Source organism: Dreissena polymorpha, chromosome 10 (genome assembly GCF_020536995.1).
Source record: "Dreissena polymorpha isolate Duluth1 chromosome 10, UMN_Dpol_1.0, whole genome shotgun sequence".
Classification (NCBI taxonomy): domain Eukaryota; kingdom Metazoa; phylum Mollusca; class Bivalvia; order Myida; family Dreissenidae; genus Dreissena; species Dreissena polymorpha.
The window spans coordinates 7,183,824-7,429,223 of record NC_068364.1 but is presented as its reverse complement, the minus strand read 5'-3'; the positions used below and the strand labels follow the sequence as shown (position 1 = coordinate 7,429,223).

Sequence of the window (245,400 nt, the reverse complement as noted above, 5' to 3'; positions counted from 1 at the left end):
GATACCTAGATAAAACCAATACAAGTAAATCGAAATTATTCTACCAGAAAATCCTAAAAAAATATGGTGACTCCTTACTTTTGAATGTAACAAACGAAAACATATTTATATCTAGTGTTTTATCTGCATGGACTAATGTTACTCATAATCTAGAAACCCAAATCACCAGTAAAACTATTTTATGGAACAATAAAGACATAACTTCAAACAATAAGACTTTTTTCTGTAAACACTGGTTTGAACAAAACATTAAATATGTCGACCAATTGTACGATTACAGAATAAAGAACTTCTATTCTTTTGAGAATATATGTTATATATACGGAATACCTTCAAGCAATTTCCTAATGTATTACACATTAATTAAAAGCATACCCATACATATTAAATCTACAATTAATACAAATAACACACCAAGTACTCAAACATCATTCACGGAAAACATACTTGCAAAACAAAACAAACAAAATATTTTACAAACTACAAATTAAACACACAGCAGAAAACTCCAAGATTCAAAATAAATGGCAAAGCCTTCTTCGAGAAGAAGAACTTAATTAGAAACAAATATTTATCATGCCATATAAAACAACTAAAGATAGCACACTGAGAAATTTTCAATATAAATATGTCCATAAAATCATAACTACAAATAAATATCTTTTTAAGTGCAACCTATCCAACACAAATTTATGTGATATATGCAGCGAACACATTGAAACAGTAGAACACCTTTTCTGGGAGTGCAAACATATTCAAATTCTATGGAACCAGTTAACAACATTTCTAGAGAAACAACAATTACACTTAAAACTGTCTCTCTTAAATATCAGTTTTGGTGTAAATACTTTAAAAATACCAGAAATTAATAACACTGTGAATCACATTAAAATATTAATGAAATATTTTATATTCAGCATGAAATACAAAAAACAAATACCTACTTTCAACTGTTTTATAAACTATTTAAAACTAAAGATCCAAATCGAAAAGAAATAGCCCTCAACAACGATAAACTTCATATTTTGGAAAAAAAAAATGGAAACACATAAACTTTCATAACCCAGTCCAGTTGTCTTCTACCCAACTCTAAGCAACTCATCTATAGTATTGATTATGACATTTAAAAATAACAACATACACCACAGGCAACCAAAGCAAAAAAACCCAGTATATACTAGCATATCATGTATAATATGTGTTTGACATTATTACTGCTGTATTATACCACTTTTGTTCTTGCGTATGCACATATTTACATTGTATGTTTTATATTGAATAAAAAAAGATCCCCTGGACCAGTACTACTGGATTCCCTGGACAAGTACAACTAGATCCCCTGGATCAAAATCACTTGACCACTGCCACTAGATCTCCTGGACCACAACAACAAGATCCCCAGGACCAGTACCACAAGATCGAATTGACCAGTAGAACAAGAACCACTACCATCTGATCCCTTGGATCATTACTACTTGATCCTCTAAACCAGTACCACTAGTCCCCGGGACCAGTTCTACTAGAATCTCTGTACCAGTACTACTAGACAAGAATCACTAGATCCCTTGGACAAGTATCACTAGAATCCATGGACCAGAATCACTAGATTCTGTGGACCAGTACCACTAGACCCCCTAGATTACAACCACTACTGGTACTGGTTTAGGGAATCAAGCAAAACTGGTCCAGTAGGTCTATTGGTACTAGTCCTGGAAATCTAGTAGTACTGGGCCAGTGGATCTAGAGGTACTGGACCAGAGTATCTACTGGCACTGGTCCATTAGATCAAGTGGTACTGGTTAAGGGAAACTAGTGGTACTTGTCCAGGGGATATAGTGGTACTGGTCCAAGGAATCTATTAGTACTGGTTAGGGGGTCTAGTGGCATTAGTCCAGTGGAGTCTAATGCTACTGACGTAGATTAAGTGGTACTGGTCTATGTGATCTAGTGGTACTGGTTCAGATGGTCTAGTTGTACTCGTCCAGAGGATCTAATGGTACTGGTTCAGGGGTCTAGTGATACTGTACCAGGGGGTATAGCAGTACTGGTTAAGTTGATCTAGTGATCCAGGGGGTCTAGTGGTACTGGTCAAAGGCGGTCTCTTGGTTTTGGTCTAGAGGTCTACTGGTTCTGGTCCAGGTCTATTGGTACTCGTCTAGTTGATCTAGTGGTACTTGTTCAGAGGATCTAGTGGTACTGGTCCAGGTTATATAGTGGTAATGGTAGAGGCAATCTTGCAAAACTGGTCAAGAGGATCTAATGGTACTGGTCCAGGGGATCTAGTGGTACTGATCCTTGGAATCTAGTAGCACTGGACCAGTAGATCTAGTGTTACTGGTCGAGAGGATCTTCTTGTACTGTCCAGTGGATCTATTGGTACTTGTCAATGTGATCTAGTTTTATTGGTTAAGAGAGTCTAGTGGAACTGATCCAGGGGGTCTAGTGGTACTGGTCTATGGGATCTAGTGGTACTGGTACATGGGATCTAGTATTATTTGTCCAGGGGGTCTAGTGGTACAGGTCCAGGGTATCTAGAAGAACTCATCCAGAGTACCAGGTGGTACTGATACTGGTGATCTAGTGATACTGGTCCAGTGGATCTTGTAGTACTGGTCCAGAGAATTGTGGTACTGGTCCATGGGATCTAGTAGTACTGGTTGAGGTCTTGTCATACACGTCTATTGGTACTGGTCCAGGGAATCTAGTGGTACTGGTCATAGGTCATGTTGTACTGGTCCAGGGGATATAGTGGTACTGGTCATGTTGTACTTGTCAAGGGGATCTAGGGATACTGGTCATAGGTCATGTTGTACTGGTCCAGGGGATCTTTTGGTACTGATCTAGTAGTTATGCTCCAAGGGATCTATTTGTACTGGTAAAGTTGATATACATATGTTATTATACTGGTCCAAGGGAATCTAGTAGTACTGGTCCAATGGATCTATATGTACTTCACCAAGGGATCAAGTGGTACTTGTCCAGTTGATCTAGTGATACTGGTGCAGAAGTTGTAGTATAAATTGTCCATGGGATCTAGTATTATTGGTCCATGGGGTCTAGTGGTACTAGTCCAGGGGGTCTAGTGGTACTGGTTTAGGGTATTAAGCAGAACTGGTCCAGGTCTATTGGTTATGGTTCTGGGAGTCTAGTGGCACTGGTTCATAGGGTATAGTGGCAATGGGCCAGTGGATCTAGTAGTACTTGTCCAGAGTATCTACTGGTACATGTCCATTCAATCTAGTTGTACTGGTCAAGAGGATCCATTTGTACAGGCCCAGTGGACCTTGTGGTATTGGCTATGTTATCTATTGGTAATGGTTCAGAGTTTCAAGTAGTACTGGTCCAGTGGATCTAGTGGTACTGGTCCCACGGATCTAGTGGTACTTGTGCATTTTATCTATCAGTACTGGTTCAGAGAGTCTATTGGTACTGGTTAAGTGGATCTAGTGGTACTGGTTACTGGATCTAGTGGTATTGGTCAAGGGGGTCTAATGGTACTGCCGTGAGTTACTGGTAAATGGAGTATAGTGGTACTGGTCCAAGGGATCTAGTTATACTGGTCAAGGAGAGAGATCCAGGTACTGGTCCAGTCCAGGTCCTCCAGTGTTACTGTTTAAGTAGATTTACGGTTACTGGTCCAGGATCTAGTGGAAGGAGTTCAGGGGATCTAGTCGTACAGGTCAAGGGGATGTAGTGTTACTGTCCAGGGAACCTAGTGGTTCTGGTTCAGGGAATTAAGTGGTACTGATCAAGTGGTACTGATCTAGTGGGTATAGTGGTATTGGTCAAGGGGATCTAGTTGTACTGGTACAGGGGGTACCAGGTGGTACTAGTCCAAGGGATCTCGTGGTAGTGTTCCAGTGGTACTGGTCCAGAGGTTCTAGTGGTACTGGTCCATGGGATCTAGTGGTACTGGTCCAAAGGATCTAGTTGCCTTGTCCATGGGGATCTAGTGGAACGGGTCCAGGGGATCTAGTGGTAAACTTGTTAATTCTCTTACACATAACAGTAACACATGGACAAGAATTGTCCTTTGAACATTTTACAAATGACTAGATTTTATGATCAGTTGTGCCAATTTATTTCAAAACATTATCATGCTAATTATTTTTACACAAATATGTACTTTCACTACATACATGTACGTATAAGTAATATGCACATACTTAGTTGACTCTGTTCAGCTTTAAGAAATTGACACGTTTTTGCTGCTGTCTTGATATGAACAAGATCATAAAATATGGACGAATCAACCAACAAACTCACCAGCCAACATCCAAACTGCAGCTCATAAATATGTCTCCAAACCACTATGTAGGGGAGTAAAATTTATAAAATAATCAATAATTGTTCATACAAAGGACTATTGACCTGTGCTGTGTTCAAGTACAGTTCTTCAATTTACTTTTTTATTGGTAGTTCTACAAGAATGACTTCTTTCTTTAGAAAAAAACCCGTGGGTAGGGCCAATAAAGTATAACAGTCCCCTGGACAATATGGTTTCAGAAAAGTGATTTTTCAAAGCTATTTTCCTAGTAGCCTAGTAGTGTTCATAAATTAAATTAAAATCATTTATACAAACAGTCATTTATCAGAAAGAATGATAGAAATTAGCAAGTGTAAAATGTCATGTCATAAGAAACAATGTACGAAAGATTGAAGGTTGAAATGTGTAACAGAACTTTATCAGACATGTTTGTCTTCTCACAAACAGACAGACATCCATGGCGTGTCCAGTATACACACCATCTACTTTACATTGAGGGTATTAATAACACCAATATCCAGTGAAAGTGAAAATACAATGCTTCTTAGCAACAGTGATGGATCAAGTTTTTGGACACATTAACCTGACATTCATCGAAATTCACAAATAACATGGACAATAATGAGAACAAGATCTTTTCAAAGGAATAATTATAGATTTTGCTTAACAAAATGGACAAAGTATGTTTCAGTATTGGGCTACATATTTCAAATGTAACACAGATTATTGGATTATTGAAATTGACACTAACGCTATAAACAGAAATACATTTGGGTATAAATACAATAAATTTTACCATGTCATTTCTGTCTGTTAATGGAATTCATGATCACCAGGTTATTGTGTCCAAGCTAGACAAGCCACCATGTTCACTCACTGCCTTTCATGGTACTAACGCGACAGAGTTTGGCTCTAGACATTTGGGCAACATATCCCACTATGCCATGGCCTTAATTGTTTCTTGTCTGATCATAGCTCTTTGCTTGCCCCCAATGAATATAAGAAAAAACAACACAAAATGTAAGTTTAAACAAAACAATTTATTGTCTATTTTTAATGATAACCAGATCGAAATTCAAAAATGATATTTACAATCAAATAATAACAAAAATATCAAAATATATTTTTTACAAAAATCTATCTAAAACATATTAAATCATATCATTATAACATCACTTTATTGTATACTATCACATGCAACTTAAAATAATCCTATAATACTAATCTTGTATAATTAAAACTACCCGTTTAAATGTCAGTATTAAAAATACAAAAGAAATTTATAAAGAAAATCATAATTAGTAATATCATTTGATTGAATGATCAACAAAATAGAAAGTCCTGTGGCACAGCTCAACAGTTCCTCTCTTCTGGAATGTATGCAGAAAAACAAAAACATTAATTAAATACGCACAAACATATTAAATCCTTAAACATATTAGTTAGTTTACTTGGGATTTGAGGCAACTCAACAAAGTTAGGTCATCTTGTACTGCTTACTTACTATTTTTTAAAGAAATTCATTTAATTATGTTTATCTTTGAAAGGGCCTGGTATAAACATGATTGCATTAACTCAATTGTCTACAATTGTATCACCGTCTATCACACATATATAACATACACAATTAACTATACCAAATCATTATGATTTAACTGATTTGAATGAGTGTGTTTCTTCTTGTTTGATCAGTAAAATTTAGGAAACGATCAATTTGTGCGAAGTTTTTTTCTTAAGTATTTGGTGAGAAATGGATTTAAGAAAGAAGAAATGCAAAATGTCAGCAGCTATATAATACCTTGTTTAGAAACCCAGTAGTTGTTTCTGTCCCTATGGATTTTCAGGACAATCCTGGGCAGCTTCGCAGTCTCTGCCCTAACACCACCAGCTCTGGGTTTCTCCTCACTGTCTTGGACTACATTGCCCACCAGGGGCACAAGCTTGGCACACTTTTCAGCATTCTTAAAGTAGTGGATCGTGTTGATGGCTTTGCGTTTACGGCTTGTCTCCTTTTGGAGTTTGCTGACTGGTTGCTTATGAACTCGGTCACTCTGGAAAGGCAAGAGGAAAACTGAAGAGAGTCAAAACATGATACTGTGAATCATGATACAACAAAATGAAGGGATATATTGCCTAAAGTGTACCTAATATCAAAGCATGTGATACCACCATTAGTCAGGAGTAGGATTAGTTAAAATTAGTCAGCCAGATTTTGCATCTCCAACAATTTTTTTTAATGAAATACTTTTAAATTTGAGATGGTAACTAATACCCCGATATCGGAATACTGGACAAGTATCCAGATAACAAAAGAGGATCTGAATACTTGATTAAACGACATAACCACCTTGTTATGCGCATTGTGTTCCTAATCGTATATTTTGTGTTAATCTGTAATCATTGACAGACTTCATAAATTCATTAATTCGCTGTTGCTCAGCGGGTGCCCATGACAGTACCCCTATCACCTTGGTGATAATGGCATAGATGCCTAATTTCCAACTTGCGCCGCCGTGTTTTGTTTTATGGTCCTTTCTTTCAGATAATTGACACTGAATGGCTACTAAATTGGCTTCAATACATGGTTGTAACAGTGTGAAAATATGTGCTCTGTTCATTCAAATTAAACAGTTGTTTTTTTAATTGGTCAATTGGCCAATATCAATATTTATCGGCAATAAAACCCATAAAAAATAAAGATGTTACTTTCATTACTATAGCATAATGAAAATAAGGTTATTTGCAGCTTTGAAAATTTTCTGAAAAATAAAATAATTTTGATAAAGAAATCATCTTAATGAGTTATATTATATATTATTGTGTTGACAGTGCTAAATAACGTATTCACAGTGTTGTGATGTTGGTAATAATGTAGTTTACATACAAAAATACGAATATCCAGATATATTCGGATACTTTATATGGTTATCCAAATACAGATTTCAAATACTATTCCTTTCCCTTATTTAAAGACACTTCAAATGATGCAGCCTGAGATTACCATGTTGAATGGTAAAGTTGGATAAAGCCCATTTTGCAAAAGGGAAATCATGAGCACTCACCTGTTCCTGAATCCAGTCAGCCATCTTGGCTCTCTTTTCCTGCATGCTCTCCATAACCTTCAACCTGAGTGCAGCCATTTCCTGTGCCTCTCCTGGAGTGGCTTGCTCCATGATGGCAGCGCTGACATGCGCCACACGTCGCTTGCGGTTCTCAAACACGTGAGGGCACTCACTTCCAACCAACACTGGCGCCTGGTATATGGGCTTGTTGTCCACTGAAGAGCAGGAGAGGACTCGTTAGACTATGAGTTGAATGACAAGTTCTCATAGCTTTATTACTTTACCCTATTTTTTTTTTATATAATTCACATATTTATTTGATTTAAAAATTCAACGTTCATGAAACAGGTCTGATTCTCTAATGCATATTAAATGCAGCAGTATCGACACTGTAGTTTTTCTGCATTACTTGGGGATTCAATGAGCATTTAACAGGTGTTTTCCTGCATTTTTCTATTTTAAATACACTTAAGTGCATTAAAAGTGCATTTTGCTTTTTGAAAAAAAAACACTTCACCATACAATAAACACGTGAAGGTGCATTTTAAATATGTATAAACTAAATTTTCAAGTGAATTAATATACTGTTGTGTGTAAAAATACAGACAAATTTACTTTGTACATTAAATGCTCATTTAATTTGTATAATATACAATACCAATACCACTGCAGTTAATACATATTTTTGAGGAAACACCTTACAAATCGACCTTTTAACTACAATTTAATATTTTATACAATATTAAGTTTGACCACCACGTACATCCAATATTTTTTGCAATTGATTCTATAACAAAGGTGCATTGGTCGCATGCAAAAGTTGTGCTTTATTGTTATTAATAAGCATTCAAACCATGGGAGCAGACAGACCAACATAGTTTGCAAAGAAATGTGGACCTACCCTTTCTGAAGGGGGCACATGGCTTGACCATTTTAGTGGCCTTTATGCTGAAAGCAGAGCCTCCAAAGTCCTCATCAAGAGGGGTCAGGGGACGGGTCCCTGTAGGTGCCATGTAGGGTCCTTCTTGGCAGGGGCCTGTGAGAAGACCAGGGAGCTGAGCGGAAGTGCTCTGAAGAAGATCCCTAATGGCAGAAGGGGTCAACTGGGCGGGGCCTTCAAATAGACGCGATAGTGATTTTAGCATTTTTTAACATGGATTTTAATAACCAGGGTGTTAGCTGTTCTGATTTATTGTGTAATGTGCATCAGAAGAAAGAAAGTAGCATATTAAAAGAAAACAATCGATAAAGCAAAACTCATTTCAATGGTCAATCATTACATTACTTTACTGAGTATAGATTATCACCATTTAAATAACAAATCCATACCTTTCAATATAAATAAAGGAACAAGTTATTTGCTTGCCAATAAGCAATGTGTCCTGACTTTACATTACTATTTGATTGGTATCAGAGACCTAATAATACAAAGTGAACACACTATTGAAGGCACCATTCTTAAGTTTCACAAATAATGGCAGCTATGACATGTGACGCGTGTCCAGTAATTAGGTAATGCCATTTTCACTCTCAACTCTCGGAGCCTTCTCAAGACTACGCCTAAAAACAACCAAGTACTGGTTCTACCAAGGTAAGAGTCTCAGTAGTGTCTCAATATTTCTTGGGCTTTCAGTGCAATAGAGCTAAATTAATAGTTTTAAACTCTGTAATCAAAGTAAATTTAAATTAAATGTAATCAAGCCCTTACCTGCAGAAATGTGGGCAGCCATGTCATAATTTGACATGAAGCCATCTAGATCTGCCAGGGATGCACTGATATCCTGTGGCAGCGAGGTCTGGGGTTTTGGTACCCCCAGGAGAAGGGAGTTCGAGGAGGAGCCGATAGGTTTCTCTGGCATGTATGAGAGAGGGGCCTCCTTTGTCTGTGGAAGGGTGGACAGGTCAACACCCTTTGCCTCCAAGCTCAACAGCCAGTGCACACGGCGGCACTCCAGATCTGAGGAGGAAACAACCCTTGTTGCATATACATGTTTTAAACTAAAACTCGTACATGCATTATACATATACACTCTTATGTGCACATGGTGCACTTTGCATATATATTATTGTTATTACTATAGATATTGAGGTAGAGTAATACACAAATTTATTTAAACAAGGAGGTGGTATTTACTCATAGAAAGGCAAAATGCCACATGTCTTTCTTTTTAAATACTAAATCAATAAATGTCAAAATATTACTCTCTGCACCAAATTTACTATATCACATTCATAAATGTAGTGAGGGTTTCTCAAATAAAAAAGGCATTTCTTAATAAAGAATAATGGTAATTCTGTATGTGTGTTTTACAAATGTTCAAGGCTAATTTAATCTGAAACTCCATTTGTGAAAGTCAGATGGACATACATTAAACAAGCAAATTCGTTGAATTGATATCCCCCGCCAATATGCTTCTGGACACAAAAGTGTTATATTTGACACTAAAAAAGCATTTTTTCAAGATACAAAGGGCCATAACTCTGTTATTATCAGATGATGTACAATGCCATATGGCATGCATCATCCTATTATCCATATATATACTCATACCAAGTTTCAATGAAATCCGCCAAAGCACTTCCAAGATATGGCTCCGGACGGATGGAAAGACGGACGGACGGACAACGCCAAAACAATATCCCTCCGCCTTTGGCGGGGGATAACAACAGAATCTAGAGGGCAACACTCCACAAAAACAATGAAACTAAATGCTTAAAATATTCACAGTGGTTTTCTGGACATGTTTTTCTTAATGTACTGCTTTTAACCCAGGAAATTTACGCAAGTGTAGTTCTCAATAAATAGCTTTTTAGTCAAATGAATCACCTGAAAAAAGTAATTGTTGACACTGTTTACCACTTTATATATAGTCAGCAGGATGTTTAACAAGTACTACTCATGAAACAGACTCAAAGGATTTTAACCTAATACATTTGACACAATCAAGGATTTTAACCTAATACATTTGACACTATCAAGCCTTGAGATGTATTTTTATAAAAGTGAATAGTCTCTGCCTTGGAATCAACATGTTCTGTATTTGACTCAATAGAAAATGATTCTCAAGAAAAATTTGAAAAGAAGTGGTAGTTCCAAGGAAACAGATTAAATGGTGTCTTTATATAAGAAAATGGCTTTGAAAGCTTCTCAGGCAACCTGCAGTTTGTTATCGTAATATTATTAGTAATTTGTTACAATCTTGTTGTTTAAATTCTTAGTAAAAACAAATTTACTGAAAAAAATTTAGTTGCACATGGAAAAGAGTGAGAACTTTGTCCAAAACGTTTGAGTTAGTCCACAGATGTGCAAAAATCCATACTGAATGCAGTATCCCACATATACTTTGTTGGGAGATTTTTTTTAGCTACCAGATTTAAAAAAGGAGTAAATTTCAAGTGTTGAACATGCAAGTAGTGTATCTGAACAGAAATGTAATGTAATTTTTTTCAGAAATCCCTTAGCTCCCACTATGACCTACCAAAATTGAGATCATAGTGTCGAGAGATGTGATCACAGAGAGCAGTGAGAGGTTGGAACTTCTCTATCTGCTGTGCAAGAAGCTGGGGAAAGCTATAGTAGATCTAGACAGGGAAAACAACACAGAGGCAGGGGTTAGTGATAAGTAGATAGTAATAGTAGATCCTGAAAGGATAAACAACACAGCGGATGGGGTAAGTGAAGGGTTAACTTAATAGTAATAGTAGGTCAAGACAGGGCAAACAACACAAAGACAGGGGTTGGTGAAAGGTAGATAGTAATAGTAGATCTAGACAGGGAAAACAACACAAAGGCAGGGGCTAGTGATAGGTAGATAGTAGTAGTAGATCTAGAAAGGGAAAGCGACACAAAAAAGGGGCGAGTGATAGTTAAATAGTAATAGTAGACCTAGACAGGGAAAACAACACAGAGATAGAGGTTAGTGAAAGGTAGATAGTAATAGTAGATCTAGACAGGGAAAATAACACAGAGACAGGGGTTAGTGATAGGTACAAAGTAATAGTAGATCTAAACAAGAAAAACAACACAAGGACAGGGGTTAGTGATAGGTACAAAGTAATAGTAGATATAGACAGGAAAAATAACACAGAGGACGGGTTAGTAATAGGTAGAAAGTAATAGTAGATCCTGACAGGGAAAACAACACAGAGACAGAAGTACCGTAAGTGATATTAAGGTTAGTGATAGGTACAAAGTAATAGTAGATCTAGACAGGGAAAATAACACAGAGGAAGGGAATAGTGATAGGTAGATTGTAATAGTAGATCTAGACAGGGAAAACAACACAGAGACAAGAGTTAGTGACAGTTAGATAGTAAAAGTAGATCATGACATGATAAACAACACAGAGGCAGGAGTTAGTGAAAGGTAGATAGTAATAGTTGATCTAGACAGGGAAAACAACACAGAGACAGGGGTTAGTGGTAGGTAGACAGAAATATATATTTACAGGAAAAAAACACTGAGACAGGGGTTAGTGATAAAAAGATAGTAAAAGTAGATCTAGACAGGGAAAACAACACATAAACAGACATACGTGATAAATAGATAGTAATAGTAGATCTAGACAGGGAAACAACACAGAGACAGGGGTTAGTGATAGGTAGATAGTAATAGTAGCTCTAGACAGGGAAAACAACACAGAGACAGGGGTTAGTCATAGATAGATAGTAATAATAGATCTAGACAAGGAAAACAACACAGAGAAAGGGGTTAGTCATAGGAGGTAGATTGTAATAGTAGATCCTGATGATAGAGTAAACAACACAGAGACAGGAGTTAGTGATAGGAAGATAGTAATATTTGATCTAGGCAGGGAAAACAACACAGAGACAGGGGTTAGTGATAGGTAGACAGAAATATATCTTTACAGGAAAAAACACTTAGACAGGGGTTAGTGATAAAAATGTAGTAAAAGTAGATCTAGACAGGGAAAACAACACATAGAGAGACATAAGTGATATATAGATAGTAATAGTAGATCTAGACAGGGAAAACAACACAGAGACAGGGGTTAGTGATAGGTAGATAGTAATAGTAGCTCTAGACAGGGAAAACAACACAGAGACAGGGGTTAGTCATAGATAGATAGTAATAGTAGATCTAGACAAGGAAAACAACACAGAGAAAGGGGTTAGTCATAGGAAGTAGATTGTAATAGAAGATCCTGATAGAGGAAACAACACATAGACAGGTGTAAATGATAGATAGATAGCAATAGTATATCTAACAAGGAAAACAACACAGAGAAGGGGGTTAGTCATAGGAGGTAGATTGTAATAGTAAATCCTGATAGAGGAAACAGTAGTTAGTGATAGGTAGATAGTAATAGTAGATCTAGAAAGGGCAAACATCAATAAGACAAATTGATAGGATAATGAAAAAACTTAACAGTGAGCAAATTGTTGTTCATTAAATACAATTTGTCAAAACACTCTATAATGATGCATTGTAATTTAGGAGGCAATACAGAGGTATTTAATGGTCATGGACGCATAATGGCCAACCAAGCACAGAGTTCAGTTTGACACAGGGACAATCAACTCACCTCGCTAACTGAACAGTCACCGATCTTGAGTCCATGAGATAGTCTTTCCCTCAGCTGTCTCTCACAGATGTTCACCTGCAATGATTTTACCCTAATTTTCAAGTAATTTCAAGGCAGTTTTTTGTGTCAACATTTCCTCAAAATTTCTCTTATATTGTATATTTTTCACCATACAAACAATTGTCAAAATTGTTCCCTTGTCACACAAGAATATCAGTAGATGAAAATTGTATATTATATTTATTCAGGAATATTAAAAACAAAACAAACAAGCGATGTGTTTGTGAAACACTATGTCTCCATATATTTGACCTTGAATGATGACCTTGACCTTTCACCACTCAAAATGTGCAGCTCCATGAGATACACATGCATGCCAAATATCAAGTTGCTATGTTCAATATTCAAAGTTATGGCAAATGTTAAAGTTTGCACAAACAAACCAACCAACCAACAGACAGGGAAAAAACAATATGTCCCCCACTATAGTGGCCCCCACTATAGTGGTGGGGGACATAAAATTAAAATGTATAAACTTTTTTAACTTTACCTAATTTTGAAATTGCTTTCTTTTATTTTCACATACTTAACAGGCAGTAAGGGTGATTAGAAGACAAAATCAATAACAGCCCAGAAGTTGTTTGACATCTAAACATCATTGCAATGCAACACTGGTTTTTAAAAAGAAATTTACGAGCAAGCATTTGAATGATTTCCGCAAGTACTGAATCAATCCAGGAAACTATCAGAAACTATTTTTTAAATCACTTGCCTGATAAACAAGTTTCCTGTTGAGGGCAAACTGCTCATGGAAATTCTTGGTCTCCTCCCTTCTCAGCCACTCACTGTTGTCGTCTGGGTGGGATGTCTTCGTAGCAAGTCGAGCCTGCCACTCAGAGAAATCCCACTTGTGGCCCTTGTACACATCTTCCATGAAATCCTGTCATTAGGAATGTGTTAAGTAAGTATTGAAAAGCAATAGCATTACTCCCCACCGCAGCATTATGAAGTAAGTTGTAATTAACATGCCAAATTTTGATTTACATAACAGTACTGTAGAGTCGAGGGTTTTTTGCTATGTAAAAAAGCCAGTAAAACGGACCCGATCCCAAAGCAAACGGACCGGATCCCAAACCGAAATTATAAAAAAAATCCAAATTGAAAAAAAAAAAAATATTATTTCTTTTCCTTTTTTAAAGAAGTTTTTTATAACTTATAATTATTATGATTATTAGACTCTATATATCAACTTCATTTCTTAAATAACATGGAAAATATATCATTAAAATGATTTTTTCCCAAAATGGCCAGGAAAAGACCTGTGTCAATATTTGTTAATAAAACAAAAACAAATTTGGTCCTCGCTGTTGATAAAAAATTCCCAATTTCGCCACTTTTATCGATTAAAAAAATTCCCAATTTGACCAGACTCCTTTTCCCAAAATGACTAGAAAACCCCCTGAGAGTTGAAATCTGAAACAATTTAGATTCTGTATACATCAGCTTGAATCAAATTGGAAATGTACTATATAGTTTTTCTTAATTATTATACAATATTCATGCTCAATGAGTATATGCTAAATAGCACTAAATTATACAAGTCTGATGTCTGCACCCACAATTAACACAAGCACACAATTTTTAACTGGGCTTGCTCAGATTTTCAATTTCATATCTAGGTGGGCATGTTACATTTTCCTGGGGTCGTATTCACCAACCGATTCTTAGACTTAAGAATAAAGAATAGACTTAGAACCAAGAAAAATGTGTTCAGTGTTTGAATATATAAAGGCCTCCACTGGTGATTATGTCATTAACAAAATGTTCTATATGTAGAATAATATAGAAAAAGATGTTTACTGCAGAGTTTGACTCAAAATTAAAGAAAATCTTGAATATTCTAATTTAAAGAATTTTCTTTATTCTTAGACTTAAGTCTAAGAATTGTTTGGTGAATACGGGCCCAGTTCTAAAGTGATAATATAAGAATAAAGAAATAATATTAGAGTATGGGATTGCTTTGCAGAACTGCCAAATTCAATTTCCATAAATATTGCACTCAGATAATTTGGGAGTGATTCCCATTATCAAACAAACGTATGACCTTCCACTTTGTTGTGGGGGTAAAACAAATTAAACTGGGAAAATGAATCTTCAACAGAAATGCTACTAGTAGTAGTACATACATTCATTTCTTGCTTGAAGGCCTCTTCATTGCAAGTAAGTCTCAATCTTTCCTTAATGAAGATGTTCACCAGGTAATGGTACAGCCGGACATTTCGTGTCATGGCCTCCATTTTACCTTTGATTATATCGTAGTTTGACAACATTTTAAATCTGAAAATATTTAAAAAATATGTATTCATAAATATTCTCAGTAAGCATAATACAATTATTTGTAATATATGTTATAAGTAAAAATGATATAATTAAAAATAGTGCATGTGAACTATAAAATATTTTCTAGGATAAAAATCATTCAAACTATTTCAATGATCTTTTCAAACTTCAACTATTGTCTACCAGTGGTATATCTACTGACGTCATCCCAAACATTCCATATATCTTCTTAAATGTTACTTCTAATTTTTGTTTGAGTGTTTTCCAATATTTAAGCACGCTATCTTTTGTAAAAATACCCCCAAAAACCATCCTACCGGTAAAATGTTTAGATTTTTCCTTAACAAGATATGATGTTATGGGCATAAAGTTTTATCTGTTTTAAAGGATTGAGTAAGACATGTATTTATGTATCAATTTTTTGCATTGACAACATCACACTGCAAGTCAATGTGCATGAAAGATGAAGCTATATATTTCAAACTATCCACCATCCATGCCACTAGGATTTTTAGTTTAAACTGCATTCATATAAATGGACTGTAAAAGATTATTTCAATTATTGTTTTAAATTTATTTATTTTCAACTCTCTTTTATCTCCAAATTAAAGCTACACAAAAGACAAACATGAAATGATACATGTTCACCACTATGCATTGTCTTAAAATTTTGTCATTAAACTAATGACAAGCAGATGTTTATTCTAGCAACCATCCAGAGATATATCTTTAATAAATTGGAAGACGGTTCTTTTATAAGAAATAAAATGATTGCTAAGCATAACTAAGCAGAATGCTGCCGATATCTGAGCAAAATGAACCAACAAATCTGATTTTTATTTTTCATAAAAAGATAAAGAATTGTCAATCTGATATGGTTCCATTAATTTGTTTAATTAAAAAGTTTAAATTGGACGACAAAAGCTTCATAAAAAGAAGACGGAATCACTTGGATACACACCCCACCCACCAATTGATTAAAATTTCTGCCGTTTATTTATTTCACGAAAGAGTTCCTATAGTAAAAAACTATAGTAAATGTTATTTAATTCAATATTTATCTCTGTAAACGCAAAACAAACAATTTCATTTTAATGTACGTGTGAAAAATGACAAATATTACCAATCACTTTAACGCCTCTTGACAGCTTTGAGTGTAAACTCAAAATGAGGCATGACAATACGTTGTCAGCAGCAACGCAACGGAAGTGACGCCATATTCCAACATGTTTATAAAGCGGGTTAATTTAATTGCATGAAGAAATGCGATATTAAAAAAATGTCTTGCTATTATTACTGCAAAACAAAATAATGAAATGGTTCTATGTATGAACATTATATCTGTAGATGACACTTTTATCGAGCATCGCTACGAAATGTTTGATAACAAAGTTATAAACATAACGAAACCCGAGTTGCCTACGGGAAAACTGAATACATTCGCTTAATGTCAGTCGTCATACAGCACGTCAATCTAACACTAGTTGTTCACCAAGGCAGACAAACACCAAGTCAATCATTTAATAAGTAAATCAAACACCTATTAAGTACAATTAAGCATCAAGTATACACGAGGTGAAGCTTACACCAAGTCAATCGTTTACCAAATCAGTCATACACCGGGTTAGTCATTCAACAAGTGAGACATACATAAGATCAGGAATTCACGAATTCAATCATACAATCTTAAACCAAATCAGTCATACACCGTGTGTGTCGTACAACATGTAAGTCGTACAATAAGTCAATCGTTTACCAAAGTAGTCATACACAAAGTGAGTTAAACATCACATCCGCCTTACACCAAGTGAGTAAAGCATCAACTCATTCGTACACCGAGTGAATCATTCATCAAATCAGTATGTTATCTAGTCAGTCATACACCAAGTCAGGCATATACCACTTGATCAATACTCAAATTCAGTCATACCTAAAGATAGTCATACATCATATCAGACTTGTACATAAAGTAAATTATACGACAAGGCAGTTAAAATGAAAGTCAGAACTGCAAAAGTTCACAAGGTCAGTCATACAATAATTCATTTATAAAGCCATACACCATAACATACACTATGCTATATATATGCACCAAGTCAGTCATACGCACAGTAAGTCTTATATTTATAACTTAAGACAGATGTAAACATAGTCAGCCCTACATCAGTTAAACAATACACCAAGTCAGTAATTCACAAATTCAGCCATACACAAAGTCAGCCACACACCAAGTCAGCCATGCACAAAGTAAGCCATGCACCAAGGCAGTTATATATTAAGTCCTTCATGCAGTAAAGATAGGCATGCCAAGTCAGCAAAAGTAAAATCAGACATACACTTATTCAGCCGTACACAAAGTCAATCACACAGAAAGTCAGACATACAACATGCAAATCATACAGCAAGTCATTAAAGTCGCAAAGTTATTCTCGCACTAAGTAAGGCTCGATTGGCCATTGTCGGCTCGGGTACTACTAACATGTACCCCGGGTACTCTTAAGTATACTTAAATATACCCCGGGGACGGTAAAAATACTAAAACGTACCGGGAATTTTAACGCTAAATCGGTCGTTGTCTGCTATTTTTTCAAATTAATTATGTTCACATTTATGTCATTTTTCTCTTAAATGGCCTCTATATTATCGGAACTCATAGTCAAAAAGCATGTTGATGCAGTTTTTTAAATGGGAAGTTTGTTTATACGGAATACCGTTTAGGCCATCGTGGTTACACATTAAAATCCAGAGGACGACAATGCGATAGTACGATAGCGACAATTGGATAGTACGATGGAGACAATGACAATGCGATAGTACGATGGTGACAATGCGACAACGCGATAATACGATGGCGACGATGCGATAGTACGATGACGATAGTGCGACAATACGATGGCGATAGTACGATGGCGACAATGCGAAAGTGCGATAATAGGATGACGACAGTGCGACAATACGATGGCAACAGTGCGATAGTACGATGGCGACAATACGACAGTGCGATAATACGATGACGATAGTGCTTCAATACGATTGCGACAATGCGATAATACGATGACGACAGTGCGACAATACGATGGCGACAATGCGATAATGCGAAAATACAATGACGACAGTGCGACAATACTATGGCGACAATGCGAAAATAAGATTTCGACAATGCGATGATACGATGGCGACAGTACGATTTGACTATCGCATTGTCGCCATCGTACTATCGCGTTGTCGCATTGCAGCCATCGCACTATCGCATTGTCGCTATCGTACTATCGCGTTGTCGCATTGTCGCTATCGTACTTTCGCATTGTCGCCATCGTTCTATCGCACTATCACATTTTCGCCCTCCGGATTTAATGTGTAACCACGATGGCCTAACGGTATTCCGTATGTTTAAGATAAACATTAGCGTTTTACGGTAATCGGTAGCGCGTTTTACGATATCGGATTTTGGGCGGGGATACAACTCAGGTACAGTCTAGTATCGACCGGGTAGGTTTAAGTATATTTACCATACCCGGTGTACACGTAAGTATACTAAAGAGTACCCGGGGTACATGTAAGTAGTACCCGAGCCGACAATGACCAATCGAGCCTAAGTAAGACATACACCAAGTAAGCATTATAGAAAGTCATTCAGGGAGCAAAGCTTGTCTTACACCAGTTCAGTCACACACTAAGTAAGTCATACACCAAGTCGGCATACATCAAGTCAGCCATACACCAGTTCAGTCACACACTAAAATAGGCATACACCAAGTAAGTCATACAACAATTCAGCCACATACAAGTCAGCCATAATTCAAGTAAGCTAACACCAAGTTAGTGAGTCATACGCCAAGCCAGGCATGCACAAAATCAATCATAAACCAAGTCAGTCATACGCCAAGTCGGTCTTACACCAAGACAGCCATACATCAATTCAGCCATACCCCAAGTCAGCCATACACAAAGTTAGTCATGCACCAAGTCAGTCATGCATCAAATATAGTCATACACTAAGTCACTCACGCTCAAAGTCAGCCATACACCAAGTAAGCCATACACAAAGTCAGTCATACACCAGTTTATTCTTAACAAAGTTAGTCGTTTCCCAGGTCAGTCATGCACCAAATCATACATACACAAAGTCAACCAAACACGAAGTCAATCGTACACCAAATCAGCCATACACAAGTTCAGAAAAGTCAATAATTCAACAAGTCAACAATACACCAAGTAGAACATACAAAATGCAAATCATACACCAAGTCAGTCATACATCGAATCAGTCATACACAAACTCGTTCATAAAACAACTCAGTCATACACCAGCTCAGCAAAACATCAAGTCAGCCATACACAAAGTCAGCCTAACACCAGTTCAGCCATACACCAGTTCAGCAACAGCACGTTAGCCATACACCAATTTAGTTATACAGCAAGTTATTTAAACGCTTAGTCAGTCACACATCTAGTCAGCCATACACCAAGACAGCCATATACCAAGTAAGTCATACACCAAGTCAACCATACATTATGTCGGACAAATACTAAGTCAGGCGTACTCAAATTCAGCCATACACCAATTCAGTGATACACCAGTTATGTCATGCACGATGTAAGCCATACACCCAATCAGTCATACAGTCAGTCACACGATAAGTCATTCATACACCAAGTCAGCCATATACGAGTTCAGTCATGGACCAAAGTCATACACAAAGTCGTGCATTTAGCAATATTAGTAACACCAATTCAATCAAACACCAACTGAGATATGCACCATGAAAGTCATTGAGCGATGTCAATGCAGCACATCAGATATACACGAGTCTGTTAAACACCAGAACAGAACAGAACAGAACAGAATTTTTTATTTTGACTTAAGCATAACAAGCTTATCGTCATATACAAATACATGATAATGTTACAGACATGCGTGATGATTATAAATAATAACATTGTATAAATTACATTCATCAATTCATAAATCACTCATCACTGGAGAGTGAGAGTGCTCTAATTGCAAGTTATAATGTGACATGGAATACATATAAAAACATGACCACATTTGATACACCCATGGTTAACAAACAACATGTACCAAGCAAAGTACCCTCAATTGTTAGTATAAGCTATAGTTCTTCTTAACAATCATGTGATAATAAACAAAGTGTTATCTCTTTTTTTGAAACATGATATACAATAGATGGCTAACTTTCTAAGTGTCGTTTTCTTACTACTATTAAGGAGTTTAATAAATTTGAACATACTAGGTCGCTTGTAATAGAATTCTGGGATATATTTGATTCTTTCTTCTAGGTATAACGGACATATTAGTATGAAATGGTACTCATCTTCGATATCGTTACAGCTACACAAGGGGCATATTCTTTCGTTCCTGTCAATGTTATGATGTCTGCCTGTTTCAATTAACAATTTATGAGATGAGAGACGCATTTTGGCAATAATCCTTCTATGTTTTTTGTTTTCAATTAAATCTAAATACGATGACCTTTCGAATGTAGGTTTCAATTCTTTATACATATATAACGATGTTGACGAATCAATGTTAGTCCTCCATTCAGCTACATACTGATCTCGCAATCTTATTTTTAATAAAGGGATGAATTTGTCGATATTAATAGATTCTGGGAATAACCATACATCTCCAAATCCTGAATGGTTAAGTATATCGCGAACTTTTGATGACCAATTCACTGTATTATTTCTTTGAACAATTTCCGATCTTTGCATATTTATAACAGTGTGTAAAATACAGTTACTTTGTTTTGTTTGATATAGTTATAGAAAATATTTAACAATTCTTAAATAGCGTCCAATGATTAGAGGGAAACGACCGACTTCCGCATACAATGACAATGAATTAGTTGACATCTTTACATTTAATAATCTTTTACAGAATTTTCTGTGAACACGTTCAATATTATCGGCAGTTATAAACCCCCACACTTCACAATTATAATTCAAATTTGACGCAACATATGAATCGAATAAATTGAACATGATATTTATTGGGACTACCATCTCTTTTGTTATAGAAAACAATCTATTCATTGCTCTTGACGCTTTACCATACAAGGTGTTTGTGGCTGGTATGTATGATCCGCCACTAGATAAGACGATACCTAAATAGTTAAAGTTACTAACTATTTCAATTTCATTGCCTTTGAATGTCCATTTATAATTTTTGTTCAAGACACCACCCTTTCGAAAAACCATTATCTTTGTTTTATCAATATTTACAGTTAAGTTCCACTTATTACAATAAATTTTTAGGTTGTCTAAAGATTGCTGTAAGCCTTCTTTGGTTTCGGAGAAAATAACTGCATCGTCCGCAAATAGGAGTAGATAAACCGATAATTGATCAAGTGTTATACCAGCGTTTAAACCGTTTTGAAGACTGAATTCTATATCATTCACAAAAAGTGAGAACATGATCGGCGATGTTATTTCCCCTTGCAATAGTCCAACGTTGCTACTAAATAAGTCAGAAAGGGAACTCATGTGTTTAACTTGCAGTTTCACCTCATTGTACATCGAACGAATAATAGCCATTAGCTTGCCATCAACTCCTGATCGAATCATTTTGTACCAGAGCTGCCCCCTATTTATGACGTCATATACTTTCCGGTAATCGATATAGCAACAAAAGAGTTTATGTTTATTATGCAGCTGTTTTTCGATTAAGGCATTGAGAATAAAATTTGCTACGGCTGTGCTACAATTCGGTTTAAAACCAAATTGTGCATCCGTTATGATATCATATGATTCTGCCCAAGATTTTAAACGTTCATTTATTATTCCAGTGAACAGTTTAGCAAAGCAGCTTATCAGCGTGATGCCCCTGTAATTGTTAGGGTCGGAAACATTTCCGCGTTTATAAATTGGTAAAATCACTCCGGTCGACCAGCTTTTTGGGAATAGTTTAGTATCTAAAATGTAGTTAAATAATATTTCTAAAGGTCTGGCTATAAAATCGATTGTTTCTTTGAAATATTCGTAAATAATATTGTCATGTGAGGCCGCTTTGTTAGAATTAAGACGCTTTATCCCTTTTTTAATTTCTTCTAATGAAAAAGATTTATCAAGTTCCGGATATGAGCTGGGCTTGTTTTCAATACGATCGAATTCTTGTAAGAATTCGTCATATTCATTACTGTTACTGTTAGCATTGACATCAGTGTCAGAAGATAAAGTTCTAAAGTATTCATAAAATTCGTGAATCGATACATTTTCCGCGTTCGAAGCTGGTGATTTCTGCTTAAATAATTTCCAAAATTCGCGTGGCGCTTTACGACTCAAGTCATTCATTTGCCTGCCTTGTGCATGTTTATACCTTGATTTAGTTTGTCTACAAAAATACTTATAATCTTAAACACCAAGTCAGCCATTCATAAAATCAGTCGAACTCCTAGTCATGCTTTAAGTATTATAGATATCTACACCAACTCCGTCCTACACGAAATCAGTCGTCCACAAAGTCAGTCATACAAGTAACATATAGTCAGTCATACATTAAATAAGACACACAGTATGATGTACAGAAAGTCAGATATAAACCAAGTCAGTCTACAACCACTACAGTAATACACCATGGCAGTTCATCGGTAAGTCAGCCGTACAAAATATCGTCCATACAAAAAGGCAGTCGTACTCGTAAACAAATTAAGTCATACCTAGTACACTTAATTAATCATACACTGAGTTGTCATTCGTCAAATCAGTCGTACACAAAATCAATCATTCACAAATTCAAGCCTGCACTAAATATATCATACACCAAATACGTACTACACAATGTCAGTCAAATAACAAGTCACTAATCAGTAACATTTATTGATAGAAATATATTTAGACTGTTAGTCGTATGCATGCATTAATCTACCAAATATTAAAGATTGAAAAAAAACTCAGAGAAAAAAATAGCATTACACATATATTTAAGCGTTCATACTAACGATCATATTATAATGTCACATTTACAAACATATATCGAAATCGGCATGCATATTGTCAGTTAAAACAATAATATTCGTGCATTTTAAACACTGCCACGCACAATTGTCATGTAGTTTAAACAACAATTAATGTATTTTATTTGAAATATATATATAGATCTATTTGTACATTTATATATTTTTCATTGAATGATTGATTAAATAATTAATTGGCTTGTTATTTGATTTCTTTGATTCCTCATATCGAAAAATTACCAATGAAAATTCTTCAACTTTACCCCACCCATTGATGTCTTAAATGACCCTGATGAAAATAATAAATAAATGTACATATTGTAAATATGCGGTCAAAATATTGCTATAAATAGCTTAATTAATTATTTCTCTTATGTTTGTGTATATTTTTGCACAAGAATAACCGTTTAAATCATACGAAAGAAATGAAATTTATACCTACCTTTAATTACACGTCTTGTTGCTAGCTCGAGAAAACTCAAACTGAGGCTAAACTATTAAGTTGACCTTAACAACGGACCCGGAAGTTAAGTCTGGTTCCAGGCAATTATAACGGTTTTATAAGAACCATCTGCTTCAGTTGGGAAACAGACTACAAGTTTCAAACGCGGTCTATTTGAAGTTATCCGTTTTTCGAAAAAGCCCTATGTATGCCTTCACTCTATACAACTGAGTTGTTTTCAATGAAATAATAAACCATATTTTAAATCATATTGATAATTGTTAATGAAGTTATTAATACAATGACACTATTATTATCATTATCATTACTATTAAAATAATAGTTATAATAATAATTATTATTATCATTAGCATCATCATCATCATCATCATGATCAACATCATCAGCAGCAGCAGTAGCATAATCATCATCATCAACAGCAGCGAGATCATCATCATCATTATCATCATCATCATCATCATCACCATTACCACCATCATCATCATCATCTAGTAGCAAAAGTGGTAGTAGAAGTAGTAGTAGTAGTAGTAGTAGTAGTAGTAGTAGTAGTAGTAGTAGTAGTAGTAGTAGTAGTAGTAGTAGTAGTAGTAGAAGTAGTAGCAGCAAAGTCGGGTAATTTCGACACCTTAAGAGTAAAATTTGATTTAGTCCTGATGTGTCGAAATTACCCTCCAAGTGCCCAAACTAAATGAAAAACACCGTTTTGTCTTGTTGATATTTGCTAACGAACGTTATTATCGTTGCCGGCATAATTCAAAACTTCAAGCGATTTAACTAAATGCGGCGGAGTGTAATTTCGACAGTAAGCGGCTAATTTCGACAGTCAGCGGCTAATTTCGACACTTGTCTTTGTATTAATTTTCAACAACTGTTTTAATCAGTTATTTACATTGTATGTCTCAATTGGTAGAATTTCACGATCTCTTTAATGTCTAGTGTTAATTAGGCTCGATTGTTCATTGTCGGCTCGGGTACTGCTAACATTTACCCCGGGTACATTGAAGTATACTTACATGTACCCCGGGTACGGTAAATATACTAAAACGTACCCGGTCGAAATTAGACTGTACCCGAGTTTTATTCCCGCCCTAAATCAGATGTCGTAAAACGCGCTACCGATTACCGTTATTACGAAACAAACTTCTGTTATTTGTTTTTATAAACTGCATCAACATGCTTTTTGAGTATGGATTCCGATCATATAGAGGCAATTTAACAGAAAATTGACATAAATATGAACATAATTAATCTAAAAAAAATAGCCGACGACGACCGATTTAGCGTAAAAATTCCCGGGTAGATTTTAGTATATTTACCGTACCCGGGGTACATGTAAGTATACTTAAGCGTACCCGGGGTATATGTAAGTAGTACCCGAGCCGAAAATGACCAATCGATTGTTAATAAGGTTGTGGTGGTTTAGTGGATGTGATGTCCGCCTAGCGATCAGGAGAGAGTGTTTTAATAAGTCGTAGGCTTTCCATGCAGTGGAGCTTTAATAAATAGGATTATACTAAACTAGTGTTAATTTGCAAATCAGAGAATTATAAATAAATTGCATTTAGAGTTCGTATTGTGCTCCCACTTGACTCAATATACAGTACAGACACCGTGTACTTAAACAAACGCCACTCGCCGTAATGTTCATCTCACTGTTAGCTTACCAATATGAACCCCGCGATAGGTGTTCAGATCAAATGTCGCGGGGGCCGTTTGCCATAGACTAACACCGCGAATCACCGCGGACCCATAATATCTACCGCGGTGATCATCGTGTTCGCTAAATATAATTGAACATAAACGTATTGAATTGATCCCTTAAATTTAAGAGTGATAATGAATAAATAAATTCTATTTTAATGTACATGCTGGTCGAAAGGATGTGATAAGTATTTAAAATATATTGGCGACAATAAAACGCCTCCGATACATATGTGTCAACTGTATCTATCGAATACATGCAACTTCTCCCTTCTTTAATTATCCATTACTCGATAATCCCATATACGCCCGATTTCCGTTTTTAAAGCAAATTATCTGAGGGAAATATAGACGATAAGAGTGCTCAAGAATGCCATAAACATAAACGTTCGCAATTTTCGAAAGTATCAAATGAATTTCGGCATATGATTCTATTTAAAGGTTTGATGAACTGCATGTAAGCCCCTAAACAATACAGTTGTATTCCAACTTGCGAAAATCATCTTACACGGTTTGCACGCGCCGGGTACAGCTATTTTCGGTTAGCAACTTCTAGATAAAATAAATGAATTTCTTTGTCCTGATAAAAAGCGCGCGAAAATTGGCGTGGGTGTATTTATTTGTAAATACAAATTTCGTAGCGGGTACAACATTGTGATCATTTGATTTCCATTAAAAGTTTCGTTGTGAATTTCAACTAAAGTTGAAATATCTCGCGATATATTTGGCATTGCCATTAAGAGTTAATAGTATTGATCATCTAAACGCTTTATTTACGTTTCCGACGTTATGTACTGTACAAATTTAAGTGCATACGTGTGCACATACTTATAACATCTACATGTAGTACACATGTATATGATTTTCTTTTGTACATGTACATTTAAAACGCGTGAATGACCCTTGCAGACAGGTGTTAACGGTGGTTGCGCAGCATCCGAGGTGATCACAGGTGATCCAATTAACGATATAATTAAGTAAAAAAATACATTTTCATTAATCAATAACCTTCACAATCTTTAAATAGCTCTAATTTTATACAATCTGCTTGAAAAGATATAGAGAGAGCTAAATATAATATTCAATAAGCTGCGTCAACTATTTAAAGACTTTTAAGAGTAATTTTATTCAACGAATCTATCTTTCCATATGCGCTGGGAATGCTTGAAAACATTTGGAGTGTCGGAATTACCCACCATCGTATAAAATCGGAGGATAATTTCGACACCCCACAAATCATAGTTTAACAAACGATTTGCACTATTCAAACACAAATACAGGTCAAGTGAAACAAATTTTATACTAGAACTTGTACAAATACCAGAAATACAGCGAAATCCTGAAAGGGACGTAATTGACAATTATGTAACCTCCCTTAGCGAAGCTCATAACGCTATAAAAATTCTCTAAGTAATACAATGTACGTATTTTAAATGACTCACTTACATGCAATTAGCGAGACGTTTGATAGAGAGATGTTATCTTGTGACGTCACAACACCAACTACGTCACATTTTACAACGAAATCATACGGGATGATGATGATTTAAGACTGGTCTGATAAATACTGTGAAAAGTGTCGAAATTAGACGACTGTCGGAATTACCCGACATTGCGCTAGTAGTAGTAGTAGTAGTAGTAGTAGTAGTAGTAGTAGTAGTAGTAGTAGTAGTAGTAGTAGTAGTAGTAGTAGTAGTAGTAGTAGTAGTAGTTTTAGTAATAGTAGTAGTAGTAGTAGTAGTAGTAGTAGTAGTTGTAGTAGTAGTAGTAGTAGTAGTAATAGTAGTAGTAGTAGTAGTAGTAGTAGTAGTAGTAGTAGCAGTAGCAGCAGTAGTAGTAGTAGTAGTAGTAGTAGTAGTAGTAGTAGTAGTAGTAGTAGTAGTAGTAGTAGTAGTAGTAGTAGTAGTAGTAGTAGTAGTTGTTGTTGTTGTTGCTGTAGAAGTAGAAGTAGTTGTTGAAGTATAAGTAGAAGTAGTAGTAGTAGTAATAGTAGTAGTAGTAGTAGTAGTAGTAGTAGTAGTAGTAGTAGTAGTAGTAGTAGTAGTAGTAGTAGTAGTAGTAGTAGTAGTAGTAGTAGTAGTAGTAGTAGTAGTAGTAGTAGTAGTAGTGGTAGTAATAATAGTAGTAGAACAACAATAAAAATAAACCACACCTGGGCTCGAACATCTGACCTTTGGAGTAAAAGTCTACCGCTAAAACCATTCGGTCATCCATGCTGTTACTTACAGTTATTTTAAATTTTGCAAAAGCAATTCTTCAAGTGTCACAAAATATTACGATAACTACAAAACTTTCCAAATAATACAATCGCTTCGTGTTTGTAACGCTATATAATTTTCAGGTTTTTAAATCTTCAAAACATGAATATGATGGGTATTTTAGCATTGGAAATGGTCAGTTCTACTGTTTCCTTGCAAAAATACACTACAACGAAAATTGGCAAATTTTGTTTCAATTTCGTTAATTTATCAAAACGTAAAAATGTTCCTTTAAAAACAAACTGTATTATTGACGATGAATACATATATACAAGGCTGGAAAAACTGTGTGTTCTGATCTGTTCTTTAAAAACATGTCACATGTCTCATATTTAATATTAAGGCGATAGAAAGTTTTAAATGTGCCTTTGTAATAGATTTTTTTTGTATTTTTCCCTTTCATAAAATTCGCTTCTAATTCATAAATGTTTTTTTTAGTCTATAAGTGCAACCGAATTATATTATATAATATATTGATTAAACTGTTATATTTGATTTATCTTGAAATAATTATATAAACTTTTTTGTTTTCAAAGTTATTTTGGCAACTCCTTCACCGCCGCTGGCGCCAAAATGAATCGGCTTATTACCCCCTTGGATCCGTCAGCTGCGTTGAGAGTGAGGTTTTGATGCATTGGAAATCCAGAATCTCCATAATTCCCTGCCTAAGCTTATGCCATTGAGAGATTACTTAAGCTTCGTCTAGCAGCGATGAAACCAACACGGGAGGCAGAAGTTAGGTCTATAAGTCCAAACTCGTTTGGTGAAAAAAAAATGACGCCAAAGGCCACCTCCGAAGATGGAAGAGAACGCAATGTCTCACTGGTCAGTTTCTGCCTACCTCAAGCTAGGCAGTCTTCAGTTAGTAAGGTGCTACCCTGTCCAAATCCGCTTGCTTCAACGGTAGCTTGGATCTCAGTGAGTGTGCACGACACGCGTAAACCACACACCAGTAATAAAAACTGATAAAAGTCACCAACACTTCGTTTTTCACGCTGGAATGTACGACTCATGTGCCCTCAGATCGCTGATGATGAGTTTTGCCCTCAATTTCAACCTGCTTGCCTCCATCAAACACCCCTCCTGTGGTACGAAGCGCTTCCTTACAATTTGATTATACTCAGCTGCAGGTCTGAACACTGTCTTCAGCGTCTTTGCACTTTATGCACTTCCGATGAAGACAAAAACACATTCTATGATCAGCTGGATATTCTGATTGGCGGGACACCCACGGTTGAGCCAATCCTGTTCCTCGGATATTAAAACGCCAGAATTTGCACAGGCCATCAGTTATGGCCGTCTTGTATTGGATACTATAACAGTCTAAAGCCCAGCACAAAGCGTCCTGGTTGCACCCCAGGTCCCGCAAGTGACTCCAATTCTCAACGTATGAGCTGCACCAACGACTACCGGTCTTTGCCCCATACTTCTTGACCGATTCCAGAACCTACCCTGAGTCCCAGTGAGACTTCCGCGCCGACAGATACACCACCGACATGATCTTAACATTACGTCAACTCCAAGAGAAGTGCAGAAAACATGTTATGCCTCTTTATTTAGCCGCCATCGACCTTACCGAAACATTTTTATTAGCCAAGAACTATTCACAAACTACTTTAAAAGCTTGTGTTCTTCAACATCGATATTATTACACCGATGAACATATTGCATGCATATTATGGTCGTTACAATGGTTAACAAGATCAGTAACGCGAATATTTACAATGTACCTTTGGGCTAAAATGTCAAGTTGTTTCCACGTTAAGTATATAAGTTCAATATGCGTTTAACTTTCGCATAAACATAAACCTTCATTTCAAAATACACTATTGTCAATTAGATAAATGTAATTACTTATAACGAAACATATATGCAAACAAAATGCATTTCATATGTATAAAATATTCATATTTCCAAAAGTTAAGCTGCGACATCATTTTACATAATGTCAGATTGTTTATTTCGTTATTTTATTTGTACGTTGTTCATAGCTCATACGTGTATGCAAATGTTTAAACAAATATAGAGATTAAATCTCTGTTCATTTGTTTATTAATTTCTTATTTTCTTCATTTGAGAAGAATAAACCTACGTGCAGAAATACTAAAATACATTTTAACAAAGAAAATGTATATCGTCGGATTATTGTCATAAATGCTTTTATTTTATTGCACAAACTGAAGAAAACCTTTTTTTGCTGCTGTTTTAGGGTGCATTTAAATTTTAATAATCCTAAAAGTGACCAACTGAAAGTCTTTATTATATTTGGATATGTATTTTATACCGCGGTGTTACGTGATTCTCTGCGATTGTGAAAAAAAGAAGTCACTTAAGAAGAGTACATGTAATGCAACATGCTTACAATTGGGTTATATCGCCTGTTTATAGAGCTCTATTTCAACTTATGACACGATGAAAATATTGCCGAAGTGGGGTGCTAATAAACGCACTTGAAACTTTAAGCGTTTTGAAGAAATCTTAAACGCAATCCCTTATGCTTGTTGGGTTGTAATTTAACAGTGTGAAACTTCCTTAACATATTGCATTGGTCAATCTCTGTGACTAGGATAATATAAGAAACGGAATGATTATGCTTATTGAAATAGCATTTGGACATCGGTACACGAGTACAAACCGAGGCTCTCTCAGTTTGCCGTCAAAGGTACGAGACATTTATTAATTTAACATATGTAACGTCAGATATTAAAAACGTATCAAAGATATACTGACTTTTTTATATGAATGAACCGAGCGATCAATCAGTTTGTTAACGCTTTATTTGAAAGTCTAAATCGGCAAATACTTTCGTCTTTAATTACGTATGCATGTATTGAAAAATTATGTATGGTTAAACGTACATGAACTGTTACAAACCTTGCATATTTTGAGACAAAAATGCACCTTTTCAATTTAAAAGATATACAATAGTATAGTCAGTGAATTTGAATATTAAATGGTAATTCCGTTTGAAGTTACTGCCTTTGACGTCAAACAACATTTGCTTTTTTTAGAGACATCGAAAGTTGTACTATGTGCCATATAATTGCTGAACAAGAATCGCATTAGTTTCACATTATTAATTTGCGTTAAACAATTAGTGTTCTGGACAAGATTCGGGTTACTTCTCATTTTTTGCGATACCGCTTACGAGAAATTTTCTAATAAATCAAATAATGAAGAAATATGCTTTCTTATTCGCGATCAAATTATGATTGGTACAAACCGTTTATACTTCAATGCCAATAATCAAATAAAGAAACAAGAAGGAAAATTCGAACTTTATATAAACAGAGAACAGTGTCTTGTACCGTCAAATGCAAATATATTTTCTGTAACCTTGAAAATATGAAGTTGATTAACCAAAGAAATAAATACTTTTTATGCTCAGTAATTGTCCCCTTCTAATTAATCTGGTGTGTATAATAATTTGGGGTGAATCGGAATCCATCGCTATTCGTTCGATATAATATTAATGCTAATGACAGCAAAGATTTTTAATGCGATGCAGCGTACAGATGCACATATTTGCACTGTGCCTACCGCAGAAACTTGCAACGTATGTTCCCCCTCCCCTTCCGATCAAACAAGCCAAACACGAGCCCCGAAAAAGGACAAATAGTTAATGCTACCTTAAATATTAGAAAATATCGAACGTAAAGTTAATTGTATGGGTATGTTCGCATGTCACAATCTCGAACAATTAAGACATATACAATCACATGCGTGAATAAAGGCTTGGTTCAACTTTGCTACCACGGTGAACGCACTGGTAAGAACGAAAGTGGGAACTGTGGTAAACGACAAGCTTTCACACAGGGATATTCCCATGTGTTTTTGTTTTCAGTATTTAAAAATGGAAGCTATGAAATATGCCTTGTATGAGTTATATTACAAAAATCTGCTGTTGTAGATCTTTCTTATACTGTTTTATGTCGTTTTTAGGAGTATTATGCATCTTTGCAAAGTTAAGGCAGTGCTTGCGTTTTTCTTGGCGATTAGCTGTGTGATGGGTGAATCCCACCATGATGTAAGTCGGAATAATAACCGGTTTATGAAGTATATCACTATAACGACTATTACATTTACAAATTAAAAAAAAAAACATTCACCACCATCAAGTTTTATTTTCATAGTATAGATAGTGGAAATGAACGCATTATAATTATGGATATAACTTCTTATATGATTGTGGATGTATTTCATACGTAGCATTTAGTATAGTAATCTGTATTAAGTGTCAAAAAAGAGCATATATATTTATATTTATATCATCTCAATGCATATAAAAATATAATTGTTACACCTATGTTACTACCTACTGGAACATTCGCACCATAATCTTATATTTCCATTCTGTTTAGTCTAACGAGCTTCCAGAACAGTTCTTTAACACAACCACAACGGACCTTGGTAATGAAAAGCAGATAAAGGTCATTTCACCAGATGGAGCGTTGCTTGCCACAATTACCATTTTTGAAATCGAGGTGAAGAATCTAACGTCTTTCGTGTGTAGTATGGATAAGTCATTTAAATAGGACAATAACATATTTTTAGACGTTTGAAGTATCTTCTACCTTATACTGGCTGAATCCATTTTTCTCTGTTGCAATAAATTAGCCTGGTTTAGATAAGCAACTTTGGATAATAATAATTAAAATGATAAATGGACAGTCTTACAAAAAAGCGATACTGTGAATATATTTTATTTTGATATAATAATTTAAATATGTTTTCAGGGATACGAAGTTGACAAACCAACGGACAGAAACAAGTGCTTGTTGAGCAAGGTGCGATAAATATTTGGATACGTATGAAAGCTTACGGTGCGCATAGTTGCTATAATAAACCTTATGTTTTAAACAAGCTATCGAATCATATTTAACACCAATGATATTCACCATAAATACGTTTAAATGTCAGGTGTCTGAAAACGTCACTTGTTATGACGAAGTGCCCGTGGCGGATATTGACGCGATTCCAGACAACATTGCAGCCTTCTGTAAGGGCAGGGAGGTCCTGAATCTGGTTCCAACTGACTGCAACAAACAGGCGGATGTTCCATCCGGTATGTGTATGTGTACACAACATATACGTCTGGAAACAACCAATGGGTAACGGTAAAAACTTAACACAATAGTAAGAATTAATTAATATTATTCTCGTCACATTTCAGTAGTTATCAGGTAGTTTTGCAATTGGTTGTTTCTTTGTTTCGCTTTCATAGACGTGAACAAAAGGTTTAGCAAGTGATTTACAATGCAATATTTTGTATACATGTATGTCGTTTATAGTATTGGTCAGAAGTGTGTTATATGTGTTTAGTGTATGTGTATTAATTTTTTTGTTTTTCCATTTTCATGCACACTTTCCGATTTGTTATTTGACAACTGGGCACAGGTTTCCATATTTTTCCCTAAAAGAGGTCAACAGGGTTTATATCTGGCTGTTCAATGGCGATTTGCATTGGGTCAATATTGTTAATGTATTATCTTTGTGTATAGCTTGTTAATAGTGAATAGTTTATTAGGGCTGTTGATGTTGGTGTAGAGATGATTTATTCGCATAACTTATGAGGTAAAAACGAATACAAGAAAAAAATGCAACAATTCTCTTTGACAATATTATGATTGGTTCGATTGTGTTCCTATTGCAATATATGATGCTTTTCTGCTAGATTGTTGTCTCTTTATTTCTGTACAGATTCCACCAATCCTGGCGTTGTTAAGAGATCTGTTTACAGCACGTGTGGACGGTGGATCATCAACTACCACACTTACTGTTGGGACTACTGCTGCAGCCAGCTTTGGACTGGTCAATGTTTCCGATATTGTACGATCTGCACTACAACCACAATATGGACATACCATACTCTCTCTGGGTACGAATACCCCTTTTAGTGCTAAAACAGAACACACATGTGATACTGAATTAGCATGTATATGAACATTCTGATTAAAATAAAGAGTGTGGACGTTCTTTATTGATTCAACAAGTCGATCAAATGCAAAGTATTTTATTATATTGAAAATAAAAGTGTCTTCCTTTTGACGTTTTTGAATGTTGTTTGCTGTAACTTAAGTAATTCTCATGTTGTTCTTCAACGTTAGTGCGGATGATTTGTTCTGAAACAAAGAATGAATATGTATATACATATACATATACTGTTCTCTATTTTATGCCCCCGAAGGAGGGCATATAGAGTCCGTCTGTCCGTCTGTCCGTCTTTCCGTCACACTTTGCGTTTAGGTTTCGAAAAATGCTCATGACTTCTATGTCGCTTCAAATAGCAACTTGATAAGTGGCATGATGTGTATTTCATGAGGCTGCACATTTTGAGTGGTGGAAGGTCATGGTCATCCTTCAAGGTCAAAGGTAAAAAAAACAAATCGAAGGGAAGTAATAAGCTTTAAAGGGAGATAATTATCTGTACCTGCCAAATGATAAAAAAATCAAAGCGGCGCAGTAGGGGCATTGTGTTATTGACGAACACATCTCTTGTTGTAATTAAAATCGGCACACACACAGTCACACACACGCTCGCATGCACGCTGATACTTTTTATCCATACCAGTAGGTTATTAGATCCATTTTTTAAGATACCGTGTAATATATAATATAAATATGATGTTATTTACCTGCTTTCTCAATACTAATATCTTAATTTTGTATTACTTTTTATGCATGGATGTGTAATACTATGAATTGAGTCGTGTTCTGAGAAAAATGGGCTTAACGAATGTGCGTAAAGTGTCGTCCCAGATTAGCCTGTGCAGTCCGTACAGGCTAATCAGGGACGACACTTTCCGCCTAAACTTGATTTTCGGCAAGGAGGGACTTCCTTGAAACCAAAAATACCATGAAAGCGGAAAGTGTCGTCCCTGATCAGCCTGTGCGGACTGCACAGGCTAACCTGGGACGACACTTTACGCACATGCATTGAGCCCAATTTTCTCAGAACAAGACGCAATTTGTCATCATGATGACCTTTTTTATGCTAAATTGAATACAAGATGTGTTCTCTTAAGTCTTAAGAGCAATCTCCATGCAATGTTGTCGTTCCATGCATGCTCTCACATACATTAAAGTTGTCGCCCATGCATGCAATCTCCATGCAATGTTGTCGTTCCATGCATGCTCACACATACATTAAAACTGTCGCCCATGCATGCAATCTCCATGCAATGTTGTCGTTCCATGCATGCTCTCACATAAATTAAAGTTGTCGCCCATGCATGCAATCTCCATGCAATGTTGTCGTTCCATGCATGCTCTCACATACATTAAAGTTGTCGCCCATGCATGCAATCTTCATGCAATGTTGTCGTTCCATGCATGCTCTCACATACATTAAAGCTGTCGCCCATGCATGCACTCACAAACATGAAAATTGTCGTGAACAAATGAATTATTGGTATACAAATCATCCTACAAAGGTGGGGAAACAGCCATTACATACCCAGAAATTATCAGCTTATGCACGAAAAGCTTGTTAAAACTTGCTTTTTCCATACCTTTTCCAATTTCTGAGAAATCGTTTTAAATGTGTTAAAATAGTAAAGACTTCGGAGTAATGACATAAAGCAATACCGAAAATCCAGAAATATTATCATCCCAAAAATTCGATTATTTTAGACAAGATACCTGTTGCCTACGTAAATGCAGGTCAATACAAACAAATTGTCATGCATTTAACTTAGGCCAAATAGTTCAGTTCGAGAGCATTACAGTCCGGCCTCAATATAAAGGTTTGCAAAATCTTTGTATAAATTGATTGAAATTATGTTAAAGGATTTGTATGTTTCTTCAGTGCTTTTCATGTTGCTGATTTTTATTGCGGAAACGTTGTGACGATATTTTGAATGTCACAAACAACGCATACAACAAGCCTTTAACAGACACTACGGTGTTCGAGTTTCCAGAAATTATACTGATTGAGTGCTGAGAATTATTGCGTCCCAACCATATTTGGTCGGGTCCCATAATTGGATCCCAAAATTACGGAATACCAATATTGCCATAGTGGTTACGCATTAAAATCAAGAAGAGGACAATGCGATAGAACGATAGTACGATGGCGACAATGTGATAGTACGATGACGACAGTGCGACAATACGATGGCGCGGTGTGATTGTGAGATGGCGACAATGCGATTATACGATTACGACAGTACGATAACGCTATAGTACGATGGCGACAATGCGATAATACGATGACGACAGTATGACAATACGATGGCGACAGTGCGATAGTACGATGGCTACAATGCGATAATACGATGACGACAGTTCGACAATACGATGGCGACAGTGCGATAATACGATGGCGACAATGCGATAATACGATGACGGCAGTATGCTAACGCGATAATACGATGGCGACATGCGATGATACGATGGCGACAAAGCGATAGTCATATCGTACTGTCGCCATCAAATTATCGCATTGTCGCCAACGTACTATAGCGTTTTCGTACTGTCGTCATCGTATTATCGCATTGTCGCCATCGTACTATCGCATTGTCGCCCAATGGATTTTAATGTGCAACCACGATTGCCCTAACGGTATTCCGTACAAAATAGACATCCATTTGTGTGTTTCAACTCATTCAATTCAATTAGTATGCAACATATCATAGAATAAAGGTTAATAGCCATTCTTACACTAAAAAAGACGTTTCTAAAGCTAAGGACGTATACAATATTACGAGCTCAACTAAAAAATAGCAAATGCAACTTTAAATTATGAAAAGGACATGATAAAGTGAAATCATTGACCATTGTCCCATTCTATTTCTTAAACAGAAAAAAACAACGGTAATTTGAAAGAACGTCATGTTTCGATATAGAAACTTTCTTCGTCCCATTGACGCCAAGGAAAATGCTATTTTGCGTCCCTAGCAAAATCGTTAAATAAGATACATTTATGGCGTTAACGCCTTGTTCTTAGAAAACTGGGCATAATGCATGTGCGTAAAGTGTCATTCCAGAGAAGCCTGTGCAGTGCGCACAGGCTCATCAGGGACGACACTTTCCGCCTAAGCTTGATTTTTGGTAAGGAGGGACTTCCTTGATATCAAAAATACCATAAAAGCGGAAAGTGTCGTCCCTGATTAGCCTGTGCGGACTGCACAGGCTAATCTGGGACGACACTTTACGCACATGCATTATGCCCAGTTTTCTCAGAACGCGGCTCACGTACAAGTGCAGAACATGAAAGCGAACGTTTTTATTTCAGAATGTGTAATCTGCGAAATAATAACCGATATATATTGCTTTTTTAAAAGTCGTATATAAAAACTTTTTGTTATTAATCGTATCTTTACTCGAATACTTTTTGCTTACATATCGCGTAATTCCCCATAGTTTATGCAACGAGAAAATGCAGAAACATTTTATTCGGTTCGTCATTGAAAACAGCGCAAGATTTTTTTCTAAGTTTAGTTGTGTTCGATATTACCTGTGTTACTGAGACCAAATATATCAAAGACGTCTATTATTTCAGTCGATACTTGAACTTGTTGCAAGATCTTTGAAATGACGGATGAAAAATGTTTGCATAAATGAGGCGCAATGTTTTCAAATTTGTCTTTATGTTTCGTTGCATACCATTACAGTACAATGCTATATCACATATAGTGTGTCATATTAATAAAATCTGCGAATGCGATGAAGACTTCACTGTTATTGATATCGAACAGAACTTTGTATCATGCTGTTCGGTACATTGAGATCTACATTAAAATGCATATAAATCGAGAATGAAAACAGTTGGAGATAGCGATTAACTCAAATGAAAAGTGTTCAAATTTTGGTGTTGCACTTCCTTCTAATAATAAGAGAGCGGTGTTAGACTTTATATATTTTAGTAGATCAAATTGCTTCATATATGTATTTAAATTATTTTGTGAAATATTACATTATTTTATGTAGGGATTAATGCATGAAGTAAAGATGAATAATTATTTCTTTTTTTTTTTAATTTCTATGCTGTATTTTATCATACATGCGTAGCAAAGTCAGAATAGTATTATTTGAACGTCAAAGTAACGTTTACTCCGTGATCGAAGGTAGGCGGACTTCCGTTTTTGAAGCGAAAATCTGACTGTTTACGGACGCTGCAGACGACATGGGTGCCTCTACAGCTAGGTAATCGTCATCTTCTTTAGTGTCGTCTGCGAATTCCACGTGTGCTCCAGCGCGCGACGAATCCTGTGCATGTACACTGCTTTCTTCATTAGAAAGGGTTTCATCGTCGTTGTCCGCTGGCTTTTTTGACGTCGAGTTGACTTTCTTTAGGAACTGTGGATGCTGTTGTTGTTGTTGTTGCTGCTGCTGCTGAATTTGCTGCTGCTGTTGCCGTTCTTCCGTGCCGGGTGCTAGCAAGGGACCCTGGTAGCGTTCCGCGATTTTCTTTATACGGTTAGCCGGCGGTAGTTTCTTGCGTGGAGTTGGTTTTGACTTTGCGGCGATTTTGTTGTACAGCGTGAGAATAGCGGGAACTTCCTGTTTTCGCACCTGTTGTCCGCGCAGTCTGCTCAGGGCGAAATTTTCGGCCCTCCGCTGTTTGAGCTCCCGTAGGTCGGAATTGTTGACATCGATTGGAGTCAGGTCGACAAACGGAAGGGTGTGGTAGACCGCAACCTGTAATGTGTACTTAACAATGAGCGAGTAACGAATGAACAAGCGTCCCGTGGATGGTACACGAGCTTACATAATTTAAAAGACTATTTAATTCGCCTAAAATGTTTCACGTTATTTAGGTGGGGAAAATCCAATGATATGCTCGTACAAGGAGGTGAAATAGAGTCAACGAAATATTTATTAACAAATACTTCACGTGCAAACATGAGACAAATTTTCAAACCAAAATTTAAATAGTGGATTAATACTTCAACGGTTATACGGTTATTGTCTGTATCAAAAAGCAGCAAAGTCTGTGTTTATACACGGGGGGATAACAACCCAAGAAACAGTAATGAAAATATGAAGTAATAATTAAGCAACAACACGTGTTGAGCAATGTATAGCGTTTTAAATACTTGGTACGTTTAACACGCTTTAAACCTTCACTTACCGACCCGGGTGTTTCAATAAACCGGGGTATTTTTGGTGCCATGCGGTGCCTAGTGGTGCGCTTGTACGACTTTCCGAGGATGTTGCTAGTCTCGAAGCTGCTGGAAGCCCGAACGGCCACGTCCGGCGTCTTCCGCTCCTTACTCGGCTGCAGGTGATCGAACTGTTGCTGTAAACGCTGCATGCCGCGCTGCTTCAGGATGTCGAGAGCACCTTCCCACATGGGCGTCTTGCCGCCGTGAATGACCTTGAGCGTCCGTGCCGACCCTGAACGCCGAATGTCGATGGGAACCTGATTTAGAAATTATCATACAAAGCTTTGGGACCGTTTGAATAAGCTCTTGGTACTGAGCTAGATATAAGTCATTCTCTCAACTTAAAACTTTGCGTTTCAAAAAGCGTTCCATAGTGTTTTTTAATATACTTTTGTATTTAATTTATATTGAATACCCGGAGATGACCTTGTATTTGTCTATGAAACTTTACACAACTTATAAAACACCTGTGGTATTCAACGTCGATGCAATGAGGCGTTAAATAACCCGCACCTGAGACAAGAAGTAGCTGTCGTTGACTACTTTAGGAAGCGGGTGCCAGTTGCCTCCCCCAAACGTGCCAATGTACTGCCCGTTAATGGTCCATACCCGGACGGAGCAGTCGGCGCTTGCTGTAATCAGGATTTCGCGATCGCTCACATAATCCACGCTGTGAATGCTTCGAGTGTGCGCCTGAAAGGAGTTCAGGAGAGGCGGATACCGGAGCGTCTTTTCGGGATCGCTTGCAGACGGCGGCGGCCGTCCCGCGAACACATTTTTCAGATGTTCTGGAACTGTGTACGCCTGAATCTTCGCATCGTAGTTCTCTACGCGAAAAAATGTGAATTTACGTTTCAATAATTCTATTCTTGCCTTCTTTTCTCGGTTAGACATTTTCTTCGATATGCTGTAGTCTTTGATGTCCCATATCTTCACGTAACCTTGAGTATCGCCCGTGAACAGATAATGTTCCTTGGCGTCGCACTTGATCGTCAAGATGCTTTCGCCAAGGCGGTGCGCCGCGTTGAACTGTCCCAGAAGGCCGCCATCATGGTGCATGGACCAGAACCGGATCCAGCCTTCAGCGCCGCCAGTGACGATAATAGCCGTATCCTTGTGTAGTGGTTCCCGCGTCTCCAGAAATATTATTTTTTCTACCGCCGACTCGTAGTGTTTGCAGAGTAGATCGTACTCTTTCCTCGTGCACAAGTTTGGCGCCTTGGCGCTGTAATGTTCCGAGTCTAGCGCGTTCAGCAGCGGATGCTCGCACGTCTCTTCATCGTCAGACGATGGTGTTGCCTCGGTGGGAGCCTTAAAGCGCCTAGCCATACCAAGCAATGCAACCACTCCTGTTATTTTCGCTTTTCTCTTAAGCCTCATCGATATATCACCGTCATCATCTTTGTCCGTATTTTCGCTCGGAAGGTTCGCCACGTCGTCGTCTTCGCTCTCCGCGATCGCTGGTACGGTTGTATGGCGCTTGATTTGCTCGCTAACGGGTTTGACACTCTCGTTGGCGTTGAGGCGACAGTACACCTGCCCTGTATCACGTGACCATATGAAGACGTCGCCGTCGTAGCCACCGGTGGCGATGATGTTTGGTGAGAGGTGGGTTATACATAGAATGTCCTCCTTGTGTCGCATCTTCCATTCCTTGCGATCTTCCTCCCCGCCTCCGTCTATGTAGACGTATACCTGTTTCCCCCAACCAGAAACGTAAAAATTGTGAGCAGTTGAGACGATCCCGGTAACTGAGGACGCGTCGGGAAGCGCGAACGCCTGCAACAATGAGCCGTTGTTAAAATTCCAAACATGCACAGTGCCGTTGCGCGCCCCGGTGACCAGCCGTCTGCCATTGTAGTCGAAACATAGCGCGGTGATTTCAACCGGGATCTCCACGCCGCGTTCCACGGTGTAGTGAGCGTTCACAAATTGCATCTGCTTGATGCCGGTGTTAGTGTCCCATATACTGACCACAGACTCCTGGCATGCTGTGATGGTAGAATCGAACACGCTGCTGTATAGGGCGGCCACCACCGGCTTGATGTGGGACACCGTCTCTGTGCAGTTGTCTTCCTCCTCGCGTTTCTCTAGCATGGCGATTGTATTCGCCGCCAGGAGCGTCGTCCGCATCGCAGGGTTAAAGTAAACGGCGGAGATTGGGAAAGGATCGAAATTGATCATGCGGCCGCTGATTTGCTGAAGGCAGGTCTGGTCACGAAGGTCATATACGCGCATGGAGCGGCCCTTGTCGATACTGATTACCTGATTCTTGCTGTCATTAATAATCACGTGGTTTACCGGCTTCGTGTGTCCCTTGAGCAACACGATCGCCTTGTTGTTTACGTAGGGGTTCCAGACGCGCAGGAAGTAGTCCATACCCCCCGTTACTATGATATTCAGCGCCTGCGAATAGTCAAAACTGAGCACGCCTTTATTGACCTTGAAATACACGGGCGTCTTTTTCCCGACCAAATCGCCGAAGTAGAGCGCCGTCTGTGCGTCCTGACATGACGACAAGAAGCCGTTGACCATCGGGAGGTAGAGTACTTTGTTCACCCAGTCGTTGTGAATGTCCGCAAATTTCTGCACCTTGACGCCAAGTGAGAAACCCCGTATTACTTCCGGGAAGCTGACGCGCTTGCACGTGTTCTTTTTGCCGCTGACTGGACCGAACAGACCCCCGCGTAGTGAGGCGTTGAACTTTAAACAGTACACGCTACCTGCCATTATGAAACATTGGGGGTCATTATAAATAGCATACCATTTAATTTATAATTTTGTTTAATTCAAATTACAATTTAAATCAATATCGGTAAAAAAAAGATGTGTTGCGAATAAAATTTATCCAGAGACATGCATGTACAACATGTACGTTTAATTAAGAAAACAGATAAGTATTGATGCAAAGCATCAAAGGGCGTCGGGAATTTCAGTGTAAAAGGCACTCATTGAAGTTACATGGAACGATTTTTTTCTAGTGTAAATATTAATATATTGGCCGATTATTTAAAAAAAATAGAAAAAAAATACTGGAATAACCATTATCTATGATGTTGTGTTATAACCCCCAAATAAACATTATCTATGATTATGTGTTGTAACCCCCAAATATTTCATATTTCATTTTATTTACATTGGTTTCCTTTTTTACTGGCATCCGTGTGCAGTTTTCATTAATGGAACAGAGCTATGTAGGTTTTAAAAAATCTGCTTCATCTTGTAAGCGTAATTTCATATTTTTCTCAACTTTAAGGGGAGATGATTGTGAACTTATTCTTACGTTTCTCATTTACGATAGGGGTTGAGAATTTTGATATGAAAACACTGTAAAAGTTTTAATGTGTTTACGAACCCCCTCCCCCCACCCTCTCACACATATATTTCATGGGCATAATAAAAACAAAAATTGGTTACAATAAAGCAGCATATCTATTTAAACTAGAATGTCTACATCAAAACAAAAAGTTAACATAGAACACAAATAAAACAATTAGATTCTACTGGGGCTCGAACCTTGGGCCTCTCACATGTGAAGCGAGCGTGTAAACACTACACCACTTGACCGCTTGAAATGTCGCCTTCTAACTAAGATATTAATAAGCTATTAATAGTCGGTTTTAATGTAAACCCGGAAGTTTAAACGCTGGATAGTGAGCGGGGTTAAAGGTCCATACCACAGGCAAGATACGGGTCAGGCCTGCGGGCTTCTATATGTAGTTCCTAAAAAAACTACCTGTAGGGGGACTTGATAGAAATGATACTGGGTTGCTGTGATGGTGCTCCTCATTGATAAGCGGCTGCTTCCTTTATCAAGACTCATTATTACAATTAATAATACGTGTCGCGCTTCGCGCTCTATAGCGCCTTTATGAGTAACTAGGTGGTTGCTAGGATAGCGGAACAAAGAAGTTTTGTTTTTATACAAAACCAGAAAGTTTCGCCGATTCGGGTGTTTGCCCAGTCCCTGTGATATTTTATTATTGCCCAGTCAGTCCCCGTGATCAGTTATTAATTAAAAGAATAAGCTTTGCATTATTGACAATAAATGTTGTAGTAAATGTAATAGGCACAAATGCAGTTACCCTAATTGACACAAAAAATCACCACTATGCAAGATATTCTGACAACAAAAATATATACATTGATCCGTAAAATAACTTCTCCTCCCATATGCGAAAAAAAACGAATTACATACTAGTCGCCGCACTTCAGTGTGACGCCGATAATTATCGCAAAAAAACACTGTACGAATTGAGGTGCTAATACTTAAGTTTATAGCCACGATGACTTAAGTTTGGGTTTATTCATATACAGGCTGGTTTATTTGAATTCAGGAGTCACACGAACACAAGAGTTATTTATTGAAAGATAAACAATTTAAATAAGATTTTTATTTTATTTTAAAAACTGCGTTGTGCAATATAAGGACTTTTCAAGTTCATTACCATGAAGTTGTCATAATGAAACTTTTTGTTCCATTCGCAAACAACTGTTTTCACAGAAAGCAACGCATACCTGACTGGTCCCCAAGCATCAAGACGGCGTTGTTGAGGTCCCGATGGTCAACCCAATAGTCCATGGCCGTGATGCAGCTATCGAACCCGGTCAGGAAGTATCGCATGGAGAACTTCTTCCCGCTCATGTCAAACATCGTTATGTCCCGCTCGGTGGACGTCAGCGCCAGCATGTTTACGTTGTACATCGCGACCATGTCGGTGAACCATGGCTGGGTGTTCCTCTTTTGGTAATGGTTGGCGTTGTAGTATTTTAAGTTTCTCATTCCCATGCTCCAAACACCCAGCACGCCTTCTTTGCTAAGAGTCATATACTTTCCGGCCTTAGGATCTATGCTGCCGGAAACAGATCCAGATTTTCTCAATGTCGGGTAAAAGAGAATTTTAACGATAAGGTCTCTGTGTCGGCTTTCAATATCGCGGATCTCGTTTGGGAACGGTTTTTCTCGTAACATCTCAATCATGAACGTCTTTTCTTTATACTCAATTAAGTTATATGTAACATATTCATCCCAGTCGACAACGCGATCACAGTTAGCATCTACTTTCATAAACAACAATTCGATTTCATCTTGTGTGCTGTGACGGCCGACAGTTTTGCGCATAGCGTCTTTAAACTCGTCAATAGTGAGACCAGTTTGTGCCTCTTCTTGTTTGGCGTCAAATATTTTCTGCAATCTACTAAAAAGCTCTTCGTCATCGAGAGTCTCTTCTTGCTCAGGTGTTAGGATCTGGTCCCTAGCCTTGAGTAAATTGGCAAGGTTTCCACGCCCGAATCCGGGAGGGGCTCGACTTAAACGACGCTGTTGTATTTGATGGAACTGCGGATTTTTTGGAACATCTCCACCGCCGCCCGTAGTCTGATTAAAACCAACGGAACCAGCAAAACGTGATTTTCTCCTGTCGTACATGTTCAAACCGAATAAACGATTGGTTATTAAATGTATCTTTGGACGTTAATGCAATAACTCGACGTCAAAAGTTACACGCCATTTTGTTTCATAGTCGACGTCATGAGTCACGACGAAATTGGCGCCATATTGTTATAATGTATCGGTAGCATACCCAACACCTACAACGTAAAATTTATATACAAATCACATGCATGAATAGAACTGTGAAATAAATTTAGTTATAATTAAATCGAAATTAAAATACACGGAAAGGCTTCGTAAAAAGCATCACGTTCAAGATTTATGTTCAAACTGTTTAAAGGTCGAATTTAAAGAAAACATCCAATTTAATACATTTTACGCCATTTACACACACAAATGCTAAATCATCAGGTTCCACGTGTCTTTTTAGTATTTTGCAAATGAAAAACATTATTTTGAGAATGTATTCGCCGTTTCAGTTTATGTGACTCATCTCGCTGGTTTAATATACGCTGCGAAGTGTGATATCAAACAAATCATAGCATATCAGCCATTAGTATACATAATTATTGAAGTGACAACTGTTGTGTATGTATGCTTTCCGACGTTTTATTTTACGGATTGTTGTTAAAATGTTTCATATGTTACTATCGAAAGATTTTATGTAATTGACCTTCAGTGGGGACTGGGTTTGCGAGTATTTTGCAGAGATTTAAATACCCCTATTTCGTAACCGCGCATATTTTGTACGCTTTAAAAAAGTCCTTATCCGTAATCTCTGTAAGATTTTGTATTGTTTTTTTTCATTATTAAGACAGTTTTATTGATCTTCAAATATATACTTTGAAAATTTTTTAACACAATATTCGTTAATTACATGACACGGTGTGCGCACATCGGGCACCGCTCATATTGAATGATCAGTGACCTATCGACCAATAAATAACTTTAAGATTGAATGCATCATGTGCAACTCTTTTTCTAAAAAAATAGGGCAAAAACGATACCGGTTTAAAAAATATAAAATAACCGTTGTTTATTTCTAAATCGTAAGAATAATTTATAATATTTCACTACTTTATGTGTAAAAGTTCTCAATTTATTTAAGCACAACAAACTTAAAAAAAATATCATTCTGTTCAACATTTTGAAAAAATCTTGTTTCCGGTATCAGCTGCGTGATTTTGATAGAGTAACCACCTTTTTGTTCGTGAAATGAGCAACACATCGTTGTTTAGACACTTGACAAATGTTTGTAATGAACCACGAGTGTAACAATACATGTGGTTTTGGAAACCTAGGGCTCGAATCCGCCGTAAAACAAATACGCAGTCAGCGCTTGCAGTGATGCCAACATTTTAAAAGTCACACATAAAGAAATCTCGGACAAATTCGTTACTTACATCATGAGTTGAATGGGATCCCATGACACAACACGATAACGAAAAAGCTCAACACACACTTTCTTGTAACTAACTTTCCCTAATTTATATTGCATTCCAACCACACACATAGTGTTTTTCTATTTGTATGATTTGTTTCTTGTCTTCATTTTATACTCTATAATCAGAGACGTTCACACGCCACAATACACCCATGACACAGAAATAAATACTTAATAACGCTATATCAAACTATATATATATTTAACTACTGTTTTTTCTAAGAGTTTCAATTATGTCATATAAGTATACCAACACGAAGAGACTATTCAAAAATCTTTAAGACTTTTCTATGAATCTATAGTAAGAATATGCTAAAAGTTTAAAGAGTTCCGTCGAAGCAGAACCATATTACATGAGTTTAATGCTCATTGTTAATTATACATTTCATTTGTCTTTAATTTAGATTTTTTTTTAACTTAAGATAACATAAAAATTAAATCATAGGAACTAAAAATATAGAAAATCATATTAGTTATGTGGTTAACAGAGCTTCCACCGTGAAAGGGATATAATTACACCAAGACACAATACTTCTGGTACTTGACCGCTCTCTGGCACAACATTCACCAAAGCGCAATACGACAACGATACATCTTTACGATATTTGATATATTCATTATCAAAATACTGTATAATTAGGCAAACAGGCTTCCTTATTATTTTTTTTTGATATTGTTAATAACCTTTTCTTTTAATAGCACATGAAACGGCATAAAGAATCGTTAATTTCTGAAAATCTGAGTAAAAGACTGATTCATCATTACAACTTCCTAAAGATTTATGCAATGCAAATCACTAACTAAATATACATAAAAGAGTAAACGCGTAATTTATCGTCAGATATATCTTTGTTTAGATATTTAAAATACTTATGAAGAAATCCAAAGAAATTAACTTGATAATCTGTTTTACGGTCACCGGACCATTTAAACCGTGGACAATCCAACATTAGAATGTGTGTGGTGTATAACCTTTGCTAATGTCGTACATTTTATTCGTAATAGCCAGTCATCTGCCAAAATGGCGACCAAGGAAGCGGATTTGACGTTGGAAAAATGTTTAAGTGGGTTTTATTCTAAACCATAAGAAATGAATGTCGACAATTTATTTATTTTGTATGAAAATTCAAGGAGAAACATATTTCCAATACATGATAATATGGCATTGCATTTTACACTCATTAGAAGAGTCACAGTGTCATTGGTGTGGGGATTGGATGTCAACTTCGACTCGATTTTAGTCATGATGCATGAAGTACCTTTTTTAATGAAAAACAATTTTAAAAAGCTTACTTTATGAGTATGAGTATTGAAACACGAATTTTGCCTAAAACGCCTACCTCACATTTACCTGAGTCCAAGTTCACCTTACATGATATCTAATTAGTTGCAATAATCCAACCCCCAGCTATTGACCCTGCGAGTCGCTGGGAGTGGCAATAGTTGCAATAATTAAACTCTCAGCTTAATAACCCAATGGGCTGCTGAGAGTTGCAATGCCCTCTCTTTTGTCCATGGGTGCAAAATGTTATCAACAATGTAAGTGTTAAGGAACACTGAAACTGCAAGAACTTATTTAAGTTTACCTGTCTAAACCACAAACTCGTCCAAATGGTACCATTAAAACAAGAAATAATTGTTTTTTATTGACTTAGTTTTTCTTTCGTACGCTGCATCCGCCATGTTGAAAAATTGACCCAATATTGGTTTGGTCGCAGTACACCAATATTTTGCACGTCGGGTTATGTGTTGGAGCCTATTAAAGTCGATAACGATGTGGTATTCGATACAGAATACACTGATTCAAATTTAAACATAAACATGTCAGCAAGAAAAGTGTGTTGAAACATCGTCGTGTTTTTATAGGGTGCATGTTAAGGATAACATCCGTAGGTTGCCATTCAGGTAAATTTAACATGTTTATGAAGTTTATTCATTATTTTCCTCAATTTGTCTCGAACGACGTCTGTTTAGTGAAGCGCACAGATAGCGTGCGCTGAACTGCACCCATGTTTAGGAAGAGGTGCATATGGACTGCCAGAGCCGCCATAAGCAAAAATTATCAAAGGCTCTGGGAGTCCGTTTATATGGACTAGGAGTTGCAACTGGTTACAGCATATTTCATGTCAAGTTTCTTGCCCATAATCCAGGTGGCATATTAATGGGTAATTTTAGCGACATAAACTATTTTCTGGCATAAATAAACACAAACAGATCATATATTTATCACTAATGCACAAATTAAAACAATTAACGTGATGTGGTGTGCTTGCATAATAATTATATTATTAATCCAAAGTTTCAAACATGTCGGTTCATGACAATGTGTAAGTTTTTGCAATGGAAAAAGCCCAGTATTCCGAATGCGAAAATTGTTAAAATTTGGGTATGAAAAAAAATTGGCTAAAAAAACATGTGGGTACGAAAAAACATCTGTCATTCTGTGGAAAACTTTAGCCTTGGTTAAAGTTTTGCAATATTGAATTACTTTTGCAATATTGAAGATAGCAACTTGATATTTGGCTTGCATGTGTATTTCATGGAGCTTCACATTTGCAGTGGTGAAAGGTCAAGGTCATCCTTCAAGGTCAAACTTACACACATGGTAGCTATTAGCATATGTGCGACAGTGCACTATTTGGAATTTTGATATGACCCTTGGGTCAAAAGTTATTATCATGTGCGTCCCATGTTGTTAGTAAAATGAGGTTTTCTTAACCCATTTTACCCAATTATTTACCCATAACCTTTGACCTAGGGGTCAGATCTAAATTCCATTGCCGTCACCGTCGCACATACATGTATGCTCATAGCTACCATGTGTGTATGTTTCAAGGTTCTAGTGCTTGTAATGTAGGAGGAAATAGTGGCCAGGACAGACGACCATAAAGCGGACATCAATACAATAAATGCTGAATGAATGAAGAAGTTATCATTAAAACAACAACAAAAATATTTGAATTTAAAAACATTACAGATGATGCCACAAATCCTACAAACAAAACCGAGGACTGGGAGGCTATTACACGGTTCACTGACCAGGTTAACAATGAGTTGGAAGGACCCCAGTACGCTGTACGTCTCCTGGCCCACAAGATACAGTCACCCATCGAGAGGGAGTCACTGTTTGCACTCACGGTAATTTACATTTAGACATTATGGCTTTGACAGTTTTTTCTATGTAAAGTATAAGATGCAGGCAACTTTTGCATAAAAAAGTGAGACCTATATTCTGGAAAATACAGTGTATATAAAAACAAATGATATTACAATTTTTTTCAACATAAAGAAACAGCAATCAATTGTTTCTACTGGCCCACAAGATGCAGTCATGGATAAAGATTAGAGTCACTTTATACACTCAAGGTAATAAAACTGTTCTATAGTTTTACCAAAATAAATAGTTCTATACTTACACCACAGAGAATGCATTTTTTTTCAGAATAATTGGTTGGAACTTGAAAAGCAATAATGAGGTTTTCATTAAAAAAATTTAAAGCCTAAATTTTAATTGAAGAAAATATATGCTTCTCTTATTTGGAGAGAATCAATGAAAAATGTGTTTTTAGTTCACCTGAGCACAGCATGCTCATGGTGAGCTTTTGGGATCGCCTTTTGTTTGTCGTCCGTCTGTCGTGCGTCTGTCGTGCGTCCGTCGTCAACATTTTGCCTTGTGAACACTTAAGAGGCCACATTTCTTGTCCGATCTTCATGAAACTTGGTCAGAACATTTGTCCCAATGATACCTCGACTGAGTTCGAAACTGGGTCATGCTGGGTCAAAAACTAGGTCACTAGGTCAAACAAAAGAAAAACCTTGTGAACACTGTTGAAGTCACATTTGATACCCAATCTTCATGTGACTTTGTCAAAATGTTTGTCTTAATGATATGTTAGTTGAGTTAAAAAATTGTCCGGTCCGTTGAAAAACATGGCCGCCGGTGGGCGGGGCAGTATTCCTTATATGGCTATAGAGAAACCTTGTGAACACTATAGAAGTCATAATTTTTGCCCAATCATCATGAAACTTGGTCAAAACATTGGTTTCATTGATATCTCGGATAAGTTCGAAAATGGTCCAGATCGGTGAAAAAACATGGCCGCCAGGGGGCTGGGCAGTTTTCTCAATACGTATATAGTGAAAACATGTTAACAATCTAGAAGTCACATTTTTGGTCCAATCGTCATGACATTTGGTTAGAAAATTTGTTTCCTTGATATGTCGGTTGAGGTCCAAAATGGTTTGGATCGGTAAAAAAACATGGCCGCCAGGGGGGGGTCATTTTCCTGATATTTATCAAGTAAAAAAGCTTATAAACACTCTAGAAGTCATATTTTTTGCCTAATCATCATGAAATTTGGTCAAAACATTGGTTATGTGGATATCTCATGGGTTTGAAAATAGTCGTGAACATTTGAAAAACATGGCCGCCTGGGGGTGGGGCAGTGTTTTCTATATGTATATAGTGAACAGTCTGAAAGACACTTTTTTTGCCCAAGCTTTATGAAATTTGGTCAGAACATTTGTTTCCTTGATACGACGGTTGAGTTCAAAAATGGTTCGGATCGGTAAAAAAACATGGAAGCCAGGGGGGGGGTCTTTTTTCTTATATTTGTATAGTAAAAAAAGCGTGTGAACACTCTAGAAGTCTCATTTTTTTGTCCAATCATCATGAAACTTGGTCAAAACATTGGTTTTATGGATTTCTTCTTATGATATCTAGGCCGAGTTCCTTAATTGTTGCGGTCTGTCAAAAAACATGGCTTTATAGTGTAATCTTGTTTACACTCTACTATGAAATTACCGATGTACACGTTGAATGAAATTTATTCATATTATGATATTTATGATCTCCATGCAGTAATGTGAATATTAATTCTGCCGATAAGATATACAGTTAAATTGCCAATTTTTTATTTATTTATTTTTGTTCCTGTCTGAAGAGGATTATTATGTTTATGATTGGTTGGGGATGAAGCGCAACAAACATATTTTGCCATCTGAAAACCCTTTATTGATAAATCTCAAAATTTCAAGTAGTTATATTGATTTCACAGAAAATTACTTAGGGAAGAAACAACTGTATATAACAGTTTAGAGTCAGGCCCCAAATTCCTGTGCTGGCCACTTTTCACACATTTTGTTGCATGTAATTTAATGACCTCAGACCAATGAAATAACCATTAGCCACAGCAGGTACCTCATTATCTCTGACAGTTGCTTGATGCATAACCCCTTGTTTACAGCCCTTTGCAGTGAACAGCATGGAACAGCAATTGCTATACAGTGGTATCAATATAGAGATAAACACATCTCTCTGGCATTTATTTTCGTATAAAAATCAGCATGCTGACTGCATAAAAAGAAAAGATTTCAACATTGAAGCAAGCTCTTGAAATAGCAAAATTATGTACTTATATATTTCCAAGAAAGGTTTATACAATATATATATATTTAATTATATATGTTTAATGGGCGTGATATTTTATATTTCTTAGCTTTAAGTACAGTGATGCCTGATTGAACTTACTCAATATGGCTATTATTTAACTTATAACTATCACAAAGTCCCAGTGTATATTATAAATATCAAGAAGAAAAAGTAAAGATGTGTATGTAAAAATATCCTTTACAGCTTAGGCAACAACTTTTGTCAAAATTCAATTATATTGATCAATAAAAAATAGATTGAAATATTCTCCATCTTTACTGTTGAACATTTATTGACAAAAAAACTATCGTGTCTACATGTACACATATCATATCACAGATATACTTTGTTCAAGAATTAAAGAGATAGAGAAAATGTACTTAAAACCAACTATTTGCGATACTTATGATATTAAATGCAGCTTGTATTTGAGAACAAATTTCACAATTAAATTGCATTTTAGTTTTGCTTTTGTTGTAAATAAAGAGTAGAAGCGTAGAGGAATTGTTTACAAACAACACTTACAAATGTGAATAATTAACAAAAATTAACTCTTAAATGAAGTATGAAATTTCATTTTAAATCATAAATACAGATTGATATACAAAAGTCATGTAGGCCTACATGGATGATATGTGAAATACAGTATTATGTAAAAGTCAGAAATACCATTATTCTAATTAATTTTATATAACAGACGTCATGTATGATATGTGAAATGCAGTATTACTTGAAAATCAGAGTAACATTGTTCTAAATAACTTTGAATGCAAAAACAGTGAAAACGTATTTTAATAATAGAGCACACTAAGTCTGTACTACCGCCTGTCTGCTCAGCACTCGTCCTCTTTTGAAGATGTTACACTAAATAATCGAACTATAAAGCGCAAGTTAAGTATGTACGCCTTTTTGTATAAAGTACTTTTATTATTTTGAACTCCACCTTCCCAGAATAGTTTAGTTCCTTTGGGTCTCAGGTGAGCGCCTTAGGGCCCATGGCCCTCTTGTTGAGAATTAATAGTTATAGTTATAGAATTCACAATTTGGTTGTAAACAGCTTTAATTTTCCCAAATTGAACCAGTCCCAAAGTAGTGAGGAAAACCTCTGGTGTCTGATATAGATATCTAGCACTCTCAATTTTCATTGCTTTGTATTTCTGTTGCAGACACTGGAGATGTGCATAAAAAACTGTGGCAGGCGATTCCACAATGAGATTGGGAAGTTTAGATTCCTTAATGAAGTCATTAAAGTTATATCACCAAAGGCAAGTTTCAAGCCTCATAAGGAGAAAAGAAACCTATTTTTAACCCATCAAATGAAGCATGTGCATGTTATTGCGTCTCACTGTTTTCACCTAAGCAGTACTATAATTTTGACCATGTGTTCTACTTACAGAATAAAGTGATGTGATTAACTTTGTGAATTTTACAATATTTTGAAATTATTTTGAAGTATTACTTTAAACAGTATGTTAATTTGCACACTCAATTAGAAGTGACATATTTTGATTGATTTTCTTGAAAGCTAAAAATGTTACAAGCTTGAAGATGAAAAAAGCCCAGTTTCAAATTTAGCATTGATTCATGCTGACCAAAGATATTATCTTGCAGTATCTGGGAGGCAAGACAACAGATCGCGTGAAGAAACGGTGCATTGAGCTGATGTATTGCTGGCACAAGGGTCTCCCACATGAGCCCAAGATAGCGGAGGCGTATGTGATGTTGAAGCAGCAGGGAGTTGTGAAGGAGGACCCCAAGTACATGGATGAAGTAAGATCACTGGGGATGCAATATTTCAACCAATTTTTTTACAGTTTAACAAATTTGCTGAATTCTGTTGGCTTGCATTGACAGTGTAGTATTGTACTTTACATTGTGTGTACATTTTGTGTTTGTTCCAGGCATCCCTACATCTGCCCAGACCCCCTCCTGAGGAAGAACGGAGAGCTCCATTTGAAGACGATGAAAAATCCAAGGTCAGAAGCATCTACTTGTTTAAGCTTAATTGGATCAATTGTCTTAGGCTCATCTAGTACTAGGTAATGTGAGTCCATTTCCTGGGTAGAACGAGTACTTGATGTCTTAATGTGGAATTCTTGCGAATGCCCCCACTGCTATGACAGACTATACTTTTCTATCAGCGCATGGTGATTACGATGTACATGGTATAACAAAATATATGCATCCAAATATGTACCTACTAGGCTGAAAAGAACCCTGAACAATTATGTTTTGCTTAATTCATCTATAAAAAAACTTCTTATTAATCTAGTAAGATAATGAGAAGCAACACAAAATTAAGAAGTGGTGACATTGAAGTTATAATTATGACTTTGTTGTATTGCCTGGTGGGTTTTATACTGTTTACTGTGATCTAATGGCAACCCACTGGCTCCAGAAGGTCTCAGGTTCAGTCCCTCTTTCAATTTAAACCTAAGAGAGTGCCTTTTGCATGAGATAGTAAACTGAGATACAGTATTGTTAGTGCTTCACACCTCGCACTTAAAGACCGAGGGTCATCCCTAAAAAGTTAGCTTTATATTGCACTATATCCCATAATCCAACAAAAAATGTTTTTTGTTGATCATAGCCATATGATATGGAAAGGAAGCCTTGGTGGACTACATAAAAATAATTATACAAACTCGTGCACTCATGGTAAAACACTTGTGTGTCACTCTGTTAAACAGTCTTAATGCATGTGTTTTAAGTGTTGTCCCAGATAAGCATTTGTGGTCTTTACAGGGACTACACTTTGGCTTCTTTAGTAATTGCTGTTTAAAAGAAGACTCTTCTTAGGGTAAATTCAGTTCACACTGAATGCACAGTGTAATCAGGGACGACTCTTTACAGACATGCATTAAGCCCTGTTTTAACAGAGCAAGGTTCACATGTACTTCCAGTTGCTGGCTAAACTGCTAAAGAGCAAGAACCCTGACGACCTACAGGCAGCTAACAGGCTTATCAAGAACATGGTGAAACAGGTCAGTGTAGTCAGGCAGCTAACAGGCTTATCAAGAACATGGTGAAACAGGTCAGTGTAGTCAGGCAGCTAACAGGCTTATCAAGAACATGGTGAAACAGGTCAGTGTAGTCAGGCAGCTAACAGGCTTATCAAGAACATGGTGAAACAGGTCAGTGTAGTCAGGCGGCTAACAGGCTTATCAAGAACATGGTGAAACAGGTCAGTGTAGTCAGGCAGCTAACAGGCTTATCAAGAACATGGTGAAACAGGTCAGTGTAGTCAGGCGGCTAACAGGCTTATCAAGAACATGGTGAAACAGGTCAGTGTAGTCAGGCAGCTAACAGGCTTATCAAGAATATGGTGAAACAGGTCAGTGTAGTCAGGCAGCTAACAGGCTTATCAAGAACATGGTGAAACAGGTCAGTGTAGTCAGGCGGCTAACAGGCTTATCAAGAACATGGTGAAACAGGTCAGTGTAGTCAGGCAGCTAACAGGCTTATCAAGAACATGGTGAAACAGGTCAGTGTAGTCAGGCGGCTAACAGGCTTATCAAGAACATGGTGAAACAGGTCAGTGTAGTCAGGCAGCTAACAGGCTTATCAAGAATATGGTGAAACAGGTCAGTGTAGTCAGGCAGCTAACAGGCTTATCAAGAACATGGTGAAACAGGTCAGTGTAGTCAGGCAGCTAACAGGCTTATCAAGGACATGGTGAAACAGGTCAGTGTAGTCAGGCAGCTAAGGTGAAACAGGTCAGTGAAGTCAGGCAGCTAACAGGCTTAGCAAGAACATGGTGAAACAGGTCAGTGTAGTCAGGCAGCTAACAGGCTTATCAAGAACATTGTGAAACAGGTCAGTGTAGTCAGGCAGCTAACAGGCTAATGGAGAACATGGTGAAACAGGTCAGTGAAGTCAGGTAGCTAACAGGCTTATCAAGAAAATGGTGAAACAGGTCAGTGTAGTCAGGCAGCTAACAGGCTTATCAAGGACATGGTGAAACAGGTCAGTGTAGTCAGGCAGCTAACAGGCTTATAAAGGACATGGTGAAACAGGTCAGTGTAGTCAGGCAGCTAAGGTGAAACAGGTCAGTGAAGTCAGGCAGCTAAGGTGAAACAGGTCAGTGAAGTCAGGCAGCTAACAGGCTTATCAAGAACATGGTGAAACAGGTAAGTGTAGTCAGGCAGCTAACAGGCTTATCAAGGACATGGTGAAACAGGTCAGTGTAGTCAGGCAGCTAACAGGCTTATCAAGAACATGGTGAAACAGGTCAGTGTAGTCAGGCAGCTTACAGGCTTATCAAGAACATGGTGAAACAGGTCAGTGTAGTCAGGCAGCTAACAGGCTTATCAAGAACATGGGGAAACAGGTCAGTGTAGTCAGGCAGCTAACAGGCTTATCAAGAACATGGTGAAACAGGTCAATGTAGTCAGGCAGCTAACAGGCTTATCAAGAACATGGTGAAACAGGTCAGTGTAGCAGGCTAACAGGCTTACCAAGAACATTGTGAAACAGGTAAGTGTAGTCAGGCAGCTAACAGGCTTATCAAGAACATGGTGAAACAGGTCAGTGTAGTCAGGCAGCTAACAGGCTTATCAAGAACATGGTGAAACAGGTCAGTGTAGGGGCCGAATGGGCCCACATGTCTCACCTCATCAAATAAATGTTCCTTTCTGACAAGAAGAAATTCTTAAAGCATAACCGTTCATTGTAATAGACACCATTTTTAGCTCATCTATTTTTGAAAAAAAAAAAATGAGCTATTGTCATCACCTTGGCGTCGGCGTCGGTGTCCGGTTAAGTTTTGTGTTTAGGTCCACTTTTCTCAGAAAGTATCAATGCTATTGCATTCAAACTTGGTGCACTTACTTACTATCGTGAGGGGACTGGGCAGGCAAAGTAAGATAACTCTGGCGTGCATTTTGACAGAATTATGCGCCCTTTTTATACTTAGAAAATTGAAATTTTGGTTAAGTTTTGTGTTAAGTTCCATTTTATTCCTTAAGTATCAAAGCTATTGCTTTCATACTTGCAGCACTTACTAACTATCATAAGGGGACTGTGCAGGCAAAATTATGTAACTCTGACTGGCATTTTGACAGAATTATGGGCCCTTTTACTTAGAAATTGAAAATTTGATTAAATTTTGTGTTTTGGTCCACTTTACTCCTAGAGTATCATAGATATTGCTTCATACTTGGAGCACTCGCAAACTATCATAAGGGGACAGTACAGGACAAGTTGCATAACTCTGGTTGTTATTTTGACGGCATTATGGCCCTGTTTTGACTAAGTAACTTTGAATATATGGTTAAATTTTGTATTCAGATCCACTTTACTAATAAAGTATCAAGGCTATTGCTTTCAAACTTCAAATATTTTCATGCTATCATGAGGGTACTCTACCTGGCAAGTTGAATTTTACCTTGACCTTTGAATGAACTTGACTATCAAGGTCAAATTATTAAATTTTGCTAAAATTGCCATAACTTCTTTATTTATGATAAGTTTTGATTGATACTTTGACATAACAACTGTTACCTGACATACCACGATAGACTCCACCCAAACCATTCCCCACGCCCCCCCCCCCCCAGAATCCCCCCAATTTTTTTTTTTTTTCCATTTTTTTAAAAGATCATCTAATAAATGACTCCACCCTCACACTATACCCCCCCCCCCCCCCACCGCCCACCCCCCCTATTTTTTTTAAACATGGTTAAAAAACTAAAATATTTTTTTTCTTATTTTATTTTTGGAATACCGTCCACCCATCCCACCCAAGAATACCCCCCCCCCCCCCCCCCCCAAAAAAAAATAAATAATTTTTTGTTTGCATTTTTTTTCTTATTTTTGGAAGATAATGTAATAAATGACCACACACCCACACTATACACCCCTCTCCACCCCACCCCTCCCTCCTTTGTGATTGAAGTATTGAGATAGGTCCCTTAACCTTTAAAAGAAAAATAGATGAGCGGTCAGCACCCGCAAGGCGGTGCTCTTGTTTATTTTGTACTCATTTGTACTTTGTTATCCCCCGCCATAGGCGGAGGGATATTGTTTTGGCGTTGTCCGTCCTTCCGTCCGTCCGTCCTTCCGTCCGTAAGGCACTTTTATGTCTGGAGCAATATCTTGGAAGAGCTTTGGCGGATTTCATTGAAACTTGGTATGAGTATATAAATATATATATATATATATATATATATATATATATATATATATATATATATATATATATATATATATATAATAAGAGGATGATGCACACCAAATGGCATTGTACACCATTTTTTAATAACGGAGTTATGGCCCTTTGTATCTTGAAAAAATGCTTTTTTTGTGTCCGGAGCCTTATCTTGGAAATGCTTTGGCGGATTTAATTGAAACTTGGTATGAGTATATATATGGATAAGAGGATGATGCATGCCAAATACACCATCTGTTAATCGCCCTTCGTATCTTGAAAAAATGCTTTTTATACGCCCGTATAAAATACGGGACGTATTATGTGAAACCCCTTGGCGGGCGGCGGGCGGCGGGCGGCGGGCGGCGGGCGGAAGGCATCACTTTGTCCGGACTCTAATTCAAATTGTATTCATCCGATCTTCACCAAACTTGGTCAGCAGTTGCATCTAGTTGATATCTAGGCCAAGTTCGAATATGGGTCATGCCGGGTCAAAAACTAGGTCATAGGGTCAATAAGTGCATTTTCAAAGGGGCCACTTTGTCCGGACTCTATTTCAAATTGTATTCATCCGATCTTCACCAAACTTGGTCAGCAGTTGCATCTAGTTGATATCTAGGCCAAGTTCGAATATGGGTCATGCCGGGTCAAAAACTAGGTCATAGGGTCAATAAGTGCATTTTCAAAGGGGCCACTTTGTCCGGACTCTATTTCAAATTGTATTCATCCGATCTTCACCAAACTTGGTCAGCAGTTGCATCTAGTTGATATATAGGCCAAGTTCGAATATGGGTCATGCCGGGTCAAAAACTAGGTCATAGGGTCAATTAGTGCATTTTCAACGGCGCCACTTTGTCCGGACTCTAATTCAAATTGTATTCATCCGATCTTCACCAAATTTGGTCAGAAGTTGTGTCTAGATGATATGTAGGTCAAGTTCAAATATGGGTCATGCCGTGTCAAAAACTAGGTCACGAGGTTACTTAGTGCATTTCAAGCATTTAGCATGGTGTCCGCTCTCTAATTGAAGTAGTTTTCATCTGATCTTCACCTAATTTGGTCAGAAGTTGTGTCTAGATGATATGTAGGTCAAGTTCGAACATGGGTCATGCCGGGTCAAAAACGAGGTCACATAGTGCATTTCAAGCATTAAGCATGTTGTCCGCTCTTTAATTGAAGTAGTTTTCATCTGATCTTCACCAAATTTAGTCAGATGTTACATCTAAGTGATATCTAGGTCAAGTTGAAATATGGGTCATGCCGGGTCAATAACTAGGTCTTGAGGACACTTTCAAGCATTGAGCATGGTGTCCAAAACCTTCGAACGGGCGTATCTTGTGACAGTTTGGCACTCTTGTTTTGTATCAAATATAACATGTGTCCAAAAGCATATTGGCGGGGGATATTAATTCAACAAATTTGCTTGTTTTCTTTTGTGTTTAAAAACAAAACACAGTACCTTTATTGGCAGTAAAGTTACAGAATATACTGGTTTTAAGTCACTGTATAATTATAAAATGAAGAAACTGCACTGCAGCACTGTTATTTTGCGGTTGACGGGATCCAGGGATCACAATCGCAATATATCTGCATTGATATAAAACTTTTAAGGTCATTCATGCATACATATGTTAGCATAAGCACAGTTTGGCAAAACATGTTATTTTACCTTATTGCATTATTGGTTTTTTATGTCCCCCACTATAGTAGTGGGGGACATATTGTTTTTGCCCTGTCTGTTGGTCTGTCTGTTGGTCTGTTGGTCTGTCTGTTTGCGCCAACTTTAACATTTTGCAATAACTTTTGCTATATTGAAGATAGCAACTTCATATTTGGCATGCATGTGTATCTCATGAAGCTGCACATTTTGAGTGGTGAAAGGTCAAGGTCAAGGTCATCCTTCAAGGTCAGAGGTCAAATATATGTGGGCAAAATCGCTCATTTTATGAATACTTTTGCAATATTGAAGATAGCAACTTGATATTTGGCATGCATGTGTATCTCATGGAGCTGCACATTTTGAGTGGTGAAAGGTCAAGGTCAAGGCAGTGTCCGACAAATTTCTTATTTTTCAGGTAGCCCACTGGGCTACCAATAAAAATATTTGGTAACCCATAAAATTTTCCTACAAAATGATAAAAGGTTGGTTTGCATCTTTATTTTATTTCTTCATTTACATATACATAATATGTATACATACATATACATAATACAGCAAGTAGTCTGATGTACACAGTCAATATTGTAAATCAATGTTACAGTACAGGCACCGTGTACTTAAATGTAAATGTACCAAAGAAAATCATATACTGCATGTAGATATAACATGTATGTGCACATGTATGTGTACCTAAATTCGGACAGCACGTTAAATCGGAAACGTAAATATAGCGTTTAGATGATCAATACGATTGACTGAAATTGCCCTTTTTAACAACAAATACCGAGTTTCAAGAAATCAAGAGTATTAAATCATTTATTTACCTGTGTCCGACTTTAAGTACTGTCCAAATTTACGTATTGCATCCGTATGTTACGACACTTGTGCGCAGTCAGTATACAATACAATAATTGTTTCAATAATGAAGGAACTGATACAGCGTAACGGTAACGATACAGCGTGTTTACACTATATTTTATTAAGAGGAAATGTCAATGCCAAATAATTCGCGAGATAACCCGGTACTTTAGTTGAAATTCACAACGATACTTTTAATGGAAATTAAATGATCTCCATGTTGTACCCGCTACGAAATTTTTATTCACAAATAAATACACTAACGCCAATCTTCGCGCGCTTTTTATCTGGACAAAGAAATTCATTTATTAAATGTAGAATTTTGTAACCTAAAATAGCTGTACACAACGCGTGCAAACCGTGGCAGGTGATTTACGCATGTTGCAATACAACGGTCCTGATTTGGAGCTTATTTCATCATATCTTTAAATAGATCCATATGCCGAAATTCATTTGACACTTTAGAAAATTTCAAACATTTTTGTTTATGACTCTTATCGTCTATATTACCCACCCATAATTTGGTTTTAAAAATATAAATCGGGCATATATGGTATTATTGATTTACAGTCGATTAATCCAATTATTAATTGACAATGCAAACTAATTAGCAGGTGTTAACCGCGTTCACACCGTTGTTATTAATTTTCATTTTCGGTTTCGTTACCGTTTTGAAGAATCCGCTATTGTTTTGATTTATTTAATGTTTTGCGTCCTTGGATATTTAACGACATCAAAAACGTTGTCGGTATTACTCATTGTTGCGGTTAACAAAGAATTCCATACTGCGAAATGATGTCGCATCATGTGCGCCAACTATCCAACCGGCTCCCATTATATTATTAGCAGACGACAAATGTTGATTCTGATTGGATGATTAAAATACACTGTTACTGTTTACGACATTACCGCAAGTGATCGATGACTGATTAGATAATTGATTGCACTTTGTTATCGGATTATAAGCAATACACAGTGTACAAACACATGGTCAGCGAGTTTATTCTACATATGTCTGTCAATAAACCGGGCTACTGCTCTTATGGATTTATAGTAGCCCGGCGGGCGTCAGCTGGAAAATTTCAGTAGCCCGATGAAAAATTTCGGTAGCCCCCGGGCTCCGGGCAATGGATTTGTCGACACTGGTCAAGGTCATCCTTCAAGGTCAGAGGTCAATTATATGTGGCCAAAATCGCTCATTTTATGAATACTTTTGCAATATTGAAGATAGCAACTTGATATTTGGCATGCATGTGCATCTCATGGAGCTGCTCATTTTGAGTGGTGAAAGGTCAAGGTCATCCTTCAAGGTCAGAGGTCAAATATATGTGGCCCAAATCGCTTATTTTATGAATACTTTTGTAATATTGAAGATAGCAACTTGATATTTGGCATGTATGTGTATCTCATGGATCTGCACATTTTGAGTGGTGAAAGGTCAAGTTCAAGGTCATCCTTCACAAGGTCAAGGTCATCCTACAATGTCAAACATCATATAGGGGGACATTGTGTTTCACAAACACATCTTGTACCATATGTTATACATTGGTATATAAAAAAATATTATTTGATGTAAATATTTTCAAATGTGTATTTTGTAAACTGAAAAGCATCGCCAGGTGTTATTTTTCATGAAAAGTAAAAAGACTCTAGCCACAAGTAAACAAGTTTTTGTGTTAATCCTTTTGTTCATTCTACCTCAGGAAAAGCGTGGGCTTTAATATTTGACTGCTGAAAACAAACTTTGTAGCACACGGGAGAGAACTAATTCTTTAATCTTTACTTCTGGTTAAGAAAAATTATAGTGCATTTCAAAAAAAGTATATAAATGTTTTTATCTTATAAAAAACAAAAAATTACGCTGTATCTACAGGGCTACAGTCTTGGAGAGGTCAGTATTGATATGTTACATTAACAGTTATTGTATTCACCTTCTCACGTGTAGAGGACTGCCTTAGCTCAGATTGGCTGATACGATTACTAACAATCATGTCAGTTAAAAGCCAAGTCAATAGAGATGTTGTCAAAGGTGACGCGCAATGACGTAAAACTGTTAATCTTTGATGTGTGGGGCGTTGTTTGTCTCACAAACGTAATGAAGGCACCAAAAATCTGGATAAAAATTAGATTTTGTTATGAATGTGGGATAAGACACAAAAATGAAGTTCGTGAAAAAAAAATGGGGTCCACTGCCAACACGCAATATATTAGACATCGCAATAAAATGGGCTGCAATATTACAGAGTTGCAGTAACCCCACATGAATTTAAAAGTCCTAAAACCGTCCATATGATTCTGAATACAGGAAAACTTAATGTAAAGTTTTAAATCATGGAATCAAAGATTACCTCTTATGATTTTGAGCAAAACAAATGTCAAAGGTTAAGGTGACAGAGTCTTTTAGCATAAAATTTGTTTCAGCGAGATATTGTGAGAAAACTTTGACCTTAGATCCACCAAATTGGTATCCAGATTACTTAGGAGCAAAGGAAACATCTATTGATTTTGAGGTCAAAGGTCAAGGTCATATGGGCGATATAACAATGCAGTTTGATTCCGCACACTGTTTTGACCTGATTAAGTAAATACTAAGGGTATATCAGGAACACACAATAAACAGCAAACGCAATGGTGAATTTATATTTAAAGGGATCTTTTCACGCTTAGGTAAATTGACAAAATTGAAAAAAGTTGTATCAGATTCGTAAGTTTTCGTTTTAATTATGATATTTGTGAGGAAACAGTAATACTGAACATTAACCATGCTCTAATATAGCCATTATATGCATCTTTTGACGATTTTAAGACCTAAAAATTATAAAGCGTTGCAACGCGAAACGATTGAATAATTTGGAGAGTTCTGTTTTTGTCGTTAAATTTTGTGAAACTACGAAGATTGCTTATATATGGTATAAAATACGTCATGAATGTGTACTCGGCGGAATAGCTCAGTAGGCTAAAGCGTTTTTACTTCAGGACTCTGGCAGGACTCCAGGGGTCACTGGTTTGAAACCTGCTCCGGGCAATGTTCTTTTCCTTTTTTCATTTTTTTTCTTGATTTTTTACTGGAGCTTTTACGATCCAATGTTTACATTTATCAATATAAAGCATTTAATGAATAAGTTAAAAAAATGCCAAAATCTGTGAAAAGGCCCCTTTAAAGTTATGCAATATACACAGAAGTTGTTGCTAGAATGCAAGTCCATTACAATAGGAGCTGCATTCTGTGAACATTTGGTTAATGCATATGCCAGGTTAGTCAGTGCAGTTTGCACAGGCTAATCAAGGAAAACACTAACATCTTTAATGACGTTTTTCTTGTAAAGGAAGTCACTTCTCAATGAAAGTCAAGTCTAGACTGAAAGTATCATCTGGGATGAAACTTTGCATCCAGGCATTAAGCCCAGTTTTCTCCAACTGAGCATTCTTTTATGTTTTCAGGATGCTGAGAAGATGGAGAAAGTCTCTAGAAGAATCAATGAGCTCGAGACGATACATACGAATGTGAAGCTACTCAGTGAGATGGTGTCAAGTTACGACCCACAGACATCATCCACTGATGACAGGGACATGATGAAGGTACAGGGAGAAGAACACATATATTTACAAATATTTGTGCACATATTTTCATAAGCTGAAGAATGTCATAGTAATTTAGGTACTAAGGAATTTGATAAAGTTTAAAATACATATTAAAGCACGGAAAAATCAAAACATAATGGATTCCAACCCGTGAGCTTTTAAAAAGCATAATCTAATGCCACCATTGAATTATAAAGAAATTTTTGGCAAATTTTATGTGGGGGGTCTTTTCGGCCCGCCTCTACCCACTTATGCTTGGATGAAGATGAAGTTTATCATAGACACATTAATGATTTGAGCATTTGGGTCAACGGCTTACAGAGCTCTTTGATTGTTTGTGTCAGACACGATTAACTTCATCTTTATTTAGCACTAGCCTTACACTTTTTTTCCTTGTATGACATGCTAGTTGAAAAAATATGTTGATAAGTTTCACCTATAGTAAGATATAGGATGAAGTATCTACTGTCTGTTATTTTTTATGGAATATATCATTAAAAAAATGTTAGTTTTTATACATTGACGAATTTTATGTTTGGTGTATTAAAGGAGCTGTACGAATCGCTAGAAAAACTACGACCAAAGCTATTCCGATTGGCCAGTGAAACTGACGAGAGCGATTCAGATGCACTGAGTATGACAGTTTGCATATGTTTGTATAAGTATAGAGCTGACTAGTTTAGTGTAACCTACAGAGAATTGTATGAGGCTTAAAAATAGCTTGGGATTCATGTTTTTATGCCATGGAAATACAACTATTTTTAATCAAGACATTACTGATATTCTATTTATCCCATCATTTTCTTGATGTTACAGTCTTCATTTCAAGACAATAATAAATTTGGCCAAATTAAATTTCATGATTTGTTACAGAAATATTGTTAAGTGTAAGTATAATTATCTGTGACAATATGTGGAATTAATTGTGGATCATTTGCCACATTAATACTTTTTCTTGATTATTTATGTTCAGGACAATCAGAAACTCAAATAACCTTTACAACATGTCAATCGCCACACAATTTATTATACTACTAGTCCTTGTTTCTTCAAGATATCTAGGAAATGATATGACCTACAATCATTCCAATAGGCATTATGGATACTTGTGAGAAACATAATTAATGGCTTGGTAGTCAGCAGGTCAAAGGTCAAGGTCACAAGGACATGCCAAACAAAAAATCTTTTTAATGATTACACATGTTAACAACTTTACTGCAACTCAGGGGGATGGCATACATTTTGAACAAACATATCTTGCTATAATCAGTGCTCACTCAAACGTGTTAAGTTATACACTTAAGTGTTGGATATTGGAAGTATTTTGAAAATATTGTGATCCCTCTACTTGTTTTTGTCAGTTTTGCAATAAACACTTTGAGTGAATAACACATAAACTGCCATCAATGCAATCCCTGTACAGTAGGAGTGCACTACATATTTCAGATACGATACTGAAGGCTAATGATGAAGTGTCAATGATCATGGCAGACTACAAGAAGACGGTGGAAGGGATCACACTCAACGGCAGTGCTGAGTCTCAGAGAGGTGAGGCAACAAGTTGTGTCTTATCATATGAGTTCTAGGCTTAAAAGTGTATAATTTTACTAATTTAATGCCAAATTTGCCTCTCGTTTGACTGAAACTTGGTTCCAAAATTGCTTCTTATTGGTCTGAAATTTAGTTCCAAATCATCTTTCTTTTTGACTGAATTTGGGGTTCATATATTGGCTCCTGATTTTACTGACTACGGTTGGAAATAAGCTTCTTGTTTGACTTGATTTTGAATAACTATTTTGCCCCATTCCTTTACTTAATAAGCAAATAGTTAAATTGCCTCCTATTAAGTATAGGGGGTATAAATGATCCACCAGGCAATTCTCTGTAGGCGATACTTGTTATCCTGCACTTTTTAACATTTAACATTGTTACTTCCATGTATTGTTTTGATATAAAGTTGTGCATGTGCTGTTTTTATTATTTTATATATATATATATTTAGGATATATAATTTCTTTAACATTATTATAAAAACTTGCTACATAATTATAATACAACATGTGGTGTCATGGTGTATTCACCGCTACTGTGATAAGCTCTAGTTAGGAAATGTTATATGTAATAAGACGTGTGGCTTCTGTTCATACTTATGGAAGCTTTAAGCTTGTCTATTTTAAAACGCTAGTTCACAAATACTTTCTAAATAACAATTTTCTGCAGAAAAAATTCTATTAGACATCCTTTATAATAAACAAACATACAAGAAAAACACCCTTAAATTACTTATTGAGGTTTAGGGTCAGGACCTATGGACTGACAGTCCGATTGACAGACCGACAGACAGGGGCTAAGCAATATACAAAAGGGCTATTAAAATAATTATATCTCAACTTCAGTGTACTGGTATAAAATCAGTGTTATAATCCTGTCAACATTGTAGCAATTGTTGGGTTGTTTCAGTTTGCATTGTCCTAATACAATATGGTTACTATTGATCATGTAAGGTGAAATGATTTATATTCGCTGGTACAAATTTATTTGCAGTTTCAATGATTGACATGTTCGCTTGGTCTCAAATTCTTCTTAAGTTTGAACAAAATTAAATCCTATAATAATTGATTGAGGTAGTGCCTGCTTTGGCAAAATGCAATTGGAATGTCCCATTATGATAGCTTGTTTATTGCAATAAACATACGCATTGGTTGGTATTTGAAAATATGGATGGATAAACTTTGTCCTTGCCTAATCTAGAATAATTAGTGATTCCAATAGTGCATAAGTTCCCAGACAGATCATGCAGCAGTTAAAACAGTTCACCCTCAAACCTATGAGTATACATTAAGAACATGTAAGTTTGAAATGCATGCTGTAATAAGTCTTGCGAGTTCATTTGCCTGTTATGTGTTGCCTAAATAGCTCTTTGCGATATGATCTGCTGATCGGAAGATTTACTGATCAATTTATAACTTAGGCAGCTGTTCAAATTAATGGTAAAAGATTTTTTTTATGGAAAAAATAATCATCAAAATACAAAGAATGATTTCCAAATACAAATGTTTTGGTAATGTTTTTGTTGTGTAACTTTGATTTGCTTTCTATGCTATGAATAGATTGGCATCTACATGACTTTTCATTTGTTTTTACTGAGCATTTTAAACAAAGACTTTGACATATGTTAATAAATTTAATATATAAAAAAATAGAACACTATGTTACCATGACTTGAGAACTGTTTCTTTAATGCTATTATTAAATGGATGGCTGGTGCAGAGGTGTTTGTGTGTCAGATCAAGTCAGTAACCTGCTTGATGATTGTTTGCATTTCAGCGGAGCTTATAAAAGTCACCGGCACAAGTCAGTATGAGTCAGAAGATTTAAGATATATTAGTATAGTGTAGCCTCACAGACACAAAATCTGTAGACCCAGTTTTATCAAACGCTGTGCAACAGTACATACTTTATGTTAAATACAGAACTGCTATCAAAAGTAACATCCTCCAGATTTGAATTTTTATTTTTTTATTTTTCTCAATTTTCTTTATAATAAGACTTGAAAACAAAACAAAAAAATGTTGGAAAAGGAATGCTAGAACAAAAACACTTATTGAGACATAAAAAAATAGAAGAACAAAAAGATCATCATGACAATGTTTGTATTCAATGAAAGAAATCAAGTTTTGCCAGTCACTTGGTGAGTTAAGTTTCAGTCATAGAAACACAAGATTTGTTGCAACATGGAATTTAACTTTTGGTAAATTATATTTTGTGTCTGTGATTCACTGCATTCTTTGTAGCTTTTAGTGACAAAAAGTACAGTTCTTCCTTGTTTTAATCAATCGGTAATAATGACAGGTGGTGATGGTTTTTTGGAAACAATTATGACTTGCTCAGCATGGTAGGCTTTTTTTTCCACAAACAACTAACTTATGAAATATCCTTTACTTAATTATTTTACATAAGCTGAAAAGAATTCACACATATATTTGTGTTTTTTGTAAATATGGCATTGGAAAATTATGAAGTGAATTTTTTTTAAGATAAACTAAATGTTTAAGAAATGCGACTGAGTGATCAATTATATTGTATACATCTATAGCACGATTAGAAACTCATAAGCATTCAACAATTACTTTCGAAACAATTTGGCACAAAGTACATTAATATTACCAAATATTAGCTGTTAACTTCGCCTTACCATATTACATTTCAGCTGTTTTTTCCCTTCACCATATTTCAACTGTTACTTTCCCTAACCACATTACAGCTGTTACTTCCCTTTACCATATTACAGCTTATACTTCCTGTTACCATATTACAGCTGTTACTTCCCTTAACCATATTACAGCTGTAACTCCCCTTTACCATATTACAGCTGTTTCTTCCCTTTACCATATTACAGCTGTTACTTCCTTTTACCATATTACAGCTTTTCCTTCCCTTCACCATATTACAGCTATTTCTTTCCCTAACCATATTACAGCTGTTACTTCCCTTTACCATATTACAGCTGTTACTTTCCCTTACCATATTACATCTGTTACTTTCCCTAACCATATTACAGCTGTTACTTCCCCTAACCATATTACAGCTGTTACTTCCCTTTACCATATTACAGCTGTTACTTCCTGTTACCATATTACAACTGTTACTTTCCCTAACCATATTACAGCTGTTACTTCCCTTTACCATATTACAGCTATTTCTTTCTGTTACCATATTACAGCTGTTACTTCCCTTTACCTTATTACAGCTGTAACTTCCCTTTACCGTATTACAGCTGTTACTTCCCTTTACCATATTACAGCTGTTACTTCCCTTTAACATATTGCAGCTGTAACTTCCCTTTACCGTATTACAGCTGTTATTTCCCTTTACCATATTACAGCTGTTACTTCCCTTTACCATATTACAGCTGTTACTTCTCTTTACCATATTACAGCTGTTCCTTCCCTTCACCATATTACAGCTATTTCTTCCCCTTACCATATTACAACTGTTACTTCCCTTTACCATATTACAACTGTTACTTTCCCTAACCATATTACAGCTGTTACTTCCCCTAACCATATTACAGCTGTTACTTCCCTTTACCATATTACAGCTGTTACTTTCCCTAACCATATTACAGCTGTTACTTTCCCTAACCATATCACAGCTGTTACTTCCTTTTACCATATTACAGCTGTAACATTATTTACCCCAATGGTACTACCCCTTCTCAGTAAAACAACTGTGTAAAATACTAAACGCTTCAAAATGTGATGCACCCTATTGTAAGTTTTACAAACAATGGAAGGTGTTAGAAAACAACTATCGAAAATGAACAAACAAAGAATTCATAGTTTGCTATTTTAATCGTGTTAATTACAGGTTCATACTAGCGAGTATTGGTACTCGTCGGTCAAAGTACAACATTGCAGTAACTTTCTGTCAAATAAATTAAGCATTTACAATTATTAAAAATGCAGTGCAAACATAAATAACTGTAATTTATACTATACGGCATGGTATTTTGCAAGCGAGCGCTATTACCGGTAGTCGTTGATTCAATTGACACTATTTGAGGACACTTCAATTTTCGACTCTAAGTTTTTGAACACCTGTATTTTGTGAATATTTTTCGTATCTAAGTTTTTGGACACAAATTTTTTAAATTATTTTTAAGTTTCCGATAACAGAGAGTAATTACGGTACTTCCCCTAACCATAAAAGGCATATTACAGCTTTAACTTTTCCTGACCATCATACATCTTTAACTCCCCCTAACTATATTAAAGCTGTTAGTTTCCCTTACCATATTTCAGCTGTTACTTCCTCTAACCATAGTACAGTTGTTACTACACCTAACCATATTACAGCTGTTACTTGCCCTTACCATATTACAGCTGTTACTTCCCCTAACCATATTACAGCTGTTACTTGCCCTTACCATATTACAGCTGTTACTTCACCTAAACATATTACTGCTGTTACTTGCCCTTACCATATTACAGCTGTTACTTCCCCTAACCATATTACAGCTGTTACTTGCCTTTACCATATTACAGCTGTTTCTTCACCTAACCATATTACAGCTGTTACCTGCCCTTACCATATTACAGCTGTTACTTCCCCTAACCATAGTACAGCTGTTACTTGCCCTAACCATATTACAGCTGTTGCTTCTCCTTACCATATTACAGCTGTAACTCCTCCCATTTTTATACGCCCGTTTTAAAAAACGGGACGTATTATAGTTTCACCCTTGGCGGGCGGGCAGCGGGCGGCGTCCACAGCAGTGTCCGCTCTCTAATTCAGATAGTTTTCATCCGATCTTCACCAAACTTAGTCAGAAGTTGTGTCTAGACAATATCTAGGTCAAGTTTGAATATGGGTCATGCTGGGTCAAAAACTAGGTCATGGGGTCACTAAGTGCATTTCAAGGATTAAGCATGGTGTTCGCTCTCTAATTGAAGTAGTTTTCATCCGATCTTCACCATATTTGGTCAGAAGTTGTGTCTAGATGATATGTAGGTCAAGTTCAAATATGGGTCATGCCGGGTCAAAAACTAGGTCACGAGGTCACTTAGTGCATTTCAAGCATTTAGCATGGTGTCCGCTCTCTAATTCAAGTAGTTTTCGTCCGATCTTAACCTAATTTGGTCAGAAGTTGTGTTTTGATGATATGAAGGTCAAGTTCAAATATGGGTCATGCCGGGTCAAAAACGAGGTCACAAGGTTACTTAGTGCATTTCAAGCATTTAGCATGGTGTCCGCTCACTAATTGAAGTAGTTTTTATCTGATCTTCACCGAATTTAGTCAGATGTTACGTCTAAATGATATGTAGGTCAAGTTCAAATATGGGTCATGCCGGGTCAATAACTAGGTCTTGAGGTCACTTAGTGCATTTTAAGCATTCAGCATGGTGTCCAAAACCTTCAAACGGGTGTATCTTGTGACAGCTTGGCACTCTTGTATATTAATAAGTTCCTGTTAGCATTTGGAACAGTTTCTTCCCTAACCATATTACAGCTTTAACTTCCCCTGTTTTGCCGCTTTTACTTATCTTAACCATGTCACAAGCAGTTACTTTTCTTAAATTTTCAAACTGGCTCCTTCCCATCACCATTTCACATTGATAAATATGTTTAACCATGTTTCAGCAGTTGCTGCTCCTAACTAATTCATGGAAGTCATTTCCCCTAAATGTTTTATAACAGTTACTTCCCCTAACCATGTCACAGCAGTTATTTTGCATTACTATTTAACAGTGGTTACTACAGCTTACCATGTCACAGCTGATGTTTCCCCTTTCTATTACACAAGAGTTACTCTCTAACTTGGCACAGAGGAACTTCCACTTACCACTTTGCAGCTTTTAATTCCCCTAACCATGTTATTTGCCTAATCACATCAGTTACTTTCCCTTACCATGTCACATCTGTAACTTACCATAACTGTATAACCAGATTTACTTTGCTGAACCATTTGACAGGGGTTTCTTAACCTATCCACTTCCATCTCAATTTATTTGTGAATTAAAACCACTGTCTTACTTACCTTCTAATATGATTGTTCACAAGTTTGCTATATTGAATTGAAGTGTGAATAGATGTTATACTAAAAGTATTCTATCAGTTATGAACAATATGAAAACAGTCATTAACATCTCCAACTTATACTTTTGGTAACCATATTGACAAATAAAAAAAACACACAGTTCTGTTAAAGAAATTTTTATTCTAAGAGCGGTTTAATAAGCATGACTTTTTTGCATTCATTGAGAAAAACATTGTGGGCATTTTGTTTTCAGTGTCAGTATCAAGTTGTATCTTGTGCATGCCTGTGTCGTTTTTTTCGTGTAATATAAAACTGCATATCACACTGTATGATAGTCTTTTGTTTGCAAACACTTCATTAAGATTTTGTTTATGTTTGTTTTATTTCATCGATCACTTTTTTAATTCCTTTAATTAGAACCCTGCACATGTTTATTTTACTGATATATTAAACCATCCAGAAAGAAGATTGAGAAAGTGTATTTTGGAGTCACTCTGTTGGTCGGCTTGTTGATTTGTGGATCAGTCTACAGACAAATATAGTGAACGACTTCCATATTCATTGAGCAATTTAATAGAAATCTCAAGTATCCAATCAATACCTGATGCAAGACTTTTTTCATCCCCGATTATCATCACACATTTCTGAGTAGTTTACCCTTGAACATGGCTGACAAAGCAGTGCCAGGGTACTAGTCATGTTTGTGACAGATCCCTCGTTTTTCCTCCTTTCACACGGCACTCCTGTGATGTATTCATTCCCCATTTTTCACAGGTGGAGGTAACTCCCTTGTTGACTTGGCGTTTGAGGCGCCCCCAGCTTACTCCCAGACAGACATACTCCAGCACCCCCACCCTGCAGGGCCTGACGATGAGATGCTTTACCTAGGTATAACTAGCACACAACCTTTACCTTGTTTGTATTTACTTAGTGATAATTTGCATATCACATTTACCTGATATAAGCTGTGCTCAGGGAAAACAGGGCTTAATTCATGTTTGTAAAATGTCGTCCCAGATTAGTCTTTGCAATTTGCAAAAGCCAATCAGGGACATTTTCTGCTTTAATGGTATTTTTAGTAACAAATGAAGTTTCTTCTAAGAAACAATCAAGTTTTAGCAGAAAGTGTTGTCCCTGATTAGCCTGGGGAGACTCTCTTAAACCCTGTTTTATCAGAACTAGGCTTATATGTATTTATCTAGGTATAACTTGCGGACCACCTGTACCTTATATGTATTTCCCATGTACGACTTAATTCTTCTTTCGAAACCTTTTTGTATACCAATTGCAGATAATGTTGTACCAGTCAATCCTGTGTAGAAGGCGCTATATTTGTCTGAGCATAGCATGAGCTTTCGTGATCAACTTTTGTCTGTTACAGGTTGTCAATATTTACAGCGTGAACTATTTTTAGTTTACATTTCTTGTCAAATCTTTATAACTTAGTACTTTGAAGTATAAACTGGGAAATAAGAAGTTAAAAGCAAGGTCAATAGTTGTATCCGAAGAAAAAGTTTGTTAACTCTTTTTTGGTTGCCAATCAACATGAAATTTGCTGAGAACATTTATGGTACCAGTATTCATATCTTAGCCATGTTTTAAACCATGGCTGCTAGAAGCTTGGTCAGCTTTTCTTATATAGCTATAATGAAACCTCATGAATTCTCTCATTAAGTTGAGAGCAATGATTGTTCTGGTTGTATGAAAAGCTGTTGGAGAGTGGGGCTGTTGTCCTAGTATTGCTATGGTAAATGTCATTTGCACAATCTGATCCAAGATGACATGTTGTGCACATTGTGTTATGTTTGGTTTTGCCTCAACAAGTCTAAATGTGACCTCATTTTGTTAAATTTTAAATGTTTTCTTACTTCTGTGCATGGTATACTTAGTTCATTTGGTATGATTGCATTTATATGATTTATTTCTTTTACATTGTGTAAAATTCTTTCTATACTTTGTCTTGATCAAAACAAATGTAGTTAAATGGTGCAATCGACATAGCTTGGCAAGAATTTTTTTGGAAAACCCATAGAAACATAAAGCTCACCAGTCAAGCTTTACACAAAGAAATAAAAAAATAATCACAAGCAGTAAAACAGAACTGTTAATGCACAGCATATTACAATATAGTTATCCTTTTAATGGCTTAAATATTAACAAAATTGTGAATCTATTTGATCAAATATCAATAAGTAAGAAGATGCAAGGGTGTTTTCTGTCTATTAATGTTTTGATAGTCTTTGGAAAGCAATTATGCTGCAGTCTTTAAAATCATCCTCAGCTGGGTTTTCTTCATGGCAGCTAAGTCTGATAGAGATACTATAAAGTCTGATTTTTGGAAACAACCAATATTTGATTTATTTAAAGAATGCTGTCAGATGGGAATCAAACCTAAGACCTTCCAATCACCAGGGCAACTTATCCACTAATGATTGATTGATAGTTTGACTAATGATATCAACTAACCATTGATTCATGGTTTGACTAATGGTATCCACTAACCATTGATTGATTGTTTGACTAATTATATCCTCTAACCATTGATGGACAGTTTGACTAATACTATCGCTTGATTGGTCATTGTTGGCTCGGGTACTACTTGCATGTACGCCAGGTACGGTAAATATAGTTAAAACGTACCCAGTCGATATAAGACTGTACCTGAGTTGTATTCCCGCCCATAATCTGATGTTGTAAAACGTGCTACCGATTACTGAAAACGATATTGTTAATCTTAAACAAACTTCACTTTTAAAAAAAATGCATCAATATGCTTTTTGAGTGAGTTTAGATTATATAGAGGCCATTTAACAGAAAATTTGACATAAATGTGAACATAATTTGTGTTAAAAAAATAGCCGACAATGACCGATTTAGCTTTAAATGTCCCGGGTACTATTTAGTATATTTAGCGTACCCAGAGTACATGTATATATATACTTAAAAGTACCCAGGGTACATGTAATCATTGTTATCCAGTAACCATCAATTGATACTTTGATTAATGATATCCACTAACCATTTTTGACTAATGATATCCACTAACCATTGATTGATGGTTTGATCAATTATATCCACAAACAATTGATTGATGGTTTGACTATTGATATCCTCCTACCATTGATTGATGGTTTGACTAATGATATCCAGTTACACAAATGATATCCACTAATAATTGATTGAATGTTAAAAAATGATATGCACTAACCATTGATGGATGGTTACACAAATGGTATCCACTCACCATTGATTGATGGTCACACAAATGATGTCCACTAACCATTGATTGATGGTTACACAAATGATAGCCACTAACCATAAATTGATAGGTTGATAAATGATAATCCAGTTAGGATTGATTTATTGTTTGAAAATTGATATCAAGGCATTACAAATGATATCTGTTAATCATTGATTAATCGTTTGACTGATGACTTGACAAACGGAACAATGTATGCAGTATACTGTTGAATCAATTCCTGATGCTTAAAATGTTATATACAAAGTATATATTAGCAGTTATATCAGTAGAAAGGTTCTTTTTTAGGACTGCGTTCCCCCAGCTCGACACAGATAACGTCATCCACAGATAACAGTCTTTTGAACGACCTTGACTCCATATTTGCCTCGGCATCGGCCGGACCTCAACCACAACAACAACAGGTTGAGAGTAAACTTTAAATTGTTCAAAATTCAAGGCTTCATGCAGTATTCTTTATCATAGTGATGAAATTGTGCATCTGTGTTTTTTATTAGCACAACGTGCTCATGGTGAGCTTTTGGGATAGCCTTTTGTCCGTCGTCCGTTGTGCCTGCGTCGTCAACATTTTGCCTTGTGAACACTTTAGAGGCCACATTTCTTGTGTGATCTTCATTAAACTTAGTCAGAACATTTGTCCTAATGATACCTCGACTGAGTTCGAAACTGGGTCATGCTCGGTCAAAAACTAGGTCATTAGGTAAAGAAAAAAAACAACCTTGTGAACACTGTAGAAGTCACATTTGATGCCCATTCTTCATGTAACTTTGTCAAAATGTTTGTCTTAATGATATGTTGGTTGAGTTAAAAAATTGTTCCGTTCCGTTGAAAAACATGGCCAACAGGGGGCGGGGCAGTATTCCTTATATGGCTATAGATAAACCTTGTGAACACTCCAGAAGTCACAATTTTTGCCCAATCATCATGAAACTTGGTCAAAAAATTGGTTTCATTGATATCTCAGATGAGTGTGAAAATGGTCGAGATTGGTGAAAAACATGTCCGCCAGGAGGCGGGGCATTTTTCTCTGTGTGTATAGTGAAAGCATGTAAACACTCTAGAAATCACATTTTTGGTCCAATCGTCATGAAATTTGGTCAGAACATATTTTTACTGGATATGACAGTTGAGTTCGAAAATGGTTTGGGTCGGTAAAAAAACATGGCGTCCAGGGGGGGTCTTTTTCCTTATATTTATATAGTAAAAAAGCTTGTGAACACTCTAGAAGTCACATTTTTTGTCCAATCATCATGAAACTTGGTCAAAACATTGGTTGTATGGATATCTTGTAATGATATCTAGGCAGAGTTCCTTTATGGTTGTAGTCTGTTGAAAAACATGGCTTTAAATTGCTTTATAGTGTAACCTTCTTTACACTCTACTAAGAAATTACCAATGTACACGTTGAATGAAACTTATGCATACATGTATTATGATATTCATAATATTAAATAAATCATGCCCATTCATCTACCTGCTTATCAGCAACTAATTAATTCTCTATTGACTGTGTCTAAATTCAGTTTAGAGTCAGGCCCCAAATTACTGTGCTGGCCACTTTTCACACATTTTGTTGCATGTAATTTAATGACCGCAGACCAATGAAATAACCAATGAAATAACCATTAGCCACAGCAGGTACCTCATTATCTCTGACAGTTAATTGATGCATAACCCCTTGTTTACAGCCCTTTGCAGTGAACAGCAATTGCTATTCAGTGGTATCAATATAGAGATAAACACATAAATACATCTGTCTGGCATTTATTTTCGTATAAAAATCATCATGCTGACTGCATAAAAAGAACAGATTACAACATTGAAGCAAGCTCTTGAAATAGCAAAATTTATACTTTATGTATATTTCCAAAAAAGGTTTATACAATATATATAAATTTAATTGACATGATATTTCATATTTCTTAGCTTTAAGTACAGTGATGCCTGATTGAACTTACTCAATATGGCTATTATTTAACTTATAACTATCACAAAGTACGTAAAAAAATCCTTTACAGCTTAGGCAACAACTTTTGTCAAAATTCAATTATATTGATTAATAAAAAATAGATTGAAATATTCTCCAACTTTACTGTTGAACATTTATTGACAAAAAACTATCGTGTCTACATGTACACATATCATATCACAGATATACTTTGTTCAAGAATTAAATAGATAGAGAAAATGTACTTAAAACCAACTATTTGCGATACTTATGCTATTAAATGCAGCTTGTATTTGAGAATAAATTTCACAATTTAAATGCATTTTAGTTTCGCATTGGTTGTAAATAAAGAGTAGAAGCATAGAGGAATTGTTTACAAACAACACTTACAAATGTGAATAATTAACAAAAAATAACTCTTAAATGAAGTATGAAATTTCATTTTAAATCATAAATACAGATTGATATACAAAAGTCATGTAGGCCTACATGGATGATATGTGAAATACAGTATTATGTGGAAGTCAGAAATACCATTATTCTAATTAATTTTATATAACAGACGTCATGTATGATATGTGAAATGCAGTATTACTTGAAAATCAGAGTATCATTGTTATCAATAACTTTGAATGCAAAAACAGTGAAAAGGTATTTTAATAATAGAGCACACTAAGTCTGTCTGCTCAGCACTCGTCCTCTTTTGAAGATTTTACACTAAATAATCGAACTATAAAGCGCAAGTTAAGTATGTACGCCTTTCTGTATAAACTACTTTTATTATTTTGAACTCCACCTTCCCAGAATAGTTCAGTTTGTTGTGTTCTCAGGTGAGCGCCTTAGGGCCCATGGCCCTCATGTTATCATTTGATTCAAGTTATTTGCTTTTAAGTTCTGTATATTACCCTCCCATGCTTGTCTTACATGTTTGTCGATACAAAGTCTAATATGAATCTCACTGAACTTTCTGTAAACAACAACAAATGATGCTTGTAAAAGTACTCAATACTTCATTTACAAAATGAAGTTCCAATCAATTTAGCACAGAATACTCAAATTGAGTGGTCAGCTCAATTGAAAAAATTGTGTCATCTTGGTTTAAAAACAAATTATATTGGCACTTAAAAACAATTTATTATTTCAAACTTTGTCTATTTAAATTTGTCTGGCTTACTCTCAAGATTTCAATTCATAGGCATAACAACTCTTAGTCATTGTTTGAAGAGCAATAACCCCAAATTCATCAACTATTATTTTTAAGTATAATCCTCATGTACACTCTATGTTGCAGTTCATGTACAGCCATCCAATGGCTGGTGTGGGTCACCACCCCCCTTCCATGGCAAGCCCCTTTGCCCCGGGGGTCAGTCACTTTGCCCCGAGGGTTAATCTGGGGTTTAGCTATCCCCTCAACCCCACCCAGTCTACTGCCCTGCAGGTGCAGACAGGCCTGATAGCGAACCATGCTCCTGTTGCCATGGCTGCAGGGTCGTCAGGTATGTCAGTGCTGCAGAAACCTTGCTTACAGATATTAGATTTAATCATTATCTGGATTTAGCCATTTGTTTAACAAATAATGGCAAAACCTTACTTTCAACTGTATGTTTCAATCATTTTTTTTGATTAAGCGAATTTATAAACAATAATTTCAACAATTTGGTAGGTGGTCATCCAGGTAAACTTAACTTATTTTGAAATCCAGGCAACTGTTTTGGACAAGAAAGATTTCTACACAGCTAGACAACAAAAAAATTCACATGCCTGGTGGCCATGTTTTTGAAAAAAACAAAAAAAAACAACTTTGAATGAAGTTGGTAGAGGGTCATAAAGGTTAATTTACACTCGACACAATTTACAACTTTTGTACATAAATGTATAGAAATAAATCCTAAATAATGTAGTGACATTATTTAGACATGATACAAGTAAGATCTTTAAAAATTCAGAATATTTATGTTATTATTAAGTAGTGTAGATTAATAATATATCAACTGCGTATTAAGGTTAGCAGACCTGTAAAAAAACTTCCATTTTCTATTTCATCAATTGACTCAGCACAGTTAACCTAAAATAAAGCTTACACAAGATACATCCGAACTAAAAGTCTGTCAAAAGTTAAATATTCAACTTAAAATATTCACTTGCATTTCAGTTCTTTAGGTCCCGCAGTGTCCATTGGATCTTTTTAAAGCAACTAATATAACATATTTCGTTTATCCATGAGTAATCCGTAACTGTTTTGCAAAAGCAGCCCCTGTTTTTCTCTGTCACAGGGTCTGTGTTTGACACGAAGGGTTGCATGTCCCCTACTCAGACCGGAGGTCTGGCTGACCTTGACACACTCGGGAAGACACTTCTACAGCAGAACCTTGGAGATCAAACCCCTCAACACTCTTTTGAAGTGTACGTAAGATTGTTGCAGACTAATTAGATAAAGATTTAAGGAGTAAATAAGAGCCTTGTTATGTGAACAAAGGGTTTAATGCATGTGCCTAAAGTGTCATCCCAGATGAGCCTGTTCAGCCTAAAGTGTCATCCCAGATGAGCCTGTTCAGTCCCAACAGGCATTTCAGGGATGACACTTTCCTCTCCTATGGAATTTTTTCGTTATAAGCGTCGTCCCTGATTAGAATTAAGCCTGTGCAGATTGTACAGGCCAATCTGGGACAACACTTTAATATGCACATGCATTAAGGGCAGTTTTCCTAGAATGAGGCTTATATGTTCCCTGAGTTTAAGGGACTGTACAAACATTCCTACAAATCACTGTGTTTAAGGGACTGTACAAACATTCCTACAAATCACTGGGTTTTGTTATTTGTTTGTAAACAAGTCAGTTTTGTTGTTCGTAATTTCAAGTGTAGTAAGGAATGCTATGGTCTAATTTCCTAATGATATCTTAATGTTCCCCTTGTTTATAAGCCTGTGAGGGAGAGGGTGTATGGGAGTTACTGTTTTGGCATTGGCAGCAGTTTGTGGTGAGAACTTCAATGTCCTTATACATTTCTCAAGCATTGATTTGTAATATTATATGTCATTGACACAATGTGTGGATGTTCAAGACACTTTTCTGGCAAAAATTATAAACATTCATTAGTGATATGCCCTTGAACATAGCAGTGTATTACATGTATTCACGTTTTTGACTCCATAAGGCAGCAAAGTATAAAACTATCTGTTCCTTGTTGAAAATGAATAATGTGTCTTCATTCTTTAAATATTTTATTTAAGTGTTCATAGGAATGGATGGATTAAGGTGGCAAATTCATTAATTTTTCCAATGTGGTAACACAAAATTTCTTATGTTTCTTCAATACAACTGTAAATATATATATATATATTGTCATGGGTGCCATGTTTCACTGTTAATACTGATTTTAGTATTTTGTTAACTTTTGTCCTACATAAACTATTGAAAACTATATGTTCATTATTTTTATTTTTCACCCATTGTTGTGAATTTAAGGTCAAAGCCAGCCACTAAGGTCACCTTGAATCAGCTAGCAACCAGTCAACCAAACACAAAAGGTTTAGTCCCAAATCCTGCACCGCCCGTACAACCAACACAACCATTGGTTGACCTGGTAATCCATCCTCCACCAGTGTCCACGGTTACAGGATCCACCACATCAACAACCATGGGGTCAACCAATCCCAAATCTACGGAAGTTCAACCATTAACAGATGTGTTTGTGCCATTAGAAAGTATTGTCCCAGGTTAACATGATTTTATATTTGCTAAGTATTTTATTTTCTCATAAAAATGGTTGCATTTTAAACAAATTATACTAGTTGAGAACCAATAGCTGCAAAGGACCTATACCTGAGGAACCTGTATAACTTTATAAAAACTTCAAACTTACCAAAGGAGAACACGCTTCATTGCAGGAACACATTCTGTAAATGTCGGACTGTTTCTATTAAGTAATTATATAAATAAAGCTTTTTCTCTCTGTATACATGTGTTGTTTCATACACTGCTGGGGATTTCCGTTTACAAGCACCCATGTGCAGAAATTTAAGATTTGGGAGACATGTTACGGGTTCAGAATTTCATGGTTTTGAATAAAACCAGGAGCACATCATTACTGTTTAGAATTATAGGTTATTTAGTATTTAAATATTTTTCTCAAATCCGCCCTTATAGGAGGTGATTTTTATAAAAATGTTAAGCATTGTTTTTTGTAAATTTATAATACAAAAATAATAATATAATGTGAACAGAATTGCACACACGATAAATCAATAAATAATATTATTATTTGCAAGTCGGTATATGTGAAACATTTTGAGGGACGAATGCATAATTTATATTAGCCATTTTCCAGTTAAATCTTGTCTTTTGATATGTGTATTCCTTTTGGCATCCAGCTTAATTTCATGTCAAAGTTAATAAATAAATGTACAGTATACTTATTCTAACAGCCATTTAAACATTTACACCAGAGAACATATCACAAGAACATGAACGCTATTCAAAGAATATTCATGTATATGTTGATGGAAAGACTAATGTACTGCAGGCACTTCATCGCCAGTGTCAGCGTATGACAAGAACGGTGTGAAGGTTCTCATCCTGGTGACCAAGAACAAGCCCCGTGAGGATGTCACCGTGATGGTGGTGTCTGTTATCAGCACAAATACCTCCTCCATCAAGGCCTTTGTGTTTCAGGCAGCCGTGCCTAAGGTAGAAATAAGACTTGAGAATGGACATTACTTTGCAAAAAATGGACACAGTTTCATTATGGAGGATTTTATTTAATCAATAGTATTATTATGTTTATTTTTATGTCCCCAACCACTATAGTTTGTTTGTTTGTTTGTTTGCCCCAACTTTAACATTTTGCCATAACTTTTGCAATATTGAAGATAGCAACTTCATATTTGGCATGCATGTGTAGCTCATGGAGCTGCACATTTTGAGTGGTGAAAGGTCAAGGTCAAATGTAAAAAAAATAACATCCAAGGGAAGTAATAAGCTTTTAAGGGAGATAATTATCTGATTCCTGCCAAATGATAATTTTTTTTAATAAATCAAAGCGGCGCAGTAGGAGACATAGTGTTTCTGACATAGTGTTTCTGACGAACACATTTCTTGTTATTTTTAAAATCAATGTTAATGAAGCAATTATATATGTAAGATTGTCTTATAACTCGCTAATCCGCAAAATTTATAACTACAGCTTAATGGTAAAACAGTATATAATTATACCCCCACAAACAAAGTTTAGGGGGGTATATAGGAGTGAACTTGTCGGTCGGTCAGTCGGTCTGTCTGTCGGTCCGTATTAAGTGTCCGCTCTCTAATTCAAGTAGTTTTCATCCGATCTTCACCAAACTTGGTCAGAAGTTGTATCTACATGATGTCTAATCCAAGTTCGAACATGGGCCTTTTCGGGTCAAAAACTAGGTCACGGAGTCACTTGTTTTAAACATTCTGCATGTTGTCCGCTCTCTAATTCAAGAAGTTTTCATCCAATCTTCACCAAATTTGGTCAGAAGTTGTATCTGGATGATCTTAAGGCCAAGTTCGAACATGGGCCTTGCCGGGTCAAAAACTAGGTCACGGGGTCACTTAGTACGTTTTACACATTGAGCATTGTGTCCGCTCTCTATTTCAAGTAGTTTAAATCCAATCTTCACCACACTTGGTCAGAAGTTGTAACAAGATGCTGTGTAGGTCAAGTTCGAACACGGGCCATGCCGGGTCAAAAACTAGGTCACGGGGTCACTTAGTGTGTTTTAAACCTCACCATGTTGTCCTCTCTCTAATTCAAGTACTTTTTTTCCAATCTTCACCAAAATTGGTCAGAAGTTGTATCTTGATAATGTCTAGGGCAAGTTTGAATATGGGTCATGCCGGGTCAAAAACAAGGTCATGGGGTCACTTAGGGCGTTTTAAACATCACAATGTTGTCCGCTCTCTAATTCAAGTAGTTTTCATCCAATCTTCACCAAACTTGTATGCGAAATGTATGCACATTTACACAAATGTTTATCAACTGAGAATTGTACAACTTTCTACATATGACATCATGCAACTTTGTGGGAAATTTGTCATAACTGTGTCAAGTTGTTTTTCTGGACATATTTAGCATTCAGCAGGATGGGCCCAATTTTGCTTTCAAAATCATTCACTTTTTACCCAAAAGTTGACTTAATTCCTCAAATGTGTGTGTCGATGGCAGTATTTTTATGCTCTCATGAAGTTGAAACATATATTGGCTGCTTTGTCCGTCGGTTTAAATTCTTTTTTTGATGTAATTGAACTTTGCATTGAGGTTGGTTTTTTTATGGCAGGGAAGAGAGAAACAAATATCCTCAACACACCTCGTACTGGATGTCCCTCTGTCTGTCCTGCACTTTTTTTCTACACAAGATCTTACACACTTATTGTCAGTTTTATGAAATTTATCTCTCATAAGGTAGGCATGTACAATTTATTCGGTCCGTCTGCTCAAATCTGCTCTTCATATTAATAGCATTATGTTATTTCCCCATCCTTTTACAAAGCTCGAGTATTGGGGAGCATTCACTAGTTTTTTTTGAGGGAGGGTGGGGGGGGGGGGGGGGTGCCTGGGAAAGGTGGGTAATTGCATCGAAAATAAATTACTTTTTGCCTCATGAATTGCTTCAATCATATTTTCATGTAACCTCCCTTATTCTGTAATTTTGATACTAGTATGCAGCATGCAAAACATGTTGAGTATCATGTGTCATAAACAATATCATTAGTGGGTAGGACTGGTCAGCAGGTTATGCATTTATTTAATTTCAAAATCAATAAAAAGTATGTTTAAGTATGTTCGTTTTAAACCAGGTTTTCTGAAGGTAAAAACTGGTAATTAGATTGGCGAATGTCGGCGGGCGGGCGGGCGGAACAAGCTTGTTCTTTGTCGTTCATTGTGAGATTTTAAAATCATTTGGCACATTTGTTCACCATCATTTAACGGTGTGTCGCACAAAAGAATTACGTCGATATCTCCAAGATCAAGGTCACACTTTGAGTTCAAAGGTCAAAAATGGCCATAAATGAGCTCGTCCGGGCCATAACTATGTCATTGATCGTGAGATTTTAAAATTTGGAACATTTGTTCACCATCATTGGACAGTGTGTCCCACGAAAGAATTACGTCAATATCTCCAAGGTCAAGGTCCCCACAACTAAAAATATATTTATTTTGAAATAAAGGGGGTTAATTATAAATAATCAGTTCAGTTTGAGTTGTCTCCCTTTATCAGACTTTTTTCTAATTGAAAACCTGGTTTTGTGACAATTTTGTCCCTTGTTTGATGTTGGTTTGAAGCTTATTTTAGTGCTTCATGGCTACATGCTTCTTGTACATAAGAATAACCAATGCTTTTCTACAATTAACTTTGCATATATGATAAATTGACATATAGCTTTAATATTTGGCATAAACACGCGCTTTTTTAACTATTCATTATTAAAAGATATATGCTTGAGTATCCATTTTTCTGTGTTGATAATTTTTATTCAATTTTTAAAACTGTTTCTCTCTGTCCGTGTGTAGAGACAACCTTGTCCGCAGGCCATCTCTTACCCTTTTCAACATACAGAATTCAAACTTGCATGATTGTTCTTCAGGGTATCAAGTTGAGCAAAAGTTATGCACCTTTTTAACTTAGACATTCTACATGCTAAATGTTATGACATGTGGGTTTTTTTTCAAAGGGGGAGGGGGGGGGGGGGGGGCAAGTTTGTAACAAATTCTAGTTACACTTTGGCATTTCAATTGTTTATAAATGTGCTTGCAGCCAAAGTCCACTGTTTAGTACAATTGGATATGCGTTCAATTTGTGTTTTTATAATTAATACTCACAACATCACAATGTTGTCCGCTCTCTAATTCAAGTAGTTTTCATCCAATCTTCACCAAACTTGGTCAGAAGTTGTATTTAGATGATGTCTAGTTCAAGTTTGAATATGGGTCATGCCGGGTCAAAAACAAGGTCACGGGGTATCTTTGTGCATTTTAAACCTCACCATGTTGTCCGCTCTCTAATTCAAGTAGTTTTCATCCAATCCTCACCAATCTTGGTCACAAGTTTTATCTTAATGATCTCTAGGACAAGTTTGAACATGGGCCATTCTGGGCCTAAAACTAGGTCACGGGGTCACTTAGTGCGTTTTTTAACATTCAGCATGGTGTCCGCTCTCTAATTCAAGTAGTTTACATCTGATCTTCACCAAACTTGGTCAGAAGTTTTATGGAGATGATCTTAAGGCCAAGTTAGAACATCGGCCTTTCTGGGTCAAAAACTAGGTCAAGGGGTCACTTAGTGCGTTTTAAAAATTGAGCATGGTGTCCGCTGTTTTTTGTGAAGACGACATGCAAAATATTATGTGTCAATGCGGCATGTGGGGGTATTTGTCACGTCTGTGACAAAGCTCTAGTTCATTTTGAAATAACAGAGTTCATTCCAAGGTTAATAAATGAAGGTTGTTTTTTTATTTCGTCTGACAGGCTATGAAAGTGAAGCTTCAACCCCCTTCTACAACAGATTTGCCAGCGTTCAACCCGATCCTTCCACCATCAGCAATCACTCAAGTCCTGCTACTAGCTAACCCTCAAAAGGCAAGACTTTCACAGTGAAAAAAATCTTACAACCAAGACCTTAAAATTTAAATTTGTTAATTAAATTTTTAAGGCTTAAAAAAAATCTTAAAGGCTACCTAATGATGTGTAACATGTAAGACTTGTCAACTAAATGTTGTCATCCAAATGGAATTATTATCTACCATTTTTAAGTGTTCTAAAGATTAAGCTTTGATGTTATATTTAAATTGGATTAAATTAAGCAAAATAATTCAGTGACACTTTCTTTTTTATCAGATGATACAATATTGTAGAGCTTGTGATGATGATCAAATACACAAGTCTATTACAAAAACTTAGAAAGCAGTTTAATACTTGGGTGAATTAAGTGTCTTGCTGTGATGTTTACTGTATGTGACAGTATTTAGCTATGGCTAGGCATAATGTAACTGCAACAATATTTAAATTTTACAACACTTATTGTCCCCTACCGGTGAAACCGGAGGGGACTTATGGTTTGCGCTCTGTCTGTCAGTCAGTCTGTCTGTCACACTTTTCTGGATTCTGCGATAACTTTAAAAGTTCTTCATATTTTTTCATGAAACTTGAAACATGGATAGATGGCAATATGGAGATTATGCACGCCATTTCATTTTGTTCCTACATAAAAAATCTGGTTTCTATTGCAACAAATAGACTAGAAATACTGTTGAAAAAGGTGATTTTCTGGATCCTGCGATAACTTTAAAAGTTCTTCATATTTTTTCATGAAACTTGAAACATGGATAGATGGCAATATGGACATTATGCATTTAATTTTGTTCCTACGTTAAAATTTCTGGTTGCTATGGCAATTTTTTTTTTTTAATCTAACAATTGTGGAATTTCTGACAATGATGGAGCCAGTAGGGGACATATATTGCTTGGCAATAGTTTTGTTTTATATATAATAACCAGTACTGGAAAGTAGGGGACTGAGCAGTAAGTAATCGCTTTGAAACTTGACAGAACATTAACTTCCAAGCCTATATGAAGGCTTTTGAACTACCTTGGCACACATTTTACGTATTTAGTAAATGTTAAGGGTAAGTAAGTAGAAATCAGGTTGTGCATTTACCGTAACAAGACATGTTTTTATGTTTTTAGGAAAAGATCAGATTAAAATTCAAGATATCATACACATTGAACGAGCAGACCCATTCCGATGTTGGTGACATAGATGGTTTTGAAGTATAACAGTTAAAAACACAGTGAAACTCACTATATCACATTCAGAACAAATAACTGTGCTTAAAGATTGTGCCAGAGCTAGACTGTAGCATGAATACTCTGTGATAAACCTCTGGAGAGAATGCAGTGGCAGTGAATTGTAGGACGTTATTGTAGGATGCAAACCCCAGCTAGGGTGTATAATTGTAGGACGTTATTGTAGGATGCAAACCCCAGCTAGGGTGTATAAGGGCTATACTGGAACCACTATGGATTTAACAACATTCGAATTCAATTTTTGCATATGTTTTCTCATACGATGTTAACAGTTACAAAATGTATGCACATTTACACAAATGTTTATCAACTGAGAATTGTACAACTTTCTACATATGACATCATGCAACTTTGTGGGAAATTTGTCATAACTGTGTCAAGTTGTTTTTCTGGACATATTTAGCATTCAGCAGGATGGGCCCAATTTTGCTTTCAAAATCATTCACTTTTTACCCAAAAGTTGACTAAATTCCTCAAATGTGTGTGCCGATGGCAGTATTTTTATGCTCTCATGAAGTTGGAAACATATATTGGCTGCTTTGTCCGTCGGTTTAAATTCTTTTTTTGATGTAATTGTACTTTGCATTGAGGTGGGGTTTTTCATGGCAGGGAAGAGAGAAACAAATATCTTCAACAAACCTCGTACTGGATGTCCCTCTGTCTGTCCTGCACTTCTTTTCTACACAAGATCATACACACTTATTGTCAGTTTTATGAAATTTATCTCTGGTATTCTCATAAGGTAGGCATGTACAATTTATTCGGTCCGTCAGCTCAAATCTGCTCTTCATATTAATAGCATTATGTTATTTCCCCATCCTTTTACAAAGCTCGAGTATTGGGGAGCATTCACTAGTTTTTTTGAGGGGGGTGGGGTGGGGTGGGGGGGTAATTGCATTGAAAATAAATTACTTTTTGCCTCATGAATTGCTTCAATCATATTTTCATGTAACCTTCCATATTCTGTAATTTTGATATGCAGCATGCAAAACATGTTGAGTATCATGTGTCATAAACAATATCATTAGTGGGTAGGACTGGTCAGCAGGTTATGCATTTATTTAATTTCAAAATCAATAAAAAGTATGTTTAAGTATGTTCATTTTTAACCAGGTTTTCCGAAGGAAAAAACTGGTTATTAGATTGGCGAATGTCGGCGGGCGTGCGGAACAAGCTTGTCCGGGCCATAACTTTGTTGTTCATTGTGAGATTTTAAAATCATTTGGCACATTTGTTCACCATCATTAGACGGTGTGTCGCACAAAAGAATTACGTCGATATCTCCAAGATCAAGGTCACACTTTGAGTTCAAAGGTCAAAAATGGCCATAAATGAGCTTTTCCGGGCCATAACTATGTCATTCATTGTGAGATTTTAAAATCATTTGGCACATTTGTTCACCATTATTGGACAGTGTGTTGCACAAAAGAATTACGTCAATATCTCCAAGGTCAAGGTCCCCACAACTAAAAATATATTTATTTTGAAATAAAGGAGGGTTAATTATAAACAATCAGTTCAGTTTGAGTTGTCTCCCTTTATCAGACTTTTTTTTTCTAATTGAAAACCTGGTTTTGTGACAATTTTGTCCCTTGTTTGATGTTGGTTTGAAGCTTATTTTAGTGCTTCATGGCTACATGCTTCTTTTACATAAGAATAACCAATGCTTTTCTACAATTAACTTTGCATATATGATAAATTGACATATGCTTTAATCTTTGGCATAAACACACGTTTTTTTAACTATTCATTATTAAAAGATATATGCTTTAGTATCCATTTTTCTGTGTTGATAATTTTTATTCAATTTTTACAATTGTTTCTTTCTGTCCGTTTGTAGAGAAAACCTTGTCCGCAGGCCTTCTCTTACCCTTTTCAACATACAGAATTCAAACTTGCATGATTGTTCTTCAGGGTATCAAGTTGAGCATGTGAAACATATGTTAAACATTACAAAAGTTATGCACCTTTTTAACTTAGACATTCTACATGCTAAATGTTATGACATGTGGGTTTTTTTTGCAAAGGGGGGGGGGGGGTGGGGCAAGTTTGTAACAAATTCTAGTTACACTTTGGCATTTCAATTGTTTATAAATGTGCTTGCAGCCAAAGTCCACTGTTAAGTACAATTTGATATGCGTTTAATTTGTGTTTTTAAAATTAATGCTCACAATAATTTTAATGTCAGATTAGTAAAAACAAGCTTGGAATCTTGGAATCTGGACACATTTTTATCATACATTACAAACATGAAATATTAAAGTTATTTAATCACACAATTTATCGTATTTGGAATCTCAAGAAACATGCCCAGTGTTGTTAATGATTCCCATTTGAATGCAAAACATTAATGATAATCAGTTTTTATTGTTTCAGATTTAAGTGTTTTATAATCGAGAACATACATTGAGGATGTATTCTTATCAAATCAGCTTTGTAAATAAAGATCGAGTCATAACCATGTTTGATGCGTAAAATTGATTGGATAGAATGTGTTTTGAATACATTGCTTGTTTGTCTTGTAAAAAGCTGAGTGTTTTGTTTTGAAACTTGAATATCAGGAGAGCAAAATTAGCCCTGTAAGAAAAACAAATATGTATAATGTTCAAACATTTTTAGGTGTTTGTTTATAATTTTATTAAAGCATTAAGAGATCTGTTGATAAAACAACAGTAATTTATTTATTAAGGTCATACATTGTTTATGTTTGGTTTATACAAGTTCATACTAGAGTAGATTAAATAAAGTTTTAAATGTTGAGGAAAGTGCAATAAAATAACAACTGTCAAAACAAGTGCTCATTATATTAGCTGCTCAGAATGTGAACCTTCATAAAATAAGTCTGTTCTGGAAACATCAGTATTGACATTTATTAAGCTTTGTAAATGATAATTTCATGAATTAGCATTTTGATAAAATTGATAGGGATTGGGTAAATATTTTTGAAAAGTAGAATTTTTATATAAATGCGCATTTTTTTCTTAGCTGCTATGTAACGTTTTAGCAATTTACTTAATAAAGCATGTACGGTTTGATTGGAGTCAGAGCCCTAGATAAGATTTTATACTAAAGTGTATTTTACCCATTAAATGTCTTGTCAAATGGTATTTTACTCATTTACCAACAGCTTTAAATAGTAATTGAGATTTGCAAATAGTATTTTTTGAGCTTCATATTAAAGTGGGCATTACAATGAATTCAGAAGTACGTACATTAATTAATAAATATTATACAATACTAGCAGTGGTCAAATAAATACATTTTGGACTATTGTTTTGAGATTAAAGAAACGTCAAAATTTCCTTTTGGCAGGATTCAATGTTTATCTTTATCCCCACTATTATTTTCTTATGCAGACTATTACGTCCTACTTATCCCAATTTCTAAATGACATTCATGAAATGTAAAAGGGTATTTACTAAAATCCAAATCTTATCTGGAGCTCTGATTTGAAAAAATCAGGATATGTACTCATCAAATGTGGAAGTTTAGAAATTTTGGTTAACATATTATATGTATGTATTTTATATATGTTTGTAGCTGTCATTTTTGTTTCAATGATTGTGTTAGATGATTGTTTGATTGGGATATTTCTTTCTTGGAATTCCTTAGTTTCAAATGGGGTCGGAAGTTTGTAAAAAAATTGCAGTTAATTTTTATATTATAAAAATGCAATTACATAAAATTGTTATGTTTGTAGATGTATGTAATTATCATAAGAACAAATATTTATTCTGAATTATATCATCTGTTTTCTTTTGTCAGTAGTTTGTATGGATAGACTCTGTCCCCGCCCTCAATCTTCAGTGTTTTTATGCCCCCGGTAAGGTGGCATATAGCAGTTGAACTGTCTGTCCGTCCGTCCGAAAACTTAAACATTGGGCATAACTTTTGCAATATTGAAGATAGCAACTTGATATTTGGCATGCATGTGTATCTCATAAAGCTGCACATTTTAGGTGGTGAAAGGTCAAGGTCATCCTTCAAGGTCAAGTCAAAAAATACAATCCAAGGGAAGTAATAAGCTTGAAAAGGGAGATATTTTCTAAACCTGCCAAATGATATATTGAAATTTTATTTCAAAGCGGCGCAAGAGGGGGCATTGTGTTTCTGACAAACACATCTCTTGTTTTTGTTATCAATTTTGGGTTATTTTTTCCCCCATTTCCAATCCAAAAAATGAAAGGAACGGAAACATATAGCAAAACTGGTATTTGGTCATAATAGTATTTAAACATTTAAGACCGATTCAGGCAGTTGTTGCCGTAAAAAAGCTTATCGACGATGCAATGCACGTGTAGTCCCCTAACCACTTAGCACTCCTGCTCAGAAGTTTAAAACACGACTGGTGTATAAAATAAAAAAGAGAAACGACAGTTACAAACAGTTTATTGCACTTTTTTTACATATTCAAAATAAACTTAATCAATACTAAAAATGTATCCATTATGTGACAAATATACAGTTAAAGAATGAAATAAATAACACAATTTGCCAGTTTAGGCCATATTCAAACAGAGGGTGCCGCCAATCTGTGTGTAGTCCTTAAAATGGAGGCCAGGGAAGCACCGTCTTCATGAACTCTGCAAAATGGACAAGAGCTTTTTGTTATGAACCTACTTTAAGTTGATAGCAATCAAGATAAACAAAATATTGAATGTTGAACATGGTTTGATACTGATGAGAGTCAATTGAGTTAAGAAGACATTGTACCCACAAACATGTCATGTAGTAAAGTGATCGAAGGGCGCATTGTCATCGCATGGTAATCGTTTTATTTAAAGAGTGGAAAGCCATACTACCTCACCATCTTGGATGGGAGAATAAAAACAAGAAGGCCAATATTAAGAAGACCAAAAATATAATCAGCCTTAACATAAACACCAAGAAGAATGTACATTTATACCTAATTTCATGAATATCTTATACCTAAGGTAATTAATTGCCTCTCATATATCTAAGACTTAGATTAGAAGCTTTGAAAATTATTAGTGTGTTCTGACCTTTGACCTCAAAGTATGACCTATAACATGTTTGGATGCCTGGTGGCAACATGATGATCGCTGTTGAGAATGCTTATCATTAATTAACAAGCTGTTCAATGGCAATGCTGTCCATTTTGACCTCTTAAGTGTCACCTTGACCTTTATGCTTGGGGGCACAGGTTTTACACACATCAGACAATCTTCAAAATGTGAATATTTATGGTAAGTTATTTCAAAAGTGACAATGTTGCAGTCAATGCATACTATCTTAATGCCCAATTTTGACCTCTAAACCTAACCATGACCATTGAGCTAGTAACCTTATATTATACACACAAGTCTGTATTCACATTGAAAGCATGTGTTTTATCATTTATTTTAAAATGGTTGAATGAATGATAACATAACAGTTGAGACAGCTACATGATGCATTCCACAAACTTGGTTGGATGCACATACACACACATAAACTCAATAAAATGTGACAGCTATATGATGAATTCCGCAAGTGGGATTGACAAAAAGGCCATGGGGTACAAAACATGCTAATGCCAAACACATGGTCTCATAGGTGATACATTATTTCGCAATCTTCCAACACATGAAGTCATAATTGCAAAAATCGTTATTTGTAATTTTAGATTAACATTTAAAAAACAACTAAAATCTTGTCTCTTATCAGTCTAAATGTTTGCACAGTGAACCATGCCTGCTAGTTGGTATTAAAATAATTGAGCACTTAAATAAAAACAAGACTATTGCCAAGCAATATATGTCCCCTATCGGCTTCACCATTGTCAGATAATTATTTTATTTTTTTATATATATATATATATATTTGTTGCCATAGCAACCAGAATTTTTGACATAGGAACAAAATGAAATGACGCGCATAATGTCCATATTGCCATCTATTCATTTTTCAAGTTTCATGAAAAAATATGTAGAACTTTTTAAGTTATCGCAGGATTTAGAAATGTGTGATGGACTGACAGACAGACAGACACACAGAGCGCAAACCATGAGTCCCCTCCGGTGAAACCGGTAGGGGACAAAAACCAGCAAGACCTGAACTGAACATGGTCTCCTTACATACAAACCATAGAACAACAAGTATTGCACAATCATTTATACTGACAATTCAACTAAAACAACCATTGACACAGATGCTTTGACAAAAGTGGCGTGCTTTACAGTACCAGCAACCTCAAGTATGAAATTGACTATTGGATCTTGCGAGTAACTACTCCTCTAGTGAAGAGTAATATCTGAGTAAATTAAGTTCCTAATTGTTAATCCTTGTATGCATCATCTCTGAGACAAGTGCTGGTACTGTGGGTTTGATCGAAAGAAAAGTCTCTTGGTGTAAGGAATGATACATATAGACTAATCAACAACTTAATTTATAGGATAAAAGGGTAAACAAAATATCATGCAAAATAACTTCCATATTACATGCGGATCTTTTAATGTTCACCGGAAAAATATTTTTAATATCTATTCTAAGTAATCAGCACATCAATTTAGAAGATTGTAGGCCACGTTATCAAATATTGAGCAAAAGTAAATTCCATGTTTATGGTCCCTATGACCTTGCTCTTTGATCAATTCAATTCTTTTTCGATAGGCAAGTTCTTTCCCTCCCAAACAATCATCTTTCCAATGATAAACAGGGAAATCATGCCCAGTAGCTATCATGTAGAAATGAAATGGTCTACTGACCATCTTTATTGACAGATTGACAGGTGACACAAATCTTATCCCAGGTCTATGACAGTGGCAAAATCATGATACATCTATACTCAATTAAATTCAACAGCTGCTGTTGTTCTTAAAGAGTCATACCTGTCAGTTTCCAGACTCGGTGATGGGTTCAGTATCACAGAGGCAAAACTGAAAGAAGAAGATTTAACATTGGCACCATATGTCAGCCAACTACAATAAGCTTAGATATAGGAAACAAAATGACCTCCAGAAAATGTGTACCAGTCACCACAACAGCCACTAGATTAGACAGCTCATGTCTTGTAAATGTGTACCAGTTGCCACAACAGCCACTATATTAGACAGCTCATGTCTTGTAAATGTGTACCAGTCACCACAGCAGCCACTATATTAGACAGCTCATGTCTTGTAAATGTGTACCAGTCACCACAACAGCCACTATATTAGACAGCTCATGTCTTGTAAATGTGTACCAGTCACCACAACAGCCACTAGATTAGACAGCTCATGTCTATGTACCAGTCACCACAAAAGCCACTATAATAGACAGCTCATGTCTTGTAACTGTGTACCAGTCACCACAACAGACACTAGATTAGACAGCTCATGTCTTGTAAATGTGTACCTTGAACATTTACCTTATGAACTTTATGATTGACACAGCTCATACATACATTTTTTCCAAACGGTAAACAATAATTCAGAGAATGTAATTTTACAATTGTAATGTAGTATCAGACTCCATTAGCTGCAGGATGCCCATATTTGACCACTTACCTTAAACTGTGACCATTTTTGAGCAAAGGGGATTACTGGCTACTAATTGAGAAAATTTGTTGGCACTTGATTGTACAATTGCTGGATAAACAATGACGCTAAAGGCCAAACAGCTTACTTTACCTATTTTTGACCTCTTAGTGTGACATTGACCTTTCTGCTTAATAACTGGTCTTATCTTTCCCACATGGTGAATACTAGTGGTATTTTTGTGTGTGCCTCATAATGAATGAAAAGGCATCAAGTGCAGACAGTCTCATATTATGGTTTTATCTGACCTCTAAGTAAAACCTTGACCTTTAAATTTGGGACATGAGCATGTCTCCACAAGTCTCCATAAGTTGTATTATGCCATATTTGACCATAGACTTCTTCATTGTGACCATAACCTTTAAATTAAAAAAAGGATTTTACACAACATCCTATCTCCACACTGTGAACATTGTAGCCTTGAAGCCTGGACAAAGTTTCAGTCAAGACTTGTTGTATTAAGCCTAAAATATACCTTGACCAGTAAGTGTGACCCTGAACTTTGTGCAAGGCATACGGGTTTAACACCTGACATGTTCCACCCACATTGCGAACAAAGTAACAGTCCACAATTGCTGAATTAACCTACATTTGACCTTTGACCTATAAGTGTGACCTTGATATCTATAAAGAGCTTTCTGCAAGTCGACTTAAAATAATTCCTGCAGAGTTACCGCACTTACTTTGGTATTTTCAGTAGGTTAATCAACTCGTGGGCCTTGTTAAGCAGGATTTCTTGGTCAATGGGGTCCACGATGTCGTTGCTGTGTTGCTTAGAGACCTTGGTCAGACAGAGAATGGCTCGCGGAATCAAGTCCTGGCAGCGACTGGACAACTGAAATAGTTGTTACAAATAAAGACAACTGACCACAACGGGACTACAGAAAATTTGAACTCTACCCCAGTTACTGATTCAGCTTTAATGTTCATTTATCTAAAATCACAAAAACCATCATGTACTTGTATAAAATAACACAAAACAATAACTTACTCTTTTGTATAACTTTATAATGTTATTACGTTTTTAAGACATGACACTCCAAATGTATGATTGGCTTAAATAATGCAAATTGATACACTTTGGCATATTCACAAAAATTCAGCTGAAAATTGAATCTTTTATAAAATATTATTCCTCTGAATGTTGGTGAATTTTCCCTCAATTGAAGCATTAGTCAATGTGGCATTTTTAAAGTGGCTTGGGTAATTATCTTTTATACAAGAAAAAAAGACATAGTTTAGCAACAATAATTCACCGCCAGAACTTTTCCCCGCCTTTTTGGAAAAAATGCAAATTTGGAATTGGGATTTTTGTGCTCAAAAAAGTTGTCTAATTTGGGAAAAACTAATCTTATATAAATCTTTATAATAATTCAAGTTATAAGAACACAATTATATAAATTATAGTACTAGACTTTGTTAGATGCAATGAATTGAAATAAAATTGAGGTTTTAATCATACAATACTGCTTTTCAAAAATAAAATAAAATTTTCATTCATTTTTTGGAAATTGGGAGTTTATTGGGACATTGGGACTTTTTTAACCATTTTGCTGCGGGAATAGGTCAATTGAAAGGACCCGTAGATACTTCAGGAAAATCCTGACTACTTACAGAAAAACATGAGTCTCATTAACAAATGAAACAAAATAAAGAGTCATGCACTTTTATTAATGCTGTTAAAAGAAAAAACAAGAGAACCGCCATGAAGCGACTCTCAATTTCAATCACAAAGGAGGGAGGGGTGGAGTGAAGAGGGGTGTATAGTGTGGGGGTGTGGACATTTATTACATTATCTTCCAAAAATGCGAAAAAAAATGCAAAAAAAAATAAAAAAATTCGGGGGTGGGAGGGGTGGGGGGGAGGGGCTTCTTGGGTGCGATGGTTGGACGGTATTTCAAAAATAAAATAATAAAAATAAATATTTGTGTTTTTTAACCGTTTCAAAAAAAAAATTGGGGGGGGGGGGTTAGGGTGAGGGGGGGGGGGGGGGGGGGGGGGGTATAGTGTGAGGGTGTGGTGGTCATTTGTGAGATGATCTTAAAAAAAAAATAAAAAAATATTTAATTCCATCCAAATGCCAGTCAGAGTTACATAACTTTGCCTGCACAGTCCCCTTATGATAGTTAATAAGTGTTGCAATAGCTTTGATACTGTAGGAATAAAGTGGACACAAAACTAAACCAAATTTTCAATTTTCTAAGTATAAAAAGGGCACATAATTCGGTCAAAATGCCAGTCAGAGTTACATAACTTTGCCTGCACAGTCCCCTTATGATAGTTAGTAGTGTTGCAAGTATGAAAGCGATAGCTTTGATACTTAAGGAATAAAATGCACCTAAGCACAAAACTTAACCAAAATTTTCAATTTTCTAAGTATAAAAAGGGCACATAATTCTGTCAAAATGCACGCCAGAGTTATCTTAACTTTGCCTGCCCAGTCCCCTCATAATAGTAAGTAAGTGTACCAAGTATGAATGCAATAGCATTGATACTTTCTGAGAAAAGTGGACCTAAACGCAAAACTTAACCGGACGCCGACACCAAGGTGATGACAATAGCTCATAATTTATTTTTCAATAAATAGATGAGCTAATAAATGTCTATTTTTTCTGCATGTAAACATGCATACACCAACAGTCGTTTTGGTTTATAAGCTAAACATTAATTATAAAAAAAATCATTAAAAACTGCCTGTAAATGTGCATCTGTACACATCTCATTTATTCCAATCTTGAACGCATCCTGACTGAAAGTGCTGAGATCAGTGTTGACTGACCTTTGCAAGAGCTGACATTAGTGTGGACACGACCTGCACCGAGAAAGGAGCCTGTGAAGCGCGGGTAGAACCAGTGATGGCAATGACCTCATATGTGAGCAGCTCAAGGGTCTCGTACATGTGACCAATGACCTCTGCCGTGCAGGCTGGACTGTAGGCATTAGACAGGTACTCCCCTACACCCCACACCTGACAGACAACAAAATATTATGACATCAATTAACTTGGTAAAAAACTTTTAGTATAACTACATAAACGTTCATGCGTTACAGAATTGAGACGAACCACTTTATTTTTTACTTCACTCAATTTACTCTCAGATTGCTACTTCTACATGAACAGAAACACTACTTTGTAAATGTGTATTATCACACATATCATTTAAAATTGAACAAAATTATTGCAAGATATAAATCTGTTATTATTCCCTGAATTTTGTATGACATAGATCTGTTTTGTATGATACCATCTTCACATACAAAAATCAAAACAGCACATTGAAACTGTCCTTGTAACAATCTGCAAGAAACCATACTACAACTGCTGAAAGAAAGTATGTACAACATGCTCTTTACATTCAAAACCTGTTTATTAGAACATAATTTCTTATTGAGCTGATATAGATGATTGTCCAAATATTGGATCTCGACTTTGTTTGTGATTATTATATTTATATGCATTACCATAAATATTTATCTAAGTTGCAGCCATACAAATATTACATCTTTAAGTAGATATGCCGAACTCACCAGCTGACAAAAGAAAGCCTCTCTCCCGGTGATGTTACGCGTCTGAGACAAGAATTCTGCGATTTCATCTCGCTGTTGGACGACAGTCTGAGGAAACTTCTTGAGCAGACGCACTGTGTTCTCTGCTATGATTCTGCAGTAAAATGAAGTAACTTGAGAAATAACATATCATCTATCCTTTCATTTCAAGTCAATAAGAATGATGAGTTGTTTATAAACTGATTTATTAGGGAAAAGAAAACATAAAAAAAAAAAATCAATAGGGGTCATCTGCAAGTCATGATCAATCTACCCACTGAAGTTTCATGATCCTAGGCATATGCGTTCTTGATTAATCATTCAAAAACCATTTTACTATTTCAGGTCACCGTGACCTTGACCTTTGACCTAGTGACCTCAAAATCAATAGGGGTCATCTGCGAGTCATGATCAATGTACCTATGAAGTTTCATGATCCTAGGCCCAAGCGTTCTTGAGTTATCGTCTGACAACCACCTGGTGGACGGACCGACAGACCGACAGACCGACCGACCGACATCGAGCAAAGCAATATACCCCCTCTTCTTCGAAGGGGGGCATAAATATAACTAGAGCTTTGTCACAGACATGACGTTTACCCCAACCTGCCGCATTGACACAGACTATTATGCATGCTGTCTTCACAAAACAAGAGGAGTAAATTTATGGCGATTTTTAAGAATTATTATGCCATTATTATTTATGGCCATTTTGACCTTTGCACTCTTGAATTCTTTCGCATGACATGCCGTCCAATGACTGTGAACAAAATTAATGTACAGAGTCATTTTAAAATCTCACAATGAATCACATAGTTATGGCCCGGACAAGCTCATTTATGGCCATTTTCCACTATTGAACTCCAAGTGTGACCTTGACCTTGGAGATATTGACATAATACTTTGGCAGGACACATTGTCCAATGATTGTGAACAAATCTACCAAGTAATTTTAAAATCTCACAATGAATGACATAGTTATGGCCCGGACCAGATCATTTATGGCCATTTTTGACCTTTAAACTCACAGTGTGACCTTGACCTTTGAGATATTGATGTAATTCTTACGCGCGACACACCGTCCAATGATGGTGAACAAATGTGCAAAATGATTTTAAAATCTCACTATGAACGTCATAGTTATGGCCCGCACAAGCTCATTTGCGGCATTTTTTTACTTTTGAACTGAAAGTGTGACCTTGACCTTGGAGATATCTACGTTATTCTTTCGCGCCACACACCGGCCAATGATGGTGAACAAATGTGCCATATGATTTTAAATTCTCACAATGAACAACATAGTTTTGGCCCGAACATGCTCATTTATGGCCATTTTTTACCTTTGAACTTAAAGTAAGACCTTGACCTTGGAGATATAAACGAAATTCTTTCGCCCGACACACTGTCCAATGATGGTGAACAAATGTGCCAAATAATTTTAAAATCTCACAATGAACAACATAGTAATTGCCCGGACAAGTTCATTTATGGCCATTTTTGATCTTTAAACTCAAAGTGTGACCTTGACCTTGGAGATATCGACGTAATTCTTTCGCGCGACACACCGTCCAACGATGGTGAACAAATTAGCCAAATGATTTTAAAATCTCACAATAAATGATAAAGTTATGGCCCGGACAAGCGTTTGACCTTTAAACTCCAAGTGTGACCTTGACCTTGGAGATATCGACATACTTTTTTCACACGACACACCGTCCCATGATGGTAAACAAATGTACCAAGTAATTTTAAAATCTAATTAATGACATGGTTATGGTCCGGACAATCTTGCAGTTTAAAACACACAAAGTGACCCCATGCCCTAGTTTTTGACCCGGCATGACCCATATTCAAACTTGACATAAACATCATCTAAATACAACTTGCGACCAAGTTTGGTGAAAATCGCATGAAATTTCGGGACAGACCGACGGACCGACAGACCAACAAAGTGACTCCTATATAGCCCCCATTACCAAAGGTAATTGGGGTATAATAGACCCTTTTCACAATAGGCCGAAATTGATAAGAGCGCAAAGTCACGTGACTCCCAGAATTCCAGAACGAGGCTGAACGTGTATAAATAGTCCCGCGCAACGCCGCATCTGATTTCAACCTTTAACTCTTTTGAAAATTCGGTGATGTAACGACTTAAAAACACAATATGATATTGTCAGAATAATTTAAATAAATATGTACTTCACATTATAAGTGTCAATACATGAAATAAATTGTCTTGGTTAAAGTAATCCCCTACTTATTTTTCTCCATTTTTCACACATTTGACACGCTTTGTTAGAGCTTTTTTATCACGCTGTTTGAATAAAGATCTATCTTGTTTATTGATACATCTGTGGTTTAATAGCCCCTGTGTTCCGGATAAACCCATTATCTCGTTATGATCAGATACTGTGCCGACAAATACTAAACAACAGCATGGTGTCATAAACCACCCGTAGTAGATGCCTGGTAATTGAACACCATGTATGGTACCCCAATGTCTTATCATGGTAGAAGTATTACGTTGTCATTCCTAAGAATAATGTAACGCCAAATACTCAAACTAAATACAGTATACATGTATATATTAGCCAGTTTAATCATAATAATACAGTGAATGCTGGACATTCGTCCTAGCCTATTTTTCACATGCGGACATTCGTTCCTATGTTTTTCAACAACCTGAACATTCGTGCCTTTGTTATTTTGACAATGCAAATAATGGTTCCTACATAATTTTGACAGCCCGGACATTCGTTCTTTTGTTATTTGGACAGCCCGAAGATTCGTACCTGAATAATTGCTATCCCGGTCATTATTATCACATTTTATCAAAATAATATGATATCAACACTCTGGGCATTTTATCCGGTACTTTAATATTTCGTTATTAAAATAAATGTAGTTAAAAAAAAAATCTCATATTTTGTGTTATACTTTATATTGTTGTTAGATTTTATCGCGATCATGAGAATGATAACGTTAAATCATAATCAAATATATCAACTTACACTGAGATCTGTAATTTGCCAAACATTGCAGAAATCTGGGCCTTAAAACTATGTAGGAATATTTATATCCGGTCTGTCAAAATAATGTTGGAACGATTGTGCGGGATGTCTAAATAGCGTGGGAATGAATGACGGGTAGTAAAAACAACGTATGAACGAATATCTGCCTTGTCAAAATTAGCGTTGGAACGATTTTCCTTGTCAAAGAATGTTCGGATACATAAATAAGTGCTTTATACTTATAAATACATTTGAAATATTTATTAGCTTTTATGCTAAACACGAAACCTATCTAGCGGGTACCGCTAAAATAAAACTCCGTCTTAACACAGTCTTATAAAGAGTGTTCGTTAGTGTATGAAAGAACACAATTAAAACAAGCATTTTCATTGACCACAAAGGGGTTAAAGAATGTTTCCGAAAAATAAAGACACACACACACAAGAGAGATTTTTGACATGATGTGACATAATTATAGTTATCACTTATAATCACGTTTAAAGAGAAATCAAGGTGCATGCATAGACAGTTCAGTTTGCTCCACGTTCATTTTTTCACCTGTATAAAAGAATTCTTAAATATTGTCTTTCACTGTAAAAGAACATTTAATACAGTTAAACGAAAAATGACACAACATTTAAACAGTTCATGTGCTTTGCATTTTCTATTGCTTTTTCTTATGATTGAGTCAACACACATTTGACACGTTCGATCGTTCGCGAAAAATATTACAGACCGACAAACATTCCTTTGAGAATTTAAGTTATATAATAACGTTTTGTATTATACGACTTTTGTATATCTTTGTTTGTAGCAATTATCAATGTTTATTCTACAGATCACATTTGCTCTGATGACAATGGGTATCTTGAATTTAAATAAAATGTATACGGTATAGATCTACACTAGTGGTACTATATGCTATGGCTTTGAAATATGACAGGTGTGAGAATGTTTATGTCATAACCCCTCATCAATTTATTATTAAACAACACATCCTTGTATGCATATGTTTGCCGTCATTGTAACCAGTGTCAGTGCTCATGAAAATCGCGAATGTAATTAATAAAAATCAACTGGTTTATAATCATCGATATATGCTCTGCCAAATCTATACACGTTCAGCCTCGTTCTGAAATTCGACGCGTCACATGATATCTAAAAATAGCAACAGCGGTAGTATTGTGAAACTGGTCTATTACCAACGGTAATGGGGGTAATAACACTTTTCAAACGACAGTTTCGCTTTTGAATAATATATTCTTTATATTGTAATAATTAAATTTTTGTTATGCAGATATATTTTTAACAAGCAAATTCGTTGAATTGATATCCCCCGCAAATATGCTTCTGGAAACAAAAGTGTTATATTTGACAATCAAAAAAGCATTTTTTCAAGATACAAATGGCCATAACTCCGTTATTAACAGATGGTGTACAATGCCATTTGGCGTGCATCATCCTCTTATCCATATATATACTCATACCAAGTTACAATGAAATCGGCAAAAGCACTTTCAAGATATGGCTCCGGACACACAAAAAAAGCATTTTTTCAAGATACCAAGGGTCATAACTCTGTTATTAACAGATGGTGTACAATGCCATTTGGCGTGCATCATCCTGTTATCCATATATATATACTCATACCAAGTTTCAATGAAATCCGCCAAAGCACTTCCAAGATATGGCTCCGGACGGACGGAAAGACGGACGGAAGGACGGACGGAAAGACGGATGGACGGAAGGACAACGCCAAAACAATATCCCTCCGCCTATGGTGGGGGATAACAATGCATACAAATTCTTTTTTGATTGCTAATAATTGGATTAAAATTTTAAATCAATTAATTTTTGTCCACAAGGATGATCTTGGAGTATCATGTTATAATTCTCAGCACAAAAACCTGTCTCACCCAAAATAGTTGAAATATGTCACCATTTTGAACACAACACTGATGAATTTATTCTTAGACTTTAAGATAAAATTTGGTGTTAAATACTGGCCCAGGTCCCAGCCCTACAACACTGCCTCCCCATTCTCTCACCCAGGTCCCAGCCCTACAACACTGCCTCCCCATTCTTTCAGCTCCAGGTCCCAGCACTACAACACTCCCTCCCCATTCTCTCACCCAGGTCCCAGTCCTACAACACTGCCTCCCCATTCTCTCACCTCCAGGTCCCAGCACTACAACACTGCCTCTCCATTCTCTCACCCAGGTCCCAGCCCTACAACACTGCCTCCCCATTCTCTTACCTCCAGGTCCCAGCCCTACAACACTTCCTCCCCATTCTCTCACCCAGGTCCCAGCCCTACAACACTGCCTCCCCATTCTCTCACCTCCAGGTCCCAGTCCTACAACACTTCCTCCCAATTCTCTCACCTCCAGGTCCCAGCCCTACAACACTTCCTCCCAATTCTCTCACCTCCAGGTCCCAGCCCTACAACACTTCCTCCCAATTCTCTCACCTCCAGGTCCCAGCCCTACAACACTTCCTCCCAATTCTCTCACCTCCAGGTCCCAGCCCTACAACACTTCCTCCCCATTCTCTCACCTCCAGGTCCCAGCCCTAAAACACTTCCTCCCCATTCTCTCACCTCCAGGTCCCAGCACTACAACACTGCCTACCCATTCTCTAACCTCCAGGTCCCAGCACTACAACACTGCCTCCCCATTCTCTCACCTCCGCATATCGCTCTTGTATTCCAGTATGCCGTACACAAGACCTGTACGCTCCAGTCAGTACTGGCAGTAGGCGGGACACAAAGTCCTGGTCCACTTCCTCCAGAATCACACTGAACCATGTCCTGCAAGTGTAGTAACAAAGTTAGGGAACGTTTTAAAAAAAGGTTTAAAAAAATCAAGTATAAAATGTAAGAAAAAGATCTAGGATAAAAAATCACCCCTCACAAAATATATAAGTCACAAAAGATGTAAGATCACGCAATATATAGGATCACAAGATATTTAAGATCACAAACAATTTAAGATCACAAACGATATAAAGGATCACAAAATATAAAAGATCACACAAGATATCAGATCACAAAACATACAAGAGGGCCATGATGGCCCTGAATCACTCACCTGACTAACCTTGCTACATCAACTTAAATTCTATCAGACCCATATACAATCCCAAACCAGATTTCATCAATTAATACATTCTGACAAAATTTCATTAAGACGTGATGAAAACTGTGACCTCTTTCATCTACATAAGGTTTTTCTATTATTTGACCTAGTTTTTGACCCCAGATGACCCAAATACAATCCCAACCCAGATTTCATCAAGATTAACATTCTTGCCAAATTGTATTAAGTTTGGATGAAAACTGTGACCTCTACTGTCTACACAAGTTTTTTTAAACTTTGACCTAGTGACCTAGTTTTTGACCCTAGATGACCAAAATTCAGTCCCAACCCAGATTTTAACAAGACAAACATTCTGACAATATTTCATTAAGATCAGATGAAAACTGTGACCTTTATTGTCTACACAAGGTTTTTCTATGATTTGACCAAGTGACCTAGTTTATGACCCCAGATGACCCAAATACAATCCCAATCCAGATTTTATCAAGATACACATTCTGACCAAATTTCATAAAGATTGGATGAACACTGTGACCTCTATTGTCTACACAAGGTTTTTTCTATTATTTGACCTAGTGACCTAGTTTTTGACCACAGATGACCCAAATACAATCCCAACCCAGATTTCATCAAGATAAACATTCTGACCAAATTTCATAAAGATTGGATGAAAACTGTGACCTCTATTGTCTACACAAGGTTTTTCTATTAATTGACCTAGTGACCTAGTTTTTGACCCCACATGACACAAATACAATCCCAACACAGGCCCCGTGTTCACAAAGCATTTTTCGCAATCGAAAATCGATTTTGCTTGTCATTGAAAATGGATTTCCATTGTAGTTGATAGGCAAAAATGAAAATTGATGTCAGTTAAAATCGATTTTCGATTGCAAAATCGTTTTGTTAACAAGGGGCCAGATTTTATCAAGATAAACATTCTGACCAAATTTCATAAAGATTGGATGAAACCTGTGACCTCTATTGTCTACATAAGGTTTTTCTATTATTTGATATAGTGACCTAGTTTTTGACCCCAGATGACCCCAAAACAATCCCAACCCAGATTTCATCAAGATACACTTTCTGACCAAATTTCATAAAGATTGGATGAACACTATGACCTCTATTGTCTACACAAGGTTGTTCTATTATTTGACCTAGTGACCTACTTTTATACCCCAGATGACCCAAATACAATCCCAACCCAGATTTCATCAAGATAAACATTCTGACTAAATTTCATAAAGATTGGATGAAATCTGTTACCTCTATTGTCTACACAAGGTTTTTCTATTTTTTGACCTAGTGACCTAGTTTTTGACCCCACATGACCCAAATACAATCCCAACCCAGGCCCCATGTTCACAAAGCATTTTTCGCAATCAAAAATCGATTTTGCTTGTCATTGAAAATGGTATCCATTGTAGTTGATAGGCAAAAATGAAAATTGATGTCAGTTAAAATCGATTTTCGATTGCAAAAATCGTTTTGTGAACACGGGGCCAGATTTTATCAAGATAAACATTCTGACCAAATTTCATAAGGATTGGATGAAATCTGTGACCTCTATTGTCTTCACAAGGTTTTTCAAATATTTGATATAGTGACCTAGTTTTTGACCCCAGATGACCCAAATACAATCCCAACCCAGATTTCATCAAGATACACATTCTGACCAAATTTCATAAAGATTGGATGAACACTGTGACCTCTATTGTCTACACAAGGTTGTTCTATTATTTGACCTAGTGACCTAGTTTTTTACCCCAGATGACCCAAATACAATCCCAACCCAGATTTCATCAAGATAAACATTCTGACCAAATTTGATAAAGATTGGATGAAATCTGTGACCTCTATTTTTTACACAAGTTTTTCTATTATTTGACCTAGTGACCTAGTTTTTGACCCCAGATGACCCAAATCCAATTCCAACCCAGATTTCATCACGATAAACATTCTGACCAAATTTCATAAAGATTGGATGAAAACTGTGACCACTACTGTCTACACAAACAAATTGTTGACGGACACACGCACACACGCACGCACAACGGACGCCGGACATCACACCGTCACATAAGCTCACCATGTCACTGCATGACAGGTGAGCTTATAAGATAACAAGAGATATTAGATCACTTAAGATACAGGATGATAAAAGTTGAAAGATCACGAAATACCTTTGGGGGGGGGGGGGGTGGTGTGTAAAAAGTCCACAACTCTGATTTTGTAGAAAACATACCAACCAAAACGTCATGAAAATGGTAAGTATTGTTTGTAGTAAAACGAGGCCACAACTAAAACTGTAATCAAGTAGACAATCAGAAACCAAAATATGTAAGTGTACAGGTTCACATGCTGGTTAATATACTTGCAAAGTGTCATCACTCACCAATACTTCTTGAGTAACACACAGCGCAAAAAATTAGGATGGTCAGAAGATCGGACAAAAAAAGGGCAATTCTATATTCCCCACCCCTCATAAAAAGGGGGCATAAAAAGATTAAGGATCACAAAAGATGTAGGACAAAAAAAGACATACAAGATCAAGGTTCACAAACAATCTAGCATTACAAAAGAATAGAATCATTAAATTTATATCATAAAAAATCAAGACTTATAATTTGTGTAGGATCATATAAGATATAGGATCACAAAAGATATAGGATCACAAGAGATATAAGATCACAAAAGATGAAGGATCACAAAAGATATAGGATCACAAAAGATGAAGAGTCACACAAGATATAGGATCACAAAAGATATATGATCACAAAAGATATAAAATCACAAAAGATATAGGATCACAAAAAAATATAGGATCACAAAAGATGAAGGATCACAAAAGATATAGGATTTCAAAAGATATAGGATCACAAAAGATGAAGGGTCACACAAGATATATGATCACAAAAGATATATGATCACAAAAGATATATGATCACAAAAGATATATGATCACAAAAGATATATGATCACAAAAGATATAGGATCACAAAATATATAGTATCACAAAAGATATAGGATAAAAAAAATAATAGGATCACGAAAGAGGAAGGATTACAAAAGATATAGGATCAAACCAAGTTTAAATTTTACAAATATTTAGAATCACAAAAAGTACAGAGCGCTGCTAAAAAATGGGGAAGGGTGGAAAGCTAGATCAGTCTGGTTACATCTTCGTATAATGGTATGAATCCCAGGACTGTCTGTTTGACACTTCTTACACCCTTACCTGAGCAGCAGAGCAGCAGACTGGTAGCACACCAGCACTCTGGGTAAGTCCACCATGTCTTGAATACTGGTGTGGAACTGGTCCAGTCTGTAGCAGAGCATAATGTATAGATATGATACCACTCCTAAGAGTTCCATTATCAACTGGCTAATTTTCAAGCCTTTTTTCTAAACTTTTCATGATTTCAAATTGTGCAAGGCTAGATTCATTTTAACACTTAAATATCTTCATCCATAAAATGCTATCAAAAGATATGCCATTTAACTTCTAAAAAAAATAAAATTGCCTAAATTCATACACCATCAGAAAAAAGGCCATGAAATTAAAAAAAAGTTTATCACCACTGGAAGCACAAAACAAAAGTTCACTTTTCATTTAAACCACTAGTAAAAGCCACCATAATATTGCGGACACGCATAGTATACAGGAAATAACCACAAACAGAATGTTGAAGATTGCCACATTTCTTGAATTCATTAAGATCTATTTTACATTTTCAGAAGAGAGTTTTCACAATTTTTGGTAAACAGTATCTTGTCACATTGAGAGGGGCATCATGAAATGGCACTAAAACCCATTATAAGATTATGTGTCCTCCTTAAATGAAAACTGCTAACCTGTCAATAGTATCCCCATGACCTCCTTCCGACCTTGTGAAAAAGTTGAACATCGGTCGAAACATGGCGTTCTTAAATGCATCAAGTGCCCTTGTGGGTTGCTCATCAGTGACTGGCTGAAGGCTGGTGAAGTCCAAGTGCTTCGTGCGTTCTATCACCTCCAGGGCCACTGTCATGCATGGCAGGTCGACTAAGGTGTGAAACACCTGTGAATGTCATACAAAGGATTAAATGAGCCGCCCTCTGGGAAAACTGGGCCTAATGCATAGGTGTAAAGTGTGTCCCATATTAGCCTTGCAGTCCACACAAGCAAATCAGAGACAGCATTTTCCGTCTGAACTGGAATTTCGCTTAAAAGATTAAAAAAAAAAAGAAAAAAAAAAGAGATGTGTTTGTCATAAACACAATGCCCCCTATTGCGCAGCTTTGATAAAAATTTCAATATATCATTTGGCAGGTTTAGAAATTATCTCCCTTTTAAAGCTTATTACTTCTCTTGGATCGTATTTTTAATTTTTTACCTTTAAGGATGACCTTGACCACTGAAAATGTGCAGCTTCATGAGATACACATGCATGCCAAATATCAAGTTGCTATCTTCAATATTGCAAAAGTTATGGCCAATGTTAAAGTTTTCGGACAGACGGACGGACGGACAGACAGACAGACGGACAGACTGACGGACAATTCAACTGCTATATGCCACCCTACCCGGGACATAAAAACAATAAAAGCGGAAAGTGTGGTACCTGATTATCCTGATTAGCTTATCTGGGATAACACTACCAAAATGCATATAACCCCGTTCTCCCACAGGGAGACTCATATCAATATCTCACAAACACTGGAGACCATATGAAAAATGTGTGGAAAGCAACAGCTGTATAACACCCGAATTTAAACTCTGAAGAGTCAAAAAAGAACAAGGGACGTACAGATGTGCATACTTATGAACAGATAAATAGAGAATATTATGTGAGTTTTGGATAAAGATCAAGTTTATCATGCAAGGCTTAGAACCGAGGTAGCGCGAGGCTTACCTCCATGTTTTCCATTAATAATTATCAAATATCGCATTTTTTACCATTTTGTTTTTCCGTAGTTGACAAAAACAGATTCTCAAATTTTTGGAAAAACCCAAATCTGACATAAAAAAAAGCGATAGTATAAAGTTCAAGTTTTTACGATCGTTGTTATACTATCGATTTTCATCTGGTAATAGGATAAAAACTTTTCTATACTCCTCCTGCTTTGTAGGGGCCTACAATGTCAAGAGTTGAACACTTTTGTAGGTGCATTGCCATTGCAAAGAAGTTAGAAGCTTGTGAAAATCAAATCAAAAGATAAAAAATAAAAATAAAAATGCTACTTCTTATAGAATGATAACTTACTTCTAGTGATGTCACTGATGACATCATCGCTGGCAGGATGTCCTGGAAATCAGAGATGAACGTGTGGGGGTTCCAAGCCAAAATCTGTACCAAAAACACAAAACACTCTTTTTCATTACTGACAATCTGAATTTTAAAAACAGGTAAAATTGTCATGGGATTCAGAATCTGGATTCATTATGAAACCAAACATCCATAGAGAATCTAGTATACCCCCAAAACAGGGCTGCATAGGGTATACCTGTTTCCTATACCATCAACCAATGTACAAGAATTGTTATCAATATCAATGATTATGAATTTATGAAAATGGCATCACTTGAACAGTTTTATGAGAAACTGTCCAATAGAGTATACCGGTATAAACAATGTAACTATTGGATAGTTTTGAGTATCTTAAAACCCGGCAGGGAGTTGGAAATGTGCTTTATTTTATGCTTTCCGGTGGTTTATAGAGAAATATCAGTGAGTTAGAACTGACAATTTCACTGTTTCATACAGTGAAAATTAATTAACAGTGAAAATTATGTGCGGAATGCACAGGCTAATCTGGGACGACACTTTACGCACATACATTATGCCCAGTTTTCTCAGAACATGACTCAAATAAATAAATTTTAATCGAATAGCAGTCTACCTTAAATATATTTGGGAAGTATATAGCCATCACGTGATACTGATGTGTCAATTTCTCCAAGTTGTCGAGTACAAACATGACGATGTCAAAACTGACTGCTGTCTGGTCAAAGTTACGGGACAACACCCCGTGGAAGAGCTTGTTCAACTCTTGTTGACAGTCATAGGCCACTGCCTTGCCTGCAATTGAAATATACATAATTAAAATAGATATGCACCTCCTGTTAATTCGTTTTAGCAAGTAAAAGAATAAAAGTAAATTAAATTCCAATAAATGACGTGCAAAGAAAAAGAAATACATGTAATAGCAGTCTCCAGACAGCGCCCTCCACTATTTTTCTGCTTTTATAGTATAGTCAACTGATATAATGACCACAAACAAGAGATGTGTTCGTCAGAAACACAATGCCCCCTACTGCGCCGCTTTGAAATTAATTTCTATTTATCATTTAGCAGGTATAGAAATCATCTCCCTTTAAAGCTTATTACTTCCCTTGGATTTTGTCCAATCCAACCAGCGAGGGGGGGGGGGGTCTGTAGACAGTCAAAAATGACCAAGTCAGACATCACTGACAACCAAGGCCTGTGGTTTATCAAAGAAATCATAGCCAGAGTTCATCATGTATCTATGGACATAAGGTATGTAATGAGCCCTACCATTCACAAATTAGTACTGTGTGTGTGTGTGTTTCAGAGTTTATTTACAGGTCCTTACTGGCCTCTTCACAAGGTTACGGTAGCCCAACCTGCTCACAAATTAGTACAGGAAAGAAATGACAATTATATAATTAAAAAAAAACCTTTGACAAATCAATCATTTTTATATATAATTATATATATTACTTCCCTTGAAAATAATTGTCTCTAACAAATCTCTATTTTTAGTAGCAAATAATTAAAAGCCACTACTGTGACTGTAGATTCACCACTCAAAATGTGCAGCTCCATGAGATACACATGCATGCCAAATATCAAGTTGCTTTGTTCAATATTGAATAATTATCTCCCTTTAAAGCTTATTACTTCCCTTGGGTTTTTGTATTTTTGACCTTAGACCTTGAAGGATGACCTTGACCTTTTATTACAATGTGTTTGTCAGAAACACAATGCCGCCTACTGCGATTTATTTAACAAAAATATATAATTTGGCAGGTCAGATAATTATGTCCATTTAAAGATTATTACTTCCCTTGGATTGTTTTTTTCAACCCCGTGACCTAGTTTTTGACCCGGCATGACCCATATTCAAACTTGACCGAGATATTGCCTAGATACAACTTCTGACCAAGTTTGGTAAAGATCGGATGAAAACTATTTGAATCAGAGAGCAGACACGAAAAGTGTGACAGACTGACAGACAGACTGACAGATGGACAGTGCGTAAACTATATACCCCCTTTTCTTCGAAAGGGAGCATTAAAAGGTACATATAGTATATTTAAAATAACTGCTGAAATTTTACATATTAAATAAGAAATGTCACCACACCAAAAAACTATATTTTGAATTTTTTACCAATTAATTAAATTGAAGGTAATAAAGTTTGCAAGCAATAGCTGCATCTTACTTATCTACAAACAAAGTTACAGCCCAATACCTCCTTTAAAGTTTAAGTTTTTCATTTTTTTACACAGTTATTCAGTCATTTCACATCTGTCAGTTTACTTACTTTTTCTTGGTTAGCAGGTATACAGGTACTTAATGCACATACATGATCCAGTAACTGAAAGCTGCCAATCAAAGGTATGGGGAGAATGGACACCAAAAGGATTTCATTACCAATACCCACAAGATTTAAGGAATCAAACCTGCGATCCTCTGATTTGCAGTCCAGTGCTCAACTAACTGAGCTAGCTGGCCTGTTTCTATTCTTAATAACCATGACATTGACCCAATGGCCCCAAATGCAATCCCAGATTTTGTCTGTAGGAAAGCGACCCACAAAAATTACTGGCAGTAACTTAATCCAAACTAGAAATTGAGCAGAAACTCATTTTTCTTTTTTCAGGAACAATGACATTGACCCCACTTGCCCAAAATACAATTTACTTGATCATCCTGTAACCTATCTACACACAATTCAGCACAATATCTCCATCCACAAGTTATTAAGCGCAAACTGTTAAAGTGTTTTAGCGATAGTGACCTTTACCTTATCTCAACCTATCCCAAAGCAACTCCATCAAATGGCCGGTTTTCATACGGCAGAGTTGCTATATGCCAACATTCACCTATATTAAATCAATAAAAAAGCTAAATAAGGCTGACCTCCCATGATGCTCCCAAACACATGTGTGAAGTTTCAATTCAATATCTGCAGCATTTACAGAGAAACATACTTGTTGAGTAAACAAACCTGAATTCAGCTGGCACAAAAACCTTTCAAAATTTTCAAGTACAATGGGGGACATAATCCTTAAAAAAGGCTGGTCAAAGTTATAGCACTTGGTCATTGAAAGTGACCTGACCAAGATCCAAAGTGAGGTTTTCATGAAAAATACCTATCAGCAACACATCAATACATTATCATCTTCCAAACTCAAGTCATATAATTATCTGAAACAGTTTTTTTCTGTTTTTAGCAACAGTGATCTGAAAAATACAATCAAAAGCCAGGTCTTCTTACAAGATTGCTATATACAAAGTTGCAAAAAGATTTGTCAGTGAAAACTTAAGTAATTCAAAATTAACCAACAGCTCAATAGTGCGGAAAACCTCAATTAAATAACCAGGAATTTCAAACTTGTTGATTTAAAACTTACACTAATCTTGAGCAAAAATGACCTACTGTGGTTTACAAGGAACTGTAGAATGGCTATGAGCAGTTTGGGATTCCTGTCATCCTGAGTGCAGTTTGCCATCAATCGCTTGAGTTCTCTGAACACCCGTGGTATCTGGGCGCCATCAATACGGCACACAAACTCCAGTAGCTTCACTGTCTCCAGCTGACACTGTAACCATAGGGTCGATTGACAGTTCATAAGTGAACATCATTTCGATTTAGTGATTATTAAAAAAAAATATTACCTATACTCAGAAATGGCTTGAGAATTTAAGTGAAAATTGGTAACACTGTTGCCATGGCAACCAAAGGTCAGTTAAAGTGTACTTACTTTTAATCAACATAAAGACATGATGACTTATATGGTAACCATGTAAACAGGAATTTAAGTGTTGATTGCTGCCACTGTTACCATGGCAATGGTAGGATTGGTTGCCATATCCAAGCTTTTATTGATTACGACTTTTGACATTCAGACATTATTTAGAGAAATATGACCCTAACTATGAAATTTGGAAATGTTGTCAACATTTTTGAGCTCTTGACCTAGTTTTCATGACCCCGTTTCCAGCTTGGTTTAGGTATCCATGGGAATTGTATTTTTTTATATTTAATTAAGATTGTGAACATGCACAATTTCATATCGTAAGGAACAACACATGTTAATTTGAATATAGTATATTTTAGGGTGTATAATTTTAATACAAAATATTATTCAAATACAAACTCACTGCGTTCAACAGCTCCACATCACTTTGGTTTTTAGGCTCTGAAAATAAAATGTCAGTACTTAATTCAAAAATAGACCAAAAATAAAAACCAAAAATGTAAATTCCAAAACTTAAAAATTGATTGAAAAAATAGAGCTGTATTAAAATAAAGATTCTACCACTTTACACACAAATTAAAGCTGATAAGTTGATAATGAGCCAAAAAATAAAATGTGGCAACAAACTTCTTGGTGATATCAGAAAATATGTTCCAATCATTAGTGGAGTAGAGAACATCAATGGTCTGTCAAATGTAATTTTAAACTGTTGAATTAAATAGCATCTTGTTTTCAAACATTTGAAATAAGATTTTTCATTTTTGTTGATTTTGTAATCTGTTATGCAGCAGCTTCAAAGAAAACTATAGAAAAAATCATATGAGAGCTGTTTTTAAAATAATGTTACTTCTGATTATTTGATAATGAATACAGAATGATGTGTCATCAAAAAAGAAAGAAGGAATGGAGATATTCTTAATTCAATTTGCTTATCTAATGCACAAATTTGTTTCATCTTGCAACCATTATTTTCAAACTGAAATAATTTAACAACTAAAGCTTTGTCACAGACATGACGAATACCCCCACATGCCGCATTGACACATAATATTTTGCATGTCGTCTTCACAAAAAACAGCGGACACCATGCTGAATTTTTAAAACGCACTAAGTGACCCCTTGACCTAGTTTTTGACCCAGAAAGGCCCATGTTCTAACTTGGCCTTGAGATCATCTCCATAAAACTTCTGACCAAGTTTGGTGAAGATCGGATGTAAACTACTTGAATTAGAGAGCGGACACCATGCTGAATGTTAAAAAAAGCACTAAGTGACCCTGTGACCTAGTTTTAGGCCCAGAATTGCCCATGTTCAAAATTGTCCTAGAGATCATTTAGATAAAACTTGTGACCAAGTTTTGTGAAGATTGGATGAAAACTACTTGAATTAGAGAGCGGACAACATGGTGAGGTTTAAAACGCACTAAGATACCCCGTGACCTAGTTTTTGACCCGGCATGACCCATATTTAAACTTGATCTAGACATTATCTAGATACAACTTCTGACCAAGTTTGGTGAAGATTGGATAAAAACTACTTGAATTAGAGAGCGGGCACCATGGTGAGGTTTAAAACACAGTAAGTGACCCCGTGACCTAGTTTTTGACCCGGCATGGCCCATGTTCGAACTTGACCTTTACATCATCTAGTTACAACTTCTGACCAAGTGGTGAAGATCGGATTTAAACTACTTGAAATAGAGAGCGGACACCATGCTCAATGTTTAAAACTTACTAAGTGACCCTGTGACCTAGTTTTTGATCTGGCATGGCCCATGTTTGAACTTGGCCTTCAGATCATCTAGATGAAACTTCTGACCAAGTTTGGTGAAGATCGGATGAAAACTTCTTAAATAAGAGAGAGGACACCATACTGAATGTTAAAAAACGCACTAAGTGACCCCGTGACCTAGTTTTTGACCCGCCAAGGCCCATGTTCGAACATGGCCTAGACATTATGTAGATACAACTTCTGACCAAGTTTGGTGAAGATCGAATGAAAACTACTTGAATTAGAGAGCGGACAACATGCTAAATGTTTAAAACGCACTTAGTGACCCTGTGACCTAGTTTTTGACCTGGCAAGGCCCATGTTCGAACTTGGCCTAGACATCATGCAGATTACAACTTCTGACCAAGTTTGGTGAAGATCGGATGAAAACTACTTGAATTAGAGAGCGGACACTTAATACGGACCGACAGACCGACCGACAAGTTTTTTTGTTTTTTTAAACCACATTTATATAGCGCCCTTTTCATACTCGAAATGTGCCTTCAAAGGCGCTTTATAGTTTTTCCCTGATTACTGGGTCATAAGTCGTCCGTTTACATCTTGGCGCAGTATGCAGCCACGGCACATTGGCTTATTTCCCTCAAAGGTACCCATTTATAAACCTGGGTGGAGAGGAGCAGATGTGGGATAAATTTTTTTGCTCAAGGAAAGTCCAGTGGTCGGGGCGGGATTCGAACCCGGGACCTCTCAATCCCTAAGCCAGCTTCCTACCATTAGACCACAGCTCCCACAAAAGTTCACTCCTATATACCCCCCTAAACTTCGTTTGTGGGGGTATAATAACATTTCTGTTATTCACTGTTTTAAAACAATTGAAAGTAATAGAATTTCATAAATGTCCAAATCTGTAGGATAAAAAAAGTATTAAGGATAAAAATCAAAATTATATACATTTAATCACAATCTAGATTTAAAATTATTACATGTGCTGTTTCAAGCCAATTTTAATAATAAGAGCATTAATAAAAGTTTTTAAAAATAATTTGATTTAACAAAAACAATGTAAGGATAATTCTCATGATTGTTTCCTGCTCAGAAATGAAGAGAAAATGACTATATGCAACCAACATAAAACCAGAACAGACTGCCAGTGACTCGCAGCCTGTTTAGGTTTAATGCTGTTTGCTCCTCATCAGTATGTAACGGATGGAAATGAAGACCTTCCTTTTTATTTGATTTTCTAAGGGACAACAAATGGGTCAATTTGAGTATCTGAGTGGTACATGCCAAATACATAGTACCCCTGTACTTACTCCTGTCACACTGATCCAGGAGTCTGTACTACCCCCCGTACTTACTCCTGTCACACTGATCCAGGAGTCTGTACTACCCCCCGTACTTACTCCTGTCACACTGATCCAGGAGTCTGAAGCAGTAGTCAATAGTGCGACCAATCAGTGGCTCAAACACGTGCTTCGTCAACTCACGCTTCACTTCCTCCGTGTCCATGGCAGCCTTAGGGTTGGGTGACCTTGGGACCTCTGAAAGGCTTAAGGTCGTCTGGGTTGACACGGGTCTCTCAGATGTCTCCCCTGACTCTGTGAGCCACACAGTGTCACTGGGACTTGAATCTGGCCATGTGATTAGGAAACTTGTTCTAGTGATGTTTCACGCATTTAATGATGATACAACATGCCAAATACATGTATATATATCCATTAGTACATCTGGATAGCACACATTAATTTTCTGTAGGTAGTTTCAAAATAAAATGTAAACGCTCAATTTGTAATTGAGCGGACACCATTTTTCTACATTTATCTACAATGACCTTGACTCCATGTGCAATCATAAATGAAGTTTTGATGGACCTCATCTGTGTTTAGTTGCATGATAATCTTTGTATTGAGTTTCTTAGCAGAATCCATTAGCAAGCCATATGCAACCCTACCACTGGTGTTAGGTATTTATATATTTAGACTTAGTTTCATTACACTAGCCTAATTTTATTTTTGACCTATTGGGTACGAATAGTGTTTTTACATTTACTGAACATGACCTTAAAATTGACCTCTGACAACTGTTATGCCATCCAACGAAAGGTCTGGTTTCATGATACACACATGTGTACTAACGAACTTTAATTTCAAATACTTTATTTGTTATTACGAAATTGTGTGGAAACCATTTGGTTATTTTAGTAACAGTAACCTTGACCCAACCCATCCGATATGATATCCTGAGGGGAGTCTTCATTAAGATATCTAGGCATTAAGTTTGATGAAAATTATCTAAATATCAGTCTTACTATAATGAGCTACTACCTGTCTTTAGATCTCGTTTGTTAAATAGTAAAGAGTTAAAAGTCCCTTAGTTATGACAAGCTAGAGCTGCTAAGTTTGGCCTAAAGGGTCTCTTCAATATGGGGTAAACATAGTATAAGCTTGAATGATATCCTGCAAACCATTTTTGAGATATAAACTTACCACAATTGTGTTCCTATATATCTAGTTATTATACATAGAAATAAAAGCAGATTTTACTGACTTGTTTTCTTGGTTATCTTCTATTATTCAAGACAAGTTATAAGAATGTTCATTAAATCTTGATATTAAAACAATTTTTTAAATTTTTATGTTCCCAATTTAAACAGCAAAAAAGCCCTGTATACTTTTAAACTCCGTTGTCAATCTTTCTGAAGCAGTTGATGTCACAGATAAACTGAACCTGTCCCCATCACCCTCAGTTACCAAGGACTGTGCCTTCCTTACTGGCGTTCTAGGTCTTGATGACTTAGACAGGTCTGCTGACCAGGTTTTGGTCACTGGAGTTTTCTGAAATAGTTTAAAATTCACCTTTTTGTTTTTCAAATATAAACTTAAAAATAATGTATTCTCTTAAATTTATCTAACTATCATTTATCATTTATCACAGATTAATATAACATGATTTTATGCAATATGATTACAACTAGCAAGCATTTATTTTGTCAGAGATGTCTAACATAGGATAAGTGATATAGATATATAGGTGTGAAAAACAACAAGAAGCCTTTTGCAAGAACATGCTTTAGTCATTATTTCACAAATCACATTCAGAGTTAAAAAACAAAAACAACATATTTGCAACAAACCTCAACACTGGCAACAGACGTTGGCGATGCGGTATCATCAGAGTTTTTGGACACATGACTTGACCTTGAACTTGACCTGATACGCTGAGGCTGTGACCTGTAAAGGTCAAGTTCATCATCCTTCTCAAGGTCACTGGCATCGTCTCCAGGCTCCATTGGGTAGCTGTTATTGATGAGCAAGCCGTGATAGCTGTTTGATATCCACTGGTACAGCATTGAAAAACTAAAGATGTTCACAAGCTGGTCATCTGTGTAGTACTGACCTAAAAATTGAAAGGGAACCTCACTCTGGGACAACATGCCTTAACCCTTTGCATGCTGGGAAATTTGTCCTCTGCTAAAATGTCATCTGCTGAATTTCTAAAATTAGCATTTTCTTCGATTTTTTACAAAGAATACTATCAGAAAAGCAAACAGTTTGGATCCAGATGAGACGCCACCTTTTGTGGCGTCTCAACTGGATCCAAACTGTTTGCACAGGCCTTCAAAATTCGGTTCCAGCACTGAAAGAGTTAATGCATGTGCTAAGAGTGTCGACCCAGGGTAATCAGAGACAAAACTTTCCGCTTTTATTGCATTTTTATCTTTAAAGTGGTCTCTTCAAAACAAAAATCCAGTCTAAGCCGAAAGTGTCATCCCTGTTTAGCGCACAGGCTAATCTGGGACAACATTTTATGCACGTGCATAAGCTCAATTCTTCCAGAGTCAGTCTCAAGCTCTTGATTTCCAGTTATTAATATTTGATAAGCAGTTATGTCCCAGCTTAATTAATGAGAGCTGTCCCAAGACATTTGGCTCAGCTATTCTTCTGCTTTGATAGTACAATTTATGTTTTCTGTCAGTCACTAAGGGCTGACCCAATGCATTTTAAGAATATTTATACGCAATAACTTAACAAATTTTTTGAGAATTTGGTTGATTGAGCTTAATATTATCCCAACAAGTTTGTTGCAATTGGATTAAACCTGTGATACTTTTAAAATGACTCCATTGGCATATCTTATTCATTAGAGCTACGACACCAGGAATTAACGTGATTTATCAAGCGGAAGTCCAAAATAAGGTAACCCTTCAAAATGAACTGAATTGCAAGAAGGCATTAAAATAAAGATTTGTGCTATACAATGACTTTACAGATAAGCGCTTTCTTTAAGTCTATCCATTCGTTAAATTCCACTATCAGTTAAATCATGCTTAACCCTGAATTGTGTTTTCAAGTGATATTTTTCTCATATAGGCAATTGCCCAATCAGAGCCTTAAAAGAGGTATTAATGGGGCGTCTTTCTGGAAAAACAAGGCATAATGCATGCGTTTCATCCCAGATTAGCCTATGCAGTCTGCAGTGAAGTGCCTCTGGGACAACCTTCTCGAAAAAGTGCACTAAATGCGCATTTAATGCGTATTAAATGCACATTAAATGCGCATTTAATGCGCATGTTATTGGCACCGTATTTTTTGCTTAACAAGTGCATTTTAATATGTTAAAAAAAAACATTTTTTACTAGTGTGTTTATACATTTAAGTGTATTTTTTTTCCACGAAATAATACACTTAAGTGCGTTTATTATGATAATAAGTGCGCTTAAGTTTATTTTTAAGTGCATTTATACACTTGAGTGTATTTTAAGACATACAAATAATACACTTCATGGTCAAAGTAAATTTTTTAAAGCGCATTAAAACACTTGAGTGCATTTCCAGTCATTCAAATAATACACATTACAGAATTAAAAGCAAATTATTTAAGCGCATTAATACACTTGAGTGTATTTCCAATCATACAAATAATACACTTCATTGAGTATTCAAAGTGAATTTTTGTAAGCGCATTAATACACTTGAGTGCATTTCCACTGATACAAATAATACACCTTACAAAATTGAAAGTGAATTTTTTTAAGCGCATTAATACACTTGAGTGCATTCCCGGTCATACAAATAATACACCTTACAATATTAAAAGTGAATTTTTAAGCGCATTAATACACTTGAGTGCATTTTCAGTCATACAAATGATACACTTTTTGAAGTGTTGGAAGTGAATTTTTTAAGCGCATTATACGCTCAAGTGTACTTTTCATCACTTCAAATTAATATGCTTAAAAATTAACCAAATTTAAAAAAAAATCCCAGCATTTTGAAGTCAGCATTCATTCTTTAAATGAAAGGTTAGTGTAAACACATACATAAAAAACAAAAAGTACAATTCAATAGATAAATACACACTTTTATTAGAATGTTAAACCTTAAAAAACAAAAACAAATGTTACATATCTACATAAAAGAGAGGATTCAAACGGGCTATTGCCTATCTGGAATTAACAATTGAAAATATCAAGCTCATACCAGTGATTTTTCTCCCCTCTGATTATCGGTAACTGATTAACAGCCAAATACAGGTGGTTTCCACTTCAAAATTATTAAAGATTTCCCCTCCTTAAGCTGAAATGTTTTCCCTATCATTTACTAGATTTTTATATATTACATAATTTACATTAATTCCAAATCCCTTTTTAATATGGACATAAGCAGCACATTCAATTCAATCATATTCTGGATCCTAATATATGATAAATGAACAGTATTCATGAAATTTATATAAATCTATACCTTATTTTTAAGATCTTCCTTTTTTTGTTCATTATTGCGCTAAAACATGCCCTTCTGAGAGCCAGTACGTACAGGTTGTTTTGAATTTCCAAAGAAAATCACTGCATACATTCTGACAATATTTAGCAGCTTAGCCCCTGTTACTATATTTGTTGTTATACACTGTTCCTTACAAAGAATGCATTTATAAACAACCCTTTATAGAGCACTTCACCAGCTGATCAGGTCTGAATACTACTGTCATGGTCTGCGAGGCGCTTCTCGTGCATGATCTCATTTGACATCAGGTCCTGAAAGATATTTTATAATGAAGAGTTAAATATTGCTGTTATGGTAATCTTGTTCAACAGTTGCTATAAATATCATAAATTTAAATCAAAACAAGTTTGTTGGCTTGTTGTTTTTGTTTGTTTATTTTTGCAATTTTAATCTCGTGATCACATGTGACTTAACGCTTTTCATAAATAATTTAAAGAAATTACGTTTGATAGAAAATACTGTTAATAAATGTACTAATATATGTGGTCCCCTTTGGCTGTGTGGACTGGTCGGAAGTGTGACGTCTTTGAATTGCAATAACCTTTATTATATAGTTTTACCTCTCAACAAATCCATCTTTTCTTGGTCAAGGACAAGCTACAGGGCACGGTTTCCCACTCCTGTTCCCCTCAAGTTGACCTGGTATACATGTCCATACATCAGGTAGTCCCCTTTTTGCTCCCTTTTTTGGCAGGCGATGATGCACATTCTGTCCAATGGATCTTCCGATCAATGTAAATTTCACCTTGGGGTTTAACCTTCAAATATAAAATATTAAAGTTCTGATTAAATATGGGGAAAGAAATCTGTTCATTAATGACAAGAAAAAGGTATAAATAAATTTTAAGATGACAATAGGAGGTTTTGGGGATTCCGATAATGACGTCACGTTTGCACATGCTCAAATTTTGGCCGTCAAAACTGCGGCCATATTGCTATTGTTTGCATGTGATGAACCGCATCGTGATAAGGTTATAATCATATTCGCGACCCTTTTGAGGAACAAAAAATACTCAGAACTTGAAATTCTTTCAGATTAAATTGAATCCAATGAACGAACACAAATAAGGACGAAAACAAACAACAAATTAATTGAATTTATGTAATCAACATATAGAAACTGATTTCAACCTATTTGTCTGTAAAAACTTACCTTGTTACAGATTAACTAAATCCTCTTGATAAATGTAAATGCTTTTATTTAACTGTTCACACCAGTTTTGACACTCTTTGTTTCAGCATTTTTAAGCCAGTGTTTAATTGCCCCTTTGTTTATCACAAACCGATTATCTCGATATGATCGGATACTGTCCAGACAATTACTAAGAAAACAGTGTGTAATAAACCCAGGGACCTATACTTGTATGACTCTGTATGGGGTCTCTTCATAAACCACACGTGTCTGGTCATTAAACATAATTTATGATATTTCCATGTCATCTCTTAGCATATAAAGTCAAAAACTTAACAGTTGCTTTAATAAAATATTTGAACATATTTAAAAAAAAGGCATTTGTCCGAAATGGATTAACAGCGGTTTCCGGACGTTTCACCCCCAAGACGTTTCCTCCCCTAGACGTTTCCCCCCCAAGACGTTTCCTCCCCAGACGTTTCCCCCCACTTTGGTTTAAGTGCAGACGTTTCCCCCCAATAAATGTATGATTGTTTGGTTGAAGTTTATTCTTGATTTATTATCAAAATGATTATTTTGTTTATAAAGTTTTCAATTAACTTTATGTATGAAGCAGCTTGTTTGATTTTTTTTTTGGTTTAACTGTGAATGGAATGCATGTAAATCATTAGTGTTGAGGAACTGTAGTTGTTTGTTGTTTTTAATCCAATTAATCCAATTAAATAGGGTCAATTGGTGAATTGATTAAATGGTTAAATCACATTTATATTAATTTCAAAACTGTTTTCCTTGTAACAGTTAAAAATGATAAATAAATAAACTATATAATTGTCAAAAAAAATATTTTTTACGTGCATTTATATGTATGTATATAATAAAATGATTGGATGTCACTGATATTTTAATTTTTACTAATAACTAGTTCAGACTAATTAAAACAGAATTGCACTTTCCTTGTGCATTATTTCATTATTGGTATAATAAGCAAATGTAAACTTATTGATATTTTTTTAATTTTACTCAATAATATTAATTATATTAAAAAGCAACAAAAAACTTTTTTATTTAATGAATTTGTGGAATTTAAGGAAAAGTTAATAATTTTACAAATTAAAAAAAGTGTTTTAAATGCATAAATATAAAATATATCAGTTCTACATACACCAAATCTAAGCAGTTCAGTATCACACTCCACAATATCATGAACATCAACATTTTAAATCTGGTAACACGTGTCTAATGGTGTTTTAAGTTGAGTTTTTAACACCTTTTTATGTACTAGTTTGGCCACTTTCGCATTACTATGCATGTGCTTATTGCTTATATATTGTCAGTTTTGTATATGTAACGATGAACTGTAAATGTTCAAGTTATATGAATAAACTTTCTGTTCTGTTCTGTTCGATATATAAAACTATCACTTAAGTCAAATCAATCTATTCATTAATAATATTTAATACAGTGATAAACTATTTAAAAACGTTTTTTTTGCATAATAATGTGCTAATCTCATCTTATCCCCCTGTCACCTAATCTCATCAATGCTGATTAAAGGGCCTGTATATTGCACCCATAATCTAGCTGTTATCTTGTGTACTACACTTGCTAATCTAATCAATGCTTGTTTATTGCACCCTAAGTGCCTAATATCTTGTATAATGGTAGGTGTGGTTGTTTTTTTAATATTAGCCAAATGATGAAAATGCTGTCACATTTTTTTGGCTACAAATTAAATTAATTTTTAAATTGGAAGGTAAATGGTATTAGTAAAGATCTATGACACACTGATAGTTATTTATCAAAATTATTGTTGAGAACTACAATTCAATACTGACTGTAATAAATTATAATTTGAATGTCATATAAACAAGGTGTTCGTTTACTCAATTGCATGATTAATACAATAGTTATAATTGTTTAATTTGTAACATACACTTACAATGACCATCAAAGAACGGTGTACGGAAGAAACCCCCTCCGGAAGAAAACCCCTTCGCTAAAAACGGCAGGGCGGAAGAAACCCCCTTTCATAGTTTGCATACGCGGAAGAAACCCCCTCGCTAGTTTTGCATAGGCGGAACAAACCCCCTTCGAGTTTTAAGACAGGCGGAATAAACCCCCTTCCATAGCGGAACAAACCCCCTTCCAGACGATTTAGTTACATTTAAACGCACGGTAATTGTTTACAGAAATTCACTTTCATTTTCAGAAAGTTCTCGGCACGTTTTTTTGCATGATTCATTTTTTTTTTAAAGATGAATGCTTCGGTTATTATAGGAAAATATGTACGCAATATCTTCGTCACTATCGGCTCTGAGCGCTAATTTTGTGTGTTTGTTATTTTTATCAATCAAGTACAAGTTAACGCATATAAAATGGTATAATCTCACTGAAACGCGTGCAAGACAAATTCACACCAGCATCTCATCATTATCAACTTGTGAACAAACGGCCGGTACACCTCTTTACTCAGCACATAACAGTTTGGAAATAGATATTCGCACCTTCATTTAATTATATAAAAGGTCCTTTAATGTACCCGCTATTGTAGATAATGATGAGAAGTTGTGTCATAACGCCTTGTGTGAATACGCTCGTGGAGGTTTCTCTGCTCTGGATGATGCATTATTGAGTAAATTCTTGGACTCAGAGCCGAATTTTTTACCTTGGAATTTTCGAAGATATCACATCTTCTTCATCAGCTGATCACTGGCTAACTGACGTCACAGTCACATGACCGGTGAAGGGTCACGTGACATGAGGAGACTGATATAAACATTGTAATTCTACCTGCCGATAAGGGTCGTACTACGGTTGTGATGAACAAAACTGAGTATGTAGCCAAGATGGATAAGCTCACGAGCGACAAGGATACCTATGAACCACTGAAAAAGGACCCAACCAGGCAAGTGAAAACTAGATTGGTTAACATCTTAAAGAAATGGAAGAATGAAAATCTAATCTCAGATAAACTGTACCATCAACTATATCCCACAGCAGAAAACGTCCCAAAATTATATGGACTACCCAAAATTCATAAAAAGGATGCTCCTTTAAGACCAATTGTATCGAGCACAGGAAGCGTATTGTATGCAACCGCTAAATACATTGCTTCGGTCATTGGCCCCTTGGCGGGTAAAACGGAACACCACATAGTTAACTCGGTGGATTTCGTTCAGAAGATCAAGGATCTTGAAGTACCCCCAGGCACGAAATTGGTATCCTATGATGTCTCAGCACTTTTCACTTCAATTCCAGTACCTAAAGCACTCACAGTGATCAAGAACAAATTGGCTGGAGACACCAAACTCAACGAACGATCTGAACTCAGTGTTGAACAAGTGACCGAGTTGTTAGACCTCTGCCTTAGTAGCACATACTTCATATACAATGAACAATTCTTCCAACAGAAGCAAGGTGCAGCCATGGGTTCTCCCGTATCGCCGATTGTCGCGAACTTATATATGGAGTTCTTTAAGAAGCAGGCATTGGAAACTGCAAGGAATCCACCGTCCCTCTGGCTGAGGTACGTGGATGATACCATGACTAAAATCCATGAATACAACATCCAAGAATTCACGGACCACATCAACTCAATAGACGAACATATCAAGTTCACTTCAGAGCAGGAGGAAGAAGGCCGTATTCCGTTCCTGGACACATGTGTTCACGTGGCAGACGATGGGTCGACGAAAACCACGGTTTACAGGAAACCGACGCACACCGACCAGTATCTGAACTTTCAGTCCAACCACCACCTTGAACACAAACGATCAGTCGTACGTACCCTACTACACAGAGCCAAAACCCTAATAACAAAAGAAAAAGACCAGAAAGACGAAATCGAACATGTGAAATCCGCTTTAAGAACCAACGGATACCCGCATTGGATACTCAGACTACCCAAAAAGAAAGAGAAAACACTAGACAAAGATAAGGGAACACAAAAGAGACCGACTGCAGGAATACCTTATATCAGGGGCACCTCAGAAGTTTTGGCTAGAGTATTCAAAAAACATGGAGCCAACATCTTCCACAAACCTTTCAATTCCATCAGACAGAACCTCACCAAAGTTAAAGACAAAACAGATAAAATGAAGAAATGTGGTGTGATCTATCATGTCCAATGTGAGGACTGTAAAAATGACTATGTAGGTGAAACAGCGAGACAATTAGACACTAGATTGAAAGAACACCTTACACGAACTTCTTCTGCCATATATGAACATTGTAAACAAACAGGTCACAAGATCGACCCTAACAAAACCAAAGTACTCACCTCCGAAGAACATCTATGGAAACGCAAGGTGAAAGAAGCAATTGAGATTAAACAGCGGCGGCCATCACTTAACAGGGACGAGGGACTCGAGCTACCCCGGGTTTATGACAGTCTCCTCATGTCACGTGACCCTTCACCGGTCATGTGACTGTGACGTCAGTTAGCCAGTGATCAGCTGATGAAGAAGATGTGATATCTTCGAAAATTCCAAGGTAAAAAATTCGGCTCTGAGTCCAAGAATTTACTCAATAATGCCTTGTGTGAAGTTATGTACAGTTTTTTTTATTACATTTGCTCCATTAATTGGTATGTATATATATACACATCGTTGGTATTTCGAATATATCAATAATGGAGATCATCAAGAACAACAAGGGTGGGCAGAAGTTGTGTTACTAGGGGTACTGCTACACGAAGAAAGCAAAGTCAGAGGTTAGCCAGCGTTGGGAGTGTGACCAACGGGGTTCACAGAAATGCCGTGCTATTGCTACCACTGATCTAGAGGTAAGTAATATTATACAATGTACTTATACTCAAAAATAAATGAGTCTTTTTCTACAAAACCCATGTATTGCGATTATTTTTATATAATATTAATTTTGCATAAAATTCCAATTCGTCACATCTGAGTATCGCTATGTTAGTCATATTAACATTTTTAAAAAGGCTCGGGCAAATGAATAAGTACTTGATATTATAAGTAAAACGATTGACCTGTTTCATCGATATGTATGCTTTATGTTTCAGCTCACCGTAGTGAAGTCAGTGACAGAGCACACTCATGCCGCCGACATGTTCAAGGGAAAGACTTAACACTTAGGAAGGGGGTTTATTCGCCTGTCTGAAAACACGAAGGGGGTTTATTCCGCCTGTCTGAAAACTCGAAGGGGGTTTGTTCCGCGTATGCAAAACTAGCGAGGGGGTTTCTTTCGCGTATGCAAACTATGAAAGGGGGTTTCTTCCGCCCTGCCGTTTTTAGCGAAGGGGGTTTCTTCCGAAGGGGGTTTATTCCGGTAATCTCAAAGAACATCAAAGGTGTGCTTTTACTCAATTTATTAATACAATAGTTATAATTATTTTAATTTGTAACATACTATTCCATTAAAAATGACCATCAAAGAACATCAAAGCTTTGATTTTACTCAATGTTTCAATGAGCTTAATTAATGCAAGAACAATTTAAGGCACTTATAAAATCAAGTATAATTATATCTATTTAATTGTTAAATTTGTTAGAGGCTTCCCTAAACAACCATATAAAATAATTAATTAATATTTTAATTAGTCAGGACTCAACTAACATCATTTTTTACACATAAAATGCACTCAATTAATATACTATTACTTTATTTTCACTTTATTACAAATAACTACTGCTAATATACATTTACATATTATGCAGACGTGTTTCAATGAGCTTAATTAATGCAAGAACAATTTAAGGCACTTATAAAATCATGTATAATTAGATCTATTTAATTGTTAAATTTGTTAGAGGCTTCCCTAAACAACCATATAAAATAATTAATTAATATTTTAATTAGTCAGGACTCAACTAACATCATTATTTTACACATAAAATGCACTCAATTAATATACTAATACTTTATTTTCACTTTATTACAAATAACTACTGCTAATATACATTTACATATTATGCAGACGTTTCACCCCCATTTTGGGGGTGAAACGTCTGGGGTGGAAACGTCTGGGGAGGAAACGTCTTGGGGGAGAAACGTCTGCCACCCATTAACAGCTAGGAACTATTAAGTATATATATAAGCCAGTTTAAACATAACAATAAAGTGTTTAATAAATATACATTTAAAATATTTTACAAATTTACTGCTACACAATTAACATTTTTAACGGGTACCTGCAAATGTAAACTCTGCTATAATGTTTAAAGATCGTGCGTTACTGCAGCAGTGTTTGAAACATCATCATGAAAACAAGCAATCGCGTTTGGTCATTATATACGGATATAAAATACTTGCGTAAAATAAATTAAATGTGTAGATTTATGGTAACATAAAATGCTAGATTTGTATCGCTCATTATCACTAGAGAAGAGGTTTCAATATACATGTACATGCAAAGACAGTTCAATTTTCAAAATATGCAGGTGTTTTTTCAATTGGAATACTTAAATTATTAATATTTTCATTCGATGTAAACGAAACGAAAATTCATTCAATGTAAAAGAAAATTAAAACTACATTTCAAGATTGAAAGTGTATTGAGCTATTTAAGGGCTTTGTTTTAAAACTGATTCAATACACCCCTTACACTAAATTTGAATCTCTGATGAAAAATAACACTATCGCATCCACACCACTTATAATAATATTCAAATTATTATATGTTTTATAATTTTTGAAATATCATTTATTAAAGTCTTACTTAAAAATAAATACGGGTATTATAGTTTTGTTTTGTGAAATTGTAAGTATTTAGTCTTCCGACGATCTTTACTCTGATACAATATAATAGGCCGCGATCGAGAAGTTGACGGCCAATCTATTTTTAGTAACAGAAAACCCCTCTTGTGACGTCACACAAAAACCTCCTATAACCATAAAATACAGCCATAATAATTCAAATGGTGTTTTTTTTCCTTAAAATTGCATTACATTTACTCATCCAGTTACATTTCCCAGTGACAATACATAAATATGATAATGATCATAATTAATTTAATTAAAAAGAGATGCAGAAATGAAAATACAAACCTGTTACAGCTGTTTTTCAGCATTCCAAAAAAACAAAAATGGCAATTGTTGATCACTTTAACCACCCACTTTGAATCTTCTTTGCAACAAACTTATTGTTAATTTACACATTGTAGTAAATACACATTGTTTTCATCACACAATAGTTCATGTGCTGAAAGAATTTCAAGACATTTGACACTAGAATTAATGTTGCTGAATTATACCTAAAAATTTAGCTCAATTTAAGTTGCTGAAACCAAATTGTTTACAAAAATAACTTCCTGTGCTCCAAATAACTTGCTGTGCTCCAACCAATCAAAAGTGGTTTGTTTTCAAATAATGGTCCCAGAACCAATCTAAATTCTATAAACACCCCTTTGTTTTGGCTAGATGGAGCACTGATAGGGATTAGTGTTTATGATGCTAATTGATCTCTTATCTGATCCTGATCTTATCTGATATTTATTGAATAATACACAGCACACTTAGCATATTATATTTAATTGTGAATATTTCAATATAACATACTGAATGGTGTTAGGAAATAAATATAATATTATAAATATTATTTAAATTGTCTTTTAAAATGTATGTTAATAGTCAATGTGGTAGACATTAATTGAATTGGGGTTAAATATCAGTGTAAGAAAGTTCAAATACTTGTTTTTTATGTTGTGAAGATATAATTGATTCTGGCAAGCCCACATAATTTTTTTGACACTTTCAATATTTTTAATTATTTACCCACAGCCTGATTTAGTTGTACTTTTCCCTTTAAAAGCTGCTCTACTGATTCACATATTTTATGAGCAGACAAATTGTAATAATAAGACCATAAACATTATGTGAAGATAAAAAAGAATTCAGTACAATCCTCCTATTAAACACTATATCTCTGTCCTTTAACTTTAGTTATTTGCTATAGTGTTGCTCTTTTTTATGAAGATGCACTAAAACTTGTACAGAAAGAATATTTTTTTTGCAAATCAGAAGATACACTCATATGCACAAAAAATGCACTTCATTGAAAAAATGCACTTATTGCATAAAAAGATGCACTTTGTCTACAGAAGATACACTTAAAGTGCAGTAAAATACACTAACAGATAATGAAAATACAGAAAAAATGCACTTTAGTGCACTTAATTATGAAGAAAATGCAGAAAAAATACACTTTTCGGTAAAAATGCAGAAAAAATACACTTTTTAAAGCGTATTTTGTTAAAAAGTGTATTTTATTTTGACCCTTCCCATTTTTATGGAATTTTCTGTTTAAAGGAAATCTCTTTTTAACAAAGATCCTCTTTAAGTGGAAAGTGTTGTCTCTGATTAGCCTGTGTGGAAACCATTTTTTCTAAGAACAAGGCTTAATGTACGTTAATCCTACCAATACTGAGCACTGTGAAGATGTTGTTGCTAGGTGTGCCATCCACCTCGGTGACAGGGTTGTTCTGGTCTTTCCTGAACGGGTTAGAGGAGTATGGGTTAGGCGCCTGGTAGAGCCCGGCACCCAGCAACCAGCTTCCCACACGCTCGTGTACGCTACGAACGCGATCTGTAAACAAAAATATGTGTTAGCAATTGTTTTTTTATCAACTAGCAAATAGACATAGTTTGCTTTTGCTGGAATTTGAGTCCAGTGCTTTTCACATGTCATTTTACGGTCCCCTGCCAGGGCGCTTGAATTTCAAAATCAGAGTCTGCAGGGTGCTTCCAATCAGTGTATTTTGCAGTAAATGCAACTAGACATTGTAAGATCATAGCGATTTCAACTTTGGCTGAAAATTTTGAGAGCAAATTTACGGTCCTTTGTCAATATCACAAATTTATTTACTTAAAGCCCACCTAAAGACTGAGCGTCTCTGTTTTGGAAAACCAATATTTGCCAATGAGAGCTCACACTGTGAATGAGCGACAGCGCTCGTAGGCAGTCAATACCTGCAGTAAAATCAAGCAAACAAGGCGCGACATAATTGCCATAAGTTTGTGGTTTTGTGGCAGTTTGTTGGCTTTGATTCACCTCCAGGACGAAATCATGGCCACTTACTTGGTATAAAAATGATGGCAACTGGGTGTGAGCCTTGTGGAAATCATGTATTTTCAGCATAATACATGTACTGTCAAAATATTTATTCGACTTGTAAGCGTTTTACTGAATTATCTTTAAATTTGTAACACACAACTGTGAAGGTTTTGTTGAATTCTCAAATACAATAATTAAATGTGTAGTCCAAAAACACTCTTCTGAATTTAAATGTTAACACGACGTGATCAAATTCCAAGCTTGAAATAAACAGTGTTCATGTATTTTGTTTTGATCCTTTGACTCAATAAAATACGTTAAAAACTAATGCAGCACATTTAAGACGCCATGTCCTCCGCATGAAAAGCGTTGGTGTATTGATTGTGGTATAAAAAGGCACACATCAACTCAGGTGATTTACACATGTTTAGTTGGAATAGGGCTGTTTAGATTGGATGCCTATTTCATTCAATCTTTAATAGTAACATATGCCAAAATTCATTTGATACATAAGAACAAATGGTAAACGTTTGTGTTCATGAAATTCTTGAGTTTTATCCTCAATTATTACCAGAATTTGCTTTTAAAATGGGAATATACAGGATTATTTGGTAATGCAAAGAGACAGGTAACAAATGTATTGGAGAATTGATCAAGTCGTTATTTTTATTTGACATGCCTATGCCAGAAAGGGTTAAAACAATTAAAAAAATATATTGTCATCAATTCTTTTTACAGCTGTTTTTTTCTTTCACAGTCACCAAATAATGTCATTTACATATGGATTTATATATAAATAAACATATGGTGGGGGCAACCCACCCTAACTCACTTCTTACTGGCTCCGGGGCTTCTGAAAATAATTATGTGGAAAGCACTAAGCCAATGCTTTCTTGAGGCCAATATATTAGCAGATGGCTAAATTAGCCAATGAAAACTTAAGCCATGGAAACACATGAACATGACAAAGAAACATGTTCTGTGCTTTCAGCAAAAGGAATACTTAAAAAAACAACTAATGTGTAATGAAAACATTGGTTCCAATTTCATCTGTTACCTGCTGATAGTAGATCAGGGTGAATGAGTGCCACACCCACTAGGAAGGTGAACAGTTTCCTCTCTGCTTCCCACTCCAAGTCTTGTGCCTTCAGCCACCTGCAGTGACCAGACATCACTGTCAAACTGTGACCAGACATCACTGTCAAACTTTACAGCCTCGCTCTGTGAAAGTGGAGCTTGATGCATGTGCCTAAAGTGTCGCCCCAGAGTAACATTTGCAGTCCCCACAGGCTAATCAGGGACAGGACTTTCCACTTGTATGGACTTTTTTCATTTACAATGATGTGTGTCCTCAACAACAATCAAGTATAGGCGGAAAGTGTCGTCCCTGATAAGCCTCTACGGACTGCTAATCTAATCTGGGAAGGCATGTTACACACGTACATTGTTTATGGTTTGGATTGTCTTGTTTACATTATGTGTTTTACTTTTAATTTTTGGCAAAAGAAAAGAAGATCTGATATCATACCTTGGATGTATTTTTCTAAATGTTACAGCGTACATTTTTTGTATTTAATAAGAACAACATTTTTATGGAAGCGTGACATTATGTTACATCACATCAGAAAGGACATTGAAATCATGAAGGTCTCAAACATGTTGTTCTTACAAATTTAAAACTTAAGTACACAGACACAAAAGGCTTTTGTTACTGTCCGCAGTATTATACTAACAGTTAATGATTCATACCTGACCGCCTTTGCAAACAGCTTTGATAAACTTTCTATGTCCTACAAAAGACAAAATTAGAAAGAATTAACATGAAATTTAGTTTTAACCCTTTTATTTCAGAATAATCTCATATTGCCCGATGCTAATTGAGAATATATTAGGTCCATTTTTTGAGAAGGAGTATTACTTGCGTCTCTAGAATTTATCTTGCTAACGATTCCAGATTGGGAATCAAACCAGGGACCTCCTAATCCTTGGCTGCTACCTTAATCCAATATGTCATAGTGGTTTTTAAGATGAAAACAGTTTCCTTCGATGACTTGACACATAATGCACGATGATGACACAAGTTGTCTTGCCAAACCATGTTGAGAAAATGTGAAATTTCAAAATTTCAGAAAAACGTAACAAACATCCTGCACAAAATCAGAACATGCTTAAAGCAACCGTTCATAAGAAATGACTTTGCAGAAATTTCTTCCTATAAAAATATAACAGAAATATTATACACTGCAAAATACTATGCACCCCGTTTTGAATCCTATGTACACAAATGTATATTTTAATTTCAATGTCAAGCATTTCATGGGAACAGGCATGTAGCAAATTTTACACACAAAAAAGGAACAAAATACGCCCTAGTATGGTACCTGACACATCCAGAGATGGATTGGACTGGGAATTTTCTCGTTCAGTTTAGCGAGCTCTGGATCAAACTTCTTGTCTAGGGGGAAAACCTCTTGAAGGATTCTCTCACAAAGCAGGCATTCCTTGATCCTGCCTCGATCTCGCACCATCACTGCATTGATCAGGTTGAAGATCAGCCCAGAAGGCAACCTGCCAATAACAAGAGAAGGGCTGTCTTACCATGTACTATGTGGACCATTATTAAACATCATTGTATCTGAAAATTTAAGTCAAAATCATGCAGTTTCCCTAAAACTGATCTTACACTGGCGTTTCCTCCCCATTATGAAATGTTTTAATTGTTATTGTGTTTTTAAAGGGATCTTTTCACGCTTTGGTAAATTGACAAAATTGAAAAAAGTTGTTTCAGATTCGCAAATTTTCGTTTTAGTTATGATATTTGTGAGGAAACAGTAATACTGAACATTTACCATGGTCTAATATAGCCATTATATGCATCTTTTGACGATTTTAAAACCTAAAAATTATAAAGCGTTGCAACGCGAAACGATTGAATAATTTAGAGAGTTCTGTTTTTGTCGTTAAATTTTGTGAAACTACGAAGATTGCTTATATAAGATATAAAATACGTCAAGTATGTGTACTCGGCGGAATAGCTCAGTAGGCTAAAGCGTTTTTAATTCAGGACTCTGGCAGAACTCCAGGGGTCACTGGTTCGAAACCTGCTCCGGGCAATGTTCTTTTCCTTTTTTTAATTTTATTCTTGATTTTTTACTGAAGCCTTTACGATCCAATGTTTACATTTATCAATAGAAAGCATTTAATGAATGAATTAAAAAATGCCAAAATCTGTGAAAAGGCCCCTTTAAATAAAAAAATAAAAAAACTATTTCCACAAACATCGGACCAAATTGTTTTGATCCATCCGTAGTTGGTAATTGTATAATTTGATTAATAAATGTTCACGGCCCAAGTACTTTTTCCTAAAACTTTTTAAAGTTATTTGGCAGACTGAGGCATTTTGGCAAAGGCACATAAACATTTTTTGTAATGTAGAACACAAAACATTCTAATAATCAATAATTAATCTGTTACCGTGTCGACGTTTCTTTTGCTTGGAGGATGAAAAACAATTGGCGCATGAGTGCTGTAGCTTCTGAAGACTTCTCAGGCACACCAAACAATGCAGTGAGGCTGCTGCAAATCTTCCCCACATCTTCTTCAGATGTTTTTCTGTTAAAGATTCAAGAGACTTTTATATCAGTTTTATTTACAAATTTTAGTATTACAAGCAACGGACATATTTTAGGATACAAAGAAATAATTTTGAAAATGTGTCCATTCTTATTTCATGTATTACTTGTCAAACAATTTGCATAGCTATTTCTTAGATAAAATTCAAGGCAGCATTTGATTGCCAAAAGATCATACTTACGTGCAGGTCGAACTTTTTAACATCTACCCATATATTTATTCATACAAGTTTGACAAATATTTGCAAACTCCAAGAGGTCAAGATTCTAAAGAAAAGACAAAATAAATTATTTGGTACAAAATAATGATTTCATAATTAGTTATAAATCGGACAAATAAGTGTTAAAAAAGATTGCTTTGTGATTATTTACACATACAGATTCATAAGCATTTGAAGGGGATTAGAGTCCGCAAATCTGACAGGTTTAATATCGGATACTGGGTAGACCATATTTAATATATGCTATACTCAAACTTGATGCACTCAAATTGTAGGAGTGGTTTGTTAATAGGGGACACTAAAGGAATAAGTGATGCTTAATTTAAGACAAAGCTCGAACAGCAATTTTTGTGTGATCTTTTAGAACCTACGTAGTTTTTTACGAATAACGAGACAAAAAGTGTCATAACAGGACGCTGGGACTAACACCCAAAAGCAGGACTGTCCCGCAGAAAGTGGGACATTTGGCATGTATGAATGAAGGGAATAAAATAAGTGAAAGCTGAACTGAAACCACTTCTCCTTTAATTTGCCTCACTCCTACTAATTTCAACTGAAGAAGTCACTTCTCTCTCTAGGCTGAGCCATGTGTCAATGGCCAAATCAACATCATTTGTGAAATGATAATCTTGAAGTATTTTATGGTTATGTGACTTAAAACCCATGTGCTCTTTCCTTTTGTGTGAAAAAAGAAAGAATTCTGTGTATTTCAACCTCTCTTGTGTCTGTTTTATGAACACTCAATACTTTTTATATAAAGCTAAGAATTAATAGCATAAACATAAATATTTTGACAATTCGTCAGCTGGTTTACATCTTATTGATTAAAAAAGCCACATGGAATTGTAAATTACAAAATTTGTGATTTGTAACCTGACAAAAACATTTGAAGACTTTGGATACAGGGTTAGCATCTGAAACCAGGTCTAGACAGTGCTATAAAACCTGTTTTCACTTATATTTCTGTAGCTAGTTAAATTTAGCTTTGAAAGTTCTGATGCAATGCACAAAGCAGTCACAGATAGAAGTACAGTCAGGTTTTACATTTATGTCAAATTTCAGGGACTCTAGTTAATAATTTTCTGGGGTCCTGTCAATAAAAATGGGGGTCCAAATATAACTTAGTGATATTAGTAGTATAGCACTCCTGTCATTCACATGTGCATGGTCCTTTATTTATGGCAAGTATTGTTTGCTTGTTTTTGCTGTGAATTTGTTGTTTTTAGCATACTACATTGGAAACATGATATTGTAGCAGCGAATGTATGCTTAAATATGCTGGCTGTGTCAAAGTCAATGAGTCAAAAGTATAGTAATCCATTATTTACCAGTATGTAAACAATAGCAAAGATTTAACACACACCTATAAAATTAAAGATTGTTTTTATTTTTATAGTTTAATCTTGCTTGCCAGATAATAAGCTATTGTAACCTCAGTAAGTAATAAGTAAGTAGCTCACATTTACGCAAGGTAATCTCAATTCGGGACTTTGCACCTAGCAACAGTAGATGCGCTATAACAAGATTGGTCGATAAATCAACAAGCGAGACAACTTGTACAGCCTTCTTTCAGAATTTCTTGTTGATATTACGAGAACCAAATTGAAATATGTCAAAATGATTGTTTGCCCATGGGACGCAAATTAACAAATATGACGGGTCCCGACTGGCATTTTATGCGTATTTGACGCAGATATCGCGTCCCGTAAAACCCTGAGAGTTGTTTATGCACAAAGAGTAAAAAGACAAAAAAGTGCATTTCTTAAAAATGCGATAATGAGACTCAAAACAATCACAAAAGGTTGTGTCTAGCCTAGGTTCGTTTTTCTATTAACGTAATTTTGATGTAAATAAAAAAATGTCACAACATACGTGATGCATTTTCTATTGTAACATTGTCTTAACTAATGAGGTGTGTTGTGTTCAAATCTAAAGTTTTCTTACCGCGCTTGCAAATGAAGTTTATCTATCAGGGCAAGAGACATATCCGCATTTGTTATTATTTGCGATTTTTACAGCTGTAGGCAATTGTGAAAGAGCACCTGCCAGAACTAAACAACGGACATGCGCATAGAATTGTTTCCATTAGCAACACATGGCAGCAGTTGATTCCCCATAAAAACAAGTAAGCTGTCAACAATTTTTCTAACTTTTGATATACTTTACAATGATATATATTATTGATCATGCATACAGTGCTTTGCATAAGTCTGTTTGACTGACGAACATCTTTAAAAATTGTATTCATTTAGATATCAAGAACTGCAAAGGCATGACTTGTTTAACATGTTTAAGTTAACTTTCAGTTGTTGAACATTGCAGTTGAAAGAAACAGAATGTGTCATTGCATTTAAATAAATTCCAGTCTCTTTATGGTATCATGAACACGTGGACATGAAATATAAAATCATCTGCACTGCCACTGGTTCCTGAGTTTATAAAATAACTTTCTGCACTTTTTGTTACTAGACTTGTAACAAAGTTTTAAAGGCTGTACATTGTTTATCATAGTGGGGACAGTCAATACAGTATTCTTAAGTTAGGTTTGCTTAGCACAAATTATATGTGTCCTGTAGGATTGAAAATCCTTATTTGAAAGCTGTAGATGCGTGCCAATGAGAAAGTTATAAAAAATTGCTTTTTGTCTTATAATATGGTTCTGTGGTCTATTACCAGTGGATACCTATTTCCGGTGATTTTGTTAACATTAAGAACAAATCTCTAATGATGACATAGCACTCATGTGCTCCGAGTATTTTGTTTACCTTTGAAAATAAAGACAAATACGTGCAGCACTAGAAATGGTGCGGCAGAGGCCGACGCGTATCCCCATGCCGCATGTTTGTTAGTAAAATGAGTGAAAATGTGTGACCCGGCCCCTACCCAACCCCCATAACTTTTGACTCTGGGGTTAGATCAAAATTCCAAATAGTGCACTGTCACACATATGCTCATAGCTACCATGATGTGTGTAAGTTTCAAGGTTCTAGTGCTAATAGTGTAGGAGGAGATAGTGGCCAGAACGGACGGACGGACAGACGGCTGAGATAACCACATAATCCCCACGCTTTTCGTAAAGCGTGGGGATAATAAATGAGGAAAAGTCAGATATAATTTCATATCAAAATCTTACTACAACTACAATAATCCAAATGTATTCGAAATGTATTCATATTCAATACAAGACACTGTGGATCATGTCTTTAACATATTGGTATTATTCTTTAAATTTAGCAATTGACAGGAAGTGTGAGTCTGCATATATGTATCAGTAAACAATCATTGTTCCCTTTGCATTTTTGGCAAATGTTTTATAAAAGTACACAAGCTGCAATTGGTTCACATTGTCGTGTGGTTAAACTTGGATAGTTAGGATCATTGATAGTCTTCTAATAGTATATGGTCATTTTGTGTGTACAATTTAAAGTTTACATTTGTATGCTCCCCCAAAATTTATTTTGGGGATAGCATATAGTCGCCGCTTCGTCTGTCCTGGACTCAGTGGGTCCGTGTGTCCGTCCGTGCTCAATTTTGTCCCGGCTATTTCTCAGCAACTAATGACCGGAATTCAATGAAACTTTATGGGAAGCTTCACTACCAAGAGGAGATGTGCATATTATCAGCGGGTTCTGGTCGGATGATTTTTCAAAGAGTTATGGCCCTTTGAAATTTTCCATTGACTGTACATATAGTGCAATTCTTGTCCGGGCTATTTCTCAGCAACTAATGACCTGAATTCAATGAAAATTTATGGGAAGCTTCACTACCAAGAGGAGGTGTGCATATTATCAGCGGGTTCTGGTCGGATGATTTTTCACAGAGTTATGGCCCTTTGAATTTTTTCCATTGACTGTACATATAGTGCAATTCTTGTCCGGGCTATTTCTCAGCAACTAATGACCTGAATTCAATGAAACTTTATGGGAAGCTTCACTACAAAGAGGAGATGCTTATTATCAGCGGGTTCTGGTCGAATGATTTTTCACAGAGTTATGGCCCTTTAAATTTTCTATAAAAAAATTCCCCCCAACTACTGTGCCCTCAAGACGTTTCCTTTTATCTGAATATATAGTGCAATATTGTGACAAAAAATTCTTTGGGGAGCATCACCCGTCTCCGACGGTTTCTTGTTATTATTCTGTTATGGTTTTATACATTTTGACACTTTGAAAATGTAGTAGACCAATCAGGCAAATAAGACAAATTGAGCTTGTCCAACATCATTTTCTCTTGTCATGACAAGCTGCAAGTGGAATTTTACTCACCTGGATGTGTACATTGGTGAGAACCAGCCACGCAAGTAACTCAAATTATAGAGCGCCATGCTATTGTTCTTGCGTTCTTAGGTTCCACACCTGCGTGATGCAGACTTTTACTTAACTGGGTCCAGAAGTATAATGAAGAAGGCCCCAGAGGCAATATTGCGCCATTCTCCTAAAAAACTTTATCTGTCAGGTTTCATAAATGTTATTTTGACAAGAGATCATGTTAACGCACATTATTCCGCTATGCATGATCATCTGTTTTACAGAATCCCATGAAATTGACACATTGATGAAAAGATAAATCTACAAAATGGAGATAGTTTATGTTTATACCAAGAAGCGGGCAGAGTTTGGTCGACAATGCAACTTCACAGACCGGTCTGCAGAGCTTCATGTGGACATTGTGCCAGATCCGACTTTGGCAGAAAATTTCATTGAAAGAAACCCAGTAGACAGTGGAATACAATGTGTTCAAGAGATGTCCGAACATGAGGTGAGTATTTTAAGAAACAAAATTCTGCAATAATTCAACTTGCAAGTTTATAAAAGGTAAAAGGGTAAAAATTATGGATATTTGACCAATTGGCATACCAAACGATCTCTTAAAAATGCATTTTAAGAAAAAAGCATCTGGTTAATCTTTAAAAGAAAATAATTTTGCACTGATAGCTATATGAAGACTTACATATTCTCCCTCAAACTCAGAGCTGAAACAATCCTGTTAAACACAAAGCTGAGCATGATGTTTAAACTCATCTACAAAAATTAAGAAATAGAAACTCAAAATTGAGTCAGAATATTGTTTTAAGAACGCTTGTGATACTGGGCTCCAGACAAACCACACAATAATCTTACCCTGTGATATGTTACACAGATCAATACAGAGAGATTTGAGACCGGGTCCAGAGGTATCAACCACACAGAAGGTGGTTGGCCCAAGGATGTGAATCCACAGGAAGTAGAGCAGGTCTCAAGATACAGGAAGAAGGTGGAGAAGGACGAGATATACGTCAACACAATCCAGCAGCTGGGAAGCGTGAGTAGTGTTTTCTATCATGTTTAGGGGGGTATGGTGTTTACGCTATAGAATTCAAATCAAGATGTCCTGGCTGGTGTCATGGAAAAAAAAAATGCTTTAGTTTTGCCCACCTGTATTCATTTTAACTGATAAGAAATCCAGAAAGGTTTGTATATGTGATGTATGATTGGTGCTTTTCACATAAAATAACAAAGCTAGGGATCTATTCTTTTAGAGCTACCCCGGTAGGATATCAATTCTGTTCTCTTTGTCTTCAGACAAACTAATGACCTCATTTCAAATAAATGTTTGCATATTCAAGGGCTCTAAACAATTTATTATCAAATTATTTGGTTAGTGACATATTTCTAAGGGATTATTTGTATTTTCTTCACAGATTCACCCTTGGCTGTCTTTTCTTCCTTCTGTCTGTCCCACTTTTTTGTGTTGCGTATAAATACAATATTATTGCTGCTAGAGGGATGGAAATTTGCAAATTCATTGACCAGCATGTTAAGTTTCGATACTTTCTACATGATGGGAGCTATATTTTTAACTCATGTTGCACGATACCCAAAAAGTATTGCTGCTACAGGGCTGATACTTTACAATCATATTACTGTAAACAAAGTGTTAAATTGAAGACCTTCATATTTTGCTTCAGTTTGTTGAGAAGAAAATGGGATTTTGAGACAAAAACAGTTTGTGGGGGCATTTGCATCCTGAACACACATTTCTAGTTAAGAAATGTTTTGTAAAAAGCCTTCACGGTTATATTGCATGTATACATTTTTTTTACTTTCCTTTTCTCCAGATTATGGAACACACTATTAAACAAAACAATGCCATAGACATATATGAAGAATACTTTGAAAATCTCCAACTGGATGAAGTGGAGGATACACCATCTGCCAAAACTATCAACGTCTTCAGGTATGAAACGGAAAAAACATGTTTAGAGTTGCTCTAAATATAATTATCCTTTTTTATTTTCTTCAGGATCCTGATTTTAAAAAAACTTAAACTTAGAAAGGTTTTGCCTATATGCTATTTAAAGCACTTGTAATATCAGATTGTTGTGTAGTATACACCAAGGCTCGACACTAACGGTGGTCCATTGACCCGGGGTCAGTAAAAAATAGGGAGGACCAGTGAAACTAGAAATTTGGTTGATCCGTCGGACCAGTTAAAAATCCTGGCCAGCTTATTGTGACATACTGGTGGAAAGCCATTTTCATCAATAAAACATCTTTATATTTTCATAATAAACCGATCATTTCATCGTGATAATTTTATGGGCGACTCGAGACTGCCATAAAAATAGCAACATATTGGAAATTCCAATTTTTCTAAATGCCTGGATGACAAAAACCCGTTGTTGTATCAAAAAATAGATTTGCGTTCCGCAAAAGTCTCCGGATCGATACACAAATTAACATAAAATTCGAAGCGTTCGGATCTAGAATTTAATGAACAAAATGGTATTTATTGTTTTGAAAAAGCAGCAAAAATCAGCATTTTATCGATCTTATTATCATCAGAATATACGTTGTTTATCGTTCGAATTTACACTGGAGGGCCCCGAATAATGTGTTGATATTTCCGGAGAGTAAACATGCGTATTTTCAAGATAATAAGTTTTCGCGATGTGGAATTTTATTTCGGGGGTGGTTGAACCTCCACCTAGAAAACCTAAAACTAATGAAGAGATCGAAGCTTTAAATTTAGGTAAAATAACAGAGAAATTGTGGGACCACTTGAAATCTTGGAGGACCAGTAATTTCTGAAAGCTGCTGGTTCTTTGGGTCAGTAGGTAAAAAAAGTTAGTGTCAAGCCCTGTACACAAAAAACAGTGATAATACTGATAGTAACTAAATCCCTTGTCAATGTAGGCCTTGAGAAAGTGGAGTTTCACCTCTTTATTATGTTGATATTTACTTTATACTTCATCACTACAATATAGTCTTAATTAAGAGTCAAATATACTACATGATAAAAAAAGAAATGAATGTTGTGCAACCATGTACTAATGTAGAAAATGAGAGAGTAAGTAAAAAAAATCCCCATAAAAGGAATACGGCGCAAAAATTCCCCCTCATGAGGGATGTGGGTGGCTTCCCCTCTTTGCCAGAGAGGGCCCTGCTTGTATGGGGAGGTAATGGGTGTTGGTGTTTGTGTCAACAACATATAGAACTCAATAAAATCTGTTTCATTCAATCAACTATTCAATATTTATCTGTTGCCATAAAATGATGGCAATAGTTCATCTTAAAAATCTAACTTTACAGATTTTTAAAAAGAATTTTATTAGTACTTTTTGAAGATGTTACTTCTGTTACAACTTCTGACATTTCATGGGTAAATATGACAGTGGTTCTTATCGAGGGGGGGGGGGTTGACTTATTTTTACTTGTGAAGATAACAAATTGATGGCATTCAATACTGATGTAATGTTCTCTATTTCCCCAGAGATCCAAATGAGATCAAAAGGACGTCCACTCACATCTCGTGGTTTCCAGATGGGCCCAGAAAGCTGGCTGTGGCATATTGTAACCTGGAGTTCCAGGGTTCATCCCCTGACACAAGCATGGACTCCTACATCTGGGATGTCGGTAAGCTATATGCTTCTAGATAGTTTCTCTCTCAGGCATGTCAGTTTTTGCCATCATCAAAAATAATATAAAAATAATGCCTTATGGTGTAAACTTCTTATGCTGTTTTATATCTTGTAAGAAATTAGCAAACATGCAAACTAAAGTGATGTAATTTGATTTATTTTCATGATGTCATTTTATTTTTTCTTTGTTTTTATTGATACCGACTACTTTTTAAAAATCTGTTACAAAATGTATGTCTTTCTTACCAAAAGTCACAGTTGCAATATGTTGTATTGATTGGACTGTCTGATTTGCTCAAAGTGATCAATTTTTAAACAAACCTTTTTGATGCCGTAAAAATGAAAAAAGCTTAAAATGTTCGTGGCTTCCCCTGGCTAAATAAAATATGTGGCCAACAATTTAGCCAAATTTTATAAACTGTACCCAAAGTTTATTTCAGACTGATCATAACTTAAGTAAGTCTAGTTATTGAATTAACTTATTTGATCTGAATTTGGTAAAAGGTTTTTACGTAATGGAACCCAAAAGGACATCACAAAATTAAAAAAACACAGGCACACATGTGTATCTTTGATTTTTACAGAGAATCCAAACAAACCAGAGATGACGTTGAAGCCAGTGTCCCCACTCGTGTGTCTGGAGTACAATCCCAAGGATTCTCATGTCCTCCTGGGTGGATGCTACAATGGACAGATTGGTGAGTGCAATATCGGAAATATCTTTGGGCCATGTCTTCTCATATTACAACAAATAAGTTTACAGCCAAATTTATAGTTCACAACAAATTGACATTTTTGACAAATATATTCCAATTTTTTTTTTTTAACTTGTGTGAAAGAAGAGGAAATTAAAAGCAATATTAAAATCAACTTATTTAAGCTGTTAGTATTTAGGCTGAGAAATAATGATAATTAAAGAAATCGCACTTGTAATTTAAATGTGTGTTAGGTGTTGATTTAGATAATGCTACCTGTTATCAAAATCTGTTAAAACCAGTTTGCCTGCACTGTTACTTGTTTCCACCATGCAATTTCAGACTACTGTGGCATTAGCTCTTTTTATACTTTGTGGGTTAGGGACAATGCTCATAGTTCACTTTGTATTCACTAAATTAACTGCATTCAACTTATCACATACATGTAGTATTATCTCTATCATCAACACTTAAACACAGATCGTTCATCAATTGTTTTCTGCCTACAGCCTACTGGGATGTCAGAAAGGGCTCCCAGCCAGTGGAGATGTCCCCTATAGAACACAGCCATCGGGACCCGGCCTACAAGGCAATCTGGATCACATCCAAGACGGGAACCGAGTGCTTCTCTGCATCCTCAGATGGCCAGGTCCTCTGGTGGGACATTAGGAAAATGGGAGAACCCACTGAGAAACTTATCCTTGACCCCACAAAGAAACAAGATCCTACAAAAGCACTGGGTGCCATGTCCTTAGAATATGAATCTACTATGGTATGAAGCGTCTTTTTTATTCAAATATTTAAACAAAAACTATGTTGGCGGAAGCATTACCCTGAAATGTTTGGAATATTTTTTTTTGATAATATCAAAACATAAAATCACAATATATTTATTAATATAATTATATTTGTTGGTCCTGGCATCTTCTGATACTGAAAGGTTTATAGTTATTGGCCTGGGAATAATAGGTTATTATCCCCCGCCATCAGCAGAGGGATATTGTTTTGGCGTTGTCCGTACGTCCGTCTTTCCGTCCGTCCGGAGCCATATCTTGGAAGTGCTTTTGCGGATTTCATTGAAACTTGGTATGAGTATATATATGGACAAGAGGATGATGCACCCCAAATGGCATTGTACACCATCTGTTAATAACGGAGTTATGGCCCTTTGTATCTTGAAAATATGCTTTTTTGAGTGTCAAATATAACATTTTTGTGTCCAGAAGCATATTGGTGGGGGGTATCAATTCAACGAATTTGCTTGTTCCTATAAAGATATATTTCAACCAACGTTAATGATGCTTCTTACAAAGCTTTGATACTTGCATGTATGCTTTCAATGAAAACTGGAAACAGACCCACATCACCTGACCTCATTTTGACCTTGACCTACTTTTGGACTAATTCAGAAGGTGCAAGGTTGTTCCAGAGTAAAATGTTTCTTATAACATCAATACCTCTTTCTTCAAAGCTTTGATACTTGCATGGTTGTTGTCAATGAACACTCTCGACACAAATCACGTGACCTCATTTTGACCTTGAAATTAAAAAATGAATGGACAAATTTACAACAAGTAATCCATCCAAAGTCTTGGTTACCCTAAAACAATTTGGCATTACATCACTTACGATTCCTTCTAAGCTTTGATACTCACATGGATTATGCCTTTGACTTCTTCCCACATCACCTGACTACATTTTGACATTGTAATAGACTTACTTGTTGACCAAAAATTATTAAATACTGAACAGACTTCCACCTTGGACACATGCGTTTTTTGAACGCAGCATCTTGTCCATAATAGAAAAGCAACATATAACTGTGAGTTTTTGTTGCTTTAGAAATACGTAAATAATAACACTGTTTAATTTTGCTAAATATTTTTCAATTCATTTCTTATTTGAACAGAAAGATAAATAAGAAATTACAGTGAGTATTATCTGTCGAAAGTAATTTTGGGTTTATGCCATTTGTTACCTTTCCATTCCAGCCAACAAAATTCATGGTGGGTTCAGAGCAGGGTTCTGTGATTGCGTGTAATCGTAAAGCAAAAACTCCAGCAGAAAAGATCGTAGCAATATACCCAGGTCATCTGGGGCCAGTGTACTCGTTGCAGCGTAACTCATTCTTCCCTAAGAACTTCCTCAGTGTGGGTGACTGGAAGGCTAGGATCTGGAGCGAAGACATCCGAGAATCTTCCATCATGTGGACTAAGTAAGGCTGGGAATGTCTTTTAGTGTAAACCTTACTTTACAGCTCCATTACAGTCATTCCACAGACTTGGGCTTTATGAGACACTATTAGGTATATGTCTTGGGTAGAACCAGTACATTGCACCTAAATATAAAATATGAGAACCCACCCTAAGTAATGGAGAAATTGAACTTGAGAGCTCCTCATATTGCTAGGTGAACAAAATATCTGCAACTCCTGCATATTGTCTTTTCATAAGCTTATATGAATTATCTTCCTTTCTTTGATTTCCTTATTTTTAAAGCCAACATAAATCAAAAATTAAAACTTGACTTTAAAAGATCTATTAAAACGTCAAGTGTTCATGTAAATCTAGTAAATTGGAAGGGTATTTACTATCTCCGATATGTTTTTAAAATCACACCATTGTTGAATTTTGCTATAGTAGGGCCAACATTAACCTAAAATGTTTCTTTTTAAGAAATACATTTCCTATTTGTTTGTTCAGTTATCAATTAACAAGAATAAAGTTTCCTTGCTTATTTTATATTCATTAATTATAATTAATTAAAAAAAAAAGTTCTATTATTTTGGCATAAAGATATACATGACATAATTCTTTTCATACAGTTTGATTGCATTGGTATTCAAGCAGACAGATTGAAACCATATTCTAAAGCATCCTCCCTGCTTCTTAGAAATTGATTTGTTTCCGTACACATTTAGTGTCATACAGACATGTGTAATTTTGTCTACTCCTCCCTTACAGACAGTACCAGTCATACCTCACTGACGGTTGTTGGAGTCCTGTGCGTCCGTCTGTGTTTTTCATTACTAAGATGGACGGAACACTGGATGTCTGGGACATCATCTTCAAACAGAACGACCCCACTCTCAGTCTTCAGGTAGTATTGATGACAACTTGTGCTACAAGCAATCTCACTTATCAAGTGAACATTAAAACATGCATTCTGGGTTGGTTGACCTAAGAGTAACAATTTTACAAAATTTAATGCATTTGTGTATTCAATAGCAAATGCTGAATATATGCTTTCAAAAACTTACATTAAACACAAATATTCCTTGGATCCAGCAAATTATAATTTAATGTCCCCAGACAAGCGGTGACACAATATGGCTAAGCATTGAAGAGGTTCAGACATCGTAACCATGATTTTCTTTGTTGTAAATTTCATAACAAATGTATAGTATGGCTGCATAGCTTTCTTAAAGCTTTGCCTGGGGCAAACTTTTATTTATCTAATTTTTCTATACATCAAAATGTTGCCAAACACATTTTCCTTATGTCAAAATTTGCTTATTATAACTTTTTCATTGGCTGATTTGGTGGATGGCAGAGTAAAACCGTTAATATTGCTAATGTCTTGCACCTCTGCTATTTAGGTATGTGATGAGCCATTACACAGTCTGCGAGTTCAAGACCAGGGCCGACTGGTGGCATGTGGATCACACACCGGAACCACCACACTGTTGGAACTCTCTGACAGTCTGTACACACTGCAGAGGAACGAGAAGAACTTAGTCACAGCTGTGAGTGAAGGTTCACATTTTTATGTCTCCCAGTCTTTACTGGGACATATTGTTTTTGCCCTGTTTGTTGGTTTGCGTCAAACTTTAACATTTGCCATAACTTTTGCAATATTGAAGATAGCAACTTCATATTTGGCATTTATGTGTATCTCATGGAGCTGCACATTTTGAGTGGGGAAAGGTCAAGGTCATCCTTCAAGGACAAAGGTCAAATATATGGGGGGACATAGTGTTTCACAAACACATCTTGTTAAAAATGAAATTTAGCCATTTTATATAAAACCTGTATGTGTGACATCAGTGGTGACATAAGGCAAATCAAACTATAAATCATGTAGTTTTTTAAACACATTTAGATTCAGAAGGAACTATTCATAAGTGAAACAAATCATACATATAATATGTAGTTTACAAAAGTTTTATAAGAAGGGCTCAAATAAAGTCATTGTTGAGAACCTTCCATGTTACATGTGAGACAACATAAATAATACTGTTCAATAGTTTCATTGCCGCTATGATAGTTTATTAGTATGTGTATTCTTAAGTGTCTGGTTTACGTTATGTAATGTTATTTTTGTTATACAGAGTTACGTGACAGAAACTAATATGCATACTATAGCATGAGACAATGTACTTGTGTATAAGGCTGAATAAACTGTCTGTCTGTCTATCATAAAGAGATTCCGTTTTGTAAAGAAAACTTCCACCGCTCCAAAAACAGTGCGACTACTCCTTGTTGTTAACGTTCAAATACATCTTAACAACAAATGTTTCAAAGCTTTATATATTATTTGTATAGATGCTCCTGAAAGAATAAGTGTCCTGGGCCAAGTATTCACAAATCTCAGACAAAGCTGAACTTAACTCAAGAAGACATTACTAGGGAGTAGCATGTGACTAAAGGAATTTTAAAAGTTTGATAAATCTCAAGATCATTCCTTTCACAATCTTTTTGCATATCCTTGAAATGTTTGTGACAAGCGTATGCATGAATTCTTCAGATGTTTGAAAGGGAAACTAGACGAGAGAAGATTCTTGATACGCGACACAGGGAGATGAAGATCAAGGAAAGAGCAAAAAGCTCTGCAGATGGTGGCAAAGAAAAGGTAAGTTAGTGTTCTATTTGAGCGTCACTCTGTGAAAAGTGTGTTAAATGAATGTGCATAAACTGCTGTCCCAGATTGGCCTGTGCAGTCCACCTAAACTGGATTTTAGCTAAGAAGACACTTTCTTTAAATGAAAAATATAGTACAAGTGGAAAGTGTTGTCCCTAATTAGCCAGACCAGACTGCACAGGCCAATTTGGGACAGCACTTTAAACCATTTAAACTTTGATCCATTAAACCCCCATTTCAATGAGCGAGGCACATTTGTATGAGATATGTACACATTATTAAATGGCCTCTGTCACCTTGATATTGGAGGCATACCGAGATAGGCCTGCCTGCCTCTAAGTCGGTCCGTTTGTCTTTACTCGTGTGACAGGTTAAGATTTAAAAGTTTCATATTGTTGCAACACTGCTGGATATTGACATTTTGTTGAAACGCAGTAAAACAAATCAGGACAAATGACAACAAAATCATGGGATTCAACAAATATTTTAGCCTTGCTAACGTTCCAATCCTATAAACTTAAGATGCCTGTAACTTCTGTTGTCAAACACATTCTTGAATAAATATGTTTAAACCAACAAATATTTTTACCAGTCTGGTCGGATTTCCTTATATTTATAGAACCAAAGATGCTATTTTACGAATCTATTAATCCTTTGTTAAATAGCCAGTTAGATTCCATTGATATGATATGAATAGTGTTGCAACAGAGAGTATTCACACCTTACCAAAGCAGCATTTGATTGACAGCGATAGCCAATTGTCAACAGACAGCCAAAAATCTTGCCACATAAGTGATACTTTGGGATTATAATAAGCCATTAACAAACAATGCACCATTGTTAGAACTGTGAATAAAGTAGTTTCCTGGGAAAAAGGTTTTTGAAAGCAAAGTTGTTCTCTCTTTGAGGAGATCATAAGATTGCAAAATCATTTCCTCTTTGAGGATCGAGGTTTTGGAATAAAAAGTTGTTTAGGAGGTGAAGATCTTTTTTCACCCTTTACCACTTAAAAGCAAACTGGAAATGGCCATGTGCAAACAGCATAAAACCAGAATAGCCTGCAAGTAACTCGCAGTCTCTTCAGACATTATACTGTTTGCTGCTCATCAGTATCTAAGGTTTGGAGTTGAAGCTTTGAAACTTGAATCTAGTAAGAAAGGACTAAAATTCAATTTAACTTTCTAAGGGACTACAAATGCCTTAAAATACATATCTAAGTGGTAAAGGGTTAAGTCTGATGGCAAGCTGTGTTCTCCCTTGCAGGAGGAGGAGGGTGGAGAGGCAGCCCTGGATGAGGAGGATCTCTACGCCAAGGCAGAGAATGAGTTCTGGAGCATCATCAACCAGGAGAAGAAAAACATCGAGAAAAAGAAAGAGGCTGACATGGACAAGGCTGATCCTGGAAAGGTATATTGATTTTGTATGGCGTGATTCCATTGACAATAGCAGTAGTAAGGAAAAGAATGGAAAAGTGGAATAATCTGGTAAAAATACAAACAATTTTGTACCATCTGTTTGACAGGTTGAGGTGTAAGTAGGCTTGATAATAAAGCCTACAGCATACCGACATTTATATAGAGCAGGTTGTTATAATTAACTAATGGCTTCGACAGGCTACACTGGTCAGTGGATATGTTGTCTTTACTGCAATCTTAAGATCCCCACTTGATAGCATTATCAGGATTTTAGGGTGTGGAAAAACATCAAGTATAGGCTCTGTCAAGAAAACTGACTTAAATGAATCTGTAAACGTACAGCTGTGAATGAATTAAATCCTGAAGGTTCAAACTAAGCTAATTTACTGCCAACTGCACTGGTTTTAATAAGGGGCCCATGAAATTTATAAAGTATCACATATCAAACTAACGTTCATTGGGTCATTGTTGACCTGAAATGGCTTGAAGTCAGCCGGGGATGACTAGAAGCCGATTCATGTCACCCTGGGGTGACAAGAAGCAGATTCATGTCACCCCAGATTCATGTCAAGCCGACTGGCTGACCAGAATCGGCTTGTAGTCACCCCAGCGTGACTTCAAGCCATTTCAGGTCGACAATGACCCAATGAGCCAAACTAACACATTTGATTCAGTTGATCTAATTTGCACATGCTTTTATTATTTGCAGCAGTCTCCCATACCTGAAGACGGGGACCAAGATCAAGGCGGGGAGAATTAAAATATGTAATAATACAAACACAAACATTCTGATGCACAGTGTGAAAACTATGTATGTGATGCAGACCAAGTGCAGCATTTAGCTTTTCTTAATAAATTATCAAACAATTATTGTAAGGTAGATTATTGTGAAAGGTTATGAATTACTTGTATTAATTCCAAGCGACATTCTTAAAACAGTGATTGAACACCCTAGTTAAGCCACATTTGCATGATTTTTCAAATGCAGAAAACTACACTAGATGTACTGAGCTTGTTGATGGCAAAATAGCATTTATTGTTTGTTTAAATAGAAAGAAACTAAATTTGTTTAGACTTTGACTTATTTCACTGTTTATTTTATAGATTTAAAACATATCCTAGAAGTTTCCTGCAGATATGTTGCAAAAAATGCTAAACAAACTACCTTGAGCATGATGCAGAAGTGTATGCAATTCGTTCCCTCTCTCATCAAATATGTGTATACAAAGAAACATCTATGTATGTTAGAAAGTAAGTAAATATCTATGTATATATGACCAGTATAGTGACACATTTGTACATGTATGATCTGACATACTTTTACATGAACATTATTACTATTTGTGATATCATGTTTTGTTTTAAATATATGTTATGAAACAGCAAATCCAACAATAAAATTTAAGAAAATTAGTTCTGCATCTTCTCCTTCCATACCACAGTGTGGACATGAATATGTACATGTAGTACACTAGAGCCTCACTCAGGGAAAATGAGGTTTAAAGCATGTGTGTAAAGTGTTGACTCAGATTAGCCTGTGCTATCTGCACAGGCTTATCAGGGACAAAACTTGCCTTTACTGGATTTTTTGCTAAACATGGACTTATTTAAAAAAGAAAATACAATTTAAGTGAGAAGTATAGTCACTGAGAAGACTGTAGGGACTACACAGGCTAAGATATGTCAATACTATTTGCACATGCTTTAAACACTATTCTCCCAGAGCAAGGTTCATTTGTATTGAGGACACATTGATTCTCTGCCATTTTGCTATCACTCCAGAAGAGCGATGTTGGGTTGATGTTAGTTGGGGTACTCTAGATTATGAACGATACAGGAGGTGCCTTGCTCAAGACAAGATGCTGTGTATTTTGACGGTTAGTTTGAATAATCTAGTGCACTGAGTTTATCTTTAATAATCTCATCAAGAGACTTAAATCAACCACATTTTAAAATCTCAGCATTTTATATAAATAAATAATGTTTAATATTAAAAAACAAAGACGGACATCTCACATTTATACAAAACCATAAATGAGTTTATACTGTAATACACTTGGATCATATTAAAAGTAATATCAATAGACACCTGCCCTTCTTCAATCAGAGGTAGGGGTTGCAGGGATATAAAGTAACAATTGACCTTTGCCCCAACAATTTGATCAGAGCTTGTAGATTTTCAGAGAAAAGTCCAAAGTCTTCTATACAAAAACTTCTAAACGAACAAGTCTGAGCTTATTAGGTTTTTAAATTGTTAGTTTATATCCCTGGGTAGATAAAACTACTTGACAAACCCCACAAGATGTATTACCAAGCTCGAATTACTGTAAACCATGAGCTATCCCGAGTTGATAATTTAAATAGGAAAGACTTACTTAAGAAGAAAGAAACAAATAAAACAGCCAACAAGAGAGTACCACTAGCTATAATAACTTATTCTAACAACCTTCCAAATATCCACTCAATAATTCGAAAACATACAGACAAACTATATAAATCAGACAGAATGAAAAATATATTCCCAGACGTACCAATAGTTGCATACAGACGAGATAGGAATATCGGTGACATTTTAGTTCATGGAAAAACAAACAAAGAAATAAACAAACGTTTTCAACTAATACCACAATCGTGTAAGACTAATTGAATAGTCTGTAAAATGTTGAAAAGAGGTTTTCATAACAACCCAAAAAGTGACATTCCAAACGAAGCAATAAAACAGAACTGTAACATTTATAACTTGGTGTACGGTATATTTTGTATTAAATGCCAAAAGATGGTATACGTCAGAGAGACAAGCAGATCATTAAAGGAACACGCCAAAGAACATGAGGCTGACGTGCGACTACGAAGAGAGAAACCAATCTCAGAACATTTCAATGGTGCTGGCCACAGAGTGCAGGATATGGGTGTATCAGTGTTAACACAAATAAGAGACAGTTCCCATTATTACAGACTTATTAAAGAATTGGAATTTATAAAGAAGTTTCAAACGCAATCACCAAATGGACTAAATACAAAAAATCAACTTGATGTCCTGCTACGGGAAACTATCTTGTAAAAAATATATGTGAAAAACATTTTATATTAATCATCAACATAAATGAATGTAAAAATAATAGTACTTTATGCAATTTATCTTGTCCATAATGTGTATATGATATATAGAATAGCAAGTATATATGATTATTTAATCAAATATCATTAGAATATTATACATAGATATGGATTGAAATAATAAGAGTCATTAAATAAGTTTACCCTATTTAATTTATGATAATAAGTTAAGGTAGATTATAATTACATATGATGATGATTATTTTATTGTAAAATATCAATTTATTAAATATATAAAGCACACATTTAACATATGATTAAGATACAATATGTAAGTGTTTAACGTCATTTCATTTTTGGCGAATTTTTACATTTTTTTGGCGCCATTTTATATAACGCCATTTATGACGTCATCATGTACAACGTCATTTGACGTTTAAAAACATTTTTCTTTGTTATTTAAATTGTGCAGTCAAAAGACGTAAAAATGTAGTTAACATATAATTTCCAATGTGTTGATAAAGGCATTATGCCGAAACGTCAATTAAAGGAGTATAATCAGAGAGTTACAAACATAATTACTTTTGCCAAAAAAAGATTATGTCCGAACAATTTAGAGTGTCTGAATACTTAGATATTTAGAAACTAGTCATTATGATTGATCTAAAGTTATGGCCTTTGTTTCTCTCACATCCCTGGTAACACCTGCAGGTCAGGCAGAATAAACCTGAAATGAAGAGAACACATGTAACCAAAGCTAGTTATTGAAAGAGGTAACAACATTATAATACAAACTGTGTGCATAGATTATTATAAACAAGAGCACCACCTTGCGGGTGCAGACCGCTCATCTATTTTCTTTTAAAGGTGAAAAGACTCTCATTTTCAATCACAAAGGAGGGAGGGGTGGAGTGAAGAGGGGTGTATAGTGTGGGGGTGTGGACATTTATTACATTATCTTCCAAAAATGCGGAAAAAAAGGGGTGGGGGGGATTCTTGGGTGCGATGGTTGGACGGTATTTCAAACATAAAATAAAAAAAATATTTGTGTTTTTTAACCATTAAAAAAAAAAAAAAAAAAAAAATTGGGGTGGGGGTGGGGGGGGGTAAAGTGTGAGGGTGTGGTGGTAATTTGTGAGATGATCTTAAAAAAAAAAAAATTTAGGGAGAGGGGGGGGGGATTCGGGTGGGGGGCGGGGGGGGTGAGGGGGATTCTTGGGTGCTATGGTTGGACGGTATTTCAAACATAAAATAATAAAAATAAATTGTTGTGTTTTTAACCGTTAAAAAAAAAATTGGGGGGGGGGGTGGGGTGGGGGGGGTGGGGTATAGTGTGAGGGTGTGGTGGTCATTTGTGAGATGATCTTAAAAATAAATAAAAACAATTAATAAAAATAGGGGAGTGGGGGAGGAGGGGGATGGGGGGGGGAGGGCACGGGGGATGGTTTGGGTGGAGTCTATTGTGGTATGTCAGGTAAGAGTAGTTTTGTCAAAGTATCAATCAAATCTTATCATAAATAAAGAAGTTATGGCAATTTTAGCAAAATTTAATAATTTGACCTTAAGAGTCAAGGTCATTCAAAGGTCAAGGTAAAATTCAACTTGCCAGGTACAGTTACCTCATGATAGCATGAAAGTATTTGAAGTTTGAAAGCAATAGCCTTGATACTTAAGAAGTAAAGTGGATCGAAACAAAAAATTTAACCATATATTCAAAGTTACTAAGTCAAAAAAGGGCCATAATTCCGCAAAAATGACAACCAGATTTATGCAACTTGTCCTTTAACTGAACCACTACCCTTATGATATTTTGCGAGTGTTCCAAGTATGAAAGCAATATCTATGATACTTTAGGGGTAAAGTGGACAAAAACACAAAACTTAACCAAATTTTCAATTTTCTGAGTATAAAGGGCCCCTTAATTCCGTCCAAATGCCAGTCAGAGTTACATAACTTTGCCTGCACAGTCCCCTTATGATAGTTAATAAGTGTTGCAAGTATGAAAGCAATAGCTTTGATACTTAAGGAATAAAGTGGACCTAAACACAAAACTTAACCAAATTTTCAATTTTCTAAGTATAAAAAGGGCACATAATTCTGTCAAAATGCCAGTCAGAGTTACATTACTTTGCCTGCACAGTCCCCTTATGATAGTTAGTAAGTGTTGCAAGTATGAAAGCAATAGCTTTGATATTTAAGGAATAAAATGGACCTAAACACAAAACTTAACCAAAATTTTCAATTTTCTAAGTTTAAAAAGGGCACATATTTCTGTCAAAATGCATGCCAGAGTTATCTAACTTTGCCTGCCCAGTCCCCTCATGATAGTTAGTAAGTGTACCAAGTTTGAATGCAATAGCATTGATACTTTCTGAGAAAAGTGGACCTAAACGCAAAACTTAACCAAAATTTTCAATTTTCTAAGTATAAAAAGGGCACATAATTGTCGAAATGCACGCCAGAGTTATCTTACTTTGACTGCCCAGTCCCCTCATAAAAGTAAGTAAGTGTACCAAGTTTGAATGCAATAGCATTGATACTTTCTGAGAAAAGTGGACCTAAACACAAAACTTAACCGGACGCCGACGCCAACGCCGACACCGACGCCAAGGTGATGACAATAGCTCATTTTTTTTTTTTCAAAAAATAGATGAGCTAATAAATTTTTTTCAAACAATAGATGAGCTAAAAAATAAGATCCAAGTTTATCCTATAAAAGGCTGTTCAGAACATAATATGGTTATTTGTTGTATTAAGATTACATACACATGCACATGTTATAAGTGCATGCATAAATAAGGGGCTTTTGGATTGGTGACATAACTGATATTTCATAGGTTTCCTCTATTAAGTCACTTACAAAAAACATAAATTAATCACTTCAGGCAGTTGTGTATCGGGGTCACACTCAAATGTGAGGATTAAACATATGATGTTGTCATTTTTTAATAAGATATACAAAGGTATCATTTTTTTTCACTTCTGTACAACACACACATAACCTACTTCTCTTTTGCATGAGGGTCAGAGAAACGTTCCCGACTGTAGTACTTGTACATGAGGCTGCGGTCAAGCAGGTGACCGTTACGTTTGAGGAACCGTTCAAAAGTGTCGCCTGGTTTGCTTGCGTTCGTGATGGCATCATCAATGACAAAGCAGTAGAACATGGTGATGGTCTCATGGTAGCCGGTTTTAATCTGAAACAAGGCAGTAAATGAGACAGGTATATCCCAGTAAAAGATTTTTTGCCCTTGAAATGGTGACCTTGATTTTCAGCCACCGTGACTAAGTCATGCCATTTGAAAATTGTCTCAATGACCTAGATATTAAAGCCAAGTTTGATGAAAATCGTTCAATGCTTCATTCAAACAGCATCATAAATATGGACTGCACAAGAAAATAGAGACTCAAACAATTGGCCTTAAAGTATGACCTGGACCTAGAGCAGGAATGACTGATTCATGCCATCTGCACATCCTCTAATTACTTAAACATTTTCGCAGTTTCTTGTAAATCTTTCAAGGGTATAGTAAACAATTACTGAGTGAACACAAAAATGGAGACATTTGACCATGAAGCACTAGCTTGACCTTAATCAACATGACTAACTCATGCTTATTGCACATTTTCTCAACATTGAGGAAAAATTAAAAAAAACAAATCCTTCAAATGGTATACAGTAGGAGATGTGGGGCAAACATGAACATAAAGGCTCAAATTTTTGACCTTGAAGTATGACTATGACCTTGAGCCAGCGTGACTGACTCCTGCCTTCTGCAAATTGTCTCAATGACCTAAACATTAAACAAGTTTCATAAATATCCTTCAAAGGGTATAGAAGATTTTGACCTTTGACTGAATAGTATTAACTTAACCTTCAGTCAGCATGACATGCCCTCTGCACATTGTCTTAATACCCTCAACATTTATGGCAAGTTTCATGAACATCCGTCAAAACGCTAAGAGATTTTGAGGGGACACAAAATTGTTAAGGACAGACTGAAAGAGCGAAAGAATGACAGAACAACAAAGCGCATCCCTATTGTACCCCGAATCAATTTGTGTCGGGGGAGTAATTACATGGTACATCTCAACTATTGTAACTGATAGAAATTACTAATTTGTGTAAAGCTTTCAACATGGAAGAATGCATGCAAGTTTGAATGTTGGACATTGAAAAGTGTATGACAACTTTGTAAATAAAGCTTGTAAAAATTGTTTTTCAAACAAAACTCATGGATAAAACATGGCAAATCTTTTAAGCAATTCAAACTTAATATAACTTTAAAACACCTTACTTTATCCTTGTGCACTTGGTTGTAATGTTGGATACCATCCCTGAAAATGCAAGAAGTGTATTACAACAAAAGATTTACATTTGCCATACAATTTTATGTTTACTACTACCTAAAAAAGGAATACTTTTTCAGACATGATTGTATCTATGGAAATATAAACAAATTTCAGTTAACTTAAGTGAACCTCATTGTGGGACAAAGTGTTAGACGACAAGGTAAAATCCACATAATCTTTTCTGAACAGTTGGCCATGATAATTACTGAATTCCTTTTAGAAAAGTCATTGCCTGCTTCATAGTGATCACTATTACACCCATCTTATCATCAGGATGGCCTACCATCATATATTGCACCAAGTTATGAAAAGTGACATACAATTCAAAGCCAGCAAAATAAAGTAAATTATAAATAATCCAAGTACTTTAAAAGCACTAATGATACAATAACCTCAGAAATATTTCAAACCATGGACTTTCGCATAAAACTAATCTGACCCAGGTTTCTGTATTGCCTTGCTCAAAAACTTTCACACAAATGAAATGCAATTAATAACACCACTCCTACCATCCCCAAAGTGTTAACTATTCCCTTTGCAATCTTTATCCCACTCACCGTATCATGGGGATGGCCTTGTCCCGGCCGTAGTCCCGTATGTAGTTCCACGCCATTCTCAGATGGGCCTCATGGGTCCAGTTCTCAAACGGCAATGTGGCATCTTCAAAGGACTGGATAAAGATCTCATCTCCAACAGAACGAAATGTTCTGAAATGATATGATAGGTTCTGCAATAGAATGTCATGTTCTGCTATTGAATGACATGTTCTGCAATTGAAATATTCGGCAATAAAATGAAATTTTCAACACAAAAGAAAATGTTTTGCCATGAAATGAATACAATAAAATGAATGCAATAAAATAAATGCAATATATTTAGCAATGAAATAAATGCAATATATTTAATGCAATAAAATGTTATAGAATAAAGTTAATGGAATATATTGACACATTACAGTGGGGACAGTGGTGTAGTGGTAGGATACTGGTCTAGGGATTGGAAGGTCCCTGATTTGAATCCTACTTGGGGCACTGGATTTTTCTGAGCAAAAAATTAATCCCACGCTTGCTCCTCTCCACCCAGGTGTATAAATGGGTACCTGTGAGGGAAATAAGGCAAAGTGCCGTGGCTATCTTCGGCGCCATATGTAAACGGATGACTTAAATCCCAGTGATCGGGGGTTAATGTTGAAGTCGGCTGAATATGCATACGTTATCAAAGCAGACTATAAACCGCACCTTTTAACCTTTGACTTAAGACATGCTTTGACTATTTCTTATATCACTTTTATATCACTTATTTGATATTGTCCAATTCTTGACTGTGTCTAATATTTTCAAAATAGCACTCTTTCAATGTAAAGGGCAATTATTCTGTAAATGCTTAAACATAACCACCAAATTTATTAGCATCCATCACAAGACAAGTTTAATTCAAATACATTATATATTTGTTAAGCTCTTCACATTGGGAAATTTAACATAGGAAAATAACTATACTGTATATATGAGCAGAGTACCGTACTGAGAAAACTGGGAAATGTGCATGTGCGTAAAATGTTGTCCCAAAAATGTTGTAACAAAGGCTAATGAGGGAAAACCTACTTTGCTTTTATGATTTTATTCATTAATGAAAAGTCTCTACACAAAACTCCATAGTTTGCAGAGCATGTTGTCCCTTATTAGCTTGTGTGGACTTCACAAGCAAACCTTAAGGATGACACTTTATGATTATGTATGTGGACTTCACAAGCAAACCTAGGATGACACTTTATGATGATGTATGTGGACTTCACAAGCAAACCTAGGATAACACTTTATGATGATGTATGTGGACTTCACAAGCAAACCTAGGATGACACTTTATGATGATGTATGTGGACTTCACAAGCAAACCTAGGATGACACTTTATGATGATGTATGTGGACTTCACAAGCAAACCTAGGATGACACTTTATGATGATGTATGTGGACTTCACAAGCAAACCTAGGATGACACTTTATGTATTATGTCCTGTTTCCCCAGAGCATGGCTCACATAGAAAAAACACAAGCTTGCAGGGTGCCAACCTGGACTGGTAGAGCATGGGCAGGGAGACGTTATCATCGATGTGGGCCTCATACACTTTCCCGTACCAGACGTTGTGGTCCCCCACCTGATGGAACGACTCTGCCTCGCATTGCATCACACCAGAGCACCCCAGAATCACAGGTAAGCCCTTTGTAAGATCATGAGGATAAATAAGGATCACTGACAAAGCCCTTAACTTTATCAGTTTGTTCAGTAAAAATCCCTAAAACCTGTTGTGTTACATCATTTTAACCTAAGTATCACAGATAAACCTTTAATTTGAATCTACATGTATTAGCATTGCAGGTGTACGCTTCATTATATGATTTCGAGCAATTTGTATCTCATGAAAACCCTGTGAAATCTCATTTTGATTACTTATGATCACCTGCAAACCATGTGATATATCACTTGGAACAGTTAGAGCCACCAAATCCTCTGAAATATCATCTGAAAGCAGTTTTACATTAATTCTATCAGTTAGGAAAACCCTGTTATATCACCTTGATCAATTAAATTCACTGGCAAACCCTTGTTTTATCATATATCTATGCTTTTATAGGCCAGATACAAAGGTGACACAGGTTAGTTGATGTTTAGAGGTATATTATAAGTAAAAATCAACATTTTCTATAAAAAAAAAAACAGATTCAAAAAGACAAACAATTTGCTACCCAGATGTAGTTCATTTTATACAAAATAAGCACACACAAAAAACACTGATAAGCAAATATTATACAAAAATTAAGCCAAAGTGCATCATAGAACATATTTATTGCAACAAAAAATGTTGAATCATAGCAATTATAATTTAGTGTTTCTTTTGAAGTTGACATGTAAAGGTTTGATAAACAGAAAAACAGGTTACTACCCTATCGAGACATATCAACCAAGGAACCAATAAAACAACAGCTCGTAAAGCCTCAACATTCTGTCATTTAAAGTTTTGCCTGTAGTATTATATAACAACAGGTATTAAACTGTTATTCTCTATACATCATGTAGATCAGCTATAGGCAGTCTTCGAATTAGCCTATAAGCCCAAAGCCCGAGTAGATTCTTGGGCCGGTCGGTCGATCCTAAATGCTTATAAAATAGCCTGACCAGTTGATTAAATATTTTAGCATAAAATTGTGAACAAACTGAAAAACTGAAACAACTATCATATCATTAACCTGATTTATAAGCGTTTTTAAGAGGCACGAATAAATTCGCTATTTCAATGCCTAAAATGACGTTATACGTGTTAAATAATTGCATGAACACATGCGGCCGCCATTTTTCTAATATGTCGTGTAAACATCCGAGTATGTTAATATTTAAAGTAATGATGCAATTGACGCCCAATCGAGATGGGGTTATTCAAACTGAACATGCGTAGATCATGTTCTGGGATGTTCGCGCATCGGGCACTTCGTAATGTTTTAAAATAATGACCAATCTAGAAGCGTATTTAATTTTAGAAGCGTTTTCCAAAAATGTATTTATAATTCATGAAAAATGGACGAAGTTATTTTTCAATAAAAATAAAAGAGTCTGTAAGGGACATTGTAAGCATGGGGTTAAAAACAAATTGATCCTTATTACAGTTAGATTTCCATGTGCTTTAATCAATTATTCTTGTGTATTAGAAGACGTTTTTTCAACTAATTATTTATAATTGTAGTACTTTTGCTTATTCTGTAAGCTTGTTCTGCTACCTGACCTACTTTGCTACTTACAATCTGTTTACGAATGTACAATGCTTTTCATGGTTGACACATGCTTATCAAAACATCGGGAGTAAATTAAAGAAGCAGACATTGTCACTTGGTAGATTGGGCAATTAACACACCCAGTGGCCTTTTGTTCTGAAGCCACATGCCGACAATTCAGAAATTCACAGGTGATTGTCCTAGTAATAATACGATAATAATCTGTTATTTTAATAGGTTGATGTATTTTTTCAAGTTCTTCGGATATTTTTTAACATGATAATAATTCAATTTGGTTTAAAATAAAACCAAACACCGTTCAAACTGATTAATGGAATCATTGAATGAGAACATGTGTAATAATAAAGTTACAATAAACAGCGTAATTATCTGGTGCATTTTGTATAAAATGCATTTCAAAAGGAAACAGAATACCCTTTATTACTGTAATCACATGCATGTGTTTTTACTAATTGAAGTAGATTTTCTGATTGTTAATAACTATTTTGGTGTTCCTGGCCAATAAAGTCATACAATTTATATTGACCTCTTCAGGCTATTGAAAATGTCTTTGGGCTATTCAAAATTCCATCTTATTAGCCCAAGGGCTATTTGGCTAAAATACTTAGCGTGAAGACTGTATAGGATCACCTACAAACTCTGTGTGATATTATTTAAGATCACCATCAAACATCATGTGGATTAGTTAGGATGACTGCTAAACCTGATTTTGATAGAGCAGAATCTAACAAGACTATTGCCAAGCAATATATGTCCCCTACTGGCCCCACCATTGTCACAATTTCTTTTTTTTATTTGTTGCCATAGCAACCAGATTTCTTAACGTAGGAACAAAATGAAAAGATCGCATAATCTCCATATTGCCTTCTGACCATGTTTCAAGTTTCATGAAAAAATTTGAGAAACTTTTAAAGTTATCGCAGGATCCAGAAAAGTGTGACAGACAGACAGACGCACAGATTGCAAACCAGAAGTCCCTTCAGGTGAAACCAGAAGGGGACAATAACCTCTGGAAAACAGGGTAATGGATAACCTTTGTAGAAAAATTCATGTTTTGTTTCATATGAATAACTTACGAACCAAAAAAACATGGAAAATACATATACAGTCATTGGTAATATCATTTTCATCAGTACCCAGCAGACCCTGAAAAATATAGTCATGTTGAATTTAAAGCAAATTAAATAAAAATCAAGTTCATACCTCTTTGTCTTCATAATGTGGTATTTTGTTGAACTGGCAAACTTTTGGGATAGACTGGGCAAATGTCATCCCATAGCTGACCTGTAAGAGAAATCGCTCTAAGTAACAAGAGGGCCAAGATGGCCCTAGTTCGCTCACCTGAAAGGAGTCAGTTCATTCAATCTTTACCAAATGTCAAACCATTTTTCTAAGTTGAGTCAACGTGACCTTGACAGCCATTGTGTGATTACATTTTTTGGCACTGTGACCTTGACCTTTGACCTAGTGACCTGATAATCAATAGGGGTCATCTGCGAGCCATGATCAATATACCTTTGAAGCTTCATGAACCTAGGCATAAGCATTCTTGAGTTATCATCCAGAAACTATTTTACTATTTCAGGTCACTGTGACCTTGACCTTTGACCTAGAGACCTGAAAATCAATAGGGGTCATCTGCGAGTCATGATCAATGTAGCTATGAAGTTTCATGATCCTAGGCCTAAGCGTTCTTGAGTTATCATCCGGAAACCATTTTACTATTTTGGGTCATCGTGACCATGACCTTTGACCTAGTGACCTGAAAATCAATAGGCGTCGTCTACGAGTTATTACCAATGTACTTATGAAGTTTCATGATCCTAGGCCTTAGCGTTCTTGAGTTATCATCCGGAAACCATTTTACTATTTTGGGTCATCATGACCTTGACCTTTGACCTAGTGACCTGAAAATTAATAGGGGTTATCTGCGAGTCATGATCAATGAATCTATGAAGTTTCATGATTTTAGGCATGAGTTTTTTTGAGTTATCATCTCGACACCATTTTACTGCTTTGGGTCACCGTGACCTTGACATTTGACCTAGTGACCTGAAAATCAATAGATCATCTGCGAGTCATGATCAATGTATCTTTGAAGTTTCATGATCCTAGGCATAAGTGGACGGACCGACATGAGCAAAACAATACACCCCCTCTTCTTCGAGGGGGGGGGGCATAATGAGAAAACTGCCACCCTCCCAGCAGCCATGTTATTCAACTGACCGGAACCATTGTTGAACTCACCTCTTGTATCAAGGAAACAAATGTTCTGAGCAAGTTTCATGAAAATTGGGCCAAAAATGTTACTTCTACTGTGTTCACATGTTTTCACTATATACATATATTGAAAAATGCCCTGCCCACTGGCGGCCATTTTTTTTCACCGATCCCGACCATTTTCAAACTCGTCCGAGATATAAATAAAACCAATGTTTTGACCACCTTCCATGATGATTGGGCAACAATTGTGCCTTCTAGAGTGTTTACAAGGTTTCTCTATAGCCAAGTAGGGAAAACTGCCACTATATACATATAGAGAAAAATGCCCCGCCCACTGGCGGCCATGTTTTTTCACCGATCTAGACCATTTTCGAACTCGTCCGAGATATCAATTGAAACAATGTTTTGACCAACTTTCATGATGATTGGGCAAAAATTGTGACTTCTAGAGTGTTTACAAGGTTTCTATATAGCCAAATAAGGAAAACTGCCCCGCCCACTGGCGGCCATGTTTTTTAATGGATCGGAACCACTTTTAAACTCAACTAAGATATCATTAAGACAAACATTTTGACAAAGTAACATGAAGATTGGGCATGAAATGTGACTTCTACAGTGTTTACAAGGTTTTTCTTTTTTTTGACCTAGTGACCTTGTTTATGACCTGGCACAACCCACTTTCGAAATCGGCCGAGATTTCATTGGGACAAAGCTTCTGACCAAGTTTCATGAAGATGGGACAAAAAATGAGGCCTATAGAATGCTTACAAGCAAATGATGACGGTCGGACGGACGGACATAGGACGGACAAAGACCGGTCACAAAAGCTCACCTTTTAGGTGAGCTAAAAAGTGAGCTATCCTAATGTCTACAAAAAAGATGCGTGTTTTTTTCAAAGGAGAAAAACAATGAATATCACTATTTTTTAGTCTCACCTGATGTCTAGCTAATGTGTGTACAGCAAAATGCCTCGTCCTTTCCAGTAAAGTCTGAAACTTGCTGAAACAAAGTTGTTGAGTTTACCAGATATGCAAGTCATAGAAAAATCAACAAAAAGGGCCAAAATGTCACAAAACCAGGTTTTCAACTCAAATTGTGACCTTGACCTTGGAGATATTGACGTGATTCTTTCGAGCGACACACCGTCCAAGGAGGGTGAACAAATGTGCCAAATGATTTTAAAATCTCACAATGAACGACATATTTAAGGCCCGGACAAGCTTGTTCTGCCCACCCGCCAGCCCGCTGACATACGCAAATCTAATAACCAGCTTTTTTCTTTGGAAAACCTGGTTAAAAATCAACATCAGGCTGAAAAAAGTCAAAACATTAAGAATTTTCCATAGACCTATGCTCAAATATGAACAAGAGGGCCATGAAAGCCCTACAGCACTAAGCTGAGTTCTTGGTACACCAACTATTGAAGACTTGACCTGGTAACCTATTTTTTAACCCCTTTCGACCCAGATTCAAACATGATTATGACATTATCAAGATAAACATTTTGACCGAGTTTCAATAAGATTGAGTGATTAATGTGGCATACAGAGTGGTTACAAGGTTTTTCTTAATTGTAACCAGGAGCCTTGCTTTTGTAAACATGTGACACAGATTCAAACCTGTCCTTGATTTTGTTAACATAAACATGACATTAGTACATGACAAATATTTTGTCATTCAAGAAAAATGATTGGACCAAGTTTCATCAAGAATTGAGACATAAATGAGGCCTCTGGAGTTAAAACAATCTTTTTTCTTTTATATTTGATTTGAGCTGGAGACTTTTTGTTTGTTAATTTGTATGGGAACAAAAGATTTAAACGCACACTGCTTGATGCATTACAGCTCAAGTTAGCTAAAAAATACAATATGGGGTCATTACTATAACCCAGTTTAAAAGTTGATCTAATTATATCCATGCATGGAAAATACAAATCGGTCACATGACTACAGTTTGTAAATAAGAACACATCATTTTTGTATTTAGGATTATGAAGTGAGATATAACATGATATTTACCTTGGTATTTTCAGGCAGATGGATATGATAGGTGGGGAGAAGGAGACACTAGTAAATGAGGTACAGGTCATGCCTTTCTTGTGCCATATGCCCCCTTCTCGGTATCCGGATGTTACCACAACAACTGAAACATGCACATGTCAAGTGTTGCTCTCTCATAGCCTTTTTTTTTAAGGCATTGTGCCATTATATTATGAATAGAAGATGTTCATATTTATACAAAAACAAGATGGCCAAAGGCTCACCTGAGACCAAAAGAAAATTAACTGCTCTGACCTGGTAATCAGAACTCCAGATAATTTTTTTAAGATAAGGAGTATTTCACTCATGACTTTTTAAGCTGATGAGTAAAATAAAAAATCAAAGATGTTTGAGGGAGTATTTAAAATACTCCCAAAAAGTCTTTGATTTTGTATTTTATAACAATTTTATACATGAACATGCAGAAAACATGTATTAATAATAAAAATCATCTACTCTCGTTTACATAAATATGCATTTTGAAATGGCTGATCAAATAATCCGAATTTGGACACTGTTGGTCTAACTGATAATTGCACAAAATACGTATGCCAATTTTAATGATTTTTTTCACTCATCAAAAGTATAATTCATGCGCATTTGGCATGAGTATTTTATACAAATAGGCATCTTATCTGGACCTCTGCTGATTATATCTTGCTACAGCCATATACAGAAAACTACCATCCCACCCCAGCAGCTCTTTTTTAACCAAACATTATGGAACCATTGTATAACTTGGCCCCATTATCATTAAAAAAATGTTTTGAGCAAGTTTCATTTTGATTGGGGAAAAATTGTGGCTTCTATAGACTTTTCACAAGGTTTTACTATAGCCAAAGCAGGAAAACTGCCATACCCCCTTTCACTCTCATGCTTTTAAATGGACTTGTACCATTACGGACATTGGCTCAGATTTGTGAATTTTTTCGCTGATTGAAAACATTTTCTAAGTGACATGTAGTCAGCCGAAATATCATTTGAGCAAATTTCTTAGCAAGTTTCATTATGATTGGGCAAAAAAGAAAGTATCCTCAAGCTTGTTTCTAATGTGACCTAGTACCCAATTTTTACCCTGGTTGATTTTTTTTTAAACTAAATTCATGCAGATCAGGAAATAATTAAATTTGGTCTTAAGTAAATGTTCATCATGTTTCAATGAAGACAATGATGAACAAAATGTGATAATAAATTCTTATCCTGAGCAGGACTGCTCAGGTAAGCTAAAACTTGCCCCTCACTAAGCTTTGCCTGGTTGGTTTGAGCAAAATGAAAAACGCTTCGTGATGGCAATTTTTCTTCATATTTTATTGATTTGAAATAACAATTTATAAAACATTTCAAGACAATGGAAGGTGACCAGAATAGCTTACATTCCAGTTCACATGAGTCATTGACCCTCTTGTTTTTACCTGGTTGAGGCACCATTTGCATGATAGATTTGTATGTTTTTCTGGTGTTACAGTCATCATCATGGTGATGAAGGCGATCTGTACGGGTGAGTATATCTTCAGCTACATCACACAAAAAAAGTATTTGTAGTCTGACATTTATGATGATTAATTAATTGTGGATCACATTAATCTTTGACTATGCTAGACAATTATTTTCTTTTTAAAACATTAATTGCAAATGGTAAAAAATACTAACAACATTGGCTAGAACCACTGATAAATACATACAAATCCGAAAACATAATAAGTTTTAATTAATCCGAATACTAATCAACAACCGAAACAATGTTGTAATAACATTAATCACCATCTTTTGAAGCAAATCGTCTTATTCCGTTACATTTTATACGTGCGCTTGTTTGATGTGTCACAGAGCTGAGTATAAAATTCCGTCCATTGCACGAGGACAACAGATTTATCGTGCATTTCATTCTGACGGACGTTCGGTCTCAAGTAAGGTGAAGGTCGCAAAAATCCGCAACTAAAAAAATATTTTTAGCATATTTCTGAGTAAAATATCGACTGCTTTTTGAAACATGCCTTTAAATTTTTCGAGAATGATTTATTAGATTAATACTCGTGTTTGAATATATTCGTAACATTTAACTAAAAAAATACTAGCTTTGAAAGAAAGATAAACAAAGATGGCGATTACTTGGAGTGTTACCACACAGTTTCGAACCCTGACGGTCAGATATTTTTCCCGCTCCAGCGCTCTCGGCAAAGCGAGCAAAGGTCAATCATCGAACTGGTGGATTAATCGTCAACTGAATGATCCCTACGTTAAACAAGCCCATGAGGAAGGCTGGCGGTGTCGAAGTGCCTTTAAACTCATTGAAATCAACAAACGCTTTGAACTAATAAAACCCGGCTCCGTTGTTATTGACTGCGGGGCCTCACCGGGTTCCTGGTCGCAAGTTGCAGCGAAGTTGAGCAAATCTGGTATGGAATATTTGTACGCATTACCCATTCATTATTTTTTGTTATTTTGATTAATGTGCCTTATTGTTTCAGTCAATTAGGCTGAAAATTAGATGCAACGAATGAACGTTTGCTTCGTTTATATGGGGATATATCGATATATGATGGTTGATATGCTAGTAACAAGGATCTTCAAATTGATGATCGGAGCCCTCATGTATTCTTGCTTCTACTTAACTCGTCAGACCTTGATGTTTTGGCATTTGACATCACGTAACATTATATGCTGGTCTCCAACCAAGTTTGCTCAAATAATGTTCTTGGTGTCAGAAATGTACAAGTCCTATGGATAACTTGTTTCCCATACATGGTATAGTGTTTCTTTAAAGTATTTTCTTCTGAAACCACAAGACCCAGATAAAATCATGCACACGGAGTCCAGATGGCCCCGCCTTGATGTTTATTTAACATAAAACATGTCCTTAAAGGGCCGTCCAGGCGTCCAACAGATAAGGCGTCTTACCGACGCGAATCGATATTTTGGGAAACTACGAGGATTGCTTATATAGCTATAAAATACATGGACGGTCGAGTGGTCTAGGCGGGAGGCTTTTTACTCCAGGAATTCAGGGGTCAGTGGTTCGAGCCCTGTTGAGGTTTCCTTTTTTCCTTTTTTAAAATTGTATTATTGTTTTTTTACAGGAGTTTTTTTAGTTCAAATGTTTAAATTTATCAATATAAAGCATTTAAAGTATTTAATGACAAGCTTCAATACATGCCAAAATCTGTTTGACGGCCCCTTTAAGGAGGCACGGCAGTTTTCCTTAGTTTCGAGCAGATGGTCATTGAACGTTATAATAAAAATAAAGATTGCTTTTATTAGTTACAAATCGGCAATTTATCGTTTTTATTTTATTTATAAAGTCAATATAGCGGATAGGTAAGGTGTGTATACTGTAGAGCGAATACTGGCAGAACCCCCCCGAACCCTTAATCTCGCGTTATCTCGGCAGTCTCGTTACGCGTGATTTAACAATGTCGAAATCGTGAATGGCTTTAGTGCAACCATAAAAACATTAAAGATGTGCTGTTATCTGCCCAAAAATCACGAACATTGCTTAGAAAATGTGTTATCATGATATCTCAGCTGAGATCTCAAATGGCAACGGAAAAATGCAGCGAACGTTATATAGAATCTGATATACGTATTATCGTGACCATGTTGTAAGCCTTTTCACTTGCGTTTGCAGCATTTTCAGTATTAACAACAGCATGCTTATAATTCATAGCAGTGCTGCACATGTAACATTTTAAACTGTGAAATAATCATAAAAGCATGATCAAATGTATATTCAAATGTTATTTCTGTCTACATATGACAGTAATACATATATAAAGTTTACGTTGAAATACTTGTGGGACAGTGGGATTATAATATGAAGAAACAAATCCATTGCTTACGCAATAAGCCACACAATTATTATATGAGAGTATGTTTGTCAAATATGATTTGCGCATATTAATATCTTTTTTACATTAAAGAAGTGGATGTTAACTATTTCCTACTGAAGTTTCGACAAATTGAACCCCAAACACATTCACAGTTTGTTCAAAACTCGTGTGAACTTGACCATGTATCGCACATTTCTTTTAAAGATCGCCAAAAGATGCCATCTGCAAATATGCCAAGTGGCGGATAACCCTTATCACCTGCAATGGACGATATGTAATTTTGCGAGAATTGAATATCGAACATTTTATGTATTGTTGAAATCATCAGAAAATAACATTATACGGACGTTTAATTGAAAAATGATGATTGGTCATTAACTGTTTCGTTTACTTGTCGTTTGTATCGTATTGCGAGCATCTGCACGGGATTGCTTAAAGTCGTGTAAGTCGATATTAACTTATACGTTGCCCTTACTTTTACAGACACGCGTGAGGGAACTGTTATCGGCATCGACATGCAGCAAATAGATCCTATCGAAGGCGTTGTGACGCTGGCAGGCCATGACTTTACCACTTCAACTACACAGCAACGAATAATTAACATTCTTAACGACAGATTAGCCGATGTCATCCTCAGCGATATGGCGCCCTCAGCCTCCGGTACCGCGGCACTTGACCACGACCGGATCTGTCAGCTGTCTGTCGCCGTGTTGAAGTTTTCTTCAGCGATATTAACAAAAGGTGGCCACGTGCTGTGTAAAATATGGGACGGGGCTGAACGAGATAAAGTTACGTCTATCATGAAAAGGATGTTCCGCTCGGTAAAAATTGTCAAGCCGGACGCTTGCCGCTCGGAATCGGCAGAGATTTATTTGTTGGGGATGGATTTTTTTCTAGATAGACACACATAAATATTAATGACAATAACCCGTGTTTTTGTTGTTTGAAATTCGATAATATGATGTAAATGCGTGTTTGATTTGTTTTTAGACTTTATATTGACAATGTCTAATCGCCCGAGCCCGACTTGCACAGTAAATATAGAACTTGACTGACAATGCGGCGTACATAAGTCTCAGGTGATGTAACGCAATACTGAAAATGCGGCGTTCACGAGTCTCCGTTTATAGACCGATTGACTGACAAAGCGGCATTTATGAGCATCAGATGATTGAGCGGTTGGTTGACAATGCGGGGTTCATAAAGTTGATAAAGTGCTTGACTGAAAGGACGGCGTGTATGAGTCTTATTTGATAGGGCGATTGACTGACAATACGTCATTCAAGAGTCTCAGTTGATAGAGCAATTGACTGACAATACGGCGTTCAAGAGTCTCAGTTGATATAGCGCTAGACTTACAAAAAGGCGTCCAGTTGTCTCAGTTGATTAAGCGATTTACTGACAATGCGACATAAATGACACTCAGTTGATAGAGCGCTTGACTTACAATGTGGCGTTTAAGAGTCTTAGTTGATAGAACGCTTGACGTACACTGTGACGTTCATGAGTCTCAGTTGATAGAATGATTTACTGATTTGTGGCGTTCATGAGTCTAAATTAATAGAGCGCTTGACTTACAATGCAGCGTTCATGAGTCTCAGATGACAGAGCGCTTGACTTACAATGCGACGTTCAAGAGTCTTTGTCTGGTACCCTGCCTCTTTTACTGCGCGGACGTTACGTAGTGAAAGGGGAAAGAACTCCAGACTACATGAGTCTCAGATGACAGGGCGCTTGACTTACAATGCGAGAGTCTCAGATGATTGAGCGCTTGACTTACACTGCGGCGTTCAAGAGTCTCAGTTGATAGAGCGCTGGACTTACAAGGCGACGTTCATGAGTCTCAGTTGATAGAGCGTTTGATTTACAAGGCGACGTACATGAGTCTCAGTTGATAGAGCGCTTGACTTACAATGCGACGTTCATGAGTCTCAGTCGATAGAGCTCTTGACTTACAAGGTGACGTACATGAGTCTCAGTTGATAGAGCGCTTGGCTTACAAATGCGACGTTCATGAGTCTCAGTTGATAGAGCACTTGACTTACAAGGTGACGTACATGAGTCTCAGTTGATAGAGCGCTTGACTTACAATGCGACGTGCATGAGTCTCAGATGATAGAGCGCTTCACTTACAAAGCGACGTTCATGAGTCTCAGTTAATAGAGCGCTTCACTTACAATACGACGTTCATGAGTCTCAGTTGATAGAGCGCTTGACTTACAATGCGACGTGCATGAGTCTTAGATGATAGAGTGATTTACTGATAATGCAGCGTCCATGAGCCTCGGTTGAGAGAATGCTTGATTGACAATGCGTTTTACTCATAGTTATGAGTAAATTTATTATTCTCTATTCTCAAAATACTATTCAAATCTCATCATCTTTATAACCCATATCATCATCATTATCATTATCAAACAAATAATAAACCAAAGACAAAATAGGAGTGAGTGCTTGTATTTGACAGGACAATATTTACAAAATTAATGATAAACATTAAAACGGAAATAAAAAATATCATAATCATAATCCTTATAATAATAATAACATACTACATAAACCATACCTTTATGTTCTCCAATACTTAATATATCATTCGTACTGTCCAGTTACTGCACTGCAAAAAATAAACTTGCAAAGATTGTTAATTCCATGTGAACATGCTTTTTAAGAAAATAAGTTCAACTCACAAAAGCCAACCGGCTTTCACACATCAGATCAACTTGCTTTAAAAAACGGTCAACTGACACACAAACACAGAACTTAATAATAAAGCATTTCCAAACCATTTATATAATAATATATTATAATGTCTTTAAATGTGCTACGAACAACACATCATACATTTCAAATCACACATACATTAATAATGACTTTTCACAAATCTAAATTTAGCGACACCGATAATCTGTCTTTCAAAGAATCTTTAACATATCCGTCCTTAGTGGAAACACTTTTTCATCTACCATGCCTTTGCCAAAGTCTATCCACAGTCTTATTATTGGCACTTATAGATGCTCCACCAGCACGAAAAGAATGAAGTCCATCTTTAGAAGAAACATAACCCAATAGACTTAACTTCTTCTTAAAACTATCATTTATAGTAGAATAACTTATATGCTTATTATAAGAAATCAATTTGAAACAGTGTTTAACATTACACAAATAAACTGGTCGAAACACATAATCAGTAGATGAACATGCAATATCTGCAACACACAAATACTTTTCAAACAATTTCACAGGTCATGTGTCTGTATTAGTTTTTGCAATCAGAACAGTATTACCCTCTCTTAAAATGTCCGTTTTTGACTTTTCAACTTTAATATCACAATGCGTATCTAAAAATACAACATCTGATCTTTTAACAGACAAAATTTCACTTATCCTAAAAAACCAGCATAAAATAAGAAAAAGATTGTAACGCCTCTTAAATACCCCAAAGAACAATCGCTCTCAGAAACAAAAGTGTGATAAAATTTCTTTAATATATCTGATGTAATAGGCTCTTTTTTAACTACCGGCTTTGCAATTCTCCGAATGCACCCTAATAAAATACATCATAATAATCCTAGTAATAATAATAACTTACTACATAAACCATACCTTTATGTTCTTCGATACTTAATATACTATTCGAACTGTCCAGTTACTGCATTGCAAACAATAATCTTGCAAGTATTGTAAATTCTATGAGACTTTCGTTCCAAGAAAGTTCGGTAACCTGACAACACAAGCCAACAGGCTTTCACACACCATATAGAATGGCTTTAAAAACGGTCAACTGACCATACAAGCCAACTGGCTTTCAAAATCAGGCCAATTGACCTTAAACAACTTGGTCCAATGACCACAAGAGACATGCACAAATACCAAACACATTTTACTAATGTTCTCACAATCAATACGTATGTTCTGCTCTTAAAATTAAAACTACCGACTTGACATTTGTTTTTAGGTTCAATTCACCAACACAGACATACTTTAAGCTACTGATCGAACCCTGGCTCAAATTTCCATGGCAATAACATAAGCTCAATTGATATACTAGAACACCGTATTAATTTTGATTTACTAATTTGAAAACAACAAAATGCTTAACACACTCAAATACAAAGCTATAGGTACTTGGTCGGCTGCAAAACTCGTAATTTTTTGGGATTTAAACCCATCAAACAAATCTCAAAGAAAACAGGTATTGATGCAAAGTTGAATTTCTGTGACTCTAAAAGGAATACATGTACCATCTGAGAATAATCCCTGTTGCTGAATCGTTACTTGTTTTTGTTCAATTAAACGCAAAACCTAGAAACTCATTCATTTTTACGTGCTAAACAATAACCATACTCACTTTCTCTTCTAAATAATATGTATAGACCAACATCATTCGGTATTTATCAAACCTTAAATAATTTCATTCACTCAAAATTCGTTAATGTAGTATTATACATTCACAAAATACTGTCAACTATTCCTCCTCCTCATCAATAACGTTAGCATCATCATCAACATTTATAACATCATCATCAATAAAAGCATCATTATTAATCTTAACAAGTTATTTTCTAACACATAATTACACAATTTATACCTTTCGAGCTGCCCTCTTACTATAATGTTACACTATTCATTATTTATTCTTCGAACTGTCCAGCTTCTGAAAAAATAAACTTCGCAAACATGTGAAAATGCAATTTCAACATGTGTTTTGAGACATTTTAGTGAATTGACACGCAAGCAAACTGGCTTATACGCATCTGAAAAAATCTGCTTTCAACAAACTGTCAACGGACAACCCGAGCCAACCGGTTAATTTACATAAGCCAATCTGGACCTTAATAACATACATTTAATGTTCTCCAATATATTTAATATCCTTCGAACAGTACAATCTTAACATTAAATAAAAACAAAAATGTAAACGCACGTTTTAACAAATTTGGTTAACAAACTACACGCGCTAACTGGGTTTATCCACATCTGGTCAACTGGCTTTCACCAAAACGATAAGCAAATTACACATGTTAACTGGCATTCACAAAACGGCCAAACACCATAAAAGCAAAATGTCTTTACACATCAAGCCAACAGGCCACCAAACAAGAACAAAAACTATCACGAAAACAAAATGACTTATATTGCAAATAAATCCGGTCTACTTTTGTTATCATTACAGTACCTAATCTTTAAAAATGCATTTAACTATGACGAAACTAAATTTAACAAAACCGATAAATGCCTTTCATCTAAGTTTAAAACAGTCTTATTGTCAACGCTCTTTTCAAACCAAATTTATACCACAGTTTATCCTAAATATCGTAAATTAATTAGCACATATGCATGCACCATTATTGACACCAACCTTGCAGGGAAAACTTTAACGTCTTAAATTATTATGAAAAATATAATAACTCTTAATGTTTTAATTCAATTTAGAGAAATTTTTTATTGTATACAACAATAACATATAAACTGTTTATTTTTTTTATAGGTTTATGTTATGTGGTTCCAGATGATAGTAGCCGCCAATCTATGGATGAGACTAATGTTTTTGATAGGTTAATTGATTCCGTTATATATGTAGAAAGTTTGTCAGAAAATGAAAATTATTATGCAATTTTTGGAGACTTTAACTCACGCACTTCAACTTTGCCTGATTATGTAGAAAATGATATTGTGAACAATTTCAATATTGATTTACTGCCTGAGGGGTACCAGTCGGATATTGAATTACGTAGGTTTTCATTAGATAAAACGTCTGTCAACAATAATGGAAGACTTATGTTAGATTTTTGTAAGCAAACGGGCTATAGAATTGTAAATGGTAGAAAAGGCAATGATAATACGATAGGGAAACATACATTTGTAAGCAATAGGGGATGTAGCGTGGTGGACTATTTGTTATGCAAATATGCTATGTTCAAGAATATTTCCATATTTTATATCGATGTTCCAAATATTGTCTCAGACTACTGTTTAATGAGCGTTACATATACATTAGACTCAATTATCAGTAAAAATACAAGTGATAGGTGTGATACAAAAGATTTTGAAAGTGTAAACTATAAATATGTATGGAAGCCCGACTTGAAAAATACTTATATTGAAAATTTAGAAAGTGAAGAATGTTTAGAAAGCTTAGAGGTTTTGACGAATAATATAAGGGCTAGCATGACATGTGATGATATAGATGTGTGTATAAATAATTTCGAAACTATTTTAGACAATGTTGCCTCACCTTTTGTTAAAAATATATGTACAGAAAATAGTAATTATGTTGTTAACTCGGAAAGTTCACAGCCATGGTTTAACGAGGAGTGTTTTGAGAAAAGGAATATTTTCTTAAGATGTCTTAATCAGTATAGAATTAGTCAAAATGAAAACACAAGAGTGAATATGGTGAAATCTAGGTCGGATTATAAGTTAACAATAAGAAAATGTAGATACAATTATGATAAAGAAAAAACAAACAAACTGTTGAGTAACAGGCACAAAAATGCTCGTTTATATTGGAATATGCTAAAGGAATCTGCTGGTATCAAAAAGTCAAATATATCAATGTCAATGTTTGAAAATTATTTTAAAGCTGTTAATAATCCAGAAGATAGGTTTTTTACACCTGATGAGGATATTATGTATTTTATTGATAGGTACGAAAATGATGAATTAAAATTATGTTCAGTGAATTAAACACATGTATAACTATTACGGAAATAACAGCAGCCATTAACCAGTTGAAAACCAACAGGTCAGGTGGTCCTGATTGTTTAATAAACGAAATGTTTACTGTCGGTAAAAATGCATTGATGAACGTGTTTTATACATTGTTTAATAAGATTTTTGAAAACGCATATTTCCCCAAGCGATGGTCGGAAGGCTTTGTGATTCCACTGCATAAAAAAGGCAGTATAAATAATGTAGATAATTATCGGGGTATAACTTTATTGAGTAGTTTAGGTAAGCTGTTTACTAGGATTATAGATAATAGATTGAAATCATGGGCCGAAAAGTATAACGTGTATATAGAAGCCCAATCAGGATTTAGGGCAAATATGAGTACGGTAGATAATATATTTGTGCTTAACGGTTTAATAACACATGTTCTGAATCAAGGGAAACAACTCTATACATTATGTGTTGATAATACTAAAGCGTTTGACTATGTGGTTCGTGAAAATCTTTGGTTTAAGCTGATACAGCTGGGACTTAGAGGTCATATACTCAACATTGTTAAATCAATATACGATTCTGTTAAGTCTAGAGTTAAGTATTGCAATAAGTTAAGTGATGAATACACATGTACTCTTGGGGTACGTCAGGGGGAGTGCTTATCTCCCTTTTTATTTTCGATGTTTATCAATGATTTAGAAGACATGTTTATTCATAACAATGCAGATAGTATAGATGTTAATATGTTTAAGATATTTATGTTACTGTATGCCGACGACATTGTCATTTTTGCAAATTCGGCTGAATCATTACAGCGTAGTATTGATATATTATATGATTATTGTTTAACATGGAAACTGAAGGTAAATGTTGCTAAAACAAAAGTTATGATATTTAAAAAAGGCGGTTCTATCCCAAATGACATTGCTTTTTATTATAATGGCGAACCAATTGAAATAGTTAACAAATTCTGTTATTTAGGTGTGGTTTTTACTACCGGGGGTTCGCTTAGTACCGCACAAAGTACTTTGGCCGGACAGGCACAAAAAGCCATTTTTACTATGAATAAATACTTGTATAAATTTACTTATATACCGCCAAAACACAAGTTGGAACTTTTCGATAAGCTTGTATCGCCAATTTTGAATTATTGTTGTGAAATATGTTGTTTTGCGAATGACTTATCAATTGAGACAGTACATATGAGATTTTGCAAAAAACTGCTTGGTGTGAAGAAAACTACTCAGAACGATTTTATATATGGAGAATTAGGCAGAGTATCTTTTAAAACTATACATATGTATAAGGCTATTAAATATTGGTTACGAATTCTTCAAACGAAAGAAAATAAGTATATTCTTCTTGTGTATAATTTATTAAAGAATGATTTAGAAATGTATCCCAATAAAACAAATTGGTGCTCCTTAGTGAAGAACTTATTATGTTCGCTTGGTTTTGTTGATGCCTGGACTTTTCAAGGTGTAGGTAATAATGACACGTTTCTATATATTGTTAAGCAGAGATTAAATGACCAATTTATACAGAACTGGTACGCCAGATTAACTCAGTCTAGTAGAGCTTTATTCTACAACACAATTTCATCTTTTAGATTTCAACCATATCTCGAATGTTTTAATATAAGCAAGTTTTGTCAATCGTTTTCTCGTTTTCGAGTCTCATCGCATAGATTGCATATTGAGGCTGGTCGATGGACCAGACCTTTGAGTACCCCAATAAGTGATAGAAAATGTGCAAGGTGCAATACAATTGAGGATGAATATCATTTTGTTATGGAATGTGTAATGTATACTGACATAAGGAAAAAATATATTGGCAGAAAATATTGGTTTAGACCTAGCATGGCTAAATTTGTAGATCTTATAAAGTCAGAAAATGAGAATATACTTAGAAACTTAGGAACCTATATTCATAAAGCATTTATTATTAGAAATGAGGTAATGTATAGAAATTGACATGGTAAAATTGTTGCAAAATGTGTTTGTTTGATACTGAAAATACATGCTTTCTGTTGTGTTTGTTTGTACTTGAATTGTATATATTTCGTGTTTTCAATGTTTTTCTGCTGAAACTATTAATATGTCTGATGTACTATGTATGTTCCTTTGTATATTACAGAAACCATACGCAAACTATGTTTACATGATTGTTGGTTACTGTTACATACATTTTGTCATACGGATAATAAATATGATATGAGGCCTTTATGCCGTTTTAATTGTTTTAATTGTTAAGTATACCAGACTATGATAGCGTGCTATTTAGAACTGTAATGTATTGTAATGAAATACGATTACATTATAACATGTACATGCATTTTTCTATTACGATTAATAGATAAGACATGTTGCCTTAATACCCTTTGTATTATTAGTAGTTCACGATCGTACAATTCATGTATTATAATGTGTCATTTTAAGTCTAGTTTCCACAATATTTGTCTTACATGTTTCTTTCGGTAAGACAAATATATGAAAAGTGGATATAAATTGTTAAGTACAGATGTTAGTGATAGCAGTTGCATATGATATCAGTCTTACATTTTCGTTTCGGTAAGACATATATATCTATGGCACTCTTCATGTTAATTCCATAGATGTTAAAATACCATCTGTGATAGATATATAACTCATACATGTTTAATAATTAAACTATATTATAATTTTTTGTATTCAAAGGTTTCTTTGCGATTGGTTATTTTACTTGTTTTTCGTAATAGTAAAATTGAACTAAATTTATAAACATATCCGAAGAGGCCGATGTAAAGAAACCATTTAATGCAGGATAAAGTGGTGTAATATGGCATACTTATGTAAATGTGTATGTTATGTCGTTGTTTGTTAAATCGATGCATATGTTTAGAATACAGCCCGAAAATGCTTCCTTTAAACAACATACTACCATGCTTATATGATGATATTTGATAGTACGAAACAAATTAGGATAAATGTATGCTACATTTTAAAAGCCAATTTCTATGTTTCTACATTGTTATTAGAATATCATCCAGTAATCGGATTGAAGAAACCTCTAAGAAAAAAACATATTGTATTATATCTTGAAATAGATTGGTTAAATGCTTAGAAAACGTTCCAGAATTATCTTGCATGTATGCTTTTTGAAATACTGTTTTCAAAGCGATCTTCTCCAAATGTTGGAAACATACAACTACAACTTTTGTTAAAATTTTGTATTCTAGTCTACACTGTTCGTCAACACTTGTATTGTATATATGTCCTCGTGGGCTTTAATGCCTTATTGGATTGAAATAAACTGTCTGTCTGTCTGTCTGTCTGTCTTTATTCAATATCCAGTGAACGAGATGTAATATATGCACAACACAAACATGTTTCGAAAAAAGTTTACAAGACAAGTCTCTATAGCTGTTTCATAGATGAATATAATATATATTTCAGTAATGTATCGATTTTTTTTTTTTTTTTCATTCTTAATTCACAATTGGAATACTTGAATAGTTTAAAGATATGTTTGCATAAATTTTCATCCGCTCATTATCATACCACGTCATATATCGCACACAACCATCTAGCTGAATTATAAGGAAAACGGCAGTTAATTGTTATTAATCGTTTGTTGAATTATAACTTGTAACACATGTATTACCATATAAGGTTTTATATCTTAAAAACAATAAAAATAAAGCAAGGTGTTCGTAAAAACATGAGGGAGAGTGATCTAACTCTGCTATCAAAACAGCCTGTAGTGACACACTATGTGGCCTTACCTATATATAATCCTACCAGACCATTACATTTGCGACATCTTTTTGAAGATGTTCGCTATTGCATAATTTAACACGCAATTCATTTTTGAAAATCAATCGCAAGTTTGAAATGAACACACGCCATTCAACTTTATAAAGTGTGTGTCATAGCGCACGGGTCGAGTTTTGTGTGCACTTTTTATCCTTATTATTTCACAGAGATAACTAAGACAAAATAAAAACAACATGCTTTTTGGAGGTTCTGAAAGCATAGAAAGTATGATGAAAATGGTAATGATAACTTAATATAAAGAAAATTTGCAGTCACCATCATATTAAAGGAATATTTTTTTCTAATATCAAATGACTATCTCACCAAGAATATAAATTCATAATGAAAGTTCCGTGTACAAAACTTTTGATTTTTGACACCATATACAAATTCAAAATATACAATAATCTTCGTATCTTGTATATGGAGGAATAAAAGTATATAAACATCGCTGTTTATGCTTTACTTGTTACACGAGCAGTTCACACGGTGTCAACAACGCTTACATAAACATAGTTATAGAGCACTAATGCGCTTTTAGGCGTAGCTGTTTCTGTTTTCATCTTAGTGACTTAAACATAACGCCAACAGACACGCATGAATATTTTCGAATATTTAATAAGCTGATTCGAGATACAACCTCTGAATGTTTGCTGCATCACTGCGTATGTGCTCAATTCAAAGGATGTAGCACTGTTCAGTGTAAGGAATTCCGGACTACTCTATGTATGCTCAAACGACACAAATTGTGGCCCTGTTACAATTACGCGTTACAATCCATCTCGCAGAATTTCACTTTCGCCTCCAAGATGAGAAAACAATCATTAGCGAAATAGTATAGTATCACGATAAGAGAAAATCGTTTAATTATCATACCACAATGTTTGCCGTACTTGGTCAGCACGTCTGGAAATCATTCCTTAATGTGTGGATAGACTGCCATTATTAACAAGTTTGCTATTTTCAATTTATTTTTGTATCAAAAAGCATTGTTCTTAAATGTGGCATTTTCAATTCGCAATGAGATTTGTAATGACCCTCGTCATGCGAAAATGGGTCTTATTCCATATGCGCCCATCATATAAATAGCCCACTCAGCTATCCCTCCTTCTGGTAAATAGAAACATAACATATTGAGTGATTTTAAAGCGAACAGCATCGCCTATGGCCTGACTGCGCAAAAACACATGTTGGGTTTAACAAACGCTTGACGAAACGCATAAGACCCATTTTCGCATGACGGCGCTATTGACGTGCGATTTAAATGTGTCGAAAGAAAACTGCGTTTTAATCAAATTTAAACATACGATATATTTCGATAGTGAAGAATGATACTCATATCAATATATATGAGGACACATATGAAGTGCTCTCCCGTAGTATATTTTTTATTTACTCACACTAATGTGTGGTTTGACAATGCTAACACACATTTCATGCGGTGAGTATGCAGCTTACAAGTGAAAAACATAACACAATAGTTTAACTTTTGTTTAATTGTATTAAATTATTTAGAAAAGTAAATTGCTAACTTTATTTCAAAGTCAGCGTATACGCCGACTACATTTTTAAAAGACATGTATTGTTATAAATATATTTAATGTAATATATTAAGTTGTTTTCGGTTTTAGCGATTAAAAAGCATTTTCGAGGTTGCCTATAGTATGCCTGTAGTAATTGATGAACTCATATCCAACTGTCTATGTATTGAGAACAGTGAATATAAACAAGCTTAACCTTCTACTAACCTTCTTCTATTGCATTCGTATTATTATTATAAATTGTTTGTTATATTCGGGTTTAGCAATTATGAAACTTTTTTTTTGTCTATCGTATCGCTGAAGTTATTGTTGAACTTATGTTCAACGTTTTATAAATTGAGAATATAAATAAGCGTCAACTTTTTCCCGAATCTCTCAATTTACGACCTGTACTACGTCATTGAGTTGTATGCGAGAGCGTAACCTATTGCGTTGTTATAACCCGTAAACTTTCCTTTGTTTATCGACATGCGCATCTTTTAATAGCCTCATATCATGAATGCCAAAACACCCGCGAAAAAGAACCACGTGACCAAATAGGACGCAAAACGCAAATACCATGCGACTACGACTTTTATTATGTAAGAACGCTCCGCAATGCCTTTGAAGCCGGAGCCTTGTGATTGCTATTACGTAAATAATTGACCTCTAACTGAAGTAAGCAAAGGAAACGCAGCACCTAATTGGACCATTCCTTCTATGTGCGAAGGCAGCTTGAATTTTACTAATGTATGGTTTGCCTATTATAACACACATTATAATGCGGTAAATATGCGACTAACAATAAAAAAACACTATAATTAAACTTTTGTTTTGAATTAAGTTATTTAGAAAACCAAATTCCAAACCTTATTTCAAAACAGCAAGACTACATTTTTTAGAGAATATTATTGTTATATTTAAATGTTTTTTTTAAAGTTTCAGCGATAATGAAATATTTTTATGTTGTCTATCGTATCCCTATAATAATTGTTGAACTCGTGGTCAACGTATTATTAATTGAGACCTGTGAATATAAACAAGCGTAACCTTATACTATTGCGTTATTCTCACACGGACTCCCCTTTGTTTATCGCCAGCCTCAGATTTATGAATGAGCTGAGCGAAAATACTACGTCACGCACACGCAGCAGAAAGTGGACTATTTTTATCATTCATAAACAATGTCCTCCGCGACACGTACAATACGATCTTTGTTTATTGATTCTTTTCTATAAAACACCGTTCGAAAATATTGAATGTAACACGATATTAATATAATGTTTCCATTTGTGAATACACATAATTGGAGAACTCAAACCTTTAAATTATACAACTCTTTCTTGCGCGGATACGCAAGCGGGTATTGGGTTAATCATACCTAGGCCGTATCGACCTGAATTTCACACTAAGCACTTTAGACGGTCGCTAAAGCGACCATCTAAAAACAACTCGTGAAGTTTTTTGAGTAAAAGACGCGTGCTTATTTATACTAGCGGACTGGCTCGAAAATGCTTCGTTAAATTGATGTATAAGCACTGTACGTGTTCGCTGTTGTAAAATGTCTTTGATAAGCTTCTACGCATTGCACAGGCTAATCAATATACACAGGCTAATCTTATTTGATTTGCATTAAGCCCCGTTTTCACTGAAAGAAGTCAACATGTACAGATTTCAATGATAAACACCAGAGTGGCCAATCTCATTTTAAAGCTGTTAAACACTAAGTCATATTTAATAAACCCTTTGCAAAGTGTACCAATACACAGCGGTTCATCACGTTATGTTGAGGCATCAACGACAACTCTGCCAGGAGAATGGAATTTATCGTCTGCTACAACAGGCGTACCATACATAAGCCTTCTTGCCACATACTGATTTACAAAATATGGTCTGTAAAATTAGACTTATCATATTTCAAACCAACAAAAGTGAAATCGTCAATATAGCGGCAATCATTCAAACCGCCAAAATGCTCGCTCATGAAATGTTAAACCGATGGTAGTGAAACAGCTAAAATGCTCACTTATCATATTTCAAACCGACACAAGTGAAATCGTCAATATAGCGGCAATTATTCGAACCGCCCGCTAAAATGCTCACGTATTATATTTCAAACCGACGGAAACCGTCAAGATGGCCGCCAAACCGCCAACATTCTTACTCATACGAAACCGCTAAAAACCGACGGAAGTGAAACCGTCAAGATGGCGTCAAACCGCCAACATTCTTACTCATCATATATCAAACCAACAAAAAACCGACGGTTGTAAACCGTCAAGATGGCCGTCAAACATATCAACCAATCAGAAGGCCGATCTCACTCCATTACAACCAATCAGAACGTTGGAATGTCCAATATGGCGTCCAAGATGGCCGCGAAAGCCCTACTTTTATACTACTGGTCACATTGCTGAAATAAAACATATTTCTATAAGTGATAGCCTTTGAAATCAGGATTTTCCCATTTATCTATAAAATTTGCCATTGCGTATATTCATACAACATTTTATATGTCTGACAATATTTATATAATGGATAATGGTACGCTGTACGCCGGTATGCAATGATCAATTGTTCAACAATACAATTTTGGTAGAATTATATATACTGTCAGCAACAAAATACTGTATCTATTTAGTGGAGATACATAATAAGACTAGTATTATACATTTATTTCAAACAATTCTATAACAGATTTAAACGATTCGGATTATTGTTTAGGAAGTATGTTTTCGATTGCGTACAGCTACTTTATATTGTTTTGCAATATAAACGTAGCAGGTTACCCGTGTGGCAATCAGATGCGACCTCATATAACTTCTTCACAAACAACCCATTTATTGTGTAATGGTACACAGCAGTACCGGATGTTACGAACAGGTCGCCCTGGTGATGCGCTATACCGTAACATCGATGGTTCAATCGAAGGTGATTACACTTAGAAATCTTCCCTTTGTCGACTTTCAAGAAATGAATCTCTTTTACACTCTTTCCGTCGTGAACAGTCATTGCAATTTCGTTGGAGGATATGTTACATATTGACCACGGCCATGTTTGTAGTTTCATTTCGTCTAACAATTTGATGAGTACTTTCACGCATTTATTGTTGTAGTCAGCAATGACGAATTCTCTATTGGACGACTCGCATATACCTTTAATGGAATAGTTGGTCTTATCATTCGCCGTACGTACACTGTATAGAGATTTGTCCTTGATGCTTAGAGAAATGTTGAGATGACGCGACGCCACTTCGCAACTGTTGATGTTTCCGAGATATTACAAAGAAGAAATTGACCTGTCAATGCCCGTGTTGAGCTCAAATTCTATGTCGGCATTCTTAGACACGTTTCGAAGAAACACATCTGCAGCAGATGAATAATCTACTCATTTCATATACTTAATAAACGATCGCTTGGTCGGCGTAATGTATAAGTCTGTACTGTCATAAACGTTTAGCCTTGAAATAAATTCCTCAATTCGTTTCTTTTCATTTTCCAAAGAAGTCTTTAAACTGGAATGCAACTGTTCCAAACTTCTTCTTGCATTTGGTTTAAACTATTGTTGATCTGTCGACGAAAATCAAGTATTTCTTCCAGTGCACTTTTGTATGCTGTTTGCAGAAACATAATATGTTGTTCTTCTTTTTCAACCATATCTTCAAAACGTGAAAGTGACATTTTAATGCTAGCCGCCATTTCAACTACGCCTATGCGTATTTTAGTAGAATCGATCTTATCAACCAATGGTATTACTTGACTGCATTGCCTCAAAGAGAAAATCATATATTAATAATAAATGCTATTATTATTATTATTATTATTATTATTATTATTATTATTAGTAGTAGTAGTAGTAGTAGTAGTAGTAGTAGTAGTAGTAGTAGTAGTAGTAGTAGTAGTAGTAGTAGTAGTAGTAGTAGTAGTAGTAGTAGTAGTAGTAGTAGTAGTAGTAGTAGTAGTAGTAGTAGTAGTAGTAGTAGTAGTAGTAGTAGTAGTAGTAGTAGTAGTAGTAGTAGTAGTAGTAGTAGTAGTAGTAGTAGTAGTAGTTGTTGTAGTAGTAGTAGTAGTAGTATTACTATTATCATCCAATTATTATTATTAGTAGTAGTATTATAATCATTATTAGAATTACCATCATCATAATCATGTGTAGAATTAGTATTATTATTAGTACTATTATTAGTATTAATATCAGTTTTATCATTAGTAGAAGTTGCACAAGTAGTAGAAACTGTAGCACTAGTAGAAATATTAGCATAAATATTAGTATTAGTAGTATTAGTACTATATGTATTAGTGTAGTATTAGTATTAGTATTAGAAGTAGTAGTAGTAGTAGTAGTAGTAGTAGTAGTAGTAGTAGTAGTAGTAGTAGTAGTAGTAGTAGTAGTAGTAGTAGTATTAGTAGTAGTAGTAGTAGTAGTAGTAGAAGTAGTAGTAGTAGTAGTAGTAGTAGTAGTAGTAGAATTACTATTATGATCCAATTATTATTATTAGTAGTAGTATTATAATCATTATTAGAATTACCATCATCATAATCATGTGTAGAATTAGTATTATTATTAGTACTATTATTAGTATTAATATCAGTTTTATCATTAGTAGAAGTTGCACAAGTAGAAGAAACTGTAGCACTAGTAGAAATATTAGCATAAATATAAGTATTTGTAGTATTAGTACTATTAGTATTAGTGTAGTATTAGTATTAGTATTAGAAGTAGTAGAGTAGTAGTAGTCGTAGTAGTAGTAGTGCAGGTAGTATGATAGCTAGTAGTATAGTAGTAGTAGTAGTAGTTGTAGTCGTAGTAGTTAGAGTATTAGTAGTGTAGTAGAGTAGTAGTAGTAGTAGTAGAGTTGTAGTAGTAGAGAAGTAGAAGAAGTTAGTAGTAGTAGTAGTAGTAGGTAGTAGAAGTAGTAAGTAGTGGTAGAGTAGTAGTAGTTGTCGTAGTAGAAGTAGTAGTAGTGGTAGTAGTAGTAGTTGTAGTATAGTAGTATAGTAGTAGTAGTAGTAGGAGTAGTTAGTAGTAGTTGGTTTGGTTGTAGTAGTAGTATTAGTAGGAGAAAGTAGAGTAGTAGTCGTAGTAGTAGTAGTGGTCGTAGTAGTCGTCGTCGTCGTCGCCGTAGTCGTAGTCGTCGTAGTCGTCGTCGTAGTCGTAGCCGTCGTAGTAGTCGTCGTCGTCCTCGTAGTCGTAGTTGTTGTGGTAGTAGTAGTCGTAGTAGTCGTCGTAGTCGTCGTTAGTCGTAGTCGTCGTAGTAGTCGTCGTTAGTAGTAGTCGTCGTCGTCGTAGTAGTAGTAGTAGTAGTAGTCGTAGTCGTCGTCGTAGTCGTAGTCGTAGTCGTAGTTAGTCGTCGTCGTCGTCGTCGTAGTAGTCGTAGTCGTAGTCGTAGTCGTAGTCGTCGTAGTAGTAGTAGTCGTAGCCGTCGTAGTAGTAGAAGTAGTAGTAGTAGTGTTTTGTAGTAGTAGTAGTTGTCGTGGCGGTGGTGGTGGTGGTGGTGGTGGTGGTGGCGGCGGTGGCGGTGGTGGTGGTGGTGGTGTTGGTGGTGTGTTGGTGGTGGTGGTGGTGGTGGTGGTGGTGGTGGTGTGGTGTGGGTGGTGGTGGTGGTGGTGGTGGTGGGGTGATTGGTGGTGGTGGTGGTGGTGGTAAGGTGGTGGTGGTGGTGGTGGTTGTGGTGGTGGGTGGTGGTGGTGGTGGTGGTGCGTGGTGTTGGGTGGGTGAAGATGGTGGTGTGTAGAGTGTAGGTCGGTGTCGGTGGTGGTGGCGGTGGTGGTGGCGGTGGTGGTTGTTGGTGGGGTGGTGGTGGTGTACGGTGGTGGTGGTGCGTGGTGGTGGTGGTAGGTGGTGGTCGGTGGTGGTGGTGGTGGTGGTGGGGTGGGTGTGGTGGTGGTGGTGTGGTGGTGGTGGTGGTGGTGGGTGGTGGTGGTGGTGGTGGGGGGTGGGTGGGGGTGGTGGTGGTGGTGGTGTGGTGGTGGTGGTGGTGGCGGCGGACGGTGGTGGTTGGTGGGTGGTGGTGTGTGGTGGTGGTGGTTGGTGGTGGGTGGTGGTGGTGGTGGTGGTGTGGTGGTGGTGGTGGTGTGGTGGTGGTGTGGTGGTTGGTGGTGTGGTGGTGGAAGTGGTAGTGTAATTACTCAGTAGAAACAATATTAACAATAGTAACACATCACTTTTATCACCATAATCAATAGAGAAGTAGTATATGCCTAGTCGTATAAAATGACCATGGCTGCTAGTCCCGGTATTTAAGTAGAAATTATAATAAAAGATGCGATCTTTTCGATTGAAATTTGAACCGAATCCTATCATTGTTGATTGAATTATTTCATTCAAGATTGTTAAAATTCTATTCGTTGATAAATACATGTAGCTCGTGAAACTTTGAAAATGGGAGTATATGTCTATGTGTATTCGTACATAAAATTAAGATATTGTAAAGTCTGTAAAAATAAAGTCTGTAAAATTCAGAGATTAAATTTCAAACTTGACAAATTTTAGGCCCTGCCAGGCCAGTTTATTGGGGTTCTGACATACAGTATGTAAACTGAGATAATTGTTCTTTTTTCCGAGTTCTAAGCATTTTAAAGGATACATGTGCTGCCAGTAGGAGAATAGCAATTTATACAAATCTAACCCTCCCAAAACAAAACAAAAATGATTTTAAAACAAAACAGAAATACAAGATTTAGTGATGAAATCTTTCACAAATACGTTTCGTTCAGCAAAATTAAACTTCTTGCTAATAACGTTAATAACGATCTATTATCGCTGCCGTTTGTATAAACCATTGTGATCGATGCACAATTAATTGTAATAAAGATTGTTAAAAGTATGTTTGTTTATTATTCCGTTAACGTTTGAATCGATGGTTAATGAGAAACAACCCACTGTTCGACGCTTTTTATGTAGACTAGTTCATTAAATCGCTATGGACAACGGTATAAACAATCCATAACATTTTAGGGGCCATTTCAAAGCAGAAAAAAAACAGCAACAAAAAACAAACTAACGTGTTTTATATTTTTATTCGTGAACTCAATAATAATTCTAAAAAAATGATTGTACAAGCTTCTAAATTAGTTTACATATGAAAGTGTGTTGCATGTTATGTTTAGATTTTTTGCCACGGAGTACTGTGCAGTATCATTGTTTCGGTATGAAATAGCGTGCGTATGGCATAACAAGTAACACAACAGAAGCGCCGACCTTCTTCCATATTTTCTTTCGGTGTTAGTGTAAACAAACTAACTTCGTTGTCTGATTATTGCAGCGTTTATAATAAAGTCCAGAAGTTGCGATGTAAAGCAGCCGTGTGCAGTTTGATGGAATCACAATTAGTATTTAGTTGAATGTAACCTGTTGCAAAAATGCAATGTGTATATTTCAGTAATATTTAACACAATCATATTATTCATGTTATTTGAAGGAAATATTCGTCACCGATTTATTTTTCAAAATGATTTGTAGAATTTGTTTTTCGAAACGCGATTATGTTATTAGAAAAACTGGCTGATTGTTGAGATTCCTGTCAACCAATGAAATTATTTGCTACAAAAATAAATGGCGGGTGTTTTTATTTGAAGAAAAGTGTCGACATTTGTTTATATAAAATACTTGTGTTTATAATGTATTTTAAAGAAGTGCTGACTAATTGTTTAACATTTTTTACGATGAAAGTAAGGTTAATGCCAATTTTAGCGAAGGAAACGTCTTCTGTTCGTTGAGATAAGGTAAACTAGGTTACTGGTTTAGTACTTAAATTCGGACAGTACGTAAGTCGGACACACGTAATAACTCACTCAATTCCGATGAAATTTGACATTTGTTGGTGAAAAGGCGAGTACATTCATAGATACATTTTTTAATGATGTTGCATCATTTAAGCGCTTTATTTACATGTGTTCGACTTTATAATTTTAGAACAGGAAATCCACAGGTTTTTTTTTTAATGGAAATGCTCATCAAGTGTCCAATGTTTATTACTCGACTACTCGTAGGGTGAATCCGTGAAAAGTCGGACAGTTGACAGTAAAACACATAATAAACCATCCAATTACAGACTTGAGATCCCCAGTAACACGCATTTAGCGACACGTAGCCATTCACTTTGAAAAATACATTTGTACAGTACATGTATGTACATGGACACCGTTTACGTTAACACAAAATCAATGGATTTCCAGTCGTTACACCCCCTGGACATTACACCCCTAGTCATTACACCCTCTAAGCCTGGACATTACACCCACCAAGATGTAAACATAATTATTGTATTTATCATTATTTTATTTTGTTTTCAACATTTTTTCTGTCGTTATTATTTATGATTTAGATGCATATTATTACATTATGGTGAAATAAAAATAAATGTATATGAATTAAGATTGTGTTTTGTTAATTCTAAATATTTATTTTATTTATCTTTATTTTTATTTCTGTCTGTATATTCTTGAATAAAAAAGTATTTATTATTTAGATGCATATTGTTACAGTCAATCTGGTGAAATAAAAATTAATGTTTTAAATGATGGCTGCTCAATTAAATAATTTGAGCAACCATTAATCTCATCAGTGTCATCTTACATGACAAATCCGATTAGTTGTTCATAAGTTGATTACACCTTTCTTATCTAATCAATATCTTGGTGGGTGTAATGTCCAGGCTTAGAGGGTGTAATGACCAGGGGTGTAACGTCCAGGGGGTGTAATGACTGGACACCAATCAATGATGTACTGGTACTTTTTGTTCTTTTAAGAGCACACATGGCTGTTTTCTATTTAGAGTAGGCTAATTTATTGCCATTTTTGTCACTTGGTAGTGGAAACTTCAAGTGTGTGTACAAATGACTGTAGTTTACCATCCCTCTTAATTATCTTAGAGGATGTAACCTTGTAGTTTACAATTTGAGTCATTGTTTTTCTCATGGCTTTTGATTGAAGTCGCACATTTTATAGTCTTTAAATTGGCGCACTGTTCATTTCTGCAATCTGCGATTGCATTCTGCAGTTCAATTTTTTTAACGCCAGGGCTCAACACGAACACTGGTCCGTTGACCCGGGGTCAGTAAAAAATAGGGAGGACCAGTGAAACTAGAAATTTGTTTGATCCGTCGGACCAGTTAAAAATCCTGGCCGGCTTATTGTGAAATACTGGTGGAAAGCCGTTTTCATTAATAAAACAACTTTATATGTTCATAATAAACCGATAATTTCATCATTATTTTATAGGCCGACTCGAGACCAGGATGAAAAATAGCAACATATTGGAAATTCCAATTTTTCTAGATGCCCGGATGAAAAAAACCTGTTGTTGGATCAAAAAATTGATTTGCATTCCGCAAATGTCTCTGGACTTCGCCCTGATGGATACACAATTTAACATAAAATTCGAAGCTTTGGATTGAGAAATTAACAAAATTGTATTTATTATTTTGAAAAAGCAGCAATAATCCAGAGATTTCAATATACGCAGAATCCTGCGTTTTGACGCGAGCAAATTAAAAATGACTCGTTTTTGATGCAACCCTTTTTTCTGCAGTGCGTCATTTTGACGCATTGAAAATTTGACCCGTGCGCCAGTAAGTTAACCTATCGAGTTCCATGGTAATAAATCCCACTGTTCTCCTAATTGAAATTAATGTTTCAGTATTTGAAACTAGGTCTATAATCGAGGGAATACCCCAGGCGTTGTTTATCTTATCTCATCTTCTCCAATACACATGTCACCTTCTAAATAGTGCGTGGGCACTAAGCCACTAACTGGGTAATTAGCAGCAGCGATAACGTGATAATCGATTGACCATCCGATAATTGCAGTTTTTTTTTGCAGACTTGCATACAGCACGGTTAAAGTAAGTCGGCAAAAGTAATTAAAGAAAAAACAAAATTGATCAAAGGTCTATTAATTACGTAGATCCACGAGTAAGTCCACCGAGTTTTGTCAGTTTGTTAATCCACTGATGATTACGAGTAACACCCATCTTATATAAACTGGAAGCACAGTTCATTTTTTATACTCACATATTTCGGACATGTGTAGTATTCGGATATACAGTAATAGATATACAAGATGTTCCATGCATTTTGATTGTGTTTTGTTAGAAAAGCTATCATAGGGATGATGATAATATAATGACGATAAATATGTGATAAAAAGGTGCTACCGGTACATATCTTTAATTACACAAATGTGTTAAAAGACTTAAATGTTTTAAAAGGATGTAGATTTTAATGTGCCAATTCATTTAAATATGTTGTGTTTTTTATCATGGTATTGTTATTTAAAAAAGCAATATAACTTTTTAAGATATTATGTTACTCTTAAAGCATATTTTTATCTAAAAAATTGAATAATACAGACAAAAACACAATTAACGCGATTCAAAATTGACTCCAGCATTTTTCAATTTGACTCCTCAAAATTTCAGTCCATGGTTCATTGACTCCTGGTTTTTAAAATCTATTGAAATCCCTGATAATCAGCATTTTATCGATCTGAGTACCATTTGTTTACCGTGCGAATTCACACTGAAGAGCGCCAAATAATGTTTTGATATTGCCGGTGAATAAATGTGCGTATTTTCAAGATAACAAGTTTTAACGATGTGGAATTTCATTCCGGGGTGGTTGAACCTGTTACCTCTGCCTAAAACCCCTAAAACTTGAAGAGAAGCTTGAAGTACAGCAAATATGAAAAGGACGAGAGATAGTTCAGTAGATAGTATTTAATACAGTATAGATTTCTTTTTATAAATGCACAATTCATTGTGGATAGTCCGGAAAGTTAATTGAAATTTAGGTAAAATAACATAGATATTGTCGGACCACTTAAAATCTTGGAGGACCAGTAATTTCTGAAAGCTGGTGGTCCTTTGGGTCAGTAGGTAAAAAAGTTAGTGTCAAGCCCTGATTGTTGTGTGTTCAACGCTTACAAAAACAAGTATGAACTATATTTCGAAAACCCATGCGCTCCAGTTAGTAAATCGACCAATCATAAAAAAGTTTAAAGTTAACATCGCTCAGTGATCTATTTTTAGAAAGGTAAAGTGACAAATTGTAAACAGAATAAACTTGCGTCATAAATTAAACATTTTAATTCAAGATTAAAATTTGCCAATTGGCATTTTATTTACAGTTGGCTTTCGGTCAACTACTTACTTTTAAAATGGTTGTTCAATGAAAGATTTGGTTGCCCGACCATTAGTTTTTATTATCATACAGTTTTTGTTCCATGTTAGACTGAAAGAAGGGTTTATGTCTGGGAGGGGTTTTGTCCGGATACCCAGTAACTTGTAAGGATGGGCAATTGAAATTGTGATTTTATATAATTATATTCCTAACAGGTTGTGCACAGTATTCATTCTTGTAACTTCACAAACAGTCTACACGCTAACTATAAGCCCGATAGCCCGGGACTGGTAAAATGTTAATCGGGCTACTAGAAATTAATAATTTATATACCGTAGGTTTCCACGTAAAGCGCGCTCCCCTGTATAGCGCGCAGGCTGTTTTTTAAATGCAAAAATGGAGAGAAAAATATTTAAAGACAATAAAACCACAAAATCGGACCGAAAATGGCCGCCATTTACTATTGCACAATCCAATAATCCGGGTCATCGGAAAGCTTAATAAAGCATTCAAAAATTGCGTTACCCGCAAAAAAGACCTCGTTCGCACCTACCCTTGTCTGCTCTCTGGAATATCGACAACAATCCCCATCGGAATTCATCAATAAAGAAGTGTAAAAACACAAAGAAATGTCCGCAAGTTTATTCAAACAAATTTATTTTTGACCAAAACTTCTTCTACCGCATTGATATCTATCAGTAGCGACTTCTTGTTGTTTCGACAATGGCCCCTTAGTCTGTACGATAATAGGGTGGTAGTTTTCTGGAAAAAAACATGACCGCCATTTTGATTATTTACGATTCCCCAAATTTATTTTACCAATTTAGCAGCCAGGATAGCGCTGTATCAATGTTTAGCGCGCACCAGCTTTTTAATTTGAATTTCGGAGGTAAACACTTCGCGCTATACGTGGAAACCTACGGTAGTTGGGCTATTGGATATTTTGTCTGTTTCCAATAAAGCATCATAATTCGGGCTAGTGGTTAAATTATATTACCGTGAAGACTGTTCACAAATAATTTATGGGGGAAAAAGTTACAATAAAATTTTGTTTTTATTTCAGTGTTTGTGTGCAGTTGTAATCATGCAGCCAGAGCTAATCCAGGTAAACTGGAGTAGCGATGAAGAACTGGTACAAGTAAGGTGGTCAGACTCCGATTCTGGGGACCCAGTGAATTGTTCTATGACCACATTACAAGACATTACAGGATCTGCTGACTGTGCTGTGACAGATAGCAAACAAGTACAGCGTGATGAGGAATATTTAGACATTTGGGATAGTGATGAAAGCTTAATGTTTTTGTCTTCTACAAATTCTGAACATGACATCGAACAGGTTTTAGCTAAGCCGAAAAAGAAAACAGAAAACAAGTACATTCAAAGTAAGTACAGTACAACTTTGAGGGAAATTCTGCCAAGCTTTTTTGAAATTTTAGCATGTGCTTTTGTTTTATAGTGAATTTTGTCAACTTTTTTCCCGTCTGGAGCTGTTTCTCAGTAACTATTGCATAGAAGGGGAAAATGTATGCTCGCTTTCCGTTGTTTTTTCCCATTGTCAGTGTAGAATTCGACATCTAAGGCTTCCGAAATAGTAATGGGTCAGAAATTGGCATCGCTTAAGTAGTTGTTTTAACTAAATATATTGCCAGGGGATTTTGGGGATTTTTGTTGCCCTAGTCCCTTAAAATTCAATAATTAATACTATCCCAATAAGAAAACTAATTAAAATATGTTTCAGATTTAGACAAAAATGTGCCATAAACCCACACATTACAACGTTATTGCTAAAACTAATTTAAGGAACTTAAAAAAAATTCTTAGCCTTCCTGTTTACATTCTAAAATACCAGTCTTAATGCTAGAAAATAACCATTTGTTATGCCTTGGTTTTAACATTTGTTTTCAGGTGAGGTAAAGTCAGAAGGAAGAATGAAATTAAAAGCATTGAAGTTTCTTAGCATTAAGACAGCACTTAACACACCCTGCTATTGTGGAAAACGGTGTGTTATGCAGTTGAATATTAATTCTGTCCGTGATATTCGTGAAAAATTCTGGCATAATCCAAAATTGACAAGAGTAACACAGCTGAAAGCATCATATGAAAAATCTGAAAAAGTCGGAAAATACAGATACTTTTCAGTAGAGTCTAAAAAACAAGAAATACAATTATGTACAAAAGCATTTTTGGCTGCATTGAGAGTTAACAAGAATACATTAACTACAGTTGCTGATATGTGCATGAATAACAAGGAAGCTCCAACTGGGAAATCTCCACGTAACTGGGACAAGAGAACTCTACTTTTGATTGCTTGGCTGGAGGATTACTTCAGATTTCATGGCGAAAGAATGCCTCACCGAAACGAGATTGTGATGCCATATGGAACAGTGAAAAGTCATATTTATGAACAATACAAAATTGATGTGGAAATTCCAGTGAGCAAAAGCCAGTTCTACAAGAAATGGATTGACAACTTCCAGTTTGTTAAAACGAAAAAGGTAAAATAATGTGTTTTTTGTGGGTTACAAACAATTTTATGCTGATATGACGTTTTTAAACTACAAAGTCATGTACCTGCGATTGTTGTAATACATGTAATTTGGCAGAAAGTTAGAATCTATAGCTATATGTGTTTTTATAACAGCTGTCACATAATGAATCTTGTGTTGAGTACATGTGTATATCCTTTGAATGTCTGCAGCATTTGTTACAAGGTCTAACACCAATATACATGTAACCTTTTTTTTGTCAGTTACTAGATATAATAATATACAGTTGAATCAGATTATCTCGAGGTCAACGACAAAGGTCAAATATATGGGGGACACAGTGTTTTACAAACACATCTGGTCAAAATGGTTCCGGTTGGTTGAAAAACATGGCCGCCAGGGGGTGTGGCAGTTTTCCTTATATGGCTATTGTAAAACCTTGTTAACACTCTAGAAGTCACATTTTTAGTCCAATCTTCATGAAACTTTGTCAGAACATGTGTCCCAATAATACCTTTGACGAGTGCGAAAATGGTTCCGGTTGGTTGAAAAACATGGCCGCCAGGGGTCATGGCAGTTTTCCTTATATGGCTATAGTAAAACCTGTTAACACTCTAGAAGTCACATTTTTAGTCCAATCTTCATGAAACTTGGTCAAAACATGTGTCCCAATAATATCTTGGACGAGTTTGAAAATGGTTCCAGTTGAATGAAAAACATGGCCGCCATGGGGCGGGGCAGTTGTCCTTATATGGCTTTACTGTATGGTAAAGCCTTGTTAACACTCTAGAAGTCACATTTGTGGTCCAATGCTCATGAAACTTGGTCAGAATAATTGAACTAATAATATCTGGGCTAAGTTCAAAAATGGTTGAGATCCGTTAAAAAACATGGCCGCAAGGGGGAGTGGCATTTTTCCTTAAATGGCTACATGTGTATTAACATGTACAACAAAACCTTGTTAACACTCTAGAAGTCACATTTATTATCCAATCTTTATGAAACTTGATCAGAACATTTGTTGTAACAATAGCTCGAGTGAGTTTGAAAATGGTTATGGTTCGTTGAAAAACATTGCCGCCGGGGGGGGGGGGGGCAGTTGTCCTTATATGGCTTTAGTGAAAACTTGTTGACACTATATGAGCCACATTTATTGGCCAATCTTCATGAAACTTAGACAAACTTGGTCAGAACATTTGTCCCAATGAAATTTTGCCAGAGATTGAAGCTGGGTCATATAAGCTCAAAAACTAGGTCACAAGGTCAAATATAAAAAAAACATGTTAAAAGTCACTCTTTGGTCCAAAATAATCTTCATGAATCAGCTTTATTTTTGGAATTTCACTGATTGAAAATTTACACATCATTTTTTGTGTGTTCTGTATTTATTATGACTTGTTTTATAATTTGCTAATAAATTAAGAACTTATACATTTAAAAGTGGTTTACCTTCCTTTTTTTCAGTGTGATTTTTTCTGTGTGATTATGCATTTCTGGAAGTTTGTACCGCCGGCGTAACATTTTTAAGCAATTATCTGTAATTGTGTTTATGATCCTCTGAGAGTTTGTACTGCCAGCGTAACATTTTCAAAGAATTATCTGTTGTGATTATGAACCTTTGGGAGGTTGTACCGCCAGCGTAACATTTTCAGTTAAATTTTAAGGGTTACACATAATTTTTTCGTGTTCTGTATTTATATTACTTGTATTATAATTTACTATTAAATTAAGAATTTGAACATTTAAAAGTGGTTTACCTTCTTTTTTTCCAGTGTGATTTTTACTATGTGATTATGCATTGCTGGAAGTTGGTACCTTAGGTAGTTTGTACCGCCGGCGTAACATTTTCAAGAATTATCTGTTGTGAGAGTTTGTACCGCCGGCGTAACATTTTCAAGAATTATCTGTTGTTGTGATTATGATCCTCTGAGAGTTTGTACCGCCAGCGTAACATTTTTAAGAATTATCTGTTGTGATTATGAACCTAAGAACTTAAACATTTAAAAAGTGGTTTACCTACCTTTTTTTTAGTGTGATTTTTACTGTGTGATTATACCTTGCTGGAAGTTGGTACCGCCGGCGTAACATTTTCAAACAATTAGTCTATGTGATTACATAGACTATAGACTATGTACCTTAGGGACTTTGTACCGCCAGTGTAACATTTTCAAAGAGATACTCAGTTTTTATATTCAGTTTTTATTATGAGCCTTTGGGAGGTTGTACCGCCAGCATAACATTTTAGTTTCAGTTCAATTTTCCTGTCTCAATGTAAGATGGGTTGTACTGCCAGCGTAACATTTTTTGTACTTTGTTATAAAGAAATTTCCTTTAAAATGACCATTTTAAAAGGGATTCTGTGAAAAATCCCTTTTTAAAATATAATCAATTAAAATTAAAAAAGGAAAAAAATTAAACATCAGCAGGGCTCGAACCAGTCACCTCTGGATTCATGTAGTTAAAACCAATTTGACCGCTCTGTCATCCTGCCAAGTATGTATGACAGACGTATTTTATACTTTATATAAGCAATATTCGTAGTTTCACAAAATTAAAAGACAACAACAGAACTCTCCAAATTATTCAATCGTTTCGCGTTGCAACGCTTTATAATTTTCAGGTTTTTAAATCGTCAAAAGATGCATATAATGGATATATTAGAGCATGACAAATGTTCAGGTTTTCTGTTTCCTCACACATATTATAACGAAAACAAAAATTTGCGAAACTAAACAACTTTTTTCAATTTTGTCAATTTGCCAAAACACGCTTATCAACATTTCTGAAACACGCTTTTCCGTTCCAGTTTGTGTGATTTGAAGTAAATAAACTGTTACGTATTATTAAAATGAGAATGTATGCGGTATTATCACATAACTATAATGTGTAAATTAAAATAAATCACACGCCTAAATGTTTTTGTTTAGCGAGAATTCTGGAAAACAATTAAAAAACAGTATTTAAAGAAAGACAACAGCCCAACCAATTTTAACACAGCGGCACTCTATGAACACTAAACAATTATTTTCTGACAATGGGAGTAATACCGAAAATAGCTCGCGCGAAAATAATCACTTAAGGGCAGATCCAGACTTAGATAAAGATATTCCGCTAGAAGAGGTAATAATTGCTATCCGCGCACAAACAAATAACAAGGGTAGCGGCATCGACAAGATATGCGCAGAAATAAATAAAAATTCTATACCGGAATGGTCATCAGTTATATTAGCACTTGTTAACAGAATGTATAAAAATATAAATTTTAATACCTTTATTCAAGGGAGGGGATACAGAGGATGCGAAAAAAAAATAGGAGTGTCACCCTAATTATTATTCTCAACAGTACTTCTAAATCGATTGACAAACTGGTCAACTAAACATAAAAAAACTTGATACAAAACCAGTTCGGCTGTCAGAAAGGAATGTCTAGAGTAGACTGCATATTCGTATTGCAATCTATTATACAAAAAAATCTTAGCCAACGGAAAAAATTGTTTCACGTTTTAATTGTAATATAGATGACCTTTTTACTATTGAGAATGCTAAATTATTCATACTGCTTTTCGCCGATGACGCGGTCATATTCGCTCATTCGCTTAACGCACTACAATCGCTACTTCAAGATTTGGAAAATTACTGCAACGAGTGGAAACTAACAGTTAATACAAACAAGAAATATCTTTAAAAAAGATATACGGCGTTGATTGTGGTCGATGTTTATGAACGATCAAAAGTTATGAGATAAAAAGTTGCGGATGCCTTTTTTCTGCGCAGTTTTTAGCTACATCATAAGCAAATCAATTACGGGGTGTTGCGCCAGATTTCGTGGCTTATTTTGCTTTATGTGATATTATTACTCAGATATCTATATTTACAGAATAGAAAAACACAAGAACCATGAAAATAAACGAGTGCATATAAGTTAGCCGGCAATACTCGAATCTTATTTTATTGCATAATTATAGTATATTGAATTATTGTGCTCATGCTAAATAAACTGGTCTAAATGGATACATATTTCTAATTAATTTTATCAAAATTGGTCCTTATCATGCAAATGTTGAAACCATATTAAAATCGATGATTGACATACCACAATAATATCGCCGAATATCTTTATTTAGTATCTTTCTGATCAAAACAGACTTCAAGTGCACAAAGTTTACGAGACGGCGTTTATATAAAGATTGATACCTTGCGGATTGGTATGCAATGCATTACAGTCACTACGTTATTGTCAGTAAGACCGGTGTAACACAATGATCGCAACCCCTTCTGCGATCTCCGGTGATGAACTGTTTATAAACTCTGACTTTTACAAATGGCCGCGAATTGACCCGAAACCTCGCGGGTTGAAATGCAATGCAAGTAAGTACTAAATATGACAACATAGCCTTTAGTATAAACGCTTTTGCGCTGGTAATTCTCTGAAAATAAAAGGTGAACGTACAAACTGTATTTATGTCGAAAATTGGTTGTAAAACTGTTCTATCTATTGAGCCTTTTCATTAGAGATAAAATTGTTTCATGCAGTAAAACAGTGTTACAAAGACGCGGATATGTTTCCAATGTTCTGGTGTTATACTCAAATCAGCCAATGGAATAAATGAAGTGTATTCATTCGTACCTAGCCGCGGGAAATTTTATTTGAGTATTATTGGACACTTACAGAGGTCAAGTCAGGGTGAAAAGCTGGCTTAATACAGCTCACGCCAAAAAAAAATGTTATAAACTATCCATAACTGAATATACAACTATGTAAAGTGAGTCCGACTTAAGGCGTAGCATTGGGAATTGCATTTATAACAGTCCAGTAACTAATATAGGATAATGGTTTTGTAATGTTCGTTTATCAATGTCAAAGACAATAAAATCTTTGTTTTGCTCATAGGTATGGGTATTTTTTACGTTTGCGTGTTTGATGTTTATTTTCCCATCGTCCGAATTCAGACCTTTTTCATTGCACGTTTGCGATTGAATGATTCCAAATAAGATGTTCCTATAGTTAAAGGAACTTTTCACAGATGTTGGCATGTATTGAAGTATGTTATTAAATGCTTAAAATTAATTAATGTAAAAATACAAACATTGGAACTAAATAGCTCCAGTAAATAACAAGAATAAAAAAGTAGTCCTTAACTAGGCTCGAACCACTGACCCTTGGAGTAAAAGTCTAGCCCCTAAACCCTATGCTCAGATACAGAGAAATATTAAATACTTTATATCAGCAATCGTCGAAATGTCACAAAGTATAGCGATAACAACAGGACTACCAAATTATTCAATCCTTTCGCGTTTGTAACGCTTTATAATTTTCAGGTCTTTAAATCGTCAAAATATGTATATAATGGATATTTTAGAGCATAGTAAATATTCAGTATTACTGTTTCCTCGCACAAATCATAATTACCACGAAAATGTGAAAATCTGAAACAATTTTTTTTTAAATTCTGTCAATTTACCAAAACGTGAAAAGTTCCCTTTTTGGTTGTACGGTTTTTTACTTATTTAAACTTATTTAAATTTTCTTATATTAAAAACGTCCAGCATAATTGAACAACTAGTAAAGCGCTTACACGTCACTGTACTGTTGTATTTGTTTAGTAGTTTCGAAGTAAGTATTGTTATATATTCGCAATAAATAAATAACACAGCGGGACGTGGATTTCCATGCATTTTATTAAATTTACTCTACCTACCATACTAGACTTATCACTACCTTTACAAATGGGAATACGCATTGTTTATAATCGTCACTCAAACCAGTTTACCATGAACCAATACACATCAACCCTTTACGATGTAAACAAATGACAGTCACGTAAAATATACCTATGTCACCCCAAAGCATAACACAGTACAGACACAAATGTTCGTCATAAATAAAATGTTAATATGCAAACTATATACAACATCGTGCTCGAACTTACACGTGCAGTAGTACCCCGGTGAATTCATTGCTTTTGGAGTTAAGGTCGCCTTGCAACCCAGTATTGCATATCTTGTTCGAATAGAGCGATTTGATAAACACTCGTTCCCCAGGTAGCAAACGGACCACAGAATCGGCAGAGGCGTAGATCCATCCGTTGCTAGAAAACAGCGCCCCGTTGGAATTCATGTTTCCGTTGACGTTGATCTCGAAGAACACTGATCCAGCGGCCTGGGACAACAGCCGAGCGGTAAACAAGTAAGTTCCTCCAACAGGAGCAATGAAGACGCCACTGGACCTGTCGTACCCGGAACCGTGGTTGTACAAAACGTCCTCGAACATGATGATCTCTCCAGCAGAAGGCGTCTCGTTCTTTACTCGCCTCGCTTTGAACAAGATATTCGGTGTTGTCCCGACCTCTGCATTTTTGACAAGATACAAACAATATATGAACAAAATGTGTTATTCAGCAAATATATTAGGTGTCAACACACAAATAAAACCCTGCTCACCGCCATCAAACAAACAATACTGCATAAACACACTGGTTGTTTAACCGATTTTGAAATTCTGTATTCTAACAGGATATTTGCTTTTAAATGATGAAATGAAAAAAGTGTTATTTGCAATAAGCAATGACAGAAAAATCAAGAATTTATATAGCTATGATTACATTTTTTTCAGGCTAATTCTCCAATGTCCCACTAAAATACTAGGAAATAGTTTGTACAAAAAATATTTTATAGAAATGTAAACATTATCTGAATTTAAGTAATAAATAAAACTCGCCTTTTTTAATCTTCTCTATAAGCTGCTGCACTTCGCCATCAGCTCGAGACTGCAGTGCCGTCAGGTTGTTACGGGATTCTACAAACACTTCCTGTATGAGCTCCAGACGGGAATCCTCGGTCTTAATCAGGTGGTCAATGTGTTCCCGTAGACTCGTTAGCTGCCCGAGTTGTTCATTTATCCGTGTCTCCCACTTGTCCATTTCTGCCTCCATTCGGATCATCTTCTCCAGAAGCTGTTCATCGTACGTGAACTCTGACTTGTACCTCGGCTCAAGGGAGCCGCCCCGAGTCGCACCAGGAGCCGACATCGCAAACAGCAACACAAACGCCGAACAGGCACGCTGCATGACTCTTCCAGGACGGGGAGCTGAGAACTGACTGAAAGTCAGACAAGCATCTGAGCTGTGGATTCTGTGATTTTGATTTGCGTTTTAGATATAAACGTCTTGTTTAAAATGAAAACACATGCGCAGCGCAATAAGCCGACTTTACAATGTGCGTATCCAGACTCGTTCACCGTCAAATAGGATATTGCAGTCAGTGTGTTGAAGATTTCTATGGTACACACCCAGGATATTTAAATGTATTATGCCATATGTATTAAACAATATTCTAGCAATTTTAATGTGAAATTACATATTCTAGAAATTTTAATGTGAAATTACATTCCATAAAAACTTGTTTATGTTTTAGTAAGTCTACCCCTATATAGAATGCATAAAATCAGTAGCAGAGAATGTAGTGAAAATTGTTTTCACGGTCTAATGAAATCTCCACGCAGAATTGTCGTTCCGCGCTCGCACATACAATTTGATCGAGCTATGCTGGTTCCAGTCAAACATCTGCGCGGAGGTTGGTTCTAATGTTGCTTCTTTGCATGATCTTAAAAAAACTCGTAAAAAAGAAAAATGCGATCTGGGTACAGGCTCAATCGAAAAAAACAAACAACAACTGACGAACAGACCAACTGGTGAACAAAACATAACTATCAAAATTATGCTTACGTACGCCCTCGCGAAACACTTGGTGTTTTAGCCAGTTGATGCTTCGTGGTAAACGTTTTACTGGGTAAGTTTAAAGTACAAAAAACTGGTGTTTTAATGCTTGAAATATTGGATGGAGCGTGGGAAAAACATTACATGTTCATGTTGAATTGAATTTTCTCACGGAATCATTTCTAAGAACAGTCCCGGATTACCCATTAGTCAGAATAAGCAACTTCTTATAGGCCCCGCTATATTTAGGGGCGCCATGAGACCATGACGAAAGATTTATTTTACTAAGCCTAATCTAATGAATTGACAATGCAATTATTTTATATCAATGTTATATTTCGATTAAAGGCGTGACAATTTTATAGGAATGACATTGTCTTACAAAGTGACAGTCATCTAAACGATTTAAATTGACTGGAACTTGGCTTTAATAGACACTAGACACTAGTTTCAATGCCTATTGGCCTCCAACGTGCTCAATCCGTCACTGTCTATGAGTCGTGTCCGGTTCATGTTTAAGATAGTAAACAATTAAAGGCAACCGAAATTGTGTGCATCGATGTAAAACTCACGTTTTTTGTATCGCATGAATTTAGAGACATTAGAATTGATGGCCTTGCCAGTGTTGAGGGCACATGGGGAACGGCATTTTGTGATAATGTATAGTGTCCCTAGACTGTTCAGTATTGCTTATCCAAGAATAGGGTTCCGGACCCAGACCATCACGACATTTAGCAATTTCTATCCTTATGTTTACGTATTGGATATCCTGTATAATTTACTCAGTAAAATATATTAAGTCACAAATAGTCAATAATTAATCAATTGAAATATAAAAGTATTTTCAAACAAATTGATTTCATTTTGTGGAAACATTTGAACAATGATCGCTGATTATTATATTACCTCACACTGGCTATTATTGATGACAAATTATTGAAGACCAGGGTCCGACATTTTGAAGGACGATACATAAAGGTATCCTTCAATATCAAAATGGTGCAAATATGCCTCCAGAAACTTCAAGCCCGCGTTATCTTTCATTTGCTGCGAAAAAACAGTCATGTAGTTGTCGTTACACAACCATCGCTCACCCTTATGTGACGTGATGAATTCCATTCTGCCTTATGACATAAATCCATTTTAATTCTTTAATTAACACTTATGTTCTTTCGCAGTTTGATGTTTTCGGGGAAAAGAACATAAGTTAAGGAAAAAATCATAGGTACACTAATACGGCAGGATATCGGAGCTCTACAGCGGCTTAACTGTTTACATTTGACACCAAGCAGATTATTACCTTGGATGTATATTACCGCTCATGGAACATATTTTCGGAGCATATGGGCATATGTATTGATAAAAGTTAATGCGTAGTTAATGATCAACATATGAAAGGTTACTCAAAGTGACTTCGTTAAGACGCAGTGAGACCTAAAGAAAGAAACACACACAATCACATAAAACTCATTCACACCAAAATAATTATCGTAAAAATTATTATAACACCTGGCTAAATTTATAAATAAGTGAAACCGAATTTTGTTATCTGTATATATTGACATTTAGCCAATAAAAATGTATTACGATATTTTGATAAAATATGTAGGCGGAATTTTGTATATTGCATATTGCAGTATAAAACAGTGTAATTTAATAATTTATTTATCATTTACATCATTGACACACACCCTAATGCTGGCTAAAATTTCGAGTTAGCCATCAACGTCAATCGAACGATGAGCTAACTGCTATTGTGCAGATTACCGGTATATCTGAGTTCATGTCACCCGTACCTCACTTATAATACAGTAGTGTTTTATTAGCACGTATGCTTTTATGACACCATTTAATATTAATATTCAATATCAAGAATAATTTCGATGTTGAGCTCGTTAAAGGTTAACTATTTTTGAAGAATCAACCATTAATTCATTGAGGGATGTGTGGTGTTAAATTGTCTCAGATGATAGAGCGCTTGACTGACAATGTGGCGTTCATGAGTCTCAGATGATAGAGCGCTTGACTGACAATGTGGCTTCATGAGTCTCAGTTGATAGAGCGCTTGACTGACAATGAGGCGTTCATGAGTTTCAGTTGATAGAGCGCTTGACTGACAATATGGCGTTCATTTGTATTTGTTGATGAAACAAAGTTTCAGAGTTTGACTGATGAAACGCTAGACTGACAATGCGGCGTTCACGAGTTTACGTTTAAAGACCGATTGACTGACAACGCGGCATTTATGAGTATCAGATGATAGGTATCAGATGATAGAGCGCTTGACCGACAATGGGGTGGGGGTGGGGGTCATAAGTATCAGTTGATACAGCGCTTGACAGAAAATACGGCGTGTTTGAGTCTTAGTTGATAGGGCGCCTGACTTACAATACGGCGTTCATGAGTCTCAATTGATAGAGCGCTTGACTGACAATTCGGTGTCCACGAGTCTCAGATGCTCGATTGACAATTCGGCGTTCATGAATCTCAGTTTGTTGACCGCTTGACTGACAATGTGGCCTTCACGAGTCTCTGTTGATAAACTGCTCTTTTCACGAGTCTCAGATGAAAGAGCGCTTGACTGACACTGCGGCGTTTTTGAATCTCATTTAAAAGAGTGCTTGACTGAAAGGACGGCGTTCATGAGTCGTAGTTGATAGAGCGCCGGATTTGCATGCGGCGTCCATGAGTTTCAGTTGATGGAGCGTTTGACTGACAATACGGCGTTCATAAGTCTCAGTTGATAGAGCGTTTGATTGTCAATGCGGCTTAAATACGTCTAAGTTGATAAGGCGCTTGACTGATTATGCGGCGTTTATAAGTCTTAGTTGATAGAGCGCTTGAATCAAAATGTTACGTTAATCAAATGTCGATTTGTGAACGCTTGATTGATAATGTGGCGTTTCAGAGTCTCAGTTGATAGAGCGCTTGACTGACAATGCGGCGTTCATGAGTTTCAGTTGATAGAGCGATTGTCTGACAATGCGGCGTTCATAAGTCTCAGTTGATAGAGCGATTGTCTGACAATACGGCGTTCATTAGTATTAGTTGATAGAGAGTTTGACTGACAATGCGGCGTTCATGTGTCTCAGTTTATAGACCACTTGACTGAAAAAACGGCGTTCCAGAGTCTCAGTTGATAGAGCGCTTGACTGGCAATGCGGGGTTCATGAGTCTCTGTTGATAGAGTGCACAAGTCTGAGTTGATAGAACGCTAGACTGACAATGCGGCGTTCATGAGTCTCAGTTGATAGAGCGATTGTCTGACAGTGCGGCGTTCATTAGTCTCAGTTGATAGAGCGATCGTCTGACAATACGGCGTTCATCAGTATTAGTTGATAGAGAGTTTGACTGACAATGCGGCGTTCATGTGTCTCAGTTTATAGACCGCTTGACTGAAAAACCGGCGTTCCAGAGTCTCAGTTGATAGAGCGCTTGACTGGCAATGCGGGGTTCATGAGTCTCTGTTGATAGAGTGCATAAGTCTGAGTTGATAGAACACTAGACTGACAATGCAGCGTTTATAAGTTTCAGTTAATAGAGCGTTTACTTTATAAAGCGGCGTTCATGATTTTCTGTCTCAAATGATAGAGCGATTGACTTTCAATGCGGCGTTCATGGGTTTCAGTTGAAAGAGCGCTGGTCTGGTAAAGCGGCGTTCATGAGTCTCAGATGATAGAGTGCTTGACTGACAATTCAGCGTTCACGAGTCTCAGTTGATAGATCGCTAGACTGACAATGCGGCGTTCATTAGTCTTGGCGTTCATGAGTCGTAGTTGAAAAAGCGCTTGACTGACAATTCGGCGTTCATGAGTATCCGTTCATAAAGCGTTTACTGACAATGCGACGTCCATGAGTCTCAGTTGATTGACTGACAATGTGGCGTTCATTAGTCTCGGATGATAGAGCGCTTGACTGACAATGCGGCGTTCATGTGTCTCAATTGATAGATTGATTTACTGATGATGCGGCATTCATCAGCCTCTGTTTATAGAATGCTTGACTGACAATTCAGCGTTCATGAGTCTCAGTCGATAGCGCTTGACTGACAATGTGGCGTTCATCAATCTCAGTTTTCAGACCGATTGACTGACACTGTGGCGTTCTAAGTTTCAGTTGATAGAGTGCTAGACTGACAATGCGACATTAATGAATCTCGGTTGATAGAGCGTTAAACTGACAACGCCTCCTTCGTGCCTCTTTTAGTTTATGTGGCGTTTGTGAGTCTCGGTTTATTAAGTGCTTAACTGACAATGCGGCGTAGTAAAAAAAAACACCACAATACCCTCAAAAGAGTCAATATTTTCTGATATTATCCGTTTATGTTTGAATTAACTGTTCAGACTTTTTGGTGCCGTTATAAAATCGCCCGATCCCAGTTTGTTCCGTGGGTAAAGTGATGGATAGACAGTCCGAGAATCGTAAGTAATCGTAATCCTAGCCCGACTACTTAACTTGTATAAGTAAGCGCCGAAACAACATTTCTGCGGCATTTCTAGACCTTAATTTAAGCCAAGTAAAACGACAGATGTCAGTTACTTGCTTTAATCGGTTAACCTTGTCCACGGATAATATGAGTAAGCTTCTTACGGCCGTGATATTTTTTATTACTGAGATAATGTTATAAACGGCGTAAAACACAATAAACAAACCAACCAAATAGCTCTACATGTTTAGTAAAATCTTCGATTTTTTTTGATAGTCATCGTAATTTCAAACAGACCAGTATAACCGGACTCAAACACGTCAACGATGTATATTGGTCAGTCATTGAAGTATTAAATCTTAAATCTAACCTTATATTCCCAGGTTGCTCTATAGTAAAAAATATTGTTATAAACTATCCATAACTGAATATCAACAACAGTGTACTTAAGGCATAGCATTGGGAATTGCATTTTTAACAGTCCAGTAACTAATATAGGATTATGGTTTTGTAATGTTCGTTTATCAATGTCAAGGACAACACAAACTTTGATTTGCTCTGAGTTATGGGTATTTTTTGACGTTTGCATGCTTGATGTTTATTTTCTCATCCTTCGAATTCAGACCTTTTTCATTGCACGATTGAATGCTTCCAAATAACATGTTCCTATAGTTAAAGGAATTTTTCACAGATTTTGGCATGTATTGAAGTTTGATATTAAATGCTTTAAATTGATCAATGTTAAAATACAAACATTGGAACTAAATAGCTCCAGTAAATAACAAGAATAAAAAAGTAATTCTTAACTGGCTCGAACCATTGACCCTTGGAGTAAAAGTTTAGTCCCTAAACCCTCGGCCATCCGTGCTCAGATACACCGAAATATTTTATACTTTATATAAGCAATCGTCGAAATGTCACAAAGTATAACGATAACAACAGGACTACCAACTTATTCAATCGTTTCGCGTTTGTAACGCTCTATAATTTTCAGTTTTTAAATCGTCAATATATGCATATAATTGATATTTTTGAGCATAGTAAATGTTTCGTATTACTGTTCCCTCGCACATATCATAACAACCACCCATCTGACCCATTTTTTTTCAATTCTGTCAATTTACCAAAACGTGAAAAGGTCCCTTTTCGGTTGTAGGGTTTTTAACTTATTTAACTTTTAATATTAAAAACGTCCAGCATAATTGAACAACTAATAAAGCGCTTACACGTCACTGTACTATTGTATTTGTATAGTAGTTTCGAAGTAAGTACTGTTATTATATTCGCAATAAACAAATAACACAGCGGGGCGTGGAATTCCATGCATTTTATTAAATTTACTCTACCTACTATACTAGACTTATACGCTAGCTTTACATGGTGAGTTTATGTGACCTTAAGCTGTCGAACGTGGGTTCACGCATTGTTCATTATCGTCACTCAAATCAGTTAACCATGAACCAATAAACATCAACCCTTTATGACGTAAACAAATGACTGTCACGATAAATATACCTATGTCACGCCAAAGCATAACACAGTACAAACACAAATGTTCGTTATAAATAAAAATGCTCATATGCAAACTATATACAACACTGAACTTATGCGTGCAGTAGTACCCCGGTGAATTCATTGCTTTTGGAGCCCCGATATTCGCTTAGCAACCCAGTATTGGCTATCATGTTCGAAAAGAGCGATTTGATGAAAACTCGGTCTCCGGGTAACAAACGGACCACGGAATCGGCAGAGGCGTAGCTCCACCCATGGTGACCATGAAGCGCCCCGTTTGAATTCATGTTTCCGTTGACGTTAATCTCAAAGAACACTGACCCACTGTTCTGGGACAATAGCCGAGCGGTAAACAAGTAAGTTCCACCAACAGGAGCAGTGAAGACGCCACTGGAACTGTCGTACCCGGAACCGTGGTTGTACAAAACGTCCTCGAACACGATGACTTGTCCCTTAGTAGGCGTCACGTTCTTGACTCGCCTCGCTTTGAACAAGATGTTCGGTGTTGTCCCGGCCTCTGCATTTTTGACAAGATACAACAAATATGAAAAAACTGTGTTATTCAGCAAAAACTCGATTGTCAAGACACAAATAAATATTTGTTATCAAGTAAGTGTTATTAACAATAAGCAACGACAGAATAATCAAGAATTTATGCTATGCTTACCTAATTTTCAATATCAGTCTAATGCTCAAATGTTCCACTAAAATACTAGGCATTAGTTTGTATAAAAAATATTTAATAGAAATGTAAGCATTATCTGAATTTATGTAATAAATAAAACTCGCCTTTTTTAATCTCTATAAGCTGCTGTAGTTGGCCATCAGTTCGCGACTGCAGTGCCGTCATGTTATTACGGGATTCGACCAACACTTCCTTTATGAGCTCCAGACGGGAGTCCTCGGTCTTCATCAGGTGGTCAATGTGTTACCGTAGGCTCGTTAGCTGCCCGAGTTGTTCATTCATCCATGTCTCCCACTTGTCCATTTCTGCCTTCATTCGGATCATTTTCTCCAGAAGCTGTTCATCGTACGTGAACTCTGACTTGTACCTTGGCTCAAGGGAGTCGCCCCGAGTCGCACCAAGAGCCGACATCGCTAACAGCAACACAAACATCGCACAGGCACGCTGCATGATTTTTCTAGGACGGGGAGCTGAGAACTGACTGAAAGTCAGACAAGCATCTGAGCTGTAGATTATGTGGTTTTGATTTGCGTTTTAGATATACACGTCTAAATGAAAATGAAAACACATGCGCAGCGCAATAAGCCGCCTTTACCATGTGCGTATCCAGACTCGTTCACCGTAAAAATAAGCTATTGCAGTCACTGTCTTAAAGATTTGTGTTGTACATACCTATTCAAATGTATAAGCCATAGTTATTAAGCTAACATCTGCTATTCCTTTCTCGAGTCCAAAATAAAAACTCATTGTACAAGTCTATTGAATGCAGAAAATGCTCGTAGTTGATAAGGTCTACGTTGTTTAATGTTGCTTCTTTTTATAATCTGCTAGAAAACTTCGAATAAACAAGGAAAATCAACATAGGGAAATGCTTTATAGTATATACCTGATGTACGGAGAAATTGCAGAAAAACAGAACTACTATTATTATGCGCACGTACGCCCTTGACAAATATTTGGCATTTAGTGCCTGCAGTTATTTCGTGGAAAATGTGTTACCGTATACATTTAATGTAAGTGTTATTGGAACACATGGCATGTTAATGTTGACTGATATTTTTCCAATGTGAATATTTTCTTCGAATTTGAGCCAAGTCTGGGTTTTATTATACACTTATTTCATGGATGCGCGGTGAACAGTCAAAACTGTTTCCCATGGTATCAGGGATGACTTTGGTACTGTTGCCCGAGGCCGAGGGCAACAGTTCCAAATGTCAGCCCTGATACCAAGGGACAACAGTTTTGACTGTTCACCAAGCATCCATGAAATAAGTGTTTTATTACCTGATCAAATTTCCAACATAGAAAAAACAGCAAACTAAATTTTTATTTACACACAACAGTAATCGATAAAATAAATAATTTTGACTGTTTAACTGTAAAATGACGTCATTTTTTCGACGAAATGACGTCATTATTCCAGCGGGCAACAGTTCAAACTGTTGACCGGTCAACAGTTCGATATTCACCGATATTAAACAGTTTAAAACATTGCAAATTTCTTTTTCTACGAGGAAATAGCAAAAAATAATTAATTATCATTAATATAAGGCATCAGGTAATAATTGAAATTACGTTATACGTAAACGCTACTGCGCACACGGATGTAAAGAGTTGCTTTTAGACGGACGTAAAATTTCAAAGATGAACTTAAAACAAACAAACAAACAAACATACACTGTAACAACACTAAATCATACATTTTACGGGGTTAAAGCGGTTCAGTACTCTCTCCGTTATTTGTAATCCAAAATGCACCATGTCCTTGTAAAGGTAAATGTATATAGAAAACAAGTCACGTGCCGTGGTAGAATTAACAACAATCCTCTGGACTCTGGTTCGATATGTGTGAAGGGATAAACAGAGAAAAACTACCGATGCTGTGTGAAAATGTCATTTATTTAAAATGACGATTATGCCTACACAAATATTTTTCATATACGAAACGTTACACATATAGGTGGGGAGCACAAACCGCTCCTAATACAACAAAGGTAAAGATAATGACTAGAAATGAGTATATAATATTACGTAATTAGCCAGAAAATAACAATCATAATAACAAAGTGTAAATTAGAAGCATTAATGACAACACAACTTAGAAAGTCCAATACCAATGACTAGCAAGAAGTTGAAATAAATTTGATCCTAACATTTTCCACAGCTCATTTCTATGAAATGAAGGTGGTGGATGGGGCAGAGGAGGTTCAGTAAACATTCTTGTTAAAAATGGTAAATTTCTTTGTCTTTGTTACAAAATGCTGTGCGTGATAACGTGATCTATAAAGACGCTCTCTGCTTGATTAAAGAATACTGATAGGTTAACTTGCACCAAATTCCACTTAACAAGTAAGGAGCGAAGGACTCGAATCCATTTAACTGTGGTTAAATATTATTTGAATCTTGTTCTGCCCATATCCTCCAATAATGAACAATAAATATGATAAACTTAACAACAATCCTCTGGACTCTGGTTCGATATGTGTGAAGGGATAAACAGAGAAAAACTACCGATGCTGTGTGAAAATGTCATTTATTTAAAATGACGATTTGCGAAAATGTCATTTATTTAAAATGACGATTATGTTTACACAAATGTTTTTCATATATGAAACGTTACGCACATAGGTGGAGAGCACAAACCGCCATACAACTTGCACAAAGAATCCAAGTACAAGTTGCCCCCATCCCAGAAACCAGAGGATTGTCTCAAAGTGCTAAAATTGTCTTCAAACAAAACCTCACAGAATTGATATATATATACACACACATATACATATGATAAGAGTAGGTACATCGCATGCATTGAAGCAGATCAGAATTTCACACCAGGAAGCCTTGTGCTGTACCCGTGTACAATTGAAATATAAATGTGCTAAAATTCAATACATATAATCAATTGTAATGCAAGGTCTTAATTTTCTTATTTAAATAGAAATTTTTCAGACAGCCAATGCTGGACTCAAGAATATAATTGCTCTCGATAGACCGGAAAATTAATACACGATAATTTTTTTAAACCAACAACAAATGAACAATGAAAAACAATTGTCACTGTGCAGTCTTAAGCTGAAAACATAGCCTTGAAATTGCCTACATATGTGAAAGGTCATATAGGAAAGTCTTGTGCTGTATCCAGACCATTAAATTGATTAATGTGAACATTAAACATATAATACGCATTGAACAAAAGATGGTGTTGAAGAGCATTCAAATAGTAGACTCAATTCAACACAATAAAAAAACAACACATAATCAAAAGTTACATACATAAAATGGGCACTGCTTTTACACAATTATATGTCTATCATCCCCAGTACAGAACAGAAATTCCGTCAATTTTTTTTATGCTAGAACAACTGGACTCTAAGCAAGTACTTTAAAGTGACAATAAGGGGAGTCTTATGTAATTTTTTAAAGCATCTGACCTCCAGCGACCCTTTCTTTTCATAGCATCCTCACTAACATTTAAACCTTGTCTTGCATAATATGTGGCGGCTCCAAACCAAACAACTATGCGATTGATATTTTGTTGAATCCAAACCCAAGTATGAAATGGCAGCATTAAGATTTGTTGTGAAGAATTTGTAAGTAACAGAAGAGCCGTTCTGCAGCTGGAAAAAGGGCCAGCTTTGTGAGGTTATACTGACATGTAAAGCTTTGCGGCTGCCACAGGACAAACACAAGATGGCTGTTTGCTGCCTTGCAGAAACAGTTTTATAAGCTGCCTGCTATGCATATACTGCCTCAAGAGCAGCTCAAGACCAACAACCTCTTATTGTGCCCCAAACAGCCTAACATCCTCAAATTGCAAAAGAGACTGTACGGAATGTTTTTACCCAAATTTCGCCAATGCGCAAAAATCCATGAAATGCGACAATGCACATAGTTGCAAACAGGATTCTCTCATACTGATTACCAATTACGTTTTACAAAACAGACACCAACTCTTTTAGTATTGCAAACGTAACAGGAAATCTCTGATCCATCAAGTTCACATTTGTTGACATGATGGGAATCAACCGTGTTAGTCTTATATCTTTGAAAAACTAAGTCTGACAAAAAATTTAATATAGATGGTATTGTTACTGGTAGAGTTTAGCTTCCTTGATTTTGAACGCAAAATGACTCGTACTGCTGCCCGTATGAAAAATAAAATTTCTTTGTACGATCACTTATTGCATGAAACAAAATTGCTTTCGCTTTTTTACTCAAATGTCCCAGAGATGGCTTGGGAAAGCTATAGGGAAGCGCCTCAAACCTGGGGCCACTTCGAATGCCTTCTGAAATTGAAAACGAGAAAGGTGTTCAGCCACCAAATTTTTAACACCTGGTATATGTTTTGCCCTAAACATAATATTATGTCTCATCGAAAGTAAAACCAAGTGACGTAACCATCGCATCATAATCTGATCTTTCGAGGATAATTTATTTATGACAAAAACAGTTGCTTCATTGTCTGAATGAAAAATTATCTTATGGTTTGCCATTTTCTGACCCCATATTTCAATTGCAATGACAATAGGAATCAATTCAAGAATGTTAATATGGTATTCTTGAAATCTGTCACCCCACCTTTCAGCCATCCATTCTGATCCAAATGCAGCAGCAAATCCATCTGTGGAAGCTGCATCTGTGTACAAGTGAAAAATGTCTGCAGACACCCAATCGTCATTTAAAAACATGCATCGGCCGTTAAAGACTGCATAAAGTTCCACCACATTGACAAATCAGCCTCCCTACATAGTCTGACAAAATGAGCATGATTGTTTACTCCCCTAGTAAGATCATAAAGCCTTCGCATGAGAGCACGACCCGGAACAATGCACCCACAAGCAAAATTTAGCAAGCCAATTATGGATTGAATTTCTTTTAGCCTTTCGGATATTTTTTCTAATAAAATTTAACTTTTCTTTGATTTGGATTATTTTATCCACTGGCAACCTTATTTACATCTGGTTTGAATCTACCTCAATGCCATAAATTATCAAACAAGTTGTAGGATACACAGTTTTGTCCTGCTTGATAGGTATTTTGATATGTTTACAAACTTCAAAAAAAGTTGACAAGCTGTTCTGACACGTCAGAGCCGGCAAGTCCCGCAAAGAAAAAGTCATCAATGATATGGCTAGTAATAGCTTGAAATTTAGATTCCATAATCCACTGCAAAGCATTGCTAAACCTAGAAAAAAGTTGACATGAAATGTTTAAGCTCATTGCCAAACAGGCGTCTATATAATACTCAGTTTTGTTCTCAAATGCCCAATAAAAAACTAACAGAAACCTGTCCTCTGCATGAATGGGAATTATCCTGAATGCATTTTCAATATCAGTTTTAGCCATCAAACAATGTCTGCCACAATATTTTACCTTTTCCACAACTGTATCAATGGAATCATATGTAACATCCGTAAAAACCTTGTCTATCGAATCACATAATGTACCGATTTTTATTTCGGAAAAGAGAGGTCATGTATTAGCCTAAATTTGCCTGTTTCTGACTTGGGCACCAAAGCAATTGGAGAACATATAAGGTTTTGCGGACACTCATAAAAAGGTCCTAATATTCGCCTATTTTCAATTTCTTTCTATTTTTTTTTGGCTTGTTACCTTTTTCTTACTTAATGCAGACGGATGTTTTCTGTAAATCTTTGGTTTTGGTTATTTTTCAACCTGATAGAGTATTCTGAAACCTTCCTGAAAACCATTGACAAGAAATGACTTTTCCTTCTCGGGGTATCCTGACAAGTACATTTCAAGAACATTACTTTTTACTGGTGTGGGAACGAAAATTGTCTTCGCTCCAGCACCAGTTGTGCCTTGGTTGGACAGGGTTGATGGGGCGGGAAATGAAGACGAGTTCTTCTTTAAAAAAACATCTATATTCTGGATGATTTTTCTTGCAATTTTAGCAGGCATGCAAGTAGCTAATTTGCTCAGAACAGCCAGATGGCTTGTTGTATTCAAAACAAACCATCTGAAATTTCTGAGTGGCCTGAACCGATTTTGCTACCAGTGTGGTGGCTCTAAGCCAAACCTCTTGGTGCCGCCTGCCCCATGGCATGTTCATTTGTCTACGGTGGGCTCTAAAATTTCTGTCAAAGAAATTGAACGCAGCCACCCCATTAACCCTGTCCAAATCTCTAACAAGATTTAAATAGGCCAGAAGGCCAGACATATCATATGTACGCTTTAGGATGTAAACATCCATATAGGTGGTAAATGCAGAAATCCACTGACTAATGTTCAGCTGGCGCTTGTCTGATTTTTACCCTAAAGTCAACCCCCTGAGGCAGTGACTTGCATGGCCAGTTCTTTAATTTCATTTTTTGACAAAAGTTTAGACATTTCAACGAAATCGTCGTTCCAGATGGCTTGTTTCAGTCGCGTTGGAACCAAGGCTCCAAGGGACGTAATACCGGAAAAAGCGGACACGTCTTGTGCTGGAAGGATACCTGTGGTATTCAGGGTCAAATGTTCATTCCCAGGGCTAACTCTGCCATTCGCCAAATAAGCCAATGGCTACAAATTGACCAATTTGGCTAAAGAAAATTCTATTTGGCTACAATTGTTTCGTCATTTATAACTAATAAAGTATCCAAAATTAGAAGAATTTTGCAATAGCAAGACCACCTTGGCTAAAGAAATTTTTGAGCGAGGGGAAGCCCTGATTCCCCAGCAACGCCTCCCTGATTTCTTTCGTCCCAATGCCTGATTCGTCTACAAATGTGATGTTGGTGAGCAATGCGGATATGCCAGGCAAGGTAACTGGCAATTGTTCCAATTCAGTATCAGCTGTTGAATCGTCTACAACACACGGCAAAGTTGTTGAAACAACTTTTTGATAGTGAGTGGTAGGAACTGGCAGTGAACTCGTAGGATTTCGCAGAGTTGGGCTTGATGTCACTGGCGCTGCAGCAGTCTCCGCCGCACCCTCCGAAACAGTGCTATCACCCCTCTTGTACTCAGGGCCTCTAAGACAGCTGCCACTTTCTTGTCAACTAATGCATTCTCCTTGGATTTTCTCTTCTGCATAGCAGCCGACGCCATCCCTGACTTCCCACCGTGATCCTAAAAATGATAAAAGAAGTAAATTGAAAAATGCAAAAAGATATACAGATTTATATATAAAAACGGTCACTGCACATACATGCAGGACACCAACCATACAAGCCAATATTTTCCACTGCAAATACATGCAGGACACATTGTATTGGCAAAGAACGGTCACTGCAAATACATGCAGGACATAAACCATTCAAGCTTATTGTGTCGTTGCAAATACATGCAGGACACATTGTATTGGCAAAAACGGTCACTGCAAATACATGCAGGACACAACCCATACAAGCCACAGGTGGTTAGCGTGTGGCTTTGATATTAATTAGTGAAAACATCATTTTAAATTATAAATAATCATATTATAACGAAAAATTAACTTTTCTGAAAAAAAAAATTCACTATCAAATATATATTTAACAAGGTATGCAACTCAAAATCAGCCCAAAACGGGGTGCATCGCTTTGAAAAGCCATATCTTCATCAATTGTGCAGCGATTTTCACGATCTTGGTCTTATTCAACGCAGAAATGAATTTTCTTTCTGGAAATGTATATGTCTTGCAATATTTTTACAAATGCTGGGTCAACTTTTAAGAAATAACACGATACACAACTCGCATGACCCAGTTGACAGTGATCATGCTGTCTTTAAGACTGAAATCTTCACTGAGTAAAGGTCAACTTCCCTACAAAGTTCATGTAGTTCGATACCATAATTCACTAAAACGTATGAAAAAACATTATTACCGTTCTTGTCGTTACATTCTGCATCAAGACTAACTGTCCAGCGCCGTTTGAAACCTTTGTTTACATACATTTCAACTAACTGACATTTTAAACATACGAGTGATTTCATTGGTCCAATCCGGAGGTGTGTCTTTACAACTGGAGATTTCATTCATAAAGAATGCATGATCACAGTCAACTGGGACATGCCTGTTGTGTATCGTGTTATTTCTTAAAAGTTGACCCAGCATTTGTAAAAATATTGCAAAACATATACATTTCCAGAAAGGAAATTCATTTCTGCGTTGAATAAGACCGAGATCGTGAAAATCGCTGCACAATTGATGAAGATATGGCTGTTCAAAGCGATGCACCCTCTTTTGGGCTGATTTTGAGTTGCATACCTTGCTATATATATATATTTTATAGTGAAATATTTTTTTTTCAGAAAAGTTAATTTTTCGTAAAAATATGATTATTTATCACTCAAAATGATGTTTTCACTAATTAATATCATAGCCACACGCTATCCACCTGTGATACAAGCTAATATTTTCACTGCAAATACATGCAGGACACATTGTATTGGCAATAATGCACCAAGGCAATTAAATAAGTCCGAAGACTGTCTCTGCAAATATGTGCAGGACGCAAACAATAAAATCTTACTATAATATTGTGGACCAAAAAAGCTGTAGATACATCAAACACTCAAACACAGCATTTTAAAACAGACAAATTAAAATATCCACAAAAGCCTGCATAAAGTGACTACAAGTGTTCCCAACCAATTTGATTCACTCAATTTTCTAGTTCCCAACTAGACACCCGGATTTTCAATCCCGCAAACTCCTAACATATTTGGGATAACCTACGTCGACAGACAGATGTATGCCGTCAAAAGTATAAACTTACTGGACCGGTGCCCAAAACCCCATATACCTGCAATAATATATTGGAAGGTGTGCAGATGCGACAGCTGCCTTCAACGCTCTGTTAGCATTCACTACCCTGTCATTATAATCTGGATCTGGTGTAATAACGTTTTAATATTTGACACAAGACAACCTTCTTCACATTCAAGAGTCTCAGTTGTTAGAGCGCTAGACTATCAATACGGGGTTCAAGAGTCTCAGTTGATAAAGCGCTAGACTATCAATACGGCGTTCAAGAGTCTCAGTTGATAGAGCGCTCGACTATCAATACAGAGTTCAAGAGTCTCAGTTGATAGAGCGCTAGACTATCAATACGGCGTTCATGAGTCTCAGTTGATAGAGCGCTAGACTATCAATACGGCGTTCATGAGTCTCAGTTGATAGAGCGCTAGACTATCAATACGGCGTTCAAGAGTCTCAGTTGATCGACCGATTGACTGACAATTCGGCGTTCAAGAGTCTTAGTTGATGAAACGCTAGACTGACAATTCGGCGTTCACGAGTTTCCGTTTATTGACCGATTGACTGACAACGCGGCATTTATGAGTATCAAATGATAGACCGCTTGAGCGACAATGGGGTGGGGTCATAAGTACCAGTTGATAAAGCGCTTGACTGAAAATTCGGCGTGTTCGAGACTAAGCTGATAGGACGCCTTACTTACAATGATAAAATACACATCATACTTTATAAGTAAGGATGGCCGAGATTGCTGGTTTAAGTGCTGGGCTTTTACTCCAATGGTAAGTGGTTTTATCCCAGCTAAGGATTACTTTCGTCATTCTTAAATAGTATTCTTTTTTTAACTGGGGCTATTTTGTTCAAATGTCAACATTTATCAATTTAAAGCATTTAATGACAAACTTATATTATTATTTGCCCAATTATCATGAAATTTGCTAAGAAAATGTGTTCGAATGATATCGGGGCTGATTTCTCCAATGGCAACGGAAACATCGCAAAAGCTGCTGAGACCGTCTTTACTGAATCTGATATACGTATTATCTTAATCCTGTTGTATTAACTGTTGTATACACTTTTGTAGCATTTTTAGTATTAACACCAGTATGATTATTATTCACAGAAGTGCTTGCGCATGTTACATTTTAAACTGCGAAATAATCATATAAATAAAATGTATACTCACATTTTATTTCTGTCTAAACATGATAGTAATAAATTTGAAAAGTTTACGTTGAAAGGCTTGTGGGACAGTGGGGGTTATAATATGAAGAGACCAATCCATTTTGCTTACGCAATAAGCCGCACTCTCCTTTAAGCGTAAAGTGTATATTTAACATGCATTTAAACGATTCTTAACATAATTATTCTATGAGAGTATGTTTATTAAAAAGAATGTGCGTTTATTAATATACATTTTTGTATGAAACATGTGGATGTTAACGATTTCCTACTGAAGTTTCGACAAATTGAACCCCTCACACATTTACAGTTTGTTCAAAACTCGTGTGATATTGAACATGTACATTTCTTTTAAAGAACGCCAAAAGATGCCATCTGCAAATATGCCAAGTGGCGGATAACCCTTATCACCTGCAATGGACGATATGTAATTTTGCGAGACTTTAACATCGAAAATTTCATGTATTGTTGAAATCATCAGAAAATAACATTATACGGACGTTTAATTGAAAATGTTGATTGTTTATTAACTGTTTCGTTTACTCGTCGTATATATCGTATTGCGAGCATGTGCACGTTTTTGACGATGCTGCTTCAGCATCGTCTAAGTTATCATACCATGGAAAAATTCTTCACAATGGCGAGCTATGAAAAAGACAGAGCCAGTCCGATTGAGATAGTATCGATTTTCTAATCGGCATATCTCAGTGATTAGCATTGGTAACATTCTCCAGCAGAGTAGTCGTTCATGCCTCAACATAGGGTACGACTATGCGTATATGACTCATATCGGCGGATATGACTGAAAAATGCGGATATGAACAGATAATGGCTTTTTAAATGTATTTTCCTTTACTTGTGTTATATGTAAATCGTTCTGTGACAAAAATACACGTCGCTAATGTGTAATGTTACGATCGAATGAATTTAAAAGCGTTTTTCATTGGCATTTTAATTTCAGTAACTCAAAATTAATATACGCGAATATTAACGACCAGTCAGACCACTGCTTTTATTAAATTGCTCTATTTTTAGGCAGTCTTAACATATTTATCACATATTGTGAATTTTTAATTCAACAGTGATTTGTTCATAACAAAACGGCAAAAAAACGCATATATATTGCCTATATTCGTTCATATTCGCACTTTTCGTTCATATCCGCGGATATGAGTCATATACGCATTTTAGACGGACCGCTCAAGGTCATACAACAATGGCCGCGCCAATGAGAGAATCTTCACACTCGTGTCAAAACTTTCTTACAGCATACATCGGCTTGTTTGGCTATTTAGAAACTGACATTTAGGATATATGAGTTATTTATTAACTAAATCTCCGCCAATGTCAACAATGGATTGAATTCGAAGGATACATTCGATGTGAATATAGGACTTTATGGATCTTGAGTCAAACTACCTGTTTTGCCGTGTCAAGCTGTCAAGACTTGACAGCTTGACACGGCAAAACTGGTATTTTTAGTTATCAATTTAAGTCATATTTTGCTTTGTAAATTGTATTCGAGCATTTTGCGACTTATTGAATGACTATGATACCCGATATCAACATATCACATGGGATTTGCAGATCACCAAGCTGTCCTGAAAACATTGATTTCAAAGTCTTTACTCATATTACGGGTTTGTATTATTTCTTCTTGTTATTTTAGTATTAAATATCATTTTTAAGTCAAATGAACTGTGTCACAGTAAAAGAGACATTAAGGCGATTGTGGCCAGTTTGGATCCAGATCAGCCTCCAGTCGCTTGAAAGATGTTTGCTTAAAAGCGGTTTTCTGAATCAATAAAACCGAGTCGGCAATATTTGACAAAATTTTTGGTTTGGTTGCTCTGTATAGGGATCGAAAAATTTCAGAATCTTGTTAAAAACATAGTGGTAGAGTGTCGTCTTTGATTTAAGCAGTGTGTTTAAAGATATATAAACATAGCTCCAGCGTCAGAGCTTCAGGCAATGAATATTGCACCCCCTGATCTTTTTTTCTAATGGATATTTTAGCTAGTTCCTACATTCAATACAGTCAAATATATGTTAAGTAGTATCTGTACACATTGATAGAATAAATTTGAACATTAATTTTTTTTCGTATTAAAAAGATAAAATACAAGTGTTCATGCTAAATGAATTAAGAGCCTTAGTCAAGCGGTATTTAAACATTTTTAAATGGTAAAATTTTCTGAAATGTACACATTTTCTCTTGAGCACTGACCATATATAAAATGTATACCATTTAACCACTTTAATATGAAGCCCGGACCAGATCTCAAATGTTTATCCCTTTTCTCTGGCACCCTGGTCAGCTCCTGTTGATCACCTAACAAACACCTATCAAAATGGCAAATTATATGCAAAACAGTTCATTTTATTCAACGGTTGAATGAAATACTTCAGAAAAAAACTGACATCCTTTTCACATGAAAATGTAACTTTCACAGTCATGGAAAAAGAGCCTGCACCGAACACAGTTCAAAAATACTATTCATTTGTGGATCAACCCATGTTTATGCGCATAAATACCTCAAGTCTTCATTAAATCAGGACAAAAAATTGTATTTTATGTACTTAATTGATCTGGCTATAGTTATCAGATTATTATAAGCTAAATCAGTATATTTATATCATTATTTATGCTTTGTGTGTTGTAAACATATACACAATCATGCAGTTACATGATAGCAATAAATAATAACAAAACCACCCATACTATAAAGGTCATTGGCAAAGCCTATGGTTAAAATGTGAACACATTGAGTGTAATCGCCCTCTCGTGACAGCAAAAACAACACATTGACAGGTTGTCATTTTTGACAGTTCTACTTTCACTTTCATTTTTCGATATCAAACTATCAACAATTATGTGGCTGAGAAAAATGTCGCTATTGCTTATTTAACATATTTTCTGTACATTTCTTCAATAAACTTACATCAATACACGATTTTCTTGATTAATTCAAACATTCCTGACAGGCTACCACTTTGTTTACATATTTCGGTTACATTTTGACGTGCATAGGTAGGATCGCATTATCGCTTACGAAATGTGTAAAATTGTACTTCGACGTACAAAATGAGATACACTTCGAAGTATAAATTTGTACGTCGAAGTACAATTTGTACTTCGACATACATGTTTGTACTTCGACGTACACATTTTCTTAACAGACGATCAAAACACTTGTCCCATGAGCCGCTTTTTCTTTAGATTTATTCATAATAAATGTTTAAAATCTCTTTTTTTTAATTAGGGACAAAATAAATAAAAATATCAAAATTAAAAAAAAAAAAAATACAAAAAAGTTTCGAGTATTTAATGCATTGAAATATATTATATACCTATTTGTAGAAGATTCAAGGTTACCTTTTAAAAAAATAAAATTATCAAGCATATTGTGAGTATTTATTGACCATGCGGGGCGGAATATCACGGTCCAGCGCATTACTGTGTAGGCATTCCCAACAGTAACCAAACAGTTACCAAACGATTACGGGATTTAAAATGTATAATAACCTCCCTGGTTTGGTTGTATTTTGTGTTAACCATTATTTGCATAAGTCAGAGGTTAATTCCGCCACGCCAGGTCAATAAATACGCACAATATCTATGAGTAAGCGGTCGATTGTCGCATAATTTGGTATAAATAATTATAATAATGTTCAATAAATACGCTCAATATCTATTAGTTAGCGGTCGATAGTCGCATAATTTGGTATAAATAATAATAATAATAATAATGTTCAATGTCAAATATCTCTAAAAGCAACAGATGAAAGGCGTCTTCTGATTGGCTAACACTCAAGGGTCAGTAAAGACTGAACGTCGAATTAAAATTTTGTACGTCGAAGTACAAAAAATGTACTTCGACGTACATGTTGTACGTCAGAGTACATTTCTCTTTTTACCTACTAGGTCTTGTTGACTTTCGACCCAAATGGTACGCCATAAATGTGTATTCATACTTTTGCCTTCGAGGTACTTATCCGATGTTTGACGGAAAGGGCCAATAATGTGCGATTGTGGGTCAAGTTCCCCAGGGGTACTACATCCCCGTACCCCCAATTTTTTTTTCGTACCATATTGTTTTCGTACCCAATTTTTTTTCGTACCCATTTTTTTTTCGTTCCCACATTTTTTTCGTACCCAAATTTTTTTCGTAACAAATTTATTTTTCGTACCCATTTTTTTTTCGTAATTTTTACTTTTTGGCATAATTTTTTCGTTCCCAAAATGTTCGTACCAAATTTTTGTTTCGTACCCACATACACAGTTGTGATGATGGAAATCAACTTAAATTGATGCTTTTATATCCATCCAGCATCATCACACCAGTACTGTCAGTACTTTGATTTTAAAGTCATGTTAGTCGATATTAACTTATACGCTGCCCTTACTTTTCCAGACACGCACGAGGCAACTGTTATTGGCATCGATCTGCAGCAAATAGTTCCTATCGAAGGCTTTAATTGTTACGCTCGCAAGCCATGACTTTACCACTTCAACTACACAGCAACGAATAATTAACGAATAATTAACATTCTTAACGACAGATTAGCCGACGTCATCCTTAACGATATGGCGCCCTCAGCCTCCGGTACCTCGGCGCTTGACCACGACCGGATCTGTCAGCTGTCTGTCGCCGTGTTGAAGTTTTCTTCAGCCATATTAACAAAAGATGGCCACGTTCTGTGTAAAATATGGGATGGGGCTGAACGAGAAAAAGTTATGTCTATTATGAAACGTATGTTTCGCTCGGTAATTTTTTTTTAACCGGACGCTTGCCGCTCGGAATCGGCAGAGATTTATTTGTTGGGGATGGATTTTTTTTGTAGATAGACACAAATAAATATTAATGACAATAACTCGTGTTCATGTTGTTTGAAATGCGCTTATTTGATGTACATGCGTGTTTGCATCTGTTTTAAGACATTTTATCGTCAATATCTAATTGCCCGAGCCCGACGTGCATTGTTAATATAGCAATTGACTGGCAATAAGGCGTTAACAAGTCTCAGTTTATAAATCGCTAGACTATCAATACGACGTTGAAGAGTCTCATTTGATAGAGCCATTGACTTACAATGTGGCGTTCATGAGTCTCAGTTTAGGTAACGCTAGACTGACAATGCGGCGTTCACGAGTCTCCGTTTATAGACCGATTGACTGACAATGCGGCATTAATGAGTCTCAGATGATAGACCGCTTGATTGACGATGAGGGATTTATAAGTATCAGTTGATAAAATGCTTGACTGAGTCTTATTTGATAGGCTGCCTGACTTACAATACGGCGTTTATGAGTCTCAGTTGATTGAGCGATTGATTGATTGACTGACAATACAGCATTCATGATTCTCAGATGATAGAGCGTTTGGCTGATAAATGCTGAGTTCATGAGTCTAAGTTAATAGAGCGTTTATTGACAATACGACGTTCATGAGTCTCAGTTAATATAGTGATTTACTGATAATGCGGCGTTCATGAGCCTCAGTTGATAGAGCGATTTACTGATAATGCGGCGTTCATTCCCTCAGTTAAGAGAATGCTTGATTGTCAACGCGTTGTTTATGATTCTCAGTTGGTAGAGCGCTTGATTGACAATGCGGCGTTCATGCGTCTCAGTTGATGGAGCGCTAGACTGACAATGCGGCGTTCATGCGACTCAGTTGATGGAGCGCTAGACTGACAATGCGGCGTTCATGTGTCTCAGTTGATAAAGCGCTTGACTGACAATAAGGCGTTCATGAGCCTAGTTGATAGAGCGTTGGACTGACAGTGCGGCGTTCATGAGTCGAGTTGATAGAGCGCTAGAGTGACAATGCGGCGTTCATGTGTCTCAGTTGCTGAAGCGCTTGACTGACAATAAGGCGTTCTTGAGCCCAGTTGATAGAGCGTTGGACTAACAATGCGGCGTTCATGAGTTGAGTTGATAGAGCGCTAGAGTGACAATGCGGCGTTCATGAGTCTCAGATGATAGACCGCTTGACTGACAATGCGGCGTTCACGAGTCTCAGCTGATAGACCGCTTGACTGACAATGCGGCGTTCATCAGTCTCAGTTGGTAGAGCGTTGGGCTGTTGTCGTAAAAAAAAATCGACCGATCCCAGTTTGTTCCGTTGGTAAAGTGATGATAAAGACAGTCCGAGAATCTTAAGTTTGAATCCTTCACTACATAACTTTTATAGGTAAGTGCCAAAACAAAATTTCTGCGGCAAATCTAGACCTTAATGTTAGCCAAGTAAAACGACAGAGGTCAGTTACTTGCTTTAATCGGTTAACCTTGTCCACGGATAGTTTGAGTAGGCTTCTTACGGCCATGATATTTTAAGTGTGAGCAATAGCTCACGCTAATGTTAAAGAGCACATTTTGCAAATCAGTATGCGCTTAATTGCTTTACTACGCTATGGAAAGACAACCACTGCCTGTTGTAGACGACAACAGTGGGTGTATACAGGGTCTCTGGTGTATATGACTAAAAGTGTTTAACAGCTTTTAATACGACATTGGCCAGTCAAGTGTTTATCATTGAAATCTGTGCATATTGGCTGCTTTCAGGAAAAACGGTACTTAATGCATGTCAAATAAGATTAGCCTGTGCACACTGATTAGCCTGTGCAATGCGAACAAGCTAATCAAGGACGACGTTTCTGATTTTACAATGTTTTTCGTTTAATGAGAGTCTCTGGTACTGGAATGACAATTAATGCATATGCATTAAGCCCTGTTTTCCCAAAATGAAGCTTAAATTATATTTTTATTTATGATAAAAAAAACAACATCTGGACCTGTAATTTAAGACACACTCTTTATAAATTTGAGTGGGTTGTGTTCGTTTAAAACTTGCAAAATAAAAAGCTATTATATTTGTGAAACTGAGTTGCGTCTAAACTTATACAACAGCGACCACCTAGAGTGCCTTCAGTGCTTTGATTTATTAGTGAAAAAATGTTATAAACGGCGTAAAACACAAGAAATAAACCAACAAAATCGCTCTACATGTTTAGTAAAATCTTCGAATTTTCTAGATAGTCAGCGTTATACCAAACAGATCAGTATAACCAGTCTGAAACACGTCAATGATGTATATCGATTAGTCATAGATGTATTCAATCTAAAATCTAACCTGATTTTCACAGGTTGCTCTAAAGTAAAGAAAATTGTAACTGAATATAAACAACTATGTAAAGAGAGAGCCCGAATTTAGGCGTAGCATTGGGAATTGCTTTTTTAACGGTCAAGTAACTAATATAGGATAATGTTTTTGTAATGTTCGTTCATCAATGTCAACGGCAATAAAAACTTTGTTTTGCTCTTAGGTATAGGTATTTTCTTACGTTAACGTGTTTGATGTTAAATTTTTCATCGTCCAAAATCAGACCTTTTTCATTGCATGATTGCGATTGAATGATTCCAAAAAACCATTTTCATATAGTTAAAGGAACTTTTCACATATTTTGGCATGTATTGAAGTTTGTTAATAAAAATGTTTTAAAATGATCGATGTAAACTTTTTTCTTACATCGATAATTTTAAACGTTTTTATAAACTAACTTGAATTCATGCCAAAATCTGCGTTAAATAAAACAAACAAACATTGGGACTAAATAGCTCCAGTAAATAAAAAAAAATAAAAAAGTAATCTTTAAGTGGTCTCGAACCACTGACCCTTGGAGTTAAAGTCTAGCCCCTTAACCACTCGGCCATCCGTGCTCAGACACTAAAACATGAAATAGTGAGTGGTGTGTTTTATACTTTATAAAAGCAATCCTCGTAAGGTCATAAAATATAACGATTACAACAGGACTACCAAATTATTCAATCGTTTCTCGATTGTAACGCTTTATAATATTCAGGTTTTTAAATCGTCAAAATATGCATATAATGGATATTTTAGAGCATAGTAAATGTTCAGTATTACTATTTCCTCGCAAATATAACTTCCGAGAAAATTTGCAAATCTGAACCATTAATTTCAATTTTGTCAATTTACCAAAACGTGAAATAGTACGGTTGTTATCTTATTTAACTAATATTAAAAACGTCGAGCATAACTGAACAACTAATAAAGCGCTTACACGTCACTGTACTCTTGCATTTGTATACTTATTTTGAAGTGAATAGCGTTATTAAATTCGCAATAAACAAATAACACAACGGGACGTGGATTTCCATGTTTTTTATTTAATTTACTCTACCTACTAAAGTAGACTTATACGCTAGCTTTTCATGGTGATTTCATGTGCCCTTATGCTGTCGAGCGTGCTGTTACGTATTGTTTATAATCATTACTCAAACCAGTTCACCATGAACCAATAAACATCAACCTTTTACGACGTAAACAAATGACAGTCACGTACAATATACATATGTCACGCCAAAGCATAACACAGTACAGACACAAATGTTCGTCCAAAATAAAATGTTAATATGCAAACTATATACAACACTGTGCTCGAACTTACACGTGCAGTAGTACTCCGGTGAATTCATTGCTTTTGGAGTTTATGTCGCTTAGCAACCCACCATTGGATATCTCGTTCGAATAGAGCAATTTGATGCACACTTGGTCTCCGGGTAGCAAACGGACCACGGAATCAGCAGAGGCGTAGCTCCACCCTTGGTGACCATAAAGCGCCCCGTTGGAATTCATGCTTCCGTTGACGTTAATCTCAAAGAACACTGACCCACTGCTCTGGGACAACAGCCGAGCGGTAAACAAGAAAGTTCCTCCAACAGGAGCAGTGAAGACGCCACTGGAACTGTTGTACCCGGAACCGTGGTTGTACAAAACGTCCTCGAACACGATAATCTCCCCAGAAGACGGCGTCTCGTTCTTGACTCGCCTCGCTTTGAACAAGATATTCGGTGTTGTCCCGACCTCTGCATTTTTGACAAGATATAAACAATATATGAACAAAATGTGTGTTTCAGCAAATACTCGAGTTGTCAACACACAAATAAAACCCTGCTCACCGCCATCAAACAAACAATATTGCATAAACACACTGGTTGTTTAACCGATTTTGAAGTTCTGTATTATAACAGGATATTTGCTTTTAAATGATGAAATGAAGTAAGTGTGCAATGACAGAAAATCAAGAATTTATGCTATGATAACATTTTTTTTTCAGGCTAATGCTCCAATGTACCACTAAAATACAAGGAAATAGTTTGAACAAAAAATATTTAATACAAATGTAAATATTATCTGAATTTAAGTAATAAATAAAACTCACCTTTTTTAATCTTCTCTATAAGCTGCTGTACTTGGCCATCAGTTCGCGACTGCAGTGCCGTCAGGTTGTTACGGGATTCCACATACGCCTCCTGTATGAGCTCCAGACGGGAATCCTCGGTCTTCATCAGGTGGTCAATGTGTTCCCGTAGACTCGTTAGCTGCCCGAGTTGTTCAATCATCCGTGTCTCCCATTTGTCCATTTCTACCTCCATTCGGATCATCTTCTCCAGAAGCTGTTCATCGTACGTGAACTCTGAATTGTACCTTGGCTCAAGGGAGCCGCCCTGAGTCGCACCATTAGCCGACATCGCAAACAGCAACGCAAACACCGCACAGGCACGCTGCATGATTCTTCAAGGACGGGGAGCTGAGAACTGACTGAAAGTCAGACACGACTCTGAGCTGTGGATTCTGTGGCTTTGATTTTCGTTTTAGATATAAACGTCTTGTTTAAAATGAAAACACATGCGCAGCGCAATAAGCCGCCTTTACCATGTGCGTAACCAGACTCGTTCACCGTAAAAATAGGTTATTGCAGTCACTGTCTTAAAGATTTGTGTTGTACATACCTATTGAAATGTATAAGCCATAGTTATTAAGCCATTTGCTAACATCTGCTATTCCTTTCTCAAGTCCAAAATAAAAACTCATTGTTCAAGTGTATTGAATGCAGAAAATGCTCGTAGTTGATAAGGTCTACGTTGTCTAATGTTGCTTCTTTGTATGATCTGCTAGAAAACTACGAATAAACAAGAAAAAGCAACATAGGGAAATGCTTTATAGTATATACCTTATGTACGGAGAAATTGCAGAAAAACAGAACTACTATTATTATGCGCACGTACGCCCTTGACAAAAATTTGGCATTTAGTGCCAGCAGTTATTTCGTGGAAAATGTGTTACCGTATTCATTGAATGTATGTGTTAATGGAACACATGGCATGTTTATGTTGACTGATATTTTTCCCATGGGATAATTTCTACGAATCTGAGCCAAGTCTGAGTTTTATTTGAAATTACGTTATACGTAAACGCTACTGCGCACACGAATGTAAAGAGTTGCCTTTAGACAGACGTAAAATTTCAAAGATGAACTTAAAACAAACAAACAAACAAACAAACACTGTAACAACACAAAAACATACATTTTACGGGGTTAAAGCGGTTCAGTACTCTCTCCGTTATTTGGAATCCAAAATGCACCATGTCCTTGTAAAGGTTATATAAGACAGTGATATGTCTGAAATGGTGTGTGACAATGAATGTCTTTAAAAGAGAAAATAAATGTAAAAACTTTACAAAACAGTTTTACTCCCATATCTTATTAGTTTGATTAAGGGAATTAGAGGATATGACCCGTTAATTGGTACAAACCTGGGTCTTTTAGTGCACGCTGTGAAGAACCGAATACACTGAACCTCGATTTTAAGTCTCATGTGGAAGTTGAGTGAATAAGTTGGCTTTTTTCGGGAGATTGAATCTGCGACTCTCAAGTTGTGACACCAGTGTGTTACCACTAGAACACGAATCCATCCACAAGTCTGCATTATTCTGTATACATGACACACGTTTTTCTAGCATATACACATTATGAAGTGCAATAGTCATTTAGGTATTGATTTCATTAATTTGTTAATTAATTGAAACTGCTGAAAAAACCTCTCGCGGAACGGCTAATGCTCAAAATATTTGGGCCGCGGTGCTTGCGGCTAGGTTCCCAACGCATATGAATTTATTGCGTCCGTTAGCTCATGGGGATATTTTAGGATACTGTGAACTAGTGCGTGATGTGCGTGCGTACGTTAACGTTTTTTTCGCTTGACTTCTCCGCCTGAATCCCTCGAAATTTTATGGAAACTTCATAATAATGATCTTTCGGGACTCTCTTCAAAAAAATTACTGTTATTCACGATTAAAAGGTTATAAATGAGCATTATATTAACCGAACTCCTCAACTTTTTCCGCGAAAACGTGACGTCACCACAACAATTAAAATCAAATGACGTCGTCTTGATTCATAAACAGTGCGCGAACAATCAAATTGACGTAACTTTAAACAACCGTTGGAATATCGGGGTAATAACCAACAATAGTTTTCCTTCTTTGTATATAGAAAACAAGTCACGTGCCGTGGTAGAATTAAGAAATAATCGACGGCTAACCGTTGGTTATTGCGGTAATAACCAACGGTATGGAGTTCCGATGCGTAGGAATTAACCCACGAGGGCGTAGCCCGAGTGGTTTGATAACAAGCATCGTACCGACATACCGTTGGTTATTACCGGAATAACCAACGCTTACACGTAGATTATTTCGATTCTAACACGATTTCATTAATAAGTTATCAGCGATTTAACGGTTATAAATGAGAATTATATATTTACCGAATGTCCTCCAATTTTCCGCGAAAACGCGACGTCACCACAACAATCAAAATCAAATGACGTCGTCTTCATTCATAAACAGTGTGCGGACAATCAAAGTGACGTCATACTTATATGAGTTATATCCGTTGGTATATCGGGGTAATAACCCCGGTAGTCTTCCTTCTTTGTATATAGAAAACAAGTCACGTGCCGTGGTAGAATTAAGAAATACTCGACGGGTAACCGTTGGTTATTGCGGTAATAACCAACGGTATGGAGTTCCGATGCGTAGGAATTAAACCACGAGGGCGTAGCCCGAGTGGTTTGATAACAAGCATCGGAACGACATACCGTTGGTTATTACCGCAATAACCAACGGTAACCCGTCGATTATTTCGATTCTTACACGATTTCATTAATAAGTTATCCGCGATTTAAAGTTTATAAATAAGAATTATATTAACCGATCGTCCTCCACTTTTCCGCGAAAACGTGACGTCGCCACAACAAATAAAATCAAATGACGTCGTCTTCATTCATAAATAGTGCGCGGACAATCAAAGTGATGTCACTTTAAACAACTGTTGGTTATTACCCCGATATAACAACGGTTGTTTAAAGTGATGTCACTTTAAACAACCGTTGTTATATCGGGGGTAATAACGAACAGTAGTTTTCCTTCTTTGTATATAGAAAACAAGTCACGTGCGGTGGTAGAATTAACAACAATCCTCTGGACTCTGGTTCGATATGTGTGAACGGATAAACAGAGAAAAACTACCGATGCTGTGTGAAAATGTCATTTATTTAAAATGACGATTTGCGAAAATGTCATTTATTTAAAATGACGATTATGTCTACACAAATGTTTTTCATATAGGAAACGTTACACACATATGTGGCGAGCACAAACCGCTCCTAATACAACAAAAGTAAAGATAGTGACTAGAAATGAGTATATAATGTTACGTAATTAGCCTGAAAATAACAATCATAATAACAAAGCGTAAATAAGAACCATTAATGACAACACAACTTGGAAAGTCCAATACCAATGACTAGCAAGAAGTTGAAATAAATTTGATCCTAACATTTTCGATAGTTCATTTCTATGAAATGAAGGTGGTGGATGGGGCAGAGGAGGTTCAGTAAACATTCTTGTTAAAAATGGTAAATTTCTTTGTCTTTGTTACAAAATGCTGTGCGTGGTCACGTGATCTAAAAAGACGCGCTCTGATTAATTAAAGAATACTGATAGGTTAACTTGCACCAAATTCCACTTAACAAGTAAGGAGCGAAGGACTCGAATCCATTTAACTGTGGTTAAATATTATTTGAATCTTGTTCTGCCCATATCCTCCAAAAATGAACAATAAATATGATATACTTAACAACAATCCTCTGGACTCTGGTTCGATATGTGTGAAGGGATAAACAGAGAAAAACTACCGATGCTGTGTGAAAATGTCATTTATTTAAAATGACGATTTGCGAAAATGTCATTTATTTAAAATGACGATTATGTTTACACAAATGTTTTTCATATATGAAACGTTACGCACATAGGTGGAGAGCACAAACCGCCATACAACTTGCACAAAGAATCCAAGTACAAGTTGCCCACATCCCAGAAACCAGAGGATTGTCTCAAAGTGCTAAAATTGTCTTCAAACAAAACCTCACAGAATTGATATATATACACACACATATACATATGATAAGAGTAGGTACATCGCATGCATTGAAGCAGAATTTCACACCAGGAAGCCTTGTGCTGTACCCGTGTACAATTTAAATATAAATGTGCTAAAATTCAATACATATAATCAATTGTAATGCAAGATCTTAATTTTCTTATTTAAATTGAAATTCTTCAGACAGCCAATGCTGGACTGAAGAATATAATTGCTCTCGATAGACCGGAAACTAAATACACGATAATTGTTTTAAACCAACAACAAATGAACAATGAAAAACAATTGCAATGTGCAGTCTTGCGCTGAAAACATAGCCTTGAAGTTGCCTACATATGTGAAAGGTCCTATAGGACAGTCTTGTGCTGTATCCAGACCATTAAATTGATTAATGTGAACATTAAACATATAATAAACATTGAACAAAAGATGGTGTTGAAGAGCACTCAAATAATAGACTCAATTCAACACAATAAAAAACAACACATAATCAAAAGTTACATACAAAAATGGGCACTGCTTTTACACAATTATAAGTCTATCATCCCCAGTACAGAACAGAAATTCCGTCAATTTTTTAATGCTAGAACAGCTGGACTCTAAGCAAGTACTTTAAAGTGACAATAAGGGGAGTCTTATGTAATTTTTTAAAAGCATCTGACCTCCAGCGATCCGTTCTTTTGATAGCATCCTCACTAAAACTAAAACCTTGTCTTGCATAATATGTGGCGGCTCCAAACCAAAAAACTATGCATTAATATTTTGTTGGATCCAAACTCAAGTATGAAATGGCAGCATTAAGATTTGTTGTGAAGAATTTGTAAGTAACAGGAGAGCCATTCTGCAGCTGGTAAAAGGGCCAGCTTTGTGAGGTTATACGGACATGTAAAGCTTTGCGGCTGCCACAGGACAAACACAAGATGGCTGTTTGCTGCCTGGCAGAAACACTTTTATAGGCTGCCTGCTATGCATATACTGCCTCAAGCAGCCCAACATCCTCAAATTGCAAAACTGACTGTACGGAATGTTTTTACGCAAATTTCGCCAATGCGCAAAAATCCATGAAATGCGACAATGCACATAGTTGCAAACAGGATTCTCTCATACTGATTACCAATTACGTTTTGCAAAACAGACACCAAATCTTTCAGTATTGCAAACGTAACAGGTAATCTCTGATCCCTCACGTTCACATTTGTTGACATGTTTTTGCACCTTTAAAAAACTACTTTACTAAGAATGACTCGCTGAAATCAGAAAACCCAAAAAGTTGGTTTACATAAGCCAGTGCAGAGGCATGGGAAGCAACCGTGTTAGTCTTATATCCTTTGAAAACTAAGTCTGACAAAATTTTTAATAAAGATGGTATTGTTGCTGGTGTAGTTTAGCTTCCTTGATTTTGAACGCAAAATAACTCGTACTGCTGCCAGTATTAAAAATAAAATTTCTTTGTACGATCACTTATTGCATGAAACAAAATCGCTTTCGCTTTTTTATTCAAATGTTCCAGAGATGGCTTGGGATAGCTATAAGGAAGCGCTTCAAACCTGGGGCCACTTCGAATGCCTTCGTAAATTGAAAACGAGAAACGTGGTCAGTCACCAAATTTTTAACACCTGGTATATGTTTTGCTCTTAACATAATATTATGTCTCATCGAAAGTAAAACCAAGTGACGTAACCATCGCATCATAAGCTGATCTTTCGAGGATAGTTTATTTATGACAGAAACAGTTGCTCCATTGTCTGAATGAAAAATTATCTTATGGTTTGCCATTTTCTGACCCCATATTTTAATTGCAATGAAAATAGGAATCAATTCAAGAAGGTTAATATGGTATTCTTGTAATCTGTCACCCCACCTTTCAGCCATCCATTCTGATCCAAATGCAGCAGCAAATCCAACTGTGGAAGCTGCATCTGTGTTCAAGTGAAAAATATATGAAGACACCCAATCGTCATTTAAAAACATGCATCGGCCGTTAAAAGACTGCATAAAGTTCCACCACATTGCCAAATCAGCTCTTGCCTCCCTACCTAGTCTGACAAAATGAGCATGATTGTTTACTCCCCTAGTAAGATCATAAAGCCTTCGCAAGAAAGCACGACCCGGGACAATGCACCCACAAGCGAAATTTAGCAAGCCAATTATGGATTGAAGTTCTTTTAACCTTTCGGCGATTTTTTATAAAATTTATTTTTCTTTGATTTTGATTATTTTATCCATGGGCAAGCTCATTTGCATCTGGTTTGAATCTATCTCAATGCCATAAATTATCAAATAAGTTGTAGGATACACAGTTTTGTCCTGCTTGAAAGGTATATTGATATGTTTACAAACTTTATAAAAAAGTTGACAAGCTATTCTGACACATGTCAGAGCCGGCAGGTCCCGCAAAGAAAAAGTCATCCATGATATTGCTAGTAATAGCTTGAAATTTAGATTCCATAATCCACTGCAAAGCATTGCTAAACCTAGAAAAAAGTTTACATGAAATGTTTAAGCCCATTGCCAAACAGGCATCTATAAAATACTCAGTTTTATCATCAAATGCCCAAGAAAAACCTAACAGAAACCTGTCCTCTGCATGAATGGGAATTATCCTGAATGCATTTTCAATATCAGTTTTAGCAATCAAACAATGTCTGCCACAAGATTTTACCTTTTCCACGACTGTATCGATGAAATCATATGTAACATCCGTAAAAACTTTGTCTATCGAATCATTTACCGATTTTGATTTCGGAAAAGAGATGTCATGTATTAGCCTAAATTTGCCTGTTTCTGACTTGGACACCAAAGCAATTGGAGAACATATAAGGTTTGGCGGACACTCATAAAAAGGTCCTAATATTCGCACATTTTCAATTTCAATCTGAATATTTTGGCTTGTTATCTCTTTCTTACTTTATGTAGACGGATGATTTCTGTAAATCTTTGGTTTTGGTAATTTTTCAACCTGATAGGGTATTCTGAAACCTTCCTGAAAACCATTGACAAGAATTGACTTTTCCTTCTTGGGGTAACCTGACAAGTACATTTCAAGAACATTACTTTTTACTGGCGTGGGAACGAAATTGTCTTCGCCCCAGCACCAGTTGTGCCTTGGTTGTGTTACAATTTTCGAGGGGGGGGGGAGTTCATAAGTTCACCACACAGTATATGTACTCTACATTTTATTTACACACTACGAGAATAAATATATACACAATGAATAAGTCTCTCATACCCTTCTCTCTTTACAACTCAACGGTCCATACAACTCTGACTAGCCTCTCTCTCAACCTGGCTTTTCATACAATTCTGCCCACCCTCCCATATTTGGATGTGTGGACAGACACATATAGAACTTAGCATTTAATTGGTATTTATTATTGCAAGTGTTGACATATTTGACAAACAGACTCTGCGAGCACCAGAATAGACCAGATTTGCTAATCTTTATTACAAAATGATGACCGACTGGTATCCTGTTCTGGTAACAAATGCCCACCATGCCACATGGCATCAAACAGAGCAGTCTAAATTGAAATCATATACTAAAATTACAATCACACTACTGAAGACATTTCCATCGATCCCTAAACTTTCTGTGATCATTCCGATTAGAATCCAGTCCAAACATGTCCACAGGTTCCACTAACCAGCTAGCAGCTAAATAAATCTTTTCCACGGGTTCCACTAACCAGCATGTGCTAAATAAATCTTTTTGGGCAACAATAACCGAAACTCCAAACATTGAAACAACACCAATAACCAAAATAAGACATCGTAACATTCCCATATGTCCAACCTCAATGAAACAGTCCCCTGATGATTTCGTAAGTCCAACAGCTCACTTTAATCCTAACACAATTATATAATAAGCACTTTCCTCACAAGCGTGTTAAAGTCCTTATCCCACCGCTGCCACCAGTGTTACAATTTTCGAGGGGGGGGGGGAGTTCATAAGTTCACCACACAGTATATGTACTCTACATTTTATTTACACACTACGAGAATAAATATATACACAATGAATAAGTCTCTCATACCCTTCTCTCTTTACATCTCAACGGTCCATACAACTCTGACTAGCCTCTCTCTCAACCTGGCTTTTCATACAATTCTGCCCACCCTCCCATATTTGGATGTGTGGACAGACACAGATAGAACTTAGCATTTAATTGGTATTTATTATTGCAAGTGTTGACATATTTGACAAGCAGACTCTGCGAGCACCAGAATAGACCAGATTTGCTAATCTTTATTACAAAATGATGACCAACTGGTATCCTGTTCTGGAAACAAATGCAAACCATGCCACATGGCATCAAACAGAGCAGTCTAAATTGTAATCATTTACTAAAATTACAACACTTAGACAAGGTTTATGGGGCGGGAAATAAAGCAGAGTTCTTCTTTAAAAAACATCTATATTCTGGATGATTTTCCTTGCAATTTTTGCAGGCATGCAAATACCTACAATTTTGCTCAGAACAGCCAGATGGCTTGTTGTATTAAAACAAACTCTCTGAACTTTCTGAGTTGCCTGAACCGATTTTGCTACCAGTGTGACATTCTTACTAAAACATGTTGTATTTCATTCCCTTTTTAAATTGATACTTCTTCGTAATGGTGTATGTTTTGTATTTAATTGAAACGCATGCTGTTATTGCATATTTATGTTTTTGACGATGAGCTATATATATGCTTCAGTCGAAATAAACTATTCTGTTCTGTTAAATGAAAACTTTATTTTTCTCTTAGGTATGGGTATTTTCTTACGTTTACATGTTTGATGTTAAATTTCTCATCGTAAGAATTCAGACCTTGTACATTGCATGATTGCGATTGAATGATTCCAAATAACAAGTTCCTATAGTTAAAGGAACTTGTCACATATTTTGGCATGTATAGAAGTTTGTTATTAAATGCTTTAAATTGATCAATATAAAAAATACAAAAATTGGAACTTAATAGCCCCAGTATATAACAATAATAGATACACAGAATTTTTTTACTTCATATATACTTTATATAAGCAATCGTGGAAATATCACAACGTATAACGATAACATCAGGACTACCAAATTATTCAATTGTTTCGCGTTTGAAACGCTTTATAATTTTCAGGTTTTTAAATCGTCAAAATATGCATATAATGGATATTTTAGAGCATAGTAAATGTTAACTATAACTGTTTCTTCGCACACATCATAACTACCACGAAAGTGTGCAAATCTGAGCCATAGTTTTTCCCCCGTTTTTTTTTTTAATTCTGTCAATTAACGAAAATGTTAAAAGGTCCCCTTAACATACCGTTTGTACGGTTGTGGATTTCCATGCATTTTATTAAATTAACACTACCTACTTTATATATAAAAATGTATCTAAGACAAATTATTATGAAATCTTAAGATAACACAACTCTTAGAATATTTAATTGTGTCTTAAAGTAGAATCTACTTTATGTCTCGTCTCAATATAAATTGTACAATTTAAAGTTTATCCCATGTTTAAACAGTTATTATTAAATTATAAAAACTTTCTCAATTCTTAGATCAACAATGTCTATGAAAAGTTAAATATACCATCCCTTAAGCTCAAGATTCACATCAACGGCGTTGTGAAACTCGCAGGCCATAACTTTTCCATGTTCGCTAATCAACAACGAACACACGTTATTGACGGCAGATAAGAGGACTCCGTTTTCAGCGATATGGCGGTTTCAACCTCAGGTACCCCGACGCTTGACCACGACAGGATATGTCACCTGTGTCGCCGGTTGAAGTTTTCTTCTGTGCTGTAAAGATAGGTCTGGACGATTAAGTTATATCCTTTATGAAAAGGATTTTGTGCGTGATGATGATTGTTAAACATTCTCGGAATCGACTGAGATTTATTTGTTTTTGTTTTTCTCGATGAATACATTTAAAACCTTAATGCAATCAGCAAGTGTTAATGTTGTTAGAAAATGCGTTTGAAAGGTGTGAGTTGGTTATTTAGATCCATAATGTGATTGAAATCCCGTTAAACAACGGCATAAAATACAAATAGCGAAACAAACAGCCTCGCTGTACAGTTTGTTGGACGTATCATTTCTAGTTTAAGTAACACCATACACCCCGATTAATGACCGGCCCCAACACAGCAAGGATGTACAAGGTAATTTAAACCTATTATTTTAGCTCGATTGCATAGAAAGCCTTGAAAATTTGAAACGATCTTGAGTCCGTTTCCAGGGACTAGAACCAGAACTTGGTGACTATGGGGGAAATCTAAAGAACGCTCTAAAGGCGGGGATCGAATCCGTGACCTCCCGGAGGCTATCCGGACACCATATCCATTATGCCACGGCGACGTACAACGTTCAGTCCGTGAGAGATTAAAGTAAAAAACTACTCTCGACATAGAACATTTTTGTCGTTGATAAACTATCAATTATTGAGAATAAACAAGTATAGAAAGTGATCACAAATCATAGAACAATCATTAAAAAACCAGCATTATATATAATATCCCAAGGAATTTCCCCAGGATTTTGGTCAGGCACAGCGGCGAGACGGCGCGGAGGGGTGTTGGTGCGGAAGCGGTCGGGCTTAGGTGTGTCGATTCTTTAAATATTGTGTTCATGTTCTTAATTAAAATCTACACATCTTTGGACCAATATAAACATAAAATGTTCTTATATTATTTATGTATTTTTATTTATTTGTCCTCATTTCCTTTCATTTTAATTAAAGTCATATATTATACTATTAAATGAAAAACAACACAACAGAATACACTAGAACGAAAACATGATTGAAAAAAACAACAACAACAATACAGTTACATCGTTTACCAAACGTATACAGATATACAATGTTAACTTGAAAACACTGTTATCATTGGCTTGTCCTGGCGCCAGGCATCCACCATTCTTCCAACGTCAATTGCCCGAATGCCCGAATCATCAGATCATTGAGAACAGCAGACTTTATACGAGCACGATTTTCAGTTTTTACCCTTTTCATTGTGCTGCAGCCCCTCTTGCAGTCTGAACAACGCTGGAATTTTTTTGTCGTTAACAATTAAAATAAAACAAACAAACACATTGATTATATTTTTAATTGCTCTTTTGTCTCGTGTACCGGAATTAATAGATGGGTATATACTTTTATTAGGGGACGAACACCATAATTGTCGTAAAAACGGAACCTGGACAATCGGCTCCTTGAGTTTTTTGCCATACTGGACTATCGGCTCCCGATTAAATTGTGCACCCGAACAATCGAAATCCGATTAATTTGTTATTTTATGATGCCATCAAAAAACAAACAAAAAAATAAATTGAAAATGGATAAATCTTTAACTTTATTCATTTAAATATGTTTAGCTAACAAAACTAATACAATATTATTTATGCAATACCGTTCTGAATAATGGCATTTTAGTTTAAGATTGAAATACTTGTTTGTTAATAGGAATGCAGGATAAGACAGTCCAAATCCATGTCTGGGCTAGTCTCTGACATCGCAGTATATGAAAGCCATACAGACCATGTGAATGTTATTGATTATAATCAGTGTTTTCTGTTCATTTAAATGCGCTTGTTACAGGTTGCAAAACATACCTGTACACATAAATTATGCATACACATATGCGTTTAGTTATTAAATACATACGAAATTCTGAAATAAACATTTACACAACTAAATAACTAAGTAAAGATATACTATTTAGTACCATTATCAGATTTTAATAATTTTAATTTGATTTTGTATCCAAATGCCAGTTAGTTATAAGCACCAGGCTAAAGGTTGCCTCAAAACAAATCACAGACGATTCCAATGTTATAACAAAAGAAACACAGTATAAGCTACATTGTATACTATTTATTGAACAAGGAATTAAACAATTCAAATAAAAACTTATGATTCATACTATAATTTTTGAAATTCTGAAGGCTAGAATGTTGTTACAGTTATCCATATATAATGTATACAAGTTTTGCAAGAGTGTCTTATCTGTCATGCACATCCAATATGAAAAGGGTGACTTAGATAAACCATGAAACAAAGCACTATATAAAGTGCAATAAATGATTTTATTTAAATGTTTTTTGTTACATTGGATGACAATGTACAGTTATCAAACAAGTATGATTTAACTGGCTCATATGTATAAACAGTTTTTGATAATCTGTTTTGGCAGATAAGTTAAGACAAGACATGTAAGAATCATCAATTTTTTAAAAGGGGTATGACATTTTTAAGTTAAACCTGTTAAGTAAATATGGCATTGTTTTTAAGAAACTCTTGGGCGAAGGGACCTATATTCAGCGACCTGTAAAGAATGAAAAAGCTCAGAAAATGTATTGTTTTCAATATATCTAGATGCAAATGGGGTCCCCAAGCAAGGGCATCTACATTCTGCAAGGGGAGATCACACTAGTGGTGACGGTTATGAGGCGCTCATCTCGCTGGTCTGCCCACTCTCAGAGAGACGAGGACGGGGACCCACTTTTAAGCAGTTTTGCGCAACTCAAAGATGTGCTCAACATCTTAATATCTTAATATAAATATCGTTATAAACTATCCATAACTGAATATAAACAGCTATGTAAAGAGAGCTCGAATTAAGGCGTAGCATTGGGAAATGCATTTTTAACAGAACCGTAACTAATATAGGATAATGGTTTTGTAATGTTCGTTTATTAATGTCAATGGCAATAAAAACTTTGTTTTGCTCCTAGTTATGGGTATTTTCTTACGTTTACATGTTTGATGTTAAATTTATCATAGTCCGAATTAAGACCTTTTTCATTGCATGATTGCGATGGAATGATTCCAAATACACTGTAACATGTTCATATAGTTTAAGGAACTTTTCACAGATTATGTCATGTTTTGACGTTTGTTATTAAATGCTTTTAATTGATCAATGTAAAAAAATACAAATATTGGAACTAAATACCTCCAGTAAATAACAAGAATACAAAAGTAATTCTTAACTGGGCTCGAACCACTGATCCTTGGACTAGAAGTATAGCCCCTAAACCACTCGGCCATCCGTGCTCAGATTCACAGAAATAGTGAGTGGTATATTATAATACTTTATATACCAAATGTAAGCAATCGTCGTAATGTCAAAAAATATAACAATAACAACAGGACTACCGAATTATTCAATCATTTCGCGTTTGTAACGCTTTATATTTTTAAGGTTTTCAAATCGTCGAAATATGCATATAGTGGCTGTTTTAGAGCATAGTGAATGTTCAGTATTACTGTTTCCTCACAAATATCATAAAAACCAGTAGTACGGTTGTTAACTTATTTAACTTCTAATATACAAAAACTTCGAGCATAACTGAACAACTAATAAAACGCTAACACGTTACTGTTCTCTTGTGTTTGTATACTAGCTTTGAAGTAAGTAGCGTTATTATATTCGCAATAAACAAATAACACTGCGGGACGTGGATTTCCGTGCATTTTATTAAATTTACTCTACCTTTTATACTAGCTAAACATGGTGAGTGTATGTGATGCTGTCGAACGTTGGTTCACGCATTGTTTATAATCATCACCCAAACCAGTTTACCATGAACCAATAAACAACAACCCTTTACGACGTAAACAAATGACAGTCACGTAAAATATACTTATGTAACGCCAAAACATAACACAGTACAAACACACATGTTATTCATTAATAAAATGTTCATATGCTAACTATATACAACACTGGGCTGGAACTTATACGTGCAGAAGAACCCCGGTGAATTCATTGCTTTTGGAGTTAATGTCGTTTAGCAACCCAGTATTGGCTATCATGTTTGAATAGAGCGATTTGATGCACACTCGGTCTCCGGGTAACAAACGGACCACGGTATCAGCAGTGGCGTAGCTCCATCCTTTGTTCGAATACAGCGCTCCGTTGGAATTCATGTTTCCGTTGACGTTGATCTCGAAGAACACTGATCCAGCGGCCTGGGACAACAGCCGAGCGGTAAACAAGTAAGTTCATCCAACAGGAGCAGTGAAGACGCCACTGGAACTGTCGTACCCGGAACCGTGGTTGTACAAAATTTCCTCGAACACGATCACTTGTCCAAGAGTTGGCGACTCGCTTTTGACTCGCCTCGCTTTGAACAAGATATTCGATGTCCCGGCCTCTGCAATTTTGACAAGATACAAAAAATATTTTAAAAAAAGCTGTGTTATTCAGCAAAAACTCGAGTTGTCAACACACAAATAAAACCCTTCTCACCGCCAGCAAACAAACAATACGGCATAAACACACTGGTTCTTGAACCGATTTTGAAAATCTGTATTCTAACAGGATATATGCTTTTAAAGGATGAAATCAAGTAAGTGTTATTTGCAATAAGCAACGACAGAAAAATCAAGAATTTATGCTATGATGACACATTTTTCAATTACAGGCTTATGCTCTAATGTTCCACTAAAATACTAGGCAATACTTTGTATATGTAAAAAACTATTTTATACAAATGTAAGCATTATCTGAATTTATGTAATAAATGAAACTCGCCTTTTTTAATCTTCTCTATAAGCTGCTGCACTTGGCCATCAGCTCGAGACTGCAGTGTCGTCAGGTTATTACGGGATTCGACAAACACTTCCTGTATGAGCTTCAGACGCGACTCCTCGGTCTTCATCAGGTGGTCAATGTGTTCCCGTTGACTCGTTAGCTGCCCGAGTTGTTCATTCATCCGTGTCTCCCATTTGTCCATTTCTGCCTCCATTCGGATCATCTTCTCCAGAAGCTGTTCATCGTACGTGAACTCTGACTTGTACCTTGGCTCAAGGGAGCCGCCCCGAGTCGCACCAGGAGCCGACATCGCAAACAGCAACACAAACACCGCACAGGCACGCTTCATGATTCTTCCAGGACGGAGAGCTGAGAATTTACTGAAAGTCAGACAAGCATCTGAGCTGTGGATTCTGTGGCTTTGATTTGCGTTTTAGATATAAACATCTTGTTTAAAATGAAAACACATGCGCAGCGCAAAAAGCCGCCTTTACCATGCGCGTATCCAGACTCGTTCACCGTAAAAATAGGTAATTGCAGTCAGTGTGTTGAAGATTTCTATGGTACACACCCAGGATATTTAAATGTATTATGTATTATGTATCAATCAATATTCTAGCATCGGTAACGTGAAATTAAAATGTTTAATCCAAAATAACCACTTGTGTACGTTTTAGTCATTCTACCCCTATATACAACATGTAAAGTTTGTTTTTAAAATGCATATTATCAGTAGCAGAGAATGGAGTGAATAATGTTTTCACGGTCTAATGCAATATCCGTGCAGTGTTGTCGTTGCGCGCTCTCACCTACAATTTGATCGATCTATGCTGGTTCTAGTCAAATATCTGCGCGGAAGTTGTGTCTTATGTTGCTTCTTTGCTTGGTCTGCAAAATAATTCGAATAAAAAGGAAAATGCGACTTGGTACAGGCTAAATCGAATAAACCTGACGAACAGACCAACTGATGAACAAAAAATAACTATCAAAATTATACTTACGTACGCCCTTGCCAAACACTTGGTCTTTTTAGCCAGCTGCTGATTTGTGGTAAATCTTTTACCGGGTAAGTTTAAAGTACAAAACACTGGTGATTAAATGCAAGAGATATTTGATGGAGCGTGGGAAAACATAACATGTTCATGTTGAATTGAATTTTCTCACGGCATCATCTTAACGAACAGTCCCGGACCGCCCATAAGTAAGAATAAGCAACTGCCTATAGGCCCCACGACATTAAGGGGCGCCATGAGACCGTGATGAAATATTAATTTTACTAACTTTGTCTAATCTTATGACTCGGCAGAGCCAATAATTTTATATCAATGCAATATTTCGATTAAATGATTACCGTTGTCTTATCAAGTGACAATCATTAAAAGGAGTGCAATCGACTTGGCATAGGGTTTCCAGTAAGCACTAGGCTGACTAGGGGCCTGGGGCGTGGGCCCAGAACTTTTCAATGTAATAGGCCTCCAGTGTGCTTAATCCGGCACTGTCTACGAATCTGAGTCATGTAAATGTAAATATGTTTAATTTGATTAAACGCCTATATCTATACACAAGTGCATATTCAGTGGCGTTTTACAACACATTGAAAAACATCATAAACACGTACAGAGCATAAAATAACTCACTTTACAAATAAAAAAATCGCAATAATCAAGCATTTGAACGATAAACATATAAAACAACGTGATTATGATTAAGATATATAAATCATTCGATGAATAAATGAAAATGTAAAATAGTAAAGTAATATAAATTCATATTATATAAAAAAACATTAATAATTGACTAAAACACGCAAAGAATAAAAGTATGTTCATGCGGTAATGAACATAACCATGCATGCGTATTCGATGTATGTAATGCGGAGCTTACGGAAACATTGAGTAAAAATCACTATAATAATATGTTTAAATATTCTTTTTAAATATATTAATTTTGTCAGATTTACGAATATACGGTGGTAAATCGTTCCAGAACTTTGGACTAATGGTAAAGAAACTTCTGTCACAAAATGTCTTTCGTTTGTTGAACGGGACTATGTCAAGATTCTAGATTCATGCTTTGTACATGTGCAATGTTAAATTCCCCTACTTCACACCTAATCTGTGCTTGTTCTCGATGTGGCCTGGATTATCAATATAATAGGGCTCTGGGATGCAAACTAATCATGAACTCTGGTATTTTATAGCAAAGGCATGCCCAGTTGATAAACAACAGATCAGTGAATCGTTTTTTTTACACCCAATATTCCCAGAAATTTCAAATCAACTTAGTGCCGTCGTTAATTGCGAGCAGTTTGGACGATCTGGAAAAGGTGCCCAAGGGGCAGATATTTGGATAATATATTTATAGGAACTGGGATCCCAGTTTGTGTGGATGCAGAAAACAGGCATCACCCAACGGGAGGTTTCCGGGTGAGTGAGGCAGAGGCCACCACCAACGACGGTTGGGCAGACAGCTGCCATATCTGAGAGCAGGCGTTATCGGCGACAAGGGCCGACCGGGACGCGCCACAACGAGGGTTGTTCTGGCAAGTGTTGGACATCGCCAGAGGACCGAGGGTCGGGCGAGGGTAATCTGTGCCGCAGTAAGCAAGATACGTTGGACGCCGCCAGGGGACCTAAGGTCAGGCGAGAGCCATCCGTGTCGCGGTGGGGTTGACTCAAAGGGCGCCACCAAAGGGTCGAGGACCTAGTGTGAGAGTGGTATTATCTGTTGACAGCTGTGACATTTTTAGTCAGCCAGTGACTTTATGATTGTTATTTTTATATATTTTTGTATTGGTACAATTTTATCTGATAGCGATTAGGATAAACTAACATGCATGCGGTTCCTACTAACATAAGTGTTTTAGAATAAAATGTAGCAAATATTAAGACATCTATTAAATGAAGTATTTACAATTTCATCTGTCTCTATTATCATTTCCATGATCAAGGCTCGAACCGCTTGTCACTTATAAATCACTCCGTGACAGACTACATAACATCCATCCAGTCTGTCAGCGGACCTCATGCCTGTGCGACTGTGTGCATACGGTGTCAGGAGTTTTTTTAAGTACCCTTGTGCTCTTGAAGTATGGCAGTTATACATATAACACAAAATTTTGAAATAAATCCTGTATTTAATCGGTAGCCAGTGCAAGTCAGATAACGCCTGTTTGGAACTGTCGAATTTCCTCCGTTATAGGAACATCTTTGCACACATATTTTGAATACGTTGTAACTTTATCAGTTCATGATATGCAAAACCATATAGAGTAGCGTTGCAGTAGTCCAGCGATGTCCGGTTCCCGTTTGAAATTAGGTCGTGTCTATTTTTGGATACCTAATAAATTGTGACAAAGATCCAACCGGATCCAACCTAACCCTAACCCTTTACTGCAAACCTTAGTGGTATCAATATTACATAAAAAGGTATACTTTCTAGACTCTACGTTGAATTAATAAAATAAAAAAGGCACACGATAATGTGTGCGTATATTTGAAGAGTAGCCCTGGCAACAAATGTAAAAAGTCACGTTTTGTATCGCATGAATTTATATACATTAGAAGTGATGGCCTTGCAGGATGGAGGGCACGGGGGTAAAGGCATTTTGTGATAATGTATGCTGTCCATAGACTGTTTAGTATTGCTAATCCAAATATAGGGATCCGGACCCAGACCATCCTGACATTAAGCTATTTCTAGCCTTATGTTTTCTTATTTGATAGCCTGTATTATTTACTCAGTGCAATTGAAATAAATTAAGCCACAAATAGTAAAAATCATTAATCAATTGAAATATATAAGTATTTTCAAACAAATTGATATCATTTTGTGGAAACATTTTAACAATGATCGCTGATTATCATATTAGCACACACTAGCTATTATTGGTGACAAATTATAGAAGACCAGGGTCCGAAATTTTGAAGGACGATACATAAAGGTATCCTTCAATATCAAAAGGGTGCACATATGCCTCCAAAAAGTTTAAGCCCGCGTTATATCTTTCATTCAAAAAACAATGATGTAGTTGTCGTAACATAACCTTCGCACACCCTTATGTGTCGTGTTGAATTACATTTTGTCTTATGAAATAGATCTATTTTTATTCTTTAATTAACAATTA

The 245,400-nt window shown here is 36.0% G+C and overlaps 11 protein-coding genes across 17 annotated transcripts; 5 read left to right on the top strand and 6 right to left on the bottom strand.

The window, feature by feature from the left end:
- Positions 1-5,288: 5,288 nt before the first annotated feature.
- LOC127848495 (uncharacterized) lies at positions 5,289-23,726 on the bottom strand. Of its 2 annotated transcripts, none has more exons than XM_052380987.1 (10): positions 23,634-23,726; positions 15,062-15,212; positions 13,648-13,815; positions 12,876-12,950; positions 10,809-10,911; positions 9,038-9,286; positions 8,231-8,443; positions 7,330-7,544; positions 6,066-6,318; positions 5,289-5,637 (listed from the first exon to the last, which is right to left on the bottom strand). In XM_052380987.1, exons 2-10 carry the CDS (start codon positions 15,203-15,205, stop codon positions 5,621-5,623), a joined length of 1,437 nt encoding a protein of 478 aa, XP_052236947.1. In that variant the 5' UTR covers positions 15,206-15,212; positions 23,634-23,726; the 3' UTR covers positions 5,289-5,620. The 2 variants fall into 2 exon arrangements, with proteins under 2 accessions (XP_052236947.1, XP_052236946.1); XM_052380986.1 differs by lacking the exon at positions 23,634-23,726 and adding an exon at positions 16,339-16,446.
- Positions 23,727-30,150: 6,424 nt separating this feature from the next.
- LOC127848574 (uncharacterized) lies at positions 30,151-33,659 on the top strand. 4 transcript variants are annotated; one of them, XM_052381115.1, is made up of 6 exons: positions 30,209-30,275; positions 31,556-31,640; positions 31,975-32,097; positions 32,350-32,400; positions 32,534-32,678; positions 33,314-33,659. In XM_052381115.1, exons 2-6 carry the CDS (start codon positions 31,563-31,565, stop codon positions 33,508-33,510), a joined length of 594 nt encoding a protein of 197 aa, XP_052237075.1. In that variant the 5' UTR covers positions 30,209-30,275; positions 31,556-31,562; the 3' UTR covers positions 33,511-33,659. The 4 variants fall into 4 exon arrangements, with proteins under 4 accessions (XP_052237076.1, XP_052237075.1, XP_052237077.1 ...); XM_052381117.1 differs by having other exon boundaries at positions 32,534-32,724; XM_052381118.1 differs by having other exon boundaries at positions 32,534-32,730.
- Positions 33,660-37,459: 3,800 nt separating this feature from the next.
- LOC127848372 (WD repeat-containing protein on Y chromosome-like) lies at positions 37,460-44,305 on the bottom strand. Its single transcript, XM_052380794.1, has 4 exons — positions 43,240-44,305; positions 39,235-41,444; positions 38,688-38,978; positions 37,460-38,254 (listed from the first exon to the last, which is right to left on the bottom strand). Exons 1-4 carry the CDS (start codon positions 44,147-44,149, stop codon positions 37,664-37,666), a joined length of 4,002 nt encoding a protein of 1,333 aa, XP_052236754.1. The 5' UTR covers positions 44,150-44,305; the 3' UTR covers positions 37,460-37,663.
- Positions 44,306-46,496: 2,191 nt separating this feature from the next.
- Positions 46,497-89,569, top strand: LOC127847079 (ADP-ribosylation factor-binding protein GGA1-like). Of its 3 annotated transcripts, XM_052378675.1 has the most exons (18): positions 46,497-46,621; positions 48,535-48,695; positions 52,155-52,253; positions 52,600-52,758; positions 52,890-52,964; positions 53,892-53,972; positions 63,096-63,233; positions 63,786-63,870; positions 64,683-64,784; positions 66,564-66,590; positions 71,551-71,664; positions 74,324-74,439; positions 77,275-77,479; positions 78,257-78,386; positions 79,450-79,700; positions 80,507-80,670; positions 84,473-84,583; positions 85,691-89,569. In XM_052378675.1, the coding sequence occupies exons 1-18, from the start codon at positions 46,579-46,581 to the stop codon at positions 85,778-85,780; spliced, it is 2,151 nt and encodes a 716-aa protein (XP_052234635.1). In that variant the 5' UTR covers positions 46,497-46,578; the 3' UTR covers positions 85,781-89,569. The 3 variants fall into 3 exon arrangements, with proteins under 3 accessions (XP_052234635.1, XP_052234636.1, XP_052234637.1); XM_052378676.1 differs by lacking the exon at positions 66,564-66,590; XM_052378677.1 differs by lacking the exon at positions 71,551-71,664.
- A 613-nt stretch (positions 89,570-90,182) lies between these two features.
- LOC127847078 (AP-5 complex subunit zeta-1-like) lies at positions 90,183-135,535 on the bottom strand. Its single transcript, XM_052378674.1, is given in 22 exon segments — positions 90,183-90,393; positions 92,641-92,688; positions 94,011-94,162; positions 96,107-96,295; positions 96,856-96,988; positions 102,569-102,624; positions 102,626-102,692; positions 106,223-106,309; positions 106,840-107,045; positions 108,231-108,314; positions 108,868-109,046; positions 111,655-111,817; positions 112,380-112,417; positions 115,110-115,337; positions 116,378-116,540; positions 116,840-117,102; positions 129,002-129,169; positions 130,695-130,792; positions 131,387-131,427; positions 132,019-132,205; positions 133,112-133,249; positions 135,435-135,535. Coding segments are annotated over 22 exon segments (2,802 nt in total). The 5' UTR covers positions 135,476-135,535; the 3' UTR covers positions 90,183-90,320.
- On the top strand, positions 135,506-149,523 carry LOC127847080 (dynein intermediate chain 3, ciliary-like). Its single transcript, XM_052378678.1, has 13 exons — positions 135,506-135,615; positions 138,022-138,248; positions 138,630-138,791; positions 139,588-139,706; positions 141,243-141,385; positions 141,975-142,088; positions 142,595-142,857; positions 144,077-144,300; positions 145,049-145,184; positions 145,684-145,830; positions 146,832-146,936; positions 148,209-148,352; positions 149,070-149,523. The coding sequence occupies exons 2-13, from the start codon at positions 138,066-138,068 to the stop codon at positions 149,118-149,120; spliced, it is 1,791 nt and encodes a 596-aa protein (XP_052234638.1). The 5' UTR covers positions 135,506-135,615; positions 138,022-138,065; the 3' UTR covers positions 149,121-149,523.
- Positions 149,524-150,366: 843 nt separating this feature from the next.
- Positions 150,367-165,745, bottom strand: LOC127847742 (uncharacterized). Its single transcript, XM_052379845.1, has 10 exons — positions 165,581-165,745; positions 165,232-165,333; positions 163,799-163,922; positions 162,715-162,778; positions 160,760-160,840; positions 157,841-157,989; positions 156,328-156,477; positions 155,716-155,755; positions 154,424-154,614; positions 150,367-152,144 (listed from the first exon to the last, which is right to left on the bottom strand). Exons 1-10 carry the CDS (start codon positions 165,702-165,704, stop codon positions 152,105-152,107), a joined length of 1,065 nt encoding a protein of 354 aa, XP_052235805.1. The 5' UTR covers positions 165,705-165,745; the 3' UTR covers positions 150,367-152,104.
- A 172-nt stretch (positions 165,746-165,917) lies between these two features.
- On the top strand, positions 165,918-169,049 carry LOC127847959 (rRNA methyltransferase 2, mitochondrial-like). The gene is made up of 3 exons (XM_052380210.1): positions 165,918-166,255; positions 167,766-167,797; positions 168,094-169,049. The coding sequence occupies exons 1-3, from the start codon at positions 165,918-165,920 to the stop codon at positions 168,555-168,557; spliced, it is 834 nt and encodes a 277-aa protein (XP_052236170.1). The 3' UTR covers positions 168,558-169,049.
- An 18,144-nt stretch (positions 169,050-187,193) lies between these two features.
- Positions 187,194-194,393, top strand: LOC127848865 (uncharacterized). The gene is made up of 3 exons (XM_052381529.1): positions 187,194-187,353; positions 191,814-192,132; positions 192,656-194,393. Exons 2-3 carry the CDS (start codon positions 191,835-191,837, stop codon positions 193,252-193,254), a joined length of 897 nt encoding a protein of 298 aa, XP_052237489.1. The 5' UTR covers positions 187,194-187,353; positions 191,814-191,834; the 3' UTR covers positions 193,255-194,393.
- A 4,769-nt stretch (positions 194,394-199,162) lies between these two features.
- LOC127847956 (C1q-related factor-like) lies at positions 199,163-199,507 on the bottom strand. Its single transcript, XM_052380208.1, has one exon. The coding sequence runs from the start codon at positions 199,505-199,507 to the stop codon at positions 199,163-199,165; it is 345 nt and encodes a 114-aa protein (XP_052236168.1).
- Positions 199,508-199,884: 377 nt separating this feature from the next.
- Positions 199,885-202,090, bottom strand: LOC127848867 (uncharacterized). The gene is made up of 2 exons (XM_052381532.1): positions 201,858-202,090; positions 199,885-200,334 (listed from the first exon to the last, which is right to left on the bottom strand). Exons 1-2 carry the CDS (start codon positions 201,923-201,925, stop codon positions 199,923-199,925), a joined length of 480 nt encoding a protein of 159 aa, XP_052237492.1. The 5' UTR covers positions 201,926-202,090; the 3' UTR covers positions 199,885-199,922.
- Between the last annotated feature and the right edge of the window lie 43,310 nt (positions 202,091-245,400).

Coding starts and splice junctions, on each gene's coding strand:
- LOC127848865 (XM_052381529.1), top strand. CDS start 191,835: ATGCAGCCAGAGCTAATCCAGGTAAACTGGAGTAGCGATGAAGAACTG. Junction 192,133..192,655: donor AGAAAACAAGTACATTCAAA/GTAAGTACAGTA, acceptor ATTTGTTTTCAG/GTGAGGTAAAGTCAGAAGGA.
- LOC127848495 (XM_052380987.1), bottom strand. CDS start 15,205: ATGTTGTCAAACTACGATATAATCAAAGGTAAAATGGAGGCCATGACA. Junction 8,444..9,037: donor GGCTGCCCACATTTCTGCAG/GTAAGGGCTTGA, acceptor GTCTATTTGAAG/GCCCCGCCCAGTTGACCCCT. Junction 7,545..8,230: donor ATGTGCCCCCTTCAGAAAGG/GTAGGTCCACAT, acceptor CCTGCTCTTCAG/TGGACAACAAGCCCATATAC.
- LOC127847956 (XM_052380208.1), bottom strand. CDS start 199,507: ATGTTCGAGGACGTTTTGTACAACCACGGTTCCGGGTACGACAGGTCC.
- LOC127848574 (XM_052381116.1), top strand. CDS start 30,198: ATGATTATGCTTATTGAAATAGCATTTGGACATCGGTACACGAGTACA. Junction 30,276..31,974: donor CTCTCAGTTTGCCGTCAAAG/GTACGAGACATT, acceptor CATTCTGTTTAG/TCTAACGAGCTTCCAGAACA. Junction 32,098..32,349: donor TTACCATTTTTGAAATCGAG/GTGAAGAATCTA, acceptor ATATGTTTTCAG/GGATACGAAGTTGACAAACC.
- LOC127848372 (XM_052380794.1), bottom strand. CDS start 44,149: ATGTACGACAGGAGAAAATCACGTTTTGCTGGTTCCGTTGGTTTTAAT. Junction 38,979..39,234: donor ACAGCTACTTCTTGTCTCAG/GTGCGGGTTATT, acceptor TTTCTAAATCAG/GTTCCCATCGACATTCGGCG. Junction 38,255..38,687: donor TTATTGAAACACCCGGGTCG/GTAAGTGAAGGT, acceptor TACACATTACAG/GTTGCGGTCTACCACACCCT.
- LOC127847742 (XM_052379845.1), bottom strand. CDS start 165,704: ATGAAATGCACGATAAATCTGTTGTCCTCGTGCAATGGACGGAATTTT. Junction 155,756..156,327: donor AAGGCCATCCCCATGATACG/GTGAGTGGGATA, acceptor TTGCATTTTCAG/GGATGGTATCCAACATTACA. Junction 152,145..154,423: donor GACCCTCATGCAAAAGAGAA/GTAGGTTATGTG, acceptor TCTTCATTTCAG/GTTTATTCTGCCTGACCTGC.
- LOC127848867 (XM_052381532.1), bottom strand. CDS start 201,925: ATGTATCGTCCTTCAAAATGTCGGACCCTGGTCTTCAATAATTTGTCA. Junction 200,335..201,857: donor TCAATAATAGCCAGTGTGAG/GTAATATAATAA, acceptor TCTGACTTTCAG/TCAGTTCTCAGCTCCCCGTC.
- LOC127847959 (XM_052380210.1), top strand. CDS start 165,918: ATGGCGATTACTTGGAGTGTTACCACACAGTTTCGAACCCTGACGGTC. Junction 166,256..167,765: donor TTACCCATTCATTATTTTTT/GTTATTTTGATT, acceptor TTCCTACTGAAG/TTTCGACAAATTGAACCCCA. Junction 167,798..168,093: donor GAACCCCAAACACATTCACA/GTTTGTTCAAAA, acceptor AAGTCGTGTAAG/TCGATATTAACTTATACGTT.
- LOC127847080 (XM_052378678.1), top strand. CDS start 138,066: ATGGAGATAGTTTATGTTTATACCAAGAAGCGGGCAGAGTTTGGTCGA. Junction 139,707..141,242: donor AAAACTATCAACGTCTTCAG/GTATGAAACGGA, acceptor CTATTTCCCCAG/AGATCCAAATGAGATCAAAA. Junction 141,386..141,974: donor CTCCTACATCTGGGATGTCG/GTAAGCTATATG, acceptor TGATTTTTACAG/AGAATCCAAACAAACCAGAG.
- LOC127847079 (XM_052378675.1), top strand. CDS start 46,579: ATGGCGACCAAGGAAGCGGATTTGACGTTGGAAAAATGTTTAA. Junction 71,665..74,323: donor CGATGAGATGCTTTACCTAG/GTATAACTAGCA, acceptor GTTCTTTTTTAG/GACTGCGTTCCCCCAGCTCG. Junction 74,440..77,274: donor CTCAACCACAACAACAACAG/GTTGAGAGTAAA, acceptor TCTATGTTGCAG/TTCATGTACAGCCATCCAAT.